Source organism: Lytechinus variegatus, chromosome 11 (genome assembly GCF_018143015.1).
Source record: "Lytechinus variegatus isolate NC3 chromosome 11, Lvar_3.0, whole genome shotgun sequence".
In the NCBI taxonomy this organism is placed as follows: domain Eukaryota; kingdom Metazoa; phylum Echinodermata; class Echinoidea; order Temnopleuroida; family Toxopneustidae; genus Lytechinus; species Lytechinus variegatus.
Window position 1 is genome coordinate 22,706,589 of NC_054750.1, and position 288,358 is coordinate 22,994,946.

The 288,358-nt window shown below is 36.6% G+C and overlaps 5 protein-coding genes across 6 annotated transcripts; 4 read left to right on the forward strand and 1 right to left on the reverse strand.

The window, feature by feature from the left end:
* Positions 1–28,657: 28,657 nt before the first annotated feature.
* Positions 28,658–40,720, forward strand: LOC121424057 (UDP-N-acetylglucosamine transferase subunit ALG14 homolog). The gene is made up of 5 exons (XM_041619640.1): positions 28,658–28,835; positions 37,008–37,159; positions 38,190–38,312; positions 39,097–39,156; positions 39,727–40,720. The coding sequence occupies exons 1-5, from the start codon at positions 28,673–28,675 to the stop codon at positions 39,895–39,897; spliced, it is 669 nt and encodes a 222-aa protein (XP_041475574.1). The 5' UTR covers positions 28,658–28,672; the 3' UTR covers positions 39,898–40,720.
* A 6,258-nt stretch (positions 40,721–46,978) lies between these two features.
* Positions 46,979–57,995, reverse strand: LOC121424283. The gene is made up of 2 exons (XM_041619910.1): positions 57,780–57,995; positions 46,979–54,592 (listed from the first exon to the last, which is right to left on the reverse strand). Exon 2 carries the CDS (start codon positions 54,563–54,565, stop codon positions 51,140–51,142), a length of 3,426 nt encoding a protein of 1,141 aa, XP_041475844.1. The 5' UTR covers positions 54,566–54,592; positions 57,780–57,995; the 3' UTR covers positions 46,979–51,139.
* Positions 57,996–65,408: 7,413 nt separating this feature from the next.
* Positions 65,409–71,126, forward strand: LOC121424265. The gene has a single exon (XM_041619885.1). The coding sequence runs from the start codon at positions 65,409–65,411 to the stop codon at positions 71,124–71,126; it is 5,718 nt and encodes a 1,905-aa protein (XP_041475819.1).
* Positions 71,127–108,769: 37,643 nt separating this feature from the next.
* On the forward strand, positions 108,770–197,189 carry LOC121423655. 2 transcript variants are annotated; one of them, XM_041619069.1, is made up of 71 exons: positions 108,770–108,913; positions 113,804–114,046; positions 116,785–117,021; positions 117,549–117,791; positions 118,040–118,279; positions 118,610–118,849; positions 119,054–119,293; positions 119,500–119,739; positions 119,953–120,192; positions 120,414–120,653; positions 120,875–121,114; positions 121,447–121,686; positions 121,907–122,146; positions 122,476–122,715; positions 122,923–123,162; positions 123,495–123,731; positions 123,935–124,174; positions 124,381–124,620; positions 124,953–125,189; positions 125,393–125,632; positions 125,839–126,078; positions 126,411–126,650; positions 126,855–127,094; positions 127,287–127,526; positions 127,742–127,981; positions 131,322–131,561; positions 131,762–132,001; positions 132,189–132,428; positions 132,613–132,852; positions 133,650–133,889; positions 134,080–134,319; positions 134,901–135,140; positions 135,594–135,833; positions 136,618–136,809; positions 137,377–137,622; positions 138,696–138,920; positions 140,260–140,460; positions 140,902–141,096; positions 141,419–141,610; positions 145,457–145,648; positions 146,124–146,306; positions 153,323–153,517; positions 153,979–154,170; positions 154,631–154,813; positions 155,268–155,462; positions 155,940–156,131; positions 156,694–156,888; positions 157,360–157,551; positions 157,824–158,024; positions 158,511–158,702; positions 159,702–159,896; positions 160,362–160,553; positions 161,024–161,206; positions 161,951–162,139; positions 162,422–162,613; positions 172,395–172,589; positions 173,073–173,339; positions 174,275–174,409; positions 174,948–175,202; positions 176,210–176,322; positions 177,655–177,871; positions 178,733–178,852; positions 179,320–179,438; positions 180,099–180,245; positions 181,432–181,614; positions 182,037–182,420; positions 183,281–183,421; positions 184,698–184,822; positions 191,191–191,474; positions 192,466–192,532; positions 193,313–197,189. In XM_041619069.1, exons 4-71 carry the CDS (start codon positions 117,689–117,691, stop codon positions 193,899–193,901), a joined length of 14,712 nt encoding a protein of 4,903 aa, XP_041475003.1. In that variant the 5' UTR covers positions 108,770–108,913; positions 113,804–114,046; positions 116,785–117,021; positions 117,549–117,688; the 3' UTR covers positions 193,902–197,189. The 2 variants fall into 2 exon arrangements, with proteins under 2 accessions (XP_041475003.1, XP_041475004.1); XM_041619070.1 differs by lacking the exons at positions 161,024–161,206; positions 161,951–162,139; positions 162,422–162,613.
* Positions 197,190–206,895: 9,706 nt separating this feature from the next.
* LOC121424267 (low-density lipoprotein receptor-related protein 4-like) lies at positions 206,896–220,659 on the forward strand. Its single transcript, XM_041619896.1, has 8 exons — positions 206,896–207,181; positions 208,205–208,367; positions 211,675–211,814; positions 215,060–215,308; positions 216,879–216,995; positions 217,960–218,145; positions 219,167–219,415; positions 220,637–220,659. The coding sequence occupies exons 1-8, from the start codon at positions 206,896–206,898 to the stop codon at positions 220,657–220,659; spliced, it is 1,413 nt and encodes a 470-aa protein (XP_041475830.1).
* The last annotated feature ends 67,699 nt before the right edge of the window (positions 220,660–288,358 follow it).

Sequence of the window (288,358 nt, forward strand, 5' to 3'; positions counted from 1 at the left end):
TTTGTTTAAAAATCAGTAAATGCAAATAAAATCATACAAATTATGAAATAATTTATTGATTTGTCTAATCAATAAGAATAACAAATCAACCTTGCACGATTTGTTTTTATCGAATAGCGAATACTTTGTTATAGAAGCTGGAGAAAGGTTAATTTTCTTACAGCTTTCAAATAACCTCATTTTCATACAGGCCTGGATATGTTGCATGTAATTTCAGAGGAGCAAATTTAACGAAAACCCTGTTGAAATGACATTTGATTATATTGTTAAACGGGACAATCATACGGATCTTATCGAAAACAAGGAGAAAACATAAATATTACGTATGGCATAAAATCTTTCAAAATATCCAGCAGGAATGATGCCCGACCCGGACTGTAATTCCCCCGGAACTCAAGGCGGGATGTGTCGGGCGTAGCCGTAGAAGCAGCAGGCTGGAATTGCCAGGCTTGACATGATTTAGAATTCTTTGCACATTTTACAGAAAAATCAAGTGAAGATTGTTTATATGAATTATAGAGATAACTGGATATTATACAATTTACATGACATCCATTAAAAGTTAATTTGCATATTCATTGAAACAGATTCAAGAGAACACAAACATAGTCGTGTAATTCCCTATCAGAACAACACATCACCGTGACCCTTCCATTTAGGTGGTTCTCAAAGTGTAGGCTAAGGGCTATCTAAGAAATAAAACAGATGTCTATATAATGTATATAATATATAAATGTATTGATGTAAGATCTCGATATATCAGAGATTCAGTCATACAGATGGAGTTATTTTAAATGAACCAAAGCCTTTTAAATTAAATTTGTATTTGTGAAAGGTGTTCCTGAATAGCGAACAGTTGTCAAACATTGTTGGTGGTTGGCAATATATGATATTTAGAATGTTTCCCACACTCCTAGAATGTTTGGCAACATGCTGTCCACACAACGATAATTGGTTTAAAAAAATTTCAATTTTGTGTAGTTTTAAACCAATAATGTGTGCTTTGGGTGAAACTACAGTACTGGTTGAAAATTACCCAGAAGTTGATTTTTTTAATAATAATGTTGTGTGGACAGTTTGTTACCCAACAGTTTAAGAGTGTATTTTTAGTTATTATTATAAAAAATACAGTCCGATTCAAAAGAGGATCTGGTCGATGCCATAACGGGGATATGGATCAAGATTATTAACTTTTATTCAAAATAATGATAGCATTTTACAATTTCATTTGGGAAGTCTGTCAAACTTTGGTTTGATGCATGGGTGTGTTTGAGAAGTTTATACTACAGTACATGTGTGAACCTGTAAATTTAAAGAAAGCAACAGTGAAGTATAATCAGACAAGGAAAAACATCCCATTCGCCCTTTTACCAGTACATGCATAATGTAATGGAAAAAAGTAGGCCTTTTGACTTCAAACATCACAAAATGACCATATTTCAGAAGTTTTTATACATTGAATCCAGTCTTAAAAAGATGGGAAAGGAATGCACTATAATATCATTGTATTATGGTATAAAATCATGTTACTTTTAAACTATTTTAAGAAAGAAAACTGTTACAATAATTCTATAATATTCATACTGAATCAATGTTCAACCATAGAGGGCGTAAAATTTCAAAACAGAAATATTTGTTTAAAAATCATCAAATGCCAATAAAATCATGCAAATAATGAAATAAATTATTGATATGTCTAATTAGTCAGCATAAAAAAAATCAGCCTTGTAAAATTTCTTTTTATCGAATAGCGAGTGCTTTGATTAAGAAGCTGGAGAAAGGTTGATTTTCTTTACAGCTTTCAAAATGACCTCATTTTATAGGCCCAAACATGTTGCATGTAATTTCAGAGGAGCAAATTTAACGAAAACTCTGTTGAAATGACATTTGATTATATTGTTAACGGGACAATTATACGGATCTTATCGAAAACAAGGAGAAAACATAAATATTACGTATGGCATAAAATCTTTCAAAATATCCAGCAGGAATGATGCCCGACCCGGACTGTAATTCCCCCGGAACTCAAGGCGGGATGTGTCAGGCGTAGCCGTAGAAGCAGCAGGCTTGACATGATTTAGAATTCTTTGCACATTTTACAGAAAAATCAAGTGAAGATTGTTTATATGAATTATAGAGATAACTGGATATTATACAATTTACATGACATCCATTAAAAGTTAATTTGCATAATTGAAACGGATTAAAGAGAACACAAACATAGTCGTGTATTCCCTATTAGAACAACACATCACCATACAGATGGAGTTATTTATGAACCGAAGCCTTTTAAATTGAATTTGTATTTGTGAAATTTGTATTTGTTGGTGGTTGGTAAGATATATTTTTAAAAAAATTCCACCAGTATGATCTGTTTAATATCAAGAATACAAAGTTATCCCACAGCTCTATAACAGCCAAGTTGCAGTGGTAATAATTGGTGGGAAGAGCACCGAAAAATGATTGATTGATTGCATTTATTCTTTTTCATTCCAAATTTAACAAAAGTTACAATGTAAAGCATAACACAAAAATATCATATACAGAAATGAAAAAAGGGAACCCACTGGAAAGCAAAGCTTGTTAGTATGGGTTCCCTGCAATAAATAGTTAAAGTATATCTTTGATCGATGAAATTCAATTCGTAAATTAAAAAAGGTTTGTACAATGAAAAAGAATACCAGTGGGGTCAAGCTTTTTATGTTTACTAAATAAGTTACAATTAACAGAAAAAATGTTATATCGTGCCCCTGCTGTATAAATAAAAAAAACCTAAGTTCAGGAGTGTTTGAACAGACAATCACTTGGACAAGAGAGGACGAATACTAAAAACAAAACAAAGACAAAAACAAAAACGGCACACACACAAACAAAAAACAAAACAGAACAGGACAAGACAGCAAAAAAAGGAAAAGAAACAAAATGGCACACACACACACAAACAAAAACAGAACAGGACAAGACAGCAGAAAAAAGGAAAAGAAACATAACAAAACACACTACAAAACATAGACGGACAGAAAGATTATAAAAGCAATAGAACTAGACATAAAGATGACAGGAAGAGAGAGAGAAAAAAGAAATGTGAGAGGAGAGGGAGAAAGATAAGAAGGGAAGAAGAACAAAAGAGGTGGTAGCTGCTTACACAGAAATGTTTGAGTTCTGGGGTTTATACTGAAGGATAAAAATTTTCTTCAACCCTCGACCGAAACTTATGTGTTGGTTTGTTACGTAATGATTCTATAAGGGAGTTCCATAGTTTGATACCTGTAAAAATAAATGTTTTATTCAAGAGGATTGTTCTAGCTCTTGGTGGATGAAAGAGCCCGGCAGACCTAGTAGGATAATGATGAATATCGACATTTTTAGTAAACATGGAATAAAAAATATTTGGAAGTTCATTTTTATCTAAACTATACATGAGTTTTCCGAGATTGTATACAAGTCACCAATCTTTAAAATATTATATTTATAGAAAAGTTCGTCAGTGTGTGAACGAAAATCAGCATGACAAATAATACGAATAGCCTTTTTCTGCAAAAGTAAAATTCTGTTCAGGAGGCAGTCAGCACAATTCCCCCATGCTGTTATACCATAGTTTAAATGAGGCAGGATCAAAGTTGAATACAAATTAAATAGTATATATAAAATGACTTTATATCAATGTGTTATTATTATTATTTAAACAAAATACAGTCGATCATATTCAAGAGAAAATCTGCATTGGTATACAATAACGGGATATGGATCAAGATGATTTAATTCAAATTACAGCATTTAACAATTTAATTTCAGTAATCTACATCGGTCAAACCATGCGTTTGAGAAGTGTTGTAAAACCCACTCTCAAAACTGTTTGGCAACATACAGTCCACACAACAATTGGTTAAAACTTTATCAAATTCTGGGTAGTTTTAAACCAATAATGTGTGCTTTGTTTGAAAACTACCCAGAGTTGGATAAAAATTTCAAATCAATTTTTGTGTGGACAGTATTTTTCCTAACATTTTGCATATGTGTACCTTTAAATTGAAGGAAATCAACGGTGAACTGTCATCAGACAAGGAAAGTCATATTTGGCCCGTATGGCTTAATAAGAGCTCACAGAATTCCAGGGGTGGTGGAGCGAAGTTGAAAAGGGGGAGGGTTAAGGGCACATTTTTTTCCCAAAATGGCACTCACTGCACTCACAAAGCTTTGACATGAAACTAATGTACATAGCTTATCATTTGATTTTAGCAACAGCCTCGTTTTCCTCGAGGCTCGATATAATATTTAGTAATTTAAAATGTGTGTTTCCAGAATCTTTATACATGTAGTAGGAAAACTTGTGCAAAAGGAAAAGGGACGCTATTAGAACATTATCAAATTGAAAATTTATCAAAAGTAAACAAGGGTATGTTTTAAGACTTTATGCAACGCTGTTTACTATATGAACCTTGCAGTATTTGTTTAACCATTTAAACAATCCTGTTTAATTTATTGAAGATAAGATATTGAAAATTAAACTTTGTTGCTTAAGAGTAAAACACTAACCCTTGTTTAATCATTTTACACAATTACTGTAAGGTTCGTATAGTAAACAGCATTGTATAGGACAATCAATAATTTAGAGGTTATAGGGATGAATTTCATTATCAAAATAAATTTGTTCTCGTACACAAAGGCTCGAACAAGATAGAATTTCGATTTCATTACCACTACTTTGAACGCTAAGATTTTATTGGATGTAATGTTAATAAAATTTGCATCAAATGTTATTACAATTTATTTGCTTTTCGGATCGCTACGAATCGTTTTGCACCGCGGGCTTAAGGGGAATCCAGTCTTCATATTTTGTAGTTAAGAAATGTTGAGGTCCGTGCGGGGGTGCACCTTTATAAAAGTTTAATTACAGATCTATGGATTAACAATGTACAGAAAAGTAACCCATCAGTAGATTAAGTAAATTAAAAAAAGACCTCTGGAATAATATATCTTGTACGAGAAAACAATGATAGTTATTCAACAACACAATGATAATAACTGTGACGATAATGAATAATTCTTGGCCAACAGAAAGTTTGGGAAGCCACAAAAAATATCGATACAACGTGATAGCTGTGATGAAAAATGAAACTGAAAAACGTAGGAAATATAGTATTCTGGCTTAAAATGTTTCACACAGCCTTAATATTACGATCATGGTTCCTGTTGATTGTTTTTAAATGCTAACTGTATTAAGCTATGCAAACCAATGTGGTGTGATTGCTGTACTTCTAATTATTTCGTTTAATCCAATACTGTTCGGCGCTAGGAGGACAGGATTCCTTGCAAATTTATAAGATCACTGACATACTGATGGGTTACACTCCCCGGGGTTACACTCACGGTCTACATTTGATTACCGTATATTTTTTTCGGAATCTCAGCTGTAATTGACAACATAACAGAAAACAAAATCAGCTGAAGAAAAGAAAATCATTGCCCCTATGTTAAAGTTATGCCTGCCATGACTCATGTAAAAATAAATCAGATAAGCACACGCACCATGATATCGACCAAAGATCGTTGCACGCTGCATATGCCTTTTGGCTGCCACATTTTTGGCACACCCGACGATCCGAAGTGGGGGGGGGGGGGGGGTCTCATCCTTGAATTCTAAAGCAAAATATACTATTTTAGAGTCTAAATTTGGCGTGTTGGCTAAAAATATTTTTTACGAATCATTTAGGCTATAAACAATTATTTATGTTAGCAGGGAGTATTTTTTTAATAGAAAAATTATTTTGCCTCTCTCGTATGTTATGCAACTTTCTTTTTATTTTGTTTTCTTCTCACTGGTATAACAATCAAGGGGCTATGTTCCGAAAGAGATGTATAATATTAAGTGGTAAGCTTTGAAGCTCCATTTGCACCCCCTCTCCTTCCCTCCATGCATGTATAGCATGTAAAAAAAATCGTCTCCTGCCAGAAAGTATAAATGCCTCAGACCATAGAGCTATTAATACTAGACCTACCATAAAGCGTGCAGACCATGGGTCAGGGGGTCAAGGCGGGGTTCCATTATTGTTAGCACTGACTTCTAGCAAGATTTTATTGTTTACGAAACACGTCTACAAATTTCATGAAAGAGTTTCCCGACTTCGTTTGATCGCAGGAGATGGAAAGTTTCCTCCCCCCCTCGACCCAGATAGATTGTGCCTTTATTTATTTGATGGCGTAAATGATATAAATCAATGTGGGAACTAGGCGAGTGAAACAGTTTTCAATTATTACTACATCAAAGGACAGAATTATGTTGTCCAAACCATATTTCAAGTAATGTGTAGTTTACAGTATTTATCACACGCATATGGGGCTCCGTGAACAATAATACTACCATTTCTGAATTTAATATCGTGTTAACAGATAAGGCCTCTCTCGATTTTTTTTTCCAGATGGCTATTGCTATGGAAATTAGATCTTTAGCAGCTAAAGGCAGAATAGTATCTAAAACGTCGTTCAAGGGGTATGTAAGCGAGCGTAGTGAGTGAGCCTTGAAGATTGCTTAGAAAGTAATGTGCATATTATTACAGAAGAAAGTAAGTGCAAGAAGAACGAAAACTTAAAGGACAAGTCCACCCCAACAAAAACTTGATTTGAATAAAAAGAGAAAAAATTCAACAAACATAACACTGAATATTTGATCAAAATCGGATGTAATAAGAAAGTTATGACATTTTAAAGTTTCGCTTCATTTTACAAATCAGTTAGGCCTATATGCACATCTCGGTCGGTAAGCAAATAAAGAACTGATGACATCACTCACTCACTATTTCTTTTGTATTTTGTTATATGAAATATGAAATATTTTTTATTTTCTCATCATTGTCATGTGAATGAAGTTTTATTCCTACCTGAACACGTGGAGTTCCATTATTTTAACATTGTGTGCGTCAGGTAAGGAGGTCCTAATCGTCAAATTCGTAAAAAGTGAAATATTGTATAATTCAAACAATAAAACAAAATAAATAAATAGTGGGTGAGTGACATCATCGACTCTCTCATTTGGATGTAACTGGCTCGTTCATATAACTATTTTGTTAAAAATAAGCGAAACTTTGAAATGTCATTACTTTCTTATTTTACATCCGATTTTGATAACATTTTCAGCATTGTGCTTGTCTGATCTTTCTCTATTGATTCAAATCAACATTGCTCTGAGGTGGACTTGAACTCTAATAAGAATAGGAAAACGAAATATAAATTAGTTGTTACATCACAGTTGGCAAATAAGGATAAAAAACAAAAACAAATTGCTCTTTGAAGTCGAATCATTTAAGTATTAGGTAATTATTACAAATGTTAATATAATGAGCAGAACAAATTTCCATGTGAACAATAAAATAAAACTAAAATTGAAATGAAAACTAGTTTCCTAACTTTTTAGAGGTGAGATATTTAGACGATGGTTATCGGGTATAGGGATGTCTTATGAAATGATTATGCCATTACAGGCCACAACTTCAAACAAAAAACTTGGAAATATCACGATGATTAAAATGAAAAGGAAAATATTGCGAAAAGGACAGAGTTTGAACAATCTTTAAAACTATGCAGAGATGATGTAATTACCCTATAAAATGAATAAAATTGTAGAGATATGTCGGAAATGTTGTTGTCCTATCGTATAAGTGTTTCATTAATGACATTGATCATATATATACACTTAACTGTTTTGAAGTATTAAAAAAAAGAAGAAAAGAATATGTCACTCGCTTCCACACACACCGCTAACATCCACGCCAGTGAATGTCAGGATGGTTCGGTTCATGATCAAAGTTATATTATTAAAGTTAATGAAATCATACAGTTCATATACGGAGCCGTTAATGATAATAAGAAACATGATTGCGGTCATAGACTTAATTGTGCACAATATTATGTACACAGTAACATATGAATGAGAATCTGAAATGATTGATATTCACAATAAATTTAAAAAAAAATATGTATACTTAAAAATCGAGATAAAATGAATTAGAAACAAAAAAAAATATTATATCATGATTGACTGCAAAAGCGGAAAGACCGCAGAGGAACTTTTCGTTTTTAGAATGCAAAATAATAGGCAAAATAAAACATTTTGAGTGCATTAAATTATGAATTCACGCGTTATTATTTGAACATTAATCAATTAATATTTTTTCTTTTAAGTACATTTCTCTTCACAAGGTGCGTATTGATTATCTCTAATGAAAATACTATTACTGGCGGGCAATGCTTGCATATATTGCCTACTTGGATGTGGAAGTTATATATCCATGTTCTGCATGACACAAGTCATGTCCAGTCCTCCTGGCAGTGGTTGAGAATGGGGCTAATAGCTCCATGGGTCAAGGGTTTAACCCCTAGCTCAAACTACAAGGTCTGAAGTAGATGAAATGAACATTTGTATTATGATTTATTGGTCTATGGTCATACCCGGGATGCGCGGATATAACTTTCGCGCGTAACGTGACTGTCAGTGGTGGCGGGAACTATCTCACTGGGAAACTCTGAGGGAATATGCTTTCGCGCAGGCTTCTGTACATTAATATTGTGATATATATCATGGCGACGAATTGTCCACCAGTAGCATGAATGACCAGCAGAACACGTGGATGTTTGTGAGTATACCTTTTCCCTATAAATTGTATTCGTCCCGAAGGAAAAGTAAATTTTAATATAGGTTTTCCCGTCCAATTTCGTCAAAATTTCAACCGATTTAATGATGTAATAATTCAATTTGCAACTAATTTGAATGACCTATGAGATCAGCATTTAAATAGCCAAATACTTAATTTAATTTAATTCTACTGGCACGCGATTTCATAGTTATCTCATTTAAACATTTATAAAGAACGATCAAATTAAAATAGCTGAGTAGTGTTTTCAAATTCGCACCGGTACCTTCCTTGCGAACGTTTAGGAATTCAAAATCATTAATATGCAATCACTTACAGGATATGGACAGTGTTTTTCGTTGTTGTTGTTTTTTACTTCTTTTGTATAATTATGGAAATGGGTTTTACTCCTAAATTGGATGTTAAAAAATTTTACTGAATTTTACATCTGACAGACCATCATCGGAACAACAACTCGTTTTTGTTCCACTTTCATAACTATAGACTGTGGTCAATACCATGATACCCATCCCTTCCCCAAAACGATTTAAATTATATACAATTATGTAAAATAAAAAAGAACAAGATGATGAAATAAAAATACCTACCATTGGCATACTAGGTCATCCACCCACTCAATGGCGGATCCAGGGGGGCACAGCCGACTCGTGCCCCCCCCCTTGAAAGGCACAATTTCCCTTATTCTATGGTTAAAAACCTTCGTTTTTTGCTCGTCATATTCCTCCAGAAAATGTGCCCCCTTTTGGGAAATCCTGGATCCGCCCCTGCACCAACTCATCAAGCACTAAAAGAATAAGTGTTTACAACCATATCCTATAAGTGTTACATGAATTACGTCTTTATCAAACATAATGGAATAAAAATATGATTCCAACTGAAAAGATCCGCAAAAAATAGAAAGGGTAAAGTTTGAAAAACAAAATGTATACAGAAACATGTTATCTGAATTTGGAAGTTTAAAGTGCAATTATGTGTGCCGATAAATGAAATCGAAAATGGTGTTTTAGGCGAAATTAAACGATCAGCTCGTCGTCGCGAAATTAAATGACACCTTACATGCCTTAGGGCCATTAATTTGAACAAATTTCTCTCTAAATTGAATTTCTACAAAATTCAAAGGAATGATATAGAGCGGAATTGAATGCTAAATGAATGAAAATGAACTATGTGTGCAGAGGGTGGACGAAATATTTTGAATTTGAACGTCCTTTCATTAATTTAATTGCAACTCTGATGAAATTGGACAGGAAAACCTATATTATAACCACATACAATATATATGTGTTTTCGAAACATACGTCAACATAATAATGTAATTTTCACATGATTGGCGTCTCATAAATTAAAGCAGCTCGTTTATTAGGCCTGTTGCCTAATAAATCCTGTAAATTGCCATTGTAAATAAGAGTAAATACAATTGAATGAATGAATGAATATGCGCGAGCAGTATGATATCAGGAGGATTCATCATTTTGATGTTTTTGAGCGTTGGTCCCTTTTCCATGAAGGCGGGGGGGGGGGGGCGGGGAGTCAACATAAACTTTATTCAACTCAGTGGCGTGCATATGGAGAACTTGGCCTTGGGGCGCTTGCTCCTGACTAAAAAATCACGACCAAGAAAAAAAGAAATTGAAAAGAGAGAAAGGTGAAATACATTTTCTGAATATGTCAGAATTTATCATAATACTTATATTATGTCAGAATTTTTGCTTGCACGCTGACAACTTTTCATAAATGTTGTCTAATAAGCCATGATCCTTTTCACTTTTTATTTTTTACCCCTCATATGATTCCAATTAGTGTATATACATGTTTTTATATATTTATATTGATGTTGTCTCAATGCAATCTGTAGTTTTATCCTGAATTCCTTTCAATATTTTTACACTCTTATATTGTTTGTCCTCTTAAAATTGTATGCGTGCACCAGAATTGTGTGTTATGATGACAGTTTCCAATAATTACATATTCATTTTGAATCATTGTACCTATTTTATTATTCCTTGCTCCTTGTGAAAGCCTTTTCAATAACGTTGTATCAGCCTAATTCATTCAATTTTATAAAATATTTAGTGTAAATTCTTGCCAAACTATTTAATTTTATGATCTTTTCTTATAACAACATATATCATGTCACTTTTGTTATTCTGTTTGATTTACCGTATATGTTCCATATGTGTTTACTTTTTTCTTTGTATATATGGACCCATGAAAGAACGGTATAGTCATGTAGACTAAACTGAAAATGGGCTATCCATCCGTTTTGCATTTTTTTTTAATATACGGAAAATAAATACTTTACTATAGTATAATATCCAGCCCTTACAAAAAAATGGCTCATTATGCCACTTATTCAATTCAATTAAAGGGGTACTCCAGCCGGGCTGAAAATAATATAATTTAAAGAGATAAATAAAAATCAGGCAAACAATACATTGGATCCGAATGGGATAAGGAATAGTTTCGGCATTTTAAAGATTTGAATTATTTTGGTGAAACAGTTCTAGGCATGTCTTTATGAATATTCAGTGAGCAAGGTGAAGTCATATCTCCACTTGTTCTTTTGTATTTAATTATATGAAATTAGCTTTATACATTCTTTTTCAAGCAAGAACTGAAAAAAAAATGCATTGACAACATATTAAGTGCATCAGATATTCATTGCTTCAACTGATTTCATTAAAAGGGAAACACATCATTTACACGTATTGATTTAATGTAATAACATTTAAAAAAAGACAATGGGGATGTGACATCATCAGCCCACCTAATGAATATTAAACGTGCAGATAACTATTTTCACAAAATATTGATAAAACTTGAAATTCAATCACTTCGTTATTCCTAATCCGATTTTGATTAAATTTTCAGCATTTTGCTCTGTGAATTATACTCTATTCATTTAGATGTAAATATTGTTCAGATTGGAGTACCCATTGAAAAATGAATTGAGAATTAAAAATGATTTATATTCACAATAGTAAATGATAAAGAAGAGAGATAAAATGTGTGCAATTAAAAATATAGATAAAAATGAATAAAAACGAATATGTTTGCTTAATACTATAAACGAGGAGAAGGCATAGAATACAGAGAAGCCTTATTGGTGCTGCCACCAAAAGAACAAAATAATGAATCTATATCAAATGTATTGGCATGAGGCTATGCTCAATGTGTCGAAAAGCTTACTTGTCAATTTTCTTGTTCAAAGTTTATCTAAACATAAAATTTCATATTTTATTCATTTTTGCATATTTTTTTTCGAAATCGTGTAAATGAGCAATGGAAATAGATTAGCCATCTGTACTTCACCTAGTCCAATGACCTTCTATTTGGACCAGATTTCAGTCGCTCTTGTTTGTCCAGACCAGTCGGGAGGGAATGTCAGTTAAACAAAACAAAAACAATGGCGTTGGTGTTATATTTATTACACTTTGCTTCATTTAATTGCTAATTTAAAAACTGCATATTTAATTTCAGAATAGTTATTGCTGGTCAAATTGGTTGTTGTCATTATCTAGGATGCCTTATGAAATAATTATAATCCACCACAGGCCACAACAGGCTTATATAAATACGTGGAAATAGCAGGATGATTAAAATAAAAATAAAAATTTATAGGACAGATTTTAAACTTATATTCAAAAATGATGCAGTCACCATATATATTGGATACTTTGCAAAGATAATTATATGGGAAATATTGTCCAAACGTAATGTGTCATTAACGGGTTGATTTGATCAATGTAATCTCATCATACACTCTTGATTGCCTTGCAGTATGGGATAGGACTTTTTTTTGTAAAAAAATATCATCCGCCTCCACAAAGATGACAGGGTATGACACCACCGCTTACATTCACGCCAGTGTGTCTATACTTTGATTGTTTGTCTATCTGTTTTATATTGGACAAAACGAAGTGTTTAGATCTACACTAGAATAAACAGAAGTTTAATGACTTTCTCTATCAATATTACCATAGAGCTATTAACAGATATTACCACACTCCAAGCTCCAAGAGTTGGAGCACAAACTTACAATGAAATGCCAACATATGGATTGAATCAATCACGCATCTCTCCCTTTCTCTATCCTCTTTCACATACATGCGTGTAAGGATATACAATAACTCAAAATTTCGCCCGTATAGTGTAACTGCCATAAGTGGTGGCGGGAGTTACCCAATGAAAAAATAAACTGAGGAATTTCAATATGCTTTTGCGCCAGCGTCTGTACATGACTCTCATGGCGATGACAATTTAATGTATACCAACACTGTTAGAAAAAATAAAAGAAGTTCCTGCAGCAGAGTCTCGAGAACACCTGTAATCTTACCGAATTGCGTAATAATCATTCTGTAAATTCATAAAACAAGTATTTTTCTGCAATTTAACAGAACAGGTCTGTTTAAAAAGGGGGAAAAGGGTGTTTTATTCAAGGAAATTTGTAAGATTCCATACATCAAATACCAATTTCCTGTAAGATTACGCAATTCGGTAAGATTACAGGTGTTCTCGAGACTCTGCTGCAGGAACTTCTTCTATTTTTTCTAACAGTGAATTCTAGACCTGTACAAATATAGAATGCATGACCAGCGGAGCGCATTGATGCTTGAGAATATACCTATGTATATATATATCCTATAGACCTAATATTGTATTAATTTAAGGGAAATCCTTCCTGAAAGAAATATATTTGCATACTATAAGCATACGAATAGAGGTTCTCTAAACAAACGTCAAGAAATAAATGTAATTTTCACATGACTGCGTCTCTGCATTTAATCAAAACAGCTCTTCCGTTAGGCCTGTCCTGAACATTTTCATTGTACATGAAAATAGATAAATGATTGAATAAATAAGTAAATCAATTAGTTAATGATTTAAAATCATTTTTATTATTTTTTTTTCTTGAAAACAAAGCTTGCGTAATATTTTCAATGAATACGGATGCAGTACCATGATCATTTAATAGGTGGAATCGTGTTTATGGTATTTTAGAGCCTTATGCAGTTGGGCCCCTTTTCCTCGAAGTTTGGTGGGGGAGCTCAACTTAAAGCTTTATCATTTCAGTGGCGCACAGATGCCCCCCCCCCTACTTGGGGCGCTTTACCCCCCACCCCAAAAGAAATTAAAATCACGATTAAGAATGAAAAAATAGAGAAGTGTCAAATTTATTATTTGAGTATTATGCCAACATTTATCACAATATCGTAAATTTGTTTTGAAATGTTGAAATCTTTTTCATAAATATACCCGAAAAGCTATACAGCTCCCTCATTTATTATTATTATTATTATTTTATTTTTTCTTTTTTTTTTTTGGGGGGGGGGGGTCATTACGCCACTGATTTAATTCAATTCAGGCGAGGTTTATTGAAAAAAAAAACCCTGCTACAACCACCATAGTGCCAGAATTATTTAGATGTTGGCGGAAATTGCTTTAAAAGTTTTAGTTGGTAAGCTTAATATTTCTTCATGCGAGAGATACACAGAAAATCGAAATGATTTGTGAAATGAGGAGACAGCTCAGAAGGCAGCAGAAATAGCCTTATTATGGGGCTGCCACCAAAAGAACAAAATAATAAACCGATACCAAAAGTCTTGACATGAGGCTATGTTCCATGTGCAGAAAGTCGACTTCTCGTGCATCAATTTCCTTCGTTTAAAGTTTGTTTTAACATGAAATTTCATACTCTATTCATTTTTTTACATGTTTAGTCGATATCATGTAAATGAGATAGGGAAATAATCATGATTAGCTAATTTCTATACTTCACCCAGACCAATGACCTTCTATTTATATCGCGGCCAGACTTCATAGTCTACGTACAGTTGTTTGTCCAGACCAAATTGGTGGGAATGTCAGATAAAAAACAATAAACAATGGTGTTGGTGGAAAAATGAATTAAAGTATATGATACATTGATTCATTTCATTGTTAATTCATTAACTATATTACTTGCAGAATAGAAAATGCTGGCCATGTTGGTCGATGCCATTATCATATCCAATCCAATGTATGAATATACAGACTATTTGATGACCTATCTGGGGAGTGAGCGCCCTTCGGCCGCTCGTAAAAAGGGACATTAAATCGAGACGGTTTCTAGTGATTCAGCAATGGTTTACGACCGTTGTCAAAATTTGAGAGGAATTGAAGTTCTCTGACCTTCGCCATTGGCTCAACGATGTATGAAAAATCTCAAATATATCCTTTTTCCAACTTTTTTACAACTACCCCCTTTCACCCTGACGAGATAAAAACGAGTGATTTTGGCCAAGTAGAAAATTAGTCGAATTGGAGGCCATTCGTGACATTGATGAGTTAATAACGAGAGAGTATGGAGAGATTTTGGCCGGGGATCTCATAGTGAATACACCTCATACTGCGCAATCACGTACAAGCAGTCTCAACTTAACTGCCGTTTGCAACTACCATTGACATTACGCGTGTCCCGGTCTTCCGTCTTCGTTTTCCAGACCTGTTGTTGGGTGTCTGGAAAACGAAGACAGAAGACCGGGGACCGCATCCGTCTAGCTAAACTAAACCATTATTATATTCAGATCAAATTCAGGAATATTCTGATATTGGATATGTGATCAGTTATGATTGGTTGATAAGTTAATGATTAATATTGTATGGATATCGTGATGTGAATGATAATTGATTGAGCAATATATCGCGCTCAGCTCAGCTGGCATTAAAATTTTACTACCATTGACATAACACATGTCCCCGGTCTTCGATCTTCGTTTTCCAAACCTGTTGTTGGGTGTCTGGAAAACGAAGACAGAAGACCGGGGATCGCATCCGTCTAGCTAAAATAAACCATTATTATATTCAGATCAAATTCAGGAATATTCTGATATTGGATATGTAGTCAGTTATGATTGGTTGATAAGTTAATGATTAATTGCAAGGATATCGTTATCAGCTAGGGCATAATTAATACATAACAATTATAACGTACAATACACCTCATACTGCGCAATCACGTACAATCAGTCTCAACTTACTGCCGTTTGCAACTACCATTGACATTACGCGTGTCCCCGGTCTTCCGTCTTCGTTTTCCAGACCTGTTGTTGGGTGTCTGGAAAACGAAGACAGAAGACCGGGGATCGCGTATAATTTTGTCTAGCTAAGATAGGCCTATCATTCAGCACCATTCAAGAATATTTTGATCTTGGATACGTCATCTGCCATGATTGGCTGCAGATAAGTTATGGTTATTTGTGTGAATGGTTCTAGGACAATTACCCCCCGGACAATTACCCCCCGAGGACAATTACCCCCCGGACAATTTAACTACCCCCGGACTACTATCCCGTGGACAATCACCCCGGACAATTCCCCCCGGACAACTACGCCCGAACAACTACCCCCGGACAATAAGCCCCCGAGGACACTTACCCCCCGGACAATTATCCTCGAGGACAATTACCCACTGGACAATAACCCCCGAGGACAATTATCCCCCGGACAATTTCCCCTGCCTGAGGACAATTACCCCCATAAAATCATCCCTTCTCTCCAGCATCAATGTTAGAAGCGGGACCCTTTTAAGTTTTGGTCGAAGGCACAGGTTTTTCGAAATATTTTCTACTTTATCTTACCTTGATAATTGTTTCTTTCTGTTTGATATTGCTCTTTTTCCTTTTCTCTCACTTTCTTCTTTTTTCCGTTTTTTTTTCTTTAGCGGCGCCTTCTGCATCATAAAAAATGGGGGGGGGGGGGTCTTGCACCCGAAATCTCCCGTTTGGCTATGCATATATTCATCAGAAAATGTGTAAACTGGCCCTCATACTAAGTTTTCATAGATCAATTGAACACGATTAGTCATAATAATCACAAATGCTGAATATCTCCGATTCCAATTGATCTCATTTTTTGAATATTTATTTCGGGTTCAATTTCAGGAAAGAAATCAGGCAAATAGATAAAACGTAAAAAGACACCTTTATAGGTAAAAATATATTGAAAGTCGATAACGCATCTATCAACACTAACACTGTCAAGTAGGACTTATAATCCTGTTATTTTAAAACAATTCAACTAATAAGAAGCTAAAAATTATGAAACGATTGGTGCACATTCCAGCAAGCTCAAAAACTTTATGCAAAGATAATACAAACAAGAACACCTTGTAATTTTACCATTTAGGCCCTAAATGGTAAAATTACAAGGTGTTTTTTGTGTTTTACTCTTGGGTGAAAGCAACATTAAAGAAGGAAATTAAGTACCAAAATTACTAAATTGTAAACAATTGTAAAGAATATGACATAATCAAAAACAGTGTTTTTTCTAAACAAATTCTGAAAATTTTTGGAATCGCATGTATATATTTTAACCTGAAAATTGACTATTCTGGGCAATGTTTGTGAACCTGAACAAGATGCGTAACTATGTAACTAGATAATTACTGCAAGCGCAAAGCGCGAGCAGAAATTGTTATTAACTGTCCTAGCATTATCGAAAAGGGACCTGTTAAGGACTGTTTATAGGTACCCACGAAGACGGTATATATTTCAATAAAGCATTTTTTTAACATTCCGACCTAAAAGAATGGTAATTACTTTTTGTATCAATAAAAGGGATAGGTATGTAACGAAACAATGGATGCGAGCGCGAAGCGCGAGAGGAAAAAAGAAGAGATTTCAGACCTAAAAGCGGGACACTATTCATATTTTGTAAATCATAAATAAGATATAGTTAATTGGCATGATTGGGTATCGTTACTAATGCGATCGTGAAGCGCGAGCAGACAATTTTTGATATTATGATGTGGAACTGGATAATTTAAATAGATTTTAAATAAAGAACATTCAGGCTATCGCGCATGTTTTAGATTTAGACCTAGAATCTGGGCACTCTGAATACATTCTTTAATGGAACATTATGGACAATAGGAACTTGGCAAATCAAACAATGTGACCACGCAGCGTGAGCTTTAAAAAAATGCTGATATGTAGACAATAAAACGGACATTTTACAGAGCACTTAAATTTGTGAATGAAAAAATATTGAAAGCTCGATGTCCGAGCTAATTATGTTTTGTATAATAAATTCAAAACTTGCTCAATATCAGCCTACATGTATTGAGCAAGATATGAATCTCATCGAACAGGCAATCCTGGCGCGAAGCGCAAGCAAAGATTTTTTTATAGTACCATGAAAGATTCTTTTTGGCAAGTCTTCCCTCACATTACTTCATTCACTCGTCTTCCTCCTCTTATTTTCCACTTATCTTTTCTTCTTCTTTTCCTTTTATCTTTTCTTCTTTCTCCCTTTTTTGCTCTGCCAATTTTTTTTCAGGGGGGGCCGATGCACGTGTAAACAGGGTAATTTTCTTCAAAACGCGTACTGACAGACTGAATGTTGATGTCTCGAAATGTACGCGTGGGAACGTCTCGGGTTTAACCGCAAAGTAGTATGCGTGCGACGCACTCGTGTTTCATGTTCGCCGACCGTATGGAAAACATTCTACAAGGGCGCGCTTCCCACCTGTCTTAGGTCCATGACATTGCTTTCTATTACAATTAGGTTTATTTTATACGGAGCTTTTAAAGGGATGGTCCGGGGTGAAAGTATGTATATCTTATTGAATAGAGTATAATTCACTGAGTAAAATACGGAAAATTTCATCAAAATCGGATAACAAAGTTTTTGAATTTTAAAATTTAGCAATATATTGTGAAAACAGTCGTCATGAATATTCATTAGGTTGGCTGATGATGTCACATTTCCACTTGTTCTTTTGTATTTTAGTATGTGAAATTAGGTTTATTCAAATTTTTTCATCCAAGAACTAGAAAAATTGGATTGGCAACTGATTTAGTGCAACAAATATTTATTGCTGCAACTTATTTCATTATAAGGGAGACATATTATTCGCACAAGTATAAAATAATGTGAAAATTATGATTATATTTAATAACATAGGAAAACGGAAAGTGGAGATGTGACAATATCAGCCCACCTAATGAATATTCAAGACGACTGTTTTCACAATATATTGCTAAACTTTAAATTTCAATAACTTAATATTACTTGCTATCCGATTTTGATAAAATTTTCGGCACATTGCTCAGTGAATTCTACTCTATGTATTAAAATATAAATATTTTCAGCCCGGACCATCCCTTTTACATGTTTTAAGTGCCATCAACATGGCGAGAAACTTAATCATGCCATCGACATCCGGGGGGGGGGGGGGTGTGTTACACCCACAAATGTAATAATCGCCCACAAATGTAATAACGCCCACAAATGTAATAACACTTTACCCACAAATGTAATAACACTTTACCCACAAATGTAATAATTTTTGATCGCCCACAAATGTAATAACACTTTACCCACAAATGTAATAACGCCCACAAATGTAATAACACTTTACCCACAAGTGTAATAACGCCCACAAATGTAATAACACTTTACCCACAAATGTAATAATGCACTTTACCCACAAATGTGATAATGACTTTACCTACAAATGTAATAAATTTGAAGTGATTTTTTGGCGAATTCGTTCTAAACTAATATCCTATAGTAATGCGTTCATATAGCACAAAAGTTCAAAGTCTTTTTTCCAGACCCGGTTAATGAAATATTACAGTACAAGTCCAAGTCTTTTTCCAGACCCGGTTTTTCAAAATTATAATATACGTCCAAAGTCTTTTTACCGGATCCGGTTGTTTCAAAATTATAATATACGTCCAAAGTCTTTTTTCCAGACCCAGTTAATTCAAAAATTATAATGCAAGTCCAAAGTCTTTTTTTTCAGACCCGGTCGTTTCAAAAGTTATAATATACGTCGGTGAGGGGTAAAGACAACACTCTAAGCCCAAGCATTTCAAGTGGGTTTAATTTTGAAGATTAGTCTCAGCTGTCAATTTTTTTTTCAATATTTCTTTATCTTTTAAATAACGGGTCCAGACGAAAGACTAAGCATAATACTCGTATTATTCCACAAGAATAAGAATATGAGTCTTTTGTTTTTAGGATTGTTTAAATCATTTTTAAATCACTGGGTCTGGAATAAAGACAACGCTCTAAACGTGTGCTTTTCTACATGCATGGTCTTAATTTGGAAGATTGTTGGTTCTTAGATTCGTTGTTTGGGGTTGAGTTTTATTGATTTTTTATTCCTAAAATAACTGTGTCTGGAGGAAAGTCGATCTTCGACAATCGGTCTTCATGTTGTTCCACAGTAATTAGATTATTGGGTATTCGTTTTAGAATATTTGTAAAAACTACTTTATGTTTCAAATAGTAACCAAGTCTGCAGAAAGGATGTCTGCTTTACCCACGCGTTATTACAATGTTTTGTAGGGGTAGTAGTATTATTTAAAAAAAGACATATTTTTACTGGGTGAAAAGGCTTTGGAAATTTGGTCTTAGATTCGAACTTTTTTCAGTTACTTTTTTGTTAAATAGCCGGGTCTGGAGGAAAGAGTACGTTTAAAAACTCGTGTTATTCCAAGAGAATAAGAATATAAGGTCTTATGTTAGAAGATTTTTTTTCGTAACTGTTTAGGTCTGGAATAAAGACAACACTCTAAACCTCTTTCAAAACAGGTTCTTAGGTTGAAGGTTTGTTTGGTCTTAAACTTTGATTTTTTTAATTCTTACTATTAGCGTTTTTTTAAAGAAAAAAATGGTCGGGCTGAAAGATTACGCTATATATCCAGCATTGATAAGATTATGGGGTCTTTATACTGTTTTTAAACTGCTATTCATAATGTTTAAATATCAGGTAACTGGGTCTGGAGAAAAGACTACGCTTGATTCTCAATTTACTCTTAGTGCATATATTCACAATATCCACCGTATAAGTTGAAACAACAACAAAGACATTAATTCCACCAGTTTTAATTAACTGGGTCTGGAGAAAAGACTAAGCTCGATTCCCATTTTTTTCCACAGGAATATCATCATCGTATCTTAGTTTGGACTTATATTATAAATTTTGAAATAACTGGGTCAGGAAAAAGACTGGACTTATTAAAATTCTTGAAACAACCGGGTCTGGAAAAAATACTATGGATTTATATTATAATTTTTTAAACAACCGGGTCTGGAAAAAAGACTTTGGATTTATATTATAATTTTTTAAACAACCGGGTCTGGAAAAAAAGACTTTGGACTTACATAACATTTTTTTTTAAACAACCGGGTCTGGAAAAAAAGACTTTGGACTTTTATTATATTTTTTAAACAACCGGGTCTGGAAAAAAGACTTTGGATCTATATTATAATTTTTGAAACATCTGGGACTAGAAGAAAAACTTTGGACTTGTACTTTGATGTTTTATTAACCCGGTCTGAAAAAAGACTCCACTTTTGTGCTATATGAACGCATTACTATAGGATTTTAGTTTAGAACGGATTGGCCACAAATCCCTTCAAATTTATTACATTTGTGGGTAAAGTCATTATTACATTTCTGGGCGATCAAAAATTATTACATTTGTGGGTAAAGTGTTATTACATTTGTGGGCGTTATTACATTTGTGGGCGTTATTACATTTGTGGGTGCAACAGGGTGGCACTAAGTATACAATGCATAGTGTGTATGTGCCGCGGAGGGGACCCCCATTTTTACACTCGAATTTCCGTTCCAAGGCATAGCATTTTCGTCTTATTAAGAAAAAAGATCAAAGAAAGCCGCTCCAAGGCATAGTTTTTTGCCTCGCCCGCGGCACACCCAGTTTTGGTCGAGTGCCCCCCCCCCCCCCGGGGTCCACATAGGCTATAATAATTTTATGACCTTTTATAAGTCGACTTGGCGAGATATCGTATCTAGTCATGGCAACAGTTTTTATAAGTCGACTTGAAGAAAACGAAGTACAATTGCACGAAAACGTGTCCGTATAGCACGCTATAAGTGGTAATTAGCTAGACAAAATCCCCGGTCTTCAGTCTTCGTTTTCCAGACACCCAACAACAGGTCTGGAAAACGAAGATCGAAGACCGGGGACGTGCGTTATGTCCCCGGTAGGAAAATTTTAATGCCAGCTGAGCTGAGTGCGATATATTGCTCAATCAATTATTCACATCACGATATTCATAACATTAATCATTAACTTATCAGCCAATTATAACTGATTACATATCCAATATCAGAATTTGATCTGAAAATAATAATGGTTTATTTTAGCTAGACGAATGCGATCCCCGGTCTTCTGTCTTCGTTTTCCAGTCACCCAACAACAGGTTTGGAAAACGAAGACCGTAGACCAGGGACATGCGTAATGTCAATGGTGGTAAAAAAGTTGCAAACGCCAGTTGAGTCTGCTTGTACGTGATTGCGCAGTATGAGGTGTATTGTATGCAAGTTTATGGCAGTTTTGAGAACTGCAATGGCTGAATTCCATGGGTAAAATATGTACATTAATTATAATTGTTATGTATCCTTATTAATTATGTCCTAGCTGATAACGATATTAATAACCATAACTTATCCGCAGCCAATCATAGCAGATGACGTATCCAAGATCAAAATATTCCTGAATTTGATCTGAATATTATAGGCCTATCTTAGCTAGACAAATTAATACGCGATCCCCGGTCTTCTGTCTTCGTTTTCCAGACACCCAACAACAGGTTTGGAAAACGAAGACCGAAGACCGGGGACATGTGTTATGTCAATGGTAGTAAAATTGCAAATGCCAGCTGAGCGCGATATATTGCTCAATCAATTATCATTCACATCACGATATCCATACAATTAATCATTAACTTATCAGCAAATTATAACTGATTACATATCAATATCAGAATATTCCTGAATTTGATCTGAATATAATAATGGTTAATTTTAGCTAGACGGATGCGATCCCCGGTCTTCTGTCTTCGTTTTCCAGACACCCAACAACAGGTCTGGAAAACGAAGACGGAAGACCGGGGACACGCGTAATGTCAATGGTAGTTGCAAACGGCAGTTAAGTTGAGACTGCTTGTACGTGATTGCGCAGTATGAGGTGTATTGTACGTTATAATTGTTATGTATTAATTATGCCCTAGCTGATAACAATATCCTTACAATTAATCATTAACTTATCAACCAATCATAACTGACTACATATCCAATATCAGAATATTCCTGAATTTGATCTGAATATAATAATGGTTTATTTTAGCTAGACGGATGCGATCCCCGGTCTTCTGTCTTCGTTTTCCAGACACCCAACAACAGGTTTGGAAAACGAAGACCGAAGACCGGGGACATGTGTTATGTCAATGGTAGTAAAATTGCAAATGCCAGCTGAGCGCGATATATTGCTCAATCAATTATCATTCACATCACGATATCCATACAATTAATCATTAACTTATCAGCAAATTATTAACTGATTACATATCAATATCAGAATATTCCTGAATTTGATCTGAATATAATAATGGTTAATTTTAGCTAGACGGATGCGATCCCCGGTCTTCTGTCTTCGTTTTCCAGACACCCAACAACAGGTCTGGAAAACGAAGATCGAAGACCGGGGACATGTGTTATGTCAATGGTAGTAAAATTTTAATGCCAGCTGAGCTGAGCGCGATATATTGCTCAATCAATTATCATTCACATCACGATATCCATACAATATTAATCATTAACTTATCAACCAATCATAACTGATCACATATCCAATATCAGAATATTCCTGAATTTGATCTGAATATAATAATGGTTTATTTTAGCTAGACGGATGTGATCCCCGGTCTTCTGTCTTCGTTTTCCAGACACCCAACAACAGGTCTGGAAAACGAAGACGGAAGACCGGGGACACGCGTAATGTCAATGGTAGTTGCAAACGGCAGTTAAGTTGAGACTGCTTGTACGTGATTGCGCAGTATGAGGTGTATTGTACGTTATAATTGTTATGTATTAATTATGCCCTAGCTGATAACGATATCCTTACAATTAATCATTAACTTATCAACCAATCATAACTGACTACATATCCAATATCAGAATATTCCTGAATTTGATCTGAATATAATAATGGTTAATTTTAGCTAGACGGATGCGATCCCCGGTCTTCTGTCTTCGTTTTCCAGACACCCAACAACAGGTCTGGAAAACGAAGACGGAAGACCGGGGACACGCGTAATGTCAATGGTAGTTGCAAACGGCAGTTAAGTTGAGACTGCTACGTGATTGCGCAGTATGAGGTGTATTGTACGTTATAATTGTTATGTATTAATTATGCCCTAGCTGATAACGATATCCTTACAATTAATCATTAACTTATCAACCAATCATAACTGACTACATATCCAATATCAGAATATTCCTGAATTTGATCTGAATATAATAATGGTTTATTTTAGCTAGACGGATGTGATCCCCGGTCTTCTGTCTTCGTTTTCCAGACACCCAACAACAGGTCTGGAAAACGAAGACGGAAGACCGGGGACACGCGTAATGTCAATGGTAGTTGCAAACGGCAGTTAAGTTGAGACTGCTTGTACGTGATTGCGCAGTATGAGGTGTATTGTACGTTATAATTGTTATGTATTAATTATGCCCTAGCTGATAACGATATCCTTACAATTAATCATTAACTTATCAACCAATCATAACTGACTACATATCCAATATCAGAATATTCCTGAATTTGATATGAATATAATAATGGTTTATTTTAGCTAGACGGATGCGATGGCCCCGGTCTTCTGTCTTCGTTTTCCAGACACCCAACAACAGGTCTGGAAAACGAAGATCGAAGACCGGGGACATGCGTTATGTCAATGGTATAAAATTTTAATGCCAGCTGAGCTGAGCGCGATATATTGCTCAATCAATTATCATTCACATTACGATATCCATACAATTAATCATTAACCAATCATAATTCATTACATATCCAATATCAGAATATTCCTGAATTTGATATGAATATAATAATGGTTTATTTTAGCTAGACGGATGCGATGGCCCCGGTCTTCTGTCTTCGTTTTCCAGACACCCAACAACAGGTCTGGAAAACGAAGATCGAAGACCGGGGACATGCGTTATGTCAATGGTATAAAATTTTAATGCCAGCTGAGCTGAGCGCGATATATTGCTCAATCAATTATCATTCACATTACGATATCCATACAATTAATCATTAACCAATCATAATTCATTACATATCCAATATCAGAATATTCCTGAATTTGCATGATCTGAATATAATAATGGTTTATTTTAGCTAGACGGATGCGATGGCCCCGGTCTTCTGTCTTCGTTTTCCAGACACCCAACAACAGGTCTGGAAAACGAAGATCGAAGACCGGGGACATGCGTTATGTCAATGGGAGAACATGTGTAGGGGGCAAGGTCCAAAGTCCATTCTAACCCGCGCACGTGTTTTGTACACACTTTGCACTGCTTTGTACACGCTTCGTGCGTGAACTACAAACGCTTTCACACGAGTGTGATACGTGTCCCCGGTCTTCGGTCTTCGGTCTTCGTTTTCCAGACACCCGGCCTATTGGACCAAACTTTACTTCCATATGGGACCAATGCATGGTTGTAGTAGACGAAATGGTGAGGAATGGCAATTAATAGATGTGCATGATGAGTGGACAAGTTGGCAATAGACGAATTGGGAATTTACCTGTGCCCCTACCTGGATCCCCCACTGCTATCATTTACCATATTTTGTTTTGTTTGACCAGTCTATCATTTGTATATAATGTTGAAACTTATTCACTTTTTTATTAAAATGTATTTTATAATTTTAAATTATAATTTTGACCTTACACAATATGATTTTGCATTGTATTTCTCTGTTCATTTTGTGTTTTCGGTAATATTTTAATAAGCTGTATGTTTTGCGTTTTGTTATTATAAAGGCCTAGTAAACCGGGCTTTTATATGAATGAATAATACAAGGAAAAAAAATTAGATCACACTGCAGGCCGGCACCGATGACAAATATTCTTTCTACAGGATATGATATTGTAGACCTATATTTTCCCGTACTCTTTCTTGATCATCTTTCTTGAACTGAAATTTCAGTATCGTTCAGGATTTCCTTGTACATTGGCCCAATGTATGTAGATCTACAAAACAAACAATACTTGGCCAATATCAAAGAATATGATAGTGCAGAAGAACGGACGGTATAGGTGGGGGGGGGGGGACTATAAGAGAATATGACAGAGTGGAAAAAATACGGAGGCGAACAAATAGGCCTATAGTATTATACGAAAAGGGAAAGAAAAAAATAAATTAAGTATTTTATCTGACAATTTTGAAAGTATATTTAAAGGAGAATGAAACCATTGGAACAAGATAGCTTGTGTGAAAACAGAAAAATCAAAGAAACAGATCAACATAAAAGTTTGAGAAAAATCGGACAAATAATGAGAAAGTTATGATCATTTGAATATGCTATGGAGATAGCAAATTGGCAATGCGACAAAGATGTGTGATGTCACTTGTGAACAACTCTCTCTTTCACTTGAATTGCCTCTTTTATCACATGTATCCATAGATCATGTGTTCTTTCTACACGAGGGCATGTAATACATATTTCTTAAGAATACATCATGGATAAAGAGTTTGTATAATCATAAGAAAAAGCAAAAAGAGACATTTTGAGGTTATTTTATAGTCCACCAAAGGGAAAGTTGTTCATCAGTGACATCACACATCCTTGTCGCATTGCCAATATGAGGATCTCCATAGCCTTGGTGATTGCAATATTCAAAGGCTCATAACTTAAATTCTCATTATTTGTCCGATTTTTCTAAAACTTTCTATTCTTTGATTTTTCTGTTTCTACACAAGCCTTTTGTTCCAAAGGTTTCATTCCCCTTTAATCTTAATAAATACAAGGAAATAGATATCACATAATTATCCAATACTTTTCCTTCATGAAATAAGTGTACAAGTATGTAAAAGTCTGAAAGTATAGCAACCCAAACCTTAGCATAGGATTTCTTAGCAGCGGTATAAGATAACAAAAAGTGATTAAAATAACCCCCATAAATGATGATGTGAGAATAGGAGAAAGAAACAATTACAACAAGCAGAAAAAACAATGATGTGAAACTCGACAGATAAACTGCCAGTGGGTAGAAGATCCCAGAAGGAAAACCCAGTAAGACCAGTAATGTTAACTGGTTTCCAGTATAATTTTACTGGTTTCCAGTATATTTTTATTGGCCGGGCCAGTTGATATTTAATCAACTGGAGACCAGTTCCAACAATTGCATTCCAGTTAAAGCAATTAGTAATACCAATAAAATTGTTTTTCATTAAACTAGTGTTACTGGTCCAATAAATGGTTTCCAGTAGATTTTTACTGGTTTCCATTATATGTTTACTAGACCAGTTGATTTTTAACTGGACCAGTAAAAATGAACCGGAGACCAGTTCAAACAATTGCATTCTGGTTACTGGTCCAATAAATAATGACTTTCAAGTCAGATCATTTAACAAATTATGAAAAATGAATCTTGAAATTCAGAGAAAGTTATTATCGATATAATTTTTCATTGTTATCATCATTGCTCTTATGATTATCATTATGTTCATTGTTGTAATCATTCTTATTACTGTTATTACTGTTATATATATTGTAATATTATTATTAATATTATCATAATTATCAAGTATTGATATTATCATTGAAATAATAATTTCCTATAATTATGATTAAGATCAAAGCAAGATGTATTCCTCTGATATATAGTCAACTGGTCTAAAGTAATTCAATGCCTGAAATTAAACTGGTCAAGACCAGTAATACCAGTAATTCTGATGATGCTGATCACGTGGTTTAGCTCATTTGCATATTTCCTGTTTTTTAAAGAAAAATCAGGATTTATAATGGAATATCCTTGCAATAGCAATCATTGTTGTTTGAATATCTTCAAAATAAGTGTGTGAACTATAATCACAATGAAAATGTGTAATTTCATACATCACATTCAAAATAACAGCAGAAAGATTAATTTACTAACCATTTTTTCCATCACATTTCACTGGCCATGGTATATAAAAAACCAAATGCATGTAATAAATTGATCCATTAAGACTAGTACGGACCAGTATGAAGACCAGTGAGACCAGTAACAAACACCAGAACCAAGACCAGTATAATAAAATTCCAGTATTTCAAGACCAGTTTAGTTTTGAACTGGACCAGTAAAATTTTAACTGGGTAGTTAGACCAGTAAACCGATATTTGAATTTCCAGAGTTACCAGTTATAATTATACTGGTCTAACTGGTCCAGTGGAACTGGTTTTTCCTTCTGGGATGGGATGGGGTATATTGGGAAGAAGAAGAAAAGAAGAAGATATAGAAGACCCATAAAGCACTAGCATACCTACGGGGGGGGGCACTTTTGACCAAAAATGATTTTTTAAATAAATAATTATATAGCATATAAATTGGTCAAAAGTGGATTTAGCCCTTTTTGGAATCATTATCTTCATTTATGTTCGTTTGTTTTTTAAGTTTTATTTTGTCTTGCTTTTGCTTATTTGCAAGTGGTTTTCTTTTCAAATACGGATTTGTTGTGAAAAAGGAAAATGAAAAAAAAAATCATACAGTCATACGGGGCTATTGCTTGCTTGCTTGGAAAATACACTTTTCCTGAAACATTTAAAAAAAATCAGAAAAGCTCTCCATATTCTTATTTCACAATGAACACCGTTCTTTAAAACAGCAAAAAATAAAACATTTTCATTTTTTCATTAGTACTTATTTATGAAAGGGGGCCTTCACCCTACAAGCTCTGCTTTTTAGTTGGTATCCTTCTCTTTTGATTTCATACCGCATCTACTGGAAAAATACAGTTGTGTATAATATAGAAATGATTTAAATGTTACATTTTGTAAATATGTATATTGTATTGAACTATCATTGTAAAATTAATGTAAAAAGATTGAAAGAGAAAATAAATGAATTGAATTTGAAAGAGAAAATGACATGAATTGAATTGAATTAGTTTTTTTTTAATTATTTTAACGATCAGCCTAAATTCTCTTGCGAACGAGCCTAGAGTAAAAACAAATATGGCGGCGCCCATGATCCTATCGTCACCAGTTTTCGTCCTCGGATTCACGTGCATATTTGTCGTGATCTGCTTTTGTAGGTTGTTATATGTCACAAATAATCTCGGAAAAGTCAAAGCAAAACATCGGCATAAAGTAAAAACTTTGATCGTCGCAGGTTCAGGTGAGTTTTATGCGCCTGTTTTCAGTGTCAATTCCTAACCAATTTCAGTCCACCGTTCCGTTGCATACAATTTTTATGCACACATGTGCAATGGGTGAAACATAGTTTTGTGATAAAGAAGTTCAAATTGCACAGGAGCAAAGTCGCCAGGTAGATTATGAGGGTGGCATGTGTTCGCACCTTAAAATTAAAGATAAATGAAAGTAGTTGCAGCATGCAGTAAACACTGATTTCACGAGAAAATCTGTAAAATCAATTGTCACATATCAGATTCGAGGATCTAGATCTGGGACACTCACACAACATGCGAGGTTAGTACTAACCTCGCACAACGCATGTGGTTTCATAGTGGACTTTGACGTTTTCATTCATCACACGAATGTGAGGGAATAAGATTGAAGGGTCCGACATGACCAGTAATAAAAACCATTGTTGGGCCAATAACTTTTCCAGAAATGGTCAAATTCACAGCAAACCATTTCCCCGTTCAATTCTGCAATTCACACACAGAATACACACAGGATGAATCGCACGTGTTACTAGAGTACTATACAGCATGCGGACAGTGTACATGTAGTCAGCCACACAATCCACATGGTGAATTCTCCACTGGCCGCACGAACGAAACCTGGCTAAACTCTGGCAGAAATCTCTCACAGAACTGTCAAAATTCACGGTTCATACTCATGAAAGGCTCTTATAATGTCCATATTTCCTAAAAATTGGAGTAACTCTGTCATCTGTAAGCAGTAAAAGGGTAAATTTTCACTTCTGTTTGGTTCAAACAGATCGGGTCTCGGGTGGTATCGTCTGAATACATATAGCCCCACATATGCATTTATGTGTGTGTTGATACACTTGGTTTCTGACTTTCGTAGCTATTTTAATTGAGCCAAAAAAGAAACAAATTATTTATGATAATAGTTTAAGCTTTCTTCCTCTGTTTTCTTCCTGTTTTCTTTCCTTCTTTCTTTTCAATCTTTCTTTTAATTTTTTTTCTCTATTTCTTTCCTTCCTTCCTTCTTTCCTTCCTTCTTTCCTTCCTTCCTCCTTTCCTTCCTTCTTTCATTCCTTCTTTCCTTCCATCCTTTCTTTCCTTCCTTCTTTCCTTCCTTCTTTCCTCCCTTCTTTCCTCCCTTCCTCCTTCCTTCCTTCCATCCTTTCTTTCCTTCCTTCCTTCTTTCCTTCCTTCTTTCCTTTCTTCTTTCCTTCCTTCCTTATTTCCATCCTTCTTTCCTTCCTTCTTTCCTTCCTTCTTTCCTTCCTTCCTTCCTCCTTTCCTCCCTTCTTTCCTTCCTTCTTTCCTTCCTTCCTTCCATCCTTTCTTTCTTACTTTCCTTCCTTCTTTCCTCCCTTCTTTCCTCCCTTCCTTCCTCCCTCCTTCCATCCTTTCTTTCTTACTTTCCTTCCTTCTTTCCTTACTTCTTTCCTTCCTTCTTTCCTTCCTTCCATCCTTTCTTCCTTCTTTTCTTCCTTCCATCCTTTCTTTCTGACTTTCCTTCCTTCTTTCCTTCCTTCCTTCTTTCCTTCCTTCTTTCCTTCCATCCTTTCTTACTTTCCTTCCTTCCTTCTTTCCTCCCTTCTTTCCTCCCTTCCTTCCTCCCTCCTTCCATCCTTTCTTTCTTTCTTTCTTTCTTACTTTCCTTCCTTCCTTCTTTCCTTACTTCTTTCCTTCCTTCTTCCTTCCTTCCATCCTTTCTTCCTTTTCTTCCTTCCTTCCATCCTTTCTGACTTTCCTTCCTTCCTTCTTTCCTTCCTTCTTTCTTTCTTTCCTTCCTTCCTTCTTTCCTTCCTTCCTCCTTTCCTTCCTTCTTTCCTTCCATCCTTTCTTACTTTCCTTCCTTCCTTCTTTCCTTCCTTCTTTCCTCCCTTCTTTCCGCCCTCCTTCCTTCCTCCTTTCTTCCATCCTTTCTTTCTTACTTTCCTTCCTTCCATCCTTTCTTTCTTTCTTACTGTCCTTCCTTCTTTCCTTACTTCTTTCCTTCCTTCCTTCTTTCCTTCCATCCTTTCTTTCTTTCTTTCTGACTTTCCTTCTTTCCTTCTTTCTTTCTTTCTTACTCTCTTCGTTTCTGTCTTGCTTTCTTTTTGTCCTTCATTCCTTCGTTTTACGGGGGGGGGGGGGGGGTCACGAAAGGCTAGAAAAATAAACTTGCGCCTTTTTTTAAATGTTTTCTTTACTTTTTGGGACCAGTAGATTTTAGGTTCGGACCAGTAAAAATTTGAAAAACTGGGTATCTACTGGTCCGACATGAATAGGTTGGACCAGTAGAAAAAATGGGTTAGTGTGGAGCCCTGGCTTACCTCCAAGTCTCAACCAGGATACTCCGTTCGATCCGTCCTTAATACTGCGGTGGAAAGTACGCAAACAACAATCGAAAAGCAATTTTTCGTATCGAACATTCTCAATTCAAGTCGTCAGCGCGTAATAGGAAATTGTACCAAAAATCAACAGGTTGCATCTCATGTATATACTTATTGGTAAAGTACGCCATCTTTTGACAAGATGATGATGAAAGTGGATTGAACGAGCAAGAAAATAATGCTGATCGCCTAGAATGCAGCTAGCTTGCAACACCGTAAACAAAGGTACGGTAGGCACTTAAGAACCAAGTTTGAAAGGACACTCGTAAAATTATGTCACTCTCGCGATGAATATTCATTAGATCCTGGTCGTGCGTGTTCAATACAAACTCTCTGCATGCATGCACTCGGTGTGTATTGAACACGCACGACCACGATCTAATGAATATTCATGGGCGAGAGTGACATAATTTTACGAGTATCCTTGTTCTCAGTTATATCTCCACGTGTGACAAAATAAAGGTGGCAATGTTTGGCTTATTTTCTCTTTTTCTTTGGGGCAAATGCTTGATTTTTTTATACTGACAGTTTCCATTAGACCTGTTAATTCATACCACTTGGCTCTTATTTAAATTTGATTCTTTATATCATTTTTTCTTAATTAAAAATAGAGATCAAAAAATGAAAATTTTCTTGCCATATTACTTTCCACCAATAGAGGGCGTACATAAAAATATGCCCAAAATTCAAGTTTTTGAGCGCTCTGGTGAATACAAAAATTATTCCCACATTACTAATGATAAATAAATTAAAACTATATTGAAATTAGTAATTTTGGTCACAAAAGTGATATTTTAATGATTTTTTAAAGTGGGTGCTCTATACAGCATTGGCATACCATAGTCCTACCTGTAGATTCTCCACAGGCCAGATGGTAGCAGTGAACAAGTGGGACAGCTCGACAGTTAAACTCACTTGTTCACTGCTACCTCTCTCTCTCTTAGGTGATCCCTCCACTGTTCTGGAGATTCTAAGACTATAAAGATACAAATAACCTGTGGCTGTGGTGAATCTACAGGTACTTGGTAGGACTACAGAGATGCCAAGTTCAAAAAAATGTTATGCGTGAGATTTTCATGACTCGGCGTCTCTGCGCGCGCGTGCATGAGATAAAAATATGGGCTTCATCATGATATCGATCCATACTACAAAACCATGCGATGCATGCACGCGATTCATCGTATCACGTACTAGCTGTGCGCTGACCATGCTGACTGCACTCTCGATTCGTCTCGTGTGCCAGGCTAGACGTGAAGGCGGCCGGCCAGTCGTATAATCTAGCGAATAATGCTACTTTTTCTCTATTTTTTCTGTCGGGTCCTAATGCGTGAGAAAAATCAGTGCCATGCGTGAGATCGTGAGACGGACCCTGAATGCGTGAGTCTCACGCACAATGCGTGAGACTTGGTAGCTCTGGGACTATGGTATGCCAATGTTGTACAGAGCACACACTTCAAAAAATCATTAAAATATCACTTTTGAGACCAAAATTACTAATTTTCATACAGTTGCGATTTATTTTTCATTAGTAACTTGGGAATAATTTTTGTATTCACCAGAGCGCTCAAAAACTTGAATTTTGGGCATATTTTTGTGTACGCCCTCTATTGGTGGAAAGTAATATGGCAAGAAAATTTTCATTTTTTGATCTCTATTTTTAATTAAGAAAAAAATGATTCAAAGAATCAAATTGAAATAAAAGCCAATTAGTATGAATAATAGGTGTAATGAAAACTGTCAGTGTAAAAAAATCAAGCATTTGCCCCAAAGAAAAAGAGAAAATAAGCCAAACATTGCCACCCTTATTTTGCCACACATGAAGATATAACTGAGAACAAGGTTATATTATAACCTTGTTCATTGAATGAGTGGTTAAACTGAACTTTGTGAAATCTTGAAATGTAGATTTAAAGGGGAAGTTCACCCTGACAAAAAGTTTATTGTAAAAATAGCAGAAAAAATAATAAAAAATATTGCCGAAGGTTTGAGAAAAATTAATCCAATATAAAGTTATTAGAATTTCAATTATTTGATTTGTGACGTCATATGCGAGCAGCATCCCCACATAGTGAATGGTAAAAAATCAATGAAATTTCATTTTCTCAGAAAATTGAAAATGGTTTTCGCTGTACCTTTTGTATATCAATAGACAAATCATTTCACATCCGACCGTGAATAGAAAACAAAATTAAGTCATAAGGAACCATACAGAATATGAAATTCATGCATTTTATATTCATGACACATGGGGCAGCTGCTCGTTTATGACGTCACAAATCCAAAACTTTGAACTCTAATAACTTTCTTACTCTTTAACGGATTTTCCTCAAACCTTCACCAATATTTCTTTACTATTTTTTCTGCTATTTTACAACAAAGTTTTCTTCAGGGTGAACTTCCCCTTTAATCTGTGGTGAGTCTAGGTATGTTGCAAAGGTGCCCTCTAGGTGCATTCTGAATGAGGCATTGAGTGTGCTGGCTGGAATTGCAGGGCGACTGTGGAGGCATTGCTTTGTATTGTTTTTGTATGTCCAAGGAAAAGTTATTCCCCATTGCATCATTGTTTTTACGTAGTTGAATGTTTATGGCAGCTATATAGACTTGAAAAAAATTCTCACTTGCTAATCTTGCGACTCTGTGTGCTACTGGAACTTTGGCCTTGCTTTCAACCTCTTGCTATTCACATTTACAGGTATCATACCACTCTAAAATGTATTCATTCCGATAGAGCAACATTTAAACTATATTGTGGTGAAATTTGAATGAAATCTACTGATGCTAAAGATGTTTTTTTATGTCCCTGTTTCGGCGGCGTCTGTTATTTTGGGGAGTGTTTTGGGGCACTTCCATGTGCAAATGCATGCGCATTTCTGTTTTCTATTAGTGCACCTTGGTCCCAGTTAAGATCACAACTTTTGGCTTAAAAAACAAAGAAATACATAAGAATTGAATAGGCGATTTATATGACCTTAAAACTGCAATAACTTTCTTATTTCTGGAGCTATTGAGATAAATGAGGTGTTAAATTAAAGGTCTTGATGAGCTCTAAATGATGCCATGAAGAAAACACCTTATTTCTGAGATTTATTTTTTTTGCAACATACCTAGTGAGTCTGTGCTGAAGTGAAAAATGTTCACACTACTAAACTAATAACGATCGCCAACACAGATAAGCGCGTGTGGGACAGTGTATTACTGGTAATTATTATTAGATCTAGGGCCTACTGCTTTGAATGTCGGCCCAACGCTCGACCTGAATCCCGTGTTTTTTTTTGCTAATTTCATAGCAATTACACAAGTTCTCCCAGAATCATTTGGCATTTTATTTACATACAAACAGACACTTTGGTGGTCAGTTAATTGGATTCTGTACAAACACATTTGAATTTGAGATCATTTACCACAACTGGAATTTATCTTTATACTTATTTAAGAATGAACATACAAATGTTAATTTCTCTTCATGAAAAAAAAATCGGGTCTATTCTTGAATGTGAGACTGAGTCACTGGCTGTTTCGAGGAGTTTTTTAAACTTTTTATTTTTTATATATTTCTCCTCATACATGTACGTGCAGACGGCTCGCGATCGTGCAGCTGCCATTATTTAGGGGGTTGACAATGCGCAATCCCCGTGACGGGGCTCATTGATTTTTGTCTTTATTTTATAAAAATATATAAAAAGAACAAAAGTCTGACACTCTGTATCAAAATAAAGATTATTCCGTCTTGCCCTGAAATTCACCAAACGTCCAAAGCTAAGCAGGAAAAAATAGGTTAAAAAGGTATAAAAAACAGTGGCATACATTCGGCTGTCGGGCAGCTCCAACTTCCCTGGTTTATCCGAACTTAATAAATAAACGTATGGCCATCGAGTCCCTGTAGTACAGATCGAGTTTGAACTTTTTTGGTCTGTAATTTTTTAGCGGAGCCTACGGAGTTTAGTGGAACAACTATCATGCATAGAGACCAAAGGTTGAGCTTTGGTCTGACGAGACTAGGTCTAACTTTAAGTTAGATCAGATGGCCGATATGGCGATGAGCATGATGAGTGGGGTGTCTGGACACTTAAAAACTTGGTCTTGCTGGATCAACTTCTCTTTTATTTTTAGATCACTCATTCATTAAATTTCAATGAACAAGGTTATGATAATAGACACTCAAGGGTTCATTACATGCCGCGCGCCAGGCAGAAAAATCAAGCCATAGGCCACTCATTCAATGAACAAGGTTATGATATAACCTTATTCTCAGTTATATCTCCATGGGTGGCAAAATGAGGGTGGCAATGTTTGGCTTATTTTCTCTTTTTGTTTGGGGCAAATGCTTGATTTTTTTGTACTGACAGTTTCCATTACACCTATTATTCATACAACTTGGCTCTTGTTTGAATTTGATACTTTAAATCATTTTTTTCTTAATTAAAAATAGAGATCAAAAAATGAAAATTTTCTTGCCATATTACTTTCCATCAATAGAGGGCGTACACAAAAATATGCCTAAAATTAAAGTTTTTGAGCGCTCTGGTGAATACAAAAATTATTCCCAAGTTACTAATGAAAATTGCATCTGTATGGAAATTAGTAATTTTGGTCACAAAAGTGATATTTTAATGATTTTTTAAAGTGTGTGCTCTGTACAACATTGGCATACCATAGTGACTCCTACCTGTAGATTCCCCACAGGCAGGGTGGTAGCAGTGAACAAGTGCCGTAGGCATAGAATAGAAGTTGTGTGTTGTGGATGCCAGAGCCAGGAGGCTCCTGGAGAATAATGACATATGACTGACGTGCTTAATCTCCACTGAGCCAGTGACGGGATGCCATTGCACTACATGCACAAACTATTTTGCTAAGAATAAAGTTGCTTAAAAACACACATTTTATTGAGGGTTTTGAGCCCAAACTTGTGTAAATGGACTACAATATCATTTAGACCCTTTTGGCACTAAAGAGTCATTTTTTTGAATAATATTAAACATAAAATGAATAGATATATTGAAAGTAGAGGAGCGTTTACTCACAGTCTGTTATTGTTGCCATCTTGCCATCTTTGTTATCGTAGATTAGCTAAAAGACTCGTGTAGAGGAACTGACACCTCACTCTTTTCTGTCGTGGAGCCCCTCTAAGGAAAAGCAAAAGGGGGAGACCTTGGAGAACATGAACTTTAAAGGCCTATTGATTCTCTACGAACAGATACTTGTCTCCATGAAATTTAATGATGGATGGGAGCCGCTGGGGAGAACTTGTCCAATGGCATTGATATCTGGAATGCTACCCAGAGTTTTGTGAACATGTCCCTTCCTCTTCTATCTCTTATGTTTTGTTTTCACATTGTTTTTGGTGGTTACACTTCGTAATTCCGAAGGTTCATAATTTCGAAACACGTAAATTGCCTATACCTAGATGTTTGTTAATCCGAGAACGTAAAAGGGTTCGTTAATCAGAACATTTGTGGCGTTATTCTGAAGGTTCTTTAATCCGAAGGTTCGATAATCCGAAAACGAAATAAGGTTTGATGTTCCGAATGTTCGTTAATCCGAAAACGAAATAAGGTTCGTTGTTCCGAAGGTTCTTTAATCCGAAAACAAAATAGGGTTCGTTAGTCCGAAATAAGGTTCGTTAATCATTAAGTTTTCCGACTAACAAACCTTCGGAATTACAAACCTCATTTCGTTTTCGGTTTAACGAACCTTCAGAATTACGAACCTCACTTTGTTTTTGGATTAAAGAAGCTTCGGAATTACGAATATATGCGGTTTTTGGTTATTCACTTTTGTCTGTACTTTTAATATTTTTTTTATTTGAAATAGGTGGCCACACCACTGAAGTCATCCGTCTCCTAGGTAGCATGTCAAATGTCTATTCTCCACGAGTCTATGTTTATGCCAATACAGACAAAATGAGTGAGGATAAAATCCGGACGTTTGAAGAGAACAAGACGACAGAAGGAGAGAGCAGTGAGGTATACTGAAGTATGATAAATTAGAAACATGAATTTAGCTGACCGTTTTACTTTAAAGTTATGATTTTAAATTGCCATCCACATTCGTAATAGAATGTTCACATGATCACAGGTGATTGATCTCATCTTAAATTTTGATACTGTAAAGTTCAAGGGCGAGCTGCTTTCACCTTGTAATATATTATTCAAATCAATCATAGGTTGGGGCATTTGATATTAAGCTGTATGAACAGTGTGGAGTAACAAATGATTCAACAAACCTGTTTCCTATTAATTTTGATCACATCAGCTGTACAATTAAATCATTCTCAACATGTAAAGAGCCTATGGGAATAATTGGATTTACATTCACTGATGTATTATGAAATACTTTTGGCTATTATTTCGTGTCTTTTTGTATTTTTTGTTGTTGTTTTCTCTGTCCCTTTTCCTACATTGTATTTACTACAATGATATGATATTCTGGTTTTTCTTTTTCATTAATATTGTTGTCTTTTTACTGTTTTGGCGATCCAGCCTTACAGGTTTCTGATAACCTTCATGGAAAGCCACGCAATGTATTATATTATCTAATCACATTATTTGATGTTTCTTTGTATTTTTATCCTATTTTGCGAAATAAAGATTGAATTGAATTGGCAATTATAACAGTTGGGCACTTTTTATTCTAGTTGTTTCCAAGTTAGTAATAATACTTATAATAATTAATATGCACAAGCGCTTAATACAATTTTGTGCTGCACACAATTACTTAAGCTCTGGCATGGCTAACCTGATCATTCAACAAATTCCTTCATAGGCTACCCATTTTACGAGTGGCAAAGGATTGGAGTGCTGCAGTTGGAATTGAACCCCGAATCTTGTGGTTGAGAGAATGTGCAACTTCATAATGCCCTTCCCCTCCCCCATCCCCAATGAATAATGATCGGGATTGTTTGACAACGAGTGATGGTTTTGAACATTGATGGTCCTGTTTCTAGCTGTGAGTGAGCCATATACGTGAACATGTTATTTTTATTTTCTTTGACAGTACATAATAGAGAAGATTCCTAGGAGCAGAGAGGTTCGGCAGTCCTATCTCACCAGCATTGTCTCAACTCTTTATGCCACCTTGTTTGCCTTCTTCATCGTATTCAAACATTCTCCAGATTTGGTAAGCATCTCATCTCAGCATTGCGCCATTATAAGGCCTAAGAAAAAAATATAGTGCCCTCATCTGACTGACTGACTATACATTGGAAAAAACAAGGTCTCTCTTTAATACAAATAAAATGTTTTTGTGAGAAAATATCAGATTTGGGTGAAAAATTTGCTCAAATGAGTATTACTTAAAGGGCTTTAAAACACTTGAATATGTGTTTTGACTGCAAGGAGATTGCTCCATGTGTCATTATCTTTGGGGAGCATAGCAGTGAAGTTCTATATAAAAAGGACTGACCATCCTAACTTTACAGTTTTGGGCTTATGAGGGCAACATAGCTATTTTTGAAGGCCTAGCCATATCAGATGAGTTATAGAAACATACAAAACAGGAATATTTATTGAATGGTACCCTGAATAATCAGAGGACAATGGGGAAGCACTGGAAAAGAAAAATGTCATTTACGTTTAAGGACAAAAGTTTGGTCTGGTAACCTATGCAGAAAGAAGAAGGATGATATGGATTGTGAGAATATGTCAGATTTAATTAATAGAATTTCCCTGTGATTGAATAAAAAAGATATGTGGTATATCTATATATATATCTATATATCTACGGTATATCTATATTGGAATTGTCTGAATATTGCAACCAACGACAAACTCCCTATGCTACAGGTTATGTGAGCTTGTCCCAAGTATTAGTTGGCTGTGAATAAATTTCTTGTGTTGATAACTTGAGAATTGCAGTCAGAATCTTGAACTGAAAGTTTTATTGATTTATATTTTTGAAACAGCTACTTGTGAATGGTCCTGGAACCTGTATACCACTGTGTGCTGCAGCATTTGTTATGAGGGTGAGTATGATTATCCTCCAAATATGATTTTCACATTGCATTTGCTTAACCCCATGCTATCCTTCACCCCGGACTATCCTTAACCCCATACTATCTTTTTTGGGGATTTCGCACTGTCTTTCTTAACCCATACTATTTGCTTACATGTAATAGCCAGGGTTAATGCCTAGTAACCCTGGACTATCGCACAGCTTATGAATATTGATGATCTTGCCACACAGAGCATGATTTACATGCAATTTCGACTTCTGTGATTGGCTAATACAAAGCCCCACTATTGCTTAGCCCAGTTTCGTTTCACACTGCATCTCTTAGCACCGCAATTGTGGTGCTAGCACCGCGATAAGCCGGCTAACCCTGTTTTTTTGCAGGGCCAGATAGTATCGTACCATTTACCATGCTAGCCAACTTAGTGTGAAAACAAAGCCGGCTAAGCTTAATCCCGGGATATTGGTGGGGCAAATTATGTAATTATATAATTCAAATCAACATTTCTTTTGTGGGGTGAACGTACCCTTTAATTGCTTTACTGTCGTATCTAACTTTTCATTCTCTCTTTTCATCCCTCAGTTGCTTGGTGTAAAGCCTGTTGTTCAAGTCTATGTAGAGAGTATCTGCAGGGTTCAACATCTCTCTCTGTCGGGTCTCATAATGTACTACTTTGCTGATCACCTTATCGTCCAGTGGCCTTCACTCAAGGAAAAATACCCAAAGGCATTGTATCTAGGCAGGGTAGTCTAATAAAACTGTAGTAACATATACATATGTATTAGCAGCAATAATAAAATGATTATAGCGGTGTGGGCTTTGCAGTGTACACACCATTGAAAGATGCTTATGACGAAACTCAGCAACTTCTTTTATTTATTAAATAGCTATATATTTGTAAAAACCTGCAAATGAAGCAAAAGCTAAAAAATGCAAATATTAAAAACATTTGCTAGTATTACAATAAGAAGCCACGTTGCATTAAAAGAAAGATCACTGCAAATTTGTCCTTAAGCTAGATATTACAGAAACATTGATAAAGTTGAAAAGCCTGATGCTGTAAACTTCCTCTTTTTAATCAGATATAAAATAGTAAAGTTTTTTTTTTGTAACCTCAAAAACATCCTGGTGGGTGTTTCATGAAGCTATTTGTAAAGTCACGCACGACTGGAACATATTCTTAGGTCGTAAATCAATTACATTGGGCTATATCACATAGCACTTGAAAGGATCACCAGTCGTGCGTAAAGTCATCGTATCTTACAAACAGCTTTATTGAACATCCACTTGTTCAGTATGAGGGAATTGAAGGAATTGATGACATTACCTTCTCAATATAGATTTCCTATTTTATAATTTTTTTTTATGTGTTCCTCATTATAATCTAAAACAAGGATTGATTCCTCCAGACTTGCCTTTGTTTTAACAGATTGCAATTTATTTAAGAGCTTCATTTTTGTTGAGAAACAACAATTGGAGTATTCCATATTTGATATAATGAATAACAAATGAGTGTTTGATATCATCATTTTCATCATTTGCATACCACTCATGATGTACATATCATCGGTTTTTGTCTCACCTGCGAAGCAAAGTGAGACTATAGGCGCCGCTTTTCCGACGGCGGCGGCGACGGCGGCGGCGGCGGCGGCGGCGGCGTCAACATCAAATCTTAACCTGAGGTTAAGTTTTTGAAATGACATCATAACTTAGAAAGTATATGGACCTAGTTCATGAAACTTGGCCATAAGGTTAATCAAGTATTACTGAACATCCTATTAGAGTTTCATGTCACATGACTAAGGTCAAAGGTCATTTAGGGTCAATGAACTTAGACCATGTTGGAGGAATCAACATCGAAATCTTAACCTGTGGTTAAGTTTTTGAAATGTCATCATAACTTAGAAAATATATGGACCTAGTTCATGAAACTTGGACATAAGGTTAATCAAGTATCACTGAACATCCTGCATGAGTTTCACGTCACATGACTAAGGTCAAAGGTCATTTAGGGTCAATGAACTTTGGCCGAATTGTGGATATCTGTTGAATTCCCATCATAACTTTGAAAGTTTATGGATCTGATTCATGAAACTTGGACATAATAGTAATCAAGCATCACTCAAAATTTTGTGCAAGTTTCAGGTCTCATGATTAAGGTCAAAGGTCATTTAGGGTCAATGAACTTTGGCCGAATCGGGGGTATCTGTTGAATTACCATCATAACTTTGAAAGTTTATTGGTCTAGTTCATTAAACTTGGACATTAGAGTAATCAAGTATCACTGAACATCCTGTGCACGTTTTAGGTCACATGACCAAGGTCAAAGGTCAATGAACTTTGGCCGAATTGGGTGTATCTGTTGAATTACCATCATAACTTTGAAAGTTTATGGATCTGATTCATGAAACTTGTACATAAGAGTAATCATGTATCACTGAACATCCTGTTCGAGTTTCAGGTCACATGATCAAGGTCAAAGGTCATGTAAGGTCAATGAACTTTGGCCATGTTGGGGTTTTTTGTTGAATAACCATCATATCTCTGTAAGTTTATTGGTCTAGTTCATAAAAAGTGGACATAAGAGTAACCATGTATCACTGAACATCTTGTGCGAGTATAGAGTAGTATTCAAAGTCAGCACTGCTGCTACATTGAACCACGTGATGCAGGTGAGACGGCCAGAGGCATTCCACTTGTTGAAAAAAAAACCCCGTTTTGACAGGACATATATTTCTCATTTTGCATCTATACCTGCTTGATTTTTATCATTATTTTTCCAACTATCAATTTGATTCTGGTTAACATGACATTTGAAATTTACATTGTGGTAAACTTGTCCAAGTAAGTCTAAATGATAATAGCCGTTACTTAGATTATCATTACTATATATATATCAATCCAGGCTTATACGATTGTCCATCTCTGAATGAAATATTTCAACATAAATGGTGATATATAACATTAATTGTCCTTCCAAGTCCTTGTGCTTTGCACCGTGTAGCGTTATGGCCCAGTGGATTAGCCTGCAGATTTTGGAACAGGAGGCCATGGGTTCAAATTCCAGCTAGTGGTGTGATTTCCTTGAGCAAGAAAATTGATCCACTTTTTGCTGAACTCAACCCAGTTGATGTAAATGGGTACCTGGCAGGAATTTATTTCTTGAGAAGTGGGGCTCATAACAGCTGTTTTGCTAAAGCCAGGGCAATTATGCTGCATTACTGTAGAGCACTTAACTAATTCAAAGTAATTGTTAAGTAAAATATTTGTAAGTATTACTTTGGCACTTTGGTGTGAATATATTCGTGAAACACCTTCCTGGTACATGTAGGTGCAATTCTATAGATGACATTTATGACTGGATGCAATCGTACCAAGAAAGAAATTTCATTTTTTTTCATTATTCAAAATTTTTTGCAGTGTCCATTTCGGAAAGATTGAAAAAGAATGTGATGTCGATGATGATGGATAATGAAAGGAATATTGTGGCCCTCCCGAACTGTCAAAATGCTGAATGTAATTAAATCATGATTTACCAGAAGGGGAGAATTGGTTTTAGATTATTGAATTCTTTACTTGGTATTGGTAATTTGATTGTGCCATGCATTGATTTACTAAATTCAAGGCTTTCTACACAAAATTCGTTTGTAAAAAAAGTACTTGTACACTTTTTTAATTGTCTTCCCTACCATCTTGGCTGCTGATAGTGTAGCTACACAACTTTAATCATTTATATTGAAAAATCTGATAACTCATTTATTTTCTTAATTCTGCAGGCAGTGGTGCTTACGATGTCATTGTTGAAATAAATTAACATTATATTTATATATGTATAATAATTAATTCTAATGTGAACTGTCATATTGTGTAGACTGGGGGAAAAAAGCGAAGAAAAATATGACAAGCATACTTGTGTTTAAAAGAAGGGGGTGCAGAGAAAGCATCTAGTGAGAGAGATAGACAGGAAAAGGACGAGGGGAGTAGGAGAGAATGATAGTGAATGGTAAAGAAATTATTGAATTTGCATTGGCTATTTTAAGGGAAGAGGAAGGGGAGGATAAATTAACAAACAGTGAAGGGTAGGGCAAGGCACAGATACTACAAGGGAAATACATGGAGGGAAAATATGAAGGCAATGCGGGGGTGAAAGTAGAGAGCGGGGATGTAAAAGACGGGTAAGGATATATATATGCATGTAGCGGAGGTTAGGGTATGTGAGGGGGAGTGAGAGAAGTGTGAAGATGAATAGAAAAAGGAATCAAGAGGAGAGATGAGAATAGCAAATTGGATCAAGTATTATTGAAATGTGTACCAATGATGGTGGACATGATCCAACAGGTTCACAATTTGTGCTGCAGTCATATTTCCCCTACGGCACGTCGAAAGCAACCAATTTATTCATTATTATTCAAACCACCTATATGTAGCTCGTACGAAAATGTCACAGCTGTTTCGACTAGCCGTACGGCTGCCATAGGGGAAATGTGACTGCGCAATTAATTAACCTTTTCATGTTAATGTACAGGCAAACTTGCATAAGTCGACCTTCCCAAAGTCTAATATTTGCCTATTTAAAGACCATTTTTTAGACCAGGTGGCCGTTTCATAAAGCTGTTTTAAGTTGAGAACTACAGGTGAACCTTTCTTACACACTAATCACCTATGAATATTTTATAGTGAATATCATTTACTACAAGAAAGGATCACCAGTCGTTCTTAACTTGCTAACAGCTTCATGAAACACCCACCAGATACCTCTTTGAGGTTGAACTTCTCCGTAGCTAAACAAATTTCTATGGTTCCCACTCCCAATCAATTTGACTTGGCAAAGTTACATGTAAATTACAAAAGATATTCTCACTACTCATCCACGAAATGATTTGCATTCAGCCTGTTCCATATAAAACCTATCTCCAAGCTAAACTTGTATAAATTAACTTTTCATGAGTCAAATATTTGCCCAGGAGCAATTAGACCGGGGGGTGTTTCACAAAGATTTAAGTATGACTTAGAGTCGCACTTAAATGTCTTGTTGCGCGCAGTATAAAAGGCGTGACAGCATTGGTCAGATCATGCCAAGGGGACGCGCACTACTGCGTATTTATCAATAAGATTGCGCGTTGCATATCATGTACGCATCTACATTTAAGTGCAACCTAAGTCATACTTAAATCTTTGTGAAACACCCCCCAGGGGGTGTTTCCCAAAGATTTAAGTACGACTTTAATAGAGTCGCATTACAAACATAATTATGTGGCCCAAAGGATTTGACTTTGGGACATTTTTATTTCTTTTTACAGAGGATAATGATTAGATTTGCTCAAAAAATGTGTAAATATGATTTGATTACTCATTGAATATGAAATGCAATATTTTTTACTGTACTTATTACTGATAAAAAGGAGATTCTCTAAAAATTGATCTAAGTTAATCTATTGATATGTCATATCTGAATATATTCAACTTGGTTGAACCTAACTCAAGCATACATTGTGGGTAAAAAGATATATTTTTTTCTTATAACAAATGCATCTCGGAGTAAATTAATTGAAATTTCAGGATATATAAATTCATCCTTACTCATGTTTTGGATAGAAAGATTCAAGTAGACACATTGTTTTGTTGTAATAAAATGCTCTGAGAAAATGAATAAAAATTTTACATCATATTCAACATAACTCACACACATTTTTGGTAAATGTTTAGCTGGAAGACTTTAAAAATATCAACCCATATACATGAATAGTTTAAAGTTCACATAATTTGAATTCAGCATGATTCAACCACTCTTTTTTTTTTTGGTAGACTAGACATAAGGTGGCACATGTTAGATTATTCATGTCTGCAGACAAGAATGTTAAAGGTTGACTAGTTCTGAATGATTCAAATATGAGATTAGTTTTAACACCTCTCATAAAGTTTGTTTTAGTTTAAGCGGTGTGTTTCATTGAAGTATATTTGTGTGTGCGTAATTTGCGGTAAAATGTACAGTATGTTCATAGCTTGTAGTCTTGTGTGCAGACATTCAGAATCTTAACATGTAAATAATGACAAAGAGGCAAGTGTTTAACATTTCCCCTTGCAATTTATTTGCAAATACTATAAGATCACATCACTTCTACATCTGTATCATAATGCCTTCCATGAACAAAATTCATGCTTGTTGTAGTTTTGCAAGCTGAAATGATCTCATATACTTTCTGTAAAATTTAACTGCAATAACGTTAATTCACCTGACCTACATGTTAATAACCACAAAGTCGATAAATTATATGTTGTTAAAATTCCACACATTGTTCCATAAAACTGAGAATACAAACAAGCTTATTTTTAAAACAAATAATGAAAATCATGACAATGACAATCTATTTTTCTTTCTTGGTGTGGAAAATTGTGAGGTCATATTTTTATAAACATTGCAGTTTGTAAGAAAATCATATAAACTGCATAGTAAACTTGGGGCTGTAAATTAATGTAATAGAGAATTATCATAATCTTTATAAATAGAAGAGAGAGAAAAAAAAGACTGCTTCAAGCCTTTAATAATTTAATGACTGGATGGCAGACTTCTTTTCAATCATAGTTTAATCAAGCCAAAGCTTAACCTAGCATGAACATGTTTCGATGCACATGAATTTACTTTTAACTTTTGATAATGTAGCATATTTAGAAGTTTGAGTTTCCCAGGTTATTTGAATCTACATTGCAAGGAAAGTTGTACTCAACAGAGTCATTTCATATTGGTAATCAACCACTTGTTTGTTAATTTTTGACAAAATTCCTGTGAAAATACAATATTTTGATGAATGTGCTATGTACAAAACATTTCTTCCATCCTTAATCTTTTCTCACTTCCTCATTCATGCACACAGCATATGATGCAGCATAGCTAGATACATGTAGCTGACTAACTGTATACAACACAGTAACACTCCACATTGAAAGAGGATCAAAGTTCATCCCCTTCTACCAATGACAATGCATACCACCGTTGCTGAGCAGCCACTGGATTGAACCCATTGTTTTCTTGATCAGATCAATGTACAGTGTGACCTTTGACACGACTTTGTGCTGGATAATCAAAGGGGTCAGATTGAGATAAAGGTTAAAGGCAGGCTTCTGTGCACACAATGGAGGTGTTCACAACCGCCTGCTCATGAAAAAAATACCTGGTAGAGCAAAGCACAATGTACTTAAAAATACCTAAAAACATGTATGACATGGTACAGGATTTTTTCAAAATATTGATAACTTTTCAAAGGACTTTTCAAACTTTGCAAAAAAAAATGGCAGTGTGAAATATAAAAACTTTTGATGAGAAGCGAGAAGAATGCACATCTATAGCAATTGTATAGGCAGGGGAAGTCTTCTTGCTACATGTAGCTCACTTTAGAAGCTCATATCTGTTTCAGGGAGGTGTATATGCACAAAATAAGTTAATGGGTATTACAAGGCCTAAAGATGTAATATCTGAGTATATCATGATCAAGTAGCTGTGATTACATCTATAGAATTCCACCCTCACTGCCTAAATGCTTTCAACTTCATCACTTGTGATCGAAAGGTTACAGAATCTTATCAAATGTAAAAGTTGTGGGATACAGAACATTTGAGTAGTAACCCAACATATTGAACAAGAAACATTTCATATAGTAACCCAATAGCTAGCTTTTTGGAAGTTATTACAATTTTGATCATTTCTTGATTATAATGATAGAAATACAACCAAACATGATTTGAGGTTATTTTCAACATCAGTTCATGAAATTGGCACAAAGACAAAATTGAATATATGATGCATTTTCTGCACAAGTACAGGGCACTTTAAATAGTGCATAACAAAGTCAAAGCAATTGTTAACACCCTTTGGTTTTCAATGATTGAAATTGTAAAAAATTATTCACAGCTAAAAAAGATAATTCCACAAAACAATCCGAATTTAGATTAATACAAATGGGTACAATACAAAGTTTTCAATAGCATCATTATATGCTTTGTAACTTTATCTCTGTTTCCCCTTCTAATGCTGTGTAGAAGTGAACATTAAAAAATATCTCTGTATTAAATAAAACTGAGGTGTTTAGATGCAGCATAGTTCTAAATAAAATACACTACATGTATCTAATGAGAAAATAAAAACATTAATATATAAGGGGAAAAAGTATGTAAAACAAACTAAGATTAACGTTGAATTAATTTTACTTGAGTTAAAAATTACCCTAAATATCATGAAAATGAATCAACTGACCACACGATTTTGAGAAATCAACCCAGTCAACAAGAAAAACCACAAAACCCTTATAAATTTCAGGACTACAAGTACAATCAATTACATTGAGTTAAAGCAAAATGTTCCTTATATTCACTGTCATACATAATATTCAAACGAGTCAATACTAAATAATCTCAATTAATTTGGATTTAGGCTTTTGATTCATCATGTTCACAGCTTTTCATTGTAAGTAACCATATACATTTATCCCAACAATTTTAAATAAAAACAAAACACAGGGTTATTAAGAGAAACAAGTCCATAACCAATATAAACATTTTCTTCATAAAAATTAATTGATCAAATAATAATTGCACATGTTAATTGAGATAATAGAACACCTAGTTTACTAGTATCAAAGAATAAATCATAAAATATACACAAAACATATCAACAAGGTTTAACCGCAGAACAAGTTCAAAAGATCAGTTATTGAGATATGTCTATTGTGAGTAAAATCAGTGAGTCAAGAAGAGAATATATGTACAAGATTGCAGCTTTCTTGATATACAAAAATGAAAATGATCACAAACAAGAATTAGGTATAGGTAAAAAGAAAATGAACATTCACTAGCTAGGTAACTTCTAATAGATACAGGTAGTTATGCACTTTTTTGTTCTTTCTCTTTCCTCCCAACTTTTAAGATTAACAAGAAGTGAGTGTGCTCCATTCTTTTCTAAGTATCTGAGAAATCCATGGTCTTCAGAAAAAGCTTAATTGGGCATGCAAACAATAAAGAATTCAAGTGTGGTTGAAAGTCATGCTTTAATGCCAGCGCACTTATCCAGTGTCAAAGGAATATCTTGTAATGACAATGCAGTAGCAAGGGCCTAGTGATGCATTTTATTTTCTGCATGCAATTTGGTATTTTAGAGTCACTTTCTGCCACGCCCATATCTTCAGGAATTACACCCTAGGTCTTTTCTGGATAAAATGGAAGAGGAAGAAAGAGAAGAGGAAAGAAATATACAGCACCAAACTTCATGTACAGTATCAATAAGAGCAAAGCCTTGTTATTTGCACCCATGAATACTAGAAATAAACATTGTAATTCACTTAAATTATAATCAAACTTACATTATATACACATCACTCAACAGGAATTTCCATTTCTAATATTTACAATGCAGTCATAAGTTCCGATAAATGTGAATTAAAAAAAGCATTTGCACATTTCATGATCAAACATCTCTACTACTGATGAAGCAGAAATCTTACATGCAGATTAGCTGAATAATCGTATTTTGTCTACTTTAACAACTGATATCGAATAAGGATCCAGGAAGGAATTTCAGGAAAAAAAAATCGATCATGATGAAAAATGCGAAATGCCACTTATATCTTTAGGGGGGGGGGTGAGAATTCCTTTTTAGTTGCATCATCGTTCATAGCGCAAAAAATCATATGGCGCACTATACCCAATAAGAGTCGGATGGCTTAGCCCATTGCTGGATCTTACACAGAATGACCCAACTCTCTACTTAAAAAAATACATGGCTGGCATATGGAAATTATCTTTAAACAAAAAATCAAGGTGCCTCGATCAGAATGAACGCCTATGTTTTCCTGGATAAACAAAATCCACCACTTACCCCTGCTAATACAAGGAATTTATCCACATTGTGCTACACTCAACCCAGGTGAGGTGGATGGGTACCCAGCAGGATTAATTCCTTGAATGCATGAGCGCTGAAAGGCAGCCCGAGCTAAAGTCGGGGTAATAATAACATCGCGCCTCCTAATAGAATATTTCTAGATAGATGGCACTATATAAATGCCTATCATTATCATTAGTAATGTACATTAATTTTTAATAGATCTATACATCACTTAATGTACATATCACCTTTCAAAATTAAATAGCTTCAAAATTTGATTCAAATATACCAACAAGATTTGATTTGTTCTTACAAATAACAGCTTGCCAGTCATATAAACATGTTGGAGCAGATTTACAGGTAATAATGATGGGTATAATAAATTTTCATCACTGGTGCCTCAAGAATGAAATATCAGTAAAGTTACACAGCAAGATATGTAGGTAAACTTTACATACGGTACGTATAATGTACAAAATTGTTTTCTTTTTTAACAAAGTTGATAAAACCTAACAGATCCAAAATTAAACATGGTCTCATTAATATATTAGTGAAAATAAACCCCTCTATCAGGGCATTGTCATCTAGAATTCATATCATACATTCTATTCAGCAACTTATCCAATACCTAAAAAAAATAATTCCAACTCATGATTGCACAAAATCAAGTCATTCATAAAAAAAATAATATTTTATTCAACTATTCAACTGACTTTTGAATTACAATAGTATATTTATACTTGCACAGTATTTCCTAACAAAAATAAACTAAACCAAAATAAATATCCAGATATATATTAAGTCATATCACACTAACCCCTTACATACATGTATTCACACAATACCAAAAAATGCCCAGCTTGAAGACAGGACAGAATGTACTCTTACAACAGGTTCACTTTGAGTTTTGACCAAAGGAAAAATACATGGAAAAGTGAAAGTGGCATACAGAATATACAAAAATTACTCACAAAAAAAGTAATTTTATAGCAAATGAGAACACACTTGAGAGCACATTTTTGTATTCAGAATCTTTAAACTGATACCATTTTGCAAGTAATTGTGACTCGGTCAAAACCCAAGTGAACCCCTGGAAAAAGTTGAATTGAAAAAAAAATTAAATAAAACCATTACACTGAATATCGCATGTGAAGTAAGAAAGTGGTAGCATTTTTAGGTTTTCTTTATTTCTACAGAACATATAACATGAGGGTATGTAAATAAACGAACGATTAACACCACACTCTCTACATGCATTTCTATAGTGCAATATGAACGGCTCCTAAAATGTGAAACATGAGTTTAACTTGAATATTTGGAATCTTTGTCCATAATTACATAAAGAGCTCATTTATTCTGAAATACTAAAATATTTAATAAAATACAAAATGCATGTAGAATGTGTGGGAAGTAAAAGGCTCCCTCATTTCAATATAACCTGTGTTGTGCATATTATAAATATATTGCAAAATTAAAAACAGAAATATACTTTTTCTTTTATCGATTTTGATGAAATTTTCCATGAATGCTCACATTACTTCATTCTCTATTATTTCAATAGACCTTTAGAGAAATACATACTGCTCAAATGGTGCTTACAATTTATTTTAGGGATTAGTATTTCAATCGTTTCTTAAGGGGGATGGGGTTTTTTTTTTAATCAAAAACTTTCTACCTCCAAGTTCCCTTGAAAATTATGGCAACATTCTGAATTCTTGACTACTAAGAACTAGCCAAAACCAGTCAAACACATGATTGGTGTTTCACTGAGGTTTAATTTATTTTTTTTCAGATTTCAGAAAGTGGTTTGATGGCCAAGATCATAGACCCCCCCCATCAGAGAGATTCTCAAAACGGCCAAAATCAGTAAGGGTTATAGTCTACGTACATATTATAGCAAATGCTTGCTTTTACACAATGCCCAACCTATGCTCAAAGTATCCAAATGCAAAAAAAAATTGAAATAAAACAGGAGTAAAATATGTTTGTATTTTGGGCTCCAACAAATATTCAAGACTTTTTTGCCATTCCTGTGCAAATGGGACCTATGCCACAGTCACTGTTTACTGAATAGACTTGACGTATACAGTGTTTTGTTTCAAGAAAGTTGAGATGAAACAGATCTTAACTTATACCAAGTTTCTTTTTCATGTGGTACATAACTGCCTTAAGCTTTCGATCCACGAACTTGGAGCACTTTGAGCACCTCTTTTCTCTGGAGCGCCTCAATCCAGAAACAAGAAGCTCACACTGGCTGGAGCGTATGGTTGCTGTTCCAAAGCTGTCCTCCAAAAGCGCAGCTGCTTGCCATCTAGAAGTCGAAGCAAGCTTATTGCGGTACATGTGAACAAGGTCACCCCGCGTTGTTCCCTCACATACAGAGCATCCATTAGAGATGGCCTGTAAGACACCTTGGAGAGCAGCTTTAGTATGGATGCGTTTACCAAACCTTCGGAATATCCAGTGATTGGCTGGGACTTCTATATGGTGGCAATGGATTTTCACCTCATTGATAGTGTTCCATAAGTTAATGGAAACAGACATGTTGATTCTTGGGTTTTCATCCTCACCTAAGAGGATGAAACGCAACCAATTTCCTGACATGGATTTAATCCAAGGGGCAGGGGGATCAAGGGTGTGAAGATCTTCGTAAACAGTAGAAGTTCCTTTTTTCTTGGTGACTGTTGAGGCCATGTTCTGCATAATATCTGAAAAGGAGACATCTCTTGATGTACCAGAAGTAGAAGGAGCCCCAGAGGGAGGAGACTGAACTTTGGGAGGCACCTGAGTCAGAGAGCTCTTTTGCAGGAGATTCTTAAGGTTTGCAGAACTAGGAACATTGGAGAGCACATCTGGGTGGAGAGGAGACATTCCTCCACCACTAACTTGTTGTCTCTTACTCATAGAAGAATCTGTCTGGTTAGGAGTTGAGCAGAATTCAGGATTATTCACATGCTGGTCAAATGATCCTTGCAGTGAAGTATCCTGACCACCAGCTTGGCATTTCTGAGCAAGTTTCTGAAGGATATCTGTGAAGGACATTGTATCAGTTTCCAAATTTCTTCCATCAGCAGTTGAGGTGGTACTGTGACTGCTGGATTCATTACGTCTTGAAGTACTTGGCTTATGAGTGGCATGCACACTTCTTAGTTCACTACGCTTCTGAAGGTCATCCCTCCTCTTGCTAGGCCACCCTTGTTTGATTTTGAGGCCATATCTTTGACCTCTCTTCCATCGATGCTTCATTGAATTTGAATGCTTTGTTGCAGAGCGAGAACAAATTAAAAGTCTCGAAGTAGGAGGGTGGATGTCTGGTGTATTTTTTTGATCTACTTCATCTGATGACAAACTTGAAGAAGACAGGCTTGGGGGATCAACATAGGATACCAGTTTCTTCTTTTGAGCTCTTGTTCCTTTCCCATCTGAGAATTCAAGATCTCTGGTGTCAGAAGAATGCAAAGGACCGGCGAGAAGTCTGGAAATACAACGTGGAACCTTTTTCTTCTCCACCGGTTCTTCCAAATGGCTTGTACGCTCTTTTTGTAGCAAAGAAGTAAGTGATAAAGAACCAACCTGTCCCTGGGCTGACTGAAAGTCTTGGACAGATCCCGATTCAGGTTCTTCATCACTCACCACTGGCTCTTGCTTTATTGATTTCTGATTACTCTGGGATGATTCTTTCTTATCATCTTTAGAATCCTGTTCCAGCATTGAAGATGTTATATTGTGCAGAAGATCAGCAAAGGAGCCAGAACTCCTATTTCTCCAGGTGGAAGAATTCTCACTGCTCAACAACTGTGAAACCAATCCTCTATTTGCCACCGGTTCTCTATTCCCAGGTGACTCATCTGGCAATTGGTTTGAATTTCTTTGTTTCTGAGTTTGCTGTGTCTCTGCTGGTGATGTGGAACTACTGGACTGTGATGGAGAGTGATGAAGGGATTGTCTTGATTCAATTCTCATAAGGAGCCTTTCCCTCAAAGTGGAATTCACAACATTATTAGACATTTCCCACTCATTGCCTGATGTGCTCTGAATGGGTTCTTGTTTGATTGTTGTGTGAAGTGGACTGTCTTCTGGTTCATAATCATCATCTTGGCTTGCTGTGCCACTTAGCAAATACTCTCTCGGCTGGTCGGTATCTTCTTGACTGAAACTGGACTCTACACTGGGTTCTTCGTCTGGAGGTTCTGTCTTGATATTATGGACAGCATACATGCTATTATCTGTCTGAGACTGTTGTCTATTTCCATGGTATGCATCCTCATTATCATCAAGAGGAGGAAGAACATTCCTAATGTGACTCCATTGGTGACTGTTGGGATGCAGTTCCTCTTCAGGTTCACCTCTACCACCTTTGACTTGGAGTGACTTTACAGATAAGCCATCTTCCATATTACCCCTTCTTGCTTCTTGGCTTAATGGTACCTTTGCTTGAGCTGGAATGTCCATGTTGAATTGCATAACCTTGTCTAACTGCGTGTTGTGAGCAGAATGGGAATATTTTGTCTGTTGGCTTGATTCATCCTGCGGGGGTGAGGGGATAGTTTCTAATACTCTCCTTGAAATGGTATCATGAAGAACATCAAGAAGGGACTTTGGCCCTTTCTGCGTATGCTCGTGCCCAGCCGGACTTGATCTATGATCACTTCCTAGCCGATGCCTTCTACCTTGAAGAGACTCCTGGTTACCTTTATCCACTACCGATGCAAAGCTATGCAGGAGACCTGCAAAGGACTGTTGCTCTTTGCCTGCAGGTGCAGACAGATTCCCTGTGAAACGGCTGTTAGGAGTTGACCTCGCTGGAACAACGGGTTGTTGATTTGGAGTAAGCAAGGATTTCAGGGATGAAAGAGGAGCAGGAGCGGCCTTTGTGGTTGGAGGAGAGTCATTCACGCAAGATACAAAGTTTTGCAACATTCCAGAGAAGGACATGCCTTGTCTGGTGTTTGATGCTGGTGAATTTGAATGTCTTTGCACGGAAGTGTCTGAATGTGCTCTTTGATGATGCATGCCCTGTGGCGTAGTAGAGATAGAAGTTGTCACAGGCCAAATAGTTTTAGGGGTAACAGAAGAGTCATTGTAAGGAGACTGACGTTCACTGTTTTCAACACGATTGTTCACCTGAGATGCAAATGTATGTAACAAACTTGAGAAGGTTGTCTGCTGTCCATCTGTATTGCCTTCCATTGTCCTGGAATCTTGAGGGCCATTTTCTTCCAGCTTGGCCCTCTTGGCAGCAGTACCCTTCATCAATGAGACATCTCGAATGGAAGTAACCTGTCTCTGGATTTTCTCTGGAGAGGAAGGAGACGATGAATCATCAGCTTGTAGGAAATCTCCTGGGCCTGCTGTCATGAAGCTCTCAGAATTCTCATAAGACTCCTTCTCAGCAGAGCCCGGTGAAAGGTAGCCAGAGTTGTTGGGCAAGTCGTCTGTCATGATATAATCTTGATTGAACTTCACAGGGCGACTCCTTTTTCTTCTGGATGAGAGTTTAGGAGACATTCTGACATCTTCCCCCATGTCAAAGTTCTTTGGACTGTCCATGGCTCTTAGGATGTTATTAATCAATATCTGCAAGACACAAATAGAAGAAAATAATAGAGTGAGCTTAAGCAATCATTCAACCTGATACCAGGGCCACATCTGACAGAGACAAGATAGATTCAAAACAAACTCAAATTGCAATATGAAGTTCCTAGTACACACATTTAAATCAACGAAAGACAGGGTCCAAAAATCAATATTGCAAAACATTAATGGAAAAGAATAAAACAAGTACAATGTATGTGAATGGATTTGCTAAAATAATGAAAATGAAGTTATAAAGCATTTCATAGTGCACATTCAAGATATGAGACTGTGTAAATGTTGCAGAGAAAAAAAGGGGGGGGCATTAACTTTTCTTCATTTATCATGGAAAAATAGTAAGAGAAAGGCAAACTTGAGAATATCAAAGGCCAAGACAACCAAAAACAAAAGTTGATTTGGCAAGACTTTGCCAAGTCAAATATCTTGAGATTTCAGAAAATTTAAATTCAAATACATCTTCACCCTACATGTTTCTCATTTTTAATGCCGTTTTTTGAATCCTCATGAAAATTCCATTCACAAAACGTTTACTTTTGCATGGAATTCTGGGTTGGCTGTTATAAATCACATTGATTTAAATCATCATGATTTTTTTTCATCGATTCAAATCACTTCCATTGAAACATTGATTTTTTGGGGGGTTTGTGGCAGTTTTACTTTTTGCATTCAAAAGACAATGGTTTTATCAACTTTATATCATCAGGGGCCCGTTGCAGAAAGAGTTGCAATCAATCGCAACTCTAAAAATCATGCGCAACTTGATTTTCAACCAATCAGCAGCGCGCATTTGGGACTTGCGATTGATTTTTTGACTTGCGTTTAAACGCAACTCTTTCTGCAACGGACCCCAGAACATGAATAAATCCTTCATATTTACATGTACTCAACACAATTGAAATCAAGTTAATAGTTAATAAAATCAGATTCATCTTGCAAAACTAAGGATGTACAATAAAATCACTATAATCATTTTTTTTATTCTTATTTTTTTTTTACAAAATCACTGATTTAAAACACTCCCATATATGTACAAATGATTGACTTTTTTTTTTTAACTTTTAAGTGGCAGTTTTATTAACAAAATAAAAATCGGACTTGAAATGACAAAGAACAAGCATTTTGAAATTCGGTCAAAAAATAAAGAAGAGGCATTTTCTTTGATTTATGAATAAAATTCACATAAATTAGCATATTTAATGAATTTAAAAATTCTGTGTGCTATCATATACATGTAAAGCAAACAGAATTGAAATCAGACTTGAAATGACGAAGAAGAACACTTTCAAATTGTGGACGGACGCTACGACACAAGCTCAGCCAGCTCTTTAAGGACAAGCTAAAAAATTCATTAAAGCTCAAGTCCACCCCAGCAAAAAAAGTTTTTGCAAATTGTAAGGAAAATCAAACAAACATAAATGCTGACAATTTTTTTGGAAAAGTTTATTTTTCATGGAACAGTTTATAGTCTATATTCCAAATTATAATAAATGAGAGTTGATGATGTCCCTCACTCACCATTTCTTGTTTTTATTGTTTGAATTACAAGTCAGTAAAACTAGACAGTACATGTAGCTTGAATAAGGTTCAACTACATTGAACCAATTAAAAACCTTAAAATGATGGCTATTCCACATGTTCAGGGAGGAAAACTTGTATTACAGACCAACATTTCATAATAATAATAATAAAAAAGAATAGTGAGCGAGTAACGTCATCAGTTCCCTCTCACTTGTATACAGACTAAGATGTGATACTGATACTTTTATAGTGAAATAAATAATGTGAAAAGGCAAGCCAAACTTAACATTTCACACAGCGCTAATCATGCAGTTTTGCACCGGCCAGCAAATTTCCTCAGCAGCCATTGTTCATGAATATCATACATTGACGAGTGGATACCATGCGCGACCAAAAAAACACGTAAAAAGGATGTCTTTTTCACGATAGGGCACGTTACGTACGTAACGTGATAAGGGTGTCAAAAACACAAAAATAATGAAAAAAGGGTATCTATTTCACTAGGAAAATTACGTGCTTAGGGTCGAATTTGCGGGGATGATAAAACAAAATTAAAATGTTTCATAAAGGATGTCCTTTTTGCCCCAACACTTCGTGTTTAGAGTCCGATTTGCGCGAGGTGTAGAAGGTGGGGTCGTACTAAACCAAATAAGGTAAAGCCGACGACCGAAGGACCCGTAACAATAAAACATTCATGTACTTGTTTAGGGGTTCATTTCCGGGAATATTTGCCAAGAGTATCGTTTTGTTTTCCAATACTTGTTAAGGGTAGGGTTTCACACGCCAATACGCATTTTCAGAATATGGAAATTACGTGTTTAGGGTGCTTTTCCAGACCCCATGGTCGCGCATGGTATCCACTCGTGAATGGAAGTGGCCCCCCCGGGACATGTAGCAAGACCCTCAATCACATTTCAAGGTCAACAATACTGTGCCCAACCCCTTTGAATATTGCTATCGGGAACGGCTGTATTTTGGCTCCGATTGACGTTATCAATATCATCCTACATGTAATTCTCATTCAGACATCGCTTCGTTTGGCTTCACTGTAATTTTGAAATGGACTGAAGTTTAATAGCGACAAAAAGATTTGCCTGCAGCAGCTCAACCATTTGTTCGCATTATTTTGGTCGCTAACTTCAGTCCTTACGGCAAAGCCAAGTGTAGAAATGTCTAACTGGGAATTTGAACGATGACATCGTGATCAAAGCTGAAATACAGCCATTAAAATGTGGTTGAGGGACTTGTTATGTCACAATTACTGCTGACAAAATTGCTCAAACTTGCTCTTTGCTAACAATGGCTGCCTAAGAGTAAGATTAAGTACATGAAGTAAGGGCAAGCTAAGCCCCCCCCTCCCTCCCAAACAAAAACAAACATTTAACATTTGTCATTAACATTAAACAAGAAAACAAAAAACAAAAACAAACAGACAAACAGTGCGACGTCAACCGTTCAGAATGCCAATAAATATCATTTCTGAGTGCGTGCATGCAGACATGTCATTACGATTGCAATGAGCATTGGCATTCTGAACATGTTGAACAGCAATTCTGAACTGAACGAATATTGTCTTGAACCGTCCAGTCCACTGCACTCTGTCTCAGTGTGTGCATGCAGTAGACTACACAGCGGGAAAAGAAAGTCTCACCCAACTCCGGCGTTGAACTTTGACATATCATGGGATGTTTAACAGCCCATCGTTTTATCATCTAATAGATAGAGGCAGCAGACATTAATCAGATGGAAAAAGGACCAAGATTCATCCAAAAGACAGGAAAATCGGCGGCAAAATGTTCTCCTTCGTGAATGACCGACGGCGAAACATCGTGACCTCACTTATATTGACCTTTGATCATCATGCGCGCGCATCGTATGTGAGCGCGAGATCGATATAGATTGTACGTAAACTGAACACAAAGACCATGAAAGGTCATGTCACCTCTCACCTCGCCAGGGCCAGGGGGGGGGGGGAGAGGGGGATGGAAATTAGGCAGAGAACATGCTGGGAGTACACAAAAGAGTAAATGGCGCTTTCGATGGGTATAATTTGAAGTTGTATATTTAATTTACACCCGTGACGATTCATCTTTGACGTTCTGGCCCGCGCCAGGGCCAGGGGGGTGAGGGGATGGAAATTAGGCAGAGAACATGCTGGGAGTACACAAAAGAGTAAATGGCGCTTTCGATGGGTATAATTTGAAGTTGTATATTTAATTTACACCCGTGACGATTCATCTTTGACGTTCTGGCCCGCGTTCTGGTTAACATATATGGTCCAATTAATTAATAAGTGCACAAGACAGCTAGTACGTTGTAATAAAAACGTTTTTTTATCAAAAAAAAAAAAACAAATAAAACGCTTTTTCCCAACGAATGGCGAAATTTTCTGTAAATCAATTAAATTATACACTTACAGTATGATTTAAGCTCTTGATGTTTCAAATACATTTTTGGAGTAAGTAAGAGATGACTACAATTTTTGTTACTGAATTTTCAACAGAAATGTTCATAAAATTTCACCAAAAATGAATAAATCATGGAAATCAAATGACTAAAAAAAATAGAACACTAAGATAAGTTAACATTTTATCAGGTTATTCCTCATATTATGTACATAAACATCTAGGGCCCTACATGTGGTTCTGGGGTATTTTCTTGTCAATCTGGGGGGGGGAGAAGAATTTGCACAATGGAAGGAAATTGCATAATCTATAGACTATGGGGTTTCACAGCTTAATTTCATTAAATCATTATGCTTTATTTCATTTGAATCAATTATGCCAATTTTAGTGCATGAAATACAGATTTGGGTGTAAATCTACAAATGTATAAATAAAGCCCTTTACCTGATTTAATTTTTTCTTCAATTGAGGAATTCTGATCAAATGCATATTCGAGAAAAAAAAATCAGTATAAAATATTTTTTAATGTTTGTTTAATGTTTTTTAAAGTAATTCTTCTGCAGTTTTTTTTTACATTAACTGTTTTTAATGGAAATTATTGGTAAAAACTTATTATTTTCCTATTAACAAAAAGTACACTAAAGATAGATACAAATTATGGCGAGAATTCGCATTGGCTTTATACATAAAATCATGTTTTTGAGCAATTATAGGTCTGACACGCACTGTTGTTGTGTAATATCACATACCCATGCATGCATCCCCTAAATAGTCTTGGATGATTATGGCGTGGCCCTGTCCTGTTTTTTCCGGGTCAAAGGTCAAGTCCACCCCAGAAAAAAATGTTGATTTGAATCAATATAGAAAAATCAAACAAGCATAATACTGATAATTTCATCAAAATCGGATATATACAGTAAAATAAGAAAATGATGACATTTTAAAGTTTCGCTTATTTTTCACAAACAGTTATTTGCACAACTCAGTGATATGCAAAATAATGAGAGTCGATGATGTCCCTTACTATTTCTTTTGTTTTTTATTGTTTGATTCATACCGATTTTACAATAATGACCAACTTCACTGAACCAAAAAATATTAAAATAACATGTTCAGGGAGGAATAAAACTTTATTTCACATGAGGAAAAAATACTGAAATACAAAAGAAAAAGTGATTTCATCAGTCCCCTCATTTGCATACCGACCAGGATGTGCATAAAACTGTTTTGCAAAATTAAGTGAAACTTAAAAATGTCATAACTTTTTTTATTTTACATCTGATTTCGGATGAAATTTTCAGCATTATGCTAGTTTGATTTTTCTCTTCTTACTCAATTGAACCGGGGTGGACTATAGTCCTTTAAGGTTATAGCTGATTATCTTATACTGTTCAAAATATTTTTCTTCATCTTTAGAAAGTTTCACCTGCTTCGTGCGTACATGTACAGAGTACGATGTCAGTTTTACAGTCTATTTGTATGCTTGTGCAACACTTCCATTTCATTCAAGTACTACTTTACATGTACATGTATTTTGAGCTTCTTTTAGATAGTGTTTATTTCCCTGTCCATATGAGCACAACACTCAGATATGTTTGTTAAAATGAGAATATTCTTAATATGAATTGATGTGCACAACTGAACAGGGAGGAAAGAAACATGAAAAAGCAATGGAGAAAGGGAGAATAAGGGGGCATTAGGGGAACGTTACCATGGCCGGGGGGAGAAAGAGGAGTTCAAAAGGAAGGGTGTTGAGAAAGAGTTTTAGTGAGTTAGAAGAAAATGATACATCACTTAAAAAAATTAAAGTACAAAAAAAAAATTTCATCTAAATTATATCCATGCAAATTATAACACACAAGTCTATGTGGTGTTTTAAAACATGTTTTAAAACACACCGTTTAAAACGTGCCAAACCTGCACAAAGATGAGCTTTTTAAAAAAAATACACATCAGGAAACCTCTCCATCCAAGCTAATTGTCTTAAATATGGAACTAGGACTTTAGAATCAGCTTCAAAGATTTGTTTTCTATTAGAACTATCATGCAAATTAGGGCCTGTATCCATTGACGTCACTGCATGCAGGGCGTAAATCTAAAGGATTTTCTTTTCTTTAGGATTATAATGTTCACATTGAGTGTCATTATATGTGTGCAAGCTGTATATAGGCCTATAACATGATAAGATAGGGTGAGCTAATGGTCAGTATGTAAAAAAAAAACAAAAAAAAAACGTTGACATGATTGTAGGCAAGGCGCGGCCACTAGGCCTACATATACCCCTTGACGGTAAGCAAATATTTATTAATTTCTCAATTTCTTTATTCTTTTTATTCTAAAATTTTGGAGATTCATTTCAAATGTCGGTCACCTTCGCGTTAGGCCTACTTTTTTTTCTTTGCTTTTCAAAGTTTCAAGAGCCATTTATTGACCCATTCTACCTCAATCATTACCGATTTGTAGACGAGAACAATTTTGATGCAGGTGGACCCCATCACTCAAAAAAGGCCCAATTTCTAAGAAGAAAAAAAATCTCTCTCTCTCTCTCTCTCTCTCCGACAGTCACTTCGAGCTCTCGATCCCTTCATGCTTGAGTTTTGCTAAATGAATAAATCATGCAGCATGCAAGTATCATCTTGCTGGAATCTTCAAGATAATGACATATATAAGAATTTTGTTTTTGTTATCCTATATACTACACAATCAAACATGATTGTCTGTATTTTTATTGATAAAAAACAACAATTTTGAATCCTTTTCCAAAATCATGCACAGGTTTGAAACATGTTTTTTTTTTTTTTTTTTTTTTGGGGGGGGGGGGGGGCTTTCAAACTTTAGAACAAAGTGCACCCCCTTAAAAAGATCCTGGATCCACATCTGTTGAAGGGTCTGGAAAGTTAACGTAAATATGCCTACTTTAATGTTCCATCGGAATCAAAGTTCTCTATGTCTGCCTCACAAGTTTTCATGTTTATAGTTTTGTTATATTTATATGTTTATATTGTAACGCAACCTATACCGACAAAAAAAATCTCCTTTAAAGATTTATCAATTATTCTGAATCTATCAATCCCATCATCTCATCTCCCATCCGGCTTGATGCGAGCGGAGATGGGGGATATTGGCACTGGCGTAGTATAGGTCCATGGTAGAGGTTGGGAGTCATATAAAGCAAGAAAGAAGTTTTAAAATAGATACGAACTTCTTTGACATATAAATTTCTTCTTGTTTGGTTTTGGTTGGCAACCAGTCAAGAAATGACGATTTTTGCCACTGCTTTTTGATTTTTTTTTCTTTGAAAGATCAAGAATGAAAATTAGCTTCCTCTTTTTCTTTATTTCTATTTTTTAATTTATTTTCTTTTTCATTTCAAGATAAAAACAGCCTTGCTAACATGGCAAGGTTGTAAACTAGCAATAAATCGTATGCGCATTATTAATAGAAAAATAGCTATTCTATTTAACTGCAAAAATATTAAAAAAATATCAGTGAGTTAAAAATTAAAGAGAAAAATAGATTGTCTATTTTTTCTATTTCATTTGTAAAAATAGTCCCCTTTAACTGAAATTATTATTTATAAAAAAAGGAATACATAGGAAGAAATATTTTTGTTTCGCAACAAAAATCTAGGATAACAATTTTTTAATGTAAACTAGAAATTTTTTACTGAGAATAACATGTTATTCCAGTATGGTTAATTGGTTTCAAGTGGGTTATGGGTGGTCTATATGGGTTCCAACTGGCATAATCTGTTCCAGTTTGGTTTATGGATTTTAACTGAGCTGGTAGATATCCCAGTAAGGCCTATTGGTTCTAACTGGTATCAATTGGTTTGATATTCCAGTATGGTTACTGGGTTTCAAGTGGGTTGTGGGAGGTCTGTTGGTTCCAACTATACATTCTGTCCAAGTATGGTTTATGGATTTTAACTGGAATCAACTGGTAGATATACCAGTAAGGCATGTTGGTTCTAACTGGTATCAAGTTGGCTTATAATATACCAGTATGGTTTATGGGTTTAAGGTAACATTAACTGGTATATACACCCATTGGGTTTCTCTGGGTTCCAACTGGCATCAAATGGTCCAGTTTGGCTCATGGGTTTTAAACTGGAATCTATTGGTATAAACCAGCAAGGCCTATTGGTTTTAACTGGTGTACTAATTTATACCAGTATAGTTAATTGGTTTCAACTGGAATCAACTTGTATCTTTTCAGCATGTCCAGTTGGGACAATGGGTTTCAACCGGAATATATGGTATGATGGGAGTTTACCAGTTGTGCCAATTGGTTTCAATTGCATGGTACCAGTTGAATCCAGTTGAAACAACTTAAAATTTCAACTGGTTTCAACTGGGGTTGTTTTAAAACCTGGGCAGGAAACCCTCGATCTACATCAGCGTCCGATATGAAGTAACAGGAAATGGTTCACTATTAATTGTTCGATGACACGCGCATTTTTTACATGGTATATGCAGCATGGCACCGTGGAAAAAAATGCACGTTTCATCCAAGAATGATTAGAGTGAACCATTTCCTGTTGTCGGTTCATTAAACTTTCAATTTAAAATACAAATATATAGAATGGTAATTTCATTTAAAAATAAAAGTAGTCCAACGAAGTATGGGGTGCTATATGATAATACATTATAAAAAGGTTCGTGCACTCTCACATACAGGGGCGGTACCGGAGGGGTTGCAGGGTGACAGCCCTAATATTTTGATAGTAGTGAGAAACGGGGAGAAGAGAGCCTAGATCTGAGAAGAATTCAGAAGTAAGAAACATGAGAAAGAAGAGTGTGAAAAGGAACGGTCCTCGTATACCTTCATTTACCCCTATAATCATCAATAGAATAAGAGGGGGAGGGAGATACAATTCGATGACCTACTCGTTTTGAAGAACTATACAACAGTTGCCTATAAGAGCTACTGGGAATAAAAAAACTTTGAACTTTGAACGGAGCACCGGACCAGATTTACCCGCATTATTTCGATGCTGCAATTATCCGCATAATAGCAGCATCGGGACCAGATTAACGCATTTCCAAAGTAATGCGGATAATTGCCATGGTGCGGTCACAAGGTCACCCTTTTCCAACGCAACCCCACCGGAGGGGGCGTTGGAGGATGGGTTTATGAAAGGGGTTTAAAGGATGGAAATAATTCCGTACGATCCAAAGGAGCAAACAGATTTAGGGTACAAGTTGAATTTCTGTTCCTTTTATGAAATCATCACATAAAGAAATTAAGAATCACGTGAATAAAAAATCATATAATTATCATTCATCTGGCAATATGATGCACCCTCACAAAAGTCGCAAACATGACTAGTATGCCTACCTAAGATTAGGCCGTATAGACTTTCGTGATTAAAAGCGATAGTCTAAAAATAAAAAAAAAAAAAAAAAAGAAAAGGAAAAAGATAAAGACCAATCATCTCTTCGTTCGTGTCGTAACTCGCCCAATCCTTTATACACACTCAAAGAAATATTTGGTAAAAGTAATCCATGAGGGTGTGTTCAACCAACATTGGGCATCCAGACTGATGAAAATTTTGCCCATTCTATATTGCTGCTTATTTTTAACCTTACGAGGCAAAATGCTTCCCGCATTCATTTTGGGGTAAAATACTTTTTTTTACAGTGCATCGGCCCCTACCCTATTTTTTTTTTCATTTGCACTGTTATCGATATCAATATCACATATTGGGCTGACTTTGCAACACGGAAGTGTTTTGGACAGAAAATAAATTTCCCTCATTTCTCAAAATTATCCAAACTTGAATATTTACTGTGAAATTATTTGCCAAAAATAAACAAAAAAATGTATGTCACTATGTACTCAGTGGTACTTGGTTCGTTATGTATTATGAGGAGGTGCATCAGGTTGGGGTATGTGAAACCAGAATGAGGCTTGTCTTCAATGAGTTTGTGTTTGTATCATGACACGTGCATGCATGCACTTAAAGGGATACTCCAGGGTGAAAACATCTATATATCTAAATAAATAGAGTAAAATTCACAAATCAAAATGCTGAACATTTCATTAAAAATGAATCTGATATGTAATGAAAGCTGCTTTGAAGATAATTTTGTATATTTTATTTATCTGAAAAGCCATCAAATGATTTATTGTGTTAAAACTGGAAAATTTCATGGGGTCTGTGGGTCAGACTACTTGAGTGAGCACACACACATTTTCTATGTATTTACACTTTGCATGTATAGTATGTGTGCTATGTATGCCTTGTCTGAGATTTTCTTTTGTTAGCGCCATCTCTTGGCAAACTGAGGTAATGTGATATTGGAATCAGTTCTGGAGATTCTGTTTGAGGTTTTGAATCAACAGAAATCTAAAGCATCCTACATGGGATTGCCCTAATTAAGAAGATTTCAAGAGGCAAAGAGGTCAGTAGAAACATTGATTCATTTATTTAAGAAATGCAAATTTTATAATGCAAAAAATGGTTGATTTTAATCTGGTTGGATTGACTTGATGTTGCTATTGTGTATTAATTGTAATTGATGATAGGAGAATATAAAGTACATGAATTTCTCAGGTGCTAGTTAATGTATCTTAAAACAGGATTATGATTTATATTCAGGTAGAATATTTAATTTATGATGTAAAGGTTTATTGCTCTCATACTTATTAATTTCCTATCATTTTGTTTATCCTTACAGTTTTCACGGAATTATTAGCAATTGCTTCATGTCAGATTACACAGAAGAGAATGAACGAAGAATTAAAGGATGGCATGAAATTTACATTCCCGTCGTGACCTTTGTTTTTTGTTATTAAACTCTCGAACAAGTCTCCAGTTACAGTGAAAACTCTTTACAAAGATTTATCATCATTACCAAAGAAGATTCAAGATGTCTGAGCCTGTTGAATCTAAGCAAGTCACAGCTAATGGCGGTGGTGATGCAAGTGTAAGAACACGGAAGCCAACTGAGAAGGGACTTCAACATCAGTTGGATGCTAAGCTTAAAGTCTGGAAAAGTTCTATTACTAAATGGAGAAGGCTTTCTAACAAACTTAGAGAGCTTCTAGTTGAAGATGATGTTGAATCTTCGGTGATTAAAGATGGCCGTGATAATTTGCAATCAGCCATGGACAACGTCATCTCAGTGCAGGAGAGTTTAGCTGAATTGTCTTCATCCATGAATGTTAACGATGGCAGTGAGGAGAAATTGGATGAAATTGAAGAGGAACATTCTTCCTTGATGAAGGACACTTTAAAGATGCTTCTTGCACTACGAGGCGAAATGTCTTCACATAAAGGAACTTCTCACTTGTCCGTCTCGTCAACATCACAAAGGTTGTGCCAGGATTGGGTAGATGATTCAAGGAAGGTAAATTCTCCAAAGGAAAGGGACATTACCACGATGAGAAGGATTGATGAACCAACCGATGATCCTGAAGCAGTGTCGCACAAGAATACGCATACATCAAGCCCTCATAAAGAAGAAGTTGCCCTTGCTAGTAGTTTGACGGAACTTCTTCGCTTGAACAGACTTCCAATACCTGAGCCTGGAGTTTTCGATGGTAATCCACTAGAATACACATCATGGAAGCGAAGCTATGATGCTCTCATTGAACATCGCGGTATTCCAGCCGGAGAGAGATTTTACTTCCTGCTGAAGTATCTTAAAGGTGCACCATTGGTGTTAGTGAAAGGATACTCCATGCTAGGAGATGACGCTGCATATGTGGAAGCCATGAAGGTGTTACAAGAGAGGTATGGAAATCCCTTTGTTATTTCAAATGCCTTCCGGGACAAACTTGATGACTGGCCTAAAATCAGCCCCAAGGACTATTTAGGTCTTCGGAGATTTGGGGATTTTCTTCACCAGTGTTGTACAGCAGCCAGATATGTCCATCACTTACATCATTTGGATGATGAAAGAGAGAACAAAAAATTGATGAGCAAACTGCCTGATTGGCTAATCACAAGATGGGGCAGGAATGTAGTCAAATGGCGGCAAGACAGAGGATCCTTTCCTCCCTTTTCTGTCTTCACCGCATTCATCAGTGATGAGGCAGATATCGCTTGTGATCCGATCACTTCTAATCAGACGTCCTTAAAAGATAGGAGACAGCAGTCTTCTAATGTGAGAACATTATCGACCAGTGTGCAGGGACAGCAAGCAAATGGAGGGAAAGGAAAATGGAAACCCCTTTGCACTTACTGTAAGGGAGAACATCATCTTGCTACTTGTAAATCCTTCATGTCACAGACATTAGATCACCGAACCAAATTTGTTTTCGATCATGGTCTGTGCTTCGGATGTTTAAGGTCCGGTCATCTATCTAAGAATTGTAAGAAGAGGTCATCATGTTCAACATGCAAAAGACGTCACCCCACCGTTCTGCATGATGAAAACTGGACAGAAAGACAACAATCTAAGAGAGCTGAAATAAAGAATGAAGCTGAGGAAACTCAAACCACAAGATCTCATGCTTCAACCATGAAGGACAATCACAAATCTCTAAAGACGTCTACTATAGTTCCTGTGTGGCTCTCGCATGAATCAGTACCTGGGGAGAGGTTAGTGTATGCTATGCTGGACACTCAGTCAGACACTAGCTTCATTTTAGATAGGACTAAGGAAGCAATGGGCATTGAAGGAATAGCAGTCAACTTGCTTCTTTCGACCATGACGCTGGCCAATGAGAGAATTTCGAGTGAAAAGATCAGTGGACTTAGGGTTCGAGCATTCAATGGACGAGAAGAAATTTGTCTGCCCCCAACTTACACTCGGAATATTATGCCGGCAAATCGAGAACACATACCAACGCCAGACATTGCTAAGGCGCACCCTCATCTTAACGACATAGCCAAACATTTGATCCCCCTTCAAGATTGTGAGATTGGACTTCTCATTGGCTATGATTGTGCAAGGGCCCTCACTCCGCGAGCTGTGTTAAGCTCCCCTAATGATGGTGGACCATTTGGATTACAAACTGATCTTGGATGGAGTGTTGTCGGTACAATGGAACCAAACTATCATGACAGTGCGCATGATCATATTGGAATTAGTCATCGCGTTATGGTGCACGTTATTCCAGAAGAATTGCAAATAGATGGTCATCCAACCACAGTTACCTTCAGCCATCAATCAAGGATTAAGGAGGAGATTACTCCATCTCAAGTCATACGTCTTTTAGAAGCAGACTTTGCATCAGAGAAAAGACAAAGGCCATATTCGAGGAATGACTTGAGATTTCTAGAGATAATGGAGCATCAAGTTCACGTGTCTGAAAGTGGTCATTATGAGATGCCCCTGCCATTCCGTGACGATAACCCTACTCTTCCAAATAATAGGATCCTTGCTGAGAAAAGACTTAATCACCTCAAGGCAAAGTTTAAGAAGGATCCTGAATATCATGAACAATACACAAAACAAATGAATACCCTCTTCAATAGCAACTATGCAGAGGTCGCATCAGAGTCTGGAGAAGAGGGTAAAGTATGGTACATTCCCCATCATGGAGTGAAACAGCCCAACAAGTTGAGAGTTGTTTTTGACTGTAGCTCGCAGTTTAGAGGAACTTCATTGAATGCTCACTTGTTAACAGGACCGGACATGACTAATACCCTCACCGGTGTTCTTTGTCGATTCAGGAAAGAAGTCACGGCCTTCATGTGTGACGTGAAGGAAATGTTCCACCAATTCCAGGTAAACAAAGAGCACAGAAATTACCTCCGGTTTCTATGGTGGTTAAACGGAGATGTTAGTCGCCGACTTAGTGACTGCCAGATGAACGTTCATCTTTTTGGTGCCGCGTCTTCGCCTGGCTGTTCGAACTTTGCATTGAAGCAGATTGCAAAGGACTATGCAGATGAGTTTGGACACGATGCATCAGATTTCATACAGAATGACTTCTACGTAGATGATGGGTTGAAATCTGTATCAACCGAAGATGAAGCCATTGATCTCATCACGAGGACGAGAAAGATATGTGAACGTGGATGTCTTCACCTACATAAGATCGTATCCAACTCCAGAAAGGTAATGCAATCAGTTCCAGTTGATGACAGAGGAAAGGACCTCAAGGAATTGAATCTTTTGCAAGACACTTTGCCTGTGGAAAAAGCTCTCGGAGTTCAATGGTGCATTGAATCAGATAAATTTCAATTCAGGATCAACTTTCAGGATAAACCACTGACTCGCAGAGGAATCCTGTCTACAGTCATGTCAGTGTATGATCCTCTAGGACTATTAGCTCCTATAATACTTCCTGCGAAGCTGATTCTCCAAGAATTATGTCGAACTTCTGCTGAATGGGACGACCCCTTATCTGATGCACTCAAAGCTAAGTGGGAGCAGTGGAAGACCGACATTCTCCAACTTCAGTACATCTCCATCGATAGATGCTACAAACCAAAAGACTTTGGAGAAATCAAAGATGTCCAACTTCATCACTTCAGTGATGCTAGTAACGCCGGTTATGGGCAGTGTACATACCTGAGACTTACAAATAAAGAAGACAAGGTGCACTGTACTCTGGTGATGGGAAAATCTAGGGTCACTCCTATCAAGACGGTAACCGTGCCCCGACTAGAGTTAACGGCAGCCCTGCTATCTGTGAAAATGAGTTCCTTTCTGCAAAATGAACTCGATTTTGTAAATGCCAAGCATTTCTTTTGGACTGATAGCAGAGTAGTTTTAGGCTACATTAAGAATGAAGCAAGACGATATCATGTTTTTGTAGCCAATAGAGTGAGTCAGATCAGAGACGAGTCACTGCCTTCACAGTGGCATCATATTGACACCAGAAATAACCCTGCTGATACGGCTTCAAGAGGACTCGCTGTCAATCAGATAGAGCAATCGAGATGGTTAACTGGTCCCAAATTCCTGTGGGAGAAGGAAATTCCAACTGTTGAAAGTAAGGATGATGGTGAAATGCTTCCTAATGACCCAGAAGTGAAGCTAACTCAAGCTCATGCTGCTTTCAAGAAGAATGATGAGTTTGAGCTGGAACGACTAGACCGCTTTTCCAGTTGGCATCAAACCAGAAGGGCTGTAGCAAATTGTCTCAGACTAAAGTCCTACTTGCGAAGACGGTGTGAACAGAAGCATCAGAGAGCTAACCAGAGGAGCGATGCTAAGAAGATAATAATTGAACCTATGTCTGCCGAATTACTTCTCCAAGCAGAAAAGGAGATAATAAGGCATATACAAAGAAAAGCATTCCATGATGAAATTCAAAGACAGGAAGTTATGAACGATTCCACTCAGACATCTCGTGAGAAGAGACGTCATTCTAAGACTACTAGCCGTCTACATCAACTCGACCCATTTCTAGATGGTGAGAACATCCTGAGAGTAGGAGGTCGCTTGAGAAGGTCTGAAACCTCGTTCACAAACAAACATCCCGCAATCATACCTCAAAGTCATGTTGCAGATCTGATTGTATCTCATTGTCACGAAGCGGTTGCTCATCAGGGAAGAGGTATGACTACTAACTGTATCAGATCCCATGGTTATTGGATATTAGGTTGCAGTAATCTTGTATCCAAGCTCATCTCTCGATGTGTTACCTGTCGGAAACTACGACGACCAACTCAGATACAAAAGATGGCGGACCTACCAAAGGATCGTCTAGCCTCTGAACCGCCATTTTCTTACTGTGGTATGGATTGCTTTGGACCATGGGTGATCAGAGAAGGCAGAAAGGAGGTAAAGAGATATGGCCTTCTCTTTACTTGTATGTCTTCACGTGCAATCCACATAGAAGTACTAAACTCATTGTCCACTGATGCTTTCATTAATGCCCTTCGACGTTTCATCTCTGTTCGTGGTCCTGTTCGTCAACTGAGGTCGGACAGAGGGACAAATTTTGTTGGTGCCGAGAATGAACTCATGAAGGCCTGGAAGGAGATGAATCATGAGAAAGTTAAACAGCATTTGCTTAGAGAAGGATGCGATTACTTTGACTTCGCCTTCAACTTCCCCTACTCAAGCCACATGGGAGGAGCTTGGGAGAGGCAAATACGTACTGTTCGTAGAGTCTTGGAAGCATTGCTGTGTAAAAATAGTCAGCAACTGGACGACGACTCACTGCGAACATTGCTATGTGAGGCAGCAGCTATTGTGAATAGTCGTCCACTGTCTGTAGAATTCCTGAACGATCCATCTCACCTAGAGCCCATAACTCCAAATCTATTGTTGACTCAAAAATCAAGGGTAATACTTCCGCCGCCTGGTATTTTTCCTCGGGAGGACTTATACGCAAAGAAACGCTGGAGAAGAGTTCAACATCTAGCAAATGAGTTTTGGACTCGCTGGAGAAAGGAATTCCTTAGTCAACTCCAATCAAGAAATAAATGGACTGTTCCACAGCGCGACATGAGGATTGGTGATATCGTGTTAATCAAAGATGAGAATGTTCCCAGAAATATGTGGTCTCTGGGTAGAATTGTTGAAACGTATGCCTCCGGTGACACTCATGTTCGCAAAGTGAAAATTGCAATAGGTAATTCGAAACTGAACAATCAAGGAAAGCGTGATTCTCCACTGTGTCATCTCGACCGCCCAATTCATAAACTGGTTCTTTTGATCGCGCAAGAAGACCAAGTGTAAATTCCCAGCCAAAGAGCCTATAGACATTTAATTAGGATTTTCGCAAACTTCATAATTTGATTTGCTATCTTTTATTTAAATATGTTATTAATTGAGATTTGTATAAAGCGAACTCAGAAAATAGTCAAAATGTGAATCAGAGGAAAGGTTCTCCTTTTTTTTGCGAAAACCGAAGGACATTCATATTTGAGAACGTACTTTTGACTCCAATACTCCGATTGGACAATGATGCATTTCGAATCTACAGAGAAGACTGTATGAACATTTATGGTTGAAGGAGGATGAACATTTGACATAAATTTGAATTTCTCTAAGAGTAACTTATTCAATTTAAGGTCTGAAATTCAGACTACATGTTCATGTTCAGTGGTGTATATGATCTTGTACTTTGAACTCACAATGATCTACATGTATAGTACAAGACAACAAAATTGTGAATTGCTCTTAATCAGGTCTGAATATTGAGACTAGTTATACTGTGGCATATAATACATAGTGCTTCCTTTTCAATTGCTAATATGTCATAGATTCGTTCCACTTGCAATGTGCATCTAATGAAGGTATCTGTAATACATGTATATAGCGTTTTCAAATGATTGACAAAGGTTTTGTCCAAAGTATTGAATTTTTTTTGTATGTAAGTGAATTTTATGAATCATATCACCTTAATAATATAATTACACTATGATGATTTAATGATATCAACAGTTCACCTTTTGGACTATTACAGTTGCCCAAGGAACTCCTTGGATTGTCTAATGTTCTATGATATGTTGGTAGTATAGTGTAAGTAGAGAAATAGAATGTATTTGCATCATATCTTCAACAAGCAGTATTTAATTGAAGTGATAAACTGTGTAGTCGTAGCACTTTTTAATTACGGAATCATACAGTGTCGTAAATTCAGGTTTTGATTTGAACATAACAAATTCTGTCGACTTGATAAAATGCTGAATTTAGAAGTAATGTTAACGTTGGGCACCGAATAGTTATTTTTCTTGTGCCTTTTTTATTAAAAGAAATTATAAAATTTGTAGTGATGGAAACAAAAAAAAAAAAAAAATTGGAAATTGTAGTATCAGTGCGTAATATTTGACGTTTATTTCTGCTGTAAGATATATCAGGCCGTTCTTTGCTAGTGTAGCAGTAATGAAATGCATTTACTTTATACTTTATATACTGAAGCTAATGAAGTACAGCTTTCTGAACAAGCATTTTGGTAAATTAAAGTAATTTAAAGGAGCCATGTAATGAAAGCTGCTTTGAAGATAATTTTGTATATTTTATTTATCTGAAAAGCCATCAAATGATTTATTGTGTTAAAACTGGAAAATTTCATGGGGTCTGTGGGTCAGACTACTTGAGTGAGCACACACACATTTTTCTATGTATTTACACTTTGCATGTATAGTATGTGTGCTATGTATGCCTTGTCTGAGATTTTCTTTTGTTAGCGCCATCTCTTGGCAAACTGAGGTAATGTGATATTGGAATCAGTTCTGGAGATTCTGTTTGAGTTTTTGAATCAACATAAATCTAAAGCATCCTACATGGGATTGCCCTAATTAAGAAGATTTCAAGAGGCAAAGAGGTCAGTAGAAACATTGATTCATTTATTTAAGAAATACAAATTTTATAATGCAAAAAAAGGTTGATTTTAATCTGGTTGGATTGACTTGATATTGCTATTGTGTATTAATTGTAATTGATGATAGGAGAATATAAAGTACATGAATTTCTCAGGTGCTAGTTAATGTATCTTAAAACAGGATTATGATTTATATTCAGGTAGAATATTTGATTTATGATGTAAAGGTTTATTGCTCTCATACTTATTACTTTCCTATCATTTGTTTATCCTTACAGTTTTCACGGAATTATTAGCAATTGCTTCATGTCAGATTACACAGAAGAGAATGAACGAAGAATTAAAGGATGGCATGAAATTTACATTCCCGTCGTGACCTTTGTTTTTTGTTATTAAACTCTTGAACAAGTCTCCAGTTACATGATAAGTTAGACAAATAAAGAAGTTATATTGAATTTTAAAGTTTAGCATTATTCTGTGAAAACAGCTATATGTACATCATCATGAATATTCATTAGTTGGGCTGATGATGCCACATCCACACTTTCCTTTTGTTTATGTTATTACTAGAAATCATAATTCTTCCATTTTTCATGCATGAATAATAATATGTTTCCCTTCCAATGAAATACTAGTAAGCTGCGGCAATGAATATCCAATGCACTAAATCGTGTCAATCCAATATTTTTACTTCTTGGAGGAAAAATATAATTAATAAACATGATTTTATATAAGAACATAGAAAAGAAAAAGTGTGGATATGACATCAGTTTGCTTATTGAATATTCATGAAGACGTGCCTAGAACCGTTTCACCGGAATAGATTTATCATTCCTTATACGATTTGGGTCAAATTTTTAGGTTTTGTTTGTCTGATATTTTCCTTTATTTATTCAAATCATATCATTTTCAACCTAAAGAATATACCCCTTTAATAGTTGGTGTGTATATAATGGCACTTGTATCATAATATGCAGATTAAAACACACACACACGCATTACGCCCTCATGCAGCCCGACCCTTTTTTAAATGACTCGTCACTCCAATGCATTCAATTGGGGGCCTAATCTGGGTAGTAATTATTTGATACATGAAGATGTAACAATTTTATTGAAAACAAACCTCGTTAAATATCATAAATGTCTCACGAATGTGTTCACATATGGAACACAATGTGGAATCTCCTTCACACTGTTAAATGTGAACATGTCAACAGTGTGAATCACATATTCACTCAGTCGACCATGATTGTGAACACGCTGTGAACGGAGACACACTACCGAGGTATCCACAGTGTGAACATAATCTTCACACTGTCAACTCGGGTCACGTTATGACAGTCCCGACCTTTCGTTTGAGGACGCGGACGCTTATTTACAACGGTCGTTGACTTTGGAAGGGACTTTTTGGGCCCGTCATCATGGTCGTAAAACTCAGTCCTGCAATGCAAATTGTGTGACATGAGATTTTTTTTTCGTTTCGCATCTGCGACGGAAACATTCAATATGCGTTTCGTGTGCAAAATTCTGGTTGCTACTATGGTAACAGCGATTTATCCGATTGAGGACGACTTTCCAAAGCCACATTTGACTCCTCCTCGAGCTCGAGAGGCCGCCCGGGGGGCCCACTTCCATTGATTAGTGGATACCAGTAGCGACCACCCGTAAAAAGGGACAGAGTGGGCAGGTACGTTACGTATATAGGCCTATGTAACGTTATAAGGGTGTCAAAACGATGTTTAAAATGCTGAAATAAGGGATATATATTCAATACTTGTAGGGTTTCACAAGCCAAATACTTGTTAAGAGATGCATTTTCATAATCTGGAAAAGAATTGCTTCCCTTGTTTAGCATGTTTAGGGTACTTTTCGAAACCCCATGGTCGTGCCTGGTATCCACTCATCAATGGAAGTGGTCCCCCCGGAATTTGAATCTAATCCCCATTTCTGGGGAATGTAAAACATAATGCCCCTCACATCGTGTGCGAGAGGCATATCGTTTGTGTATAAGGAGTAAACAAAAGAAACAAAGAAACAAAAGAAACAAAAGGAAACGAGTTCAAAGGTATCGCATATGATGTGTACATATCAACGCATGCGAAATGTTCGGCTGGAGAGGTTGATCTTATCCATGAAATCAATTGCCAGTGATCCACCAATAATCCACATTAAATGTAATATCGATTCGATGGACTGTAATGATCTATATTTAAGCCTTCATTCAGTAAGTTTTTTCTCACTCAATATGTTCTCGATTTGTTTGAAAAACCACTTTCTTCTCCATGTCATAAATCTATTTTAGGTTCTGCATTTGAATATCTCCAGCCATCAGTCGTAATATACATGCATGTATGCGGTACGGGTGTCGCGGAAAGGGATTTTGCACACGAAAAGCAGATTTGTAGGACCTATAACCCCCCTGTTACACAAAGCTTAGCATTGATCGTAGAGCAGTTTTCTATGTTGATTCTATTGACTGTAATGCACAATCAATCTTAAAAATCAAGTGTATGATTAAGCGTTAACTTTTGTGTTAGGGGACCCTAATACTAGCGTCCGTGATGATTGCGAAAGGTCCCAAATTATAATTTCAGACGGACAAAGCGGTTTGAAAAAAAGAATTGAAAAGGAGACCATGGTAAGCCAAAACTATTAAAAACAATCATAAATAGGGGCCTATATATTTTTAATGAAACCAAATTATTTAAGAATATATATGATTGGCAATAGTCCAATTAACTGGGTGCCAAATGACAGAATGATAAGAAGACCCACCCTCCGGCTTGTATCAAATGTCAACCAACTGTCCCTAATTATTATTTTTTTTATATTGGAATCATATCAATATTATATTGGAATCATAAATCAATAAATGAAATGAAATATTTTTCTTGGATTTTAAAGGGATTGCTGGAATCAGCATTTTTACACTTTTCAAGATTCTTTGCTTTTTTCCCCCAAAATATAGACCGTGCGGTCATTGAGTGAATAACGAGCAATGCCGAACTTTTCATATGTGAAGGCAGACGCCACTCGGCCGAGGTATACCTCCACCAGTTTAAAGGACAAGTCTACACAGAAAAAAAGTTGATTTGAACAAAAAGATAAAAATCTAACAAGCATGACACTGAAAATGTCATCGAATGTAAAATAAGAAAGTTATATATAAAATTCATTTTTTGCTTAACTTCACAAAACAGTTATGCACATCCTGGTTAGTATGCAAATGAGCGGACTGATGATAATACCATGGACCTACCACTCTAGGTCCATGATAATACCCACTCACTATTTCTTGTTTCATTTCATTATATCAAATGTGAAATATTCTAATGTTGTCCTTATTGCCATGTGAAAGAACGCTTCATTTCTCCATGAACATGTGGAATTACTGTTAATTAAACATTTAAATGTTCATTCAAGTTTGTCCTTATTGTCAATCCCCCGGCCCCCCTCTTTTGCTTGTCAAGTTCTCACGACCGAAATAATCTTCATTAAGTAGTGAATACTTTCTTTTCTTCGCTCGTCAAATTTCTCAGGACCAAAATAGCCTTCATTTTGTAGTGAAAACTCTATTTTCTCGGGGTTTTTTGCTCGTCAAATTTCTCTGGACCAAAATAACAAACTTCACTTTTTTTGCTTGTCAACCCGAACTCTAAAAACTGCGGTGTTAAAACTGACACCAATTGGTGTTAATAGAGGACCACACCCTGACTGGTGCTAAAATTACACCCTAGAGATTAAACATAACACCAAAGAGTGTAAATGTAACAAAAAAAGTGTTGTGTAATAACACCTATAGGTGTAAGACTAACACCACCAATTAACAACGGTGTAAACTACATGTAACTGGTGTGGTCCTCTATGTTAACCGGGTAACACCACAGTTTTTGCTGTGCGGGGGGGGGGGGAGGCACTTACATTGACGAGTGGATACCATGCGCGACCAAAAAAAAAAACACGTAAAAAGTATGCCTTTTTCAAGATAAGGCACGTTACGTACGTAACGTGATAAGGGTGTCAAAACACAAATATAATGAATAAAGGGTATCTATTTCGCTAGGAAAGCTACGTGTTTAGGGTCAAATTTGCGGGGATGATAAAACAAAATTAAAATGTTTTGTAAAGGATGTCCTTTTTTACCCAACACTCCGTGTTTTCGCGAGGTGTGGAAGGTGGGGTCGTACTAAACCAGATGCGTAAAGGTAAAACCGACGACGGACGGACCCGTGATATAACAATAAAATATCGCTGTACTTGTTTAGGGGTTCATTTCAGTGAATAACCAAGAGTAGGCCTATAGTTTTGTTTCCATGACTTGTTAAGGGTAAGGTTTCACACGCCAATACTTGTTAAGGGGTGTATTTTCAGAACATGGAAAATACGTGTTTAGGGTGCTTTTCGAGACCCCATGGTCGCGCATGGTATCCACTCGTGTATGGAAGTGCCCCCCGGGCTTGTCAAATTTCTTTGGACCCAAATAACCTTAATTTTTTTAAGTGAAAACCTTTATTTGGTTAAATTTACATAAACACCACAGTAAAACGTCGTTCCGAGGACCCTTGTGATAAGTTGGTTTCAGTAGCGTACGCAGGATTTTTGAGGGGGGGGGGGGATGTTCAAGCTGCATGAACAGTTAACAAGGAAAACAAAAATGATCTTCAACAAAATTGCGGTCGTTTCGTACAACAAAATATTAGAGGGGGGGGGGGGGGTGAACACTGTCTTGTTACAACCTCCATGCGTACAAAATTGGTTTAAAAAGATAAAAATGGGGGGGGGGGTCAACCTCTTAACCCCCCCCCCCATCTGCGTACGCCACTGGTGGGTATACAATGTTAGCAGAAGAAATGATAAAATATCGATGAAGGTTTGATGAAAAATCCGTCACGGAATAAGATCACTGACCTCTCATGTATCATGGGATATTGATTCAATAAATTGATTTTTTCTTGTTCAAATTAAACAAGATTGATAAAATAGTTTTCAACATGAATGGTGTTAAGTGATGTTTATGATGACACCTCTCCCCCTCACAAATTAATACCACTGTCATTTTATTAAAAAAAAGCTATTTCTGAAACTATCACTCGATTGGGAAGGAGCTCGATCAGCCTCTGTGACACCACAAAATCAAAATAAAAACGAAATTATAATCTTTGGCGGATTTTCGTCAAACCTATATAATGTACATCAAATCTTGACTATTTTTTGCTTTCATCTAAACCCCTCTATCGTAAGTGCTAACGTAATTCATCCTTTAAGGATTCAAATTTATTTATGCTTTCTGGACAATGAAAACTGTCAGCACGTAATACACGTAAAATATTATCTGTCAGTCTGGATTTTAATAATTCCAGCACATAAATCATTAAGGTTACCATGTGATAGTACAACCGCATTCAAAAGCTTATTATCATTATGTTCCCAAACGTTTTTTTTTGTTCAGAACTATTTTTTTGTATGTGATGCATTTGGATTCTTTATAATCCAAATAATAAAGTCGAATCCGGCTTCATAGATCTGGGGTTTCCCCTTTTCATCTCATAGAATAAACAAATGACAGTGCATTTTCATCATTGTTGCCCTCTTAATAAATGAGAAAAAATCACCTCAACCCAAAAGGCATATTAGAACAGGATACAGACAACCTTGCTCATATTTCTAAGATCGCCTGAGGAAAAATACTAAAAATGCTGTCATTAACCATTTTTTTAATTCCTAGTTGATACACTAAAAAAACACAGTAAAATTCATCGGGCTTGTCAGGATAATGTACTAATACAGGGCAGGAGAGGTGGTCTTGCACAATTTCCTGAGAACTTTTCTTTCCTTTCTTTCTATTATTTTTCGAACTGACATAATTTGAACAAAGAAATTATCATATTTTGGAAAAAAAGAAAACCATATTTATAAGGCAGCAATAGTCAAAACTGACTAGTTTGCCTATTCAAAATAATAACAACAACATTCTACCCAATATTGGGTATAAACTTTTTTTTTCTTTTTTTTTTAAAGTGCACGCTGACAAAAGCGATGCACTTTCCAATCATGGATCTATTATCATAATTATATAGTTCCATGCATGGCCCAACTAAATGAGACATCCTTGAACACGTAAAAAAAATTCCATGAATACTCTGAGGAAATATCTTAAACTGTAAGCAATGATAGTCGAGTCGGTTGCGCTGCTTGAATTGGCGGGGACACAATGGTTGAAAAATAATGCATATTTTCACCCGAAGCAAAATAATGGGGACATTCTTTCATGATTTCAATTCATAGTTGATTATGCTGAATAGGAGCAGTCATATTGTGCACTTATTAATAGATCATAGCTGAAAACCTTTCCTAGTAAAGCTTGAGGAAATATATTCTCAAATCTATGTAAGCATTATTTTTACGTAGTCGCGTTGGCTGATTTACAAAAAATAACTCTTTTTTTAAACCTGGTTTTTGATTATGAACTGATCAGATATTAATTATTGCTATTTAAATTCTAAACATTGTTTCAAATAAAAAAAGCAGTGTTTAATTTCTCATTATCATGGCTTAAAATTCGAACAGTTTGCTTTAGATTTCTAAAACATCTTTTAAATTCTCTTTACCATCGTAACTTCATATTGTCATCAAGCCATGTTGTTTTCTTTTGTTTGACTGTGTCTGTGAGGCCTTTAACTGTCGGAATAATGCACAGATAACTAAATCTGACACGGTAACGTCAACAAATCTTTCTTTACATAAAAAATCAATAACAATATTAATAATAACAATAATAATAATGATGAGGATAATGATATGATGATACTACTACTACTACTACTGCTGCTGCTGCTGCTAATAATGATAAAAATGATGATGATAATAATAATAAAGATGATGATGATAATAATAACAATAATAATCTGGTCATATTTTAATCTCATTAATAAACAAGAGTATTGCAAACGAAAAGATAAAGAAAACTGCCCATCCCTACTTCGTATCATCATTCACTGTTAATTAAATGAATTACATTCAAACTTCCCTCACTCAATTTGATCTTTGTTGTGTAATTTATGTAATGGATGTATGTATATATTTTTTCATTTATACCCGTGTTATTGAATGTTTTTACCCTCAATCTATGTCTATATATATTTGAGAATTTGACTACAAATCATGTTTGAAATTTTAAGCACGTTGTTTAAGCCATTCACTGTAACAACTATTGTTGAAAATTTTTAAACAACTATTTTTTTTCAAACAAGTTGTTTATAAGTAAAACAAGAAAACTTGTTCGAGTGACAGGCTTAAACAACTAGCTATTTTTTTCTGTGTATGCACAGGCTTTCTGGGGAGTATGCTAGGCGGCCATTGATCGAGGCACACATAATAATTGACGACAAAGTCAACAACATTTTTCACATCCTACCAGGTACCCATTTAACACCTGGTTGGAAAATGCAGAGTGGCTGACGCCTAAAAGGATCCCACGCTAGTCCACAGGGGCTTCGAACACAGTACACATACTACCCTGCCTTACAAGGCGAGTGTCATAACCACTACACCACTGCTCTTCCGTGCATGATAAGATTTGTAATTCTTCACGTCCTTCAAAATATCACAAAAAATATTATTATTCATATTATCATTAGTAGTAGTAGTATCATCATTGATATTATTATTATGATAATCATTATTATAAGTACTATCATCATGTTATTATTATCATCATCATTATTATAATCTTTATCCACCTTTTAAAAAATAATAAACAAACGTGACCTATATACACAGTAGAAATACGATGTTTTCACACCATAGTTGTTTAAACGCTTTTATAATCCAATATTTAACATCTTAAACACCAAAGTTTGATTTTAATGTTTGACAACTATACAAAGTTCCATTTAGTAGACAGCGTTATGTCAAACTTTAAACAGCATTTTGACTAAGTATGACAAAATTTCCCCTTTAAGCTCCATAAATAGTCAGCATAACTCTTGGCATATTTTAGTTAACCCGAATGTTTGCAAAAAGAATATATAACCCCTCATTCAAAAGACAGAATGGAGTTGTATAAAGCAGTGTCAGTGACTGGTAGAGCGTACCAGGATCGTTTGTCATCGGCTGATCGTGAAAAGGGGGAATGGGAAGTAGAATTGGTAATCGTTGGGGCGTGATGTGAACAGAACAATAATACATCCTGAGAGTCGCACATGGGACTAGTGAGATTACTGGTATAAATCTGAGCACTTCAGTTTAAAACAGGCTACAAAAACAGAGTACATACGCATGTCAGAGTGATCGCAAGAAAGTTGGATCGCAACCTGAAACCACTCTCAAAGCATTGTTACCACATCGGTCTACTTATGCTTCTCTTGAGGATATTTAGCTTATTTTATTGAGAGAGCTCAATGACGGAGCAGTGAAAATTAAAAAAAGTGGACCGGAAAGATTCTTTAGGGCATGACTGAAGGCGATATTATAACCTTTGTTATTTTGGAATAAATCATGACGGTGTGTTAGAGATGAAGCCTACTAAATGGTAAGTTAATATCGCATTGACTAGGGGCCCCTTTCCTAAAACTTGGTTAGGATAACAAATTGACATGAACAGATATATAGCTATACTAAACCTGAAATAATTCAAATTGATTGGCTGATAGTATGTAGGCCTATTTGTTACAAATAAATAATGCACTCGGTATTATAACAACCATGCCTTTGTGGAAGAGGATCATGTTGATTTTAATTAAGTTTTCAAATATTTGCATAAAAACATAAACGTTTCTGAATTGAAAATATCTAATACATAGAGCTGTTCAGAAGTTTGAATTTCAGGATATATTTGAAGAGTCGTGTATCATCCATCAATATCTGATGGGGATATCTTTCAAAGGAAAGAAATACCAGATAGTTTTCATTAATAAGCCTACTCTATCCTCGATAGATTTCTGTCTGATGTTATTAATTCATAGTTTGATTTTATCTTTATTTCATTTATGATGATCATTATTATTTATGATTATTTATATTAGTTTTTCATTTTTCTTCTGATCATGATCATTACTTTTATTATTACGATTGTTGTTGTTATTATCACACTCGAGATCATCATCAGTATTCATTAATTTATTCATCCAATTGTATGTATTTTTCTTATGGGGAGGGGGCGGTGTAGCAAACAAAGTTCGTGTATAAAAAAAATTGCAGGGGAAGACTAGGACAAGGTTAGTGTTTAATCTGGTGAACATGCATGCAATTTTGGCGTCAAAAGCTAAGGCTTAATCTTAATGCTCGCCCATTACATGACGTTAGATTTTGAAGGGAGCGAATGCTAATGCACGACTCCAGATTGCTTATGTCGTATATTGATCAACTAATATCTACCATTTTAGAATGTTTTCCTCAGAACTATCCTTGGACGATTCCATGCTTTTGATATTTATTTATTTTTGTGTCCATACAACACGATACACTTTTTCATTTCATTTCAATCGTTTTTTTTATTTCATTGTTTTTCATTTCAAGTTCAATCTTGGTTCTATAATGGCTACCTGAGGGTCACCATCAATCAAGAAAATATTTTTTTTTTCATGTTAAAAGATGCAGATTTTTTTGTCAAAATATCCCTTACGACCCAGTATCGGAACCGCCTCTTTATGATCCAGGCTTCTTATAGTTTTTTTTTAAACAAAACTCTTGTTATATAATTCAATTCAATCCAATTCAGCATTTATTTCCAATTCATTAAAAATACAAAGCATGATCATGTACAAACAAAGAGACAATAAAAATCAAAACATATCGATGAAACATAAATAAATACAGACGAAAGTGATAATCAAAGTATTATTGTCAAATCATTGAAACAGTATAAAAACAAGACGAAAGATAAATGAATGGGAAACAGGAGTGTACTAAAAAGCCAGGAGAAGGCTTGTTAAAACGCACACACCCAAAATAAATAAATTTTTAAAATAATTGTAATATATGGATGCGGCAAGTAGCAATAGAATGAAAACAAATATAACAAAAACAGAAACATAAATAAGACATTTAAACAAAACTTACGGAAATTATTGTACAATGAGGATCTTAGTAACTTTGGATCAGTTTATTTTTATATTGCTTTTTAAAAAATATTATGAAAGGTAATACTAAATTGTTCAAGATTCAGACTATTCATTAATATATATATAACATATTCATTAATTGAGGAGAAAGGGTTCCAGTATGATACCGCTGCATTAAAGAAGCAATCTGTAGTTTATTAATATCTTGTAATTTAAGGGTTCTTAAACGACTTAAATAGTTTCGAAGTAGCGATTCTTTGGAAGTATCTTACTTTTATTACCAATTATCATTTTTGTCCCGATAGGCGTGCGTTTTTCAGATTTGGAGGACGTTGCACAAGGGGAGGGGGGTTGAATCTCTCCCCACCTCTCTTTTACTAAATTGTTACATGTCTTCCCTCGCTCTGCTATTAATTCGTCCAAGAAATAAAGCTTGTCTTCTATAACATCACCTGGCGTAAAGATGGGGATGGGCGGAGTGGGGGGGGGGGCAGGCATGGATTCCCAAATAAAAAAAATAACGACTAAGAAAAAAAGAAATGGAAATAAGAACATGGAATTATCAATAACAATGATGCTCACTTGGTTAAAAACTATTCAAGCAATTAAAACAAAGCAAGCAATATTTTTCCGAAAGAAAATTTTCGATATGACACAGCTCTCTATTGGTGTGTCGCAGGGCAATGTTCTGCCCCTATTTTGTTCTTAATATTCATAGACGATATATATGAATGTATAGCTGAAGGTGTTTGCAGCATATTTGCTGATAATGCAGTGTTTTTTGTTTGCCTCAGACTGTAAATTGGAAAATGTTACCAGGAAACTACAGAGAGGTGTAAAGGCAGTAGATGACTGGTATTACCGAAATCGACTACGCATTAACACAAGCAAAACCTCCATGATACTAAATTACATCAAGGTCATCCAATAGATTAGATACATCTAAGAATACAGACTTGATTGATCAAATAAAATCTATAACATATTTAGGCATAATGATAGATGAAAACTTGAAGTTGATTGTATATTCAAGAGAATTATTAAAATCGACTTCCCATAAGGCCTATTCTTTAGGGAAGTTGAGTAATCTTTAAATCGAGATGTATAAAACATAATTTATAGATGTATTATCAACCTTGTGCAGACTATGCAATCTCTATTTGGGGCAACTGTCCACCAGCCTGTAATTGTTCCTTAGTAGATTGCAAAATAGATCAGTTAAATATGTATTTGGAATCTCTAATTATCATATTCCAAGCGACAATGCTTTCATAAATGAATTCTCCTGGCAAACCTTTAGGCTGTTGTCATGTACAAGGGGCGTCGATTGCCCCTCCCCGAAATTGAAAGTGTTTCTACGTGTAGTTTTACCCAAACCCATGTGCGGTTTTACTTTGGAATAAACTCCCTGATGATATCCGAATGCCCCTTTAACATGAGAAAAATGCCTCCCCTAATAATTATCGATTATTCCGATTTCCCTACATGACACTGCTCACTAATATTATTGTCGATAATTCTGTTTTATCTGGATTTCACATCAATGTATAAAATCTATTTTTGTCACTCTATATCTTTATCTCACACTGAGCTAAATCTTATCGTTTGATTAGTTTTGGTTTTCTTTCTGATATTTTCATTTTTAGTATGTACTATCCTTTGTTATTTGTAATTTTACTTTTTAACTTGTATATTTCCTTTTATGCAGGAAGAATTTGTAAAAAGAGTTGATCAATATCTTATCTTGTTGAAGGATGTTTTAAATAGTAAATAAAATATATAATAAATGAATAAATGATGGTAGGCGTAGCTTAAATCAAGGTTCCCCAGAGCTAACTACCCTTTGGAAAAATTGGTGATGCCGAAAAAATGTCTCTGCCGGGAATCAAACCCGGGCCCCCAGCTTTGAACGCCGGTGCTTTAACCACTAGACCACAGAGACGGGTTACTCGCTAGGGCGACCCAAATCCGATTGACCGTCAGATAGACAGATTTTCGACACCATACCAATTATAATTTCCTTTGTCGGGTGAAGATGAGTTTTGAACTTCAGTTGCTTCAGTTGGATCAAAGCTATTGCTTTGATACAGTACACGTATGGGAGAAAGTATGTGTGAAGTTATACATGTACTACAGCTTTGGCAACTCTTTTTGTTTTAAATATTGTGTGAAAGAAATGGATGAAGACAAAGGAAATTATAATTGGTATGGTGTCGAAAATCTGTCTATCTGACGGTCAATCGGATTTGGCTCGCCCTAGCCACTAACCCGTCTCTGTGGTCTAGTGGTTAAGGCACCGGCGTTCAAAGCTGGAGGCCCCGGGTTCGATTCCCGGCAGAGACATTTTTTCGGCATCACCAATTTTTCCAAAGGGTAGATAGCTCTGGGGAACCTTGATTTAAGCTACGCCTACCATTGTTCTCTTCATCCATTTCTTTCACACAATATTTAAAACAAAAAGAGTTGCCAACGCTGTAGTACATGTATAACTTTACACATAAATGAATAAATAGGTAAATAAGTAAGAAAATAAATAAATACAATATAATTTTCTGCATATCATGTCTTGGACTATCAGAAAAATTAGATTGTCTTGAAAGGTCACAATTTTCCTCACTCGCTTAGCTCGCTCACATTTTGTTTGCTCCATACGACATGATTAGACCCTCGTTCTTTTCGGAGGGGGGTCATTTTGTGCGTGTTAACAACGGATGACCAAAGTTATCAATGTCCGACGGAACATCATCATGTCATGATTTCCTTGGAATGAATTTTAAAATGATTTCCAAGTATGGTGGCAAGAGGCTATTTCTTGCTAACCGCATGAGATCAAGAAAATATCACCATTTTCTTACGCCATACAGGATTAGACCTGGTGGGTGTTTCATAAAGCTGTTCGTAAAATAATGAACGTCTTTAAGAACGACTGGTAGTCCTTTCTTTTGGTAAATGGTATACACCATAGGCGATGGTATAGCTCGTAAGAAAGGATTACCAGTCGTTCTTGAAATCTCTCTTAACTTACGAACAGCTTTATGAAACGACCCCCAGGATACAGCATTGGTTAATTTGCCAAGAGAATTGACAAAGATGTAACTCTATTTAGGCTGCTAAAGACTTTTAGTCATGCAGTTCCGTCAACGCCCATGGAATGTTTCTTCTTATTCATCGTCCAAACCATTATGATCACAGAGATAACAATAAAAATGGTTACACTGTGAGCCATTCGTCATTGATAAAAATGATAAATGTATGGGAGGATTCACATGATATTCGGTATTGTATGTATGCTTGGCGGGTGGGGGGGGGGGGGTGTTAACGCGGATAACTTATTTTCTTCTAAGGGATGTTGATGTACTGTCAAACTTCGACCTTTCAGCCATTGTATGCCGAGGCGTATTGACAGCCATTTACTTATGCAATTTTTTTTTCATTTAATAATTACACTCTTGATAACAAAAGTGTGCTTTTGGTTAATTACACACAGGATTGGCAAAGCAGTATATCATAAGAAATGATTATTATGCCTTTTAAAAATACCCCCCCCCCCAAAAAAAAATGACAAAACTGACTTTTATACTTACGTCTGCATAAATATGCTGGATGATACGCCCAGGTTCGACAAGGGGCGGTTCTAGGATGTTTTTATACGGGGGAGGGGGGCGGGGGCACCTAAGGTGATTTATTTTTGTCTATCGAATCACAGGGTGATATAATGTTACACTTCTTCAATCTTTCACTTTTTTTCAAATCATGTAATTGATTTTGTCTTGTAGGCTTACTTCTTCAAAAATTCATGGGGAGACGGCCGCCCCCTGCCACCTCCCGTAGCGCCGCCCCGCGTGCGACCTTCCCCTTGAGTCTTTCGATTGTGTGTTTGTTATTAGTTTATTTCAGTGTCGGATTGTCATGATTATAATGGTACACTGTAACACGCTGCTTGATTTTTTTGTAAAACCCTGATGCCCTTCACAGTAGTTGCTTATCATTTCAAAAAAAGTATTTAAAATCTTGAACAATGTCCAAATTTTAATAAGCAATCTTGAATGAATGAATAATGATTGTTTAAATTGTTCAATAAGTACTGTAATGTTCATATAGTCTACAAAGTTGTACATTTTTCAGACAGCGTTTTTACTGTGTAACCCATGTGTGATTTGAAATGATTTTGTTGGCCTTGTGTCGCTTTCCGATATGTTATAATATCTGTTTCACCCCTCAATATCATGAAATAGAAAAGTTATGCAAGTCTCTTTTCCATGATAAAATAGAGCAATAGTATAGGTATTTGATGAATGTATTAATTTCAAAACTGATTCATTGCCCTTGTCTGAGATCAACCAATCATACACTATACCTTTAAGTCATGTGGTTCTCCTGCATTCTCCCATGCAAAATAGAGAATATACAGTAATTTAATCCTGCATTTTGTTGAATGCTGTTTGATTGTGTTGAGCCCTCTCGATTCCTGCCACCGATCAATTAATTTTACGAGCTCACATTCCTTAACGTACGATTTTAATTTCGAGCACTAATCTAACAAAAAAGGTTCACATTGTTGATATTCCGCGAGAAAAGCTCATTTTCAGATTGAAAAACACATTATGGGTCCCGTCATTACAAAGAGTTCCGATTGTTCAAATCAACTCTATGGAAATCCATTAATGTCATAATTGTTTCTACAGGAAATTTGCACATTGTCCTTTGGAAACAAAAAGAAACACATTGATTTTTAAAGAAAATAATGTATTATGAATATGTATTATAGTTAGAAATTATTTTGAACAAACGTGCATAACTATGTTGACGTTGCAGTTGCTGAAGTTTCCATGGTTGTGTTTGATTGGAACAATTGCAACTCTTTGTAAGAGCTGTTAACTCAGCATGTTTAAAGGGCAGGTCCAGCCCAACAAAATGTTGCTTTGAATAAGAAGAGAAAAATCAGACCTGCATAACACTAAAAATTTCATCGTAATAGATATAAAATAAGAAAGTAATGACAATTCTAAGTTTCACAATTATCTGTGCACATGCTGATCAGTATTCAAGGGAGAGGACTGGTGACGTTACCAACTCACCGTTTCTTCTGTAGTTTAATGGGCAATATCTTAATTCTCGCATTATTGTCCTGTTAAAAAGGTTTATTCCTCCCTGGAATTAAGATTATGGTTCAGTTAAGTTGGTCCTAAATGTCAAATCTGTAAAAACTGATTTTTTTGGTAATTCAAACGATAAAAATTCATCTACTCTTTTATTTATTTTACTGAGTTGTAGGTATAATAAATTGTTTCAATGAAAAATAAGCGAAAATTTAAAATGTCATAACTTTCTTATTTTACATCCGATTTAGATGAAACTTTCAGCGCAGAGCTTCCTTGATTCTCTCTGAGGTGGATTCGACCTTTAAGAGAAAGAAACAATGGGTGAAACCACGAGCGAAACTACTATAATGAAGCATTTATAGAAGAAAACATATATCCATCAAAATGGAAACCATTTAATAAACATCATGGACGTCACGTCCCTGATCAGACAGTGTACTTTTAAAAATTTGATCCCTCTTTTATGTCCCGTATTTTAAACTTTTTATGTTTCTTCAACGAAGCAGAAAATGGTAACATCGCTCTTTAGAACCGTTTTGGTTCTCTAATTAGGAACTCTTTGGGTTCTCTTTACAACCAATGGGGCTCTTTATGGTGTCAACCCCCTTCTTTCTCGGTGTAATGTCTCCTTACCTGTACGTTTAAACATGCACTATGTTCATAGTGTTGTATATACCATCATTCATCTGTATACTGTATGAAAACAAAATAATTGGAAGAAAAAAAAAAACCTTACTGGAAAAACACAGTGTCCCACAGTGTGGAACATAACAAAAGATCACCTTTAGAATGTTGAATTTAAGAATTTCAACAGTGTGAATCACATATATTCACATACATGAAGTCGACAAATGTGAACACGCTAGCTGTGAACACGTACACTATCAGACTATCGAGGTGTCCACAGTGTGGAAATATCTTCACACTGTTGAATCTGAGCATTTAACAGCGTGGATAATATTTTCCCATACTCCACTATGAGAACACACTGTGTTGTTTCCAGCAGGGAGTTAATGCTTACTTGAAATGGAATGGAATTGGAGAACCGTAAAAGGGTTCCTAGTAAAACCAAAACACGGCTCCGATCTAGGACCTTTTCATTATTAGCTTCCTTGAGAAACCTTAAAAGGCAAACCAAATACCATAATTAAGAAACAAAGAAAGGTTCTGATCAACACCATTTTCCGGTGTATGTATTTATTGAAATTGAAATTGAAAATGAAGTCGTTTTTTAAGAAAACTCAATCGCAGTTAATGGCTGAACTGCTACAGTTTTTACAAAGTAAAAGACAAAATTCATACGATATCAATAATCACAACAAAGTGACATGTGAAAGTAATGAAATCATTGTTATATGGTAAATAATAGAATAATTGTATATATGGTATAACAATAACCTTGGATATTTGTAACCACAATATGATTCTATTGGAACAAAGTAAGTAGATAATTTTTGTGCTTGCATGAGTAAAATAAAAAAAACATGGAACGCCTCTGGCAGTCTCGCCTGCATTGCACAATTCGATACAGCAGCAGTGCTGCCTTTTAAAACCGCTAATGAATAATTATTCACAGAAGAAAACACTAATATGATAATAAAATATTATGTCCATTGACCCAAAATGGCATTTGACCATAATCATGTGACCTAAGACATTGTGCAAAACAATCATTCATACTTGATTACCCTTATGTCGATGTTTCAAGAGCTAGATCCATAACATGTTTAAGTTATGATGCAAATTCAACACATACTCCCAACACGGCCAGAGTTCATTGACCTTTTTATGACTTTTGATCTTGGCCATGTTCCTGAAATGCGCACAGGATATTCAGGGATACATTGCTCCTCCTATGTCCACGTTTCATGAACTAGATCCATATTTAAACTTTTAAATTTATGATGGCAATTCCTCAAATAATTCCAACATGGCCAAAGTTCGTTGACCCTAAGTGACCTTTGACCTCAATCATGTGACCTGAAACTCAGGCAGGATCTTCAGTGTTACACTATTACGCTTATGTCAAAGTTTCATGAACTAGGTCCGTATGATCATGATGATGATGTTTCAAAAACTTAATCTTGGTTAGGATTTCAATGTTGACAACGCCGCCGTCGCCGCCGCCGCCGTCGGAAAAGCAGCGCCTATAGCCTCGCTCTGCTATGCAGGCGAAACAAAAACAGAATGGGTATTTCTTTAAATAATCGAAGATAATATTTAACTGTGCCGGAATAAGTTAAACATGTTAAAAGAAGAATGAAAAGGATGTCGCTAAGGTTGGTGAACTACATAATGGGATTTTTTTAATGAGGTAAGCGAAATTAATCAGGTATACCTGACTTAAACGGAAATAACAAAACACATAAAGGTAATGATTGATTAAAAAGTTTCCGGCTATATAAGAATGGAACTAGCATATACATTTATACCAAGACGGGATAAAAGGCCTTTGGTATAGTCACATCTATCAAGACAATGTAAAATTTATATACATGTATGGATTGATGTGTGAACGTAACTAATCGAATGTGTGTTTTTCCGTTCCAATTGATGAGCGTGTATTATGTAAAAGTGTTTACAACCTATCCAAAATCCCCATATATATATATATATATATATATATATATATATATATATTGGCAAATCGCCTTTGGATGATATTCATATTCGTTTCCCCTTTTTCCAAATCACCTCGTGAACCAAATATATTTAGAAACGGAGGCACCAAACCCAATTGCATCATGTACTCCTGTATTATTTTAATGATCAATGAAATCCGAAGAGGATGGCTAATGCGATCTTAGTTGTATTTCAAAGCCCCCATTTTTTAACACTATAAAACGAACTAGATAGCAATTCTTTCGATGTACAGTATATACATTATTCATATCAGTATAGTATTGACAAAATCGTCTGAAAAAAAAATGCGTATAAAATATTTAAACAAGGAATTACATCATTAAGGTGAAATGTATGCAAACGATCGTTCACATACTAAACATATATTGCTCAATGATTAATGTTGTTTGTATGAACTATATTTCACACAAATAACCAATGATCAACATTGCAACCACATTAATCATCAATAAATATGCTTATACTATGTGGATTCTGTGCAAACCATGTTCAAATATTGATCGAATTCTCGCTACCAAAGCAATCGGTTGACTAAAGCCGTTGTTTCTTTAATCGCTCTCTTCAGTGTGATTGTTATTCTATTGCTATCAGCCACTTGCTTCAATCGTTTATCCTAGCCAGGAACAAAATAATGTTAGCTTATTAAAAAAAAAACGAAGATAAGGAAGCGGAATTCATCAAATACCTACATTTACAAATAAGGAATAGCATACTGTACATTTTTCATGTTTTATGTTATTGTATTATAAGTGATAGTAATAGTAGTAGCAGCAGCAGCAGTAGCAGCACGCAGTGAAGATAAACGCACTCAACCAACACATTCCATTCCTGTGACGAAATCACCATTCAAAGATATGTGCAAAGTAGTGTCATATGATAATCTTGAATACAGCAATAGATCTTATGTCTACACAGTAAAAGAATAGCACGTTGTTTAAGCCTGTCACTTTAACAAACGATTGTTTGATTTTTTTGTTGTAATTGTTTAAAATTTTTAAACAACTTGTTTAAAAAGTTTAAGCAGCTGTTCAAAAAGTTTAAACAATTGTTTAAAAGGTTTAAACAGTAGTTGTTAGAGTGACAGGCTTAAACAACGTGCTTAAAATTTTAAACAGCGTTTTTACAGTGTATACACTGCAAAAACGTCGGTGTTAATTTAACACCAGCTTGGTATCTATATACCAACACCAGACAGGTGTTGAAACAACACCTGTTTGGCGTTAGGCTAACATTAGTTTTAGTTTAGTTAACACCGGCGTGGATAACCCACTAAAGAAAATTAGGTTATTCGTGGTATGAACACACTGTGAGGAGAATAAAAGCCCGTCTCCTGGATCTTCAAAGGAACATTTTGCCCATCATAATATGCATGTTATGAACATTTTGCATATCATCATGGACATGAAGGTTATAGGTAGAAGTATTCCAAACAACATATTGTGTTCTGTCGAACGGATTTTGCATGAAGGAATAACATGTAGATATGGGTACATTATGGTGAATACCGGTTGTCGAGCTTCTTCATTCACAAAAAAGTGTTACAAATGCCAGGATTTTTCTGAAGTACAAATGTTTGACGATCCGGTCAACACACTATCACAAAGGTTTTCCTCTCAAAAGGAATGTATGCAAATACTCAATTGGCTGCAAGAAAATAGAAGAATACTTTGTTATGGACCGAAAGAAAACATCCTGTATAGTTGCGAAGGGGAAAAAGAGATCATTATGCAGGAGTTGCCTGGTCAGATTATTGACCGACTTTACTCTTCTATAGCATTTATCCATATTGTCACATTGGCCTAGTAATTAACAATCTTAGATGTTTTAAAATAATCATGTTTGAACCAGACCTGAACGTACGGTGCTTTTTATGAAGAAAATGTTCATTTGTAGAGAAAATGATCACACGAAATATTTCTAATATTTAGGGGCGTCGATCCATTTTTCAGATTGGGGGGGGGGGGCGAAATCATGAATCAACGTTCCAAATGCACTCGATCGTACAAAACACCCACACACACACACCGGCGTACACACACAGAAACACCCTCACACACACACACACATATATATATATACATACATACATATATATATACATGTATATATGTATATATATATGTATATATATATATATATATATATATATATATATATATATATATATATATATATATATATATATAGTATCTCACCAACAAATTAATGCGAGCGCGAAGGGCGAGCTGAAATTTGTTATTATACTGACCTTAAAACAAGAAGTCGTACCTGTTTGGGACTGTTTGTAGTAACACATGAGGAGGATACATGTCTCACTAAACAGATAATGCGAGTGCCGATCGAGAACGAGCTGAAATCTCTTTATATTCTGACCTGAAAGCTTGATATTGTAAGCATTTGTGGTACCAATGATTAAGATTGGTATCTAAAAGAACAATAGATGCGAGCGCGAAGCGCGAGGTGAAAATTTTGATATTTCGATCTGAAAAACAAGACAGTTTGATGGACGTTTGTGATTAACCCCCCAAGATATATATCCAACAAAAGACTATTGCAAATCGAAGCAGGAGTTCTTTTGAGGTTGAGAACTGAAAACGGGACATTCCATTCACCTATTTAATCATGAAAAGTATGGGTTCTTACTACAGAAATGATGCGAGCGCGAAGCGCGAGCTGAAAATTTTTATATTCCAATCTGAAAAGCGAGCATGATTGAAATAAAGAACGATTTGTGTATCTTAATCTCGCTTGCTGAACATTACAATCTTATTTTATTTTTGCACATCAGGAATTATGGGGGGGGGGGGGGAAATGATATGTTTTCCCCCAAATATTTTCATTGGTGGGCCGATCGCCCCCTGGATCGACGCCTCTGTATAATGTTGTATACACATGTAGGCCTACCTCCATGGTCTTGAACGCTGAGAGTGAGCTCTTCATACCATTGTAATTAACATGATTAATGTTACTTAATGTTACTGTTATTAATGTGTACGTTTTAATTCTCAAACTTAGCGTGTAGCTTTTGTCAAAGAATACGAAAAAAAAAACCGAGTAAAACGATACTGAAAAACGTATCATATAATTACCATAATTTTTAGTTTAGGAAAAACATTTTTTTTTAACCTCACGATTACAACATGTGTAAGATGAATGTCTAATCCGATTCGGGTCACTTCTTGTGTTATTGTTCTTATTGCAGGAAATATTCGTAATGGTCAATCAAAAGTTCTGCTTGGTCAGACATAGGCTTGTACGGAGTATAATATATGGGCATTACGATGCCGCGACGGAACAGCCGGAAATCTGTAACCGAATTTTCCAAATTATTTATGCGTTTAACTGTTGCAGGTCTGTCGTATCGTGGTGATAGACCGAAAAGGGACCCTCCTTCACTAGGGAGCTAGGGCAGCTGAACCAGAGACATGGCTGTTAAGCAGAGGCTCGGGTGGAGATGCTGCTTCAGAGCCTTGGTGATCACCATGGTGTTTCTAGTGGAAGGCATCCATGGTATCAGGCATGGCCCATTATCATCGTACCTAAGAGGGGTGTTCATGGCTGGGCCAGATCTGGAACTCAATCAGATGGTGGTCGGTAATGACAGCGGAACTGCCTTCGTCTACCTAGGTGGACGCTCAAGGCTCTATCAGCTTGACTTAGATCTGAGCCTGCAACGAGAAGAGAGCACGCTACCAAACGATACGGTCCTATGTCAAAGCCTTGAATGCACCTTTGAGACCAAAATCTTGGAAATAGCACCATCACCTGTCGGAAAGCTCATCCAGTGTGGTGGACCAGACGGAAGATGTGAACTGAGAAACTTGATGAATATATCAAGAGAACTGGGCTATAATAACATATCGGTTGTGAATGATGGTCGTTCAGTCGGGGTTGTTGCAATTACACCATTTGGTCCGCCAGACCAAGAGATATTTGTGGTTGCCACATCGATTGATTCAAACAACCCTGGACCAGTCAATTTACCAATTTCACAGAGGATACTACAAGATAATATCTTTCAAATGTTATTTGAACGAAATAGGGCTATAACGGGAATCAGTTCCAATGTTGATTACATCCAAGCACTTTCATGGACCCGAAATTCTGCACCCGACTACAACTTCTTCATTGTACACAGTGACTCGGATTCGAGACGACTGGGCAGACTCTGTGTTGAAAATCTCCAGTATGAGCTGAACTCGTATTCTGAAATCATTTTGTCCTGTCAATTATATACTATTTTACAGTCAGCATATATTGATTCTAATGATATACTGTATGGAGTGTTCACGAATGGAACCCACTCTGCACTCTGTTCCTACGCCATGGATGATATTCAGGAGAAGTTTATAGATGCCGAGTGTGGTTGTGTTATAAGCGACGACGTAACATGCAATGGAGCAGCTATATCCTACCTGGCAGCGAATGCGATTTGTTTTCCTTCTCCGTCGGTGAGTATCCACCTTAATGACTTCTTGAATATTTGATAGAAAAAGATCAGAAAAAAATTAGACCATAAACGGTGTTAGATAAATGATAAAATAACAATGAAGAAATAAGTAAAGCATTAAAATATATTATAGGTCGTCTATACTACTACTACTACTACTACTACTACTACTACTACTACTACTACTTGTACTATTATTACTACTACTACTATTATACTACTACTACTAGCAGGGGCGGATCCAGCCTTCGCCAATAGGGGGGGGGGGGGCCGGAATTTTTTTTCAGCCATATTTTCCCCGATCGGCCACTCGAATATGATTTTTGGTTTCTTTAAAGGGGTAGTCCTATTAGTCACTTCTTAGCTTTATTCTTATGAGTAAACATAAATAAATAATATCATAATCATTATTTATATAATGCGAGCGCGAAGCGCGAGCTATTTTTTTTGGGAATCTTTTTCTAAAAGTTTTGAACATCCTGGGCAATCCTGAAAAAGATGTGTATGCAAGTGAATAATTATTGCGAACGTGAAGCGCGAGCAGAAATGAACTGATGGAAAAGGTACTGTTAAGGACTTGCTTGCAGTTAGCCATGAAGACGTTACATATTTTAAAAAATCAAATAATGCGAGCGCGAAGCGCGAGCTGAAATTTTTTGACATTTTTACCTAAGGAATGGAAATTCTAAGCACTTTTTGTAACTTAACAGAATAGGTATATAACTAAACGATTGGTGCGAGCGCGAAGCGTGAGCAAAAATTTCGTGATTTAGACCTACTGAACGAGACTCTCTATTCAAGTTTTGTAAATCATGAAAAGGATGAGGAAGTGGGGATCTTCCTTACATTAATAATGCGAGCGCAGAGCGCGAGCGGAAAATTTTTATATACGTTTTGAGCTGATCGAAAACGTATTTGTTATGGACTGCTTGAACTTAGCCATGAAGACGTTACATATTTCAACATTCAAATATTGCGAGCGCGAAGCGCGAGCTGAAAATTTTTGACATTTCTACCCGAATAATGGCAAATTTAAGCACTTTTTGTAATCGTGGAAAGGATAAGACAAAAACTGAACATTATTGATGCGAGCGCGAAGCGCGAGCGGAAAAATTCTGGACACTCTATTCATGTTTTGTAAATCATGAAAAGGTTAAGCTATTGGAAATTTTCATAAATTAATAATGCGAGCACAAAGCGCGAGCAGACAATTTTTTATATTGTTATCTGAAACTAGATAATTATTTAAATGGAGAACAAGCTGCGTGCTGCGTATCTGAATAAACGTGTGTTTGAGATATCGACCTAGAATTTGGGTATTCTAAATACCTTTTTTACCATGAAAATCAATAAAGCGAGCGCAAAGCGCGAGCTAAAAATATATGATATTCAGATCTGAAAAGGGGTCACTTTAAGCTCTGTATTGCAAGCACTTTGTGGAAAAATTGTGAGGTGAAGAAGGATCACAGTTAAAACAGCTGATATTTTCAATTATTGTTACTTTGAGTTTTGACATAGGACCGGGATATTCTATAAGGACATTATGTCATCGTAAGAAAATGATGACTATCTTCCTATTTCTCTTCCTAAGCATGAGAGCGCAAAATCTATTAATATCATGGCCTGAAAATTGGACATTTAATTTTAAAGCACTTTTGTATTCATGCATAAGATGCATGAGTTTAAAATCTATCAATGCGAGCGCAAATCGCGAGCAGAAATTTATGATTAATTGTCATCAAATGGTGATTTTAAGTAGTTTGTTTTAGAATTAATATTGAGATATACATAACTCACTAATCAAAATGCAAGCGTGCAGCGCTAGCTGATACGTTTTGACAATCTGACCTAAATAGGGATATTTTGAGAACTTCATGGAATAGAGGAAAATAATAGGTACCTGACAAATCAAATTTTGCGAGCGCACAGCGCAAGCAGAAATTGTTAATATTCAGACCATAAAACAGAAATTTTTACACTTTTAAAAAATCAATTTGTAAATAAAACAAAATAATGAAAGTTCAATTTCCCAGCTGAAATATGTTTTGTATATTGACTTCAGAATTTGATATTTTAAGGTCCATATTGAGCAAGATATCACCTAAAAGGCAATGCGAGCGCAAAGCGCGAGCGAAAATTTTATATCCCGACATGAAAGATTAAAAAAAAACAATTTCCAAGTCTTCCCCTTATTTTATTTTATTCACTCACCTTCCTTCTTTTCTCCTCTCTTTTCCCTTTTTCTTTTTTCCTTCCTTTTCCCTTTTTTTCTTTTTTTTGCTCCGCCAATGGGTAGGGGGGGGGGGGGGCCCGGGTCCCTCGGCCCCCCCTGGATCCGCCTATGTACTAGTTCTACTACTAACAGGGGCCGCGGAACGGTTTTCAAAGTGGGGGGCTGACCATGCTAAAAATCACAATTATATGGTAATTTTTACGTTTTTGTACACCGTTGTGGAAAAAAGTGTGGGGGAGGGCTGAAGCCCCCCAGCCCCCCGGTTCCGCGGCCCCTGACTAATAATAACAATTCTTATTAAACACTTTTTTTTCAAAAGTTACAAAGCGCTGTGCAAATGACAAAACAATACAATCTGTAAAAACTAAATATAAAATTACACAAAATGAAACACCACTCGCAATACATATAAACAAAAGAGATTTAAGCATCTTCTTAAACACATCAATAGAATACTACTACTACTACTACTACTACTACTACTACTACTACTACTACTACTACTACTACTACTACTACTACTACTACTACTACTACTACTACTACTACTACTTCTATTACTACTTCTACTACTACTACTACTACTACTACTACTATTACTACTATTACTACTACTACTACTACTACTAATACTACTATTACTATTGTAATATGTGATATTTGTGCATAAAAAATAATTCTTCCGTAATGGAAAATAAGAGTAGTTTAAATCAATTTTGATTACTTTTGTTCGGTCCTTCGTTCACAGCAGGTCAAGTAAAGATATAGACAGAATATTTACAGACAGGGTAATTGAACTCTGCCCATTATGTTGACGTTTCAAGGCATAATGATGCATAATTGCCATTGTAAGTGACGCCAAGCCAATTTCAAACTGTAGAAAAAGAACACAAACACACACACGCACCCTCACACAAATCATCCTACCAATTTAGATGCCTAGAATCAGTAAATTTCTCCAATTTCTTGATCTCCAGATTACTACGCATTAAATACCCAGCCTTGAAATTGCAATTTTTCGTTTTCTTCTAAGAGAAATCCCCCGTAATTACTATAATTATTTGCTATGCTCCATCTTCAAATCACAGAAAAGGTGATGATCTAAAATTTATTATTTGTTTAGACCACGTTGACTTGCAAATTGATAATTAATAGATATTTTCTATCAATCTGTGGCAGACTTCAACACCGTAAGAACGTGGTTTGAAATGTTATCAAACGCTGTTTACCATGTGAAGCTTACAGTAGTTGTTTAAAAGTTTAAACACTTGTTTAAAGTCATTTAAAATCTACAGTAAGTTTCATATAGTAAACAATGTTGCATAAAACATTTTAAACAGCGTTTATACTCTGCACATCTTTATTTTATATTTATTCGCACTTTTTACTTCTGATTTATTTGAATGCTATTACTAGTTTGCTATTGTTTTTCTTTATGAATAGAGCAACGAAACAAGGGAATCTATTTCAGAACAGCAGCAGTGTGGGGATGACAGCCTTCCACTCTTATTCAGTTATGCACAGGGTACTATACCCATTGAAGGAAATCTTCTTGAAGAAGCTTTGCCCGGGGTAGATTCTTCTATTGTTACCTTGGAGAAAGAAAATATCACTGTTGCCTTGGTGACTACTTCATCTGTTTTAAATACGACTCTCAATAAGGTAGTATATTTTATGCACTTTATAGTTATCAAGTGGTTTAAAACAAAATGTTCAAAATCATATCTTATTCCCAACTGGAAATAACACAGTGTCACACAGTGTGTTCACAGAGTGGAACACAATGTGGAATCCTCTTCACACTGTCAAATTTGAGCATTTCAGCAGTGTGAATCATATGTTCACATTGTCGGACATGTGAACACGCTGTGAACAGTTACGTTGTCGAAATAGAGCATTACAGGAGTGTGAATAATATTTTCACAATGTCCACTATGTGAACACACTACGATTATTCTGTGTGATACTATGTTATTTCCAGCAAGGAATGATAGGTATCTCCCTTTACTTGACAACCATCAGATCTAAAAATGATAAACTTTGATGTATTTTTTTTCAACTTCAACGAATTGGAAAAAAATGATGACTTATATTCGAAAAAAATAATTTATTGGAATTCACACACGTAAGCACGCAACCACACATACCCCATATATATATACATATACAACGTACACACACACATTAACAACACACAACAGTACACATATTATACAAATATACACAACAAAAATGAAGTCCCCCCTTAATCAAAATGCTGTAATTTTTTAACAGTATAATTTTGAGATGTAAATTCATTACGCAACTCCTGGAACAAAAATTTGTGTGATCGGTTGAGTCATGCATGAGTAATCAAAGATTTAATTAAAAATGACAGTTTTTGAAAGTCACAAGAGTCATTTTTCAGATTGTGTGAATACAAAGTTTGGCGAAGGATATTTTTTGGTGAATTTATGGTGCTCATTCTATTTTTAATATTCAGACAATGCACACAAAATTTTGGCAACTTATGTTCATAGTTGAGTGAGCACACTTTTTCTGACGTATCATCATAGGGGTGAATGGTAGTATCCTCTATATAGTATCCCATAATTAGTAACCATCTGGAATAAAATTATTGGAAATGGTTTTTTGACTGATTTGAGTAGGCATGGGTGTCAACATTTACCAAAAAAAAGTTAGGAAGAATACGGGTTGGGGAAAGTGCTTTTTTCAAGGTCAAAGGTCAATGACCTTTTTAAATATACTGTATCATGGTATCTCCCAGATAAAATACTACAAGTTGGTGATCATGGTGTCAAAATGCACAGATTCTTACAAGAAGATCAAATAAAATCAAATCAAGTACCTACAATGCTCATTAACCGATGAAATTCAAGGTCAAAGCCTTTCAAAGGTCAATGACCTTTATTACACTATATACCATATAAGGTATAGTGGTATCTCTGAGATGAAAAGGCACAGGTTGGTGATCTTGGTGTCAAAATGCAGAGGTTCTTACAGGAAGATCAAATAAAATAAAATTAGGTCCCCAGAATGCACATTAACCAAAAACATTCAAGGTCAAAGCCTTTCAAAGGTCATCGACCTTTTAAAAAATATATACCATATACGGTATAATGGTATATCTGAGATGAAAAGGCACAGGTTGGTGATCTTGGTGTCAAAATGCACAGATTTTTACACGAAGATCAAATCAAGTACCCACAATGCTTATTCACCAATGAATTTCAAGGGCAAAGCCTTTCAAAGGTCAATAACCCTTTACATTATATACCATATACGGTACAATGGTATCTCTGAGATGAAAAGGCGCAGGTTGGTGATCTTGGTGTCAAAAATTCACAGATTCTTACAAGAAGATCAAATAAAATCAAATAAGGTACCTACAATGCTCATTTACCAATGAATTCAAGGTCAAAGCCTTTCAAAGGTCAATGACCTTTTTACATTATATACGGTATAATGGTATCTCTGAGATGACAAGTCGCAGGTTGGTGATTTGGTGTCAAAAAGCAATTTTTGCAAGAAGATGAAAAGGCACAAAATAATCATAAAGAATAAACCTTCACCTTTGATATCCAGAGTCAAAGGTCAAAAGTTAATAAATATTTATACATCCATGCATGATTCCCCCCCCCCAAAAAAAGATAGTAATTCATAATTATTATATTCACATTTTATTTGTGAATTATAGAAAGAAAGATACCTAATTGTAATGAAAACTTGGATGTTTAATAATTTCACTCTGAAATAAGGATAAATAATGGCGGCCATGGAAAATATATTTAAGGGTTAGAAGTCAATCAACTATATCAATAACGTCAGGGAATTTAAGTAAATAGGTCGATAACTTGATAACTTCATTGTATATAGTGATTCTGATGGGAAAAAGACTGACCTGCATGGAAAATGAACACAAATTTAATAGTTGATTCCTTGACCAATGATGACGTCAAAATACAAGTTCGAGGTGAAATCCATATCAAATAGCACTTTTTAATATATATTGTAGTAATGCATTGCCAAAAGTGTAAAAAAAAATCATGTATGATATAATCTAAAATGGTGAAATTGTCTAAAGTAGGAGCATATACATATGCATTTTATAAATCTAAATCAAGGTACTAATTTTTCTGTAGCAATAGGTCACTAACCTCAATTGCTACAATCAATACTATAAACTATAACTTAATCTGTAAATGGAAAGGATAGGCCTAACCCTAATGGCATGCATCATCTAAGAACATTTTCATATAGCCAGGGGCAATGATGAAGAATTAAAATAAGGCAATCATTAGAGCTGCAGCTTTTGTCATAGTAAATGAAGTTAAGTGTCTCAACTTCAGCAAAGAGTAATTAAACTTTTGAAAACCTTCTGACATTTTCAGGACTTTGATCTGGCCCATTCAATGAAAGCCTAATAATGTTCTGTCAAGGGATATCAGACCAGGGTCTATATCATTGCTGATATGTTGCATAGCTTGATTCTCAAGAACTGGACGTGGTGCTGTAGGAGTTTTGTTTGGTCAATGGATGTGTACTTTTAAGCTATTATCTCCTTTTGAATTTCATTATCATATCATATGCCTAATTTGTGCATGATAACACTCAGTTATTCTGGACCAAATAATGATCCTTGTACAAACTGATACCTAGTAGAAATAGCATCATGGGTGACGTACGGCAGAGAGCAGGTATGAAGTTTTGTCCTGCAACATTAGCATCTCAAGAGATTCTGGCAGCTCGCAATGAGAGGTAATTAATAATAATACGGGAATTCATCTTTGTTGAAGTTGATATACATGCAGCTCTAATGATGGCCTTCACTTCATCATCATCCCTCTGCTGTTTGGAAATGCTCTCAGATGATGCTAGCTGTGACATGAGAGTTAGACCTATCCTACCCATTTTCAGAAGATTCTTGTACAAATCTTTGCATTTTGGCACCAAGATCACTAACCTGCGGTGTTTTATCTCAGAGATACCATTATTATTATCTAATGTCAAAAAGGACATTGACCTTTGTCTTTGAATTTTAAGGGTGAATGTGCATTGTCGATACTTAATTTCATTTTATTTGATCTTCCTGTAAGAATCTGTGTATTCTGACACCAAGAACACCAACCTGCGCCGTTTTATCTTCGAGATACCAGTATATAATATGGTATATAATGTATAAAAGGTCATTGACCTTTGGCCTTAAATTTTATGGGTGAATATGCATTCTATGTCCTTAATTTTATTTTATTTGATCTTCTGATCAGAATCTGTGCATTTTGACACCATGATCACCAACCTGTGCCTTTTCATCTCAGAGATACCATTATACAGCATGATATATATAATGTAAAAAGGTCATTGACCTTTTGAAAGCTTTGACCTTGAATTTTATTGGTGAATGTCCATTCTAGGTACTCACATTCATTCTATTTTACCTTCTTGTAAGAATCTGTACATTTTGACACCATGATTACTAGCCTGTACCTTATCATCTCAGAGATACCATTATAGTATGGTATATAATGTAAAAAAGGTCATTGACCTTTGAAAGGCTTTGACCTTGAATTTCATCGGTGAATGTGCATGCTAGGTACTTAATTCTATTTCATTTGATATTCTGGTAAAAATTTGTGCATTTTGACACCATTATCACCAACCTGCGCCTTTCCATCTCAGAGATATCATTATACGGTATATATGAAAAGGTCATTGACCTTTGACCTTGAAAAAAACCCACTTTCCCCAACCCGTATTCCTCCTAACTTTTTTTGGTAAATGTTGACACCCATACCTACTCAAATCAGTTGAAAAACCATTTCCAATAATTTTTTCCAGATTGGCTATTTTGAGGTCTAATTTAGGGATACTAATAAAGTAAGTCACATTTGAAACTGAATCTGCCCCCACTATTTACTATAACCCCTCAAAATGAGTCTGTGACATTGAAAATGCCATTTCCCCCCCCCTTTGATTCTGGCTCACTCATCCATAAATAACCAAATTGATTTCATTTTTGCAAAGTATTCTGCCCATAGGCTGATCAACACTACTGCCAAATGACATTAATTGCTAAAGACAGTCATGAAAAAAGTTCCACCATTTTGAATAAGGGGTTACTTATTCATAAACCTAAGCCCCCATGGAGTACACAATGTCAATGGGAGAAGAAATCAAAATTTTAACAAAAGTGAAAAAAGGTTCGTTTCACGGACGGTTTTGTTACTTCTGGCATCAGTATTTTCATTAAACTTCGCACATGGCTTCAGAATCACACTATCCAAAAGGTGCGCACAACAAAATAATCATTCGATAGGCGCAAAGTGGGGCAAAGGTCTTGAACTTTCTTCTTATTTGCATAATTTTCGAATATTGTGTGCTCACTGAAGCATTAGACATCGGGATTTTCATAAAAATAAAATCAAATGAACTATGCAAGAAGGTTTGTGACAGATATCCAAAGCTAGCAATTGCAATTTTTCCAATAAACGTAAAAAAGAGCTATTCACATTCCACATGTTCATTCAGGCGTGAATGTTTAATTAAACGCCTTTGAATCAATGAAGCATGTTAATTGGTCATGAATATAACGAAAAAAAGTTGGTAAGATAATTTCAGTTCCCAAAATAATAATAATAATAATATTGTACTTATACAGTGCGTCCCAGAAAAAACGAAACCGAGATTTAGTGATGATCTATCATAACTTAATCATAAATAAAATAGACAAATGACCTACCAACGTAAAGCTTAGAATCTCCCCTTTCATCTGGTACTACTTAGATTATTCCTCATCCACGCATGAGTGAGCAAAAACAATTCAAAGAAAGGATGCCAAAAACTCATTTGGCGGGGGGTATCTAAATTTCAAAAAGAAAGTCACATGACTACAAAGTTCAATATCTGCTCTTTTATTTGATACCTTAATCACTAAAAATGGTCAAGAAATAAAAAAGTTATCCTCGAAACAATGCTTGTATTTCCATAATTTCAGTAAATAAACGTATTTTCACCAGTTTCCCACAGAAGCTATCGCACGGTAACAAAAGAGTTAATGCATGGCTGATCGTCAACAAAACGGAGCGTCGAGTGAGTTTGAACGGTAGCCTGTAAAATCTCTTCATTTTATGAAATTATTGAAATTCAAGCCTTATTTCAAATAACCAGAACTTTGTTATTCCTTGACCATTTTCTGTAATTGAGGTATCAAATTAAAAAGCAGATATTGAACTTTTTAACGATGTGGTTTTCTTTTTAAAACCCAGATACGGCCCGCCAAGTGACTTTTTGGAATCCCCTTTTCAAATTGTTTTTGCTCACTCATGCGTGAATGAGAAATAATTTAAGTAATTCCAGATGAAAGAGGAGATTCTAAGCTTTAAAATGGTAGGCCATTTGTCTATTGTATTTGTGATTAAGTTATGATAAATCATCGATAAATCTCGGTTTCGTTTTTTGTGGGACGCACTGTATATCGCATAATATAGGTGATCTCTACGCGCTTAACAAATGAATTATTTATTACATAAGAGATCAATGGAATTATTAATATGGTTTTCATTAAAAAATAAAATGTTATTCTACATTAAACTAAGTATTGTGCTACATTGTAATGAAATGAAACAATACTTTGCCAATGATATATGAAAATCGTATATTTCGTTTTCATTCAATGTTCAGTGAACCGTAAAATGATGAATATTATTGAAGAGACTCTTCTAAAAAATAAATGATATCATATTCGATCATTTTATCAACAGAAATGTGTAAAAATCCAATATTAGCAATTTTTGACTTGTGTTTATTCAGCCGTGAAATCTATCCAAAAAAGTTGATCGTCTTTTAGAAAGCAGCTTTCACAAGCCTTCTGTCATTTTTTCATGATAACAATATGGAATTCGTTCCAACAAAATGGAAGCAAAGTCATAATATTGTGCTTGTGACTTTCAAAGTGGCAGTTTTGCCTTTTTACGGCGCTCACTGCAGCATGACATAAAATACATTCTTATAAAATTACCTACACGCTCATGTACAAATGTATTAAAAACATCCAGTTGTTCGGAAATTATGGATGTTTTTTAGGGGGGACTTCATTTTTGTGTTGTGTATATATCAGGTTTTGGGAAAGAATAGTTGGAATTATTCATCTGAGGTTGGATTCGCAATACATCTATAACTAGTTTTCCATCGGGGCAAATAGTAATTAATGAGAGTGATATATATTTGGGGCCATAATGATCTATTTATAGTATATCCGGAGTATATCAATCAATGTTATCTTCTATGATTAAAGGTATTGTTTAACTTTGTAGCAGCCGATTTAAAAAATTCTCAAACCAAGATGAAACATGTGTACAAGTGCATGTATTAGAACTAATAAACCCTGAAAACAACCATTATTGAGAATGAAAAGCTAAAACTACAAGGCAAACCCCGATTATGTAAATAAGCGTCTTATAGACGCCTAAATAGTACACATAAGTGTATGGGATGAAATTAAGATGGTGTTTCCGGTCACTTTATATTTCAATTTTTGAAGCACTAAATAATGATTTTCGAACGCAATTTTTTCTGGGCTTCATTTTTGTAACATATCACAGACACCGGTGACAAGTGTGACCTTCTTGCTCAGATATTTAAAAAGTCAAACCAATGTTAACCAATCACTTTAAAAATATGAAAACTATACAAAACATGGTAAATAAAAATGATAATGGTAATAAGTAAATGTAATAAAGAAAGTACTTAATGGTTGCACTGTAGATCCACGTGATGTCGGATAACACAGGACGATTGTACGAGAGAGTAAGCCTTAATACAACAGGAAGTGTACTCACAGATGTCCATATTGATCAGATGAAAGAAGAACTCTTCATACTTACCAATTATGAGGTACATATTAAAATAAAAATCATCCTTAAAGCCTCTGTTTACCTGAAATCCATCAAGTTTCAATATTTCCTCTTTCACTCTTGTCATTATTTGCTTCGTTGTCATTATTAGGCCTTGTATAATTATTTCAATTATCATTGTCTTCGCAGTTTTCACTATCTTCATTATTGAAATTATCATTACTATTATTTTTTACTACTACTACTACTACTACTACTACTACTACTACTACTACTACTACTACTACTACTACTACTACTACTACTACTACTACTACTACTACTACTACTACCACTTCTTCTACTACTACTATTACTACTATCACTTTAAATTTTATCATCATCAAAATCATCATGTTTATCTTTATTATTGTCATCGTTATCACTATTTTGGAGGTTCTGTGGCCGAGTGGTCTAAGGACTTTGACTGTGTTAGACACTTTACGTCCGTTAGCAATCCATTTAATCAACAGTGCTCTTTTATTTCTAAATTCACATATATGCGCAAATACGCATTCTTGCTAATAATGTGGAAACTTGTTGAAAATATCATTATTTTGATTGTTTTGACTTGTCTAAAATCATATTTTTTCTTAGGTAATGAAAGTGGCTGCCGTCAATTGTAGCCAATACTATACATTTCGTATGTGCATCGATCTACAAAACTCTGGTGGGGATCCTTTCTGCGGCTGGTGTACAGAAGAACATACGTAAGTAATTTTTTTCACATCAAATCCATCAGGATTATCTAAAAACAATCAAATAATCGTGCATGTGATCACGTAATCGCTTTTTTCGATCGTTTGTATTGCTATTTTGGGAGTGGGGGCGGAAGAGAAGTTAGTCGTTTTTCATGATATACTTTCAAAAAAATTCACCCATATCGACTATTTCTGCCCCCACTTTTATGGCAACACTGGCCCCCTTTATTTATGTAACACATTGAAATGGAGAAAGGGAAATGATTAATATGAATATCAATATATGGGCGGGCATGTATGCCTTTTTTTCAAAGAGACCAAAGAAATGCCCAATTAAAGACCCACCATTAAGATTTATTTTCTATTGCATTGCAGGTGCAGTAGGTTGACCGAGTGTACTAACAACGGTTCTGAATGGAGACAATACCATAAAATATGTACTTCGCAGGATAATGAAGTTACCTGTCTTGACATATCAGACCCTGGCGACGGTATAGGTAAGTCAATAGGTTAAAAAGCTTCCAATAATGGTAGGGGGAGAGGAGGGAGGGGGGTAGCCAAAGAAAAAATCCCTTATGTTTAATTGATTTCAAGAAAATTTGCCCTAATAAACTGATCAAACCTACGCTGTCCATCACTACGACAACCAAAATCACCACCACTGCCACCAGTACGTATAGTCACGATTACTATCACCACCACCACCACCACCACCACCACCACCATCACCACCACCACCACCACCACCACCATCATCACCATCATCATCATCATCATCATCTTTATTAGCACCATCATCACCTCTTTGCGATACAATGAGCATCTCCCACATCATACTGGTATCACTTCTTGATGCATCGTGCTTTTAACCAGAGCATATCGTGGTTTCGATTTTCATTTACGACGGTCAGATTGTACGGTGCCAACTTTTTCAACCCACCTGCTTACATCCTCAATTGAGTGTCTTTCCGGAAGTAGCGTATCGTTTGGAACAGTTTGCAGTTTCTTTTGTGATCCTGGATACAATTTAACAGGAGCCGAAGATACTATTACCTGCAGAATATACACTTCAGAATTCGTACTCCCAACTTGCCAAGGTAAGGTTAAAAATGATTAGTAAATACATGTTAGCACACAATTGTCATCTTTATTAGAAATAGATCAATAATATAAAAGAAGAACTCGAAAATCAGCTAGAAACTATTTGTAGTTTTTATCCAATGCAAAGTCTATATCCAACGAAAGATCAGTATGAATGACAAAAACAAACATAACCACTTGAAAACAAATTAAGATATCATTGTACAGAAATGATGTTCTTGTTACTAACTCCTATTTGGGAAAGATTCACATTTAATACAAATTGTAAAAGTTTTATATAGGTACACAAGTCAAATGTATGTCAATATATTAACATCGATGCCAAACTTGCAAGTAGAGGAAGGAATGTACTCTTAGCTAGGGAAAATAGCTCTGTTCGGCAAACACATGAAGATATAGTTTCCTGAAATAAAAATTATAAGATCCTGAAGGTGTATCTCTTTCAAATTCCAGAAAAGATTAGTGCAGTGTTCCACACCCACATGATGCGCACACACACCTGTCCAAGAACACTTTCTCACACACTACACTCAAGCAAACACCCAAACACATACACATGAGCATCCACTTAAAGGGCACATGCACACACATACACCCTAAGTACTTCGCACTATCCCTCTCCTCCCACACCCGCGCGTGCATCTCAAAATGGTTAATTGTCTGTCAGTAACATTTTATTTTCCAGCGTATTTGTCGAAGCAGGTATTGCCTCATATTTATCTGTTTCATATTTTTTCTTCGTTTACTTCTTCTTTCTTCCATTGACTTGGATCATGCAGATGTAACCCCACCTAACATCACGTGTGCACCAAACATCACCCTACCAACATTACCCGGACGGAACTATTCCACGGTAACTATCCCCCCAGCCTAACGTTACAGATGAAGTCGGGACTACAGAATTTACTAACGCCACTTCAGAAGCTGACCTGATCATTGGACTTCATGAAATCATCTTTCAGGCCACAGACGACGCTGGAAATGCAGCTTTCTGTAGTCTGTTTGTATTGGTAGAAGGTAACACAAGCTAAGATGGATGAGAGTTGTTTTATCAATCTATATTAGTCATCTTCCATTTTGGAAAAAAAAATGTCTGCAAAAAGGATTAGTGAAATCATGTCATGTCAAATAAAATGCCCACTCGCATCATGGAAATAAAAAAACTTCCATGGATGGTCATACCATTGCGGATGCGTCATGGTTAGTAGGTCTGTCTCTTGTCTTTCAAGCACAGTGGTCGCTGGTTCGAATCCAAGCCACCCCGTGTTTTCCCGAGCAATAGCATTTCCTACATTGCGCTTTTTAAAGATAGCACAACCTTTTGTACAAATTCATGGTTTTATGTTAGCATTACGAATTACGGCATCACTGAGATCGCACAACCCGAAGCCTTTATTATTTAAACAATTATAATAATAAGGGTCTGAATGTGTATATGATACCCTCTACCAACTGTGATGGATTTAATTATGTTAAAAGGACTAAATCAAGATATCCTTTTTGACCTGAATACACTCGCATTCATGTCAGTTTGGGCGCCATATTTTCCAAACAGTTCCTTTCTCGACCATGTCGATTGTACACCTACAAAGGCTTATTTGTTCATCGGTTAAAAATACCTTGGTGTTCATTTATGGTGATGATTAACATTATTTCTATAGCGCTTACCACAAAACGTGTCTCTAAGTGCTCATTTTTATGCATTGAAAAAGTGATTACCTCCCAAGGACTTCAGATCATCTGAAATAATTTTGTATGCAACATCATATTTATACCATCATTGCAATTCCCATGGGAATTGCAATGATGGCATGGGCGGAAATCCCAGGGGGGACAGGGGGGACGTGTCCCCCCTACTCGAAATAGTAGAGGGGGGGGGGGGACACAATATCAAATGTCCTCCTACTATTTTTGGTCTTTAATGATGGTAAGAAATACATCATTTTAAATCGAAATAAAACATGTATTTTGGGACGAGATGACCTTACTTTGGCGATAACCTTTTTTTTTGCTTGTCAAATTTTCCCGCCCCTTGATCCCATAGGCGGATCCAGGGAGCCGAAAGGCCCACCCCCTCCCTCTTGGCGGAGCAAAAAAAAAAAGGAACGAAAGAAGGAAAAAAGGGAGGGAAATGAGAGGAGAAAAAGAAGAGGACGACGAGTGCATAAAATAAGATGAGGGGAAGACTTGGAAAATAAAAAGAATCTTTCGTGCCACTATATAAAATTTTCGCTCGCGCTTCACGCTCGCATTGCCTGTTGGGTGATTTACATATCTTGTTCAATATGGAGTTCGAATATCAAGTTTGGTGTCAATATACAAAGCATAAATTATTTTACCTCGGAAATCGAACTTTCATTATTTTGTGTAATTTACAAATTGGTTTTTAAAAAGTGCTCTGTAAAAATGTCAGTTTTATGGTCTGAAATTTACCAATTGCTGCTTGCGCTGCGCGCTCGCAAATTTTGATTGATTATTTTCATGTATTCCATAAGGTTTTCAAAATATCCCTTTTCAGGTCTGATTGTCAAGACGTATTAGCTAGCGCGCTGCACGCTCGCATTTTGATTGGCCAGTTATATAAATTTTTCAATATTTTTTTTTCTTTCATAGAAAGATTTTATTCAGAAACCAAACACGAAAGCAATTCAATTTACAAAAGAATCATGAAGCGAACATGTTTACAACAACTGTACATGCGTACTATTATCTAATGATATGACAAAATTAGGATGTTTTTGACTGAGAACTCTTTCAATTTCACAATAGCGTTTCAATACGCTCTTAAAAGAGCTAAAACACAACCGATTACCCTTACAACGTGTCGAAAAAATGAAATATTTAGCATAAAGAATATAACGGTTTAAAGTAGAGTATTGAGCGTCAGGGCAACCAAACAAAAATAAATTCTTATTCAAATACACGTTATTGTTCAAATAAGAGGTTTGGAAGTTTTGAATAAATTGTTGAGTTACAGGGCAGTCCTAAAACAGATGTGAAATACTTTCAACAGAGGAAGAACAAAATGTACATAAATTAGATTCACACAAGCCAATATCGTAAAGATGTTTGTTCACCCCCATTATCCGATTTAAAATTTTATATTGAAAGTAGCGGAGTTTTGTAGAAAGACAGCATTTAAAGGGAATCATATACAAACTGTTCCAATTATTAACCGGTTCATTTAAAATGGATGCCCATTTTGATTGCGAAGTGGGGGACTTTCAGATTTTATCAACAAAAATTCTATGGATAAACTTGCATACCTTAAAAACATTATTTAAATTATACAACAAATCTTCTTGAGTTGTTTTACTCTCAACAAAATGTTGACTAAAATGTTTCCATTCATTGGGTATTGCAGAAATCAATGAATGATATTCATGAAAATTACAATTAATTTTGTATTTTTGTAAGAAGTTGTATGTGAGAGAAAATTGTTTTGTTCATCCATTAAATGTCTAATAGTGATGATCTCATTTTTAAGCCAAAGTTGTTTATATATAACTTTCCCATCTACTTTGATCAATGAGTTATTCCATAACACTTGATTCTTTATATTCAAATCAGATAAATTTTTGAAATTTTTTTGAAAATTTTTCAATATTGATTATACAACAAACTACTCAAAATCCCCTTTTCATGAGTTTATCAAAAAATTTAGCTCGCGATTTGCGCTCGCATTAATGGTTGAAAATATATTAACTGATGCATCCTATTCATATAATCACAAAGGTGAATTGTCCAGTTGTGCCATGATATCATCAGATTGCGCGCCCTCATTAGGCATTAATAAATATGATATTAATATAATAATCAAATTGTCCTTTTTGTTTCATTTCGCGCTTATAGCAGGAGGAATAGGAAGATAGTCGTCATTTTCATATGATGACATGTCGTAAGGATGTCCCGGTCCCATGTCAAAACTCAAAGTAATCATAATTTTCAAGTGCGATCCATATCCACCTTACAATTTTTCTACAAAGTGCTTGAAATATAAAGCTGAAATTGACTCTTTTTTCAGATCGGAACATCAAAGTTTCATCATTTTTTAATGATTAAAGTTGTATTTAAAATGCCTAGATTCTGGGTCTAAATATGAAACACGCTCGCTCATGTTTATTCAGACACTCAACTTGTTCTCTAATTTAAATCATTATCCAGTTTCAGATCACAATATCAAAAATTTTCTGCTCGCGCTTTGTGCTCGCATTATTAAAGGACAAGTCCAACCCAACAAAAACTTGAATTGAATAAAAAGAGAAAAATTCAACAAGCATAACACGGAAAATTTAATCAAAATCGGATGAAAAATAAGAAAGTTAGGGCATTTATAGTTTTGCTTCATTTCACAAAACAGTTATATGCACATCTCGGTCGGTATGCAAATGAGGAACTGATGACATCACTCTTTTTATTTATTATATGAAATATTTTTATTTTCTCGTCATTGTCATGTAAAAATGAAGTTTCAATCCTCCCTGAACACGTGGAATTCCATTATTTTAACATTTTGTGCTTCAGGCAAGGAGGTCCTAATCGTCAAATTCGTAAAAATTGAAATATTGTATAATCCAAACAATAAAAAACAAAAGAAATAGTGAGTGACATCATCGACTCTCTCATTTGGATGTAACTGGCTCGTTCATATAACTATTTTGCTAAAAATAAGCAAAACTTTGAAATGTCATAACTTTCTTATTTTACATCCGATTTTGATGAAACTTTCAGCATTGTGCTTGTCTGATTTTTCTTTATTGATTCAAATCAACATTTTTCTGAGGTGGACTTGACCTTTAATGTAGGAAGACCCCATATTTCACATCCTTTTCATGATTTACAAAACATGAACAGAGTGGCCCGTTTTTAGGTCTAAATCTCGATTTTTTTATGCTCGCGCTTCGCGCTTGCATTAATCGTTAAATTATATAGCTATCCTGTTCACGATTACAATAACTAATTAAAATTTTCCATTCTTTTTTTAGAAAGTTAAAAAATTTTAGCTCGCGCTCGCATTTTTTGATTGTTGAAATATGTAACGCTTTCAATAGAGTGTCTCGTTCAGTAAATATTATAGGACTAAATCTCGAAATTTTCCGCTCGCGCTTCGCACTCGCATTAATTGTTTACTTATATACCTATTCTGCTTGAGTTACAAAAAGTGCTTAGAATTTCCATTCTTTAGGTGAAAATGTGAAAAAAAATCAGCTCGCGCTTCGCGCTCGCATTATTTAATTGTTAAATGCTACTTTAACAGGTATCTATTCTATCAGTTCATTTCTGCTCGCGCTTTGCGTTCGTGTGAATTATTAAGTTGGATACACATCTTTTTCAGGATAACAAACATTGCCCAGAAACAGTTCAAATTTTAGGAAAAAATACATAATATTTCCAAAAAAAAATAGCTCGCGTTTCGCGCTCGCATCATATAGATAAGGATTATGATATATTAATTTATAAGAATAAAGCTAAGAAGTGACTAATGAGGACTACCCCTTGAAAGATCGGAGAAAATATGGCTGAAACAAATTTCGCCCCCCATTGGCGAAGGCTTGGGAGAGATTTCAGCCCCTGAATGATGGTATCGTGCATGGGGTACTGCAGTACCCCATGCACGATATGGGCTTTTGTGCGTGAATGTGCGTGTGATGTGGGGTTGGGTATGTACGCAACTTTTGCGATATGGTATCGCATAGAATCGCATGAACAAAAACAAAATGCCAAAAATACCTATCGAAATCAATCTCAAGTTAAGATGAGGAATAAAGCAAAACTTATTTCGTGTAATTCTACATTCATTTCTAGAAACGCTGAACCTGCTGAATGTTATTTAAAGTGGGTTACATCATTCCACTTTACATTTTCTGAATCATTTTTTTCTTCAAATACTTACTTTCGCGTGAACAGATCGGGAGTTACCGAATATCACCTGCCCATATAACATCACGGTACCTAACGAACCTGGTGAATACTATGCTAATGTGACCTGGGATGAACCGATCACTAGTGACAATTCTGGTCAGTTCTCTTCATATGGAACGTACAACTCGGGCACAGTATTTTCTGCAGAAATCACGTTTGAGGTGGACTACTACGTCACTGATTTCAGTGGTAACTTCGCCGAGTGCTCGTTCTTTGTGATAGTTGAAGGCAAGTTGTGATTGAAGAATTGAAGAATTTCGTTTGCTCCTGGTATGAAAAATTGTAGTCAATGTTCCCCTCTATTTACCATCTTGGTATTATTTCCCATAACACTATCATACCAACATCACATCCCTTCCAATTCATGCTTCATTCATGTATCCATCCCTTTCAAATTGAGCTTCCGTGCATTCAATTTCTGTATTTTAGAAGATACTGGGAATTACATGTAGTTTAAAATCCATCCATTTATTGTTATTTGATTTTCTTACTTTCTCACTCTCTCAATAAGCCCCAGTATTATCATTTGTTGCAAAAGGACCCCTTGGTAATCAGTTTCTACATCACTGCCAGTAGTTTATAAGACTTCAAAGAGAAAATTAAACAATTGATATAATGAATATCATTTTCGACATTTCTAGACGAGTTTGTATATCTTTGTCAAACTATAAGGCAATTAAGGACCCCGACTGAACATCAAATTGAATCTGACAAATCATACATAAATCAAAAGCTTATAAACTGCAAAACTCTGATGCAGTGTTTACTCATTTTCACCTCTTATTGGCTGAGTATTTTTTTTATAAAGAAAATTTCCTTCAAAAATATGCTTTATTGTGTTTTCACCTGCCTTAGATCAGTGATGTCATTCTGTGTAAAAAGTGTTGTGAATCTTTCACATATTTGAGATATCATATGTCTTTTCCTGCAATGTTAAATTGATGAAATGTACAGTTTTTTTTACTATTTTTTGCCACATTCTATTTTCCGCTTATTTGGTGCACCGTTCCAATTCTATTTACATTCAGATTGTGTGCAAATTTCTTTCCCAATAAGGTCCTTCCCAAAAAGGGCCAAAGAAAGAAACAAGTAAGGAGTTTCATGTTTCCATCCATTAGATTACGGAATAATTGACAGAGCAAGTTGAAAAAAAATCATATTCTGTAAATTTGTTTAAAAAAAAATCTTTTCTACAAACCTAAGGAGTCACAACCCTCCCGAGAGACTTGGCACAATGTGGCGCCACTCTATTCAGGTTTCGTTAAGAAACTCAATAAAGCCTATTAGAAACCTGTTTGTTTTTCCTTTAGCAAATTATTCAGCGGCCAAGTAATTTCATGCATGAAAAATTACCGTGCCGCTAATACCAATTTAACTCTCAACTCTCGTCTTAGTCCGGTATCAGAGGGACAGCTTTACAATGGTTTAGGAGTTATCTTACTGATAGAATTCAGTTTGTTACAGTAAATGAATCAGAATCTCCAACAAGGCCAGTTTCCTGTGGAATTCCACAAGGTAGTATCCTTGGCCCCTTGTTATTTATACTTTATGTTAATGATATGAAAAATTCATCTCATGTTCTTTCATTTATTCTCTTTGCTGATGATTCCAATATTTTCTATACACACCATGATCCACATGTACTTGTGAGCACTATGAATACAGAATTTAAAAAAGTAACAAACTGGATTAAAGCCAACAAATTGTCACTGAATCTGCAAAAAACTAATTATATGCTTTTTAGTCATTCATTGAAACATCTACCGCATCAAATACTTTTAGATAATACTGAAATCAAAGAAGTGCAAACAACAAAATTTTTAGGTCTTACTATTGATAACAAGCTTACGTGGAATGCTCATATCAACAATACTTGCAAAACTGTGTCAAGAAATATTGGAGTCATCAATAAGCTTAAATACGTTCTACCAGCACAGGCGCTATCCATGTTGTATTGTGCATTAATTCTACCATATCTTAATTATGGAATTCTGGCATGGGGTAATGCCTCTCAAACGAGACTAAATAAAGTCTTGCTACTTCAGAAAAAAGTACTGAGAATAATATGCAATATGTCCTTTAGAGCTCATACGGATGAATTGTTTCGTCAGAAACGTATCCTTAAAATCAATGACCTGTACCGCTTGCAACTATTCCAATTCATGTATCAGCTAGATAGAAATAGTGTACCTAATGTCCTACAAAAGAAATTTATGAGAAACAATACTTTACATTCATATAATACGAGACAATCAAATGACTATCACTTACCTAAAAGTAAAACAGTATTTTCTAGCAAAACTGTATTTTTCACAGGACCAAAACTCTGGAATTCTCTGGACAGAGAAATGAAAGAGGCAGCTAGTCTTATACGATTTAAATTACTCATCAAAAAATTTCTCCTGAATTCTTATTGATTCAATCTAATATTTGTGAACGTCATACTTATCCACGGTAGTATTGATTATTTTTTAAAGTCAATATTTAATTTTGTATATAGTGTAAATACATTTGTGTTACAGTGTTTATATCTATATAATTTTATAAAATTTTGCTGATTATTTTACTCTATTTGTATCATATTACCCTTGTATAAAGTTTTGATAGGGGGTCTACATTTTACAAGCTCTGCTTTTTAGTAGGCCCTCCACTTTTTTAATTTCATTGCTACGTTTCAATCCTGCATATGTTATGCATTTTTTTTCATTGTAAACATGATTACGAAATGTACTTTGATGATTGTGGAATATGAATATATCAATAAATAAATAAATAAATAAATAAATAAAAAGACAAATATTAGTATTTTTTTAGTAGCGGGTTTTATAGTCCTTGTTTTCGATTCACTTCATGGTTCGCTTTTGTGTACAAATTAAATAAGCTTTCTTCTTATACAGCAACCCTTATCCTAACCCCTACTCCCTATGGATATCCCATGGCTTCATTCTTATTGCTTGTTTTAATAGATGTAGAAGATCCGCTGCTAACTTGTCCTACAAATATAGCTGCTTTCACCCTTCCTAGCTTGCCCTATGCCGTGATTGTCGTCCCTTCACCAAACGTAACAGATAACTCCATTTCAGGAGTTCAATCTACTAATGATAATGCATACACGTTAAGCATAGGGAGTTACGTCTTAACGTTTTTGGCTGAGGATCTTGCCGGGAACCAAGATACATGTAATGTCACAATTACAGTCATAGGTATGTAGGTTACAGCCTGAAATTACCAAGACTTTTCGGGTGTGCTTGGTTGTGAAGTGCATTTGACAATGAAATTTCTGTATTCTTTAATCTGTCTTGTATCGTGGAAGCGAGATCTCCCTACTATTTACTTGGGACCTAGGGGTTCAGCTTCACGATCTTAATATCCAATCATTATGTCCTGCTTTCATTGTGTTCAGTAGTAGCTTTCTTCATTAATGCTTTGTCATTATAAATGTTGTTTTAGTTTTAGTTAGAAGTTGCTAGACATCATGCTTTCAATACACTTTACCCATAAGTACTTGTAACATAAATATGCATCCATGGAATCTTGGAGTTAAAAGAGCAAAAATGTAAGGCATTCAATTAATTTTGTTCAAAAGGATTAGTTAGACTTTAGTTACATTTATATGAAACCATAGAATTGACAATGTTTTTAAACACGATGTGTGGTACTGGCGGTTTATGGCACTGGCGTTCAGTATAACTGATCCCATATCTTATCAATAAGTTATTATTGTTTGCAGATGCTGAACCTCCAAATATCACTTGTCCTGATGATATTATTCGGAATCAGACCACAGGCAGTCAAGTCACCAACGTATCGTGGTCGACCCCGACAGCGGTGGATAATTCAGGAAGTACAACAACCCCAATAGCCAATCCTATGTCAGGATCCATGTTTCCAATTGGTACAACAGTGGTGAACATTACAACGAGTGATCTGAATGAAAACAATGCAACATGCCAATTCACAGTAACAATATTAGGTAACATCTTCAGACCTGAACAATGTTTTAACTCTATTCAGTATTCAGTCACAGTCCTACATTTATGATTTTAAATCCTCCTCAAAATCCTTTTCGATTGTAGAGCAGTTGTTGTGATGTTGTCCTAGTGGAAGCATCTTGGGACCTTTGGCAAACAGAGTTAATCAAGGAATAATATGTTTTCAGGTAGCTCAAGGATAAAATAAGCATCGATTTCATATTTTTCAAATATATTTTTTTCTTTACAGATAATGAAGCCCCTATTCTTAACTGCCCAAATATATCTTCGACCACGGATGCTGGATTCAATTTTTCATCTTCTGTTATGCTGAATTCAACTGCAGCTGACAACGTTGATGCTAATGTCTCTGCGAATTGCATTCCTTCATCATTCAATAATTTCCTAGTAGGGGACACCATCGTAAACTGTACTTCGACAGATACTGCAGGAAACACCGGAAGCTGTAGTTTGGTCGTGACAGTAAAAGGTGAGAATTGTCTTATTCATAAGAATCATTTTAAAAATAATATTTTCGTTCAACGTGGGAGTGTTTATTGTTCTTAATTTGGAGTAATAATGAGATTACCTATTGTGTCCAAGAATATCATTGTAAAATAGATGTTTACATGTCATTGAGGTTTGATATGCCTTCATCCCGATTTCCGAAATAATTTATTTTTCCAGATATCGAAACTTCTGTTACTTCATTGCCCAAATATATCTTCGACCAAGAATATCATATTCAAATCACATGCTTAAAAGTAGTTGAAGTTTTAGTATGGAAATTACCAAAAATGTCCCCAATTTTTTTTTCCAGATGACGAAGCTCCTATACTCAATTGTCCGAATATTACTTCGACTACCGATACTGGATTCAATTTCTCGTCTACTGTAATGCTGAATTCAACCGCAATCGACAACGTTGATGCTGATGTTTCTGTGGATTGCATTCCTTCATCATTCAATAATTTCCTAGTAGGGGACACCAATGTACACTGTACTTCGACAGATACTGCAGGAAACACTGGAAGCTGTAGTTTGATCGTGACAGTATTAGGTGAGAACTGTCTTATTCTCAAACCACTTTCCAAGTATAATATTGTTTATTTTTCTGCAGCATTTATTAATTGTTTTTTTTTTTTTACAAATATTGAGATAACGTTGAAATTAAGAGCATATTACATTTGAATCATACCTTTAAAAGTAACTGAATTTTTTATATGGTAATTATCCCAAATTTACACTATTTTTTTTTCTTCAGATGACGAAGCTCCTATGCTTAACTGTCTAAATATTACTTCGACTACCGATACTGGATTCAACTTTTCATCTTCTGTCATCTTGAATTCAACTGCAACTGACAACGTTGACACTAATGTCTCTGCGTATTGCATTCCTTCATCTGAAGATGATTTCGTAGTAGGAGACACCATCGTAAATTGTACTTCGACAGATACTGCAGGAAACATCGGAAGCTGTATTTTGATTGTGACAGTAATAGGTGAGAATTGTCGTATACATAAACAATGTTTCAATTATAATATTGTTCGTTTTTTTCTCTGCGGCATTTATTCATTATATATTTTTTAAGTGTTGAGATAATGTTGAAATCCAAAGCATATTATAATCGAATCATACGTTTGAAGGTAACTGAATTTATAATATGGATCTGATGCCAAATTTACACAATCTCCTTTTTTTTTTCAGATGACGAAGCTCCTATGCTTAACTGTCCAAATATTACATCGACTACCGATACTGGATTCAATTTTTCATCTTCTGTCATCTTGAATTCAACTGCAACTGACAACGTTGGCACTGATGTCTCTGCTTATTGCATTCCTTCGTCTGAAGATGACTTCGTAGTAGGGGACACCATCGTAAACTGTACTTCGACAGATACTGCAGGAAACACTGGAAGCTGTAGTTTGATCGTGACAGTATTAGGTTAGAACTGTCTTATTCATAAACCTCTTTCCAAGTATAATATAAATCGTTTTTCTCTGCAGCATTTATTATATCGATATATTATATATATATAAACAAATATTGGGATAACGTTGAAATCCATAGCATATTACATGGAATCATACCTTTCCAGAGGTAATTGAATTTTTTATATATAAATTATCCCAAATTTACAAAATTTGTTTTCTTCAGATGACGAAGCTCCTATGCTTAACTGTCCAAATATTACTTCGACTACCGATACTGGATTCAATTTTTCATCTTCCGTCATCTTGAATTCAACTGCAACTGACAACGTTGACACTGTTGTCTCTGCTTATTGCATTCCTTCGTCTGAAGATGAATTCGTAGTAGGGGACACCATCGTAAACTGTACTTCGACAGATACTGCAGGAAACACTGGAAGCTGTAGTTTGATCGTGACAGTATTAGGTTAGAACTGTCTTATTCATAAACCTCTTTCCAAGTATAATATAAATCGTTTTTCTCTGCAGCATTTATTAAATCGATATATATATATATATATATGTTTATACAAATATTGGGATAAAGTTGAAATCCATAGCATATTACATTGGAATCATACCTTTCCAGAGGTAATTGAATTTTTTATATATAAATTATCCCAAATTTACACAATTTGTTTTCTTCAGATGACGAAGCTCCTATGCTTAACTGTCCAAATATTACTTCGACTACCGATACTGGATTCAATTTTTCATCTTCCGTCATCTTGAATTCAACTGCAACTGACAACGTTGATACTGATGTCTCTGCTTATTGCATTCCTTCGTCTGAAGATGACTTCGTAGTAGGGGACACCATCGTAAACTGTACTTCGTCAGATACTGCAGGAAACACTGGAAGCTGTAGTTTGATCGTGACAGTATTAGGTTAGAACTGTCTTATTCATAAACCTCTTTCCAAGTATAATATAAATCGTTTTTCTCTGCAGCATTTATTAAATCGATATATATATTATATATATTTTTAAACAAATATTGGGATAACGTTGAAATCCATAGCATATTACATTGGAATCATACCTTTCCAGAGGTAATTGAATTTTTTTATATATAAATTATCCCAAATTTACACTATTTTTTTTCTTCAGATGACGAAGCTCCTATGCTTAACTGTCCAAATATTACTTCGACTACCGATACTGGATTCAATTTTTCATCTTCCGTCATGCTGAATTCAACTGCAACTGACAACGTTGATACTGATGTCTCTGCGAATTGCATTCCTTCGTCTGAAGATGACTTCGTAGTAGGGGACACCATCGTAAACTGTACTTCGACAGATACTGCAGGAAACACCGGAAGCTGTAGTTTGGTCGTGACAGTAAAAGGTGAGAATTGTCTTATTCATGAAAATCTTTTTAAAAATAATATTTTCGTTCAACGTGGGAGTGTTTATTGTTCTAAATTTGGAGTAATAATGAGATTACCTTTTGTATCCAAGAATATCATTGTAAAATAGATGTTTACATGTCATTGAGGTTTGATATGCCTTCATCCCGATATCCGAAATAATTTATTTTTCCAGATATCAAAACTTCTGTTACTTCATTGCCCAAATATATCTTCGACCAAGAATATCATATTCAAATCACATGCTTAAACGTAGTTGAAGTTTTAGTATGGAAATTACCAAACATTTTCCCAATCTTCTTTTTTCCAGATGACGAAGCTCCTATGCTTAACTGTCCAAATATTACTTCGACTACCGATACTGGATTCAATTTTTCCTCTTCTGTCATCTTGAATTCAACTGCAACTGACAACGTTGACACTGATGTCTCTGCTTATTGCATTCCTTCGTCTGAAGAGGACTTCGTAGTAGGGGACACCATCGTAAACTGTACTTCGTCAGATACTGCAGGAAACACTGGAAGCTGTAGTTTGATCGTGACAGTATTAGGTTAGAACTGTCTTATTCATAAACCTCTTTCCAAGTATAATATAAATCGTTTTTCTCTGCAGCATTTATTAAATCGACATATATATATATATATTTTTAAACAAATATTGGGATAACGTTGAAATCCATAGCATATTACATTGGAATCATACCTTTCCAGAGGTAATTGAATTTTTTTATATATAAATTATCCCAAATTTACACTATTTTTTTTCTTCAGATGACGAAGCTCCTATGCTTAACTGTCCAAATATTACTTCGACTACCGATACTGGATTCAATTTTTCATCTTCCGTCATGCTGAATTCAACTGCAACTGACCACGTTGATACTGATGTCTCTGCGAATTGCATTCCTTCGTCTGAAGATGACTTCGTAGTAGGGGACACCATCGTAAACTGTACTTCGACAGATACAGCAGGAAACACCGGAAGTTGTAGTTTGGTCGTGACCGTAAAAGGTGAGAATTGTCTTATTCATGAAAATCTTTTTAAAAATATTTTCGCTCAACGTGGGAGTGTTTATTGTTCTAAATTTGGAGTAATAATGAGATTACCTTTTGTATCCAAGAATATCATTGTAAAATAGATGTTTACATGTCATTGAGGTTTGATATGCCTTCATCCCGATTTCCGAAATAATTTATTTTTCCAGATATCAAAACTTCTGTTACTTCATTGCCCAAATATATCTTCGACCAAGAATATCATATTCAAATCACATGCTTAAACGTAGTTGAAGTTTTAGTATGGAAATTACCAAAAATTTTCCCAATCTTCTTTTTTCCAGATGACGAAGCTCCTGTACTCAATTGTCCGAATATTACTTCGACGACCGATACTGGATTCAACTTTTCATCTTCTGTCATCTTGAATTCAACTGCAACTGACAACGTTGACACTGATGTCTCTGCGTACTGCATTCCTTCATCTGAAGATGATTTCGTAGTAGGGGACACCATCGTAAATTGTACTTCGACAGATACTGCAGGAAACATCGGAAGCTGTATTTTGATTGTGACAGTAATAGGTGAGAATTTTCGTATACATAAACAGTTTTTCAATTCTAATATTGTTCGTTTTTTTCTCTGCGGCATTTATTCATTATATATTTTGTACAATGTTGAGATAACGTTGAAATCCAAAGCATATTATATTCAAATCATACGTTTAAAGGTAACTGAATTTATAATATGGATATGATGCCAAATTTACACAATCTTCTTTTTTTTTCCAGATGACGAAGCTCCTATACTCAATTGTCCAAATATTACTTCGACTACCGATACTGGATTCAATTTTTCATCTTCTGTCATCTTGAATTCAACTGCAATTGACAACGTTGACACTGATGTCTCTGCGAATTGCATTCCTTCATCTGAAGATGATTTCGTAGTAGGGGACACCATCGTAAATTGTACTTCGACAGATGCTGCAGGAAACACTGGAAGCTGTAGTTTGATCGTGACAGTAAAAGGTGAGAATTGTCTTATTCATGAAAATCTTTTAAAAAATAATATTTTCGTTCAACGTGGGAGTGTTTATTGTTCTAAATTTGGAGTAATAATGAGATTACCTTTTGTATCCAAGAATATCATTGTAAGATAGATGTTTACATGTCATTGAGGTTTGATATGCCTTCATCCCGATTTCCGAAATAATTTATTTTTCCAGATATCAAAACTTCTGTTACTTCATTGCCCAAATATATCTTCGACCAAGAATATCATATTCAAATCACATGCTTAAACGTAGTTGAAGTTTTAGTATGGAAATTACCAAAAATTTTCCCAATCTTCTTTTTTCCAGATGACGAAGCTCCTATACTCAATTGTCCGAATATTACTTCGACTACCGATACTGGATTCAATTTCTCGTCTACTGTAATGCTGAATTCAACCGCAATCGACAATGTTGATGCTGATGTTTCTGTGGATTGCATTCCTTCATTCAATAATTTCCTAGTAGGGAACACCAATGTAAACTGTACTTCGACAGATACTGCAGGAAACACTGGAAGCTGTAGTTTGATCGTGACAGTATTAGGTGAGAACTGTCTTATTCATAAACCTCTTTCCAAGTATAATATTGTTCGTTTATTTTTCTGCAGCATTTATTAATTCTTTTTTTTTACAAATATTGAGATAACGTTGGAATTAAGAGCATATTACATTTGAATCATACCTTTAAAGGTAACTGAATTTTTTTATATGGAAATTATCCCAAATTTACACTACTTTTTTCTTCAGATGACGAAGCTCCTATGCTTAGCTGTCCAAATATTACTTCGACGACCGATACTGGATTCAACTTTTCATCTTCTGTCATCTTGAATTCAACTGCAACTGACAACGTTGACACTGATGTCTCTGCGTATTGCATTCCTTCATCTGAAGATGATTTCGTAGTAGGGGACACCATCGTAAATTGTACTTCGACAGATACTGCAGGAAACATCGGAAGCTGTATTTTGATTGTGACAGTAATAGGTGAGAATTTTCGTATACATAAACAGTTTTTCAATTCTAATATTGTTCGTTTTTTTCTCTGCGGCATTTATTCATTATATATTTTGTACAATGTTGAAATAACGTTGAAATCCAAAGCATATCATATTCAAATCATACGTTTAAAGGTAACTGAATTTATAATATGGATCTGATGCCAAATTTACAAAATCTTCTTTTTTTTCCAGATGACGAAGCTCCTATACTCAATTGTCCAAATATTACTTCGACTACCGATACTGGATTCAATTTTTCATCTTCTGTCATCTTGAATTCAACTGCAACTGACAACGTTGACACTGATGTCTCTGCGAATTGCATTCCTTCATCTGAAGATGATTTCGTAGTAGGGGACACCATCGTAAATTGTACTTCGACAGATGCTGCAGGAAACACTGGAAGCTGTAGTTTGATCGTGACAGTAAAAGGTGAGAATTGTCTTATTCATGAAAATCTTTTTAAAAATAATATTTTCGTTCAACGTGGGAGTGTTTATTGGTCTAAATTTGGAGTAATAATGAGATTACCTTTTGTATCCAAGAATATCATTGTAAAATAGATGTTTACATGTCATTGAGGTTTGATATGCCTTCATCCCGATTTCCGAAATAATTTATTTTTCCAGATATCAAAACTTCTGTTACTTCATTGCCCAAATATATCTTCGACCAAGAATATCATATTCAAATCACATGCTTAAACGTAGTTGAAGTTTTAGTATGGAAATTACCAAACATTTTCCCAATCTTCTTTTTTCCAGATGACGAAGCTCCTATACTCAATTGTCCGAATATTACTTCGACTACCGATACTGGATTCAATTTCTCGTCTACTGTAATGCTGAATTCAACCGCAATCGACAATGTTGATGCTGATGTTTCTGTGGATTGCATTCCTTCATTCAATAATTTCCTAGTAGGGAACACCAATGTAAACTGTACTTCGACAGATACTGCAGGAAACACTGGAAGCTGTAGTTTGATCGTGACAGTATTAGGTGAGAACTGTCTTATTCATAAACCTCTTTCCAAGTATAATATTGTTCGTTTATTTTTCTGCAGCATTTATTATTTTTTTTTTTTACAAATATTGAGATAACGTTGGAATTAAGAGCATATTACATTTGAATCATACCTTTAAAGGTAACTGAATTTTTTTATATGGAAATTATCCCAAATTTACATTACTTTTTTTCTTCAGATGACGAAGCTCCTATGCTTAGCTGTCCAAATATTACTTCGACGACCGATACTGGATTCAACTTTTCATCTTCTGTCATCTTGAATTCAACTGCAACTGACAACGTTGACACTGATGTCTCTGCGTATTGCATTCCTTCATCTGAAGATGATTTCGTAGTAGGGGACACCATCGTAAATTGTACTTCGACAGATACTGCAGGAAACATCGGAAGCTGTATTTTGATTGTGACAGTAATAGGTGAGAATTTTCGTATACATAAACAGATTTTTAATTCTAATATTGTTCGTTTTTTTCTCTGCGGCATTTATTCATTATATATTTTGTACAATGTTGAAATAACGTTGAAATCCAAAGCATATCATATTCAAATCATACGTTTAAAGGTAACTGAATTTATAATATGGATCTGATGCCAAATTTACAAAATCTTCTTTTTTTTCCAGATGACGAAGCTCCTATACTCAATTGTCCAAATATTACTTCGACTACCGATACTGGATTCAATTTTTCATCTTCTGTCATCTTGAATTCAACTGCAACTGACAACGTTGACACTGATGTCTCTGCGAATTGCATTCCTTCATCTGAAGATGATTTCGTAGTAGGGGACACCATCGTAAATTGTACTTCGACAGATGCTGCAGGAAACACTGGAAGCTGTAGTTTGATCGTGACAGTAAAAGGTGAGAATTGTCTTATTCATGAAAATCTTTTTAAAAATAATATTTTCGTTCAACGTGGGAGTGTTTATTGTTCTAAATTTGGAGTAATAATGAGATTACCTTTTGTATCCAAGAATATCATTGTAAAATAGATGTTTACATGTCATTGAGGTTTGATATGCCTTCATCCCGATTTCCGAAATAATTTATTTTTCCAGATATCAAAACTTCTGTTACTTCATTGCCCAAATATATCTTCGACCAAGAATATCATATTCAAATCACATGCTTAAACGTAGTTGAAGTTTTAGTATGGAAATTACCAAACATTTTCCCAATCTTCTTTTTTCCAGATGACGAAGCTCCTATACTCAATTGTCCGAATATTTCTTCGACTACCGATACTGGATTCAATTTCTCGTCTACTGTAATGCTGAATTCAACCGCAATCGACAACGTTGATGCTGATGTTTCTGTGGATTGCATTCCTTCACCATTCAATAATTTCCTAGTAGGGAACACCAATGTAAACTGTACTTCGACAGATACTGCAGGAAACACTGGAAGCTGTAGTTTGATCGTGACAGTATTAGGTGAGAACTGTCTTATTCATAAACCTCTTTCCAAGTATAATATTGTTCGTTTATTTTTCTGCAGCATTTATTAATTCTTTTTTTTTTTACAAATATTGAGATAACGTTGGAATTAAGAGCATATTACATTTGAATCATACCTTTAAAGGTAACTGAATTTTTTTATATGGAAATTATCCCAAATTTACACTACTTTTTTTTCAGATGACGAAGCTCCTATGCTTAACTGTCCAAATATTACTTCGACGACCGATACTGGATTCAACTTTTCATCTTCTGTCATCTTGAATTCAACTGCAACTGACAACGTTGACACTGATGTCTCTGCGTATTGCATTCCTTCATCTGAAGATGATTTCGTAGTAGGGGACACCATCGTAAATTGTACTTCGACAGATACTGCAGGAAACATCGGAAGCTGTATTTTGATTGTGACAGTAATAGGTGAGAATTAAAACAGTGTTTCAATTCTAATATTGTTCGTTTTTTCTCTGCGGCACTTATTCATTATATATTTTGTACAATGTTGAAATAACGTTGAAATCCAAAGCATATCATATTCAAATCATACGTTTAAAGGTAACTGAATTTATAATATGGATCTGATGCCAAATTTACAAAATCTTTTTTTTCCAGATGACGAAGCTCCTATACTTAACTGTCCAAATATTACTTCGACTACCGATACTGGATTCAATTTTTCATCTTCCGTCATCTTGAATTCAACTGCAACTGACAACGTTGACACTGATGTCTATGCGGATTGTATTCCTTCATCTGAAGATGATTTCGTAGTAGGGGACACCATTGTAAACTGTACTTCGACAGATGCTGCAGGAAACACGGGAAGCTGTAGTTTGATCGTGACAGTATTAGGTAAGAACTGTCTTATTCATAAACCTCTTTCCAAGTATAATATAGTTCGTTTTTTCTCTGCAGCATTTATTAAATCGATATATATATATTTTCAAACAAATATTGGGATAACGTTGAAATCCATAGCATATTACATTGGAATCATACCTTTACAGAGGTAATTGAATTTTTTTTATATATAAATTATCCCAAATTTACACTTTTTTTTTCTTCAGATGACGAAGCTCCTGTACTTAACTGTCCAAATGTTACTTCGACTACCGATACTGGATTTAATTTTTCATCTTCCGTCATCTTGAATTCAACTGCAACTGACAACGTTGACACTGAAGTCTCTGCGGATTGCATTCCTTCGTCTGAAGATGACTTCGTGGTAGGGGACACCGTCGTAAATTGTACTTCGACAGATACTGCAGGAAACACCGGAAGCTGTATTTTGATTGTGACAGTAATAGGTGAGAATTGTCTTATTCGTAAACCCTTTTCTAAGTATTATATCGTGCTTTAATTTCTTCTCAATTCTCAATGATATTGAGATAACCTGAAAAGCACAAAATATCGTATCAAATTAAAGCACATTACAAATTTCTACAATTATTTGATTGGGAGTCAGTCTTGATGAAAACCTGTTCATGTAAATGTAATTCTGCACAAAAAAACATTTTGTGCTATTGGTGTTATATTTTGAATAAGCGATTTTATCCCACGTCAAATTTTATATATCCATAATGCATCAATTTCATCACAATTATCTTCCTACACAGTGACCTAGGGGGAAATTGTGCTCAAACACATTCAAATAGAGTCTTTGTTCTATAGAAAAAAACAAAACATTAGGAGCAATATATAACTGCCATCAACGAACACCATCTGGACCACTATACTACAAATTTTAAGTTCTTAGATTTTTTAATTTTAAGATTTACAAATAACGTATTTTATGCATTTGTTTTAACAACAGTTGCTTCCTCCTATATTTAGAAAATATTTTAAATTTCCTGAAAATGTCAATTCATTTTCCAGGAAACAATCTAGCAATTTGTATTTGGCTTGTTGTTAAACTTTAAATCTTGTAGAAAATCTGTACAATATTGTGAAGTTCTTTTGTGGAACAAAATACCTAAAGAAATAAAACATGGCCATCTCTTGCCGCTTTAAAAAATGTTAAACATTATATCTTATGCTTATGAATAAATCAGAAAAATAAGCTATAATTGCCTTACCACCAACCCATTTCCTTATATGTCTATAGTAAATTCTCTCTCTCTTATAAGATTTTGATTTTACTATGGTTTCAGGAGCCCAGCAATAGAAAGGCCATTGGCCTATTCTTTTTTTGTTTTTTGTTTTGTAGTGATCTTTATTATTCATTCAAAATAAATTTCGTACATATATACATAATCAAGAAAATATAGAACAGGATAATAATCGCAGCAGTGCAGTACACAAATTAAATAACAGTGTAATAAACATAACAGGCAAATTGTTTTAGAACAGAGACATAATCCGAACTCATATAAAATATAACATTTTAACAAGTTATGTATGCATGCAGCTAAAGCAAGTAATAAAACAAAGACGAAACTACGCAAATTAAAAGAATGAATATATATATATATATGAGTTCTCCCATCCCATGAGCCCCCCCCCCCTTAGACCCCAAGTTAAACAAACTAACACACCAACAACAAACATGAGAAATAGTAGACAGGAATAAGAAAAAAAAACCATTCACATAAAGGAGAAAAAAAACAGGAACCATTAACAAAAAACAAAAGGAAAAAAAAACAAAAAGAGAAACAAAGCATAAGACAGGAACAATTAGAAGGAAAAAAAATGACGAACCAATAACAGACAAGACAGAGGTCAGTTTACAGTGACAGTGATCGATCGATTCCATGCACGGGCAGACGAGGGGCACCCCTCCCTTCCCCATCATTTTTATTTTGGTTAATGTTTAAAACCTTTAAATATTCCCATTTTTTATAGTGTCGCGTTAACGTATTACGCTCTAGTGCAATCTTCTTTTCTTCTTCTTTGCTAATAAGTAACTTTTCCTTTATCTCTTCAGGAGTTGGTGGTTTACCCTTCCCTCTCCCTTGATATATTAAATATTTGATTAGCAAAATGATATGATTAAGTAATTGTATGTTTTCGGTTGTTTCCTCGAGACCAATATGGGTTTCCATCCAGCTTAGTTTTTTGAGAATTGGAAGGCTAAACAACTTACTACTCCGTTCCCATAAACCCCCTACTTTTTCACATTCAAAAAATAAATGCTTATATGTTTCTTCGTATTTGCTACAGAAAGAACATTTGTCACTTGCTATAAAATGAAACCTGTATAAGTGATGATTCAGAAAGATGATATTGTATAACATTTTAAATTGAAATTCTCTCAATTTGTTATCCAACGTACTAAATCTAGGACGATAAAATGTTTTCTCAATTTCTTTATTTGACAGATTATATAATAATGCTAAGTTATGAAAACTAACTGGTTGTTCAGCAATTTGTTTTATACACTCTCTATATAGATTTTTGGAAGTAACCGAGTCGAATTGAGTTTTTTTCTCATGAAAGACAAATTCAATATTCAAGCCGTCCACTGAAGTATTCCTTCCTAATCTGTCTTTCCATTCTCTGGAGGTATGTGCAAGTATTTCTTGAATAACTGATACTTCCTCCTATTCCAATCCCATACATCTGAAATAATTGCCCGGCTTAAGTGCCCCCCTTAAGTGCCCCTTAACATCTGTAATGTGATGAAATTTAGAAATATTTTTAAGAAATAGATTTTCATGAAAAAACGTTTTTCCTTTATTCTGAATACACTTATTATTAAAGAAAATTTCATTTCTTTTACTATTTGTATCTTTTTTAATAAAAATATTCATATCAGACCAAATAGATAACATTTCTCGGTAATATTTTGGTAATATAACATCGACCATATCAGGGGAAAAATTGCAGTAAAATATTAAAATACCACCAAATGTTCTCAGGAGAAATTTAAAGTATCTTTTCCATTTCGCTCTCTGGTCACCAGTAACTAACCTTTTAATCCACATCACTCTTTGTACCATTATAAATAGTTTGAAATTGAGCATCTTTAGCCCACCTTGCCTGTAATCCAGATATAAAGTGTTTCTTTTTATTTTGTCTTTCCCCCGCCATAAAAAGTCAAAACATGTATCATCAATTTCTTTGAAAACCCAGTCTGGAACTGGAGATAGGGAGCTCACATAAGTCAATTTGGAAAACGCATACGTTTTAAGCAAATGAATTTTTCCTATCAAAGTGAGATCTCGTTGTTTCCACAAATTTAATAACTTTTTAATTTTGCTCAAAATTTATTTGAAATTCATTTCTTCAGCCACATCAGGATTGAGTGAAAAGTAAATACCCAGTATTTTCACAATATCAACTCTTTTACCGAATGGAAAGCTGTTCCCTGACGGAACAGGAGGCCCTAGAGGCAAAATGAAAGTTTTATTTTTATTAATTTTCAGTCCAGATATTTTCTTAAACTTCTAAAGGATTATGTCTAATCTATCTATAGAGTCTAAATCTTGCACGAATAATATGCTGGCTCCCCGATATTCACACTTCTTCTCGATTGTCAATGCTCTTACATTTTCGTATCTTTATCTATATACATTGTATTCTTTCTTTTTAAATTTTATGTTTTTATGTGAGATTTTGAAATAAGTGAATGAATCAATATATTCACATGTAACTGAAGTTTTAATATGGAATCATCCAAAATTTTCCCAATCTTGTTTTTTTTTCCAGATGACGAAGCTCCTATACTTTACTGTCCGAATATTACTTCGACTACCGATACTGGATTCAATTTTTCATCTTCCGTCATCTTGAATTCAACTGCAACTGACAACGTTGACACTGATGTCTATGCGGATTGCATTCCTTCATCTGAAGATGATTTCGTAGTAGGGGACACCGTCATAAATTGTTCTTCGACAGATACTGCAGGAAACACCGGAAGCTGTAGTTTGATCGTGACAGTAATAGGTGAGAATTGCCTTAGTCATTAACCTTTTTAAAGTTGGTCGTTCGCTTTTTATCTGCAGCATTTATTCATTTTATAATTTACAAATATTGATATAACGTTGAAAGCCGAAGCATATTACATTCAAATTATATGTTTAAAGGTATCTGGATTTTGAATATGGAAATTATGCCAAACTTACACAATCTTCTTTTTTTTCCAGATGACGAAGCTCCAATGCTTAATTGTCCTAATATAACTTCGACTACCGATACTGGATTCAATTTTTCATCTTCCGTCATCTTGAATTCAACTTCAAATGACAACGTTGACACCGATGTCTCTGCGTATTGCATTCCTTCATCTGAAGATGATTTCGTAGTAGGGGACACCATTGTAAACTGTACTTCGACAGATGCTGCAGGAAACACTGGATTCTGTAGTTTGGTCGTGACCGTAATAGGTGAGATTTCTATTATTCATTTGCCTTTTTCAAGTATGATATTGGTCGTTTGCACTCCGGAGCATTTATTTATTATCAATTTAAATAAATATTCGGATGACTTAAAATTGAATAATACAATCTTGAAATCAAAGGTTTAAAGTTTATTTACCTTTAACTTGATTACCCAAATCTTTTCATTTTCTAGATGACGAAGCTCCTATACTCGACTGTCAGAATATTACTTCGACTACCGATACTGGATTCAATTTTTCATCTTCCGTCATCTTGAATTCAACTGCAACTGACAACGTTGACACTGATGTCTATGCGGATTGCATTCCTTCATCTGAAGATGATTTCGTAGTAGGGGACACCATTATAAACTGTACTTCGACAGATGCTGCAGGAAACACTGGATTCTGTAGTTTGGCCGTGACCGTAATAGGTGAGAATTCTCTTATTCATTTGCCTTTTTCAAGTATAATATTGGTCGTTTGCACTCCGGAGCATTTATTATCAATTTAAATAAATATTTGGTTAACTTAAAAGTCAAGAATACAATCTTGAAATCAAGGGTTTAAATTTTGATATACCTTTAACTTGATTACCCAAATCTTTTCGTTTTCTAGATGACGAAGCTCCTATACTCAACTGTCAGAATATTACTTCGACTACCGATACTGGCTTCAATTTTTCATCTTCCGTCATCTTGAATTCAACTGCAACCGACAACGTTGACACTGATGTCTATGCGGATTGCATTCCTTCATCTGAAGATGATTTCGTAGTAGGGGACACCATCGTAAATTGTACTTCGACAGATACTGCAGGAAACACGGGAAGCTGCAGTTTGATCGTGACAGTGATAGGTGAGAATTGTCTTAATCATAAACCTCTTTCCAGGTTTACTTTTCGTTTGTTCTCTCCAGCTTGCATTCATTGAATCTTAATCTTAATGAATATTGAGATAACTTTGAAAACCAAACAATAAGTCATCATATTTAAATTACACGTTTAAACCCCTTGGGGCACTTCCATCAACGAGTGGTACAGTACCACGCGTGACCGTGGGGTTTCGAAAAGAACCCTAAACAAGTTTTTCCATGTTCTGAAAATGCACCCATAGCAATTATTGGCGTGGAAAACCATACCCTTAAGCATTGGAACCAAACGGTACCCTTGACAAGCCTGAGTATTCCTTGAATTGACCCCCTAAACAAGTACAACGATATCTTAATGGTTATTTCTAGGACGTGATCACGGGCATCTGCTTTACCTTTCCCTCCATTGGATTTCGTACCACCCCACACACCTTGCTCAAATCGGAACCTAAACACGTAGGGTTGGGTGAAACGTACATCCTTTATAAAGTATGTTAGTCTTGTCATACCCTCGCAACTTTTACCGTAAACAAGTAGTTTTCCTGCGTAATATATACCCATTTTTTCATTATCTTAGTGTTTTTGACACCCTTATTACCTCAGTGATTTTTACATTCTTACTACTTAACGAACGTAAAGTGCCCTTTCTTGAAAAAGAGATAATTTTTACGTGTTTTTTTTTGGTCAAGCCTGGTATCCAATCGTCAATGGAAGTTGCCCCCGTTGTTTTAATGTAACTGAAGTTTTATTATGGAAATCATCCCAAATTTACACATTTTTTTCAGATGACGAAGCTCCTATACTTAATTGTCCAAATGCTACTTCGACTACCGACACTGGATTCAATTTTTCATCTTCTGTCATGCTGAATTCAACCGCAACTGACAACATTGATACTGATGTCTCTGTGTATTGCATTCCTTTATCTGAAGATGATTTCGTATTAGGGAAGACCATTGTAAATTGTACTTCGACAGATACTTCAGGAAACACCGGAAGCTGTAGTTTGGTCGTGACAGTAATAGGTGAGAAGCGTGTTTTCAATAATCCCGCTTGCCAGTACGATATTGCTTATTTGGATATAATGACATTTATTCTCAGTTTGGATTAGTATTGATAGAACTTGGTAAATCCAAGAAAATAATCTTGAATTTAAGTGTTTACAAGAAACTGAAGTTTAATATACCTTAATTTCTCCAATCTTCTTTTTTCCAGATGACGAAGCTCCTATACTTAACTGTCCAAATATTACCTCGACTACCGATACTGGATTCAATTTCTCGTCTACTGTAATGCTGAATTCAACTGCAATTGACAACGTTGATACTGATGTCTCTGTAGATTGCATTTCTTCATCAGAAGATAATTTCGTAGTAGGGGACACCATTGTAAACTGTACTTCGACAGATACTGCAGGAAATAACGGAAGTTGTAGTTTGGTCGTGACAGTAAAAGGTGAGAATTGTCTTATTTATAAGAATCTTAAAAAAAATATTGGCATTTATTCTCAGTACGGATTAGTATTAAGGGAGCTTGGTTAATCCAAGAATATAATTTTGAATTCAAATGTTTAATTCAACTGCAACTTACAAGGTTGATGCTGATGTCTCTGCAGATTGCATTCGTTTATCATTCAATTGAGGGAGCTTGGTTAATCCAAGAATATAATCTTGAATTCAAATGCTTATTTCAACTGCAATTGACAAAGTTGATGCTGATGTCTCTGCGTATTGCATTTCTTCATCTGAAGATGATTTCCTAGTAGGGGGCACCATCGTAAACTGTACTTCGACAGATACTGCAGGAAAACTGGATTCTGTAGTTTGGTCGTGACAGTAATAGGTGAGAAGCGTGTTTTCAATAAACCCTGTTTGCCGGTATAATATTGCTTGTTTGGATATAATGACATTTATTCTCAGTTTGAATTATAGTATTAAGAAAGCTAGGTAAATCCAAGAATATAATCTTGAATTCAAATGTTTACAACAAACTGCAGTTTAATATACATTAATTTCCCCAATCTTATTCTTATCCAGACGACGAAGCTCCTGTTCTTAAATGTTCCAATATTACTTCGACTACGGATAATGGATTCAGTTTTTCATCTTCTGTTATGCTGAATTCAACTGCAACAGACAACGCCGATCCTTATGTTTCTGTGGATTGCATTCCTTCATCTTTCGACAATTTCCTAGTAGGGGACACCGTCGTAAACTGTACTTCGACAGATTCTGCAGGAAACACTGGATTCTGTAGTTTGATCGTAACAGTCATTGGTGAGAAATATTTATGCTAAATATTTAATTTTTTCGACACGTTGTAAGGGTAATCGGTTGTGTTTTAGCTCTTTTAAGAGCGTATTGAAACGCTATTGTGAAATTGAAAGGGTTCTCAGTCAAAAATAAAATTTTGTCATATCATTAGATAATAGTACGCATGTACAGTTGTAAACATGTTTGCTTCATGATTCTTTTGTAAATTGAATTGCTTTCGTGTTTGATTTCTGAATAAAATCTTTCTATGAAAGAAAAAAAGAAGAAGAAATATTGAAAAAATAAGCTCCAAATCAATTACTTGTTTATTTCTATACGGGGCATGTAATTTAAATTTGAAATAATGTAGAGATAACTTCGTAAATTCTAGAATATTTCCTTCAAATCAGATATTAGTATGCAGCCCAAGTAATATTTTAATTTATCCTATATATTCCCAATCCTTTTTAATGGCAGATGATGAACCTCCTGTCCTTAACTGCCCAAACATATCTTCTATTTCGGATGTTGGATTCAATTATTCATCTTCCGTCATGCTGAATTCAAATGCAACTGACAACGTTGACACTGATGTCTATGTGGATTGCATTCCTTCATCTGAAGATGATTTCGTAGTAGGGGATACCATTGTAAATTGTTTTTCGACAGATACTGCAGGAAACACCGGAAGCTGTAGTTTGATCGTGACAGTAATAGGTGATAAACTTCATTTAAATCAAAATGATTGAATGGTTAAAAGTTGGTAAAGCACAAAATTAAACCTTTTTTATGTTGTGCGTTTTTTTACTGTTCCGAGACTACTTGGTTAAACCTAGATTTCCATCTTGAGCTCAAACCTTTTAAAATCCAATGATATTTCTTTTTCTTATATCTAATAAATGAAATACACAATCCATAAAAACAAGCATCATGAGTAAATAAGACATTTAAAGTAGAACTACAATATATGCACCCAAACTACATTTTCATAACTATCATTTTTTTGGAGGGGAACTAGAATGGTAATCGAAATTTGAGGTATGCATATAGCTCTATATGTGATTGTGTCCGAAGATATGGAATGGAGAAGTTCTTTGAGAAGCGAAGCTTGTAGAATGTGCACCCCTCGGGTAATAGCACCTTCCCTTTTCTTTGATATATTCCTTGGTTATAAAATGTATTGGTCAACAAAGTACAAATATTATGGGCCTATTCACACTACAATGACAAGTAGTAGTTGTGCAGTGGGGTAGAAGTATTCGTATGATGAATTCCTGACAGGGACTGCGACGAGAACGCTCCTTCTTTGGCCCTTATGTTGTACCCTCCACTGGACAGGACGTAGGTAGTGGCCAAAGTAGGAGAAGAAGACTATAATTAAACAAAAAATAGTAAATATGGAAAGCGAGACAGGAGAATAAAAGGAATGGAATGCAACAACATTTGATGTCCGCAGCATCTTAGCATCTAATGATCAAAATATTTCCCCCGTTTCCCTCAGATCACCTATTCTGCCCGGAGAATATGTCGACCATCGTAGATCCATTCTCCGAGACGGCCACCGTTGTCCTACCATCGATTGGGGTTGGCGTGGTGACATCGCCCCGAAACGGCTCAGTTTTTATGCAAGGTTCCACACCAGTATTTGTCACTAGAGAAGAGGAGCAATGTATCTTCTACGTATATGTGGAACGTAAGTGTTAATTATGTAGTAACGATAGGATTGTGATTAATGAGCTTTTCTGGGAGCTGTATTTTTGAATGATGTATAAATGCTTCGCGTGTTTGTGCAGTTTTATTTCATTTTATTTGAGATCGTTGGGAGGTGAGAATTTTGTTAATGGCGAAGAAAATAAGTTTAACAGTATATGCTGTTAGATAACAGGGGATTTAGAGGGTTCATTGCTTCTCCTGTATTTGGAACCTTTAAAGGTTCCCTAAAAAGTTTAGAACATTCTAAGGTTCCTTATATTAAACCAAAAGGGGAAGTAGGATCATCGTAACCATTTTGTTCCATCAATGCAGTCCAACAATAATAAAGAGATAAACTATATCCATTAATCATTCGTTTAAACATATTTGATTATTGAGTTCGCACTGTGCATATTGTATGAATATTTTATTTCCTATACGACCAATGATTTGAAAAGTTAAGTTTTATAATTAATTTCGGGTAGCGCTTGTAATTCTCTGTTAACATAAGGATTATACAAAACATACATGTTTCCTTACAATGCCATTTCTTCCGACTCGCCTACAGCTTTGATACAGCCAACATGTGACGATATTTTTCAGCTCTCGTCACGTTCGACAGTCGTCGTGATTTGGTTCGTTGAGGAGCCCACCCAATACTCACTGGAGATCGTTGTTGGAAACGAGACGGCCTCGTACGTTCCAATGTTTAACATTGCCTTCATCGAAGTGAGCGTGCCTTCTGTACTGACCGGTGTGGTGTCAATAACTGATCATCCTGACAACAACTGCAGCTTTACTTTATCAGTTTTTCGTAAGTGCCCTCATTATCACTTGGTTTTCTCATGGCCCCTTCCATTGGGTGATTTCAAGTCCGATGTTGGCCTTATTGTTGGTGTTAGTGTTGTATTTTGGATCGCTTCGCCTAGCTCCAAAACTTATTCATAGTTTGTAAGACTAATCCACATCACATTATTGACATCTCAACAACTAGTGAGTGACTTTTTCGGGACCAACTTCATTTCATGTTTGGCGTTATAATTATGTAAATATTCACCTAACACCAACACCAAAATGTCAACTCTGAACTTGAAATCACCCATTGTATCGATCAAAATCCCACTAAGACAGGGGCTCGCTCCCCGACCACGGCGCTTTTACGAACGTGCGCAAGGCATTTAATCAACAAATGAATGCTCTTTTCGTTAAACAGAATTGCTGCAATACACATTCTCGCTATAGTTCTGAATGAACTTGTTTAATAGAAAATTAAAGCCATATTTTATGTACTTTCTAAAATGCAATTTATGTAAAATGTACATGGGGAGTTCACGTAGTGCATGTAACCGAGTCTCAAAATTTTATTTTGGCATTCTACAACATCATGGAAATAACACACTTGTAATAAGAACACCTTTTCATGCTCATAGTGAGCTTTTAGTTGATGTTGTTAAGAGAGAATTTTATACGCAGGGTTGAAATAGCCATTGTACCCTTATGAAGTTTTCAGACAAGGCAACTGCTCATCTGGTGACATCCCACCGTAGGTTCAATCCGACCTTATTTCATGGTTAATCCATTTGAAACTAACTCATTTAATCCAATACACTGCAATAAATCCGGCGTTGATTAAGCGCCAGCCCGGAATCTATATTGGTCCACACCAAAGAAGTATTGAAACAACACCAGTTTGAAATAAAACCGACGCTATTTGATATTAATTGGTGTTGTATAAACACCTATCTGGTATTAGACCAAAACTAAACTGGTGTTGTTTAACACTTCTCTGGTGTGGACATTATATAGATTCCGGGCTGGTTTTCAATCAACAGCAGAGTTCTTGCAGTGTACAACACTAACTCTCATTTTTCCGTTATTTTACTTCAGCATACACTTGCAATGTGACGTCATATCCATCGGAGTATCTTACGGCTCTATCGGCGACAAACCAAGAATTTGATATTCCTCCTGAGGAACAGTGCTTCAATGAGAGCATGATCACCGTCAACACGACGTGTATCTTCGGGTGCGACGTCGGGTATAATCTTATAGGCAATGAAAGCGTTTCGTGTCTTGAGGATGGGCTCTCAGACACTCTACCGACTTGTGAATGTAAGTAAACGAAAGCTGTCACTTTACCATATTACGAGGTCCATTGATTAAGTTCCAAATGATCTGTTCATTGATATTAATTACACATTGATATTTACTGAAACTGAGGTGAAATTATTGATCAAAGTCAAAAGAAACCGCTAAGAAACTTACTCATCACCACGGAAAAAACAACATTGACTTCCAATATTGTGACATTTTGCAGCTTTTGAATTTTGACCTTGCCCCACATTTCAAGGCACTGCACCTCCATGTGAACGATAATCACATCAAATTTAACGCTCTATTCATTAATTTTAATTGCACATTGACATTTACTTAAATCGCGGAGGGATTATCGATCAAACTCAAATTTCCAATTTTTTTTTGAGGAGTTTAGAACGGAATACTGTGATATTAGTGTCTAAAGCTTGGTAATATGTATTTTTGTCATTCCACAAAGTAATCATACATTCATGCAGTTTGAATCAACATATAGAGAGCAATTTATATTGTAAATAGGCAACAGGTAACTGCATGAGCTTAGTCTGTAGATGAATAATTTTGTAGTTTGAAGTTCCTAACATTTAACACGAAACAACGCTGAAACTTAAATTCCAAGGCCCGTATTCCGAAGTCGGGTTTAACTTAAAGTCAGGTTTAAAGTTATGGTCTAAGTATGGGAAGCAAAAAGTTTCAAAATTTTTATTCAGTTGTATGTTTCTTATGTTTACTGTGCTCTTTCCTGATTCAGCGATATTGAAGACAATCATCTATTTATACTTCCTAGACAATTATGAATGATTTGGTAACCAAATGAGCTGAAGTATGATATCTCTACTGTAAGTGAATTATGTAACAATTGGCTCTCCATACTTAAACCACAACTTTAAACATGAGTTTAAGTTAAACCCGACTTCAGAATACGGGCCCAAGACTCTTCAGATCTGCGTTCCATTTCCATTCATCGGTGTTCTTATCGAGAATGTGCTAAATGAACGTGGACATTTTTATTACGCTGACTGTGAAGCTGGTCCTTAGAATGGCAATAAAAATACAGGTATTTTCTTCTAGAGATATACATCTTCCCCTTAACATGAAATGGCGTTCCAACATGTGAATTGAGTTTGTGTATTAAGCTGATTAAATAGACATGAAAGAGCTTTACATTTGTCATGCATGATTTGAGGAAATCAGCTTTACCCACATAGTGGAAGACGTTATGCAAGATAAGATTCCGTGTCATGGGAAAGGTAGGGGTTCTGAAATTGCCTTAAGGAGTCTAGACACGAATAATTGTGATGCTGATAGGTCCATTGTTATTACAATATGAACATAATTTTGATTTTCATTATTGCAGTGGTCACGTGCCAATTGCCTTCAATGCTTCCATCCTTCCTGCAAACCACATCCACTGTTAATAATTGTACGAAAGGAGAGCAGATCGTCTACAGCACATCATGTTCGTACGATTGTGAGGTCGGATATAACTTGACAGGGAACAGTACAGTCACGTGTCTCGAGAACGGGGAACTCTCCAGTGAATTACCTAAATGTGGAAGTGAGTGACCTCCACAAATATTGATATATTTCATAATAAATTTGATTTTTTTTCATTTAAACTTGTTAACGTTGTAAATTCATCGATGCAGTCTGATGACTCCAAGACCTATATAAAAAAAATTCTTAAAGACTGTACGACGTCACTAGAAATTCCTTTTGATCAATGAATAGCATTTTGGCAAGATGAGCGTTAATTTAGAGCACCAAAAATGTACAAATCCAAAACCAACCAATATTGATTGGAGCTCAGTTAATCAGTAAAATTAAAGTATTGAAAAATGTCATACCATTGAAATAAAACTAGAAATGAGTTAGCTGTATATTCATGTACTCGTTATATGATTTAGATATTTAACTGGCTATACATTTGCTGTGAATGCGACATTGTTTATTTGTCATAATAAACCAAGCTCATCAAACTTTGCTACAAATTTCTTAGTTGTGCAGTGCTTTGTGCCAAGTTTCTCAGAACGGCTGATCTCTTTTGAAAACACCACTTGTTACGAGAGAATGTACATCAACTTTACTGATAGCTGCTACTTCGAATGTGATGTTGGTTATAATCTGATCGGTAATGGTACGGTGACTTGCGAGAAAGATGCCCTTCTGTCGTCGGAATTACCAACGTGCCAAGGTATAGAAAAATAGTTTGTTTTATACCTGATATTATATATCAGGCAAAGGTGGAGAGTGCAGGTATTCCTAAATGATTCATTAAGCGCTTGCAGTCGCAATGATATATCAACAAGACCGTATGAGAATGAGCATATCAATTCATGATAACGGTAACAATGATTATACTGTACTTCAAGAATAATTCTGACTTTGAATTGCATTCATTTTAAGAGTGATATCACAATTGTTTTAGAAATAGGTAGAGTAGTTGAAATTGAAGTTCACTGTCTTTCACACAGTTCTCTCCATTAATCTCACGAATCTCCTTATTTTATCACCAGTGGTATCCTGTTCCATACCTGTGCTTCCACCAAGGTTATCGACAATGACGTCACAGTGCAATGGAAGACAATCCATTAATTACACAGATACCTGTTCATATTCATGCGATGAGGGATATAATCTTATTGGATCTGAATCAGTCACATGTCTAGCTAACACATCACTTTCTGATTTCCTGCCGACTTGTGAAGGTGATCTTTTTTTTCTAAACTTTGTCCTAGGATGCTTACTCTTACAAATACCATGTTAAAAAGCGCATACATTCGGTTATTCCGAAGGTTCGTATTTCCGAAGGTTCGTAATTCCGAAGGTTCATTAATCCGAAAACGAAATAAGGTTCGTAATTCCGAAGGTTCGTCAATCCGAAAACGAATAAGGTTCGTAATTCCGAAGGTTCGTTAATCCGAAAACGAAATAAGGTTCGTAATTCCGAAGGTTCATTAATCCGAAAACGAAATAAGGTTCGTAATTCCGAAGGTTCGTCAATCCGAAAACGAAATTAGGTTCGTAATTCCGAAGGTTCGTCAATCCGAAAACGAAATAAGGTTCGTAATTCCGAAGGTTCGTTAATACGAAAACGAAATAAGGTTCGTTAATCCGAAAATTAAATAAGGTTCGTATTTTTGAAAATGAAAATAATTCATTTTGGTAACAAAAACGATGTTGTCATTACAAGATTACACGATATTATGCAATGATAATAATAACGATCGATGATAAATGTGTGTGTTGTGGCCAAAAGCATGTATTTCATTAAGAATAGGCGCCCTGATCAAGCATAGGCTAATTTCGATTTTATATGAGCAATTGCTGCCTAAGCAAATGATTTAAAGATGCAGGGGATCAAGTGTGTTGGTCGCGTGCGAGTAACCTCTAAATAATAGGATTTGTATTGGAGGGGATGTCATTTTTTAATAACAGCTTGTGCTGGTAATAAAAATAAAAATGATACTAATAATGATCCTTGTGAGATGTTGAAAGCGCGAATTGCAAGCTCAAACTAGTAGACATTTCATGGAACAAGACGTGAACTTAAACATTCTGAGCATTTTTTGTAATCGTGAGAAAGATGTGTACCGGTATCTTTCGAAAGAATTAATGCGAGGGCGAGCTGCAATTTGTTTATATACTGACCTAGTAATCTTTTAAAGACTGCATTTAGTGACTCATGAATAGAATATATATTTCACGAACTAAATAATGAGAGCGCGAACCGCGAGCTTAAAATTCCAACCTGAAAACTGGACATTTCATTTTTTTAAACCAGGAATAGAATGAGTTCCTCAATAAACAAAACTTGATGCGAGCGAGAAACGTGAGCCAAATTTTTCGGATTTTCCAACCTGAAAATTGGACATTCTAAGCATTCTTGTAAAAAAAATAATAGCTGGGAGAACAGTTTTCAGAACTGAAGTGGCTTCCTTGGGTAAATAATATCTATATCATTATTATCATTCTAGGCCTTCATGAAATTTCCAAAAGTTTGAGCACGTGATTCACTCGCAACATCTCACAAGGATGCCCTTTCATCAGTAATTGACCAAAAAGGCGAATTTTACATCTTCAGATTTGATTTTTCCCCCAAACCGCTTGCTCGCTACGCTCGCAGAAATGAAACGTAAATATATAACTTATCAATCAGTGATCACTCAACAATTTTTGCTCAATTTAATTACTACAAAACACACAACCGATCTTTACACAGATCATAATCCCGTGGTGAAAATATCCGTTTGCACCAAATTGCCCCCGTATTGGCCCCTTTTTTGGCTTTGCCCCCCTCAAAAAAAAAATGAAAATACGTTCCGCCGCCACTGGTTGAAACACGCATCTTCTTCATGGCTAACTGCAAAAAGTTCTTAAAATGTCCCCTCTAGATCAGGTCAGAGCTTATATATTTAAAATTTCTGTTTGCGCTTCTTGCTCGCAGTTATTATCTAAATTTAGTTACACAGGCATCTCGTTTTGAAGATCACAAACAAATTGCCCATCATATTAAAAAAAATGTATAGCTCGCGCTCGCATTATTTAAAAAGGGTTTATCATTTTATTACATATTTACTTTATTTTATATATAAGTATAAAGATAATTATTGACTGTTAGGACTATCCTTTCAAAGAAACAAACAAAAATCAACTTTAAGCTGCCGATCGAGGAAAATATGGCTGGAAAAAAATGCCCCCCCCCCCTATTTGACGAATGTTGGATCCGCCGGGAGGGAGGCAGGGGGCACTTGCACCCCAAAAATGAAATAAAAAACAAGGAAATGATTTTTTTCCAAAATGGGAAAGTTCCTTTTTCAAAAATAAATATGCCGTTTTTCATGTTTGTTTTCAAAATGAAATACTCTTTTTAAAGTATACAAGTTAAATTTTCAGGCTGGAATATTGCAAATTTTCAGCTTCCGCTCCGCACTCTCACTCGATTGGTGAAATATGCATCCTAAACAGGTCACTAAATGCTTTTTTTAAACAGGTTTCTTTTCTGGTCAGTATATGTTTAAGCTCGCGTTTTGCGCTCGTGTTAATTCTTTAGTTAGATGCACATCTTTTTAATGACAGTAGAAATCTGCTTGGATTTTTAAAAACTTATTTTCATATTTTATTAAAATACCCTAAAATTTTAGCTTGTGATTCACGCTCGCAACACCTCGCAATAATGCCATTTTAAGAATAATTAACCCCCCAAAACCTTTTACAACTTCACCTTCGAATTTGTTTAATACCAATTAGCCGCTCGCTCATTATACTCTCTCCCGAAAAATAAAGCCTATATATATATTTTGTCATAATAAGAAGTCACTTCAAAAAAGTTTTTCTCTACTTAATCACTATCAAACACACAATGACTGAGCTAAAGCCGGGGTAATAATAATAATAACAACAACGCACCTCGGAATAGAATATTTCTAGATAGATGGCGCTAAATAAATGCCTATTATTAATATTATTATTATTAATGACTTCAAGCAGATGATTAACTCCAGGTGAAAATATCACCAAAGTGCCCATTTTGACGTATGAGTTTCATTTTTTGGCTTTACCCCCCAACGGAATTTCGTTCGGCCGCCCTTGCCTTCCCATCATAACAATTGAACGGCAACAGTGTCCCCCGCCCCCCCCCCCCTTGCCTCTGCCTCTGCTTTCCCAGTATTCATTTTTCGAATTAACGAACCTTACTTTGTTTTCGGATTAACGAACCTTCGGAACAACGAACCTTATTTCGTTTTCGGATTAACGAACCTTCGGAACAACGAACCTTATTTCGTTTTCGGATAAACGAACCTTCGGAACAACGAACCTTATTTCGTTATCGGATTAACGAACCTTCGGAACAACGAACCTTATTTCGTTTTCGGATTATCCAACCTTCGGAACAACGAACCTTATTTCGTTTTCGGATTATCGAACCTTCGGAATAACGAACGGTCGGAATATCGTCACAAATGTTCGGATTAACGAACCCTTTTTCGTTTTTGGATTAACGAACATCGAGGTATAGGCAATTTACGTGTTTCGGAATTACGAAGCTTCGGAATTACGAAGTGTAACCGTTATAAAGTATGTGTTTAATAAATAGATAGTCCTAAACTACGCTATTAATATACCTTTTACTAGTACATTGAATAATTATCCTGAAACTTTATTTGTAAACGGTGGGAAAAAAAAAAAATTGGGGAAGAACTTGTTTTCCTACTTGGTGAAACAATCACTGCGGCACGAGAGATTGGGTTGTAAATCAGAGGTTACCATTTATTTAGGTATGTACATGTAACACATGACTATGCTGTTGAGAATGTTGCTTTATCATGCTGATGGGTCAGGAACCTGCCGTATGTGAGTACATAAGACTTGAGGAGGTTATGTAACAGGGTTTTAGCTCGAATCTGCTATAATTCCAAATTCTTCACCTCTTGGAAAATTCCATATTCTTTAAAAGAAAACTGTCCGGAAATGAATTAGTACAAAAGTTTAACTAAACTTCTTCCTCACAAGTCTCTCCATTAACCTCACAAATCCCTTTCTTTTATTACTAGTTGTATCCTGTTCAATACCTGTACTTCCACCACGGCTATCAACAATGACGTCACAATGTAATGAAGGACAATCCATTAATTACACAGATACCTGTTCATATTCATGTGATGTGGGATATAATCTTATTGGATCTGAATCAGTCACATGTCTTGCTAACAAATCACTATCTGATTTCCTGCCAATTTGTGAAGGTAATGCAATTTTGTAAAATATAATTCTGCAAATTTCAAATATCTTGTGTCTAAATTACCTTTAAGATTTGAAATAGCGATGGGTCAAACACGAAAAATATATATTTTTTTCTTATATCCTAGAAATTTGACACTGTACCCTGCAAAGAGACTATACGACTAATGGCATTTTTATTTCGATAAACATTTATCATAGGAATATAAAGCCTTTTATTATCTATTATTTTCTTTACACATTAACGTGCATTAAATTAGCATTTTGCAAGGCCATGTATAATGAAAAAGCGAAAAAAATCTATAAATGGGCGTATTATTACATTGCTTCAGGGACGTAAGGAACCTCTATCATATTTTCATTTTTACCCGTCTCTCAAATGTCTAGAAATTAAACTAACTTTGTAAAAATGAAATTGCCATCAGTCCAGGCTGAAACATTTGATAATCAATACTATTAACACATCATATGTAACTACAGTTGTGACTTGCAGCGTGCCACTTCTCTCAACGCCTCTTTCAACATCATGCCCGATGGGACAAGAAGTGAACTACAACACATCCTGTGAATTTTCATGCAGTCCTGGCTTCGATATTATTGGATCGACATCATTAGACTGCTTAGCAAATGGAACACTGTCCGGTGATATACCGATGTGTGAAAGTAAGCAGATGAATGGTATTTAGAATCTTAACTCATTACGCAATACAATTTTTTTTTCTTTTTAAGTTACAAAGACTATTTTAGAACATATTGGATTGTTATGTATGAATGATTCATTTATTTGAATAAGATATTAGAATACATCAATAACTGGGATATACCCATTTGATTTGCTAGTTCATTACGATGAACCTGCGTGCCGAATATAGAGTACACAATTTTTCCTGCGCGCGCGCTGCATCTCCCTACCAACGCACTATCCCAAGATCGTCGCGCAATTTGGCGTCCATTTCCTCTTTTACTTTCGCCTGCGGTCGAGTGCAGTCGCAAGCTAAGTACACTCTCAAAATTGCATTTCTGTTTTCCGTTTGGATACTTTATTGTGCAATTCTTCCCTTATTTCAATCTTATTTTCTCTCATCTAAGATTGTTATAGGATTATCACGTCGCGCAGAGCTTCCGTGATATTATTTTAACGTTTCTTGTCCCTCTTCGTGAGTTTGTTTTTTAAAGATACGTTTCTCACAGGCGGGTTGTCTTCACCTCTCCGCCCCATAGCTCCGCGCCTTCCTGCTCGGGCGTTGTCTTCGCTCCTTTTTAATCCTTTTAATTCTTTTTATTCACTGACTTCTTCGTTTATACGACTCGTCGTGAATTTAATTGATTTATTTCTCCTCAGATAGGTTCTGTAGGACGTTAGGAGCGTCGTATTCCAGCCTCGTTTCAAGTTTTTTGTCTCTTGTTTCGAGTTAGTTGATTGTTCTTTTGTTTCAATCAATCCTTTGCTCTTGTATTTATTAATTGAATTAATTGGTTAATTGATTAATTAATTAATTGATTGATTCTTTTAATTCTTGACTTGCTCCTTTGCCTCGATTCAAGTTCTTTGTTTCTTGTTTCGAGTTAGTTGATTGTTCTTTTGTTTCAATCAATCCTTTGTTCTTGTGTTTATTAATTGATTAATTATTCAATTAATTATAAAAAAAAAAAAAAAAAAAATATATTTTCTTTCCTTCACAAGAATACTTAGAATTTTTTTTAGGAAGCCGTCTCCTGTCAGCGTTCGTCGCCTTTGACTCGGCCTTCCTTCTCGGGAAAGCTATCTTTGTTTTTCCCCCCTTCCTTTTCAAGTCAGCTACCGGTCTCTGGACTTATAATTTTTTTTTTTTCTTAAACTTCTTGTTTATAAAAAAAAAAAAAAAAGGGAATCTTGCTCCCCTTTTTTTCCTTAGCTGATCCTCACCTCAAGAAAAATTATTTTTTTTCTTTTGAACAGGTGGACACAACAAAAAAAAAAAAAAAACTTAGTGTTTTCTTCTTTTTAGATGCTTCCCCCCTTCCTTCTTTTCAGAATTTTGGCGGAAGCAGATTCTTGTTGTGATAATCAAATAATTAAATTTTCTAACGGACTTCAGGGACAGTGTCTCTTAATAATTCTTAATTATTACTGTTTCCTTTGTTCTGGGATTTTACCTTGTATCATCCTTGTGAGATCCGTTTTTGACTCTCAAAAGTCCGTTTTTTGAGGTCTCTTGACTTCAGGGTTGGGGTTTGTTACCCCCCTACCCCCTTGCTTCTCTGTTTCTTATCTTACTACTAGATCACCCTACGGCAATAATGAGCCTTTCGGACTCTCTTTCTGAAGAGCCTCAGGCGGCTGCTGTTTCGGGGCCCGACACCGGGGTCTTATCCCCCACCACAGGTAGTATAGATAGCGAGAACAGAGTCAGAGCCCCGTGGGCTCTCAAAGGGGTGGAACCGTGGACGCGCGTTCACGTGCCCCGCTTAATAAGGGTGGAACCGTGGATTTGCGACCACGTGCCCGCACGGTGATGGCCAAGGCTTCCGTCCCGGAACCTGAACCTTATTGGGGAGCGTCGCACTAGTACAGAAAACGGCGACTCCTCTAGGGCTGTCAGACCCACCGGCCATCGGGTCACCTAAAGTCCGGGGGGAGAGCACGGGTCTCTCCACCCGGCAAAGACTAGGCTCGATGCCGTGTAAGACCCCTCTAGGGAGCGTCGGCAAAGGGCTACCAGCCCCTAGTCGGAAGAGGCACCTGAGTCCGACCGTGTCGGACTCTCAATTCAATCTGACGCCGTCAGATTCGGCCGACGCCTCCTCTCGCTCGGCTAGCTCTCCCGTGGGAGAGCTAAGGAGAGGAAGACAGGCGCAGCCCAGCCTCTTGTCCCTTCTTCCGCTCCGGCGCCGGAGCAACCGAAGAAGAAGAAAAGAAGAAGAGGAGAACCACAGACATAAGCCCCGCTCCGTCGGGCGGTCTGTCCTCTGATTCTTTTGATGGCCAGGCCTCTCAGCTTCTCAAGCTAATCTAGAGTGCCCTCCAGCACTGGGTTTTTACCCTCAGGCTTGCCTGCTTCAGCCGACGGTACTACCAACCGAGCGGATCAAGCAGACACCGGCCATCCAACACACCTCGGAGAGTCACCGGCAATATCATGTTTCGCCGGCTCACGCATCTGCAAGGGAAATTCCCGCTAATACACAGGTGCTATCGACATACGGGCGTCGCCCGCCATTATGTCACCAGACTCCCGATCATTATACCCTCTTCTGCCCCCTGGCGGGGGCCGCATAGAAGAGGAAGAAGAAGAAATTCTAGGTCGCTAACCCCGCTGTGCGGGTAGACCTTCCCTTCTGATTCTTGTGCCGACGGCCAGGCGTCGTAACTTCATGTTACAACAGAACGCCCTCGAGCACCACGGATCTTCATCCTAATGCTCTCTGTCAGCTAAAACCGCCGTGTCGAGCACCAGGCAGGTCAAGCAGACAGTCGCCGTCTCGCACCTCGGAGAGTCACCGGCAATATGATTCGCCGGCCCACGCACCTGCAAGGGAAATCCCCGCTAATACACAGGTGCTATCGACATACGGGCGTCGCCCGCCACTATGTCGCCAGACTCCCGATGATTGTTCTCTCTTCTGCCCCCCGGCGGGGGCCGCACAGAAGAGGAATAACAAGAAGAAAGTCTAGGTCGCTAATCCCACTTTGCGGGCAGACCTTTCTTTCTGATTCTTGTGCCGATGGCCAGGCGTCGTAACTTCATGTTACAACAGAACGCCCTCGAGCATCACGGATCTTTATCCTCATGCTCCCTGTCAGCTAAAACCGCCGTGTCGAGCACCGGGCAGGTTAAGCAGACATTCGCCATCTTGCACCTCGGAGAGTCACCGGCGATTTCATGATTCGCCGGCTCACGCACCTGCAAGGGAAATCCCCGCTAATACACAGGTGTTATCGACATACGGGCATCGCCCTCCATTATGTCACCAGACTCCCGATATTTGTGGGTCAGGCGTCGCACATACTCCCATGAGCAGTGCGGGTAATTCACCCACGCTTCATATCAGCTTCAGCCGCCTTGCTAAGCACTGTGCGGCTCAAGCAATCACCTGTCCTCTCACACCGAGCATTTATTGAAACGCTGTTCACCTACACGGTGACCCCCGTTTCTATGCAGGTGCTTCCGACATACGGCTTTCAAGCATCAATATGTCGGCAAGCTCTCGGTGACCGACGGCTGGACTTTGCATCCGTTCAGGCTGCATCTATGCGTCCCCGAGCATTACGGGTTCTTATCCTCGTGTTCTCCGTCATTATAAGACCGCCGCGGTCTTATTGCTGGCGTCGGGTATTGAGCGGATTGAGACTTCTCTCGCCAACCCGCACTCCGGGGAGCCATCGGCGAGTTACCTGCATGGGTATTCCCCTTTTTATGCAGGTACTCCCGAATTCGCCCTCTACGTCAAGCCCACGTACGGCGACGACTCCTTCAGCGGTAACTCTCTCCATTCTACCCCCTAAGCGGGCCCGTAGATTGGAGGTAAGAATCTCTTACATACCGCATGCCGCACTTCTCTCGTGAGAATGTTTGGCTGCTTTGAGGGGGCAACCTATCACGTCCGCGGTCCGTCCGCCCAGGCGACGGGACCGTCGGTTTCTGGCCTGAACCTCACTTTCTATTCGAAAGTAAGGGTGCCCTGTCTTACTTAGCTCCTACCCTTGCAAGGCCAGAGTCAGGGCTAGTACAGACACCCGTCCTCCAGCGATCGCCACTGAAGAGAGGGCGACTCCGATATGAGCACCATCACCGCTCAGCGGTATGTCTCACTACCTCATAGCTCTCCGAACTTATGAGTATGTATATCGGATCTGAATGTCACGGCGATTTAAAGTTCTCCTGTGCTTAGTAATCGCTACGCCTTCACCACCCGGTGCATTATGGTTATGTTAACCTATTGTCTCGTATTCGGGCGGCTCGTTCGAGCCCTGCCCGAGCTGCCATCACCGGTCGTCCAGCCGGACACCGCCGAAAGCACCCGCACCGAATACCTGGAGGGAATCAGCTTTTCATATGCTAGATATCCCTCCTGTTGACATTCACAGCTGTTCCCCGAGTCCTTCCCGGTCGGGTAAGCATCATCTCGGAGGAAAGAAACCGCCGTACATCTCATGAGATTATTGGCTATGTACGTGCGTTCAAGCTTGTTTAAAGCCCCAGACTTCTCTGTCGGCATTCTATGCCTATTTTCTGGGCACACCCACCGTACCGGGTCGGCGAGTTTACACCAAACAGTACGCCTTCAGACCATCGGTCGAGCTCTAACAGTCTATGTTATAGACTGCTCTCTATGTGGGTCAAGCTTGCGGGCGTCTCCGCCGTTTCCTCCTTGTGTGGAGTGGTCTACGGTGGATGTCTTACCGTGCCCATTTGTCGAATCGTCTTCTTATTTAGAAGCTTTTTCACTCGGCACACTCGAGTCGCCTCGCATGCTGCTTTCATCCTCCCTCCATGCAATGCATGTGGCCATGGTCACCGCACGACCGAGGATGATGTAACCGTGGATGCATGTATGCTTATGCCTACCTAACCACAATCACTACGACCCGCTTTTTCTCGGGCCGACTGCGGATGAGTCTCTCCATGTAAGTGATTTACTTCACTGGAGTTCTTCTTTTAGAAACTTAGATGCTCATCCCCCACTGCTTAGGGCGTCATTTTTGCCGCCCCCCGCAGCTTTTTGGAACTCCTTATTCTCCGATATCGGACTGTTCCACGCTGCCGCAACCGGCGCCGGCGGTGCTTGCTCTTACGATCACCTGAGAGACCAGGCCTTGTGGCTGTTTTCATAAACAACTGGTTCTCACCGCAGACTGATGGAAATTTTTGTGTTTATTTTCCTCAAGTCTCCCTCCTCCTTCGCTTGTTTCTTCAAGCGAGGACATCGACACTCTTAGCCAGTTTCCGTCCCTAACTTGATAGGACAGGGCCGTTGCTACCTCATTCGATTCCGTTGGGAACGTACTGTTGAGGTATCATATCTGGCGATGTCTGTTCGTTAGAACATCTCTTGATTGTCGCCTTCACGTAGGATCATGACAGAGACTTTTCGCCAGCTCCCTCTGGCGTACACTTGCTTCTGCTAGGGATTCCCCCGCCCGGCGGTCATCCATCGCAGCCTAGCCTCACGGGCTCTCTCGGCAATGGTGGCTTGAGCCAAGCCACCTCTTCCACCGCGGGCACTGCACCCTCAGATGGGTGCTTCGATCAGTACGGGAGAAAGGGGATCCTGAGTTCTCTCTCGATCACTCGGTCTATCACACTTTTGTCGTGATGTGTACCGCGCTGTTTCTCTGACACGCCCGGTTGAGCTATTTTAACCAGACTGCTTTATTCTACATAGGCAGCAGGTCCGCGGTATTTCTTATTAAAAGGATGGCACTCAGTCGCTTTCTCGACCCTTGACTGCCTTACGAGTGGTTTTCTTCTTAAATCCCTACTCTCCGTCGTTCCTAGTCCTCTTCGGACCGCTAGTAACTTTCTGCCACAGCTCTCTATCAGAATTCTGCAGATGTCTGCCCTCACGCATTTGAGACGGATATCGAATTCTGGGCGCTTTCTCCCACGCGGAGGCTTCTGAGATCTCTCGCCTTCTCAGATTGTTCGATGGATCACTTACTGAGCCTTAAAGCTACAGTTTTCCGATCACGATTCTTGTTGAAAATTTCAACAAATTCCGAATGTTACGCTCTAGTCAGCTGGTGATGTTGTTCTCCTGACACTAGGCCGAGGGCCCATGATACTTAGTATCATTCTTCTTGGGCTCTTTCTTGGAATCGTCGTTCACGACTTCTCGAGGTCCGTCTATTGACGCCCCTCTTTCCTTCACTCCTTGCTCTTAAGGAATTCTTCACATGAGGCTTTATCGCCTCCCCTGTCCGTAAGGCAACGGCCTTTGTGTCTTCATCTCCCTATTTTAACGCACTTCTTAGTCTAGACATGCCTCCCTTCACGTTGAATCCGTGTTGGTCTAGCAAATCAAATGGGTATATCCCAGTTATTGATGTAAATTATGAAAATACTTACATTGTACCATGATTTTCTTATTTACGAGATAACTGGATATACCCATTTGAACCCTCCCTCCTACCCCTCGCCTTGTGTGACAACATGTCTTGCCCGCAGGCTCATGAGAGGAAATGGACGCCAAATTGCGCGACGATCTTGGGATAGTGCGTTGGTAGGGAGATGCAGCGCGCGCGCAGGAAAAATTGTGTACTCTATATTCGGCACGCAGGTTCATCGTAATGAACTAGCAAATCAAATGGGTATATCCAGTTATCTCGTAAATAAGAAAATCATGGTAAGTATTTTCATAATTAGAAAACATCCGTAAAGTTTAAATCAGCAAGGCAAGATAAAAATGAACAGAGCAGTAATTACGGTCACAATATGATTATCTAAAAGTACATTTCGTAAGAAGAATATATAGATTTAATTTTATTTGGCGTAAAAAAATAGGACTTCATATATAATGTGACATAAATGCGAATCATCAATTCCTTTATGAGAGACTGATAACTTAAAGATCCATTGCTTCCCAAAAGAGATGGACATCACTCTGGAATCAATTGATATTATCTTCCCACCCTAAAGTTTCTGAAAATGTTTTTTATCACACTTTTAATACTTTTAATCTTTCTTTATCATTTCTAGTTGTAGTGTGTCCAGTCCCTGAAGTATTCCACCCTGAATTGTCTTCGATATTTAGAAACTGCAGTGAAGGAAGTTCTATTGAATTCAATACCACGTGTGTCTTCGAATGTTCAGAAGGATATGATTTGATTGGCAGTGAGAGTGTCAAGTGTCAGAGTAACGGAACCTTATCTGAATCACTGCCGACATGTAACGGTAATTTATCTACATCACTTTAATGAATTGAATGTTCACAAATACTATTTTTCAAGCTCGTTTTGTATTTCATTTGTTTCCGCTTGTGTTTTCTTGGAACAAATAACATGTTCAGGAAAGGAATTATATAGTAATGAAGTAGTACGAATGGTTAACCAAGTGCCTTTTGCACAAGTCTCTCCATTACCCTCACAAAACACCCTGTTAGCATTTATATCCATGTAGAGTGATTTATGGACTCCGGTTTAAAATAAAGCTACCCAAAGAATATTAACATTCTTTGCATCATTTTATTTATACGTTTTTGTTATGTATATCAAGTAATTTCAAAGTCATCAGCTATTGGAATATACCATGTTCTAAAGAAAAATCTCTGGGAATGAAGTAATTCAAATGATAAAAAGGATTCTTCCACACAATTCGCTCCATTAACACCACGAACTCCCTTTGTTTATTTTCAGTTGTATCATGTTCCATACCAGTGCTTCCATCACATCTATCGGCAATGACGTCACAATGCGATGGAGGCCAGTCAATCAATTACACAGATATCTGTTTATATTCATGTGATGTGGGATATAATCTTACTGGATCTGAATCGGTCACATGTCTAGCTAATACATCACTTTCTGATTTCCTGCCAACTTGTGAAGGTAATGCAGTAAAAAAAGAATGTGTTTGTGCGACTCTGATCGATCTTGAAATAAATACATTTCATATGTAGAATAACAATGGATCAAAGATCAAAATAAGATCCTGGCTATCCTTCTAAAAACATTGACACTAATTTGTAGCGAGACCAGCCTTGAACCATTATGATTTCGATAAGCACTTTCTTGGGCATACTCCCTATTGTACCAATGAATTGTTTTGCACAATAACACGCGTTACCATTTTGCACGGCCATGTCTTATTTACCAAGCAAAATAGTCATAGGAGGAAGGGTCTTATTCTAGTGTTTCAGGAAAGTATTGCAAAGGTAATAAGTCTACTTTTTGCAATAGGGTCTTCATTTAATATTTTCATTGTAATCAGTCTCTCAAATGCGTAAAAACACTAAATTTACTTTATTTCCATTGACACCTCGAATCTTTGACATCAACATTCTAACAGTTGTGACTTGCAGCGTACCACAACTCCTACCACCTCTTTCAACATCATGCCCGATGGGACAAGAAGTAAACTACAACACATCCTGTGAATTTTCATGCAGTCCTGGCTTCGATATTATTGGATCGACATCATTAGACTGCTTAGCAAATGGAACACTGTCCGGTGATATACCGATGTGTGAAAGTAAGCAGATGAATAGTATTTAGAATCTTAACTCATTTTACAATACAAATTATCTTCTTTTTAAGTTACACAGACTATTTTAGAAAATATGTGATTATCATGTTTCATTTATTTGAATAAGATGTAAGAAAACATCCGTAAAGTTCAAATCAGCAAGACAGAGCAATAATGACGGTCTCAACAATAATACTTAAGAGTACACTTCATAAACAAAGATATGAATTTAATTTGTATTTGGTGTAAGAAAATAGGACCTCCTAGTAAATGATGTGACATAAATGCGAATAATTAATTTCTGTGTAAGAGACTGATCACTTGCTTAAAAATCCATTGCTTCCCAAAAGAGATGAACAGCACTACGGAATCATTTGTAACTTTCTTCCCACCCTTAAGTTTCTGAAAATGTTGTTTTCATCTCACCTTTCATGCATCGATCTTTCTTTTTTATTTCCAGTTGTAGTGTGTCCACTCCCTGAAGTATTCCACCCTGAATTGTCTTCGATTTTTAGAAACTGCAGTGAAGGAAGTTCTATTGACTTCGATACCACGTGTGTCTTCGAATGTTCAGAGGGATATGATTTGATTGGCAATCAGAGTGTCAGTTGTCAGAGTAATGGCACCTTATCTGAATCACTACCGACGTGTAACGGTAATTTATCTAGAGCACTCTACTGAATCTAATCTTTATACAGTAATGTATTTCAAGCCTGTTTTGTATTTCATTTTTTTTTCAATTTTTTCTTGGAATATAACATGTTCTTGAAAAAAAAAACTAGAAACGGAGAAATACAAATGGTTAACCAAATGTCTTCTGCACACGAGTCTCCATTAACCTCACCAAACACCTTGTTACTGTCCACTTATATCTATTTAGTGTGATCTATGGACTCCGGTTTAAAAGAAAGCTTCCCAAAGAATATCAACATTCTTTGCACCATTTCTTTAATTTAGAACACAGTAATTAAAAACTTTCTTTGTTATTGCAAGTTTTCAAATTCATCAGCTATTGGAATATACCATGTTCTTAAAAAAAGCTATTCGGAAATGAAGCAGTACAAATGGTAAAAAAAATCTTCCAACAGGTCTCTCCATTAACACCACGAACTCCCTTTGTTTTTTTTTTCAGTCATATCATGTTCCATACCAGTGCTTCCACTACGCCTTTCAACAATGACGCTACAATGCAATGGAGGACAGTCCATTAATTACACAGATACCTGTTCATATTCTTGTGATATTGGATATAATCTTATTGGATCTGAATCAGTCACATGTCTAGCTAACACATCACTGTCCGATATCCTGCCGACCTGTGAAGGTAATGCAAATTAAAAAAATAATAATTCTGCAAATTTCAAACATGTATTTGGTGTAAGAAAATAGGACCTATATTATTTTACATAAATGCGAAACTATCATTTCCGTTATGAGAGACTGATTAATCGCTTAAAAATTGATCGCTTCCAAAAATAGATGGACAGCACAATACAAATAATCATCTGTTTATGTTTACAGAGACTATTTCCGAACATATTGGATTATTATGTATGTATGATTATTCATTTATTTGAATACGGTAATAAGAGTACATACCTCTCTAACGTTTTGATCAGCAATACAATATAAAAACAGAGCAGTAACGACGGTCACAATATTGATATTAAATAGTACCTCCTAAAAAGAAAATGTGATTTAAAGTTGCATTTGGTGTAAGAAAACAAAACTTGCAATCTGATCAGAAATAAATGTGAAATGTCGATAGAGATGTACTACTTGATTCCAATGAGAGAGGCACGGCACTATGGTATCTTACGACGTTATATATGGAGATGTTGTTCTATCACACTTTTAATATATCGATCTTTCTTTATCATTTCCAGTTGTAGTGTGTCAACTCCCTGAAGTATTCCACCCTGAACTGTCTTCGGTGTTTGGAAACTGTAGCGAAGGAAGTTCTATCGACTTCGATACCACTTGTTCATTTGAATGTTCAGAAGGATATGATTTGATGGGCAGTGAGAATGTCGGTTGTCTGAGTAATGGAACCTTGTCTGAGTCACTGCCCACATGTAACGGTAATTTTGATTAACATTCTATACCATATTTCGTTCATATATTTCAGACTTGATTTGTATTTCATTTTTTTTCAAGGTTGTTTGTTCTTGGAAGATACCATGTTCAGGAAAGAAATTATCCGGAAATGAAGCAGTGCAAATGGTATATAAATGTCTTCCAAATAAGTCACTCCATTAAAGCTCTCGTACCCCTATTAATTACCAGTTATATCCATGTTAAGTAATCGAGGGGTTCCTGTCTATAAGCTAACCAAGCAAATAATATCAACATTCTTTACATCATTTCATTAGTTTCAAACACAGGAATCTTTTAAAAATTCCTGTACAAAGAAATTTCAAATTTATCAGTTCTTGGAATATCTCATATTCTTTAAAATAAATCTTGAAATGAAGTTGTGTAAATGGTGAAATAAATATTCCTCCACACAAGTCTCTCCATCAACCTCACAATTCCATTTCTTTTATTACCAGTTGTATCCTGTTCCATACCTGTGCTTCCACCACGCCTTTCCACAATGATGTCACAATGTAATGGAGGACAATCCATTAATTACACAGATATCTGTTTATATTCATGTGATGTGGGATATAATCTTATTGGATCAGATTCGGTCACATGTCTAGCTAATACATCACTTTCTGATTTCTTGCCAACTTGTGAAGGTAATGTGATATTTGTTATTTTTCTTGTGCTTTTTCTAACAATCTTCTTTTGAATAATTACCTTTGATGTGTTTATATTGTTTCCTTAGACCTACATTGTCTTGTCCAGGAAAAAGGAAAAAAAAAGAGATAAAAAGTAAGAATAAATCAATTATTAATTTTATCCAGAAGAAGACAAAGGTAATAGACAAAAATTGGGATAAATCAACTGTTAAATTACGTTGCTTCATCTTGGCTGATTTATCATATGATTTTGATTTTCATTATTGCAGTGGTCACGTGCCAATTACCTACAATGTTTCCATCCTTCCTGCAAACCACATCCACTGTTAATAATTGTACGGAAGGAGAGCAGATCCTCTACAATACTTCTTGTTCGTATGATTGTGAGGTCGGATATAACTTAACAGGGAACAGCACAGTCTCATGTCTGGAGAACGGCGATCTCTCCAGTGAATTACCCAAATGTGGAGGTGAGTAGTAATACTGAGTAATATGCCAGCATTATTGTTGTTGTTATTACTCTTGCAGTAAATGATTAATAAATAAAATGCAACACTATTGTTTATCTAGTGCGATTTAGTTGAAATACTCTTCGTGATTAATAGCATACCACTTTATTGTTGATTAAGATTCTGACAGGATAAGCGTTAATTCATAAAAAAATACATGCACTCACATGAATCCAGAAATACCTATCACCAAATGAGTCTTGCATTGGGGTTCAATCTATAGAAAATTTGGAGGCTTTTGACATCTGGAGGAAAAGGGCCCTTTTCCCAAACACTTCTCCATTTGAGCAAAAAAGTGTTAAATGATATCATGTTAATGAAACATTTGAAATGCGATTTGGCTTTTAAAATGAAAAAGAATACACAATTATTATACTGGCTGACTCGGTCATGTTAATGCTACTCATGCTAGATAAATAAAATACGTACTTTGTGACAATATCTTAGTTTTGCAGTGCTATGTTCCAAGTTTCTCAGACGGGCTGATCTCCCTTGAAAGCACATGTTACGAGAGAATGTACATCAACTATACTGATAGCTGCTACTTCGAATGTGAGGTTGGTTTTGATCTGATTGGTAATGATACGGTTACCTGCGGGGAAGACGCTCTCCTGTCATCGGACTTACCAGCATGCCAAGGTTAGAGAAAAAAATCGAATTCAGAGCACTGTATGCCTATAGTTATGCCAGTGTCGGTGTATAAACCTTTGATTGGGTGGGGATGGGGTCTTGGGCCAAAACCAAAAAGAATCCATGAAGTGAAGAACTAAAAAAAGAAACAAAATATCATTACAAATGATATCTGGATGTAAATGCAAAGTTTAACACACACAAAGAATAATTTTGAAAAAGATTTTTCGCTCGCTCGCCTCGCTTCCACACGATTTTCCCCTTTTTTGTTACTCTCTCTATATATATGTACCACTAGTCATTGGAGAAAAGTCTTCAAAGATGGACTGTGATTCAGTGGGTTTTTTCCATGAGCGATATGTGTTGCAACGTAAATCAGAGTGTTCAGTTTTCATGTTGTAGAATTCCTTATGGGGCAACTTTACAAAAATAAACTTGCCGATATAACCCGGTTTCCACTAAGAACACGTTAAATTAGACTTATTTCCATTTGATTTTTTTTCTCTCCATTGAAATTTATCAGCTATATTGTGTAAATGACCCGTCTTTCTCTTTTCTTCTTTCCCTAATCATGTATATACATGAAGAAAAAAAAGCTATAAATTTTTCAAAGGGAAATTGTGTATTATTCATAACAAAGAAACAGCTGTAATTCCATTCGCTTTCAAATAATTCAGCTTACAGCTCAATTGCAATTTGATACATACAAACTTGTTGGTGCATTAACAAATTCATCTCGACTTTTTAAAAATTGTTATCTTTGGGGTTCCGCGTTTACCATTCAATATGCAAGATACTTTGTCATGTCAAGTACAGATTCGTGCGATGCACGTTGTTTATTATAATGGGATATTGAAATCAACCTGGTTGGTGATTTGTCGGTCACTTATTTTAAAAGAAGACACTGCGCTATCATCTCCTCTTACAAATACACACTCCTTGGAATTGACTCTGAGTATCGGGACATGCAGTGTTTCATATTTTCCTTCTTCGTCTTCTTTTGTTCAGTTGTAATGTGTCCACTTCCAGAAGTATTCCATCCTGAACTGTCTTCGAAGTTTAGAAACTGTAGCGGAGGAAGTTCTATTGAATTCGATACCACGTGCACCTTTGAATGTTCAGAAGGATATGATTTGATTGGCAGTGAGAGTGTCAGATGTCAGAGTAATGGAACCTTAACTGAATCACCGCCGACATGTAACGGTAATACAACTATCAACACAATTGAAACTTAAAAGATTGCCATTTTATTCATGAACAATGTACATTAAACGTGTCTCTGTCATCAGAACTATTCGTTATCTTATGATATTGCTAATTGGACTCATAACATTAAAGAAAGAACATTTTCCATAAATGAATAACAATTATGTTTTCTTCTTTTTCAAAGAAAGTCTTTATTCAATATTTCTCCACAACGCATATAAACAAATGCAAAATGTATGTGATAGATCAAATTCAATATCATACATATACACAATACATAATTTGAATAAATGAAAGGGCTTTCAGTTTACCCTTTTAGAAAAGGCTGTCGGGTAATCTTTTGGATGATAGTTCCTTGAAGAACTGGTGGCCTTGACACTCCGAGTAAGTGAACTCTGCTTTCAATCAACATCATTGTCAGTGAATTAGATTAAAGTAATCTACTTTTATTTCTGTTTGTAGTTGTATCCTGTTCCATACCTGAGCTTCCGTCACACTCGTCAACTATGACGTCACAGTGTAATGGGGGACAATCCATTAATTACACACAAACCTGTTCATTTTCATGTGATACGGGATATAATCTGGTTGGATCTTCATCAGTAACATGTCTGGCTAACTCGTCTCTTTCTGACAGCTTACCAACGTGTGAAAGTAAGTTTGGATCTTAGCATTCTTGACAATAATTTTCAGGATATAATAGTTAGCAATGTAAAGGCTTGAACATATTTAAATTCTGGTGGTACGACATAACATATCATAATTATACCCCTGCAGCATTTGCTATCTCAGAGGGCATAGGGTTAGAGTTCTGATTGTGATTGAGTTTTTATTCAGAATAGTGTAAAGAATATGATTAGGGTTTATTTAGTTTCGAAGATTAACTTTTATGTTTAGCTTGACATGTATATTTTCGATCGGAGCTATTGTCGCCAGCGCACATGTCTCGGAATCCTAAATCCCTCTAAAATAATAACCTTTTGATGATGTACAGTGCATTGTTAGAAATAACGTTACATTAATGCGTACATTGCATATTATGGTGCTCATTTGGTAACTAAGTATTAATTACTTTTCAGGTATGTTACCTGTACTGAATAGTGTTATCGAATTGTATTTCACAGTTGAGACGTGTGACGTACCACAGCTGCTATCACCTCTTTCAACCTCATGTCCGATGGGTCAACAAGTTGGATACAATACATCCTGTGAATTTTCATGCGAAAATGGCTATACTCTACAAGGAATGCCATCTTTGACTTGCCTGGCCAGCGGAAACTTTTCTGATTATATACCAACCTGCCAAAGTGAGTATATTTATATGTTATGCAGTTTCAGTTTTCCTATTTGGTATTATGTGTATGTAGTTTGGCATGCAATGTATGATATTATTTTAACACATCGATGTATCATTGTGAGGAATTTAAGTTTTCATGACATGAATACTTAGGATCTATGGCCCGTATTCTGAACTCTTGTTTTAAAGTTGCGGTTAAACTATAGATAGCCAATTGATTGTGATCATTTTTTCAACTCATTTGACACTCAAAGAACTTATAATGACTGGAAATAGATATTGAAATAGATCATTTTATCTTGTTCATAATTTAAATATGAGGAAGGAACCAAGTAGAGGTGTTGTGGCTCAGTGGATAAGTCTCCGGACTGTGAACCACAAGGACCGGGGTTCAAATCCCACCGCAGCACTAGCGTCCTTTGGCAAGGCGTTTATCTACATTTGCCACTCTCGACCCAGGTGTAGTAAATGGGTACCCGGTAGGAAGAAATTCCTTGGAATGCTCGATGCGCCCGATCAGGGTAGCCGTGCTAAAGCCGGGGTAATAGTATGCAGCGCTTAGAAACATTTGTATTAAGCGCTATATAAATGTTGCATATTATTATTATTATTAAGCAAGGACAGGAAACATGAAATGTAATTCAAGTTAGAAAGATTTAAATTCCTATGATATTGACACAGAGTTAGACCATGACCTAAGTAAAACCATGCTTCTGAATACGGGCCTCTTTTTTCAATTTTATCTTTCTTTCAGTTGTGACCTGTCTTCTTCCTGTGGTATTCTCCCAAGAACTATCTTCTGTAGACTGTGACGCTGGAAGCTCCATTGACTTTAATTCAATGTGTACATTCGAGTGTTCTGAAGGATACAATTTAGTTGGTAGTAGTACTATTACTTGCCAGAGTAATGGACAAGTATCACCATCTTTTCCTACCTGTTCAGGTAAGCTTCATCCTTATGTTTGATTATGAAATTGTTTCATCATTTTTTAATAAGTTCAAACAGTGTTTTGGACAGTCCCTGTTGAAATGAACCCGGTATAAATGAAAGGGCTTTGAGTTTACCCCTTTAGAAAAGGCTGTTGGGTAATCTTCTGGATGATAGTTCTTTGAAGAACTGGTGGCCTTGACACTCTGAGCAAGTGAACTGCTTTCAATCAACATCATTCTCAGTGAATTCTCAGTGAATTAGCTTAAAGTAATCTATTTTTATTTTTGTTTCTAGTCGTATCTTGTTCCATACCTGAGCTTCCGTCACACTTGTCAACTATGACGTCACAGTGCAATGGGGGACAATCCATCAATTACACACAAACCTGCTCATTTTCATGTGATACGGGATACAACCTGGTTGGATCTTCATCAGTATCATGTCTCGCTAACTCGTCTCTTTCTCAAAGCTTACCAACGTGTGAAAGTGAGTTTGGACATTAGCATTACCTTTAATTTAGCATTATATACTGACGACTTTTTGATGATGTACATACAGTGTTAGGAATTACATTACATTGCATATGATTGCCTTTATTGAATAGTACTCATTCGGTTTTTAAACATGTATTACTTTTCAGGTATATTACTTGTACTGCATATTGTTATTGAATTGTATTTCACAGTTGAGACGTGTGGCGTACCACACTTGCTACCACCTCTTTCAACATCATGTCCTATGGGACAACAAGTTGCATACAATACATCATGTTAATTTTCATGCGAAAATGGATAGTATCCCGTAATTAGTAACCATCTGGAATAAAATTATTGGAAATAGTTTTTTTACTAATTTGAGTAGGTATGGGTATCAACATTTACCAAAAAAAGTTAGGAGGAATCCGGGTTGGGGAAAGTGCTTTTTTCAAGGTCAAAGGTCAATGACCTTTTCATATATACTGTATAATGGTATCTCTGAGATGAAAAGGCGCAGGTTGGTGATAATGGTGTCAATATGCACAAATTCTTACCACAATATCAAATAAAATGAAATTAAGTACCCAGAATGCACATGAAACGAAACCTTTCAAGGTCAAAGCCTTTCAAAGGTCATTGACCTTTTTACATTATATACCATATACGATATTCAATTTCAATTTTTCAATTCAATTTCAATTTATTTTCTCATAAAAAGCCATACAAAAACACAACATATACAAAGAATCGTATTAACAAAATAGAAAAACAACAACAAATAGAAATAAACATTGGATTGATGATGAGAGGGACAGCAAGAAAGGAACGAGCCTTGTGATTAGCTGACCCTATAACATAATAATCAAAGACTTTAATAACAAAGAAAAAAAATCACTAAACTACAACATAAAAGGGGGGGGGTTGCCTAATATGCCTAAATTAAATTTATACAAACAAACTTTATGAATAACTATTTAAAATAATTTGCCTTGATTTTGACTTAAAAACATTTAATGAAACTGATTGCCTGATATCTACAGAAACAGAATTCCATAGTTGTGGTCCTTGAAATAAAATTGAGTTTTTAAAAGATGAGAGTCTTGGCTTAGGTAGATGAAAATCCTTTGCATTTCTTGTGTTGTATCCATGGAAATCACTATTGAACTTAAAAAATGTTTTGATATAATCTGGCAAGAGGTTATTGTTACATAAATACATAAATATAAGAATTTGAAATGCATGAATATCACAAAATTTTAATACATTCAATTCGACAAATAAAGGATTCGTATGGGCAAGATAAGGAGCATGAGACATAATTCTTATTGCACGTTTTTGTAAAATATATAATCTATAAATGTGAATGCTACTTGCACTTCCCCAGGCTAGAATACCATAATTGAGGTATGGATATTTAATAGCATAATACATCAGTTTTAATATCTCCTTGGGAAATGATCTTAATCTATACATAATCCCTATATTTTTGGCAAGCTTATTGCACAGATTATCAATATGATTTTTCCATGTAAATTTATTATCTATTGTTATTCCTAAAAATTTTACTGACGATACACACTTAATATCTGTATTGCACATTCTAATTGAAAGACTATCTGGTAAACATAAATTACTAAATATCATATAATTGGTTTTGGCAAGATTAATTTTCATTCTGTTTGCATAAAACCACTTAGATATTAATTCAAGTTCAGAATTGAATAAATTGTGTAAAACATGATAGTTTGTGTGAGATAAAAACAGACTAGTGTCGTCAGCAAACATAATACAATGTAACAAGTTGGATACTTTACTAAGATCATTAATGAAGAGGAGAAACAACAGCGGTCCTAAAATAGAACCTTGAGGAACCCCACATGAGATAATCTGAAGCTGTGATTTGCATTTGGATATTTCAACATATTGTTTTCTGTTAGATAGATAACTTTTAAATAATTTAAGTACATTACCTCTTATGCCATACAATTCGAGTTTTTCAATAAAATAGCGTGATCAACTGTATCGAAAGCCTTTTTCAAATCTAAAAACATTGCTATCAAATATTTCTTATCATCAAGTGCGTTTGTAACAGTATGGACAAAATCAATAAGAGCCGAAGATGTTGAATGACCAGCACGAAAACCGTATTGATGGAGAGATAATATATTGCACTTGTTAATAAAATCAAATAATCTATTATATATACACTTTTCTAAAATCTTAGAAAAAATTGGCAAGACTGATATGGGTCTGTAATTTGAAACGTTTTCACTTGGACCATTTTTATATACAGGAACAACACGAGCAATCTTTAATTCATCGGGAAATATACCGAGATCTAAACATTGATTGAATATTGCACAAAGGGGTTGACATAAAATATGTATTGATTTTTTTATAACCTTGATACTTATATCATCATACCCAGGGGGCCGTTTCATAAAGCTGTTCGTAAGTTAAGAGCGACTTTACGAACGACTGGTGATCCTTTCTTACGCGCTAAACCGTCGCCCATAAATATACCATTTACCACAAAAAAGGATCACCAGTCGTTCTTAAAGTCGCTCTTAACTTACGAACAGCTTTATGAAACACCCACCAGGACTGCAATCACTTTTTATGTTTGACACAATATCAATTATCTCAGTACAAGTGATTGGTTTGAAAAAACAAGTCCTTGGATTTCTATCCAAATATCTACAAAAATTCAAATTTAAATTATTACCCTGATCAACAGGAAAATTCATTTCAGTTACAATATTGATAAAATATTCATTGAATACATTACAAATATCAGAGGTATCATATAATACTTGATTATTACATTTCAAAAAATCAATATTGCACTTTTTATTTGCACGACCCATTGCACAATTAACAGTATTCCAAGTTTTTTTCATATTTCCTTTGGAATTTGCAAAACTTTCCAAGAAATAATGTTTTTTAGCTTCTTTAATCATATTACTGACTTTATTTCTACATTTTCTGTACACTTCTTTTCGATATGGTGATGGATTTTTTAGATAGAGTCGATATAAACGACATTTTTTCTTTGACAACTTTCGAATATCAAAATTAATCCATGGTTTATTCTTTTTAGGTCTTTTCTTCAAATATTCCAAGGGGAAACATGAATTATATACATTTAAAAACTTACCTAAAAATTGCACGTAATTTGCGTTTGGATTATTATTGTGGCAAGACCAATTGACCATTAGAAGAGATCTTAAAAAACACTTAATACTATTGTCATTGATTATTCGAAGCGGTTTATCCAAATTTTGCTGTGTGTTGATGTCGTTCCAGCTAATAGAGTATACAGGTAAATGATCACTGATGTCAGTTATTAGTATTCCCGATTCAACTTTGTCTGCATGTATATCATTGGTGATTATATTATCAAGTAAAGAGATTGTGTCATCCGTGATTCTGGTAGGATGGTCAATCAATGGATACATATGATGGGATAATAATAAATTAATGAAATTATCAACATATTGCACTTAACCCACATTCAATAAATTGATATTGTAATCACCTAATAAATAAACTATTTTATTTTCATTATTTACAATACGTAAAACATTTGAGCATCTCTCAAAAAAATCATCAATTGACTGATCTGGGGGCCTATAGATTGAACCAACAATAATACCAGAATTATTATTGACGATTTCCACAAATACACTTTCGATACAACTATCATTGTGTTCTAAGTCGGAGCGTCTTATGTATTGCACACTATTATTTACAAAAATTCCAACTCCTCCCCCTCTTCTTGATAAACGGCTAACACCTTCAAAACTATATCCATCTATATTACACAAAGGGTGTATAGTGTGCTCCCGGAACCAGGTTTCCGTGACACAAATTACTGTAGGTTTAAGTTTCACACTGTTTAAAAATAAAATTATATTATCAAAATTATTGAGTAGACTTCTTGAATTCAAGTGGATACATGAAAAGGGATTTGTAGATTTTGCTCTACTCTCAATATATGTGTTAAACTCATCAGGAGTGAAATATTTCTTACAAGGAGAAAATTCAAAATTATCAAGCGATAGAAATTCATGCAAGATGTTTAAGTCATGGTTGCAATTGTTTAGGCATTCTCTAAAAAAATTACACGTAGACATTTAACAACAACAAACAAAAAATAAATAAAAAACATCAATATTCATAAAAGTACATAAGAATGTGAAAAAAGGCAATATCATTAAAACATGCATGGAGTTCACCGGGGTAAAAGATATGTTCGGTGTGGTATTACCCACATAATAATTCATTTAAGAAGTGAAGACAAATGTTTATTACATGCATTTCTTTTTGTATTGTTCTGTTCGTGTTCTGTTTGTTTCAAATTTATAGTTTATTCAAATCTTCTTCACAGGTAATCAGCTTAGTCATGGACTTCCCTCCTTGGGCTGGTAGCAGGGCGATGATGCGACCATCGGATGACCAGCACTGCACAACTTTACTGTGTTCACGTGTTTTTTTCAACAGTTTCTGATTTCTCACAGTGAGATCCTCCACGATGATGATGCCAGACCCCTTCAGAAGCCTTCTCTTTTGGAGTATTTCTTTCCTTTTCCTATATGAAGTAAGTTTCACGATTATTGGACGCGGAGACAGCGGATGGTCTGAGGACTGTGGCCTTGCTCTTCCTGTACGGTGTGATCTGTCAATATCTCTGGTTACATCAATCTGAATTCCGCGCTTTGACTGACAGATGTCTGAAACAATGTTGTCTGTGTTTTCTCCTTGTGTTTCATTATTACCTAGGATTCGGATACATGACCTACGAGAATATTGCTCTAGACTGTTAACACTTCGATCAAGCATTTCGATTTGGGATTTTTGTGTTGTGGTGACTTTTGTTAGATTATGAATCTCTCTATTCTTGGAATCCATTTCCATTTGCAGGTCGTAGATGGAGCTCTGCAGTTTGTCCAAGCGTTCAATTAACTCTGACATTTTTTTATCCACAGCTCTACTGACAGCCGAGTCAAGAATCTTAATTTTGAAATTTTGATATAATGGTATCTCTGAGATGAAAAGGCACAGGTTGATGATCTTGGTGTCAAAATGCACGGATTCTTACAAGAAGATCAAATAAAATCAAATCAAGTACATTCACCAATGAAATTTAAGGTCAAAACTTTTCAAAGGTCAATGACCTTTTTTACATTATATACCATATACGGTATAATGGTATCTCTGAGATGAATAGGCGCAGGTTAGTGATCTTGGTGTCAAAATGCAGAGTTTCTTACAGGAAGACTAAATAAAATGAAAATAAGTACCCTGAGTGCATATTAATCCATAAAGTTCAAGGTCAAAGGTTAATGACCTATTTATTTACATAGGCTATATATATCGTATAATGGTATCTCTGAGATGAAAAGGCGCAGGTTAGTGATCTTGGTGTCAAAATGCAGAGTTTCTTACAGGAAGACTAAATAAAATGAAAATAAGTACCCTGAGTGCATATTAATCCATAAAGTTCAAGGTCAAAGGTTAATGACTTATTTACATAGGCTATATATATCGTATAATGGTATCTCTGAGATAAAACGCTGCATGTTGGTGATTTTGGTGTCAAAAAGCAATTTTTGCAAGAAGATAAAAAGGCACAAAATAATATTAAAGAATTATCCTTTACCTTTGACATCCAATGTCAAAGGTCAAAAGTTAATAAATATTGATATATCCATTCATGATTCCCCCCCAAAAATTAATCCATTATATTCACATTTTTTTGTGAATAATAGAAAGAAAAATAGCTATTTGTAATGAAAACTTGGATGTTTAATAATTTCACTTCGAAATAAGGATAAATAATGGCCATGAAAAATATATTTAGGGGTTAGAGGTCAATGAACTATGTCAAAAACGGCTGGAAATTTAAGTAAATGGGTCGATAACTTGATTGTGGCATGTAGGTATATAGTGATTCTGATGGGAAAAAGACTCACCTGCGTGGAAAATGAACAGAAATTTAACAGTTGATTCCTGGACCAATGATGATGTCAAAATACAAGTTCGAGGTGAAATTTAAATCAAATAGCACTCTTTAATTTATACTGTAGTAATGCATTGCCAAAAGTGTAAAAAAAAATCATGTATGATATAATTTGAAATGGTGAAGTTGTCTAAAGTAGCAGCATTTAGATACGCATTTTATAAATGTAAATCAAGGTACCGATTTCTCTGTAGCAATATTTCACTAACCTCAAATGCTACAATCAATACTATATACTATAACTTAAGCTGTAAATGGAAAAGATAGGCATCATCCAAGAACATTTTCATATAGCCAGGGACAATGATGAAGAGTTGAAATAAGGCAATCATTAGAGCTGCAGCTTTTGTCATAGTAAATGGAATTAAGTGTCTCAACTTCAGCAAAGAGTAATCAAACTCTTGGAAACCTTCTTACATTTTCAGGACTTTGATTTGGCCCATTCAATGAAAGCCTTATGTTCTGTAAAGGGATTACATACCAGGATCTATATTATTACTTATATGTTGCACAGCTTCATCCTCAAGAACTGGAAGTGGTGCTGTAGGAGTGTTGTTAGGTCAATGGATGTGTACTTGTAAACTATTATCTCCTTTTGAATTTCATTACTATGCATGATAACAATCAGTTGTTCTGGACCAAATACATGATCCTTGTACAAACTGATACCTAGTAGAAATAGCATCATGGGTGACCTACGGAGCTAGAGAGCAGATATGAAGTTTTGTCATGCAGCATTAGCATCTCAAGAGATTCTGGCAGCTCGCAATGAGAGGTAATTAAAAATAATATGGGAATTTATCTTTGTTAAAGTTGAGATACATGCCATTTACTATGACAAAAACTGCAGCTCAAATGATGGCCTTCATTTCATCTTCATCATCATCCCTCTGCTGTTTGGAAATGCTCTCAGATGATGCTAGCTGTGACATGAGATTTAGACCTATCCTATCCATTTTCAGAAGATTAAGCTAATGAGATGAATGTACTATCGCTGGAGAGAAAAAGACACGACAACCTTGATATAATGATGCATCAAATTTCAAATTGTGTAATCCATTTCATTTCTTTTCATTGCTTTTGGAAATGCATCGCAGTATATGAAGAATTGTTATTTGGTTATCCCCTTTTTTAAACTTAATTTCCACTGATATTTTGGAAAGAGTTCATTGACCTCTGACCCCTAAATACATTCTCCATGATCTTACTTCAGACTGAAATTATGAAACCTCCATGTTTTCATTACAAATTAGCCATCTTTATTTACATTATCACAGATATGAACACATAGGATAAATGTTTTGTTATTTTTTATGTCATACAGATTATACACACACACATATATATGTATGTATGTAATTTCATCTGAACTTGGAATTCAAGGGTGAAACAATATTCTGTATACTGATTTTGGTGTTGTTTAATCTACTGGTACAAATCTGTGCATTTTGGCACCAAGATTACGAACCTGTGATGTTTTATCTCAGAGATACCATTATCATTATCTTATGTTAAAAAGGACATTGACCTTTGTCCATGAATTTTAAAGGTGAATGTAAATTCTTGATGCTTAATTTTATTTAATCTTCCTGTAAGAATCTGTGTATTTTGACACCAAAAACACCAACCTTCGCCGTTTTATCTTAGAGATACCATTATATAATATGGTATATAATGTATAAAAGGTCATTGACCTTTAGCCTTAAATTTTATGGGTCAATGTGCATTCTAGGTACTTAATTTTATTTCATTTGGTCTTCTGGTCAGAATCTGTGCATTTTGACACCATGATCATCAACCTTTGCCTTTTCATCTCATAGATACCATTATACAGTATGGTAAATATTATGTAAAAAGGTCATTGACCTTTTAAAACCTTTGACCTTAAATTTCATTGGTGAATGTCAATTCTAAGTACTTGAATTCATTCTATTTTATCTTCTTATAAGAATCTGTACATTTTGACACCATGATCGCCAGCCTGTACCTTATCATCTCAGGGATGCAGTATGGTATATAATGTAAAAAAAGGTCATTGACCTTTGAAAGGCTTTGACCTTGAATTTCATCGGTGAATGTGCATTCTAGGTACTTAATTTTATTCTATTTTATATTCTGGTAAGAATTTTTGCATTTTGACACCATTATCACCAACCTGCACCTTTCCATCTCAGAGATACCATTATACAGTATATATGAAAAGGTCATTGACCTTTGACCTTGAAAAAAAGCACTTTCCCCAACCTGTATTCCTCCTAACTTTTTTTGGGTAAATGTTGACACCCATACCTACTCAAATCAGTCAAAAAACCATTTCCAATAATTTTATTCCAGATTGGCTACTTTGGGGTCTAATTTAGGGATACTATATACTTTACAAGGGATGTCACCGTTGAGTTGCTTGGCCAGCGGAAACTTTTTCCATGATATTCCAACCTGTAACAGTGAGAAACACCCAAATACAGATAATAATGTGCTGTGCAAACTACATGTTTTATATATTATATTCTTTATCGTGGTTAAATTGTTTTGAAGTAGAAAAAAATTCTAAATTTGTGTCCATTTAAAAAAAAATTGTACGTATTTTTTATGGAACAAGTAGTATTTTCAGTCGTGAATCATTGGAGGATGAGAATATCAAGAAATTATATGTTATATTGGCAAATCCTTGCATCGGATCTTACAGTAAGCACTTTTACTTTCATTTCCAGCTTCAAAAATGCCAAGTTATGGGAAATTCCTGGTCGTTATCATTTCTTCATGTGCTTTTAAATTTGCATTTTCTAAAGTTGTTAGCGACTGAAATGCTCACAATGCATTTTGTTTTTGTAGGAAATATATATATTTTTTTTTCGAAACGCTCGGAAGCCAGAGATTGTGAAAATAAGAGCATGAAATATTTGACCCTGCATAAAAACTACTTATAGCAACATGATCAACTCTTTAGCACGCATTCGAAAGCTTTCCCATCACATTTTCTTATATTATCGACAAACTTGTAAATTGTGAATCAATGGTAAACAAAATCAACCACTAATATAAAAATGAGGGAGGGGGACTTGAATAGAGTAAGATGAAAATAGAGAAAGTTAATGAAAAGGATTAGCCATGACTTTTCTTAAAAAAATGACAAAAGTATCACTTAATTAGATTTTTATTTTGAAAAGTTCAAAAAAATTCCTTGCTTTAGACATTTAATAGATTTTGTCACACGCGCAATTTTGTATCCCATCTAACTTGTTCGGTTTCGGTTCATGGTGCCACTGGAATTGATAGTGATAGCAGTGACCCACATTTTATTGTCCATACAAAATTATGTTATCTTAAGTACAAACCTGTACATAACTTTAACATGGGCTTGAGATTTGACAATCCATCTTGTGGGGATGTGTACCTTTTTATGATTTATCTGTATTGTGGTCGTATGCGCATGAAAAATGACTATAGACATGATAGAACAATGGGAAGTGGAAAGTGCACTGGACTTAATTTGTATTTTCCATTCAATATCAGACACATGTAGTTTCAATACGATGTTGCGCAGAGGGAAGTCTAGAGAATATTTAAAATTGTGTTAAATAAGATAGTATTTATGGCTATATTGAATTATAGAACATTAAGCGTTTGGAAAGGTAATCATTCCTACCACATATGTACCTATCTTAATAAGTTCTTCATAAATTAGTCTCCCTACCTTGGCCTTCTCATTGAAAATGGGGTTTGTGTAAAAATCATAAGTTCTGTTTTTATGTATTATCAACTTCGGCAGTTGTGACGTGCAGCATCCCAATGTTCCCAGCAAATCTGACTACACCAAACACTACTCAGTGTGGTGAAGAGATGGTGATAGACTATAACACACTGTGCATGTATGAATGTCAGCCGGGCTATGACCTCATCGGGAACACCTCCATCGGTTGCCAGGCTAACGGTGAACTTTCCGCTGATCTGCCCACTTGCCAAGGTAACTAGACATGGGTTAAAACAAAAAACAGAAATCATCGATCGTAAATGCAACTGTGACAAATTAAATCAGCTAATCAAATGCCAAATTACAACGATCATCAAGGTTCTAGAATTGAAACGCGGTTTAATGAAACGGCATCCTTATCGTACTGATTTTTTGTGTTGGATTATTTACATTTTCATTTCTGATTAGTTGCCTTCGTGGTGTTTTGACATATGCTAAGTCTTATCTATCAAAAATATAAAACAAGACTTGATATCCCCATAAGTTTAGAAGATGTTAGCTTTTGACCCTTGTGTTAGATTGTCAGACGGAAAGGAAACATTCAAGTATAAAAACGTTGATTAAAGCTCGTATCTTATTTGCATTCCTCCATAACCATCTCAATTAAACAGTGAGAGCGGAGGAATCGTAAATATCATATCCACATAGTTGTTTTGTATCATAATATATCTCTGTACTAATTGTATTTCATTCTAGTCATTGATATATGCCAGCGATTCTCCCCTTGCCCTACGGTATCGACGTGCAATGGGGGCATCAACACCTTCTCTTGTTCGTGCAATGCTGGATACACCACGGATGTCACCATAACGAGTGACACAACCACATATACATGCATGAACATCATCGAATGTAACCTGTCACCTCCCGTGTGTGACAGCAACGCTCAATGTGACGATTTAAGTGGCAGCTTCCTGTGTACGTGTATGGAGGGGTTCTCCGGCAATGGCACATTCTGTGAAGGTACGGTATATCATTCATGTTCAATGAATGTTTTCAAAATTGAAAGCAATGAATAATCCGCAAACTTCATTGTTTCCATGGAAACAAAGGTTGTAATTATTGAGGAGTCTCGGTCGACTTAATATCATAGTTAAAACGGTGAAACTAGTTGACATGGGATATGTAGTATGTAAGCCTTAAATCAATAGCCATTGTGATCTTGACCTTGTTTTTTTTTTAACTTGATGGTATTCAAGTGTTTCTCAGATTCTTATCATGTAACCATGGTTCTGACATCAGGAAACGATTGAAGGTCTTTCGTGACCTTTTACGATTGACCATACATTAGCTTTTGTTTCATATACCTGTGTGTAAAATTCTTTCCCCAAACGAATTAATGAAGGAATTCTATGTCTGATTATGAACAACTTTCTTAACTCTATTCATATAACATGTAAATTTCACTCTCATAAGCAAACCATGGTAATGGCCACATAAAGACACCTCTATCAGTGTCAATACATATTCATTCTTCGGAATCTTTGAAATAAAATTGGTTTAAATGTAAAAGGAGTCGACTTTTCTATACGTTCACTTTTTGTGCAGGGAAAGAAATTATGAGAACTTAAGACATAGAAATACATTTTGGGCCTGTGAATACCGCCAATATGGTAAGTTATACCCCATGCGCATGAAAAAAAATAACCCAACTAAGTATCCCTGTTCTGATGGAGACACTAATATACTACAACACTCTTCGTGAAATTAAAATGATGACCAAAACTAATGTGTTTCCTTCAGTGAAATTTTTGAAACTCAAAATAGATATTTTAACGCAGTGCATCCTTGCCCAAATGGAGTGACTGGTATCAACACTATATGTACACAAATATTTCAAAGGCCCTTTGCATTATTGATCTAACTGAAATTCACTTTACCTGCAATTTCAACTACAGCTTTAGAACCTTGTTCCCTGTCACCTTGCCAAAATGGAGGAACATGTACCAATACTGATGACGGATCATCGTATGTATGCACCTGTCCACAATCGTTTACTGACGTTAATTGTAACACTGTGATTGTAGAACAAGGTGAGAAGAAGAATTCTGCCTGATTATCTTCTTTTGGAAGAGGGGGGGGGGGGGAGCAGTACTGGATGAATATGCAATTGTGTAGTTGGAAGAGGAATAATGTGTTGTTCTAAACCCTAAGATAAGATCACAGTTTTACTTTTAATGATAAATGAACCGAATTCAATTGTGCTAGGTCTACCCATATCGTACACTTTAATCATATTATTTGTCACGGGAAGATATTCTGGCGCATTTGTGTGTGTATATATAATTATTACTGTTTCGTAATAATAATACTGATAATGGTTACATTTATGTAGTACTTCATACTTTGTTTCTTGTCGCTTTACATCGTAATTACTAACAATTGGAGTTTGTGATAGCTTTGATTGGGATGATGAAGATGATGATGTTCTAGATGATTATTCAAGGCATTTTATTACAACATGTACACGAGTTGAGCCTGCAATATAAACCATACATATCACTATTGAACTATAGTTATTGAGCTAGGATCGAAGATGACTTTGTTTGCAATATCATATCTCATTTTTAGAGCCCCTTGCGGTTGTCACCAATCCCGTGTCTCAGATGGTTGATTTTGAGGATCGGGTCACCTTCTCGTGTTCTTTCCAGAACGCTCAGAGCTTCAGGTGGTTCAAGGATAGTGCCCCTATCCCCAACAGTGAGAACCAATCTCCATTAGTGATCAACCCAGCTCTTGCAGAAGATCAGGGATATTATTACTGCTCTGCTGTCGGTGAAGATGACACCACTGCTACAACGGATCAAGCGTTGCTCACGGTTAACGGTGAGTTTTGTTCTAACCTGTAGGAGACTGAATGATTTCGCTGTAACCCAAGAGACCCTTGCCTACATGTGCGGGCTCAGTCTCAAACAGGAGTTTTTGGATGAAAGATTGCACTTTAAAAAAGTGTGCTACAAGTATCCGTCTTTTGGTATAGTTTAATCTTGCTTCATAATTATGTCTATTGAACTTCTTACATCCTCTTTCCTTCACGTCATTATAAGCTAAGCCAGATGATTGAGCCATATTTCTGGGGCACCTGTCCATTTACTCAAAGATGGCAGCGCTGTCTAAATTATCGTATCTGATTATTTGATTGATAACCTTTCCCGAGAAGCTGCTGTGTGAGGTTATATTTTTCGCAAACTTCACTCGGATGTACGGTACATGTGAAATCTATGGGTTTTTTGCGCAAAATGGAGAAGCTGCCAAAGTTATAAAAAAGTCGATTTTCTGAAATCTGCAACAGGCTTTAACTAGATTTACGTCCGTGAAGAAGTATAACACACAGACTTATCCATGGCATAATCTACTCATCCATGCGCTCCGAAATCTTTCGAGATAAGTCGTACAACTGCTTTGAAATTTCCAAAATGGTGAAATCTGTAGCAGTGTGGTGAGGTTTGTTTAAGAGCCGCAGCTCTTTACCATTTCTGCGTCACTGAACCTTGTATACATTGCTTACCAACAGCACGCTACAATGTCAACTTTCCAGTACTTACCAGCTTGTAAATTGCTATCCAAGGTTTACTATCCAATTACTTAGAAATCTTACAAAAGTCTTCCTTACTATGCAACTATGCAATGGTTATATATAAATTGTATGGCATTATTTAACTTTTCTTTCACACCTGAAAAGAATAAACAAACAAACAATATATTTCAATCATACGTGTTAACATCATACATGTTAACTTTTCTTTCACAACTGAAAAGGATAAACAAACAATATATTTCAATCATACATGTTGGAAGCAATTGATAGTTTATGTGTTTTCTTTTTTTTCTAGGTGTTGATAATTATGTAGTAATGGCTACATTTTTAACCAAGACTTTCAACAATAGTCTATTGGATAGAACATCTTCATACTTTATTCAGCTGTCCAATGAATTGATAAATTTCGTGAGTATGATAATGTAATATCTATTAGCTTATTTGATGCGTTACTGTACCACCCGAAAGATTTTACTGATTTGTTAATCTGAAATACCTTTAACTTTTATTAAGTGCTGATCTGTTCGATCTTTATCCCGATTTCTTTTTTTTTCTTTTTCAAAGAAATTCTTTATTCAATATTTCTCCACAACCCATATATGCAAAATGTATGTGGTACATCAAATTCAATATCATACATATACACAATACATAATTTAAATAAGCTCGATGTGCCTCGATTCATCAAGATATACAATAAACTTATTTTGTTGCATGTACATAGTTCGTTCTATCTCATGCTGATACTTAAATTCTTTTGAAATGATGAGAATGATAAGTTTCCTTTTAAACATTTAGTTGAAAAGATATAATATTTGGCATATAAAATATCAAAATTAAAAGAAAAATTTCCAGCTGGTATGCCAAATACAAAGTCATTGAAAGATAATTTTATTTCACTTTTAAGAGTTTTTTTTTTCCAAATCATCTAAAAATCGACGAGTATGGGGACATTCCCAAAATAAATGAGCAATAGTTTCCGTGTGTGCTGAACAAAAGGAACATAAATCAGAATGTGATATACCAACAGTTTTCAAGTACTTGTTAACGCCAAGAATATTATGAAAAATTTTGTACTGAAAATATCTAAGCTTTGTTGAAAAAGTACATTTAAAAGGAATCATATAGATTTTGTCCCAAGTAACGATTGGATCTGAAATAATACTTTTCCATTTGTTTTGTGAAATAGGAATTTTAAAAATTTTCTCAACACACGTTTTATGAATATATTTACACACTTTTGTTACCTTGTTTATGTTATATACATGTATAATTTCCTCTTGGTAATTCACTTTTTTTAGGAGGTTCTTTGCAAACCATTTTCCATTCAATTGGTATGGCAGATATAACAGAATAATAATCAAGAAAATTACAATGAATATCAAACTTACAAACAAAATCAGAATGTGAGAGAAAATTACCATCCTGCTTCAACAAATGATTTAACCTAATAATACCTTTATTTATCCAATCTTTTTTTAAAAAGTAAAGAACCATTTATCCCGATTTCTGCTCGGGGATGTTACTTTGAGGTAGGACCGTAAATTCCTGGTAGTAAATTAGAGGGACAAATGGGAAAGCTACCCTTATCTCTCGTCATAATCTATTAAAAAAATTGCCAGTTCAAGCAACTATATTTTAAAGGGTTATGGTCAACTCCTACCATTCTGTTTTGTTTTCCATTCAAATATATAGTTTGACAAGCACTCAAACAATTGACCCTTTACTTGTTGGTTACAGATCACCACTCCTCTGCAGAATAACTTCGATTCCAGTGTAGCAGTGAGCGTGAATACACTTTCTTCTGGAAGTGTTGTGTCGGAGTTTGGTGTCTACATATACAATGGTTCAGTACCAGACAGTGAGCAGCTATCCATCATCCGTTCGACGATGACAAATCTTGCTGAAGAAAATCCTACCTTCCTAGATCCATCATCTATTCAGACATTCAGTGCAGGTGAAGATTATCAAGATATACATGTCAAATATTACAACTTCCATGTATATCTAGACAAGGCTCCTACCGGGGACGTGCACTGCCAAAGATCTGATGTCTTTTGAACACAAAGCTAGATCTTTTCCCTCCACTGGGCATGACTTGTGAAGAGACCCGAGAAGAAGAACAATAAGGGCTTAAATCAATCCAATGCCATCCACGTCCACGGTCTTAGTTGCACTTATGATTGGCCTCAATGTCCCTGTCACTTGCCTTGGATAATATCTGTTCTCCTTTTGATTTTCATATTTGTTTTTTATTATAAAGCATGTCATTTAAAAAAGGCCTTGACTTAGATGTAGAATATCAATGCCTGACGATATGCATGGGCGTATTGTTCGAAGATGTGACCCTATTCAGTGCTGAAATTGATACTGTATGGACACGTGTTTATTTGAGAGCCTATGATTGGCGTGTTATAGCTGTTTGCAAGTTACGAGCCACTTCACGAACGACGTCACTGGTGATCCTTTCCTGTAGTAATTCATGGGCGCCAAATTTTCTTTCTTGTGCATTTAGGACCTCAATCATTCGTAAAGTCGCTCCTAACTTACGAAAATCTTTATGAAACACCCACCAGGACAACTTAATTCAAAGAGAATAATTATATTCCTTGATATAGTAGGATTGGTGTTATTGTACGTATGGCAATTGCCTTTCTTTATTTCCCACCAATTTTGAAGATGTGTTTGGCGTAACTTACATTTTTTTAGTTTCAATTCTGAAGCTGCCTAGATATGCAACTCCTTTTTTCAATGTAAGAAATCGTACGTCCAAGAAAAGATTCTTAAATTTAATTGATTTTGTTCGATTTCCTTACAGTGACCTGCCCAGCGGGATCTTACATCACAAGCTATGGTTATGAGGCCATGTTTGATACCGGAGACATTGGCAGCAGGGCTAACTCCACTGATACCAATTGTCCTGATTATACCATTAATAGTATGTTTTCTTACTTTCATGAGGGGGACTTTACAATTTACCAGCCATAAAGATATTGTTGCTTAATTGTTTTGTGAAATTTTGTCTTAACGAAATATCTGGACATATTTAAGCTGTTTGTGGATTATTAATAATGGTGATTATAAATGAAATTGCATACGGCCGTTTTGATATTTGAAAAGAAATACCTTTGACATAATTTGAATTATATTATATATTACATATCACATTCAGACGTTTGCATTATAGAATGACGAGTATTCTCCGGCGATCTGGCCTATTTTCAGAGATATACGAATTTATTTTAGAAATGTAAATCTATTGAACATTTTCTAATGATTTCGTATGGAATAATTAGACGATAAGTTTTTGTTTTAATTGAATTTCATCTTGCTTTGATTTGCAAATATAATATAAACTATACATTACGATTTGGTATTCTTCGTACTCTCTGTCTGTTTATATAGGGGACTATCGTATAGAAGCCATATGCGTTGGTGATACAGTTCGTCCCTGTGTTTGGGTACCCCAGATGAACTGTGGAAGGAATCTTACTGCCGACGAACTACTCAAGATTCTACTTCAGGTTTGTAAATTGTACACATGTTTTATTCAGCCTTTGGCTGCAAGGCATGTTTTAATAAACCATTATTGAATTGAATTGAACGTTGTGTAGTCTGTTCAGGACAATGAAACCAGGATTTATGATTAAATGACTTGATTAAGGTATTTTTTCAGTAAAGAGTAGGAAATATATTGTATTGTGTATGGAATGAGTATAGTGCAAAAATGATAATAGCTGTTTTATTTAGTCTATTATCCTTGGTAAACCAGTCTTGCCCTGTGTTGTAGGAGCTGCTTTGCTATCGAAAATGCAATTGTTAATCATGAGAATGTCGAGGCAGTGATATATCCAATATAATAGAACTTCACAATTGACTTCCACTGAGTTTAATAATATGATCCCTTGAGCCAGAGTACGCTAATAAGAAGTAAGTCTACTATTTTATAAAAAACATTACACAATCAGCTTTGATTCGTTAGCTCTGACATTATACATAAGTCCATCGAATTCAGAAGCGCACATTGCAATATTATGCATTAATTTGAATATACAAGCAGTAGTGTTAATCTTAACTAAATTGAAAAGTTTTCCCTTTTGTGACTATTCAGTGTTTCGGCCAATATTTACCCGAGTCCAAAAGTAATTTTAATTTACATATACAATTCACCTTTGATATAACAGGAGGAAGTTACCGAAGACAACGCAGAAATGGTGGTGGAGGAAGTGGCAGAAATTACGACCATGACCGAGACCATCTCAACAGAAGGCTTGGAGATTGTGGCAGATTTCCTGGAAGATATCGTAGAATTAGATACTAGAGATGTAGAGGTAGGTAGCCGAATAAGCTGACCAATGAGTCTGGATACTATTGATTAATTGACGTTTAAGTAGATATATTTTCATCATCGGAGAAACTGAGTTATCTCTCCTTGCATGGTCTCGATATGCTATTGATATTGAGTTTGCTTTGAGACAAATTTTTGCATTCACCAACAAATGTCCATGACCTTGTACCCATTACATAAAAAACATCAATAAAGTCACTTATTATTATAATAGCTAGTATCTTTATGATAACAATAATAAAAATGATAATAATCATAACAAAAATGAATAACAGTGATAATATTGATAAAAAATGATAATAATATTATCATTTTTATTACTGCTATTAGTATTATTTTTATTCTATTCGGCATCATCAAACATAAATCATAAAGAACACAAACATTTCAATACTGAGTACATTTACATGGATGCCTGGAAGGGGGAAGGGGGGGGGGGCTAAAAACCGATAACCCGAAGATCTTTCCAATCTGCGTGACTTTCCAAAAACAAAACAGTTGTAGATTGTAAAATACAATTACTATCATGACTATAGTTCAATAGAATCATACATAGTAGAACAATAAATCAAAAAACGGAAAATAAAAAAGTAACCTTGGGTACATGTATTAGGTACTATATACACAGCAAAAAAGGAGCTGTAAATGTGAGTACATATGTGAGTACATGTACCCAGACTGACACATTACCATTAAAGGTATTGTTTAACTTTGTGAGCAGCCGATTTAAAAAAATTCTCAAACCAAGATGAAACATATGTACAAGTGCATGTATTAGAACTAATAAACCCTGAAAACAACCATTATCATTGAAAAGCTAAAACTACAAGGCAAACCTCGATTTTGTAAAAAGGCATCTTATAGACGCCTAAATAGTACACATAAGTGTATGGAATGAAATAAAGATGGTGTTTCCGGTCACTTTTTATTTCAAATTTTGAAGCACTAAATAATTGTTTTCTGGGCTTCATTTTTGTAACATATCACAGACACAGGTGACAAGTGTGACCTTCTAGCTCAGATTTTTTTAAAGTCAAACCAGTGTTAACTAATCACTTTAATTGGATTTGTGCAATCAACCAGTAAGATTAATCCTAGAACCACTTGCTAACCTCTTAATTTAGAGGCTTCTCACGTTTCTCATTAATTTATACGATTATTAAATACAGGTGACTGAATCATTTGTGGCCATTGCCAACAACTACGCAGATGTAGCGGAGGAAACACGTGATATGGCTGAAGATGAGACTGGTGCTTCAAGCCGTGTCGTAGTATCCTTAGAAACACAACTCGCTGTAGTAGAAGTGCAGAACGACTCTCTCCGGATTATTGAGGCAAATATTGCCGCTGAGGTGAGAAAACTTGATAATCATTTCGTCTTTGTTATTCTTACAGTGCTGCTTGCTCAATAATGTATTGCTGAAATTACAGTTAACTATTGTCATTCCTATTATCATTATAATCTACCTAAGAGCTTTCAGAGGGGATCTCTTTAGAAGGAACGATGGGCTTATTCCGTAAAACAACATTCAGATGACGCCAGGGAGAACCAATACGTTCAGGGAGATTTTGAGCAATGTTTGAGGAAAGAGACCCCCCCTCTTGACGGAAATATTTTTTTAATGACTATCGCTATTTTTGTAGTTATCATTGTTATATTTTTGTTATTATTATCACCACTTTTCTTGTTATTGTCATTGTTATTATTATTTTTACTATTTTTGTTGTGATCATCATTTTTATCCTCATTACTTTTTTCTTTGATTTTTCTAAGGTACTCGATGTGACTGCGGACGAAATCAGTCAAGGCTTAACCGTTTACATGTCGGCTACACCTGACGGAGATAGCATTTCCGGTGATGACTTTCAGGTAGAGGAAGGCGATCTATCAACGCAGCCAGAGGTGCTTCAAGCCCAAGCCACCCTGCTATTGCCAGCGATCTTGGCGGACAAGTTAACAGGGTCTACAGGCCGTTTGGTCATCACCATTCACCTGGACACAGCTCTCTTCAGGGACAGAGAGCTGACAGAGTTGAACGAGAACCAAACGGAGTTTGGACGAGAGTTGAACTCGAGGATCATAGGTGCGGCGGTGGATAATGAAGAAATTGAAGACCTAGAGCAGCCAGTTGTCCTATCATTCACTCCGATCAATCCAGTGAGTTTGCTCTTTGGCCCGTATTCTTAAGTCCGGCCAACCTAAGAACGTCGCCTTGCTCTGTTCTAAAATTATGGGAAGCCAAATGTTTTAATATTGCATTTACATTATTACTGCCCTTCCCTCATGTTTTAATGATAAAGAGAACTATTTTAGTAGTTATTCCGGTCAGTAATGAATGACTTGAGTCTTAAATCAGCTGACAAATTGAGCTTGTCCTGTTAGGGATACCTGTCACATTGGGCTTTCCATTGTTACACCACAACTTATGCAATAAAATAAAATTAAACCCGAGTTATAGTCATCAGTGATATCGTATCTGAACATTTAAATGACTCCGATTTAAACCAAACGTAAACATTAAACTTTGTTAGGCCAAGGAACACAATATAAAGTAATAGATAAATCATATAGATATAAAAACGGTATTTGAAATGAATAAATATATTGAGAGACGGAGGGGGGAATACACGTGCGTGTTTGTGTGCGTGTTTATGTTTGAGAGAGAAAGGGGGAGTATATGGGGTGAAGCTGGGAGGAAAGTTAAAGGACTTCTATTCATCTAAAAAAATAACTATAAAGTTAGCTTTGGATTATGATGTTCGTGTTGTTGATGGATATGGCTTTGTTTGTCCTTGACTTAGTCCTGCTAAATATCATGAATCGCGCATGCTGCAGACTTGTGGAATTGGATGACATACTTAGATGATACAAACAAATAATAATAATAGTTTATTGATCTTTGTTGCTGAAAAAGTAAAGAAATGTACGATGGAAGTTTAATATAGTAATGGTTATATTAATATTGATAGAGAAATAGTAATATTTCATGCGTCTTTTTGTATTGCTTTCCATTCTAGAATGGGACGAATGCTACCTGCGTGTCCTACAACTTTACCGAAAAGCGATGGTCCACGAGAGGGTGTAGAAAGACAAGCAATGAGAGCACAGACAGGATAACCTGCGAGTGCGATCACCTAACCAACTTCGGAATCCTGATGGTGTGTATTATGTTATCTACTGGAACGGAACGGGGGGGGGGGGGGGGGGGGGGGTTACTAATGAAACCCTAGGAAAATAGCTGACTCCGTTTCGAAAGGTTTAATCTTTTTATGCAACTATTTTTTATCAACTCTCCGTTACATTGTGACCCATCGTCCTCTTCTAGCAACCAACACCACTATTGGCACATTGTTAGTTTACACAACTCTATATCATGTATATTCTCACCATTTCTTGTTGCGCCTCGGAAGAGTATACATGTATTTCTAGATAGATCGTGCTATATCAATGCATATCACTATCAATATCATTATTATCATCATTATTATTAGAAATATTAGTAGTAGTATGCCTAATCTGAAACCCCCAAAATAGACATACATATGTAAATAAAAAAGGGGGAACTCCTAAACTGATCATTATGCTTAATGCAAAATTGTAATCATGGAGGAAAAATATATACGAATTGAAAAAAAGCAGTTACAAGACTACATGGCGGCTGAGGTATCTCTTGTTACGGTTTATTGTTAATTAGCTATAATAAACAAAAGCCTGTGTGATGCCTTTTTGATGGCAGTAAGTTTTTGTGCAGGATAGGTCTACGATCTACGAGACCAAGTAAAAACCTACGTCTTGTTAAACGCATTTTTTATTCATTCAAAAGACCCTTTTCTCGTTGACATATTCAAATGATATACACGCCTGTTTTCAAAAATCGTTTATTTTTGTCTACTTGTACAACGTAATTAGATGGAAGTGATCCATTCGGCAAAAATGTCGAATGAGTATGGTGTCAAGATACAACTTATCTGTGGAGTGATTCATCAACATTTTTCGTCTAACAAGTTGTTTTATGTGACAACTTTTCTTGAACTTGACTGGCTGAGAAGCACAGCTCTCATTGTTGCTTGTCGGGAAAAACGGTACTTGTCAGACAAGACAATACACAACATAATGGGTACATATGCTCCATGATGGCAACTACATGTATGTGTCCGACCAACATTGGGCATTTCGTTTTAGGCATTTTTATTCATCCAGTGTAATGAAAATTTTGCCCATTCTAGAGTAATTGTTGCATACCTTTTTAAACTTTCTGGACAATATGCTTCCCGCATTGGGTAAAATGATGCCTTACCAATATTTTGTACAGTGTACGTCCGACAAATTATTTCATGAAACGTTCCCCAGTTTGTGCTGATTAGGGATGGCCTGGATTCTTTTACACAAATCCATATGATTGGAAATGTAATTCATATATTCTTTATCTTCTAGGATATATATGGAGGAGAGGGATTGTCAGCTCAAGCAGATTTTATCCTGGAGATCATAAGCTATGTAGGCTGCTGCATGTCAATATGGGGTCTGGTTATAACAATTCTAACATATGCATCAAATAAGTGAGTATTTCAGTATCTGAAATGACGAGGATGGGTAGTATGATTCAGTGGATGTGCAAAATATAATATTCTGAGCTAGATAATGATAATTGTATTGTGGTAATGATATAGATATAAAAGCATAACATGCTGGATATTATTTCAAACTTAAAATTATGTTATTAATGAAATGAAGATGGACCCGTATCTGATCTATCCTGTTGCAATGATGCCAATCGTAATATTTTTCATATAATGATCAAGGATGAATTTCAGGCCAATATCTGAATCTCCCAAAATTTGACATATTGGCTTGCCTGACATGTACAGGTATACTGTTACAATCATATTATAGTAGAAAAAGGAAGTTCACTGACCAAGGTAATTAGCGTTTGGGTTAGGAGCATCATTATATTATAATGATGATCCTAACACAAACACTAATTACAATGGTCCTGATTTATGTCAGTGAGTCTTCAAAGGGTACCTCGGGCTGAAAATATTTATATTTACTTCAATAACTCCATACATCTACTTGATTTGCTAGTTCAGCCCTCTGGACTGCCATACCCGAAAAGAACTCCCAAGAATTTTAAAAGCGCGAGCGCGCCCTCTCCCGTTCAGGCTTACTACCCATGATCACCGCGCAATGAGCGTCCATCTTCCTCTTTTGCTTTCGGCAAGCCATCTGTCAAGACGTGCTCAGATAAGTCTCCTAAAGCTCAAATCTTTTTTGATCTTTGGTATATTCTTTTTGCTTATCAGTTGTGCATTCTCCCTTTTAAATTCAATCTTTCCGTTTGTGTGTAAGATTGTGTTCAGAATTTACACCCGGCGCGACTTTTTAGCGTGTTTTTGGTGACACTTAAATTGTTTTCCTAACGTTTGGGTTCTTCACGCTGAAACACGTTCCGCGGCGGTGGGTCCTTCGACCCCCCCCCCCTCGTCGCGCCGCATCGCTAGCGCGTTCGCGAGGCACCGGGTTTGGTCTGCCGACGTGGCAGCAAGCCTTCACCTCCTGCCACGGTTATTGTTCTTCACGTTCAAAGTGTGGTGGTTTTTGGTGCCGTTTTTTGAATTAAAATCTAGACAGCCTTTGCACTTTGTTGTCGAGGGTGTTATTGTTATTTCTTTTTGCAGGTTGGGATCTTCAACTCTGTTCCTTTCCTTGCTTTCCGGAATTGATTTATTAAGATTTTCGATTGATTATTGATTGATTAATTCTTCAATTCCTTTTCCTTTCTGTTCTGAATAAATTTCTTGATTAATATTTTATTCACAGGCGGAACTTAAAGCTCAATTCCTTTTCCTTTCTGTTCTGAATAAATTTCTTGATTAATATTTTATTCACAGACGGAACTTAAAGCCCTTTTTCTCTTCTGGGATTGTTTAATTCGACTTACGCAATTATAACTTGATTGATTGGTTATTCAATCCCCCCCCCAAAAAAAAAAAAATTTTTACAGGTGGGGTCTTCTTTTCCTGTTAGGAATTTTTTGACCTTTCCCGGAATTGTTTTTCTTCGTTCAATTCCCTCTCCCCTCCTAGTCTTATATTTTTTACTTCGACAGGCGGGCTCTACGATTCTTCTTTGAGGATTTACTGTGTCGTTCTTCCTCTTGGAATCGTTACTAGAGACGTTCCTCCTTCCTCCTGTTCTGAATTTCTTTACCTTTCCACAGGAGGTTACGTTTTTCCTCTTGGAAATTATCGTAAAATTTCTCTTATCTGGAATTGTTTGCTTCTCAATCCTTTTTCTTCCTGCTCTGAAATTTTTGTTTTTGTGTTTCTTCGCAGGTGGAAACTTCGTTCCCTTCTGAGCTTGCATTCATTTTTTGAATTCTTGCTTCGATCTATTCCTTCTGGCACACAAAAAAAAAAAAAAGGGAAAATTCTTTCAGTCGCCCTTTTTCTTTTTTATTTAAAAAAAAAAAAAAATAGTAGGGGAACCTTGTAGGAGGTTTTTTCAAAGTCTCCGACCTCCTTTCTATTTTCTTACAGGTAGATACCTAAACTGTTCTTAGGTTCTTCTTCCTCCCTACTCTTCCTTTTTTGAATTGTTCTGTTTGCTCAAACAAATTTCTTATAGGAGGAGGGAAAGACCACTCCGGTCTCCACTTTTAATCTAAGCAGGGCTTTTTTCTCTTAGCTTATGCTTTTCTCCTTTCTCCCTAAGCGAGATCTTTGTAAAAAAAAGAAGAAAAATTCTTGTTTTTTCTTTTTTCAGGGTAGAGAGAGGTACCGATGAGTGGGACTAACACAGCCCCAGAGGACCTGGTGCCCTCCACGGGGACCGTCCCGATTGCAAGTTTACAGAAGTCGGCCGCTTCCCCGGCGGCGGTGAGTATGAGGTTGCGTCAATCAGCATTCCGAATTTGCGGTCGGATGCTAAGGGTAGGAAGGCCGAGACTGTGGTGCCACGGTCTCGGACAAAGAAAAAAGTGGTAGCCAAGGCTTCCAAGCCTAAACCAGGTTCTGCCGCCGCAGCACCCAAAGGGCTATGCGACCCACCGGGTCACCGGAAGTCCGGGGAGAGAGTGCGGTTCTCTCCCCCCGGCACAGGTCAGGCTCTCTGTCGTCTAAGTCGTCCTTCGTTGATAGCATCGGCAGAGATCGCCCAGCAGGGGAAGAGGGGGGCGACCCGCTTCGAGGGCGCCGCCCAAACCGAAGCAGTCGGTTTGACATGCTGCCCCGAGCGCTGGGCAAGGTAGGCGGGCGTCTCCGTCATTTTCTCCCGGCTTGGGAGGAAATCACGGAAGACGCATACATCTTATCCGTCGTGCGAGACGGCTTCTTTATAGAAATAGAAGCCTTCCCGCACGGTGCGATTCGCATCGCCTCACCGCCTTCCTCCACCCTCCATCAGTACATCGCGGCCGAAATCGCCGCACTGGTGGAGAAGGACGCGATAGAGAGGGTGACAGACAACCCCAATCTTTGTCTATCCCCGATTTTCGTCATTCCCAAGCGCTCGGGCAAATTGAGAATGATTCTCAACATGAAGAGAATCAATACGTTCATTCCGGCCGAACATTTCCGGATGGAAACGTTAGCCACGATCCTCCCCTCACTGGAGGCGTCGGACCTGGCCGTGTCTCTGGATTTACGCGACGCGTACTTCCACATTCCCATCCATCCAGCTTCGCGAGATCTGCTGGGTTTTCAATTCGACGGTGTGACGTACCGATTCCGGGCCCTCCCGTTCGGGCTGCGACCGGCGCCCCGAGTGTTTACTCGCATAGTCACCACTGTGGCAGCCTATTTGAGAAGCCAAGGCCTGCGACTCTTCGTCTATCTAGACGACTGGCTTCTTGTCGCAGACTCGGAGGCAAAGTTGCAAGCTCACCTCTCCTTGCTACTACGGGTGACTCAGAGCCTCGGGTTCATGATCAACTGGGAGAAATCGGAGCTCACTCCCTCCCGCGTTCCCATGTATTTGGGCGCGAGGATAGATATACCGAACCAGCTCGCGCGGCCCAGCCCAGACAGGGTGCGGTCGATCACGTCTCTCGCCCACTCCCTAAGGGGGCGCAGTCACGTGAAAGCCCGCGTCTGGCTTCAGTTGCTAGGTTATATGGCCAGTCTAGTAGACATAATGCAAGATTGTCGTCTCTACATGAGGCCCTTCCAAAGACATCTTCTCCGCTACTACAGCCCCGGGGTAGACTCACTGCAGTCTCGGATTCCTCTGCCACTGTCTATCCGTCGCAGTTTAGCGCCCTGGACTCGCCCAGCATTCGTGGCTCAGGGCAAGCCACTACAGACTCCCCTCCCGTCAGCCTCAGTGACCACCGACGCCTCGCTCTCCGGTTGGGGTGGCCACTGCGAGGGGGAGATGGTGTCCGGAGCTTGGGCTTATCCAGGCGCTCTCCCTCACATCAATGTGTTGGAGATGCAAGCGGTGTCCAACGCACTCCGCCACTTTCAGCACAAGCTGACCGGGCGGACAGTGCTGGTCCGTACGGACAACAGGTCTGTGGCAGCATACATAAACAAGCAAGGGGGCACGCGGTCGGATTCTCTCGACGCGTTGGCTGCGGATCTCTGGAAGTGGTGTCGTGCAGCAGAGATTGTCCCGATTGCCTCGTACATACCGGGCAGGGACAACCTCATAGCCGACTTCCTCTCTCGGGGGCGTTGCCTCCCCTCCGAGTGGGCACTAAATCCAGAGATCTTCAGGTTGATTCTCCACCGCTGGGGGCCACTGGACATCGACCTATTCGCAACAGCGCTGAACCGGAAGCTCCCAGTCTTCTGCTCTCGAGTAAACGAGACGGAAGCGTCACATCTCGATGCTTTCTCAATGAACTGGGGACATCAGAGGTGCTATGCCTTCCCGCCTTTCTCTCTGATCCCGCAAGTCCTCCGGAAGGTGAAGGCGGACAGGGCGTGGGTACTTCTCATAGCACCCAACTGGCCGGGAAGGGCGTGGTTCCCTCAACTACTGGAATTATTAGTGGGGGATCCTTTCACTCTACCTCCGACAAGTCAGTTAGTTTCTCAGTCCCTCTCGGGAATCAGGCATCCGCGGCCGGAGTCACTACACTTGACTGCGTGGCCGCTCTCGGGGAGGATGCCCGGGCCCTAGGTCTGTCGGATCGGGCAGCCAAGTTTGTTTCGGAAAGCAGGCGTGCTTCCACGTTGGACTTATACAACTCCAGACTTGGCATTTTTTCGGAGTGGTGCAGTCAACGCTCACTCGATCCTCGTTCTGCTTCGATTGCATCGATTGCAGATTTTCTGGTTGGCCTTTTTGATAAAGGCAAAGCGATCGCAACTATCAGGGGCTATCGGTCCGCGATTGCAGCGACGCACCGCGGTTTCGCGGACGGCTCTTCAGTATCTAACTCGTCAGTCATTACGGATTTATTAAAATCTTTTTTCTTGAAGCGTCCACCAGTCAAATCCTTAGCCCCGTCGTGGAGTTTGTCTGCAGTTCTTAGGGCCCTTGCAAAACCGCCCTTTGAGCCCCTAGCGGAGGCTTCTCTCCATAACTTAGCTATCAAAACAGCGTTTTTAATGGCTATCGCTTCGGGCCAAAGGCGAAGTTCTCTCCATGCCCTGTGTGTTTCGCCGGGACACATTCGCTGGGAGAGACGGGGTGTTAGGTTAATTCCGACCCCCTCGTTCATCGCAAAGAATCAAACCATGTCCTCTGGTTCAGTTGAAGTCTTTCTGGCCCCTCTGTCTAGTTTTTCGTCTATTTCAGAGGATAGATTGTGGTGTCCCTTGAGGGCGTTAAAGTGGTATTTGGATCGCACTAAGTCGTCTAGGAGTTCAGTTGAAGTCTTTCTGACCCCTCTGTCTAGTTTTTCGTCTATTTCAGAGGATAGATTGTGGTGTCCCTTGAGGGCGTTAAAGTGGTATTTGGATCGCACTAAGTCGTCTAGGAGTTCAGATCAATTATTTGTAATTTCACGTGAACCCTTTTCAGCAGCATCCCGCGACACCATCTCTAGATGGATCGTTGAGGCCATCAACTCAGCGGGCGCTGGTGCGTTGTTGTCTGATACAACCAGACCTAAGGCCCATGATACTAGGGGTATTAGTTCGTCATGGGCCCTTTTTCAGGGCATTCCTCTTGAGGACATTTTGAGAGCCGCCTTTTGGCGCTCAGCTAACTCCTTCACTTCATTCTACTTGAAGGACATTCCGTCCAGCGAGGTGAGATTTGCTGCTTCGGCGCTTAAAGCAGCTGCGGCTTTTTCCCCTCTCCCTAATTTTCGTTGTTTTTGTTTTTTAAATTTTCTTAGGCTTACAATTGAAAACATGCCTCCCTACGGTTTGAGTCCGTGTTGGTCTAGCAAATCAAGTAGATGTATGGAGTTATTGAAGTAAATTATGAAAATACTTACCTGATTTTCTTATTTACGAGATAACTCATACATCTACTTGATACCCTCCCACCGACCCTCCGCCTTGCGTAGCAACATGTTTCAACGTATGGGCTTGCAAAAGTTGAGGAAGATGGACGCTCATTGCGCGGTGATCATGGGTAGTAAGCCTGAACGGGAGAGGGCGCGTTCGCGCTTTTAAAATTCTTGGGAGTCTTTTCGGGTATGGCAGTCCAGAGGGCTGAACTAGCAAATCAAGTAGATGTATGAGTTATCTCGTAAATAAGAAAATCAGGTATTTTCATAATCTAAATGAGAGAGTGAATTTCACAGAGCAAAATGCTAAAAATCTCAGCAAAATTTGATAGCAAATAACGAGTTATTGAATTTTACTTTTTAACAATATTTCTTGAAAACAGTTATATATTCACATTGTCATGAATCATTCGGTTGGCTGATGTCACATTCCAATTTCTTTTTTGTTATGTTATTACTCAAAGACATAATTCAGGAGTCAACAGTTTGATTAACACTGCTTTGTGCTTTGTTCTATAGGAAACTTCGTGATCGTAAGCCCAACCAGATCCTGCTGTCCCTGTCCGCATCCCTGCTGTGTCTTTACATCGTCTTCCTCGTCATGATATCGCTCGATACGGAACGAGGGGTGGAAGAGATACCCCCTCTGCCCTGCTGTATTCTTGCCGGCTTCCTCCACTATTTCACCCTGACATCCCTTTTCTGGATGGCCGTGGAGGGCTACAACATGTACATCCTCTTTGTACGTGTTCTCAATACGTATCTCCCTCGCTTCTTAAGGAAGGCATCGTTGTTTGCTTGGGGTAAGATTCTAGCCATTTTTCTAATCAATGATTGACTGCAAAATGAGTAGGGAGAAAGCTATGTCCATTGTTAATACAGTAGTACCATGACAAACAATTAATAGAGATGAAAAGGGAAAATCTCCCTCGCTTTTTAAAAGAAGACATCGTTGTTTGCTTGTAGCCATTATTTTTTCATATCTGATTGACTTCCAAATTAGTGAGGAGAAAATTACGTGTGCAAGTACTTGATAGATTGGGGCGTCAACTGTTTTTAGGTACTTTCTCCTAAAATGATTTAGCGAAACAGCAAAACAATTCCATATTATGCCAGTCAGTAACCAGTCAGTCCATTATTAAAGGGGAATCCAACCCAAATAAAAACTTGTTTTTATAAGAAAAAGAAAAATCAGACGAGTTGATAGGTGAAGGTTTGAACAATATTGGACAAACAACAAGAAAGTTATGAATTTTTAAAAGTTGTAAATATTGGTGATCACTTTACCCATGGAGACTTCAAATTGGCCGCATATGTGATGTCATAGTGATGTAAGGCAAGGACTACTCTTCCATGGACTCCAATACATATTTTGGGTAAAATGTCATTTTTCCCAAAAGTTTTATTTCAAATTATTTTTTTTTTTCATGAGGACATGAAGCAATATACTACCTGGGTTATATTGAGATTACCGCCACGGGGGAATGGGAGAAAACCACAAATCCCTGATAATAAAGTACATGGCCTATGGGAAAGTTGTCCTTGCCCCTTGTCATAATTTAATTACCCAGTTGCCAATTTGGAATCTACATAGTATTAGTGATTTCAATTTTAAAGTAGCAATAACTTTCTTACTGCTTGGCCGATTTCTTTCAAACTTTCACCATTCTGTTTAATTTATTTTTCTCCTTCCCAACACAACTGTTTAAGGCCAAGGCTGGATTCCCTAGTTATATACCACTTATTTTAAAAATCAAATACTATTTCGCTTTTGCTTGTTTTGTTTGGATACAGGGACCCCTATGTTGATAGTTGGAATTACAGGAGGGGCATCGAGGCAGTATTACGCACAGACGGACTTGTAAGTAATAATTACAGATTTTCGAACTTTGCATTGAAAATAGAACAGGTGCAGAAACGTAGTAAAAAGGAGACATTGTTCATGTCGTTTTGAATGTTACTCTCAGTTTTTTTTGTTCTGTTTCTTTCTGTCGTAACTTTGCTTTAAGTCCTGACAACTAAAACCTGTAATGAGTAGATGAATATTTTTAGGATATTCGTTTCCAAATCGTTTTTTTAGTTTCTCAATTATTTATGTTGTATACTCTTTATCTCTAAGGGATCTAATCAACCATCAGCGGCGTTAGGAGCCAAACATTTGAATAGGCAAGAGATGGCGTATGAGGCAAAGTCTCTAAAAAGCTGCGGGCGATGGGATCAAGCAAATTATTATGATTTTGTTTTTTTTTATTCACGAATCTAGTTTTAGATTTGAACAACATTCCAGAAAATATTCCATCATATTCCCTTTCCTTTTCGTTCTTTATCTTCCTTCTTGGTCATGAAACTTTTCTCCGTTTTTGCGGGGGGGGGGCATGACCGTCCAAGCCCCTCCTATCTGTACGCTAGTGTGAACCATTGCAAAGTTAACGAATGGTGTAGGTCTACCTCGCCAACGTACCATCGTGTCAGCCTACAAAAACATGTGTGCGTATTTATTCAAAACCAAACATAACAAAAATAGTGTAAATAAATATATATCTCGCATGTTCATCTATCATCACATCACTATTGGTGAAAAATCTATTGCCAAATATTCAGGACATTTTCTTTTGTAAATATGATATTTTCATTTGTTTAGTTGCTTTCTCCAATTCTGGCCTCTAATCGGCGGACTTCTGATTCCAGTTGGACTGATCATGATCTTCAACTTCGTTATCTTCGTCCGCGTCATCCTGAGACTAAACAAAACCATTAAAGGGAAGCAACTTGACAAGACAGAGAAGCGCCAACGCCTGCGAAGATTCCAGAATGCAGTGTGCATCCTTATCCTCATGGGGCTAACGTGGGCTGTGGGTTACCTGAGCATCATCCAGCCTGCTGCTGAGGTTGTTCAGGGAGTCTTCACCATCCTCAACTCTTTGCAGGGCTACTTCATTTTCATGCTCTACTGCGTCCGCCAGCCTCAGGTTCGCCGCGCATGGCGCTCGCAGTTCAGCTGTTGCTTGCCCAAGTCCTTCGGCGCGTCTAGCGCCTTCACGTCAACTTCCGGACAGACAAACTCCACGTTCAAGAACAGCTCTGCGAGGCTCATTGCTCAGAGAGGCCAGCAGAATAGGTTATTGGCAAACTCTGAATCCAATGGTTTCCGACCTGAGACAATGATGCGTACACCACCCGAGAGACTTCCTAGAGCAGCTGCCTATGATAATGAAGGCGGCGACTGGTGATTGACAAGTGTTTCTAATCTTGCTTAAAATCTGTTTATACATGTAGAATAGTGATTTCTATCTTACTCAGAGAATTTGTGTACCTATCCTTTATTCCGGCAAATTGTCATTGGGAAACATACAGTAAGCAAGATGAACATAATTCTTCCGTTTTGAAGCCGTTCCATGTACTAAAGCCTTTGGAGAAAACTAAATGAACAAAATTTCGCTGTTTTTCGAAGGATTCCAGAACGGCTGCAAATCAGCTTTACAAAAGAAGAGAAAGGGCTGCAAAAAGACCCCAAAATTTTTTTACAAAGCGAGAAAAAGAGGTTAAAAAAAGAGGCCACAAAATGGCTAGATTTTACCGCTCTTTTAGTAGTCATGGTCATTTTTTTTTTACTTCGGAGCACCCTTCACCTCGTTGACAGGAGGTCGTAGGTTCAGTAACCGACTGACTCATTCCAAAAACTTATGAAAATGGACACCTGAAATCTAGCTAGTTCCTCTGCATGTAGATTCGAGAAGTGTAGTGATGTCAATCGGATGTAAGAGCAGTTTCATGAGTTATATATGTAGATGCCATGGAAGAAATAAAACGTCATTGAAATTATTTATATCTTAAAGTGGTTATTTCATGTGCAGCAATAAATATGAGTAGCAATATTGCTTCTAAAATATGTAAAGCTTGTGAAATTCATCTAAACTAGCTCTTTGTAAATATTTTGATACGATGTTGCAGTCATGTTCCCTTCGGGCTATAAAGACAATTATATTGTGCATATTTCATAGTAAAGAAATACCAGCTGAATGTGCTCTTATATCGTATTTCGCAGCTGTAATGTTTATTCGAACTTTATCGCTAATGATTCATTTCCTTACAAGCATTCATGCCTTTGAAATATTCCAGCCTCATGTATTTTCATGTTTTGCATTGAATCGATTTTAGATTATGATTTTACCCGGCTATTGGATCTTCGACTGAGTTAACTGATAGTGGAGATGCCTTTTCTGTGAGCTTCGTAAAATCAAATAGTAATAACGTATGTGTCATCTTCTTCAATGTATTCTATTCAATTCCTTTTGTATATCCTTATGCCATCCTTTTGTTTTTATGTCTGTTCAATGATGCTCATTGTTGACCAAAATCGAAACATTAATCAAATATGAAAGTTTCTATTGAGTAGAATAAATAGAACAAAAATCAATATTCATCTTGCAAATTTCATGACTATCAGATGAAAAATTGAATAATGAAATTCTCATTTCGCTTATTTCATAAAAGAGTGATCTGCAATTGATAACCATCATGACATATTTCGTAGTCTTGTGAAATATACTCTGAAATTTACACAGTCATGCTCAACAAATGCAGTGATGCACATTTTAAAATGCACCGCTTGAACATAGAGAATTATCAGAACATTTTATCTGAGGAATTTTATTTGTCACCAATGAAACTATTATGTACCTCGCCACTGTAAAAAAAAATGTAAAGCAGTTCATATATTGGTAGATCAGTAGATTGTACCTAAGTGGTAAACGGGACTTGCTATGGTTATCTTATAAATTGGATAAACGGGAGAAGAATTCCATTGCAATCATCTTAGCAATGGAACGATAATTTGATAATATATTGGGACTTCTAGAGTACGAACGAACAGGGTAATATCATATAATCGATAATGACGCTCAACCTCCCCCCCCCCCTTTATCATGTTTTCCAGAAAAAGATAAAAACAAAATAACGTTGTATAGAGTACCAAAAATGATTCTATTGGACAGCGGATCGATGGTGATTTTAACCAAATGATATTATTGCTTACAAAAATTGGCAAGAAACCGACTAGCTATGATTTTTTTCTGAGATATGTTCATACATAAACACTGTTGATCTTAAAGGAAAGCCGGTAAGAATTTCAAGAGAGGTGTTGTTTATTTATATTTAATTGATAAGTGTATTCGAATAAAATGACAGCGTTTCAAATGCAAGATAGCTTAACTATCACCAATATGCGATCTCTAGATTGCGTATTTTAGGATCAAGCACTTATTTTAAAAGAAAAACTTTGCCCCTTTAGGGCTTACCGTTTTCAGCATCAAGTATTTATTTTAAAAGAAATACTTTGCCCCTTTACTTGCTTACCCTTTTTAGGATCAAGTATTTATTTTAAAAGAAATACTTTGCCACTTTAGGGCTTACTCTTTTTTCCGGACTAGGCACCTTTTCTTTTGCCCTTGATAGCTAGTGCTGGGGCTTTTTTTGGTTTCCATTTCAATATTTTTGTGCAATATTAATACCGAGCATAATTTCATGGTGAAGAAAAGGATGGAATGTTTCATATGTATGTAAATTATCCTTTCATTTTATTGAAACGTTGCTAACCGTAATTATATTCTATTCTTCAGAAGATTGGAATTCGTGATGAGTCTTTCAAATTTATAGTACTATGTAAGTCTTTCATGTTCTTCTATTGTAGTATATTGTAGCAATTTTATTTATATGACATATTATGGAGTTGAACAGTTTTTCAAGGGTATACTTTAAAGCCTTTATACTTGACACTTCTTTCATCATCAAAAATGGATACAAATATGTAATATCGTTGATAGGTACTTCCGTATAGCAAATTTACATTTCTGGTGACGTGTAAACATCCTACACAGTTGTAATGTTGTTTAAAATTGTATACAATGTTGTTTACTCTTTGAATGTTACGGTAGTTTAACTGCTTAAGCAACCTTGCTTAATGTACGGAAGATCAGATATTGAAATCTAAACTTTGTTGCTTAAGAACTATTAAACAACTACTCTAAGGCTATACACGAAGTTAATAGCCTGATGTAAGCCGTTTAAGCAATATTACTGTCTATTCATGTCTTGAACTATTGGAAGTTTACCATTGTTGTAGTAAAGATTATCTCATAATATGATTAATCAACACAAATGACTAGTTTTGTTCCCTGATCATGTGGTTCGGGTGCAAGTAGACCTATAAGAAATGTGTTGTTTATCTATTCGTTGTATTATTCAATTGACCAACATAATAGAGAGACAATATGTATTTAATCACATTTTATGATAGCCATAATAATAATGTCATAATTTAAATCATATTATGTTTTTTCTGAAATTTATTTATGCGATACGTTTAATCAGGTTAAGTGTTATTACTCCTTATTTATGTAATGTTCATATATTGTCTTAAGGAAAATAAAGTCGCATCCCTTATTTTAAGTTTATCTGTATCTTTACCTAATGTTTTATATTATATTTTTACATGAATAAAATCAACGATGAAAATGGGAGCAATGAGTTTCATTTTCTAATTCTTAATTTATCAAGAAAATGGGCCTGGGAAGCGGGGTTTTTCTTCGGGGTACTGCGTAAGTTATAGACCATAGGCAGCATTGAACCCCCTGGAAATTAGGTTGGAATGCTAAAAATAAAATGTAGATATTTGACCCAAATCCCCATGTCTATTGACATACCTGCCAACTATTCCGATTAAGGCGTAATTATTCCTATCTTTTCATTGTAATTCAGAATTCCGAGTTGTAATAATTATTAATACAATTATTTTATTATTATTTTGGAGGTGAGGGGGGGGGGCTTTGTTATACTAAACTTTGACACTACACCCGTCTAAAATGGCTATGCCAGTTATCATTTCGCTTATTGCCATAGGAATAGGCTTTAAAGTTTACTTCTCGAACATTATACAGCCTAAGTGACCGACTTGATAGGAAAAGTGAGCTGAATCTTGAACAAATGCAAAATGCAAATGCGAACCAGCAGACTTACTAACACCTGGCCAGAGTCTGTATCCATAATTCTACATTCCGAGCCAAGCAGTGTGGGTCAATTCAGGTTAATTCAAATGATATGAATTCAATATTCAAGACTTTCATACTGCAATAAGTATGCTTCCGAGTTAGAGACAACTGCTTTTCCTCTCTAACACATTCTAGTTTCTTTAAACAACTAAATATCAATGGCTTATTTATTATTAATGAGAGACTATACACAGTGGTGGTCAATTCGCCTTTTTAAAGGGATGCCCTGGGATGAAGACATCTATATTTTTGTAAATACAGTAAAATTCACAGAGCAATATTCCGAAAACTTGATCAAAATCGGATGAAAAATAAAGTAATTGAATTTTAAAGATTTGCATTATTCGGACAAAACAGTTCTAGGCATGTCTTATGAATGTTCATTAGGTGGGCTGATGATGCCATATCCCTGCTTGTTCTTCGGTATTTTATTATATGAAAACAAGTCTACAAAGAACTAAAACAATTGGATTTTACAACTGATTCAATGCATTGGTTATTTCTTGCTGAAACTTATTTCATAATGCTGGTGAAACATCATTTACACATTTATGAAGAAACGAAACAATTATGATTACATGTGATAGCATAACAAAAAGGAAAGTCGGGATGTGACATCATCAGCCCACCTGATGATATTCATGAAAACATGCCTAGAATTGTTTCACCAGAATGATGCAAATCTTTGAAATCCAATAACCTCGTTATTTTTTATCCGATTTAATGGCATTTTCAGCATTTTGCTCTGTGAATTATACTCTCTTTATTTAGATATGAATATCTTCACTATCCCTTTAAGTACCTTTAAACGTGAAACTTTCTTATTCTTGCCAGTAAGGTTCATAATCGAGCTATAATGAACACAGTGGTGATAACGAAATTTTGGAAATATTTATCGCTACGCATGGAAAGCATGAAATGAATAATATAGTTGAGTAATTATTCTTGTCATTCCTGTCCGAGGTTATTTGGCAAGTTCCCATGTTATTCAAAATGACTGGTCAAAGTAACCATTATTAAATTATTTCCGGCCGATAGCATGGTTAAATCAACCAGAATCGGTTTATTTGAATTTGGGGTTTTCTTTTCATGCTTTTAGTCAGTAAAACAATTTAACAACAGTTTTCTTGTTTTAAAATCATTTTAAGAGTGCAGTATGATTTATATTATTTATGTATTCGATGGAAGCAAGAGAAATTTCACAAAATTCACCCAAATTGTGCACCCACTACTTAAATTTCGATTCTGAAAATACAAAAGCGGCATCATGACAAGCTCGGTCGCTTCATTCCTTTAATTTATTTTTTTTCGAAAATTTTACACGTTTTTGCCCCATCCACAGGAAAACATATTTGCGTATGGCAGTATGAATATCAATATTGGCAATCATCACATGCCGATTTAACTACTCCGTGTATATTACATTAATGCATTTGTCATTACACATTGCATGCTAGATATACATATTTAAAAAAAAATTTAAAAAGGTTTTACTGCTTCTGCCTAACAAACCGTTGATGTATGTTCTATGAAAATGTTATTTTATAACATCGTTCACCTTCACCCTACCCGTCCTTCGTTTATGTACACTTATGACGGCGTACTAAAATTTAAGTCTTAACAAGCGCCATAAACATACGCCATAAATTTTGAAATGTGCAAAGTATTATTTAGTCGAAGCCATACGTACGGAAGAGGACATTTCAGGAAGTCTCCCCCCAAAAAACTACCAAATCTTATTTTAAGGAACTAACGACATTATTATATTTTATGACGGATATTCTTGAAGTGAAAGACAATGTTCAATGTAACTTCTTAGGGTCGCAGCAGTTATAACTAATTTATCCCTTCATTCAACAGTGACCAATTTTTCAGTGATAAACAGGTAAGAGTTTTTTATTCAACATCAAGTAGAGCGTGGTTTTTTGTGGGGGTGCACTTAATATACAAGTCATACAGGCTACCTCCATTTTATGCTGTGATTTTCCGTATTCAAATAAGAAACTGATCTTGATATCCGCATTCAATTAAATTCAATCAGTATGCTAAGGGTTGAAATCCATCAATATCAATTTAATCGGATTATATTTGTCATTTTAGATACTTGTAGTGTGCAATGATTGGAAGAATAAAACACTTAAAAATTATAATAGTTAAATTACATTTAGTAAAGGAAACCGAGTGGAAATAAACGTTATAAACAAAAGAAAAAAAAATAGAAAACTAGGACGAAAACTAAGAACGAGAAGTCAGATTTATGTATTGACGTGCATTGAGACCTATAGCTTAGGAAATTATGTGTGAAGTTCTCTGCAGGTTTTATCAAGACTTCCGGTTGCTGAATGTAAGGTTTGGAATACATTTTGAGTGACTGCGTATATCTCAGGTTTGATTTTTTACTCCTGGAAAAAATGCATTTCACGTTCTTTCTCTTTTAAAGCTATCCGCCCTTCCACACGGTAAAAACAAAGTCGTAATTTGAATGATGATTCCAGTGAAAAATAAGGCTAATGATGAAAATTTAGAACGTGTGAAACCAAACTAGAACATGATTAGAATCACGTACACTGATCACGGTCCCGATTACAATAGCAATCATCATTACAATGATGATTCAAGATTCATGTGTGAAAAGGCCCATCATCTAACCCAAATAGAAGGCGAAGTATTTGACTATACGGACATTGAGACACTTCAAACAAATTCACATGTAAAAAAGAAAGAAATGCACACATATACAATGTGAGAAGGAGAGTCAAGTGATAGGTATAGCTGTCACTTATATCATTGATTGATGCCATCACTTTTTATACAAGATAAAGCCCTTTCCACACTTGAATCTTTAATCAGTTTTGCAATGCTAATTGCTATTGTCATTGTGGCTGATTAGCGTTCGTGATTCTAATCATGTTCTACAGTGCGAGTCAGAAAAAAATGTTAAACTTTTTAAATTAAGTATTTTTTAAGAAAATGTGGGATTCAGAGAATTTCTAGCATGCATGGATAAAGTAAGTATTCCTTTGTCACTTGGTAAAATTTGTTTCATTGTTGTTATGGCTGAGTGCACAACAGTCATTGTTTGAAAAAGTGTTAAAACCCATTTGCACCAAGTCGGGTGATTACCTGCTGAAACATCAAGAAAAATAAACAAGAGAACCATTAAATAAATGATTTTCACTGGAAAGATCCTTTTCATTGTCATTTTGGCCAAAACTTGGACAAACCTCCCTCCCTTCAATCTTCCACATGTTGCTCTAATGATGCGCTGCTGCAAGTCATCCAGATATGCAGGTAGGGTGTTGTAAACTTTTGACTTCAGGAACCCCCAGACAAAGACTGGCAGACACTTCGCAGGGCCATGGCAGCAATGCTCCATCGAGCTCAGAAGTGCATCGAGGGAAATGGACAACGTGTGGAAGATTGAAGGCGGGAAGCTTTGCCCAAGTTGTTGCCAAAATGACAATTAGGCAGAACTTTTCAATGAAGATAATGTATTGATTTTGGTTCTCTTGTTTATTTTTCTTGATTAATAAACAGATGGATAAAATTTACGCTCATCGATTTTGGGAATCCCTTTGTCTCTGTTTCAGACGGTAATCCCTGACTTTGTGCAAATCGGTTATTTACACTTTTTTAAACAACGGCTGTTGTTTACTCAACCATGGCACCAACACTGAAACAAATTTTATCAAGTGACATAAGAATATTTATTCTATCCATACATGCCAGAATTTTTTTCTGAATCCCACATTTTCTTTAAAAAATACTTAATTTAAAAAGTGTAACTTTTTTTCTGACTCGCACTGTAGTTTGGTTTCACACGTGCCTAATATTAGTTATTAGCGTTATTTTTCAGTGGAATCATTCAAATAACGTTATTTTACCGTGTTGAAGGGCAGAAGTGAGTCAAGTGATATGTAAAGCCGCCATTTATGTCACTGAGTAAATGATAGCTTGTCAACTTTGCAATCATTTCTTATCCCACAAGATGAAAAAACCTATTGATCAACAGAAAAAAGAATACTTACGTTCAACTACTCACCAACCCACACCCCACACACACCCACCCTCGTCCTTACAAACCAGATGGTATCGTAACGCACACAATCATTTGCATTACGTGATTAGGATATAAAATTTCTTTTATGACAGACTTGATTCCTTTCAGTGTAGGATAAGATCCAGCAGGATTGCAATGGGGATAACGCCCTTCTTCATTCTACTGTTCATCTCGTTGACGGTTTGTGGTAAGTCTTTTGATTTCATACAAATATCACATCATTTGCACCCTCCATGAAATATGTTCTAAATATTCAGAGCAAAATAACATTTTGTTTTTCATTTGCATAAATTGTGTTTATTTAATAAATTCATTGATTTTTTTTATTGATTTTTATATTTATTTATATATTTATATGATATTAGTGATCAAACAAGGATCTCCGCTTCAGATATATAAAAACTGCTTTTACAGCACTTTACCTGTACAAAAAAGATATGAAGTATAACATAAATTTAACAAATATAAACAAAACGATGTAAAAATTAAATTTTTTGACTCAAAATTATAATCTACAGAGTAAACATAAAAAATCATAAAAATGGAGAAGGAATACCATAAAAGAGGTTCTTCTGTAATAAATGGAAAAGGGGTGTATATACATGTACTTTGATCATACTGCACAAATATTTGTCTAATGTATTCAATTAAGTTTATTCTATCTGTATTTCCTTTCTCCATTATAATAATAAATAGGTATTTTCTGAATTGGTTGGGCAAGATATGATGTGCCAGAGAAGCTATATTTGCGGACCTATTGATATTTGAGGGGTTTTTTGATTCTCATTTATTTATTTCCACCTAAAACAAATTGTAATACATGTTATAGCAATTATTAATATATCACGATGTGGGGTTCGTCACTAAAAGCTAACCTGCTTGTCAAGAGAGACTCCTGTTATGTATTTATTTAAAAAATGCTCCTTGCAATATAAATGGTACACATGAAAATCGTACAAATTATAATTTTGAGGCACCATACAAGTATACAGAAGTAGGATGGATACCTCTTAGTTTGATTAAAAGGGAAGTTCACCCTGACCAAAAATGTTTATATTAAAAAAGCAGAAAAAATCATTAACTCTGATCAATAAGCAGACTACCATTATTGCAATAAACTTGGCGCAAATATTCACTACTGAATGACACGCGCCGTATAGGCTAAAACAACAACTAAATGTACAAAATAGTTCCCCACAGTGGTAAGCATATATGTAATGTGAAAATGTAGATGATGATTGTTGGAGTAATGATGAGCCTTGCCGGAACCCATATTAAGAGTAATTAATGATTTGTTTCCCCATCTATTTCTTAATCTTCATTTCACAAAAAATCAAGGAAATATCAAATTCCCAATTTCAAAACTGCCTACTTTAGCAATTTCAAAAAGACCGAAACCGTCTTCAATTGTGAGTGAATGTTTATTTTCCCATTATTTTGCTTGCGAATATATTGTTCTCATGAATAAACAATGTTCTCCTATATATTGTTTAATTTGTCATGTTTTATCTTCCGAAAATTATTGGGTTTCTTTAATTTTAAAAAGAATCTTTCGATTATAATATTTCTTCTGGAACATTTTGTACATATAAACTAGTACTCTACTTATTGAGTTATATCAAATAACCATGACAGATAGCCACGCGCGATTGGTTCATAGCGTGTCACGTGATATAATCGAAATCAATGTATTTTCACAGCCGGTCCGCCTTCGATGAATATATTGACCAGCCGGTCCATGAATATATTTTCTACGTGTATGGCGCCCTCTTGTGTATAAGTGTTACCAATTACACGGAAATAACATAATTTTTTTGTTTTGTAATAATATTTATTAATCTTTCAGTCCAAAATCAAAGTGATGGTACGGTACATTATAAAATATTACAATTCTATATCAACAAAACACTGTTCACAAAAGACAAATAATTATTTATAATACAAATAATCGTACAAAATGCCATGGTATTAACATAATCATATACATGGATAAATTCAGTAACAAATTTTAACCACTTTTAAGCAATATAAATTCACAAAATCATACAATAGTTATGTAGAAAATTGATTACTCAACATTGATTAAAGTGAATGAAATTTACCCCCCAAAAAAGGAAAATATGTTGGACTAAAGTAGCGATCGTTTACAATCGATCAACAGTCTTCGAATTAGCATACGTACCGGACTGCGGAATTTAAGTGAGTCCGGCGATCGACGAGGAGCCTACTACAACTACGAGTTAGATCCAACGATAGGCCTTCTTCAGTAACTTGTGTAGACAGGAATAACCGTCATTTCTGAAATTCCAAGGATTTATTTAACAATTTCTGGATAGGTCTATGTATTGGTGAGTGGAGCCAATGAATTAAGTTAGTTTAAAAGATACTGAGATAGAGACTGATGCTTATTAGCTTACTTTAGTTTTGGATTTGGTCAAACGTCACAGATTTGTGAAAATGCGAGATGAGCAATGAGGAATAAGATCAGCTTTTGGACGATAAAATTAGGTAAGTAGATCTAGATTTAGGCCTAGGCCAAGATCTAAGTTAGGTCAAACCTTTTAAGGTGTTAGAAGACTAGGTTACAGTCTAAAAGTGATAGAAATCTAGCGTTAAATCTTGCCAACGACAGGGTAAGTTAGTGTTAGCAAAACATAGATTTGGTCCTGGACCGGATTTGACAACAGATACATCAGGACACCACGAACAGTAGTCTGACATTGATCTAGATCTAACTTAGATAATTATGTTTATCTTATCCCCAATTATACCAGAATTTGCACCTGACATGTATTCTCGATCTGCCTGGGTTCTGGACCTAGCTGGACTGGACACTAAATTAGATATATAACAAGTTAGGCCTGAACAAACTTGATTTTAATTTGAAAATGGGTACTCAATGCGTTAGACTAACATTACTTGTACCAGTTCCATCAGTCACTGTGAATTTCATGCACAACTGATCTACTGCACTCATCGTAGACCAAACTTTTTAAGTTTAACTGTTATATTCAACGTAGACCTAATATAACAGATATTGACTGATGGGGTTTGTAAAAAAATATTCCTTGGACCGCCTATAGGAATATATTTTTTCCTCAGCGCTGCACGCTTCGGGAAAATATAACCCCTCGGGAAATATATATCTGGCAGTCAAAAGAATGTTTATATTACACATCCCACCAATCAATGTCTGTATAATATTAGATAATCTGATAATACCAGAAGCTAAGATATCAGTACGTTATTGGAATGATCCACGTATGATGACTCTACTGTGTCCAACCTACATGTAGCATAAAGAGGATAACATAATATCATAATGCCTATCTTCACGTAAAATAAAAATAGTCTTTCCCGAAATAATTATTACAAACGTCAGTAAAATAATACACATGTCATTACATTATTTCATCTCATTTATCATGACTAAGAAGTCATGTTCTTCCCATAGATACAAAACGTAAGGGAGAGCCGTGGTGTAGTGGTTCTGACACTCACCTTGTAAATAGAGGGTCGTGTGTTCGAATCCCACCGCGGTCTAGCGTCCTTTGGCAAGGCGTTAATCCACACTTTGCCACTTTCGACCCAGGTGGGTACCCGGTGGATGCGAAATATATTGTATGTTTGAATTTGCCAGCGCCATAATGAGGCTGCGATGAATCCAAGGAATGCTCCCAGGGAGTGGAAATTGTGCACTTTTAGTGCGGATTGAAGTAAATCCAATGACCGGGGTAATGATAAGCTGTAAAGCGCTTTGAGCCGTTCTGGGAAAAGCGCTTTGAGCCGTTCTGGGAAAAGCGCTATATAAAATTGGCTATTATTATTGTCAAGCATGGTAATTATGCATGTTATTAGTGCTTACGAAACTAACGCAGTTAGATTGATACCTTTTTAATGATTGCAAGAACTGCTCAGAATATTTTAATGCCATATTGAAATGTCTAAAATTTTGAGCTTGCAATGCACACTCGCAACACCTCCCAAGGATGCCCTTTTAACAGTAATTGATCAAAAAACCGAGTTTTAAAACATCAGCTTTTAACATTTTTCCAAACCTTCGCTCATTACACTTTCTCGGTAAAAAAATGAAGTCTAAATACATACATGTATTTTAACATAATCAGAAATCACTTTAAAAAGGCTTTGCTCTACCTGACTTGTTCCGCCGCCCTTTCCCCCATCCTCATAACAATTGAACAGTAACTTTGTTTCTCTACCCCTCCACCACGCATACCCTTCTGGTATTCCCCAGCTTTGTTACCGATAATCTAATTTTTCGGATTAACGAACCTTCAGAATAAAAAAAAATATTTTGTTTTCGGATAAACAAACCTTCGGAACAACGAACCTTATTTCGTTTTCGGATAAACAAACCTTCGGAACAACGAACCTTATTTCGTTTTCGGATTAACGAACCTTCGGAACAACGAACCTTGTTTCGTGTTCGCATTAACGAACCTTCGGAATAACGCCACAAATGTTCGGATTAACGAACCCTTCTTCGTTTTCGGATTAATGAACGTCGAGGCCTTATAGGCAATTTACGTTGTTCGGAATTACGAACCTTCGGAATTACGATAAATTCAAAGTGTAACCTAAATTCTGCGCAGTCCCCCGGGAGTCCACCTTGTCTGCGCACCCGCGTATCTGCGCGATTCAAGTAAAGGAAGATACGCAACGACACATGCAATACATAGAATGATATTCATTTTAAAAATCCAACTCAAAATGGTGGAAAAATATTGAATTTCTGGCAGTTCATGTGACAGCCTCAAAATGCAGCCTCTAACATCAATTTCCGAATCGTGTGTAAAGTGAATGGAGCGTAGACATGGGGCACTATCTTTTTGTTTAATCTGAAAATTTCTGGCCGAGGTTCCTTTCCAACAAAATCATACATTTCTCCCAGATTTTTACAAGATTAGGGGCAAACTGACTCATCAGAATAAAAGAAACATTATTAAGTGAAATTTTCTGTGAAAAAAAAAATATCTAGGTTTAATCTTACGTTGAATTATTAGGTGCCCAGACATGAGGCCAACCATCATACCGTTATGTCATCAAAAGAGCGCGTTGTAGCTCCATCACTTACGATTGTGATACTTATTTCCTCCCATGTATGTGTGGTATCTTACATCAGCAGATCATGCAGACGATAAGCTATTCCTCACGGACCTCACAGACAGCGCCATTTATATTGGCGACAGCAGCGGACCGAACTTCTTCTCATCTTCCTTCCAAAAGCTGAATGTTTCTGGGGTTGAGGACCCAGTTGGTGTGGATTACGATTACAGGAATGAAATGGTGTACTGGACGGATGAGAGTAGGGGGACAATCAGTAGGGCTAAACTAGATGGCTCAATGCAGGAAGTATTGGTTGATGAGTTTGAAGGAGTTGGATGTAAGTCATCACTTCACTTTATATTCAAAGATAAATCACTTCAGATCGATTCGAATCAAGCCATTTCTTTATTTTACTGGCCTTTTCCAGCTAGTCCACAATGTACTAGCCATACATAACGTCTATCATTTATGTTGTTTATCATTATTTTTTTTCAATGTCACAAATAATCCAAACCTATTTTTGTGGTTTTCGTAAGCTGTGACGATTTTGCATTTTCAACATTTACAGATTCGTTGAAATATGATACCTCAAATGAGTTGAAATATTTATAATATTCCAGTCTAAAACAAAGTTCGTCGATCGAGAGGCCATAGGCCAATATTAATTCATACTCTTGAAAGAATTTACAAATTTAGATATTGCTCCGTTTGAACATTAACAAACATTATAAAGAATTTTTTATTGTATTTACTACCACGATTTTGAATTCTGTTTATATACACACACGTGCATGCTTAATTTGGATAAACAAGACAATTTCTTTTTAGGTAAACAATAAATACATACAGGAAACCATCGTTACTGACTTGTGTTTAATCAGGTTTCGCAAATCCAGGGGCTGTTTGATAAGAAATTAGAATATGACACTTTACCATGAGGTATCATGGAAACCTCCATATTATTAGCGATTGAGCCCTTCTTTCTTGGTCGGTAGTCCTCGTAGTAGGGAATAACAGGTTGGAAGAGTTTCCCGCTGAATACTCGCGCATAGACCATCGCTAAGTTAATTATTCGTCTGTTGAATGGTCCCCACTAGTCACTCAATTTAAGTGCTTTATACCAAAAATAATATTGCAAAGTAATAAAGCTTTTTTATCATAAGATTTTAAAGAGAAGTTACATTTATAACTTTAGCAGAGACAGATTTTATATAAGCCTATACTTGGAATTTAGTTTTTATTCATTTCTCTTGTTGTTGTTAAGCCTTACAAGTGTCCAAGAAAGTTTTGGGTGTCGTAAACAATTAAAAGTACACATGACAAGCACGCCAATAAACAATTTTGTTCCGAAATATTATAGATCCTGAAGGACTAGTATTGGATTTGGAGGATGAACGAATGATTTGGACAGACACCTTACTTGAGAAGATTGAAAGTGCAAACCTCGATGGATCATCGAGGAATACTATCATTCTCACCGGCCTTTACCTGCCATGGAGTATCACACTCTCCTACAAGAGAAAGTAAGAAGTTGGCTGATACTATTTATTTAAACTCTGTAGCGCCGCGAAACCGGGGAAGGGGGAGGGGATCTGCGGAGGCTGGAACCCCTGTAATTTTGTTTTCCATTTTTTCCAGTAAACTTAAAAAAAATCAAATGGCCAGCAAATTGTGATTTTAGGCATGTTCAGCCCCCTCGGCCCATTCTTCTTCCCTTCTCTGAAAATCGTTTTCCCTCAAGGACTGGAAAAAACCCTCCCAGATCTTCATGGTACATTCTGTGTCTGACAAAAATTAACGGTCAAAATAGACCAAAATACAGTTTCTACCATTATCTGGTTCACGTGATCATATCTTTTCTGTGTTATATGAAATCCGAACTTAATGAAAATCATTCCAAGACAACTGTCTGTCAAGGGTTTCCAAGACATTTGAATATGACCCTGATCGGAATATTTCGAAGATTTCAGGCTCTTATATGACTACCACTGCTTGAATACACAGACAATAGGATGTATTGAGCATTGTTAGTGCCGTACTAAAATGCGTAACATCACGTTCATTTCATAATTTCTTTTTCAATTTCCAGATCATGAATTCTATTCATTTTCCGATATGAAGATCGAAGTGGAACCGACAATTATTCAGTGCTCAAATTGACCCTACAACTCATCACTAGGTTGTTTAACATTTCTTTGTTTCGCTCTTATCGGGCCTAGATGGCTATGTCAGGAAAAATTGTAACACATTGTGAATGCAGATAAAATAAAAATAATTCGTCGAATAAGCAGTCAATAGAATATGGCAAAGCTGAAAAGTTCATCGATTCAAATTTACAAAAAAAATATGATATCTCTAAGATATCAAGAAAATTAACTGCGTATTGTGAATAGCAGGGAAATCACCCATTTTATTTTTGTATAAACCAATGGAGTCCCAACGTTTCTCAAACACAACCTCACGGTCTTGAAGCCGGTTACAAGCCCATTAAATCCTATTTTCGTAGCCCAATAATTGGAACTATTCTTAGAAAAAAATACAAAGCCTCTGTGTTTAGTAGTCTATAAGCTTTCAAATGATGTATATTTTATTTATTTATATGATTTGTCAAATTCAATTTTGGGTTTCGGTGACAGCGGAACATTAACGTCACATTGATTATTTTGACATATTGCCCTTTAAAACTTTGTCGCTTTGCCTAATTGCTTTCTGATTTGTTTTATTTATATTTCTACAATAAATATTAAAAAAATATCTATGTAATCATTTGAAGGAATTTTTACAGTTTAATTTTGTTTTAGTTTAGTTTTGAATTAAGAACAAGGTGCGCATCTCAATAAACATGTGTGCGTGTGCTTTTGATATTTAGACCTAGAAAATGAATAATGTGCGAGCACGAGCTCAAAATTTGATATAACGATTTGAAAAGGGTTGATTTGAGCACTGTTTCAAGCAGTCTGTAGAAAATTGTGCCGTGGATATGAATTGCACTTAACAAATAATGCGAGCGCGAAGCGCGAGGTGATTTTTGAAATTAATTCTTTAGACCTAGCACCGGGGCATTGTAAGGACATTTTGTCATCATTTGAAAACGATGGCTATCTTCCTATTCCCCCTGATAAGCTCAAGATGAAACGAATTGATATTCCATTCTGAAAACGGGGACAATTTCATTATTAGGAATTCATGAAATTGTTATCTTATTCATCAGGATTATATCAAAGAAAGCGCGAAATTTTTTTATATTAACGCCTGAAAACTGTACATGTTAAACATTTTTGTTAAATATTGTTTTACGGCCTACTTGAGCGCATATATGGTAATCCTCCTATAGAGAGCTACTTCGTGAACCAACAGGATGCGGTGCCACTGCATTGCAAAAAGTTTGGTGTTGATTTAACACCAGCCCGGAATCTATACAGTGCGTATCAAAAAAAAGTTTACACTCAGAAAAAGTCCAGTAAAATTATACATTTGGAATATCCTGAAGATTTTTCCAAATTTTAACATTGGTACAGATCCATTTTAGCAAATGACGATTTATTTGTCGAAAAATATTTCCGCTTGAGTGAGCACCACTTACTTTTGAAAAGTTATTAAAAAAAATTATTTGCGCAGACATTTGAAATAGTTACGCGAATAAAAGTCAACTTTAATCACGAAGAACATGTGGAATTTAGCTATCAAAATTGATTTGAAGATATCTTTTACCTTTTTAAAACTTGTTTCGTTGCCAAAAACACTTCGAAGAGTGCATTGCACCCTACCCCACTCCCCCACACACCGAGGCCATCGTGACGATATTTGCTTTACATTGAGCTGTAATTTACATGAAATGGCTTAGGCTTGATTTTCATTTTGTTAATCATTGTCAAGCTTGGGAAAAGTGTGGAGAAACGGATATCAAATTAAAAGTGAAATGTAACAAACTTTAAATGATAAAAACTTAGTGGAAACAATGCTGGAAATGTCCGATATAAACTTTTGTTCAGATTCACTTATGTTCCCAGATCCAGCTGGAACAAAAAAAAAAAAGATTGCGCTTACTAAGTGTTGAAGTTTCAATTTGGATGGCAAAATTTACAAAATGCTTGAATATATCCATTTTATTTCAATTGACTAAAAGTGTAAGGGAAATGTATGAGAAATGTTTTGCAGGGTAAGTTTGATTTCGCCCTTTCCCCTTGACGCAGCGTGAAAATTAGCATTTCTGCGCAAACAGATTTCTGCGAGCTTTACAAAAATGGACAGTGCTCACTCAAGTGTAATATTCTGTCAACACTGTTACTTTCATTGGATAGATGAGACCCAAACCCAAAATTATATGTGAAAAACTTACCAAAATAATGTATATTTTTTAATTCCCAGGTCTTTTTCAAAGAGTAAACTTTTTTTGATACGCACTGTATAAGTCCACACCAGAGAAGTGTTAAACAACACCAGTTTCGTTTTGGTCTAACACAAGATAGATGTTTATACAACACCAATTAATGTTAAAACAGCATTGGTTTGATTCTAAACTGGTGTGGACATATATACATGTAGATTCCGGACTGGTGTTAAATCAGCACTGGATTTTTTTGCAGTGTGCGAGTACGCCTATAGGGATTTCATTGGATCGGTCGTTACCGGCGAAGCCGTAAATTAAACATGGGTATTCATGTATTATACCTCATTCGTACTCTTTCTGTTTTTCAGCTTTTTTCTCAAGTTAAAAAATGACACCTTATTTTGGTTGCCGAAAAATAGGGGACCGGGCCGGCTCCCCCCTTCCCTTAGATCCGCGCCTGATTTTTTGTTCAAATAATGTATTTCTTTATTTGATTCTAGGATGCTGTATTGGACTGAGCACGGGGATGGAGTGTTTATTGGGGCAAAAATTGAAATGGCCACCAAGTATGGTTTCAATCGTCGCGTGCTTGTATCAACTAACATCTTGCAACCAAACGGCCTGGCACTAGATAGTCAAGGTAACAATATCCTTAAAATGGTTGTCAAATTTCATTTATATCAACGATTCAAATCCAGGACGATATTTTGCCATTTTTTTAATGTATGATATTACACTGTCAGAAACTGTCTTTCTCGCTCTCACTACCCCCTCCCCTCTCTCTCTCTCTCTCTCTTTAACTCGTATATTTTTTCATAAAGTGAGTATGTATATATTGAAAATCTAGATTAACATTTATTTCTATATAAAAGGAAGATATGATTCCGAATTGGTTACTAATATAATTGTATATTTCCATATAATATTTTCCTGCTGTTATTATTTCGGCCCGCAAAATTGTGAAAAGGACATGATATATCATACATCAATTTTGAAAGTAAATGGTTCTATCGCATGAAACGTGAACATAATATTCTCATCACACATCACTGATCAGTTTACGCAAGGTAAGGTCACATGGTCAAGGTCAAAGTTCTTTTAGGGTCAATGAACTTGTATGAATGGTGTCTTTTGCGAGTAATTGTGTTAAAAGTCAGCACTGCTGCTATATACAATCGTGTAATGCAGGTGGGACTGTCAGAGGCATTCAACTAAGTATAGAAATATTGATATTTTTCGTATGCCTACCACGTATCCCGTTAAGAATTAGAAAGGGATCCATGGACTTTATATTTTACTGTCAGAGGGAGCTCTTCTTGTTCGGTCAGCACGGAAGTTAATAAAGAATTAACTAATGGTGTCACGCGCGTAAAACATTCCCCATAGACTTGTGTGTTAAAATGGCACTTTTGAAAAATTCATAAAAAATAAATGTGAAATTAGAGGGTGGAATGTTCACTACCATTGGATAGGATATATATCTGACATTCCATATCTGACCAGGAAAGGGTACCGTAGCCAGCTCATTTTAAAAATGAATCGCCATTTATGAAGATAACTATGAATGGATCAAATTCATCAACTGAAACAGTAAAATAGCCCTAATTAGTCCGCCAGTCAAAAAATAGTTCCAAGTCACTTATTTATCTTCCCAATTGGGGCGAAGGAATTTCAGTAGTTACCATTTCTAGAATCAGTTTTAGATTTTGAATCATATTCATACATTTTTGTCAATCAGCAACATCAAATTGAAAAAATTCGAATGGGTTGGGTCGAACGAATATCTCTAGCCCTCCAGGTGTAATTAGGCTCGTGGCACCTTTAATGGTTTATTGTTATAGAGCGCACCCATTGTCCAAAGAACGTACATGGTGCTAGCTCCCCAGAAGTTATCTTGCATATTCATCATACAAACAATTTTAAAAAATAATCTCTTGCTTACACGATACTAAAGAGTAAGCATCGTCGTCACCTTGTTATAGAATCCATATATTAAGCTTCTTTCGTGATTTTTCTTGTGTAATTTTTTCCAGCTTGTCTGTGATTCTGAGCATCAGGGTGACCAGATTTCACAAAATTAAATACGGGACAATTGACAAACGAAGATCAACAAAGAAACCCACTCAAAGTGTTAGACTTGTGAAAAAAAATATAAAGAATTGGAAGAGAACAGGAACGAAAGAATAAAGGAGAGAAAGAAAAGACATGATTGAGAAGAAAATAAAATAAAGGAAAACAGAAAAATAACAGAAAGTTAGAATAAAAGAAGGATGAAAGAAATAATAAAAAAGATAAAAATGTTTCCGTCATTCTTTAAACTGAATATAGAAAGAAAGAAAGAAAGAAAGAAAAAGAAAGGAAGGGAAGATGAATGAATGTCTGAAAGACAAAATAAAGAAGAGAATTAAAGGGGAAAAAGGTAAGAAAAAGAAGGAGGAAAGAAATAATGAAGAAAATAAACATTTTCCCTTCTTTCTTTGAAAGAAATAAGAAAACTGGAAGGAACAAAGGGAAAGAAAGACAGGAACAAAATAAAGAAAGAAAAAGGGAAAAGAATAAGAAGGGAAAAAATAAAGAATAAGGAAGAAAGAGCGGTTCAAGGGAAGAATGAAGGGAGGAGAGAAAGAACGAAAAGAAACAGGAGAAGAGAGAAGGAAGCCAAGGAAAGAAAGAATTAAGGAAATAAAGAAGGATATTTGATAAAGAAGGAAAATAAAAGAAATAAGGAAAGAAAGAAAAATGAACAAAGAGAGAGAAAAGAAAATGTCTAGGAAAGAAAAAGAGGAAATAAAGATAGATGGAACAAAAAAGGACAAGCAGAAAGGTTAGGGTATAATATAAAAAAAGAAAAAGGGAAAAGTTAAAACTTCAAGTAAACAAAAAAATCAATCATCTAATAAAAATCATAATTTTATTTGGTGTTTTTTAATGTATTTTTAAAATTTAAAAATAAAATGTTTTAGAAATGAATAAAATTTAAAAGTGAAACATATTGTTAAACTTAAAAATTAGGTGAAACATCGCGGCATCGTACACACCAAGACTCAAAACGAAAGTTGAAACAACTAGATCTATGAAAAGTCAATAACTTGTTCCTCTGATTACATCTCTAAATCATTAATCTGAAAATCCATAGTATGATTATAACAATTTCCCACCGATTTCGTGATTATTTTAGTGGAAAAACTGTTTATCATGTGAGATCGTTTGCACCATTGAGAATTTGCTTCGATCCTACATGCCTATAGTAGCCTTCCACACACAGGCAGGAGGCCAGTTTGTTTGCGATGTATTTGGTTAGCAAGAAATCACCGCAGAATTTGCAAAAGTTTACAGTTATCGATTTAATTGTTGTCCCTGCTTCGTCAGCTGTTGGTTATTTAATGAAAATTCGTCATTTTTAAATGTCTTAACTACATTTTGTTCAATATTCTGAAATACGGGACAAATAGGCGTCCCGGGAAGGGTTTTTCGGGACGCCGGGACACAGGAGCAAAATACGGGACAATCCCGGGAAATACGGGACGTCTGGTCACCCTGCTGAGCATTATTCATGTAGTTGCAAATCATGAAATTCAAATTTTATTCGTAAGCAGACGAAAGAAAACTCCTTTAAAAACATCACTTTCCGCCTAAGTATTACTTAGAATCCCTATATTAAGCTTCTTTCGTGATTTTTCTAGTGCATTTTTGCCAGCTTGTCTGAGCATTATTCATGAAATTCAAATGTTATTCGTAGGTAGCCGAAAGAAAACTTCTTTAAAAACATCACTTTCCGCCTAATTATTACTGTCCTCGTCATCTACCCCGGGTCATCTTCATCACCATCAACATCACCATTACATTTTAAAAGTCACAAGAAGAATTCTCTTTCACCTATTACAGAACAGCGCCTATACTGGACGGAAGGATTTTATGACGTCATAGAATCGATAGATCTCGACAATTTAGATCGTCAGGTGCATGTCTATGCAGTGTCTGGTAATATATTACTTTGGGGAATATCCCTGTACTTCGATTCAATCTACTTTACTGAATGGGGGTCTTCGATGCTATATGAAGCTGATCTTGGGGAAGAAGAAATACGGAACGTGAGCGTCCATGCATTTCCTGTTCATGTAAAAATCTATGCAAGTGAGTAGGCTAATTTGTGTGCAGGAGGGTGTATGTCTGTGTGTGAGGGTGTGTGTTTGGGTGTAGGCATTAGTGTGGGTAAAAGGTCTATGGTGCTAGGCTGCGCGGGCTGCACGTATCCGTTTGTGTGTCCGTATGTGTGCTGGTGGTTTGCATGGGGGGGGGGGCATGGGGGCAAAATTCTCACCGTTTCTGACATTCAGTGTATACTGATTTGTTTAAGAATATTACATCTTTTTTGTATTTCAGTAGTCTGAATTTAAAAAGTATACATAAAATTTTGATCACAAATACCACAAAAACTCTAACATACGTGTGTAAGATTCATTTTGTTCATCAGTACTTTAATTCATCCAAGGGATACTCATAAGTAAACTAAATGAAAGCTCTTTGACTGGAATGTAATGATTAAAAATATAAGCATGTAAAATGTATACAGACATATGTTAAATCGATGCGAGAAAATCTTACTCACTGAAAAGAGCAATTATGAAAGTTTTGTAACTTCTAAATGTTTCCATGGGGAAGAAGAAGAGTAGTGGGGTTCATGGTACACCATGTATCTTTTGTGGGCAATTGTTGGTCCTTAAAAGGACCATCCCAACTCGACGTTTCGACTATTGTGTTCTTGTCTTCAGGAGAATGAAGACGACAAGAACACACTTATCAAAACCTCGAGTATGGGTGATCCCTTTCTGGTCCTTTTCTGGACCAACAATTGCCCACGAAAGCTACATGGTGTACAGTGAAAGTGAAATCCACAATACATGGACTTTCTTTCCTTTATCTTTGTTTTGATTAATTCAAGCCCACCTCAGAAAAAATGTTGATTTGAGTAAATAAACAAAAATCAAACTAGCATAATGCTGACAATTTCAGCAAAATTGGATGTAAAATAAGAAACGTATGACATTTTAAAGTTTAGCTTATTTTTCACATAACAGTGATATGTACAACTCAGTCACATGCACATAATACAGTCGATGATGTCTCGCACTCATTGTTTATTTTGTTTTTTTATTGTCTGAATTATACAATAGTTAATTTCTTTACATATTTGACAATAAGGATCAACTTGACTGAACCAAATACATGTAGTATTAAACAATGTTTATTCTACATATTCATGTAGGAATCAATGATTGTTTCGCTTGACAATGAGGAGAAAATTGTAATATATTTCATATTATAAAATCCAGAATAAATAGTGAGTAGATGACGTCATTAATCTCCTCATTTGCATTCCGACCTGGATGTGCATATAACCGCTTCGTAAAAGTTTTGTAAAATTAAGAAGAAATGTCACAGCTTTATCAATTTCATCCGATTTTTATGAAATTTTCCGTGTTATGCTTGTTGAATTTCTCTCTTTTTATTCAAATCAACTTTGTGTTGGGGTGGACTTGGTCTTAAACTTATCTTATTTGACTCAGTGATTTATTTCAATGCCCTATATTCATTTACGTGACATGATGTAGCTCTTGGCGGTAGAAAATTCTGTCTAGTTGTATAGTTATTGCACTGGTCATGATGAAAAGAATAAACCTATGTGTATTTATTTTTATCACAGATATCACATGCCCTGATCCGATCAATTGCGAAGGCAACAGTACGTGTGAGCTGATCGGATATGACATACCGTCCTGTACTTGCCTGCCAGGATATAATGGGTCAACATGTATGGATGGTAGGTTTTTTCGCTTGTGAAAACCAGTGTTATCGTCTAATGGGAACGCTCAAAGCGGTCTTCAGCTGTCTCCCAAACCAGTTTTGAAAACCTTCTTCCAATGTTTAGGAGATGGAGATGAGAACGCCAGTAAGCGACGTTTCAAGCTGGTGTCCTAAAATGGTTCAAGGGAAACCAGTTTGAGAAGGTAAACTGAGAACGGGGTCCAGGAGGCGATCTTAACGGTCTTTCAATCCAGTTTTGAAAACCATCTCGCCAGGTGGTTCTGAAGACCACTTTTACTTAATTGTTTAAGTGCAGGTGAGGACTCCACTGAGAGAGTTCCCAGAACATCAAGACCGCCTAACGTGAAGTGGTTCTAAAACCAGTTCAGGAGATGGGGGATGAGGACGTAATCGAATCGATCTTCTAAACTGGTTTCCTAAACTGGGTTAAGGGATACCAGTTTTTTTTTATTGAGCGTTGCTGAATTAAATTAGCCTATTCCCTTTTAACCGCAATGCCGTCAAAGTATAAACCACACTAACAACTATTACCATGTATTAAATTATGTATTCCTGGATCAAATAAATAATCATTGGATTGCTGATCACTCCATCTCTACTCCATCTCGTGTGCAATGTACGTATAAAGGTTATTTAGTGGCATTTAGTAAAATGAAAAATAAATTTCTTTTTCCCACACTCTAAAAAAGAAAACAAAATGTTTACCCAATTATTTTGCAGAATATGTTTCTTGGAGAACAGAAATTTCAAAATACAGCGTAAATTTCAGCAAATGCAAGATCATATTTTAACCAAAGGATCGTGCTTGAAACCATTATTGTACCAGAATGGCATGCGTTTTCTCTTTTAATCAACGTTGATTAGTTCCTTACATTCTAAAATCAAGTACATGCATGTTTTCATTCTCCTATACGTTCTCATCGAAATATGTCCATTGTAATTTGGTATTTTTATTGCAGAAATCACATGCCCTCTACCTTCTAATGAAAATCCTAATACCCATTTTGTGGACCCCAGTCCGATATACTACAACGGCCAAGCTCTAGTTGAAGCCTGTGATAACGGTAAAGATGAAAGAACGCATGTCTGCAATGGTTTCACAGGCGAGTGGTACTCAACTACATTAATCTACTGCACTGAATATGGTAAGCATTACCTCTGAAAAACTAACCTTGAACTCCTGTATGAAATGATACATACGGAGACCTGACAATTCAAAAGTAGGCATCTGCTTTGGTATGATTGTCGTGATTGGTTCTTAGACATTTTCCCTTTGAAAAAATACCTTGCATATAAACCACTCTTCACCTTGTTACGATGACAATCATCTATCCCTGAGGAAAACAAGCTTTTGTTTTGCACGGTGGATGCTTCTGAGAATGTCAAATTAATCATTTAACCATTATTTCTTCGCCGACATTTTCGGGTTGAACTTACCAGATGCCGAGTTGTACTCGGTAGGTAGATACCCCTACGATTTTTTTTTTAAAGTATTCAACACGATACATGGTATAAACTACACGAGTACTTACTTTATCAATTACAAGTCGAACTGGATTACTTTAACATTTAGCTCTTGAGAACGGCATCAATTTAGTTACTTTCAATCTTGTTGGAAATATACCAATTCCACTCAATGTAAGTGAGGGATCTAGCCTCGGGCAGTTCCAGGATTGACTGGGTGCCATGCCCTTTATAAATGGGTAGGTAAATTTTAACAAGTGGCAGGGACAAAGTTTTTATAGGCCATGTATTAATTATCAGGGTCTAGGGATTTTTCCCCGAGTACCTATTCCCATGAGGCAGTAATCAAAGCATAACAAAGATGGCATATTGTTTAACACGTCCTCACTAAAGAAAAAAAATTTGAAGTGAATCAATTGATATTTTTATCCCAATGGAAGAGAAGACAATGCATATTATCCGTGGGTCATGACCGTTTTTCACAGTGTACTGTCAGTGGAGGATAGTGTATTTTCTAAATAAATTGATAGTCTTACGTGAAATATTACTATGTTCAGATAGTACAAACAAAATATACAGTGTTATGACACATATCTTTTAATTTCTTTTCATAAAAGTTCTGTTCCTCGTGTAAAACTTTGGAACACATTGTAAATATTACTATAAATACATTAGGAAACAATGTACCGTATATTCCTTCAGGGGATAAGATATTCCTCACGGACCTTGCAGACAGCGCCATTTATGTAGGGGACAACAGCGGACCGAACTTCTTCTCATCTTCCTTCCGAAAGCTGAATGTTTCTGGGGTTGAGGGCCCAGTTGGTGTGGATTATGATTACAGGAATGAAATGGTCTACTGGACGGATGAGAGTAGGAGGACAATCAGTAGGGCTAAACTTGATGGCTCAATGCAGGAAGTATTGGTTGATGAATTTGAAGGATTTGGATGTAAGTCATCATTTTACTTTATAATCCAGTAGATATTTTTCTTACCTGGAAAAGTTGTTAAGTACAAGGTTTTTTTGTTGATTTGCGTTGTAGATGGGTATTGAAGTAAATTCAGCTTGGTTGCCACCTTGGCAACCTTGAACATTTTTTTTTATTAGCATAATTAGCATAATCATCTAATTAGCATATTACGATATGTATGCTACTTCTCTTAAACCAGAAAGATTAAAAACATAAATAATGTCATTTTACTAAGAGGTCCTGTGACGAGGAATCGATTTTTAGCAATAATTTAAATATTTAAGTCATGCAATTATCGTAGTCAGCCTAATTAGCATAATGAGCTAATTAGCATAAGTGATATATATACGTATATGTGGATGTCTATCCAAAAATTTCCCAATATGTACATGTAGATAATGCATCTTTTAAGGGTTTTCTATAGCGTGGAATTCATTTATGACATTATTTTTTCAATTTTAATCAATTTAATTGCTGTAATTAACATAATTAGTATAATGCACTAATTAACACATATATATGTATACGTGTAATACATATAAAAACATATTTCTTTGTCATTTCATATCGCGAATGTCCGAAAATATGATTAATACAGCTATCCTATAGTTGTTCGATGATGAGGAATTCTTTTGTGACATTATCTTTTTCTTTAAAACAATGTTTTTGTTATAATTAGCTTAATTAGCATACTGAACTAATTAATATATATTTGCAATAAATAAATTTCTGTGTCAAAGTACTGTCTACATCAGCCTGAAAACATATATAATACAGCTCTTCTAATGTTTTCTATGTTGATGAATTCATTTATGACAGTAATTTTCCATTTTAACAAATGTCAATGGCTTAATTAAAATTACTGGCCCAATGCACTAATTAACATCTATGTGCAATATATCAAGTATATGACGGTGTGTTGGCTCAGTTGGTAGAGCGTCCGTCTCACAACCGGGAGGTCGGGGGTTCAAACCCCGGCCGCGTCAGACCAAAAGACATTAAAAGATGGGAATTGCTGCTACCCTGTTTGACGTTCAACGATTAAAGGGATAGAGCCTTGTTGATCTGGCCCTGCTCAGCGGCTGCCGGGCCCATGATCAATTGGGCAAAGCAAATTTTTGGAGTATTTCCTTTCATGTCTATTTCGAACAATAGATTTTGGATTTTCATTTTTTCATTTTTTTTCTATGTTACATGTAGTTTATATCGACTCGTGTGCCTGAAAACATGAAAAATACAGCTATCCTATGGTTAGTGGTAATTAAAATGCAGGTGCAATACATATATTTCGTTGTCACTGTAGATATTTTCTCGCCAGTATATAGCAGAGGGAAACTATAGGCGCCGCTTTTCCGACGTTGGCGGCGATGCAGCGTCGTCAACATTGATATCATATAAACCAAGCAATGTCAATATCATTTAACTTAGAGAGTATATGAACCTAGTTCATGAAACTGGGACATAAAAGTAATCAAGTATTACTGAACATCTTGCCTTAGTTTCAGGTCGCATGACTAAGGTCAATGGTCATTTAGGGCCAATGAACTAAGATCTTGTTGGGGGAATACATATCGAAATCCTAACCAAGGATAAGTTTTTGAAATGTCGTCATAACCTAGAAAGTGTATGGACCTAGTTCACGAAACTTAAACTTAAGGGTAATCAAGTGATACTGAATATTCTGTTTGAGTTTCAGGTCACATGACCTAGGTCAAAGGTCACTTAGCGTCAATGAACTTTGGCCATGTTTGGGGTATTTGTGGAATTGTCATAACTTTAAAGTTTATGAATCCACATGTAGTTAATGAAACTTGGACATAAATGCAACCATGTAGGTCTATCCCTGTATATCATGTGCGCATGTCAGGTCAAATGACCAAGATCAAAGGTAATGTAAGGTCAATGAGCTTTGGCCATGTAAGGGGTATTTTTCAACTTGGCATCATATCTTAGAAAGTTTATGGATCTAGTTCATGAAACATAAAGATATGGGTAATCAAGGATGAAGGATTGTTTTGCACACATGTTAGGTCATTTGATCATGGTCTAAGGCCATTTTGAATTGTTCTTAAGTGAATATTTTATGCAATAGCTGTCTTCAAAGTCAAAACTGTTGCTATATAAAATCGCGTAATGCAGGCGAGACTGCCAGAGGCGTTCCACTTTGATTAGCTCATTATGCCAATTAAGCTAATTACACCATTCACATTGTTTAAAGTGAAATACGATATCATAAATGAATTCCTCGTCATAGAAAACTATGAAATAGCTGTATGATTCATGTTTTCGGGCATTTTTGTAATATATAATGACAAAGGAATATATATATATAATTATACTTGCTTATATAGCGCCTAATACTTACTTTGTCAGAAGTCTCTAAGCGCTGTACAGTATATATATACAGCATAATTACCCTGGCTTTAGCAGTGCAGCTGTTACGCGCGCTGCGGTTCAAGGAATAAATTCCTGCCAGGTACCCATTTACCTCACCTGGGTTGAGTGCAGCACATTGTGGATCAAGTTCTTGCTGAAGGAAATTACGCCATGGCTGGGATTCGAACCCACGGCCTCCTGTTTCAGAGTCTGCAGACTAATCCACTGGGCCACAACGCTCCATATATATATATATATTGCACATATATGTTAATAAGCTCATTATGCTAATTACGAATATAACATTGGTAAAAAGGTAGAAATAATGTCAGAAGTGAATTCCTAGTCAAAGGAAATCATCGGATAGATGTACTAATCATGTTTTCGGGCATTCTTGATATAAAATGACAAAGGAATACATATTCATATGTAAAATATTGCTCATAAGTTAATTAGCGCATTATGCTACTTACGCTAATTACAACAATAACATTTGTTAAACGGGAAAATTTCACAAAAGAATTCCTCATAGAATATTATCATAGGATAGCTGTATTGTTTATGTTTTCAGGCTGTTGTAGTACGGTACTTTGACAAATAAATCTATATGTATATGTTAATTAGTGCATTAGGTTGATTATGCTAATTATGCTAATTACAGCGACTGCATTGGTTAAAATGGAAAAAATGATGTCATAAATGAATTCCTCGCCATAGAAAACCGCTAGGATAGATAGATGTATTATTCATTTTTCGGGCATTCTCGATATGAAATGACAAAGAAATATGTATTATATTTATATTACAGACATATATGTTAATTAGTGCATTATGCTATAAATTATGCTGATTACAGCGATTACATTAGTTAAAATGGAAAAATAATGTCATAAATGAATTCCTTGCTAAGGAAAACCATAAAAGGGTTGCATTATTTACGTATTGTGAATTTTCTGGATAGACATCCACAAATACAGTGTATTACACTTATGCTAATTAGCTCATTATGCTAATTAGGCTGATTACGATAATTGCATAACTTAGATATTAAAAAATATTGTTATGCATGGATTCAACGTCACAGGACCTCTTAGAAAAATGATATTATTTATGTCTTAGTCTTTCTGGTTTAAGGGAAGTAGTATATTACATATCGTACATATGCTAAGTAGATGATTATGCTAATTAGGCTAATTAAAAAAATTGCTCAAGGTTGCCATGGTGGCAACCAAGCTGAATTTACTGCAATACCCATCTAGAACACGAATCAACAAAAAAAAAACCTTGTACTTAACAACTTTTCCAGGTCTTGTACATGGCCTATGAGACCGTCTACTGGACTATTATGTTTGAAGATAAATCTCTTTAGATCGAATCGAATCAATGCCTAAGAAAACGACATTCCTTCATTTTACTGGCTTTAGATAAAACACACATTCCAGTCCATAATGTCTAGCCATACAAAATGTCTATCATTAATTTTGTTTTTCATTAATTCTTTGTCACAAAATCCCAACCTATTTTTGTGTTCTTCGTAAGTTGTAATGATTTTACGTTTCAACATTATTCGTTGAGGGATGTACAGGTCATAATTATCAGACCTGAAATAAATTGAATTATCATCTATATGGAGCGTTTTAGCCATACAATAAAAAACGCCTGCATCAATTGTCTGTGCTGTATCAGAGCATATCTCTAGAATGACCGAAATCCGACGAATATCAGATAAGCTCCTGTACAAAATTTACCGTTGAGTATGAGACCATATTCAACAGTCTAGAGCGCATGCGCGAATGCGTGAAATATACTACGCGTACAAAAATAAGCAACGCGATGAGCAGCATATATCATAATACCGTGTTTACACTTAATCGGCATTTGAATCGACTCGTGGTTCTGAACCGGCAATTTGCACCACCAAAGTAGAAGGTTCTGAACCGCGAGCCGGCTTTTTTACTACGTTTAAACAGAAAGCCGATTTTGCATCGGCATTTGTGCGCATTTCATTGACTTTATCATTGTGACGTAATTGTTAGCGCACTGATCCAGCGTTGTCTTTATTATGACGTATATTGTTGGTGTGCGTATCATTTCAGGTTTTGCATCGGCTCGCGGTTCTGAACCAAATGCCGATTAAGTGTAAACACGGTATTTTAACGCTCAATGACGTCATAATGAACTACTTGTGAGTCGCATGTCAATGACCAAAATTAATCCTAACGTGATGTTAAGTGATATGGCTTTAGTCTAGGAGCCAGGGGGCTTTATTCAGAATTTTTGGTGGGGAAGGTTTGACCAGCTTATCCGGGGTAAAATTGTCCGCTGATTCCAAAAATGCCACTCTTATTGACCGTACTCACGCCGTTTTGGTCATTTTGGCCAAATTTTGGCCAAAAATGACCATTTTGACCACTCTTCGGAAAATGGTCCCTTAACAGACTGCTTTTGTAGCCACATGCAATTAAAAGGGTCTATCTTAAGTAAAAATGCACACAGATTCCAGATAAAGTGCTTTCATTTGCCAAATCACAATAGCAGTGGTCATTTTGGCCATAATTTGGCCAAAAATGACAATTTTCATGATTTTTTGGCCAAAATGTGTTACAAATATTGATCAGAGCTACGACTGGATGTTTTTAGAAATCCACATTTATTTTCAAAATGTGCGCTGGATCATAACCATCAACCTCATGTAATTTATTCCGTCAGTTTTGACCTATGAGGGTCATTTGGGGTACTTTATACATAACTGACCCTTTACGAAGTTTTGCATAATAAAGTGCACATATACATGTAGGCAGGAATTTGAGGTCTCATAGCGTGTTTTATCTTCTTCCCAGTATAAAATGTAAATGCGTTCAAAAATCCATCTTGTGTAGAATTTTATGCAGATTCCAAATATGTCAGTCTTATTGACCCTTTTCAATAGCTTATGGTTATTTTGGCCACTTATGGCCCTTAAAATGACCAATGACATCAGATCATTTTACCCCCAAATACTTCGAACGTTACCAGAATCGTTACAAGGGTGTGTTGCGACACCTAACATTGGGGTGTGTAAATCCTTTAAATTGAACATCTCAAAATTATTTTGACCTCATTCCATCAGTTTTGACCTATGAGGGTCATTTTGGGTACTTTAGACATAACTGACCATTCGCACATAGGCAGGAATTTGAGGTCTTCAGTGTGTTTTATCTTCTTCCCTTATAAAATGGTAATACATTTAAATGTCCATCTTGTATAGAATATTGTGCTGATTCTAAATATATCAGTCTTAATGACCCTACTGAACACCTAATGGTCATTTTGGCCACTTATGGCCATAAAAATGACCAATAACATCAGTTCAATTTATCCAAAATACCTCAATGTTACCAGAATCGTTACCAGGATGTGCTGTGACATCGAACATTGGTGTATTAATCCTTTAAAATGAACATTTCAAAAGTATTTTAACCTCATGTAATTTATATCATTAGTTATGACTTTTGACCATTTTGGGTAACTGACCATTCGTGCAATTTTGCATAATAACTGTGCAAATCGGCAGGAATTTGAGGTCTTCAGTGTGCTTTATCTTCCTCCTTTATAAAATGGGAATGATGCATATGTCGTTCTTGTGTAGAATTTCAAGCTGATTCCCATATGTCAGTCTTAATGACCCCATTTAACAGATTATGGTCATTTTGGCCACTTTTTGGCCCCAAATGACCAATACCATCTGTTCAATACTTTAATTTATCCAAAAATACTTTGAATGTTACTATAATCGTTACAAGGGTGTGCTGTGACACCTAACACTGGTGTATTAATCATTTAAATTGAGTGTCCCAAAAAATGTTTTTGACAACCTTGGTCATTTTGGCCAGATTGTCCCCTGCCCAATGTGTATACTAAATTAGCCTATAGTCATGATAGTGAACATAGTGAGGAGACAATTCAGGATTGTGTTGATATTAGCATCAATTATTGTTAAATTGGAAAAGTTTGAAAGCTTTGGGGTGAAAATCAATGCAATGATTCCATATAAATCAGTGTTATTGGCCCAACTATTGGACTTTGTGGTAATTTTGATCACCTTTCCTCAATAATTTCTCGTGACCACACATTATTTGATTTAAAATAGCTCAAATGTTGCTTAATATTATTTTCAGCTTGAGCTACTACACCAATAATCAAGAGTTTAATGAATGTGATAAAAAACCTTTACATCAAGTACACATAAGGTTGTTTGACCATTCACTTTGGTCATTTTCATGATTTTAGGCACATTAACCATTTTGTAATTCATGGAAACGAATTCAAGAATGATGTTAGATAAGACATATTACAAAAACTTTCTGCACCAGATTAATACAATGATTTAGAATATATCAGTCTTAATGACTACTTAGTGGTCATTTTGGTCCCTACAATTAGCAATGACAATTACATGTATCAAAAGTATTTCAATATTCTTGCTCTATATTTTTGTAAGATTTGTTGTATCAATCATTTTCAATGACAAATTATTTAATTCAATATGATATTACTAATAGTACATAATCAAAATGTGACCACTTTGACCGTTTATCCAATGTGTGAATTTTGAAATAAACATGACTTAGAAGCAATTGTAGGTCTATGAACATGATGAAATGCGTAATCCCTTTTCATGGGAAATATTAAAGGCTCACCTTGAGTAAAAATTGTGCCAAATATCATGTGACTGTCTAATGTGGCCCCTTTGATCACTGTATGTTCCTAAATAGCCAGAATTATTTTCCTTCTTTAAAGTCAAATTGTACTGAGAATCATTACAAAGCAAAATAGGTCACAGTGAAGTTCACAAATAGTTTTGACTATCATTCATTATTGCAATCTTTGTTTTTTCTTGTACAGTGATTCACAAAGCTCACATTGGCATGATTCATTGGTGAGCAGCAAACTTACCCTTAATTCTTTTGAAGACGTACTGGGTAATAAAATACATTCTCTATATAAAATTATTCTCTGTGCCGAATTTTGGTCACTCTTTAACAATTTAGGGCAAGTTTTCCACTTTCAACTTTACCAATCATGTCAATGTGAGGTTTGTGAAACATTACACAAAATGGCAAAGGTAATAAAAATGCACCATGGTTAAATCTATTCGTGAAATCCACTTTGACCAATAGCTTTGTAATGACGCACCTTTGAGTTCAGGATTAGTGCCTTCCTCTAGAATACAGTTATCTGTATAATTTTAAATAAAAGAGGAGGGAATGATGTTATGGCTACTCAATGACCACACAATGACCAAATGGTGAGGTATTTGGCACAATTTTTTTTTTACTCAAGGTGAGCTTTTAATATTTCCAATCGAAAGGGATTGAACGCATTTCCACAATTGCTCCTGTCATGTTTATTTACAAAAGTCATACATGCGATAGATAGTCAAAATGGCCAAATTGGTTTCAAAATTTTGATAATGTGCTATTAGTCATATCATATTGAAATCAATATAAATACATCTTATTAACAATACGGAGCGACGTACAACATTTGAATCCTCTTTGATACATGCAAATGTGATTGGTCATTGTCGGGACCAAAAGCGACCAAAATGACCACTAGCTCATTTAAGTCTAATATATTTGGAATCATTAATCTAGAAAAGTGTCTTAAAATAACATGTAAATGATGCTAAAGTGTCTCATTCCTGAATTTACTGTCCCATATATGTGAGGTTTCCATAAACATTTACTGTGTGGTCAAGGTGGCTAAAATCATGTAAATGACCACAGTGCCATGGTCAAACAACCTTATGTATGCACGATGTAAAGGATTTTATCACAATTATCGACACTCTTCACCGATTATTGGTAGCTCATGCTGATAATGATACTGACCAGCATTTGAGCCCTTTTTGACTCATCAAAGCATGCTAGGTCTCTCTCTTAGCTAATCTCTCCACTAATTGGAGATTCCTAGGGTCCATGGTCACTGGTCAATATGAAGGGAAACGTGGTCAAAATGACCACAGGGTCTAATAGTTATGGTGTGTGTGGAATAATTTCATTGATTTCTACCAAGAAGCTTTCAAACTTCCCCATTTAACAATAATTGATGCTAATATTAACGCAATCCAAAATTTCTCCTCACCATGTTCGATATCACCTGAATTAACATACACAATGAGCAGGGCTGGCCGGGGGGTCAAGGTGGCCAAAATGAACAAGGTAGTCAACTTTGGGGATGCTCAATTTTAAGGATTCATTCACCAGTGTTGGGTATTACAGCACACCCTTGTTAAGATTCTGTTAACTTTCGAAGTATTTCTGGATAAATTGAACTGATGTTATTGGCCATTCTAAGGGCCATAAGTGGCCAAAATAACCTAAAGCTGTTAAATAGGGTCATTAAGACTGATATATTTGGAATCAGCATCACATTTTACATAAGATGAACTTTTGAATGCATTTCCATTTTATATGGGAAGAAGATAAAACACGCTGAAGACCTGAAATTCCTGTCTATGTGCAGTTTATTATATGCAAAACTGCGTGAATGGTCAGTTGTGGCTAAAGTACGCCAAGTAACCCTCATAGGTCAAAACTGATGGAATAAATTGCATGAGGTCAAAATACTTTTGAGATGTTCAATTTCAAGGATTAATACACCAATGTTAGGTGTCACAGTATGCCCTTGTAACGATTCTGGTAACATTCAAAGTATTTTTGGATAAATTGAACTGATGTCATTGGTCATTTTAAGGGTCATAAGTGGCCAAAATGACCTTAAACTGTTAAATAGGGTCATTTAGACTGATATATTTGGAATCAGCATAAAATTTTACACATGAAGGACATTTAAATGCATTCTCATTTTATAAGGGAAGAAGAAAAAACATGCTGAAGACCTCAATTTCCTGCCTATTTGAACAGTTAATAATGCAAATTGCGCGAATGGTCAGTTACGTCTAAAGTACCCAAAATGACCCTCATAGGTCAAAACTGACGGAATAAATTACATGAGGTTGATGGTTATGATCCAGCGCACATTTTGAAAATAAATGTGGATTTCTAAAAACATCCAGTCGAAGCTCTGATCAATATTTGTAACACATTTCGGCCCCAAAATCATGAAAATTGTCATTTTTTGCCAAATTATGGCCAAAATGACCTCTGCTATTGTGATTTGGCAAATGAAAGCACTTTATCTGGAATCTGTGTGCATTTTTACTTAAGATAGACCCTTTTAATTGCATGTGGCTACAAAAGCAGTCTGTTAAGGGACCATTTTCCGAAGAGTGGTCAAAATGGTCATTTTTGGCCAAAATTTGGCCAAAATGACCAAAACGGCGTGAGTACGGTCAATAAGAGTGGCATTTTTGGGATCAGCGGACAATTTTACCCCGGATAAGCTTGTCAAACCTTCCCCACCAAAAATTCTGAATAAAGCCCCCTGGCTCATAGACTACTTGTTAAATCGAATTTCTCCCTTTTTTTTGGGGGGGTGTATAATGACAATAATATTGGATGGCTTTATTTCATGAAATACTAGCAATATTCCATTCGTTAGTTCCTATATTCCACTCGTTTGCATGTGATTCGTCGAATATTATCCCATACTCTTGGAATATTTCTTGCATACCGTTCTGAGCCATCCAATATAAAATAAATAATTATAAGATTCCAGTCTAAAACAATTTGCAAAATTGACTTTTCCAATAGTATACAAATATATCAGGCTTTGAGAAAGTATAGTGGGAATTATTTATCCGAGGTTGGACTGGCTATCAATATTTTTCCCCGAGGGGCCAGTCAAACCAAAGATGAATAATTCCCACTATGCTTTCGAAAGAAACGCCTGTATTTGTTGTATATCCCTCTTTAACTGGTAGACCTGCTGATTTGCAACGAATCTAGACCAAATGTTCTATCAGAACTAGTCCTTACCAGTCTTAGCCCTGTCGAGCTAATGATAGCAAATCCGTGGGTAGGCTCCGCGCGCGACTGCAAATGGGAGTTGTGCTGCGCTGCGCCTCTGCAGTTGCACTCAGTCTCAAGACAATTTGGTGAGCGAGCAGGCTTCCCTATTTTTAAAGGTCTAGTCCACCTCAGAAAAATGTTGATTTGAATCAGTAGAGAAAAATCAGATAAGCACAATGCTGAAAATTTCATTAAAATCGGATGTAAAATAAGAAAGTTATGGCATTTCAAAGTTTTGCTTATTTTTAACAAAATATTATATGAACGAGCCAGTTACATCCAAATGAGAGAGTCGATGATGTCACTCACTCACTATTTCTTTTGTTTTTTATTGTTTGAATCATACAATATTTCAATTTTTATGAATTTGACGAATAGGACCTCCTTGCCTGAAGCACAAAATGTTGAAATAATGGAATTCCACGTGTTCAGGGAGGAATGAAACTTTATTCACATGACAATGACGAGAAAATAAAAATATTTCAGATTTCATATAATAAAATACAAGAGAAATAGTGAGTGATGTCATCAGTTCCTCATTTGCATACCGACCGAGATGTGCATATAACTATTTTGTGAAATGAAACAAAACTTTAAATGCCATAACTTTCTTATTTTACACCCGATTTTGATGAAATTTTCGGTGTTATGCTTGTTGAATTTTTCTCTTTTTATTCAAATCAAGTTTTTGTTGGGATGGACTCGTCCTATAAAGGAATGGTCCGGGCTGAAAATATTTACATCTCAATAAAAAAGTAAAATTGATAGAGCAAAATGTTTGATAAAATTTTAGAATATGACACTTTACCATGTGGTATCATATAAACCTCCACTTTTATTACCGATTGAGCCCTTGGTCTATCCAGGTCGGTTGTCCTCGTAGTAGGAAATATAATAGCAGGTTGGCCAGTTTTCCCGTTAAAACTCGTGCAAAGACCATCGTTAAATACCTTATTCATATGTCTTCATTCATTATTGAATGGTCCCCACTAGTTAGTCTTTTGCTTTCTACCCAAAAAATGATATTTTGAATTACTAGTAATAAAGCTGTTTGTTCAAATTATAGTATTTCTCACGATGTATTAAAGACAGGTTACATTAACCAGTTTATCAATGACAGATTATATATAGGCCTATACTTGGAATTTAGTTTTTATCATTTGTCTTCTTGTTGTTATTGAGCCTTACAAGAGTCCGATAAAAACAATTGAAAGTACCATGACAAGCATGCAGTAAGCAGTTCTGTTACGAAATAATAGATCCTGAAGGACTAGTATTGGATTTGGAGGATGAACGGATGATTTGGACAGACACCATACTTGAGAAGATTGAAAGTGCAAACCTCGATGGATCATCGAGGAATACTATCATTCTCACCGGCCTTTACCTGCCATGGAGTATCACACTCTCCTACAAGAGAAAGTAAGAAATTGGCTGATACTATTTATTCGGGTAATATAGGAGCGCCTTGAGCACCTAACAAGGTGGATATGTGCGCAATATAAATACCCTATATTATTATTATTATTATTCAAACTCTGCAGGGCCGCGAAACCGGGAAGGGGGGGGGGGTCTGCGGAGGCTGGAGCCCCTATAATATTATTTTCCATTTTTCTAGTTAAATCGTCAGGGATCAGTTGTAACTCGTCAGGGAGGGGGGCAGTCTGCCCCCCCCGTAGGTACGCTAGTGAAGACAACTGTCAAGAGTTTCCAAGACATCTGAATATGACCAGAGTGGAATATTTCGAAGATTTCCGGCTGTTATATGACTACCATGATGAATAGCTGTAGTTTGATAATCGGCCTCTGACACGTCTCAACAACTTGTCCGAAGCCTTTGGGAATTTTTGCACTGCTTGAAGACGCAAACAATAGGCCTTGTCTTTGAGCTTTATTAACGGCCTAAAATACATAACATCACGTTCAAAACAAATGGACTCACAACGTTTCTATCAAACATGACGTCATGGTCTTGAAGCCGGTGACAAGGCAGGTAAATCCTATTTTCGTAACCCAATAATCACGATAATTGGAGCTATTCTTAGAAAAAACACACAAAGCCGCTGAGTTTAGTAGTTTATAAGCTTTCAAATAATATATAATTTACTTCAATAACTTCATACATCTACTTGATTTGCTAGTTCAGCCCTCTGGACTGCCATCCTCGAAAAGAACTCCCCAGAATTTTAAAAGTGCGAGCGCGTCCTCTCCCGTTCAGGCTTACAACCCATGATCACCGCGCAATTAGCGTCCATCTTCCTTTTTTGCTTTCGGCAAGCCATCTGTCAAGACGTGCTCAGATAAGTCTCCTAAAGCTCAAACCTAGCTAGCACCGGGTTTTGTCTGCTGACGTGGCAGCACGCCTTCACCCCCTTCGACGGTTGTTGTTCTTCTCGTGCAAAATGCGGTGGGTTTTTGGTGCTCTTCTTTATTTGAATTTAAATTTAAGACAGCTTTTTGAACTACGTTGTCGACGGTGTTTTTATTTCTTTCGCAGGTTGGGATGTTCGACTCTGTTCCTTTCCTTGTTTTTCGGAATTGATTTATTAAGAATTTCAATTGATTATTGATTGATTAATTTTTCAATTCCTTTTTCCTTCCTGTTCTGAATTATTTTCTCTTGGTTAAAATTTTATTCACAGGCGGTAATTTCTTCTACGAAGCTATTGTCTCTTCTGGGATTGTTTAATTGAGTTTCTGAATTATAATATTGATTGATTGGTTATTCAATCCCCTTTTTCCCTTCCTGTTTGAAAAAAATGTTTCCTAAATGTTTTTTTTTTCACAGGTGGGGTCTTCTTTTATTCCTGTTAGGAACTCTTGACCTGTTTCCGGAATTGTTATTTCTTCTTTCATTTCCCTCTTCCTTCCTAGTCTGATTTTTTTTTCTTTTAGAAATTTTACTTCAACAGGCGGGCTCTACGATTCTTTCTCTTAGGAATTACTGTGTCGTTCTTCATCTTGGAATCGTTACTAGATTCAATTCTTCCTTCCTCCTGTTCTGAAATTTTCTATCCTTTTCACAGGCGAAGGTTACGATATTTCCTCTTAGAAATTATCGTAAATTTCTTTTTTTCTGGAATTGTTCGCTTTCTCAAATTATTTTTTCCTTCCTGCTCTGAAATTTTCTTCTCCGCAGGTGGAAACTTCGTTCCCTTCTTTAGCTTGTATTCATTTACTGAATTCTTGCTTTCGATCTCTTTCCTTCTGGCGTGTTAAAATTCTTTTTTATTCGCCTCTTTTGATTGTTTAAAAAAAGGGAACCTTTCGACTTTCCTTCTCCTACTTTCTTACAGGTAGATACCTAGACTGTTCTGCTGTTCTTAGGTTCTTTCTTCCGTCTTACTCTTCCTTTTTTTAATTATTTTGTTTCCTCAAACAATTTTCTTATAGGAGGAGGGAAAGACCAGGCCGGGTCTCTCCTTTTTTGCTCTCAGCAGGGTTTTTCTCTTAGCTTACGCTAATTCTGTTTTTTTTTCCCTAAGCGAGGTCTTTCGATAAAAAAAAATCTTTCCACACCTCTCCCCTTTAGGAGACTGTTTTCTCTCTATGTGATTCGTTCTTAGAGGTCTCCAGCAGTGTAGGTGGTGACAGGAAATTTCTCTCCCCCCCCCCGGAAAAAAATCTCGTTTTCTAGTTTTTTTCAGGTTAGAGAGAGTTGCGTGATGAGTGGGGCTAACACAGCCCTGGAGGACCTTGTGCCCGCCGCGGGGATCGTCCCGATTCCCAGTTTACAGACTTTGGCCGCTTCCCCCGGCGGCGGTGAGTATGAGGTTGCGTCAATCAGCATTCCGAATTTGCGGTCGGATGCTAAGGGTAGGAAGGCCGAAGTGATAGCCAATGCTTCCATGCCTAAACCAGGTTCTGCCGCCGCAGTACCCAAAGGGCTGTGCGACCCACCGGCTACCGGGTCACCAGAAGTCCGGGGAGAGAGTGCGGTACTCTCCTCCCAGCACAGGTCAGGCTCTCTGTCGAGTAAGTTGTCCCTCGTTGATAGCATCGGCAGAGACTGCACAGCCCCTAACCGCGAGAGGCGTGACACATCAGACTGTGACCACAATCTGACCCCGTCAGATTCGTTTCCTTGTTGGCGGCCGCCCTGCCAGGGGCGGAAAATCGTAAGAGATCACCCACGCCTCTTGTGCCTTCTTCTACTTCGGCCACGCCGGCGGAGCCCGCAAAAAAGAAGAAGCGGTCAAAGGAGAAGTCGGCCAGCCCCGCTGCCAAGGGCGTTCCTCCTTCAGACCCTTGTGTCGGTGGTCAGATTTCGCAGCTATTCTTGCTGCTACAATCTGCTTTCGAGCAGTTTCACCCCACCCTCGACGTCTACTCACCCCACTGGTGTCCCCGAGCACCAAGCGGATGAGTAGGCAGTAACCACCAGACACCCGGGGAATCCTCCGGGCACCTCCGCCACTTTCAGCACAAGCTGACTTGGCGGACATTGCTTGTCCGTACGGACAACAGGTCTGTGGCAGCATACATAAACAAGGAATGGGGCACTCGGTCGTATTCTCTCGACGCGTTGGCCGCGGATCTCTGGAGGTCGTGCAGCGGAGATTGTCCCGATCGTCTCGTAAATACCGGGCAGGGACAACCTCATAGCCGACTTCGTCTCTCAGGGGCGTTGCCTCCCCTTCGAGTGGGCACTCAATCCCGAGATCTTCAGGTTGATTCTCCACCGCTGGAGGCCGTTGGACATCGACCTATTCGCAACAGCGCTGAACCGGAAGCTTCCAGTCATCTGTTCTCGAGTAAATTAGACGCAAGCGTCACATCTCGCTGCTTTCTCAATGAACTGGGGGCATCAGAGGTGCTATGCCTTCCCGCCTTTCTCTCTGATCCACAGGTTCTCCGGAAGGTGTAGACGGACGGGGCGTGGGTACTTCTCGTAGCACCCACCTGGCCGGGAAGGACGTGGTTCCCGCAGCTACTGGAAATATTAGCGGGGGATCCTTTCACTCTACCTCCGACAAGGCAGTTAGTTTCTCAACCCCTCTCGGGATCAGGCATCCGCGGCCGGAGTCACTACACTTGATTGCGTGGAAACATTCGGGAGGATGCCCGGGCCCTAGGTCTGTCTTAGGGGCAGCCAAGTTTGTTTTGGAATGCAGGCATGCTTCCACGCTGGACTTATACAACTCCAGACTTGGCATTTTTTCGGAGCGGTGCAGTCAACGCTCACTCGATCCACGTTCTGCTTCGATTGCATCGATTGCAGATTTTCTTGTTGGCCTTTTTGATAAAGGCAAAGTGATCGCAACTATCAGGGGTTATCAGTCCGTGATTGCGGCGACGCACCGCGGTTTCCCGGACGGCTCTTCAGTATCTAACTCGTCAGTCATTACGAGTTTATTAAAGTCTTTTTTCTTGAAGCGTCCGTCAGTCAAATCCTTAGCCCCGTCGTTGAGTTTGTCTGCAGTTCTTAGGGCCCTTGCGAAACCGCCTTTGAGCCCCTAGCACAGGCTTCTCTCCATAACTTAGCTATTAAAACGGCGTTTTAAATGGCTATCGCTTCGGGTCAAAGACGAAATTCTCTCCATGCCCTGTGTCTTTCGCCGGGACACATTCGCTGGGAGAGACGGGGTGTTAGGTTAATTCCGACCCCTCCTTCATCGCAAAGAATCAAACCATGTCATCTGGTACAGTTGAAATCTTTCTGGCTCCTCTGTCTAGTTTTTCGTCTATTTCAGAGGATAGATTGTGGTGCCCTGTGAGGGCGTTAAAGTGGTATTTGGATCGCAGAAAGACGTCCAGGAGTACAGATAAATTATTTGTAATTTCGCGTGAACCCTTTTCAGCCGCGTCCCGCGACACCATCCCAAGATGGATTGTTGAGGCCATCAACTCAGCGGGCGCTGGTGCGTTGTTGTCGGATCCAACCAGACCTAGGGCTCATGATACTAGGTATTCGTCATGGGCCCTTTTTCAGGGCATTCCTCTTGAGGACATCTTGAAAGCCGCCTTTTGGTGCTCTGGTAACTCCTTCACTTCGTTCTACTTGAAGGACATTCCGTCCAGCGAGGTGACGAGATTTGCTGCTTCGGCGCTTAAAGCAGCTGCGTTTTTCAATATTCTTAAGCTTACAATTGAAAACATGCCACCCTACGGTTTGAGTCCGTTTTGGTCTAGCAAATCGAGTAGATGTATGGAGTTATTGAAGTAAATTATGAAAATACCCGATTTTCTTATTTACGAGATAACTCATACATCTACTTGATAACCTCCCACCAACCTTCCGCCTTGTGTAGCAACATGTTTCAATATATGGGCTTGCAAAAGTTGAGGAAGATGGACGCTAATTGTGCGGTGATCATGGGTAGTAAGGGTTACACGGGCCTAATTACTAGTGGCAGGCCATAGATACTTTCGAGCCAACCCACTGCTATTTTTTTTATTTTGATATGACTGATTGACAAAGTGTATGCATATGACTGTCCATCTAACACTGATTCAATTTTTGGTAATTACTGAACTTCCTTTTCCCAAATTGGGAAGAAATATCACCAATTTTGGACTATATTTTGACTGGCGGTAGGATTAGGGCTATTTTGCTATTTGAGGTGATGAATCTGCTCCCCCCCGAAGGTGTCTTCAAACACGCCAATTTATTTTTAAAATGAGCCGGTCGAGAGACCCTTTTTCTGGTCAGATATGGATTGCCAGATATATATCCTATCCACTGGTAGTAAACATTCGACCCCCGAATTTCATCCTTACTTTTTATGAAATTTTTAAAGTGTCAATTTAACACATGAGTCTATGGGGAATGAATTAGGCCTGTGAAACCTGTACCTTGACCATAGCCTATTGGTACATGGGGAATTCCCTGGTGGATGAAATACCTGCCCTAACTCTTCAGTAGCAGATTGCTATCACTAGTATACATGTTTCAATCATCAAGAGGTCAAAAAATTGAACTTCATGGCTATATACAAGGCTACATAGGGGGTATAACAGGTAACAAATTGTGATTAGTAACTCTGTCTGTGTTTATTGTGTACCTAGGCTAGGCTGTGTAGGCTGTGCGTGTGTTTGTCTCTGCCTGGGTTGCATGTTGTCGTGTGTTTTCGTATACCGACGAGCGCTGCTGTAAATCGTGTACCCATCACAAGATAGAGTACACATTAGATAGGCCTTGCATCAATTGCACTTGTGAAATTGGTTAATGGGGAAGTGAATCAGAAGAGAAACTTTAGAATTTCGCTGACGAGAGGTGGATCCAAGAGGGGGGGGGGGGGGTAGAGAAAAGCATAGTTACTATGTGGGGTGGGGGGCGCTGAGAATGAGTGCTACTGCTATCTTGTTCAACTTTTACTGACTTCTAGCCAGACTAGCCCCCCATCCATTTAGAATACAAGCGATCTAACCCCCTCTCTCCCTGTCTCTCTCTCTTACACCCTGGCTTGGGCCCTTGTCATAGGAAGATGTGAATGTATAGTATGTTGATTCTCATTTCTTTTTATTGTTATCTAATTTAACTCATGTGAATCTGGTATTTATATTGTGGGCAGATCTTGATTTACAAAGTGTATGCATATGATTGTCCATCTAACACTGATTCAATTTTTGGTAATTACTGAACTTCCTTTTCCCAAATTGGGAAGAAATATCACCAATTTTGGACTATATTTTGACTGGCGGAAGGATTAGGGCTAGTTTGCTATTTGAGGTGATGAATCTGCTCCCCCCGAAGGTGTCTTCAAACACGCCAATTTATTTTTAAAATGAGCCGGTCGAGAGACCCTTTTCTGGTCAGATATGGATTGCCAGATATATATCCTATCCACTGGTAGTAAACATTCGACCCCGAATTTCATCCTTATTTTTTATGAATTTTTTAAAGTGCCAATTTAACACATGAGTCTATAGGGAATAAATTAGGCCTGTGAAACCTAAGCCTAAACTGGGGAGTCCTTTTCGAGTATGGCAGTCCAGATGGCTGAACTAGCAAATCAAGTAGATGTATGAGTTATCTCGTAAATAAGAAAATCAGGTAAGTATTTTCATATTCTATTTAATTATATCATTTATCAATTTAAATTTTTGGTTCAGTGTGGAACACTGATTATTTTGACCTATTGCCCTTTTAGACTTTGTCGCTACTACTGCGTCTAGTTGCTTTCTGATTTGTTTTTTTCAAATTTCTAAATATAAAAAAACTATCTAATCATTTGATGGAATATGAAAATGAAAAAAAATTTCCATCCATAATTGATTGTTTGAAATAGACATGAAATGAAATACTCCGAAAATTTGCCTTGCCCAATTGTACGTGGGCCCAGCAGCCGCTGTGCAGCGCCAGATCGACGAGGCTCTATCTCTTTAATCTTTGAACGCCAAACAGGGTAGCAGCAACTCCCATCTTTTAACGTCTTTTGGTCTGTCGCGGCCGGGGTTTGAACCCCCGACCTCCCGGTTGTGAGACGGACGCTCTACCAACTGGGCCAACACACCGGTCATCTTTTACTAACTGATTTTTGACATTGCATTCCCGGCTGGTATGCAATATCAAAATTAGAAAAACCCTGCAAATAACCCACCAATAAGCTCATTTGACAAATTTATCTTTTGGTACCCCCTTGAATATTTTTGTTCGATGAAATACATCGTCCTTTATTGAACGGTATTCAATACCGCGTAACAAAGGTAGATGTATTCCATCGAAATTTGGATTATCGGATGTAAAAAGGGGGAATATTCCCTGATTAGTGTAGCTTTTATTCAGTATCATATGAAAATCACTAGTGAAACAGCCAAAGCTTTAAACAAATACTTTACGTATCACATATGCGTGTTAGATTTTTACCAAATGAGTATTAACGTTAACGTTACCAACAAGAACCAAGCATTACTAAGAGCAGAGAGAGAAGATTACGAATGGGGAAAAGATCGTCAGGAAATTACAAAATCATTTTGAATATCAGTGTTACACAATTTTATGATGTTTTACATTTTCCAGGGGCGGATCCAGCTTTCGCAAATGGAGGGAGGGGGGGGGGGGGTAATCACCCATGTTTCCCCTATCGGCCGCTCAAACTTGATTTGTGTTTGTTTCTTTGAAGCGGGTTGTCATAACAGTCACTTTTGAAGATTTATTCTTATAAAATGTAAATAACTGATAATCTCATATAAGCCCTTATTGAATAGTGCGAGCACGCAGCGCGAACTATTTTCTTTGCGAAAATTTCATGGATTTTGTCCTGAATAAATACTGCGATCGCGAATTTCGAGCAAAAGTTTTTAATGCACGTTCAAGCCTAAATGAAAATGGACCTGCTTGCTTTTACCCATGAAAACCATACACATTTTGACAATTAAATATTTCAAGATTAACATTTTGGTATTCTGTTTTAATTTGGCATTCTAAGCATTTTTTGTAATCATGAATAAGATAGGTATAAACTAATCAATTCATACGAGCGCAATTTGTGCACTATTTCACCCACTCTGTAGAACAAAATTGTAAAGTGGATATGGATTGCACTTAACAAATAAATCGAGAGCGAAGCGCAAGCTGATTTTTAGAATTATTATGTAGACCTAGCACGGGGGCATTGAATGAAAGGACATTTGTCATCATATGAAAATGATGACTATCATCCTATTCCCTCTTCTAACTTTCTAAGCGGGAGATTAAACTAGTCGATATTTCATTCTGAAAAGTGGACAATTTCATTACTAGGAATTCATGAAACTTATCTTCTTCATGAAACCTTTATAAAATTTGTTAAAGGCCTGAAAACTGGATATTTGAACAATTTTTTTTTCCATTAAATATTGTTTTACGGCTAACTTGAGCGCATATGGTAATCCTATGAACAGCTGCTTTGGGAACCAACAGAATGCAGTGCCACTGCGAGTAGGCCTATGGCGATACAATTGGACCGGCCGTTAAGAAGTCGTAAATTAAACATGGGCATAATGCCTCATTCGTAGTTTTCTTTCTGTTTTTCAGCGTTTCTCTCATGTTAAAAAATGACACCTTATTTTGATTGCCGAAAAATAGGGGACCGGGCCGGCTCCCCCCTCCTCCCTTGGATCCGCGCCTGATTTTTACTTCAAATAATTTATTTCTTTATTTGATTCTAGGATGCTGTATTGGACTGAGCACGGGGATGGGGTGTACATTGGGGCAAAAATTGAAATGGCCACCAAGTATGGTTTTAATCGTCGCGTACTTGTATCAACTAACATCTTGCAACCAAACGGCCTGGCACTAGATAGTCAAGGTAACAATATCTTTAAAATGGTTGTCAAATTTCATTCATATCATCGATTAGAATCCAGGGGTGGTATTCTGTAACTCTGTCATAACTTTTGTCATAAATTTTGTCATTTCTCTCCGAGATATGACACCGCTATGATTGTCACAAATCGGTATTCTGAACATTGTCTTTTCCCTGTCATATCTTTCAAAGTTCCCACCCATCTTTTCGGAAGCGAGCCAATCAAAATCATCGTTAGTTCCCAGTTGGAGCCCTTCTAGCCAATAGGAAAGCCCCGTGGCAGGTAGGGCGTATTCCCAAAACAGTTGCTGGCATCGCGTAACATCACGAAAACAGAGAAAAAAAGGAGGAATAAATATGTAGGGCCTAACTATTTGTAGCATGAAAAAATAATTTTGAAAATTGTAATGGAAGATGAGTGAAAATAATACCACAATCTAATCTAAATAATATAATTGCCTTTGCTTGACATTCAGTCAGCAGGGTATCGGGATATTTGGTACTAAAAGATATGACAAAATTCATGACTGCTACCCCCTGTCATAACTTTTGTCATATCTTTTGCTTTTATAAAAGGATTGCGCGCATTTAAAGCCGCGTATTTTTGCTGCGCGCTAAAGAGAAGAGACAAAATGTATGAAAATTTTTGTGACAAAAGTTATGACATCCACCAGAATACCGATTTTTGTCATATCTGTGAGATAAGATAAAATATGGAGAAAAAACAATGTTCAGAATACCGCCCCAGGACGTTATTTTGCCGTATTTTTTAGAAATGTATATTATTACACTGTCAGAAACTGCCTTTCTCGCTCTCACTACCTCCCCTCTTCGCACTTCAACTCGTATATTTTTTTCATAAAGTGAGTGTGTATATTGAAAATATAGGTTGAGAATTATTTCTACATGAAAGGAAGATATGATTCCTAATTATTATTGGTTACCAATATAATTGTATATTTCCATATGATATTTTCCTGCTGTCATTATTTCGGCCCGCAATATTGTGAAAAGGCCATGATTACTATATATCATACATAAATTTTGAAAGTAAATGGTTCTATCGCATGAACCGTGAACATGATATTCTCATCACACATCACTGATCAGTTTACACAAGTGTTAGGTCACGTGGTCAATGTCAAATTTCTTTTAAGGGTCAATGAACTTGTATGAATGGTGTCTTTTGCGAATAGTTGTTTTAAAAGTCAGCACTGCTGCTATATTAAATCGTGTAATGCAGGTGGGACTGTCAGAGGCGTTCAACTTAGTATAGATATAGTGATTTTTTTTAGTATGCCTACCACGTATCCCGTTAAGAATTAGAAAGGGATCCAGGACTTTAAATTTTTACTGTCAGAGATAGCTCTTCTTGTTCGGTCACCACGGATGTTAATAAAGAATAAACTAATGGTGTATTGTTATAAAGCGCACCCATTGTCCAAAGAACGTACATGGTGCTAGCCCCCCAAAAGTTATCTTTCATAGGGCCTATTCATCAAACAAACATTTTTTTTTAATAAACTCTTGCTTACACGATACTAAAGAGTAAGCATCGTCGTCACCTTGTTATAGAATCCATATATTAAGCTTCTTTCGTGATTCTTCTTGTGCCATTTTTTTTCAGCTTGTCTGTGATTCTGAGCATTATACATGTACATGTAGTTGCAAATCACGAAATCCAAATTTTGTTCGTAAGTAGCCGAAAGAAGACTCCTTTAAAAACATCACTTTCCGCCTAAGTATTCCTTAGAATCCATATATTAAGCTTCTTTCGTGATTTTTCTTGTGCCTTTTTTTCCAGCATGTCTGTGATTCTGAGCATTATACATGTAGTTGCATATCATGAAATTCAAATGTTATTCGTAGGTAGCCGAAAGAAAACTCCTTTAAAAAGATCACTTTCCGCCTAGATATTACTGTCCTCGTTATCTACCCCGGCTCATCTTTATCAACATCATCATTACATTTTAAAAGTCACAAGGAAGAATTCTCTTTCACCTATTACAGAACAGCGCCTATACTGGACGGAAGGATTTTACGACGTCATAGAATCAATAGATCTCGACACCTTAGAACGTCAGGTGCATGTTTATGCAGAATCCAGGGATACATTTGTTTTGGGGATATCTCTCTACTTCGATTCAATCTATTTTACTGAATGGGGGTCCTCGATGCTATATGAAGCTGATCTTGGGGAGGAAGAAATACGGAACGTGAGCGTTTCTGCATTTCCTGTTCATGTGAAAATCTATGCAAGTGAGTAGGAAAATTTTTGTGCAAGAGGGTGGATGTGAGTGTGTGTGTGTTGGTGTGTGTGGGTGGGTGTAGGCATTAGTGTGGGTAAAAGGTCTATGGTGCTATACTGCGCGGGCTGCGCGTTTCCGTTTTACAACCTGGCGAAGGCAATCTCCGCAATACTAGCTAAAAAGCGACTAGTGAAGAGTCTAGTCTAAGCTATCTGCAGAACATGTGCAAAATGCATGTTCAACACGAATGTTTGCCTTCGCCAAATTGCTGGTAAGGAAATATGATGGGGTAGGATGGGAAATAGACCTTTGTTTATTTTTACATGAAAGAAAAGCAATCAGAGTATTATATATAAGCGAAATATCATAACCATTATAAAATAAATTATGAGAAAATGGAGATATCCGCTAAAAGTAGTGCTTATCAGGAAAAACACCTGATAACCATGTTAACAGGTCTGTCTTACCGTAAATGTTACTGCATTAACAGTGATTGGATCCTTTACCACCGTATCTTTTTAAAAGTTTTATTGGGTTTTCATAATATAGAAAATCACATATTAATGAAAAGTAATTTAAAATATAACAGAATGAATAAATAAGAGAAGAAAAAAGGCAGCATACACGTTATAAGTTTACATTAGAAAAAGTAAAGCTTTTCTACAGATAATACTTGATAAACATGTAGTGGTTAAGCAGTCACTTTGTCTCTTCTATGTATTCATCCCCTTTTATTAAAGATTAACAAAATTCCCTCCTCAGAAGGCATATTAAGATTTTCTTCAGTTACAAAAATTGATGATAGAATATTTTACAACTTAAATCTCTATTTCTGAAAATGGCTTGTAAGTTTATTATTTTACTTGGCAATACGATATTCAATATCCTTGCTATATTACCACAGTGAATTAAGTCGCTGGAAGCATCATGTTTTCCGTCTGTTTGTGCACCGTTTGTCTGTCCATCTGTTACGTACCAGTTCTCATTATCGCGACAACAGCTATATTGATGAAACCAGGAACTTTGTTATTTTTTATCTGATTTAAGAAATTTTTAGCATTTTGCTCTGTGAATATTACTCTATTTATCAAAATAGAAATATTTTTTTGCCTGGACTTCCGTTTAAACGGAAACTAACTGGACAATACTTTGTTGATCATTAATTGCTACAGGTAGTTTTTACTTTGTTTTGTAGAGGTGATAATATTATAATTTTAGTAGTTAAGTAGTAGTAGTATAGTAGAGTTGTCAGTTATTTATATAACTCCGTCTTTCTTATTCTTCTTCAGTCTTCTTATCATTATTATCATTTACATATAAGATTACTATTATTATCATTAGTAGTAGTAGTAGTAGTAGAGTAGTAGTAGTAGTAGTACAGTAGTAGTAGTAGTGGTAGTAGAAGTAGTAGTAGTATAGTAGTAGCAGAAGTAGTAGTAGTATAGTAGTAGCAAAAGTAGTAGGCCTATATTTCAATTCATCGTTTAGAATCATTTTGAAACAGTGGACTTCTGCATGATGTTGATTCTCCTTCGTTTTGTACTATTGTTTTTATTCTTGTCTTATCATTATTATTACTGCTTACTTAATTAATATTGGATATCAATTACCCGAATTGTGAATTTTTCACCTCCTTGTGGATCGGGATAAAACGCCACTGCAAAATATGTCCGGATTTAATTCATATGACTGCTCTCTGTACATGAAATGTATTCATTTCACATGGAATTCTGAACTCTGTGCTATCACAGTGGCTGTGCAAATTGCATGCGGTGCAGTTGTGCCGTTATGACTTGCATATCTATCCAGCGACGTGTGTAGACTCTTCACTAGTCGCTTTTTAGCTATTTTTACGGAGATTGCCTTCGCCAGGGTGTAAAACGGAAACGAGCGCGCGGGCTGCACGTATGCGTTTTTGTGTCCGTGTGTGCTGGTGGTATGCATGGGGGGGGGGGCATGGGGGCAAATAATGTGAATGTATTTCTCACCGTTTCTGACATTCAGTGTATCCTGATTTGTTTAAGAATATTAGATATTTTTTTTATTTGCGAAGGCAAAAGTAAACAATAAATTTTGATCACAAATACCACAAAAACACTAACATACGTGTATTAGATTCATTTTGTTTATCAGTACTTTAATTCATCCAGGGGAGTACTCATCAGTAAACTAAATGATAGCTCTTTGGCTGAAATATAATGATTAAAAATATAAGCATGAAAAATGTATACAGACATATTTTAAATCGATGCGAGAAAATCTTACTGAAAAGAGCAATTATAAAAGTTTTGTAATTTCTAAAGGTTTCCATGGCGAAGAAGAAGAGTAGTGTGGTTCATGGTACACCATGTATTTTTTGTGGGCAAACTCGACGTTTCGACAATTGTGTTCAGGAGAATAAAGACGACAATAACACACCTGTCAAAACCTCGAGTATGGGTGATCCCTTTCTGGTCCTTTTCAGGACCAACAATTGCCCACGAAAGTTACATGGTGTACAGTGAAAGTCAAATCCACAATACATGGACTTTCTTTCCTTTATCTTTGTTTTGATTGATTTTAAAGTTCTAACCCACCTCAGATAAATGTTGATTTGAGTAAATAAACAAAAATCAAACTAGCATAATGCTGACAATTTCATCAAAATTGGATGTAAAATAAGAAACTTATGACATTTTAAAGTTTAGCTTATTTTTCACATAATAGTGATATGTACAACTCGGTCACATGCAAATGAGCCTGTCGATGATGTCTCGCACTCATTGTTTATTTGTTTTTTATTGTTTGAATTATATAATAGTTAATTTCTTTACATATTTGACAATAAGGATCAACTTGACTAAACCAAATACATGTAGTATTAAACAATGCTTATTCTACATATTCATGTAGGAATCAATGATTGTTTCGCTTGACAATGAGGAGAAAATTGTAATATATTTATATTTCATATTATAAAATACAGAAGAAATAGTGAGTATATGACGTCATTAATCTCCTCATTTGCATTCCGACCAGGATGTCCATATAACCGCTTCGTAAAAGTTTTGTAAAATTAAGAAGAACTTGTGAAATGTCACAGCTTTATCAATTTCATCCGATTTTTATGAAATTTTCCGTGTTATGCTTGTTGAATTTCTCTCTTTTTATTCAAATCAACTTTGTGTTGGGGTGGACTTGGTCTTAAACTTATCTTATTTGACTCAGTGATTTATTTCAATGCCCTATATTCATTTACGTGACATGATGCAGCTTTTGGCGGTAGAAAGTTCTGTAGTTGTATAGTGATTGCACTGGTCATGATGAAAAGAATAAACCTATGTGTATTTATTTTTATCACAGATATCACATGCCCTGATCCGATCAATTGCGAAGGCAACAGTACGTGTGAGCTGATCGGATATGACATACCGTCCTGTACTTGCCTGCCAGGATATAATGGGTCAACATGTATGGATGGTAGGTTTTTTCGCTTGTGAAAACCAGTGTTATCGTCTAATGGGAACGCTCAAAGCGGTCTTCAGCTGTCTCCCAAACCAGTTTTGAAAACCATCTTCCATTGTTTAGGAGATGGAGATGAGAACGCCAGTAAGCGACGTTTCAAGCTGGTGTCCTAAAATGGTTTAAGGGAAACTAGTTTGAGAAGGCAAACTGAGAACGGGGTCCAGGAGGCGATCTTAACGGTCTTTCAATCCAGTTTTGAAAACCATCTCGCCAGGTGGTTCTGAAGACCACTTTTACTTAATTGTTTAAGTGCAGGTGAGGACTCCACTGAGAGAGTTCCCAGAACATCAAGACCGCTTAACGTGAAGTGGTTCTAAAACCAGTTCAGGAGATGGGGGATGAGGACGTAATCGAATCGATCTTCTAAACTGGTTTCCTAAACTGGGTTAAGGGATACCAGTTTTTTTATTGAGCGTTGCTGAATTAAATTAGCCTATTCCCTTTTAACCGTAATGCCGTCAAAGTATAAACCACACTAACAATTATTACCATGTATTAAATTATGCATTCCTGGATAAAATAAATAATTATTGGAATGCTGATCACTCCATTTTTAGCGTGTGCAATGAACGTAAAAAGGTTATTTAGTGGCATTTAGTTAAATAAAAAATAGATTTCTTTTTCCGACACGCTATAAAAGAAAAAAATGTTTACCCAATTACTTTGCAGAATATGTTTGTTGGAGAACAGAAATTTCAAAATACAGCTTAAATATCAGCAAATGCAAGATCATATTTTAACCAATGGAACGTGCTTTAATCCATTATTGTACCAGAATGATATGCGTTTTCTCTTTTAATCAACGTTGATTAGTTCCTTACATTCTAAAATCAAGTACATATATGTTTTCATTCTCCTATACGTTCTCGAAATATGTCCATTGTAATCTGGTATTTTTATTGCAGAAATCACATGCCCTCTACCTTCTAATGAAAATCCTAATACCCATTTTGTGGACCCCAGTCCGATATACTACAACGGCCAAGCTCTAGTTGAAGCCTGTGATAACGGTAAAGATGAAAGAGCGCATGTCTGCAATGGTTTCACAGGCGAGTGGTACTCAACTACATTAATCTACTGCACTGAATATGGTAAGCATTACCTCTGAAAAACTAACCTTGAACTCCTTTATGAAATGATACATACGGAGACCTGACAATTCAAAAGTAAGCATCTGCTTTGGTATGATTGTCGTGATTGGTTCTTAGACATTTTCCCTTTGAAAAAATACCTTGCATATAAACCACTCTTCACCTTCTTACGATGACAATCATCTACCCCTGAGGAAAACAAACTTTTGTTTTGCACGGTGGATGCTTCTAAGAATGTCAAATTTATCATTTAACCATTATTTCTTCGCCGACATTTTCGGGTTGAACTTACCAGATGTCGAGTTGCACTCGGTAGGTGGATACCCCTACGATTTTTTTTAAAGTAATCAACACGATACATGGTATAAACTACACGAGTACTTACTTTATCAATTACAAGTCGAACTGAATTACTTTAACATTTAGCTCTTAAGAAAGGCCTCACTGTAGCTACTTTCAATTTTGTTTGAAATATACCATTCCAATCAATGTAAGAGAGGGATCTAGAAGTTCCAGGATTGACTGGATGCCATGCCCTTTATAAATGGGAATCCTTTCCTGGTCATAAAATGATGTGTGAGAGATAAGGTAAAAAAACAGAATGGTGAAAATTTGAAAGAAATCGGACAAGCAATAATCAAGTTATGGCTGTCTTTTTGTTGTTAAGATTCCGAAGACTATATGTAAATTTAATATTGGCTAATTGGTAGGTAAATTTTAACAAGTGGTAGGGACAAATTTTTCATAGGCCATGTATCAATTATCAGTGTCTGGGGATTTTTCCCCGAGTACCTATACCCCTGAGGCAGTAATCGAAGCAAAACAAAGATGGCATATTGTTTAACACGTCCTCATTAAATAAAAAATATAATTTGAAGTAAATCAATTTATATTTTTATCCCAATAGAAGAGAAGTCAATGCATATTATGCGATCTCTCATGCCGTATATTTGAAGTCTCTTGGAGTAGTCCTATAGTGATTTCTAATTGCTACAACTTGTTAAAACTTCTTTTTCCCGACATTTTTCAATCTTTCACCTTTCCACTTAATCAAAGAATGTTTGTTTTTCCCTTTTCCTTTAAAACCAACCTTTAATTTGGGTTGGATTCAATGAGCGTGACATTATTAGCGGTTTTTAATAGGTAGAGAAAGGTCTCCATTATTAGCAGAACATTGGAGATTTGCTTGCAGAGCAAGGACGTTTTCGCCCAAGAACATACATGTAGGACTATATTGTTCTCGGAAACATTATTGATATTCTCACAACTGTTCTTCCTTTGCAATCTTCATAAACTTCCAGAACTGGTTTTGATTTCTTTCATTTTCATTATCTATCAGTATAATCTAACATAATATCAGAATTTAACATACATGCATCTGTACCTTAGAAGAATAATCCATGGGTCATGACCGTTTTTCACAGTGTACTGTCAGTGGAGGATAGTGTATTTTCTAAATAAATTGATAGTCTTACGTGAAATATTACTATGTTCAGATAGTACAAACAAAATATACAGTGTTATGACACATATCTTTTAATTTCTTTTCATAAAAGTTCTGTTCCTCGTGTAAAACTTTGGAACACATTATAAATATTACTATAAATACTTTAATAATGTACCGTATATTCCTTCAGGGGATAAGATATTCCTCACGGACCTTGCAGACAGCGCCATTTATGTAGGGGACAACAGCGGACCGAACTTCTTCTCATCTTCCTTCCGAAAGCTGAATGTTTCTGGGGTTGAGGACCCAGTTGGTGTGGATTATGATTACAGGAATGAAATGGTCTACTGGACGGATGAGAGTAGGAGGACAATCAGTAGGGCTAAACTTGATGGCTCAATGCAGGAAGTATTGGTTGATGAATTTGAAGGATTTGGATGTAAGTCATCATTTTTCTTTATGTTCGAAGATAAATCTCTTTAGATCGAATCGAATCAATGCCTAAGAAAACGACATTCCTTCATTTTACTGGCTTTAGATAAAACACACATTCCAGTCCGTAATGTCTAGCCATACAGAATGTCTATCATTAATTTTGTTTTTCATTAATTCTTTAATGTCACAAAATCCCAACCTATGTTTGTGTTCTTCGTAAGTTGTAATGATTTTACGTTTCAACATTATTCGTTGAGGGATGTACCGGTCATAATTATCAGACCTGAAATAAATTGAATTATCATCTATATGGAGCGCTTTAGCCATACATTAAAAAACGCCTATTTTGGTCTGCATTAATTGTCTGTGCTGTATTAGAGCATATCTCTGAAATGACCGAAATCCGACGAATATCAGAAAGGCTCCTGTATAAAATTTACCGTTGAGTTTTAGACCATATTCAACAGTCTAGAGCGCATGCGCGAATGAGTGAAATATACTACGCGTACAACAAGAAGTAACGCGTTAAGCAGCATTGATCATAATACCGTGTTTACAGTTAATCGGCATTTGAATCGGCTCGCGGTTCTGAACCGGCAATTTGCACCACCAAAGTAGTAGGTTCTGAACCGCGAGCCGATGCAGAATCGGCTTTTTTACTACGTGTAAACAGAAAGCCGATTCTGCATCGGCATTTGTGCGCATTTGATTTATTTTACCATTGTGACGTAATTGTTAGCGCATTGATCCAGCGTTGTCTTTATTATGACGTATATTGTTGGTGTGCGTATCATTTCAGGTTTTTGCATCGGCTCGCGGTTCTGAACCGCGGACTGTAACAACGTGGAAATGCAAACCAAAGGCCGATTCTGCATCGGCTCGCGGTTCTGAACCAAATGCCGATGAAGTGTAAACACGGTATTTTAACGCTCAATTACGTCATAATGAACTACATGTAAGTCACATGTCAATGACCAAAATTGATCCTAACGTGATGTTAAGTGATATGGCTTGTTAAAGCGAATTTCTCCCCCTTTTTTTGGGGGGGGGGGTGTATAATGACAATAATATTGGATGGCCTTATTTCATGAAATACTAGCAATATTCAATTCTTTAGGTCCAATACTCCACTCATTTGCATGTGATTCGTCGAATAATTTCCCATACTCTTGAATTATTTCTTGCATACCGTTCTTAGCCATCCAATATACATGATATAAAATAAATAATTATAAGATTCCAGTCTAAAACAAATAACAATTTGCAAAATTGACTTTTCCAATAATATACAAAATATCAGGCTTTGAGAAAGTATAGTGGGAATTATTTATCCGAGGTTGGACTGGCAATCAATATATTTCCCCGAGGGGCGAATCCCCGAGGGAAAATAGTACATTGCCAGTCAAACCAAAGATTAATAATTCCCACTATGCTTTCGAAAGAAACGCCTGTATTTGTTGTATATCCCTATTTAACTGGTAGACCTGCTGATTTGCAACGAATCTAGACCAATTCTTCTATCAGACCTAGTCCTTACTAGTCTTAGCCCCGTCGAGCTAATGATAGCAAATCCGTGGGTATAGGCTCCGCGCGCGACTGCAAATGGGAGGTGTGCTGCGCTGCGCCGCTGCAGTTGCACTCAGTCTCAAGACAATTTGGTAAGCGAGCAGGCTTACTTATTTTAAAAGGTCAAGTTCAGAAAAATGTTGATTTGAATCAATAGAGAAAAATCAGATAAGCACAATGCTGAAATTTTCATTAAAATCGGATGTAAAATAAGAAAGTTATGACATTTCAAAGTTTCGCTTATTTTTAACAAAATAGTTATATGAACGAGCCAGTTACATCCAAATGAGAGAGTCGATGATGTCACTCACTCCCTATTTATTTTGTTTTTTATTGTTTGAATCATACATTATTTCAATTTTTATGAATTTGACGATTAGGAACTCCTTGCCTGAAGCACAAAATGTTAAAATAATGGAATTCCACGTGTTCAGGGAGGAATGAAACTTTATTCACAATGACGAGAAAATAAAAATATTTCAGATTTCATATAATAAAATACAAAAGAAATAGTGAGTGATGTCATCAGTTCCTCATTTGCATACCGACCGAGATGTGCATATAACTGTTTTGTGAAATGAAGTAAAACTTTAAAATGCAATAACTTTCTTATTTTACACCCGATTTTGATGAAATTTTCGGTGTTATGCTTGTTGAATTTTTCTCCTTTTATTTCAATCAAGTTTTTGTTGGGGTGGTCTTGTCCTTTAAAGGGATGGTCCGGGATGAAAATATTTACAATATATATTCTCAATAAAAAAGTAAAATTAACAGAGCAAAATGTTTGATAAAATTTTAGAATATGATACTTTACCATATGGTATCATATAAACCTCCACTTTTATTACCGATTGAGCCCTTGGTCTATCCAGGTCGGTTGTCTTCGTAGTAGGCAATATAATAGCAGGTTGGCCAGTTTTCCCGCTGAAACTCGTGCTAAGACCATCGCTAAGTACCTTATTCATATGTCTTCATTCATTATCGAATGGTCCCCCCAAGTTAGTCATTTGCTTTCTACCAAAAATATGATATTTTGAATTAATAAAGCTGTTCAAGTTATAATATTTCTCACGATGTATTAAAGAGAGGTTACATTAACCAGTTTATCAATGACAGATTTTATATAGGCCTATACTTGGAATTTAGTTTTCATCATTTGTCTTCTTGTTGTTGTTGAGCCTTACAAGAGTCCGATAAAACAATTAAAAGTACCATGACAAGCATGCAATAAGCAGTTATATTACGAAATATTAGATCCTGAAGGACTAGTATTGGATTTGGAGGATGAACGGATGATTTGGACAGACACCATACTTGAGAAGATTGAAAGTGCAAACTTCGATGGATCATCGAGGAATACTATCATTTTCACCGGCCTTTACCTGCCTTGGAGTATCACTCTCTCCTACAAGAGAAAGTAAGAAATTGGCTGATACTATTTATTCGGGTAATATAGGAGCACCTTGAGCACCTAACAAGGTGGATATGTGCGCAGTATAAACATGATAAATACCCTATATTATTATCATTCAAACTCTGCAGGGCCGCGAAACCGGGAAGGGGGGGGGGGGGGGGTCTGCGGAGGCTGGAACCCCTGTAATATTATTTTCCATTTTTCCAGTTAACTCGTCAGGAGGGGGGGGGGGCAGTCTGCCCCCCCCGTAGGTACGCTAGTGAGGAAAACTGTCAGGGGTTTCCAAGACATCTGAATATGACCAGATTGGAATATTTCGAAGATTTCCGGCTGTTATATGACTACCATGATGAATAGCTGTAGTTTGATAATCGGCCTCTGACACGTCTCAACAACTTGTCCGAAGCCTGTGGGAATTTTTGCACTGCTTGAAGACGCAAACAATAGGCCTTGTCTTTGAGCTTTATTAACGGCCTAAAATACGTAACATCACGTTCAAAACAAATGGACTCACAACGTTTCTATCAAACATGACGTCCTTGTCTTGAGGCCGGTGACAAGGCAGGTAATTTCTATTTTCGTAACCCAATAATCACGATAATTGGAGCTACTCTTAGAAAAAACACAAAGCCGCTGAGTTTAATAGTTTATAAGCTTTCAAATAATATATAATTTACTTCAGTAACTCCATACATCTTCTTGATTTGCTAGTTCAGCCTCCTGGTGGGTGTTTCATAAAGCTGTTCGTAAGTTAAGAGCGACTCTAAGAGCGACTGGTGATCCCTTCTTGTGGTAAGTGGTATATTGAATTGGCGATGGTTTAGCGCGTAAAAAAGGATCACCAAACGTTCTTAAAGTCGCTCTTAACTTGCGAAAAGCTTTATGAAACGGCCCCCTGGACTGCCATCCTCGAAAAGAACTCCCCAGAATTTTTAAAAGTGCGAGCGCGTCCTCTCCCATTCAGGCTTACAACCCATGATCACCCCGCAATTAGTGTCCATCTTCCTTTTTTGCTTTCGGCAAGCCATCTGTCAAGACGTGCTCAGATAAAGCTCCTAAATCTCAAACCTAGCTAGCGCGTTCGCGAAGAACCGGGTTTTGTCAAGCCTTCACCCCCTTCTACGGTTGTTGTTCTTCTCGTGCAAAATGCGGTGGGTTTTTTGTACTACGCTGTCGACGGTGTTATTGTTATTTTTTTTCGCAGGTCGGGATCTTCGACTCTGTTCTTTTCCTTGTTTTTCGGAATTGATTTATTAAGAATTTCAATTGATTATTGATTGATTAATTTTTCAATTCCTTTTTCCTTCCTGTTCTGAATAATTTTCTCTTGGTTAAAATTTTATTCACAGGCGGTACTTTTTTTTACGAAGCTATTGTCTCTTCTGGGATTGTTTGAGTTTCTGAATTATAATATTGATTGATTGGTTATTCAATCCCCCTTTTCCCTTCCTGTTTGAATTTTGTTTTTTCCTTATTTCTTTTCACAGGTGGGGTCTTCAATTATTCTTGTTAGGAACTCTTGACCTTTTTCCGGAATTGTTTTTTCGTCTTTCATTTCCCTCTTCCTTCATAGTCTGAAAATTTTGTTGTTTTAGAAATTTTACTTCCACAGGCGGACTCTACGATTCTTTCTCTTAGGAATTACTGTGTCTTTCTTCATCTTGGAATCGTTACTAGATTCAATTCCTCCTTCCTCCTGTTCTGAAATTTTCTATCCTTTTCACAGGCGAAGGTTACAATATTTCCTCTTAGAAATTATCGTAAGTTTCTCTTTTCTGGAATTGTTCGCTTTCTCAAATTCTTTTTTCCTTCCTGCTCTGAAATTTTCTTCTTCGCAGGTGGAAACTTCGTTCCCTTCTTTAGCTTGTATTCATTTACTGAATTGTTGCTTTCGATCTTTTCCCTTTTGGCGTGTAAAAATTATTTTTATTCGCCTCTTTTGTTGGTAAAAAAAGGGAACCTTTCGACTTTCCTTCTCCTACTTTCTTACAGGTAGATACCTAGACTGTTCTGCTGTTCTTAGGTTCTTTCTTCCGTCTTACTCTTCCTTTTTTTAATTATTTTGTTTCCTCAAACAATTTTCTTATAGGAGGAGGGAAAGACCAGGCCCGGGTCTCTCCTTTTTTGCTCTTAGCAGGGTTTTTCTCTTAGCTTACGCCAATTCTCTTTTTTCCCCTAAGCGAGGTCTTTCGATAAAAACAACAACAATAAAAAAATCTTTTCACACCTCTCCCCTTTAGGAGACGGTTTTCTCTCTAAGTGACCCCGTTCCTAGAGGTGACAGGATATTTCTCTCCCCCCCCCCAAAAAAAAAAACTTCTCGTTTTCTCAGGTTAGAGAGAGTTGCGTGATGAGTGGGGCTAACACAGCCCCCGGAGGACCTTGTGCCCGCCGCGGGGATCGTCCCGATTCCAAGTTTACAGATTTCGGCCGCTTCCTCCGGTGGCATTGAGTATGATGTTGCGTCAATCAGCATTCCGAATTTGCGGTTGGATGCTAAGGGTAGGAAGGCCGGGACCGTGGCGCCACGGTCCCGGACGAGGAAAAAAGTGGTAGCCAATGCTTCCATGCCTAAACCAGGTACTGCCGCCGCAGTACCCAATGGGCTGTGCGACCCACGGCTACCGGGTCACCAGAAGTCCGGGGAGAGAATGTGGTACTCTCCTCCCAGCACAGGTCAGGCTCTCTGTCGAGTAAGTTGTCCCTCGTTGATAGCATCGGCAGAGACTTCACAGCCCCTGACCGCGAGAGGCGTGACACATCAAACTGTGCCCACAATCTGACCCTGTCAGATTCGGGTGAAGTTTCCTTGTTGGCGACCGCCCTGCCAGGGGCGGAAAATCGTAAGAGATCACCCACGCCTCTTGTGCCTTCTTCTGCTTCGGCCACGCCGGCGGAGCCCGCAAAAAAGAAGAAGAAGCGGTCGAAGGAGAGGTCGGCCAGCCCCGCTGCCACGAGCGTTCCTCCTTCAGACCCTTGTGTCGGTGGTCAGATGTCGCGGTTTCACCCCACCCTCGACGTCTACTCACCCCACTGGTGTCCCCGAGCACCAAGTGGACGAGTAGGCAGTAACCACCAGACACCCGGGGAATCCTCAGGGCACCTCAAGATTGCGTGTGCTTTCCAGCATTTTTGTCGATCTCAGAGCACGTGTCCCAGCCGACACGCTTGGCTACCCCAGCACATACTGGGCCCCCTCGCCTTCCCGAGAGCCGACCGAGAGTCTGTATGGCTCTCACGGCTCTCGGAGCTCCACTCGGAGAGGAGACTTGTCATTGGGACAACCTTCCGGAGCAGGCCATGGAGCAAGACTCCCTTTATGAGGAGTATTTCGAAGGCGACCAGTGCAAGAATAACCCCGATCCCACGGCCGACCCTTCAGTAAGCACCCAGGCGCTGCTTGAGAGGTACCTGCCTCACATCTATCCTCCGAGCGAGGGAATTGATGAGGCAGGAGAGTCCTTATTTTTGCCCTGCCTCCTCAGAAGTCGAGCGGCATCAAACTAACCAAGGACTTTAAGGCGGCATTCGATAATGCCGTCGCCATAGTCAAAGCCCCGTTGGTTAGAGGCAAGAGGCAAAAGACCTTCGACAGGAGGTATAATTTTGCATGGGAGGATTCAGAGGCGTTCTTTACGCCAAAATCCTTCCCCCCAAGTTTGACCGCATCGGAGCGAGGCTGGGAGGCCATTTCTCTTCCGGCCAGTACGCCAGGTTGGAGAGACAGGACGTGGCATACGAGTTTCAGTCCTGCTCTGCGATACGTCTTATGGCCTACCTCGGTGCCTTAATGGCGCTCAGAGCTCAGGCAGCTGAACCGGGGGTCTCAGAGAGTGATGTAGTCGCCCTGGACGAGGCATTGCTTTCTCTTATTGGTGACTTGTGGATGCAGTTATCGTTTTCTGCGTCCCTCGTAACCAATGCCCGGCAAGAGAGAGTGCTTGGTAAGCTCGGCATCCCGCCGAAGGAAATCACTAGTTTCCTCCCGGGCATCCCCCAAAGTAGCAAGTTCCTCTTTTGGGGTGTAGCGGCCTCCCTCCTCAAGGAGGAGGTCGACAGTAGCAAGCAGGCGTCTGAGCTTATCAAGGAGCTCAGACCCAAGCGCCCGGCGGCTCCCATGGCGGGGAAGCCTCCGGCTCCGACGGCCCAACCCCACCCCTGCTCCGCTGCTGCCGAAAAGCATCGGGCTCCCGAACCGTCGGCTTGCAACTCTCAAGTTTCTCGAGGCCAGCGAGGAGGCAGAGGAAGAAGGGGGCAACCCGCTTCAAGAGCGCCGCCCAAATCAAAGCAGTCGGTTTTACATGCTGCCCTGAGCGCTGGCCAAGGTAGGCGGGCGTCTCCATTATTTCGTCCCGGCTTGGGAGGAAATTACGCAAGACGTACACATCTTATACATTGTGCAAGCTTCTTTATAGATATTAAAAGCCTTCCCGCACCGCGTGATTAGCATCTCCTTACCGCCTTCCTCCACCCTCCATCATCAGTACATCGCGGCCGAGATTGCCGCACTGGTGGAGAACGACGCGATAGAGAGGGCGACAGACAACCCCAATCTTTGTCTATCCCCGATCTTCGTCATACCCAAACGCTCGGACAAGTTGAGAATGATTCTCAACATGAAGATAATCAATACTTTCATTCCGGCCGAACATTTCCGGATGGAAACGTTAGACGCGATCCTCCCCTCACTGGAGTCGTCGGACCTCGCTGTGTCTCTGGATTTACGCGATGCGTGCTTCCACATCCCCATCCATCCAGCTTCGCAGGATCTACTGGGGTTTCAATTCGATGGTGAGACGTACCGATACCGGCCCTCTCGTTCTGGCTGCGACCGGCGCTCAGGGTGTTCACTCGCGCGGTCACCACTGTGGCAGCCTATTCAAGAAGCCAAGGCCTGCGAATCTCCGTCTATCTAGATGCCTGGCTTCTTATCACAGACTCGGAGGCAAAGTTGCAAGATCACCTCTCCTTGCTACTATGGGTGACTCAGGGGCTGGGGTTCATTGTCAACTGGGAGAAATCAGAGCTCACTCCCTCCCGCATCCCCACTTACTTGGGCGCGGCGATAGACATACCAAACCAGCTCGCACGGCCAAGTCCAGACAGGGTGCGGTCGATCACGTCTCTCGCTCGTTCTCTGTGGGGGCGCAGTCACGTAAAAGCCCATGTCTGGCTTCAGTTGCTGGGTTATATAGCCAGTCTGGTAGACATGATGCAGGATTGTCGTATCTACATGAGGCCTTTCTAGAGGCATCTTCTTCGCTACTACAGCCCCAGGGTAGATTCACTGCAGTTTCGGATTCCTCTGCCACTGTCTGTCCGTCGCAGTTTAGCGCTCTAGACTCGCCCAGCATTCGTGGCTCAGGGCAAGCCACTATGGACTCCTCTCTTGTCGGCCTCAGTGACCATCGACGCCTCGCTCTCGGGTTGGGGCGGCTACTGCGAGGGGGAGATGGTGTCCGGAGTTTGGACTTATCCACGCGCTCTCCCTCACATCAATGTGTTGGAGATGCAAGCGGTGTCCAACGCATTCCGCCACTTTCAGCACAAGCTGACCGGGCGGACAGTGCTTACAGGTCTGTGGCAGCATACATAAACAAGCAATGGGGCACTTGGTCGTATTCTCTCGATGCGTTGGCCGCAGATCTCTGGTGGTGGTGTCCTGAAGCGGAGATTGTCCCCATTGCCTTGTACATACCGGGCAGGGACAACCTCATAGCCGACTTCCTCTCTCAGGGCGTTGCCTCCCCTTCGAGTGGGCACTCAATCCCGAGATCTTCAGGTTGATTTTCCACCGCTGGGGGCCGCTGGACATCGACCTATTCGCAACATCGCTGAACCGGAAGCTTCCAGTCATCTGTTCTCGAGTAAATGAGACGTAAGCGTCACATCTCGATGCTTTCTCAATGAACTGGGGGCATCAGTGGTGCTATGCCTTTCCGCCTTTCTCTCTGATCCACAGGTTCTCCGGAAGGTGAAGACGGACGGGGCGTGGGTACTTCTCGTAGCACCCAACTGGCCGGGAAGGACATGGTTCCCGCAGCTACTGGAATTATTAGCGGGGATCCTTTCACTTTACCTCTGACAAGGCAGTTAGTTTCTCAACCCCTCTCGCTGATCAGGCATCCGCGGCCGCAGTCACTATACTTGACTGCGGGGCCGCTCTCTGGGAGGATGCCCGGGCCTAGGTCTGTCTTAGGGGTCATCCGACCGCTATCAGGGGTTATCAGTCTATGATTGCGGCGATGCACCGCGGTTTCCCGGACGGCTCTTCAGTATCTAACTCGTCAGTCATTACGAGTTTATTAAAGTCTTTTTTCTTGAAGCGTCCGCCAGTCAAATCCTTAGCCCCGTCGTGGAGTTTGTCTGCAGTTCTTAGGGCCCTTGTGAAACCGCCTTTTGAGCCCCTAGCGCAGGCTTCTCTCCATAACTTAGCTACTAAAACGGCGTCATGACGAAAAACTTCCATTTGAGAACACTATACCCCAGTTCCCCTTCTCATCAATTTTCTTCTACAGCCGTAACTGCCTCAAGAAAGCAATTTAAGCATCAAAACACCTGTTTCTTTACGTTGGTCCGAAGATAAAACAACAGCCCGGCATATACAGTCACAGCAGGGGGCCACACACGATGGGATGCATGCGCAGCGCTGAGTGCGGTCCCTGTAAGCATGCCGTCATTTTTATTTGCTTACTTTCCTTATTCCGAGGTTGATTTTCTACGTTCGAAATTGAAAATGGACTAACATTGGGTTATTGAATACAATATGCCTTTGAAAACGTGATTAAATATGGAATACAATAATTTCATTCCGAAGGTCGTACTATAAGTATTTTCATATTCTATTTATTCATATGATTTATCAATTTAAATTTTTGGTGTCAGTGTGGAACACTGATTATTTTGACCTATTAATGCGTCTAGTTGCTTTCTGATTTGTTTTATTCAAATTTCTAAATATAAAAAATAACTATCTAATCATTTGATGGAATATGAAAATGAAAAAGAATTTTCATCCATAATTGATTGTTTGAAATAGACATGAAATGAAATACTCCGAAAATTTGCCTTGCCCAATTGTACATGGGCCCGGCAGCCGCTGTGCAGCGCCATATCGACGAGGCTCTATCTCTTTAATCTTTGAACGCCAAACAGGGTAGCAGCAACTCCCTTCTTATAACGTCTTTTGGTCTGTCGCGGCCGGGGTTTGAACCCCCGACCTCCCGGTTGTGAGCCGGACGCTCTACTAACTGGGCCAACACACCGGTCAACTTTTAATAACTGATTTTGGACATTGCATTCCCGGCTGGTATGCAATATCAAAATTAGAAAAACCCTGCAAATAACCCACCAATAAACTCATTTGACAAATTTATCTTTTGGTACCCCCTTGAATATTTTTGTTCGATGAAATACATCGTCCTTTATTAAACGGTATTCAATACCGCCTAACAAAGGTAGATGTATTCCATCGAAATTTGGATTATCGGATGTAAAAAAATGGGGAATATTCCCTAGCTTTTATTCAGTATCATATGAAAATCACTAGTGAAACAACCAAAGGTCTAAATAAATACTTTACGTATCACATAATTTTATTCGTGTTCGATTTTTACCAAATGAGTATTAACGTTAACGTTACCAACAAGAACCAAGCATTACTAATAGCAGAGAGAGTAGATTACGAATGGGGAAAAGATCGTCAGGAAATTACAAAATCATTTTGCATATCCGTGTTACACAATTTTATGATGTTTTACATTTTCCAGGGGCGGATCCAGCTTTCCCAAATGGAGGGGGGGGGGGAATCACCAATGTTTTCCCCTATCGGCCGCTCAAAGTTGATTTGTGTTTGTTTCTTTGAAGGGGGTAGTCATAACAGTCACTTTTAAAGATTTATTCTTATAAAACGTAAATAACTGATAATCTCATATAAGCCCTTATTGAATAGTGCGAGCACGCAGCGCGAGCTATTTTCTTTGCGAAAATTTTTCCTGAATAATTACTGCAAGCCCGAATTTCGAGCAAAAGTTTTTGATACATGTTCTGGCCTAAATGAAAAGGGACCTGTTTGCTTTTACCCATTAAAACTATACACATTTTAACAATTAAATAAATCAAGATTAACATTTTGGTATTTGTTCTAAAAATTTGGCTTTCTAAGCATTTTTTGTAATCATGAACAAGATGTATAAACTAATCAATTCATACGAACGCAATTTGTGCACTATTTCACACACTCTGTAGAAAATTGTAAAGTGGATTTGGATCGCACTTAACAAATAATGCGAGCTGATTTCTAGAATTATTATGTAGACCTAGCACGGGGGCATTGAATGAAAGGACATTTGTCATCATATGAAAATGATGACTATCATCCTATTCCCTCTTCTAACATTCTAAGCGGGAGATTAAACTAGTCGATATTTCATTCTAAAAAGTGGACAATTTCATTACTAGGAATTCATGAAACTTATTTTCTTCATCAAACCTTTATCAAATTTGTTAAAGGCCTGAAAACTGCATACTTTAACAATTTTTGTCATTTAATATTGTTTTACGGCCAACTTGAGCGCATATGGTAATCCTAGGAAGAGCTGCCTTGGGAACCAACCCAGAAGGAAAAACCAGTTAGACCAGTAATTTTTTTTACTGGTTTCCAGTATAATTTTACTGGTTTCCAGTATATTTTTACTGGGCCAGTTGATTTTTAACTGGACCAGTAAAAATCAACTGGAGACCAGTTCCAACAATTGCATTCCAGTTGAAGCAATTAGTAATACCAGTTAAATTGTTTTTCATTAAACTGGTGTTACTGGTCCAATAAATGGTTTCCAGTAGATTTTTACTGGTTTCCAGTATATGTTTACTGGACCAGTTGATTTTTAACTGGACCAGTAAAAATGAACTGGAGACCAGTTCAAACAATTGCATTCTGGTTACTGGTCCAATAAATGACTTTCAAGTCAGATCATTTAACAAATTATGAAAAATGAATCTTGCAATTCAGAGAAAGTTATTATCGTTATCATTTATCATTGTTATCATCATTGCTCTTATGATTATCACAATTATTATTATTATTATGATTATTCTTGTAATCATTCTTATTACTGTTATTATTGTTATTGATATTGTAATTATTATTATTAATATTATCATGATTATCAATTATTGATATTATAATTAAAATAATTATTTCCTCTAATTATGATTAAGATCAAAGAAAGATGTCCTCTGATATATAGTCAACTGGTCTAAAGTAATTAAAATTTGAAATTAAACTGGTCAAGACCAGTAATACCAGTAATTCTGATGATGCTGATCACGTGGTTATCTCATTTGCATATTCCCTGTTTTTTAAAGAAAAATCAGGATTTATAGTGGAATATCTTTGCAATAGCACTCATTGTTGTTTGAAAACCTTCAAAATAATTGTGTGAACTACATGTAATTCACAATGAAAATGTGTAATTTTATACATCACATTCAAAATAACAGCAGAAAGATTAATTTACTAACCATCTTTTCCATCACATTTCACTGGCCATGGTATATAACAAACCAAATGCATGTAATAAACTGATCCAGTAAGACCAGTACGAGGACCAGTTCGACCAGTTTGAGGACCAGTTAGACCAGTATGAAGACCAGTGTGAGACCAGTATGAAGACCAGTAACAACCACCAGAAACAAGACCAGTATAAAATTCCATTACTTCAAGACCAGTTTAATTTTTAACTGGACCAGTAAAATTTTAACTGGACCAGTATGACCAGTTAGACCAGTAAACCGATGTTCCAATTTCCAGAGTTACCAGTTAAAATTATACTGGTCTAACTGGTCCAGTGGAACTGGTTTTTCCTTCTGGGAACAGAATGCAGTGCCACTGCGAGTAGGCCTATGGCGATACAATTGAACCGGCCGTTAAGAAGTCGTAAATTAAACATGGGTACAATACCTCATTTTAACTTTTCTTTCTGTTTTTCTGCGTTTCTCTCATGTTAAAAAATTACACCTTATTTTGATTGCCGAAAAATAGGGGACCGGGCCGGCCCCCCCCCCTTGGATCCGCGCCTGATTTTTACTTCAAATAATTTATTTCTTTATTTGATTCTAGGATGCTGTATTGGACTGAGCACGGGGATGGGGTGTTCATTGGGGCAAAAATTGAAATGGCCACCAAGTATGGTTTTAATCGTCGCGTGCTTGTATCAACTAACATCTCGCAACCAAACGGCCTGGCACTAGATAGTCAAGGTAACAATGTCCTTAAAATAGTTGTCAAATTTCATTCATATCAACGATTCAAATCCAGGACGTTATTTTGCCGTATTTTTCAAAATGTATATTATTACACTGTCAGAAACTGTCTTTCTCGCTCTCACTACTTCCCCTCTTCGCACTTCAACTGGTATGTTTTTTATTAGTGAGTGTGTATATATTGAAAATCTAGGTTGAGAATTATTGCTATATGAAAGGAAGGTATGATTCCTAATTGGTTACCAATACAATTGTTTAATTCCATATGATATTTTCATGCTGTCATTATTTCGTCCCGCACTAATGGTAAAAGGCCAAGAATACTATCATACATGAATTTTGAAAGTAAATGGTTATATCGCATGAGACGTGAACATACTATTTTCATCACACATCACTATTGGTTACCAATATAATTGTTTAATACCATATGATATTTTCATGCTGTCATTATTTCGTCCCGCACTAATGGTAAAAGGCCAAGAATACTATCATACATGAATTTTGAAAGTAAATGGTTATATCGCATGAGACGTGAACATAATATTCTCATCACACATCACTGATCAGTTTACACAAGTATTAGGTCACAGGTCAAAGTTCTTTAGGGTCAATGAACTTGTATAAATGGTGTCTTTTGCGAATAGTTCTTTTAAAAGTCAGCACTGGTGCTATATTGAAGGTGAGGCTGTCAGAGGCGTTCAACTTGATTTTCACAATCAAGTATAGAAAATAATAATATCTGTAGTATGCCTACCACGTATCCAGTTATGAATCGGAAAGGGATTAATGATTTTACAATTTTACTGTTAGAGATAGCTTTGTTCTTGTTCGGTCATTACTGAAGTAAATAAAGAAAAAACAAAGGTATTACGTTAAAGAGCGCACCCAATGTCTGAAGAACGTACATGGCGCAACCCCCCCCCCAAAAAAAAAAAACACATTCATATGCATATTCGTAATACAAACAATCTCTACAAATAAATCTTTGCTTACACGATACTAGAGAGTAAGCATTGTCGTTACCTTACTTGTTATATATTTCATGTATTAAGCTTCACTCGTGATTTTTCTCTTCAATTATTCCAGCTTGTCTGTGATCCTGAGCTTCATACATGTAGTTGCATATTATGAGATGCAAATGTTATTTATTTAATTTCATTTATTGGTTTCTGCAACACTTTTTTCATGAACGCATGAACAAAGAAAATACAATAATAATAAACGTATAACTGACAATCGAAACATTGAACATAATTGCATTTTCTATTAATGTATATCGGTTGTTAGAAGGTTGCAGGGGTTGTCACCATAATCTAAGCTTGACTGCGTGGCAACCCCAGTTGTATTCGTAAGTAGGAGGAGAAAAACATAACTTTCCACCCAAGTATTATTGTCCTCGACATTTACCCCGCCTCATCTTCATCACCATCCACAACACCATTATATTTTCAATATTACAATGAAGACTTCTCTTTCACCTATTACAGAACAGCGCCTATACTGGACGGATGGATTTTATGACGTCATAGAATCTATAGATCTCGACACCTTAGAACGTCAGGTGCATGTTTATGCAGAATCCGGGGATGTATTTGTTTGGGGGATATCCCTCTACTTCGATTCAATCTACTTTACTGAATTTGGGTCCGGGATGCTATATGAAACTGATATTGGGGAAGGAGAAATACGGACCGTGAGCGTCCATGCATTACCTCTTCACGTAAAAATCTTTGCAAGTGAGTGGCCTAATTTGTGTGCAACAGGGTGGATGTGAGTGTGGGTGTGTAGGCATATGTGTGGGTGGTAGGGTGTGCGGACTGCACGTATGCGTTTGTGTGTCCGTGTGTGTGCTGGTGGTGTCCATGGGGTGCAAATAATACATTTCTGACCATTTCAGCGTGTCCCACTTTTTTCAAAATATTAGATCTGTTGTTCTTTTATTTTCAATAGTCTAAATTTGAAAAGTATACCTTAAATTTTGATAACAAATAACACGAAACACTATTGTGTTAAATTCTTTCTTTTCATTAGTACTTCAATCCATCCGAGGCTATACTAATCAGTGCACTAAGCGATAGCTCTATAGCCGAAATATAATGATTAAAAATATAAGCATGTAAAATATATACAAACATGTTAAATCAATGCGAGAAAATCTTACACATTGAAAAGAAAAATTATAGAAGTTTTTGTAACCTCTGAAAGTTTCCATTGCAAAGAAGAAGAGTAGTGGGTTTTATCATTTATCTTTCGTGGACAATTGTTGGCCCTTAAAAGGGTCATCCAAACTCGACGTTTCAATAAGTGTGTTCTTGTCTTTCGGAGAATGAAGACGACAGGAACACCCCTGTCATTACGTCGAGTACGAACGGCCCTTTCAGGTTCTTTTCAGGACCAACAATTGCTCATGAAAGTTACATGGTGTACCGTGAAATTGAAATTCACAAAACATGAATTTCCTCTTTTGGGGATTGATTTTAACTTAATTTGACTCAGTGATCTATGGCAATGCCCTATATTCATTTACGTGACATGATGCAGCTTATTTGGCGGGAGCAAGTTCTGTCTAGTTTTATAGTGATTGCACTCGGTCATGATCATAAACCTCTGTGTATACATTTTATATCATAGATCTCACATGCCCTGATCCGATCAATTGCGAAGGCAACAGTGCGTGTGAACTGATCGGATATGACACACCATCCTGTCCCTGCCTGCCAGGGTATACTGGACCAACATGTTTGGATGGTAAGTTTCGTCACATGTAAAAACCAGTTTAACGGTCATAGCTGTCTTAAGCAGTCTTCCAAACCACTTTTAAAAACAACTTTACGATATGGTTTTCAAGACCGCTAAAGGGCAGGTAACGACTCCGCTTAGAGCGTTCCCGTAGCAACCAGACGGTCTTACGTGAATTGCTTCTGGTACCAGTTCAGGAGATGGAGATGAGAACGCCAGTTAGCAATGTTTCAAGCTGATGTCCTAAAAAGGTTTAAGGGAAACCAGTTTGAGAAAATATACTGAGAACGGGATCCAGGAGGCGATCTTAACGATCTTTCAATCCAGTTTTGAAAACCATCTCACGAGGTGGTTCTGAGGTTTAAGTGCAGGACTGACTCCACTGAGAGAGTTCCCAGAGCATCAAGACCGCATTACGTGAAGTGGTTCTAAAACCACTTCAGGAGATGGGGATGAGGACGTAATCGAATCGATCTTCTAAACTGGTTTCCTAAACTGGGTTAAGGGTTACCTTTTTTTTATTGAGCGTTGCTGAAATAAATTAGCCTATTCCATTTTAACCGTAATGCCGTCAAATTATAAACCACACTAACAATCATTACCATGTATTAACTTATGTATTCCTGGATCAAATAAATAATCATTGGAATGCTGATCACTCCACCTTTAGCGTGTGCAATGTACGTATAAAGGTTATTTAGTGGCATCTAGTTAAATGAAAAATAGATTTCCTTTTCATACACTCTATAAAAAAATATTAACCCGATTATTTTGCAGAAAATGTTTGTTGGAAAACAGAAATTAAAAAATACGGCGTAAATGTCAGCAAATGTAAGATCATATTTTAACCGATAAAACGTGCTTTAAACCATTATTGTACCAGAATGGCATGCGTTTTCTCTTTTGATCAACGTTGATTAGTATCTTACTCAACATTCTAAAATTCGTCTAGTGGTTCTGACTCTCGCCTTTCAAACAGAGGGTCGTGGGTTCGAATCCTAATCATGGCATGTTTTCCTTCAGCAAGAAATTTATCCGCACTGTGCTGCACTTGACCCAGGTGAGGTGAATGGGTACCCGGCAGGATTAATTCCTTGCATGCACTGAGCTAAAGCCGGGGTAATAATAGCAGCGCTTTGTGTCCTCAGGCAAAAGGCGCTTTATAAGTACAGCTATTATTATTATTATTATTATATTTTCATATGCCCATTGTAATTGGGTATTTTTATTGCAGAAATGACATGCCTTCTACCTTCTAATGAGAATCCTAGTACCCATTTTGTGGACCCCAGTCAGATATACTATAACGGCCAAGCTCTGGTTGAGGTCTGTGATAACGGTAAAGATGAAAGAACGCATGTGTGCAATGGCTTCACAGGCGAGTGGTACACAACGAAATTAATCTACTGCACTGAATCTGGTAAGTGTTACCTCTGAAAAACTAACCTTGAACTCCACGGAGACCTGAAAATTAAAAGTAAGCATCTGATTTGGTATGATGTCATGATTGGTTCTAAGACATATTCCCTTCGAAAAATACCCATATAAACCACTCTTCACCTGTCGTCTACATAGGAAAACCGGGAGCTTTTGTTTTGCACGGTGGATGCTTCTTTGAATGTCAAATTTATGATTTAACCATTATAAGTCAATATCCATGATCAAATCATTAGCTTACTTTTTCGCCGTTCCTCCAATCTGTACGACTATTTTCACTAGAGGCGGAGTTGAACTCGGTACATGTAGGTGGATACACCTCCGAAAAACGTGTTTAAAAAAGTATTCAACACGACACATGGTATGAACTACACGGGTACTCACTTTATCAATTAGAAGTCGAACTGAAGTTAGCCTTTAATTCTTTTAACATTTCCACGATCTCTTAAGAGAGGCGTCACTTCAGGTACTTCCATATTGTTGGAAATATACCACTTCCAAACGGTTTAATTCAGGGATATTGCCTGGGGCAGTTCCAGGATTGATTGGGTGCAATGCCCTTTATTCAACTCCTTACATCCACCCCTTGTCTTGTTGGTCATAAAAATGATGTGTGAGGGAAAAGTTCAAAAGTTTGAAAGAAATCGGACAAGACAACATGACTTTTTCACAGGCCATGTTCTAAATTATCAGAGACTATGGATTTTCCCCTAAATACTTATTCCCCTGGGCAGTAATCAAAGCATAACCAAGATGGCATGTTCTTTAACATGTCCTCATTAAAGAAAAATATAATTTGAAGTAAATAATTTGAAAAAGAAGAAAATTTTATCCAAATGGTAAAGTAGTCATTGCCTACTATGCCATCACTCAAGCGATCAATTTGAAGTCTCTTGCAGTAGGTCTATAGTGATTACCAATTCTTACAACCTTTGAAAATTCCTTTATTTTTTCCGACATTTTTCAATCTTTCACCTTTTTACTTAATCAAACAATGTTTGATTTTTCCTTTTCCTCTAAAAACAAATTTTTTAATTGGGTTAGATTCCATGAGCGTGACGGGTTTTTTAATAGGTACAGAAAGGTTTCTATTATTAGCGGAACTTTGGTGATTCGCTTGTGACTTTATTGCAGAGCAAGGACGATTTTACCCAAAAACAAAAATATAGGACTATACTGTTCTCGTAGCGTATATAAACTAAAATGATAATGATAATGATATTCGCACAAATGTTCTTCCTTTGGAATCTTGATAAACTTCCAAAAACTATTGTTTATTTTTTTTCATTTTCAGTATCTATCGATCGACTTTAGCTTTTCCTCTGTAAGATCTGGCACCTATTACTGTATAGTGGTAGAATCTGATAATACAAAAATATCTTAATTTAAAATAGATGTAACTGTACCTCACATGAATAATCCATGGGTCATGACCGTTTTGCACATAGGAGGAAAGTGTATTTTCTAAATTAATTAATATAATAATAATAATATAGGATATTTATATTGCGCACATATCCACCTTGTTAGGTGCTCAAGGCGCTCCTATATATTAATAGTCTTGCGTGAAGTATTACTATGTACAGATGATAGTAAAAAAATATATACAGTGTTATGCTATTTATCTTTTAATTTCTTTTCATAAAATTCCTGCTCCTCGTGTAAAACTTTCCAACACATTATAAATATCTTTATGAATACTTAATGAAATAATGTACCGTATATTCCTTCAGGGGATAAGATATTCCTCACGGACCTTGCAAACAGCGCCATTTATGTGGGGGACAACAGTGGACCGAACTTCTTCTCATCTTCCTTCCGAAAGCTGAATGTTTCTGGGGTTGAGGACCCAGTTGGTGTGGATTATGATTACAGGAATGAAACGGTCTACTGGACGGATGGGAGTAGGGGGGCAATCAGTAGGGCTAAACTTGATGGCTCAATGCAGGAGGTCTTGGTTGATGATTTTGAAGGAGTTGGATGTAAGTCATCATTTCAATTTATTGGAAAATAAACACTTCAGTTTCATTAGATTCTATAAGGAGAACACCATAACCTTTTCCTTGCAATATATTCATCTGCTGTATTGTCTTCCAATAAAACAAACTATGTCATGATTATGAGACCTGAAACAAATAGAAATAGCCACAAGATATTCATTGCTATAAAAATCAATTTGCCATACTGACTCTTAGTTTTTTCGAAATTTCCCGATCTAATGATATAGTGCGTCCCACAAAAAAACCGAGATTTCAGTGCGATGATTTATCATAACTTAATCATAAATAAAATAGACAAATAACCTACCAATGTAAAGCTTAGAATCTACTCTTTCATCAGGAATTACTTAGATTATTCCTCATTAACGCATGAGTGAGCAAAAACAAAAAAACTCATTAGGCGGGGGTATCTGAATTTTAAAAAGAGAAGCACATAACCGGTGTACATAGAGGACCACACTAGCCATTTTGGTCCGGTGTTAAATTGACAGTGTTAGTTTAACACCTATAGGTGTTATTACAACACCTTTGGTTGTTATATTTACACTCTTTGGTGTTATGTTCAATCTCTAGGGTGTAATTTTAACACCTCAGGGTGTGGTCCTCTATTAACACCAACTGGTGTCAGTTTTAACACCACGGTTTTTACAGTGTGCCTGAAAAGATCAATATCTGCTCTTTTACTTGATACTTTAATCTCAGAAAATGGTCAAGAAGTAAAAAAGTTATGTTCCCTCGAAACATATTTTTTGTTTTTCAAATAAACGTGTTTTCACCGGTTTCCCACAGAAGCTATCGCACGGTTAACAAAAGACTTAATGCATGGCTGATCGTCAACAAAACGGAGTGTCGAGTGAGGCTGAACGCTAGCCTGTAAAACCTCTCTATTTTATGCACTGTAAAAACTGCGGTGTTAAAACTGACACAAATTGATGTTAATAGTGGACCACAACCTGAGGTGTTAAAATTACACCCTACAGATTAAACATAACACCAAAGAGTGTAACTGTAACGACAAAAGGTTCTGTAATAACACCTATATGTGCAAAAGTAACACCACCAATTTAATACCGGTGTAAAATAACTGGTGTGATCCTCTATGTACACCGGTTAACACCATAATTTTTGCTGTGTGAAATGATTGAAAATCAAGCCTTATTTCAAATAATCAGAACTATTTTATGTCTTGACCATTTTCTGTAATTGAGGTATATTAAGGAGCAGATATTGAACTTTTTAAAAATGATGATTTCTTTTTGAAACCCAAATACACCCCGCCAACTGACTTTTTGGTACCCCTCTTCAAATTGTTTTATTCACTCATGCGTGAATAAGAAATAATTTGAATTATTTCAGATGAAAGAAGAGATTCTAAGCTTTACAATGGTAGGTCATTTGTGATTAAGTTATAAATCACCGATAAATCTCGGTTTCGTTTTTTTGTGGGACGCACTGTATATCTTAGGCCAAAACCGATTTTAATATCATTATTTTTGAAGGACTGGCTATACTTTGATGTTCCGTTTTAATATTCATATATGTATATTTAAAAGGGTTCTTTTTGTAATGCCTTTTTCCTTTTAATGATTTGGAGTTCATTTCATCCACATAATATCTATAAAAAAATAGTAAAACAAAATATGTACTATAGTTTTATCATCGTGACCGATATGTATTTAATCTGATTACGACCTTAGGGCTGTTAGCATTAGGGTAAGTCATATTTTGGGGGTGATGCCAATATATTTGGCAGTAGATTCGACATTTTTCCATGTCAATTTGTACAATATTTTAATTAACGGGGTAAGACATGATGGGACGTATATTGCCACATCAACTGAAAACTTGTTAGTCAACTTAAAGGGAAAATTATCTTACCCTGTTGACAGGCAAACCTTTGAGGCTAATTGGCACGATAATGTATTTCGCCATAATGATGCATAACTTGTTTTAAAAGCCAGCTTTGCAAGGTAAGGTAATTAAACCATATTTACAGAAACCTGAAACTATAAGCGCTACTAAGTTAACTTGGACAAGATATAAACGCCGGTGTATATTTAACACCAAGAAGGAGTGCTGAAACAAAACTTACTAAGAATCAAACCGGTATTGATTTAACACATATTAGTGTTGTATAAATGCCTGTCTGGTGTTAGCCTTTGATGCTGTTCATCACCTCTCTTTTTTGCGGTATAGATACCGAGCTGGTGTTAAATTAACAACGGTATCTTTGCAGTATGATAACACTTTAAAGTTTCCGTACATTATATCTACGCTAGTAAACAAATATATATATAATACGAAATATTATATGTAGATCCAGAAGGAATAGTATTAGATTTGGAGGATGAACGGATGATTTGGACAGACACCTTGCTTGAGAAGATCGAAAGTGCAAACCTTGATGGTTCATCGAGGAAAACTATCATCAACACCGGTCTTTACCTCCCGTGGAGTATCACGCTTTCATACAAGAGAAAGTAAGGAGTAGGCTAATACTTTGGAGGGCCCAAGAAACCTGGAGGTAGAGGGGGGTAGCGGGGACTTCAACCCCTGTAAACTTCGTCAGTAAATACTTAACAAACATAATGGAGCGCGAAAATTACCATCAAATGGTGACTTAGATTTTTTGCTCAGTCCCCTTACCAAGTCTGAAAATCTTTCTGCCTGAAGAAATTTGAAATCATCAGAGAAGATTTTTTTGTTTCGTATATAGGCCTGCTTGAATAACGCGAAAAAAAAAGTAGGACTAATGCACATGTATCCGCAGGGGTCGATCCAGCTTATTCAAGTGGGTGAGGGGCGGGGATTTATATCTATATTTATCTGAATTAGCCGCTCGAAGAGCTGAAACGGTTTTCTTTTTGCTGTTTATTTGTTTTGTTCTTGTTTCGTTTTAGGGAGGGGTAGGAAGACGAAGGTTTCAGTAAATTTGAACGTTTACTTTACAAAACAGATAGGTTACCCCATGCATTAGTTTTTATTTACTTTCATGTTCTGTTTAAAATTTCATGTAAAATACAAAGAAATTTATAGCAGTGTTAGTATTTATGAATGCAAGTTTATGAATCAATGCCATCGCGTAGCACCATATTGACCAGAAAAGGAGAATTGTTTGAAGTGACTCCCGAATAAAGCTTTTAAACAATGCGAGCGCGAAGCGCGAGCTGAGAAAAATGTGATACAGTGTAGTCAAACCTGAAAACGGGACGTTTTGGACACGTTCTATAACATAGAAAAAGATGCGCACAGTATGTCATGACGCACGAAGCAAATAAGTGTGCCTCATACGCCCGAATAAAAAACGGATGTTGCAAAGTTGTTTTGCTTCTATAAAAGCGAAACGATAGGGGCCACTTTTCCCATTGCGGCAGTGCCGGTGGCAGCGCCACCAACATTGAAATCTTAACCAAGGTTAGGTTTTTAAATTGTCATCATAACTTGAAAGTATATGGACCTAAGAGTAATGATCACTGATCATCTTGCATAAGTTTCAGGTTACATGACCAAGGTCAAAGGTCACGGATTTTTACCGGTTATGGTTTTGCGCATCCCTTTCTGCGCATATTTTGTTTATATAATTCTGAGACTTATTTGCTATGTGTTATGCAAAAAATGGCCAATATTAGTATTATATCATTACTACTATTATTATTATCATCATTATCATCATTATTAATATCATTATTATAAAGTACAATTTGGTAAAATCTAGATGGATTTCAATTGAGCAATAATGGTATATACTCAACGTTGTGAACCCACGGGGTCTAAAAATCATTTTCTTTGCGTATTTCCGGAGACCTTTCAGATGGGTAAAATTAAAAGCTCGATAGCAAAGAAATAGCACATGAACCAATGTTAATCGTTGCATATCTGGTAAATTTATATTCTAAAGAATAAAGTCTGTGCAAACTTGGAAGAAGCCCATGTTAATTGTTGCATATTTGGAAAATATAGATGCTAAAGTATAATCTCTGTGCAAAGTTTGGTGAAAATGACATTCATTTCATTTGAAGTAAGGAACGTCCTTATAACGCTCAATTAGCGGAATTTGGAATGGAGAAAGATAATGGTGATAAAAGATCCATTACGTTTCACCATATCTTGATAATTGTGGTTTTTATTTCTTATTAATATTTTAATTCATTTACTATTGGGACTAAAAGAAGGATGAAGGAAGATAATTAATGAGAAAGGTATGAAAAGGCAATTAAGGGGAAGAGGGTTGTTTGGAGAAACAAGTAAAATAAGGAATAGGGAATATATTTGATAATAAAAACAAATGAGAAAAGAGGGAAAAGGGAAACAGACATTAAAGGAATAATTACTGTTTTTCTATATTTTATTTTATTATTATCATGCAGTATTTAATTTATGTGCACTTATAACAATAAGGAGACTACCCAATCACGATAGATGCAGGAATGTTCAAGGAGGAATCAAATTTTGTTTCCGACATTAATAAAGAAGATTATTTCAAAGATTATTCTCTCGTAGGATAAAATAAAAAAAATAGTGAGGAATGTCATCGTTTCCCTCATCTATAAAATCTAGAATGTCATAACTTTTTATATCTGACCTTGAATAAAAAATAGCTTTACACATGGAAATGCTTGTCTGTTTTTGTTATACTTTTTTATTCAAATCAGCATTTTGTTGAAGAAGATTTCTCCTATAATTAAATAAAATGCACGATATTTTTTTAAACAAGGGGGAAAATATTTAGAGGAAAACTCCCCTCCCTGAAACAGAGGCCAATGACATACTGTACAAATGAAAGCTACAATATAGATTCAAACAAATGGATGTGAAATTCAGAATACGATCGAAGTTTAAAAAAAGCAACAAAGAAAAACAAAACGAGAAAGAAAAGGACAAGACAACATAACTTATGGACGTTCCACAGCGCATATTTTACACTCTGCACGCTGACGTCACAATGGATGAACTGGTGATTAATCACTGTAGGTAATGTGAGCTGATTTTTCTCCTTAATTGCACTAACTGCAGATCTGATGTGTTATTTTATGAAGCTGATAAACTGAAATTATTCCATGGAACATTTTTTTGATTCCTCTACAATTTCAAAATAGTTAGTAGTGCTGCAAAGAATGATGAATAATTATGACCCCGAGTTTTAGAAAATGGAAAAGTGGTTCGGATTTTTTCCTCACATAAATACTGCTCTTAGCTTGTTTTCGGGTGTTTTAAGAAGCAAATTTGCTCTTATAAGAGTGCTGATAATTTGAAATAAGCACATAAACCCATATTATTTTTTATGTTTGCACCTCTTCGATATACCTTTCTCTACAACTTTGCAAAGTTTGGTGAAAATGTCATGGGTTTTGACTAAAGAGCAGCATGTTTTTTACTACTCAAGTCTGTTATTGAAATTTTTGAGGTTGAGTATCTTTCTCGCAATTTCTAAGAAATGAGAGCGTTGTTAGAATTCAATGAGCAAACAATTTTGACAGCAATATAAATAACGGATACAATTATTAATCATATTCCAAAAATTGATAAGTCTTCATGGATTTTGACTAAGTAATTGAAATCACAAAAACTCATTTTTGTGATCTCGTGAGGTAAAAAAATGGCAAATTATTTTGGAAGCGCACTTCTTAAGAACATTTTGGGTTAACTTTGAAGCTCTTTAGCAAAAAATCAAGCACATGGATCCATGTTAATTTTTGTGTATTTAGAATATTCAGGTATTTATGTGCAAAGTATGATGAAAATGACATGGATTTTCAATGTTTGGGAGCAAGACTTTACAAGGAACCATTGGCATTTTAGACGGTATATTAACAGACTCTTGCTTGTTTTCGGCGCATTTTGGGAAGTTTCAAGCCAGCCCGCAATAAATTGGACACTTTTAATTTGAAAATGAGCACATGGACCCCATAGTTTTAATATCTTACCTTCTTCGGAATATATTCTCCTCTACAAGTCTAGAGAGTCTGATAAGAATCACATTGATTTTTAATGTTTAGGAGCAAAATGTGGAACCACTTGAATTTTAGAGGGTAATAAGAGAATTTTGCATGCTTTTGGCGCTTTTAGGCGATCTTCAAGCCAACTTGCAACACTTTGGACACCAATAGTTTAAAAACATGCACATGGATCCCATACTTTTTTATATTTTAATGCCTTGAGAATATATCCCTCTTCAAATCTAGAGAGTATGATAAAATTGACATGGATTTTGAATGTTAGGGAGCAAAACTACGGAACCATTCGCATTTCAGACGGCATTATTGGACTTTTGCACGATTTGGGCGCATTTTCGGCGATTTTCATGCCAACTAGCATCACTTTGGAGTTTGGACACTCATAGTAAAAAAAAAAAAACCGAGCACATGGACCCCATATTTTTACTTTCTCTACACCTTCGATATGCATTCCTCAACAAATTAGCAGAATTTGATGAAAATGACATTGATTTTGAAAAAAGGTGCAGTTTACCAAATACTAGTTTAATTTTTGAGTAGATTAAACGTTTTTGAAGATTTGCTTTTCCGAGTTTTTGCACCATTCTTGCCAAATGAGGGCGCTGCTGACTCCAAATAGATATAGTTTTACCAATTAAAAGACTTTCTCTTACTTTGGTATACACTTTGTTATATATCTTGAAAATTTGGTGAAGTTTGATGCGATATCAAGTGAGTAAAGATGATTTAAACTCATTTGGTGAATTCATGAGGTCTATGAGAAGCCTAATTCTCTTGATTGCGCAAGATTGCATATCATTCAAATACGGCGACTTTGAAGACCCGTAAAAAAATAAGCACATGAACCTATATTTTTCTTGCATTTTTGTAATGCATAGATACCAAAGTAACTCTCTGCAAAATTTGGTGAAAATGACGTGGACTTCATTTTAACTGTAGAACGTCCTTAAACAACATAGACGAACCTCTAAGCGTCTCTGATGGAAACACTTCTGGCACTATTTTCTAGTTCTAGGTTCTAGTTCTAAATTCTAGGTATCATGCGCGGCGCATTTCACCTGCAGCTGGACACCGCGTTGCAAGCCAGCAGAGTGTAGGGACACAGTACGCGCTAGAAGAAAGTTCTTCTTGTAAAAGCACATAATCATTTTAATTAGCCGATTCAGTTTAGTAGGGGAACAGCCTATAGGGAGTTAAACTGAGTGCTACTAGTCAGAGTATTTATTTTTTATTTCTTCATAACTTTGAAAAACAATGGATCTATTGCATGCAACTTGGACATAAGGATAATCAAGTATCACTGATCATTTCAAGTTTAGATCATTATCACATAATGATCAAGGTCTAAGCCTCTAAGGTAAATGAACTTACTATTTGTGATATTAATGATGTATTTTGTGGATACTCATTCATCATAGTTGTGTTCAAAATCAACACTGCTGCTATATTGAATCGACTAATGCTGGCGGGACTGCCAGAGGATTTCCACTTGATATAATATACACTCGGCAAAAAAGTTCTTGGACACTTATAAATTCCATATAGATATTTGATTAAAGGCAAATTATTGAATGTCAATAGGACCAGACAATATTCCTCTTCCAGTATGACATGACATTTTCATGTGAACAGTCATGCATGAGTGGTTAAATGCTTTAAACAATAGCAATGCCAGTAAAACAAAATTGCAAGAAATTGATCAGTCAGTGCATGGATGATTACAGGCATTAAAATAGCAATGTCAAGTAAAAAAAATTGCAAGAAAACGATCAGTCATTCTTTCAGTTGTGAAAGTTTATGTGACATAAAATCTTCATTGAACGACAAAAGCAAATTTAAAGTCAAATACCACACTAAAAGAGAATGGAAAGTTATCCACCTTGGGTGTATCACTATTCCACTGGAATTATAAGTCAAAGTTAGTCGATGAATTTCAGATCCGATAGTTGGTGCAGTGACATATCGCCTTCTCAACGTAAGCATTCTTATCCTATCTTCTGCAGGGGTGGTGGCCTAGGTCGACCACTCCTGGGCGGTCTCTAACTTCATTAGTAGCCAAATACCGCTGGTTCAAATTTGTAAATGTTGATGAAATTTGGAAATACCGAGCCACTGTTTTGTCTAAATGACTGCCCAGACTGCAACATTCCTATTGCTCTTGCATGTTCTTGGTTGGAAAGCTTCATCTTGAAAGTGAGTGTCCAAATGATACATCTCATTATGCATCTCATGATGCATCCCTAAGCATTCAATTCAAATGATAACCACCCGTTGAAATTGTTGAATGTATGCCTCCAGGATGACCATGATCATTAGCATTTGAATGGTCCATTTCTTGCAATTTTCTTTTACTGACATTGCTATTGTTTAAAGCATTTAACCACCCATGCATGACTGTTCACATGAAAATATCATGTCATACTGGAAGAGGAATATTGTCTGGTCACGTTGATATACAACAATTTGCCTGTTATCAAATATCTGTATGGAATTAAAGTGTCCAAGAACTTTTTTTGCCGAGTGTATTGTATTTGTTACCCAATAGTCACCAATCCTACCTAGTACTGGATTTGGAAGGAAAGAGTGACCGTTATGAAATCTTGTCCATTTACAATGTATTTTCAGATCCGTTTTACATGGTTTTTGCATTGTTTTAGACTCATTTGCTGTCTGGGCAATCAATTTACGTGGTTTTGTTTAAATTTCTTATTAGGATGCTCTATTGGACTGAGCATGGAGATGACTTGTTCATTAGCTCAAAAATCGAGATGGCAGAAAAGGATGGTTTGAATCGCCGTGCGCTTGTCTCAACTAGAATCAAGCAACCCAACGGCCTGGCATTAGACAGTCAAGGTAATAGTATCCTTGAAATGGTTAACAAACTTCATTCATATTGACGATTCAAAATTAATTTTCACCATGGTTTACATTTTATAATGTTAATGATAATGATAATAATTAAAATCATGTACAGTACGTCCCAGAAAAAACAACGAAACCGAGCTTTATCGATGATTTATCATAACTTAATCACAAATACAATAAAAATTACCTATCATTGTAAAGCCTAGAATCTCCTCATTCATCTCATATTACTTAAATCATTTCTCATTCACGCATGACTAAGCATAAACAATTTGAAGAGGGCATACCAAAATGTCACTTAGCGGGCTGTATCTTGGTTTGAAAAAGAAAGCCACATTGTTAAAAAGTTCAATATCTGCTCTTTAATTTGATACCTCAATTACTCAAAACGGTTTAGAAACAACAAAGTTTTGGTTATTTCAAATAAGGCTTGAATTTCAATAATTTCATACAATGAAGAGGTTTAACAGGCTAGCGCTCAGACTAACTCGACACTCTGTTTTGTTGACGATCAGCCATGCATTAATTCAACCGTGCGATAGCTTCTGTGGGAAACCGGTGGAAACACGTTTATTTAATGAAATTATTGAAATACAAAACATTGTTCCAAGGGAACAGAGCTTTTTTACTTCTTGACCATTTTTCTGTGAATAGGGTATCAAATAAAAGAGCAGATATTGAACTTCTTAGGCATGTAATTTTCTTTTTGAAATTCAGATAGCCCCGCCAAATAAGTTTATTGGGTATCCCTTCTTCAAATTGATTTTCCTCACTCATGCTTGAATGAGAAATAACATCAGATGAAAGAAGAGATTCTAAGCTTTACAATGGTAGGTCACTTGTCTATTGTATTTGTGATTAAGTTATGATAAATCATCGATAAATCTCGGTTTCGTTTTTTGTGTGACGCACTGTAAAATATCACAACGTCAACCCCCCCCCCTCTCTATCTCTCTTCCTCTCTCTTTCGCTCTCTTCACCTCTTATTTATTTATTATCATGAAAATAGTGAGTGCATGAATAATGATTATGGAACTCTTAAGAAATCATAAAAGTATTACTTTGTCAATTAAGAATTATGTTTGTATGAATAAAAGATATGATTCCCTATTACAGAACAGCGCCTATATTGGACGGAAGGATTTTTTGACGTCATAGAATCGATGGATCTCGACACCTTAGATCGCCAGGTGCACGTTTACACAGAATCTGAAGATGTATTTGTTTGGGGAATATCTCTCTACTTCGATTCAATCTACTTTTCTGAACTGGGGTCCTCAATGCTATATGAATCTGATATTGGGGAAGAGGAAATACGGATCGTGAGCGTCCATGCATTACCTGCTCATGTAAAAATCTATGCAAGTGAGTAGGCTACTTTGTGTGCAAGAGGGTGTCTTTACACAGAAAAGGTCTGTGGACCGTTCAAAAAATGTTTGAAGCCAAACTGCTTGTAATTATGGGCTTGTGTAAAATTTGTATAAGCGCTGAATGGCAATCTATCTTCGCAATGCGATCGTAAAACAAACTCATGAGAACTACTCTTGGTGTACGTAGATTGATTTGAAAAAAAAATAAAGAGACCTAAGAGATAATTTAGAATTGTACTAGTGATCCTTTGTGATCTGATGAAGGAATTTGTCCTGAAGGACTGCGTAATCTCGTCCCAGAATAAATGTCCAGAATTAGAGGCGTCGATCGGGGGGGGGGGGGGGGGGGGAGGGGGCGATCGCCCCACCAATTAAAATATTTTGGGCAAATATATCAAAATTTATCCACGTTGTGCTGCTCTCGACCCAGGTGAGGTGAATGGGTACCGGCAGGATTAATTCCTTGAATGCGTGAGCGCTCAAATGCAGCTCGAGGTAAAGCCGGGGTAATACTGATAATAGCAACGCGCTCGGAATAGAATATTTCTAGATAGATGGCGCTATATAAATGCCTATTATTATTATTTTGCTCCCCCCCCCCAATAATTCCGGATATGGCAAAAAAAAAAGATTGTAATGTTCAGCAACCGAGAATGAGATACACAACTCGTTCTTTATTTAAAATCGTGCTCAAAATGCCCGCTTTTCTGATCGGAATATGAAAATTTTCAGCTCGCGCTTCGCGCTCGCATCATTTCTGTAGCAAAAACTCATACTTTTCAGGATTAGATAAGAGAATGCAAATGTCCCGTTTTCACTTTAAAGCCTCAAAAGAACTCCTGCTTCAATTTGCAATCATCTTTTCTTGGATATACAGTGTATATCTTGTTCTTTATAAAAAAAAAAACGTTCATTAAACTAGTTTTTTTCAGATCGAAAAATCAAAATTTTCAGCTCGCGCTTCGCATTTATTCTTCTTTTAGATACCAATCTTAATCATTGGTGCCCAAAATGCTTAGAATATCAAGCTTTCAGGTCAGAATATAAAGACATTTTAGCTTACTCTCGGCATTCATACTACCTGTGTAGTGAGATATGTATCCTCCTCATGAGTTACTACAAACAGTTCTAAACAGGCACGCTCTTCCTGTCAGTATACTAAAAAAATCGACTCGCGCTTCGCGATCGCATCAATTTGTTGGTGAGATACGTGTCTGTGTCTCATGAGTCATATATATACATATATATATATATATATATATATATATATATATATATATATATATATGTGTGTGTGTGTGTGTGTGTGTGTGTGTCTTGTACGATCCAGCGCATTCGGAACGTTAATGATTTTGCCCCCCCATCTGAAAAATGGATGGACGCCCCTGTCCAGAATGCCAGCCACAAAATGGTGCAATTGGCGGAGCAAAGTTCCGTCAAGTTTAATACTGATTGCTTTCGTTCATGATGACAGGAATACGTCTGTTTATATACGCATATTTATCATCATAATTATTTAGATCTCACTTGTCCTGATCCGAGCCAGTGTCAAGGCCACAGTAGATGTGAGCTGATCGGATATGAAACACCTTCTTGTACCTGCCTGCCAGGGTATACTGGGTCAACATGTATGGATGGTAGGTATAGTAATAAGAACAAAAATAATAATATTTATTGTAATAACGTTTTCTTTGCCCAGGGTAGCCACTTCAGTTAGAAAACTGCTCGACCAGTGGGCCCTGCATAACATATGTTATTATTACGCTTCTCCAATCTAAATGCTGAGCTCCTAGCAAGAAGGCAGAAGGTCCATTTTTTTATTTTATAAATATTTGTTATGACACAGCCAAGGATCGGACCCACGACCTTTCACTCATGAGGCGGGTGCTCTACCACTGAGCCACCATGTCGAGTATTGTCGTAAATCTAAGTATCAGAAACGTTAAAGATTTGATATTTTTTCCTACCAATTCATGAATTCAGCATTTTGACCAAAAGATATACCCGACTATCAAGCGCATTTTCCTTTCTTACAAACATTGACTGTTTCCTCCCTAACCATGCTAACGTTTAAAATCTAGTACATATGTGTTTTTTTTATCGGAATGTGTTCATATTTCTCTACAGAAATCACATGCCCTCTACCTTATAACGTGAATCCTGATACCCACTTTGTGAACCCCAGTCCAATATACTATAACGATCAAACTCTGGTTGAAGTCTGTGATAACGGTAACGATGAAAGAACGCATGTGTGCAATGGGTTCACAGGCGATTGGTATACAACTACATCGATCGACTGCACGTATTCTGGTAAATATGATCTATGATAATCAAAGTCAATTCTTCTCATCAACTGAGATGTGAGGAGACCTGAGAGTGCAAAAATATGCTTTGCTTTAATAGAGTACGGTGTCAAGATGAGTTTTAAGACTTTTACACTTTGTAGGATACCACGTATTTGATAATGGACCTTCAAAGAGATGGACGTTTAACGCGAGTCTTCCTTTGATGCAATGATGGCCACCCACCAATTTATGTGAGCCTAAGTGAGAACATAGTTATGTTTTGACTAAAGCGACCATCAAGGCGTGTCCACCCCCCCCCCGCGCTTCCGCCGCATATGGACAATGGCTATGGCTGATCTCATATTTCGTAATATGCCTTCCCGTATCCGGACATCTACCCCCTGGACATCTACCCCCCGGACATCCACCCCCCGGACTTCCACCCCCCGGATATCTACCCCCTTAGGACAAGTACCCCCTAGGACAAGTACCCTCTAGGACATCTACCCACCGGACATCCACCCCCGGACATCTACCCCCTAACATTTACCCCGGACATCTACCCCCCGGACATCTACCCCCTGGACATCCACCCCCTGGACATCTACCACCCGTACATCTACCCCCAGACATCTACCCCCCGGATATCTACCCCCCGGACATCTACCCCCCGGACATCCACCCCCAAGACTTCTACCCCCCCCCCCCCGACATACTCTGTTCATGAGGGTAATAATGGAGTTTAACATGTCTAATATTTAAGTATTCTGTTCACGATTCGAGTTTGCATTGCTTTGTGTTAGTTTGATACATTCTGATCATGAACCAATGTAGGAATTAGGGGGTAGATGTCCGGGGGGTAAATGTCCAGGGGGTGGATGTCCGGGGGGTAGATGTCCGGGGGTAGATATCCGGGGGTAGATGTCCGGGGGGTAGATGTCCGGGGGTAGATGTCCGGGGGAAAAGTCCGGGGGTGGATGTCCGGGGGGTAGATGTCCTAGAGGGTACTTGTCCTAGGGGGTACTTGTCCTAAGGGGGTAGATGTCCAGGGGGTAGATGTCCGGGGGGTAGATGTCCGGGGGGTAGATGTCCAGGGGGTAGATGTCCGGGGGTAGATGTCCGGGGGTAGATGTCCAGGGGGTAGATGTCCTAGAATCATGCCTTCCTATTGACATGTTTCAGATTTGGAGCAGCAAATAATTGAGAAACAGACGATATTTGTGACTTTTTCGATCGCGAACCTCCTTTCCCATAATGACCTCAATAGCTTTGACAGATCACACAATCTGTACATGCTGTATGAATTGACGCTATAGTATTCTTGTACAGGGGGGGGGGGACATGGGAAAATGGGATTATAAAATCATAATTTAGCCTCTACATTGAAACATCCATTCCTTTTCACCAATAAAACACATTGTTCACCAGGACTGCACAACGATTTCCAGGTTTTAAATGAATAGTATTGTTTTCTGTGCACACAATCTCTGCAAATATCGATGTCTAATCAGGAACTGCCTCTTTCAAAAAAGATCATGGCATAGCCCTGAGAGGCGGGGGAGCCTATTTTTTTTTCTTTGGGGTGCTACGTGAAGTGTGTTATTTTCCATAGGCGGTGTCTTCTGTAAATCTGTTAGTTATGATAAATAGCGGAATGTAACCAAAATGACCTATATTTTTTTTTAGTAAAAACCCTCTTTTGGTAAAATTTCTCGGGACCAAAACGACCTTCATTTTGTAGTGAGACCCTTTTTGTTTTGTTTTGCTTGTCAAATTTACTTCACCACCCCTGCAAAAATAATCCCAGGTCCTTTACTAATGGCCTTAGTAACTGCGACCATCATCGAAGGAAAAATATAAAGACACTGTTATTTAGATCATAATGACAGTTGTATTCATTAAATACCAATAAAATGCCCATCTCTTTGTATGTCCATGATATAGACCATTCTGTAAGATAATTATCATCTACCACCGAGGATAATTAAGGAGCTATCTACGATGGTGGTGGGTCCAGCCGGCTTAGAAGAACAAGACCGGTTCCAAAAGAAAAAATTACATTTCATAAACCAATTGAAACATGAGGAAAACATGTACAAACTACCTAACCCGGCAATGCAACGTTTACGCATTTTTACCGCTTACCAGCTGAGTATTTTGCTCAAGAATAGCTTCAATAGAGCTTCGAAAATGCCTTCCCTGCATGTGCTTTTTCCTCGGCCTCAAGACCGTGACGTTATGTTGTGTTAAAACGTTGTGATTGCAAGGGTGCTTTTTTCTAGGTTTTTTTCAGATTACGCATTTATTTTGTTCATTTCGGTCACAAAAGATATCATAAATGCGTTTTCGTGCAAACTTTAAATTGAGGTAATATACAGCTTTGGAACTGTTTTTGTCATGTGCTATTGTCTGCTTATTTGGCGCATTTCTTCAAGTCTATTTGCATTGATATATGTAACGAATTTTCCTGACCTACCAATCTAGGCCCAGTAAGAACAACGCAAAGAAATCACACAAAAAATAGTTTTAGATTTAGGTTTCCATCCATTTTGAGTACTGAATAATCGTCGGTACCATTTTCCTCTGCAAGTCGAAAACAAAATCGAATACATAACATGGAAACAAAACCAATAAACTATTTTCCGCTATTTTCCACGTACAACCCTATGGAATCACAACCCTAATAGCACAATGTGACGTCACGTAATTCAGGCCGTTAACATGGTTAAGATGTTCGAAAAGCCTAAAGCTGAAACCCATTAATATCAGATTTTGGGTTTTTTTTCTAAGTACTCAGCTGTAAAGAGCGGGTGAAAATGACTAATGGGGCATTGCAAGAAACTTACGATCAATTGCAAGTCTATTTTTGGTCTCTAAATCAATGACATGTCTTGTAGTTAATAACAAATTATTGATTGATCACCAATCTGCTCCTTGAAACAAGAAGTTTAGTCTGCTTTGCTACAGCTAACATTGATCTATCAGTTGTGAAATTGCAACAGAATATTTGCATTTGATAACAAATATTTTCTTGCAACACCCCCTAAGTGTTTCTACTCTGTTCGTTATATACCTGTCAATTGGGACCTTTCGCAATCTTCACCGACGCTAATTTTGGGGTCCCCTTACACAAAAGTTATCGCTTAATCATACACTTGATTTTGAAGGTTGATTGTACATTATAGTCAATAGAATCAACGTAGAAAACTGCTGTACGATCAATGCTAAACTTTGTGTTACAGGGAGGTTACAGGCCCTACAGATCTGCTTTTCGTGTGCAAAATCCTTTTCCGCGACACCCGCACTATACATACATGTATATTATGACTGATGGCTGGAGATATTCGAAATGTAGGACCTAAAAGAGATTATGACATGGATAAGAAAGTGGTTTTTCAAACAGATCGAGTACATATTGAATGAGGAAAAACTTACTGAATGAACGCTTAGATATAGATCATTACACTCCATCGAATCGATATTGCATTTAATGTGGATTATTGGTGGATCACTGGCAATTGATTTCATGGGTCAGATCAACCTCTCTCACTAGCCAAAACCATTTCTGTACACAGCATATACATGTACAATACGTTTAAGCACGGACCCTATAGGGTCCATGGTTTGAGCTAACGGGTTTCTTTGTTCTATTGTGTACGCCTTCTACACAAACGATATGCCTCGAGCACACGATGTGAGGGGCATTATGTTTTACATTCCCCAGAAATGGGGATTAGATTCAAATTCCGGGGGGACCACTTCCATTGATGAGTGGATACCATGCGCGACAATGGAGTTTCGAAAAGCACCCTAAACAATGGAAGTAAGTCTTTTTCATATTATGAAAATGCATCTCTTATTAGTATTTGGATTGTGACACCCTACAAGTATTGGATATGTCAGTATCCCTTTTTAATAATAATAATAATAATAATTAGCATTTATATAGCGCTTTATCAATCTACGACTGTTCAAAGCGCTTCACAATTATTATTACCCGGTCACTGGATTCATAGCATTCCAAGCAGCCTGTTAGGCGCAAACTTGCTAAACCAACCACAATGACGGTTGTTTCCTACCGGTACCCAATTAGCACCTGGGTGAGAGTGGCAAAGTGTGGATTGACGCCTTGCCAAAGGGCGTTTTAGCATTTTAAACATCGTTTTGACACCCTTATAACGCTACATAGGTCTATACGTAATGTACTTGCCCACTCTGTCCCCTTTTACGCGTGGTTGCTCTTGGTATCCACTAATCAATGGAAGTGGGCCCCCCGGGCGGCCTCTCGAGCTCTAGGAGGAATCAAATGTGGCTTTGGAAAGTCGTCCTCAATCGGATATATCGCTGTTACCATAGTAGCAACCAGAATTTTGCACACGAAACGCATATTGAACGTTTCCGTCGCAGATGCGAAACGAAAAAAAAAATCTCATGTCACACAATTTGCATTGCCGGCTAGAGTTTTACGACGGGCCCAAAAAGTCTCTTCCAAAATCAACTACCGTTGTAAATTAGCGTTCGCGTCCTCAAACGAAAGGTCGGGAATATCCACGATATCAGGCCTTTACCCGGTCGGCTTTATAATTATAATACTATTCCATATGGTTTGTGCGCCTGTGGGCTTGCTCCGCCAAAGCATTGTGTCAAATCGACTAGATCCGTCATCAGAAAAAAAAAGAATGTTCCGACAGGCTCAGTTTTGACACTCTGCAATGTGTAAACTAGTTCTATAATCAGGAATATTTTATCTTTGTGTTTAATTGTAATAGCATAACCATAGATATTTCATTTCTTTTTCAGGATCGAAGGGAGCTGCGAATGGCATCTCCTATGGTTTGATCACCTTCTCCGTTTTATCCGTGAAACTGTGTAGGAAAGCCTGAGTGATCATCAAAATTAAGAATTTTTTGTCAAGTTGAGAACAAGTAAATAATTTTAGATTTTTTTAAAGAGGGGATTATTTTTCAAACCATCTGTGTTTCATGTAGCCAATCATCCCTCCGTGGCTTTTCATTTATTAGTTCAAAATTATTGCAAGTAGGTTTTTATTGTACTCTAGATAAAAACCTCACTATACGGTGCGTAGCAAAAAAATTTACACTAAAAAAAAAACCCTGTAAATTATACATTTTTGATATGCAAAAGACTTAGCAAATGATGATATAACTGTCGAGAAATATTTCTGTTTGATTGAGCACCACTTACTTTTGAAAAGTTGGTGAAAAAAATGGTTTGTGCAGAACTTGTAATGCGAATAAAAGACCTAAATCATAAAGAAAATGTTGAATTTAGCTAGTAAAATTGATTTGAAGATATAATTTATCTTTATAACTTGTTTCCTTGCCCAAAACACTTCGAAGAGTATATTGCGCCCCACCCCACTCCCCCACATACCGAGGCCATTTTGACGATATTTGCTTTACACTGAGCTGTGATTTACATGAAATGGCTTAGGCTTGATTTCCATTTTGTTAATCATTTTGAAGCTTGGAAAAGGGTTGGAGAAACAAGTATTGAATATAAAATGAAATGTTAAATGATAAAAACTTAGTGAAAAATGCTGGAGATGTCTAATACAAACTTTTGTTCAGATTTAGTTATGTCCTCAGATCAAGCAGGCACAAAAAGGGTAAAGGTTGTGCTTACTAAGTGTTCGAAATTTCAACCTGGGTGGCAAAATTGTTACAAAATGCCTGAATGTATCTGTTTTATTTCAATTGAATAAAAGTGCATGGGAAATGTATGAGAAATGTTTCACAGGGAAAATTTGATTTCGCCCTTTCCCCTTGACACAGCGTGAAAACTAGCATTTCTGCGCAAACGGATTTCTGCGAGCTTTACAAAAATAGACAATGCTCACTCAAGTGTAACATTCTGTCAAAATTTTTCCGTTCATTGGATAGATAAGACCCAAACTTAAGATTATATGTGAAAAAAAATACCCGCATGTCGTATATTTTTTTATTCCTAGCGCTTTTCAAATTGTAAACTTTTTTTTATAGGCACTGTATATGTCATCCTTTTCACCTGTTCCTTTATAATACTGAGAGGTGTTTTATGCATTGTTCTTAGTTCGCCGTTTTATTTTAATATTGGTTGATGAAGACAACCGAAGAAAATTATTTACAAAGCGAAGTATTGAGGAAAGTGTTTACTTCACTGTTTAAAAACAAGTTCAAGATCATCCATTCTTCCATGGTGGCTCAGAGTGGAGGTTTGATTTGATTTGATTTGGGACCTTATGCTATCTCATCATGCGGCATATTGTTTTGTGTGAGTTAGAAAGAAAAAACGTCACATTAGTATGAAGTTATCGTGTCTTACGTATGAGCATGTAATCATAGGTTTATTTCCATGTCCTTATAGAGTTATTACCCCGCTCATTACTACCATTTCCATACGGAACTCTGTATGTATGACTGACTGGATATTGTCTCGTATAGTCAGTCACGCGTGCAAAGTTCTGTATGAAAATGGTACGAAAATGGCTAAATGCTCATACCTTAGGCAAGAAAACTTCAAACGGATTGGGTTTTTCTGACTCACTCTGTACTGCAATGATTTAATTTTTTACATTGCATTAATCCATTTCTTGAGAAATTACTTTGAATCGTTTATGATTCTATTGTTTAATAAAACGGAATATTTTTACGAGTTTTTAAATGCAAATCTGGACAGTCTTGGATAATTTTATGTTTGTAAGTATTGTATAATTATGTTTAAATCAACCATAGCATACTTTATATGGTGTTTTATATTAATCTAGAGTAAGTAACGTCGATATATGTAGTTTACTCTACATGTTTAAATTAAAATTATGGTACATGTACATATTGAGTAGAATGTGCATAATGTGTACCACTTTCTTTTAAAGCTTCAAAAAAGGTAGAGCCTACTGTCCCTCCATGCATGAAAAAACACATCATGAACACAGAGAACTAGCGTACCTATGGGGTGGTGGGGGCAGACTGCCCCCCTGACGAGTCACAACCCATGCAAGGGACCTATCCTTGCCTCCCCCACCCCCTGACAAGAAGTTGAAGACCTTTTTTTTGCTTGTCATTTTTTTGGCAAGAAATCCTTTTTTTGTGGTTGGATACCCTTTTTTGTCAATTTTTTGGCGGACGATTTTGACCCCTGTTGCACCCACAAATGTAATAACGCCCACAAATGTAATAACGCCCACAAATGTAATAACACTTTACCCACAAATGTAATAACGCCCACAAATGTAATAACACTTTACCCACAAATGTAATAATTTCACCCACAAATGTAATAATGCACTTTACCCACAAATGTAATAATTTTTGATCGCCCACAAATGTAATAATGACTTTACCCACAAATGTAATAAATTTGAAGGGATTTTTGGCAAATCCGTTCTGAACTAAAATCGTATAGTAATGCGTTCATATAGCACAAAAGTGCAAAGTCTCTTTTCCTGATCCGATTGATTAACAAATTATAATATAAATCCAAAGTCTTTATTCCAGACCCGGTTGTTTAAAAAATTATCCTATAAATCCAAAGTCTTTATTCCAGACCCGGTTGTTTTAAAAAAAAATAATATGAGCCATTAGTCTTTATTTCCAGACCCGGTTGTTTCAAAATTTGTTGTTGTTGTTGTTGTTTTAGCTTATACGGCGCGTGTCATTCAGTAGTGAATATTTGCGCCATATTGTACTTATATTTATAATATAAGTACAAAGTCTTTATTCCAGACCCAGTTGTTTA

What these genes read in the sequence shown, in the direction of transcription:
- LOC121424057 (XM_041619640.1), top strand. Translation starts at nt 28,673, where the DNA reads ATGGCGGCGCCCATGATCCTATCGTCACCAGTTTTCGTCCTCGGATTC. An exon ending in TTTGATCGTCGCAGGTTCAG is followed by an intron (nt 28,836 to 37,007) that starts GTGAGTTTTATG and finishes TATTTGAAATAG; the next exon opens with GTGGCCACACCACTGAAGTC. An exon ending in CAGAAGGAGAGAGCAGTGAG is followed by an intron (nt 37,160 to 38,189) that starts GTATACTGAAGT and finishes TTTCTTTGACAG; the next exon opens with TACATAATAGAGAAGATTCC.
- LOC121424265 (XM_041619885.1), top strand. Translation starts at nt 65,409, where the DNA reads ATGTCTGAGCCTGTTGAATCTAAGCAAGTCACAGCTAATGGCGGTGGT.
- LOC121424267 (XM_041619896.1), top strand. Translation starts at nt 206,896, where the DNA reads ATGTATGTGTGGTATCTTACATCAGCAGATCATGCAGACGATAAGCTA. An exon ending in ACACTCTCCTACAAGAGAAA is followed by an intron (nt 208,368 to 211,674) that starts GTAAGAAGTTGG and finishes ATTTGATTCTAG; the next exon opens with GATGCTGTATTGGACTGAGC. An exon ending in TCATGTAAAAATCTATGCAA is followed by an intron (nt 215,309 to 216,878) that starts GTGAGTAGGCTA and finishes TTTTTATCACAG; the next exon opens with ATATCACATGCCCTGATCCG.
- LOC121423655 (XM_041619069.1), top strand. Translation starts at nt 117,689, where the DNA reads ATGTCAGGATCCATGTTTCCAATTGGTACAACAGTGGTGAACATTACA. An exon ending in TTTCCTGCCGACTTGTGAAG is followed by an intron (nt 141,611 to 145,456) that starts GTGATCTTTTTT and finishes TTTTATTACTAG; the next exon opens with TTGTATCCTGTTCAATACCT. An exon ending in TTTCTTGCCAACTTGTGAAG is followed by an intron (nt 157,552 to 157,823) that starts GTAATGTGATAT and finishes TCATTATTGCAG; the next exon opens with TGGTCACGTGCCAATTACCT.
- LOC121424283 (XM_041619910.1), bottom strand. Translation starts at nt 54,565, where the DNA reads ATGGACAGTCCAAAGAACTTTGACATGGGGGAAGATGTCAGAATGTCT.